Source organism: Prionailurus bengalensis, chromosome A1 (genome assembly GCF_016509475.1).
Source record: "Prionailurus bengalensis isolate Pbe53 chromosome A1, Fcat_Pben_1.1_paternal_pri, whole genome shotgun sequence".
Taxonomy (NCBI): Eukaryota; Metazoa; Chordata; class Mammalia; order Carnivora; family Felidae; genus Prionailurus; species Prionailurus bengalensis.
In genome coordinates this window covers 19716442-20004799 of record NC_057343.1, presented here as the reverse complement: position 1 = coordinate 20004799, position 288358 = coordinate 19716442, and the positions used below count along the sequence as shown (strand labels likewise).

General features: G+C 42.8%; 2 protein-coding genes and 1 pseudogene across 2 annotated transcripts in view; 1 reads left to right on the top strand and 2 right to left on the bottom strand.

Annotated features, from left to right (window-relative positions):
- Window positions 1–44900: 44900 nt before the first annotated feature.
- On the bottom strand, window positions 44901–44995 carry LOC122496569 (annotated as a pseudogene).
- A 28445-nt stretch (window positions 44996–73440) lies between these two features.
- WDFY2 (WD repeat and FYVE domain containing 2) lies at window positions 73441–252456 on the top strand. The gene is made up of 13 exons (XM_043578142.1): window positions 73441–73512; window positions 73894–74380; window positions 148777–148844; window positions 160585–160658; window positions 191996–192050; window positions 201700–201850; window positions 210319–210431; window positions 225318–225444; window positions 236718–236823; window positions 240693–240794; window positions 241623–241753; window positions 244452–244560; window positions 245624–252456. The coding sequence occupies exons 2-13, from the start codon at window positions 74244–74246 to the stop codon at window positions 245651–245653; spliced, it is 1203 nt and encodes a 400-aa protein (XP_043434077.1). The 5' UTR covers window positions 73441–73512; window positions 73894–74243; the 3' UTR covers window positions 245654–252456.
- A 24842-nt stretch (window positions 252457–277298) lies between these two features.
- DHRS12 (dehydrogenase/reductase 12) overlaps window positions 277299–288358 on the bottom strand; it is a 14670-nt gene continuing 3610 nt past the window's right edge. The window contains 4 exon segments of the mRNA XM_043570173.1: window positions 277299–278017; window positions 279285–279374; window positions 285997–286079; window positions 287908–288115. Coding sequence (XP_043426108.1) covers window positions 277925–278017; window positions 279285–279374; window positions 285997–286079; window positions 287908–288115 — 474 coding nt within the window. The 3' untranslated portion in view covers window positions 277299–277924.

The window sequence follows — 288358 nt, the reverse complement described above, 5'->3', positions numbered from 1 at the left end:
GCCACCCAGGTGCCTCTAAAGCTATAAAAGTTTTTTAAAGTTACAAACTTATAAAACTCATGAAACTTTTAGAAAAGTGGTGATGAGATAGATGGGGGGGGGGGGGAGAGAGAGAGAATGTATGTATTTATTTTTATTTTAAATTCAGTTGATAATTCTCAAGTGGAGAGTGTTAACTGGGAAGTTTTTGGAAATGTACAAGGGCACTTTTGGTTTCTCAGGGACAGAAGGGAGATGTGCAGCAGGGAACTACTGACATTCAGTGCCAGGAGCTAGGAATATGAAACATCCTGCTAAGTTTGGCACTGAACAACCATGAAATGCCAATGGCGCGCTCACCCTTGAGAAACCCAAGGGACCCATCAATTACAAGTAAATGACGTGTTGTGAAGAAGTACAGAGGCAGAGGAGTCTAGGGGTTCTGTGTGGGCTGTGGAGCCACACAGCTGGAGCTCAAACCGAATTTCTGGCTGAATGACCACAGCCATGTCAGTTAAGTGGCCTAAGACTCAGTTGCCCCACCTGTAAAACGGGCATACTAATACCTGCCTCACAGAATTTTGTTGTAAGGGTTAAACAAGTTAAAATACATGACGTGCTTGGCACATGGTAAGCTCTCAGTGTTGGCTGCTGCTATTACAAATTCACTCAAGCCCTTCATTTTATATTAATTGGAGTGGGTAAGAGGATGTACAAATACGTTCTTAAATACCTGAGGCTTCTACATTTAAAAATATTCGGTCTGGAATCCATTATGTGTCTGAAGATGTTTCTTGACGACGACGGCCATGTTGTAAGCCTGCTCTCAGTCATTAAATGCATTCGGATGAAGCAGTTAAGAGAAGATGGAGTGGGAGCAGGAAGCATACCCAGGTTTCAGACAATTTGTGTGGGCCGTCAAAAAGGAAGAGCGTAAGGTGGACACTTTATTTGGTGAAGGGATGCAGAGGAGGTCTGACCAAATTATAACGGTGGGTTTGCACCGTGGTGATCATAGCTGGTGAGATACAACTGAGGAGAGATCATTACTAACTTAAAAACATTTGGGGCGCCTGGGTGGCGCAGTCGGTTGAGCGTCCGACTTCAGCCAGGTCATGATCTCGCGGTCCGTGAGTTTGAGCCCCGCGTCAGGCTCTGGGGCTGATGGCTCAGAGCCTGGAGCCTGTTTCCGATTCTGTGTCTCCCTCTCTCTCTGCCCCTCCCCCGTTCATGCTCTGTCTCTCTGTCCCCAAAAAAATAAATAAACGTTGAAAAAAAAAATTAAAAAAAAAAAACATTTGTGCAACACTGCACTTCCGTGGGGTCGGTGAGCCTTGAGCCTATCAGTGGAGATGTGGCACATTCTGAACAGTTAAATGCTTCTTTCTGTAAAAGAGGAGGCTCCCTGCTCTGCAGTGAAATCTTGGATTTGTTGTTTGCACACAGAGCGCCTTGTTTGTATAACACTCATTTTTAACTGTAATTCAGTCTTTTGAGCCTGTAAAGGAAAAGCCAATGAAAACAAGTTTTACTTCTATTAAGACTTGAAAAGCCCAAAAGTGAATATTAAATTAATCTTAGTGTTTTATATATAAAACAACAACAACAACAACAACAACAACAACTGAATCCAAACAAGAATGAGGTTAGTGCCCGTGAGAAGAATAGAATAGCTCATCACAGGTGGATGGACCGTGTTTTTCATAAGTACAAATTTAGCAGGAACTAAAAAGACAAAAGGATACCAGTTACCCTTCCAATTTGCTAAATCAAAGTTCTGTGACTGTCAGATGATTTATGTGATGATTCAAATGATCAAATGCTTTAATCACAAATAGATTTTAGTAATATCACCATTAGTAGACATCTAAACATAGCAGCAATAGTACTATGTTGATTCATTCCCTTTCAAAGACTGAATCACAAAGTACAAGATCTAGTGAATCGGAATTCATCAATTCTGTTCCCCTATGTGTCTCTCTTGGTGCCTCTTCCACACCCTGAACCTTCACATGGCTCAAGATTCAATATCCTCCATTATGTTCTTTAGCTATACCTTTGCATCAGGCACATACATCCTCTATCCGGACACGTTCTTAAAAGTCATCTTACTGGCACTACAGTGAAAGTTTCTCAAACCTCTGTCTCCAGCATTGTCCCCTTGCTTGTCCTCCAGTCATCATGTTTCCAAGGACTATTAGAAACTGCCACCTAAGGGGCACCTGGGGGGCTCATTCAGTTGAGCATCAGACTCTTGGTCTGGGCTCAGGTCATGATCTCAAATTTCATGAGTTCAAGCCCACATGAGGCTCCATGCTGGCAGTGCGAAGCCTGCTTAGGATTCTCTCTCTCCCTGTCTCTCTTGAAATGAATAAATAAACCTAAAAAAATATTTTAGGAATTGCCACTTAAATACAAAAATTCTACTTAAGGGGAGTCTGGGTGACTCAGCCATTTAGTGTCCACTCTTGATTTTGGCTCAGATCATGATCCAAGAATCATGCAATGGGGCCCCGCATTGGTCTCCATGCTGAGTGTGGAGCCTACTTGGGATTGTCCCTCTCCTTCTGCCCCTACCCCCCTCCACCCGAGAAAATAAACTTAAAAAAAAAACTTCCTTAAATGCACACATTTCCTTCTCACATCCAAACAATCAACAAATCTAGTCTATGTTCAAAATATATTCAGTGACTTCTCTTTGCTCCAGCCTGGCCCAACCCCCCACCCTTACCCCACCTCACTCTTCTGAACACAGCAGCCATAGTGGTGCCTTTAAAATGGAAGTCACATCCTGACACAATCGTACACAAAGCCCCTCAATGGCATCCCATTTCATGCAGAATAAAGCCAAATCTCTTATGATCTGTAAGATCCCACCCGATGAGACCCTGACCTCGTCTCTTCCTCTTCTTTTCCTTGTTCACTCTTCTCATTGTTTCCTCTGGCTGGAATGCTTACCTCCAGACACCTGCATGACCCTTGTACCCTCCTTGAGGTCTTTCTTTGAATGACTTCTCCGTGAGTACTTTTCTGACCACCTTGAATCCCCCTTCCCCATTTTTTCATTCCCCAACACTTATCATTGATATCAACTTCAGTTTACTTACTTGTTGTTTTGTTTTGTTTTAATCTCTCCACACTGGAAAGTGTGGGGACAGAGATGTTAATCTGTTTTATTTACTGGCGGATCCCCAGGGTCTAGAACAAGGTCTACCACACAAATATAATTGAATGAATATTTCTTGAATGAAGCCAAAACTTTCTGATTCTTCTAAAACCAGCTTCTCATAAGGACTACCCTATTTTTTCTAGAAGTTTCCTGTTTTCGCCTGTTAAAAAAATCCATCCAGACTAAAAATTCTGCAACTGTCTTTAGCTCTGTCACAATGATATCTGACGAATTGCTAAATTCTTTCAGTTCCACAATGCTATTGGACTCTGTGCTCCTCCTTTTTAAAAATTTTTTAAAGTTTGTTTATTATTTATTCTGAGAGAGTAACAGAGAGAGTGAGCAGGGGAGAGGCAGAGAGAGAATCCCAAGCAGGCTCCACGCTGTCAGTGCAGAGCCCGACGCAGGACTCAAACTCACAAACCTGAGCTGAAATCAAGAGTCAGAGGCTTAACCCACTGAGCCACCCAGGCACCCCCGTGACCTTCCTTCTTATTTCTGCTGCCACCACCTTCACTGATGACAGCATAGGTTGGAATCAGAAGACCTGGGTTTGAATTCCCTCTCTACCATTTCCTAGCCATAAGGTCTTGGGCAAGTTCATTTGGGGTGGGGTAGGGGAGAATGTCTCAGTTCTTCATTGGTCAAGTCACACCTACTTTGTAGGGTGGTTATGATTATTGAATAAGATAATGTATCTAATGTATATATTTGTGCCTGACACATAGTAAGTGATGAATCTATTCCTTCATGCCTAATGCATGGCAATAGATTTCTAACTCATATTCCTTCTCCTTGCCTGATTCCTTGCAAAATCTTTTTATAGAGAAAGGAAATTATGATTTGAGTGCCTCCCATGCCTCAGATACTATTATATATATTTCATAATTTGATAATTTAATAAAGCCAAACCAATTCATCTAGCATTCAAAGCTTACCCAAATCTGCCTCTCTTCTTCTTAGCTGTGATGGCTAATAATATGTGTCAGCTTGGCTAGCACAGTACTCATATATTTGGTAAGCATCAGTCTAGATGTCGTTGGAAAGGAATTTTTAATTAAAAAAAAAGTTTGTTTTTTTTTTTTGAGACAGACAGAGCATGAGCAGGAAAGGGGCAGCGAGAGAGGGAGACAATGAATCCAAAGCAGGCTCCAGGTTCTGAGCTGTCAGCACAGAGCCCAGCATGGGGCTCGAACCCACCAACCGAGAGCTGAGTCAAAGTTGGACGTTTAACCAACTGAGCCACCCAGGCGTCCCTGGAAAGGTATTTTTGTTTTTGTTTTTGTTTTTTATTTTATTTTATTTTATTTATTTATTATTATTTTATTATTTTTTTAAATATTTATTTATTTTTGAGAGAGACAGAGTGTGAGTGGGGGAGGGGCAGAAAGAGAGGAAGACACAGAATCTGAAGCAGGCTCCAGGCTCTGAACTGTCCGCACAGAGCCCGATGCAGGGCTCAAACTCACCAACTGTGAGATCATGACCTGAGCCGAAGTCGGATGCTCTACCGACTGAGCCACCCAGGTGCCCCTGGAAAGGTATTTTTAGGTGAGATTAGCATTTCCATCAGCAGACTTTAAGTGGAGCAGATTATCCTCCATAATGGGGATGGGCCTCATCTAATCAGTTGAAAACATTTAAAGAGAAAGATTAAGGTCTTCCAAGGAAAAAGGAATTCTGCCTCAAGCCTGCCTTCAGATCTAAGCTGCAATACCATCTTCCCTGGATCTCAAGCCTGCCTACCTCTCCTGCAGAATTCAGACTTCCAGCCTTCACAATCATTTGAACCAATTTCTTGAAACAATCGCTTTCTTTCTCTCTCCTCTCTCTTTCTCTCTCTCTCACTCTCACTCTTCCTCTTCCTCCCTCCCTCCACCGGGACATCCTATTAGTTCTGTTCTCTGGATAAGCTTACTACACTAGCCATATCAAGACCTATCAAGGGGCGCCTGGGTGGCGCAGTCGGTTAAGCGTCCGACTTCAGCCAGGTCACGATCTCGCGGTCCGTGAGTTCGAGCCCCGCGTCGGGCTCTGGGCTGATGGCTCAGAGCCTGGAGCCTGTTTCAGATTCTGTGTCTCCCTCTCTCTCTGCCCCTCGCCTGTTCATGCTCTGTCTCTCTCTGTCCCCAAAATAAATAAACGTTGAAAAAAAAAATTAAAAAAAAAAAAAAAAAGACCTATCAAGACAAGAGCGATGTGGTCCATGTCCTCCCTAATCTGTCACCATTCTAGTCAGAAGTAGTTAATTTTTTACTATAGATTCCTTGAATCCTTCAAAACCCCTTCTTATGGCAGTGGCTTGTATTTGTAGTAATTTCCTTACGAAGAAGTATGCTATCCCACGCCTGCCACTGAGCTACCTAGTGAAGGTGACTTCACATCTCTGAGCCTCTATTACCTCATGAGGATAATAATTTTCCTCAATAGTAAAATGAGGATAGTAATTTTCTTACTGAATTGATAGGGAATGTGCATGCTCATTGTGAAATACATAGTTTGAAAATTGTATTTAATTCCGCTGATCTCCAGGCAGTTTGTGTGGAAACGAGCCATATTATGTCCCGCCAGGCTTAGGAATGAAGACAGATCTTCAGGGTGAGGTGGTAGCTGATGATCTCAGAGCATAACCCATCTGTGGATCTAAGATTCAGCACACAAGGAGGTAAGTGTGTAAGGCAGCCCTACAAACAGAAGATCCACCCAAGACACAGATTGTTGACCAGGCTGAATACTCGATATCTAGGGCACCCACCCACCTTGGGAGAGTGCCAGCAACCACCAGTATTTCAAGTAGACGGAATGCTCAGGTTAGGGAGTTCCTATTTTCCTTCAGCAAGTAGGCCCCAGAATTTTAGCAGGACATACAGACTCTCAGAATTGATTCCATCATGCAGACTCCCTTGCATCTGCGTGTTGCATGGTCTTGGGGTGCAGAGCAATGTATGTGAGTTGGGTGTTGTAACTTTAAGGAGAAAGAACATGTTTTCCTCCCCCTTTTTTCTATTTTTCTGCTGAATATAATTAGACGTCTTGGATCATGATGACAAGGACCACACCCTAGCATAGCAGAGCAATCAGAGTAAAAGCCTGAGTCTTGGTCGTTGTAAAGCTGCTATATTGGCCTTGAACTGCCTAAACGTATACTTTAATATTGTTTAGTGTTAGGACAGCCAAACTAACAGACAGCAGGGGATAGGAAAGTCTGTTAATTGTTAAACGGTAAGATTTTTCAGATATAGCTTAGGTATAAAGGACAGGCTAAACCTACAGACCCAGTCTGTGCTTTCCCTGGGAGGTGCCAGTCTTGGCTCCAACTTGTGGCCTGAAAATTACTCCCTTACTTATGGCCACAATTGCTGTATGCTGCCGCAGTCAGAGTTCCCGTGACCGAACTCCCTTGTGTGGTTTGATACAGGGCTGTGAGAGCCACTTCTGGACTCCTTGACCCTTTCCTAGGCAAGCCTGATTATGTGTTGGCATATGGTCACAGTCCTTAGCTTCGTTCCTGAAATTCTCTCCTGGTTTCTGATGGAAAATAAGAACTGGAGACTTAGACTTCAGAGACCACTGTAGTGAATGAGGAACAACCTGTCCGGTCCTAGAAGCCACTGGGATGATCACTGATTTAGTGCTTTGCATGTCTTTGCCCAGTGAGTATGAGCTTCCGCCTGAGATCAGCACTTCAGAAATTCCCTATAGTGGGGTGGCTGGGTGGCTCAGTTGGTTAAGTGTCTGACTCTTGGTTTCGGCTCAGGTCATGATCTCACAGTTCGGTTCATGAGACTGAGCCCTGCATTGAGCTCTGCGCTGACATCACGGAGCCTGCTTGGGATTCTCTGTCTCCCTCTTTCTCTGTCCCTTCCTTCACCTTTCTCTCTCAAAATAAACATTTTAAAGAAAGGGAATTCCCTATATTAAAATGGAGAACTCCGTTATCATTAAATATCTTGAAACTCATTCTGGGTCCTACATACACTTTGCAGATTTTCTCCACATTGCAAAAACTCCAAAACTGATAAATACAAGTCTATTTCTATTTCTTCCTGTGATAAAATATACACAAAATAAATTTACTATTTTAACTATTTTTAAGTGTACAATTCAGTAGCATTAACTACATTCTCATTGCTGTGCAACTATCATCACTCTCTATCATCACCAACTCAAACACTGGATGTATTAACTCCCCATTACTCCCTCCCTCTGGACCTTGAATAACATTCCACTGAATTATCCATTCATCTGTCAATGGATACTTGGTTTCCTTCCGTGTTTTGACTTCACAGAAACTTCTGCAGCTCTGAACGTGGGTGTACACGTTTATTCAAGTCCCTATTTTCAATTCTTTTGGGTATGTACCTAGAGGTGGAATTGCTGGATTATATAGTAATTCTGTGTTTGATTTTTTTGAGGAACACCATACTGTTTTCCACAGCAGCTGCACCATTTTACCTTCCCATCAGCAATAAATAAGGATTCCAGTATCTCTACATCCATGCCAATGTTTGTTATTTTCTATTTTTTTTCCTTTATGGTAGCCATCCTAATGGGTGTGAAGTGGCATCTGTCTCTCATTTTTAATGCCCTCAGTCAATGAGAATTTTAGAAGGTCCTACCAGGCAGTGGTAGCGTGAGTCTTGTAGCTCTGACTGTATTCTTTGATGAAGTGGTTAATAGAGGAGTTAGATATGGAATGGACTTGTCCATTGGTTTTCACACCTCATTCCTCAAAGCTCCTTCCCCAGTTTTCAACCAAACTACTTCTGCCTCTGATCTCATTGCTTTCACATAGTGCATGTCTGAGTAAGACTTTGTTTGATAAGAGATCCTTGGCTTAAAAGAGAAGTTTGAAAATTTCAACCTAGTCCATACTCTCTAAGGTTCAAAGAGATTAAGTGACTTCTCCAAGATCTTTCGGCCAAGTAGCAGAGATAGGATTTGAAAAGAAATGTGTCCAATGAGACAGAAAGCACACCTAGTGGCAGTCATAACAAGCATGCATCCTTTCAATTATTCATTCATTTCTTCAACATATGTTACACACATAATTTAACCGCCAAAAACAAATTCACTTACAAAATAGACTAGACTTGGGGTACCTGGGTGGCTCAGTTAGTTGAGCATCCAACTCTTGATTTTGGCTCATGTCATGATTCCAGGGTCGTGGGATTGAACCCCACAATGGGCTTAAGATTTTCTCTCTCTCTCTTTCATCTCCCTCTGCCCCTCACATAGGCACTCTCTTCCCCCCACCTCATTCTCTCTAAAATTAAAAAAATATAGAGAGTAGACTTTACCTTTCTCTCCCACCAATTCGACAAGGAGAGTGGTAAGGCACCAGGGGAATGAAACATGCTCAGTGGGCACCTTCATCTTAGTAGACAAGAGACCAACAATAACAACGAAACTTCATTCCTCCTAAGAGGAACACACGTGAAACACAGTTATGTTGGAGAAGTATGGGCGGAGCCAGTTCTTTCTAAAGAAAAAAAAAAGTATCAGAAGGCAAAATTTAAAAATAGTTATGGAATTAAAAATATTTCTGTAAAATGCACTGCATTAATACCACAGGAGATACACAGTTGAAGAAAATGGCATAGGCCATGCTTAGAAGAAGCTATGGCTTAGGACAAGCATCCAAATTACAACAAGCAAATACTTGAAAGGTCTGGGTAAAATAACAGTGCTGAAAGTTTTTTTAGAGATTTAAAAAAGAGAACGATCATGTCTGGTTGGGGAAATTTCAGAACAGCGTTGTAAAGAACTTTGTGAAAGAGGATGCAAAGGAAGAATGCCGTGGCATATGCTCTGAAAGGTGGTTAGATGTTCAGCAGGTACCATGGGAAGCAAGGGAGAGGAGGCCAATTCAAGTAGGAGAAAGGATGAGCAAAGACACTAATGAGGCCAATTGCAAGTCATATTCCAGAATGTTGACTTTAGGTAGAGAATTGGCTATATATAGAGTAGTTGCATCTAAAAAGATGAGTTGAGAACATGTTGAAGGCATCGCCTAGAATGGCAGGCTGCAGAATTTATGCTGTACTAATTAGAAGGGTGAGGAGGAATCATCAATGGCTTTTCAGAGCACTGGGATTTCGGGACAGATTATACCGACTAGCAGTTCCTCTGTGCCCCAGGTTGTCATATGCAAAATGAGGGGTATGTGCTAAACGCACTGCTTTTGGAAGATTTCTCTCCCTTCCAATGTTCTATTTCAAAGAGGACAGGGACAACAATTATGGCTGTATCAATGAGGTAACTTGGTGCAACACACTTAAATATTTGTGCATTGGAATGAGTACAGAGTGGATTGGAGCTAGGGTTACATTGAGGAACTTATTACAACAGTTTAAGTAAGAAGTAAAGGCCCATAACTAGGACAATCATGAGACTGAACACGTGGTAGAAAAGCACACTGGAAGAAGGTACAGGACTTTGCAACAAATGGAGGGGAAAGGAAGAAGAAGGAAGAGAAGGAGGAGAAGGGGAAGAAGAAGAGGAAGAGGAAGAAGGAGAAGGAGAAGAAGAGGAAGAGGAAGAAGGAGAAGGAGAGGGAGAAGAAGGAGAAGGAGAGGACAGATAAGCATGACTGAGCTTAGAGTAATTGATAATTGGGAGAATGATGGTCCTATTAACAGAAGTAGTGTAAGTTAGGAGGAGGAGCCAGTTTGGAGTTGTGGTAATGGAAGGTTATGGATTTGTTTGGGGACCTATTGATTTTATAGTATCGGTGGCCCTCTGGGTCAAGTTACTCAGCAGGCAGTTGGATTAGCTTGAAGCTGGGGCTACATTCCTAGGAACCAGGCACGATGGTGAGAATTAAACCCATAGGTAAAAGAGGGAGGCAGCAGGAAGTGTGGAGGGAGTCCTGAGACGTGAAGCCTTGCGAGACAGCCACGTTTAAGAAAAACCTAGGGGAGATGAGACGTAATTAGGTTGATTAGAAGGGTAAGTAGAAGGAGGTCCTATTGTGCTTTGGAAATCCACGGGTGCCAGGTAATAGGTACTGGCTCCTCCAGATTCACTCCCCACCCATCTCCATTCTGTTTTCAGCCCCAGTGGCTGCCCCGTATGGCTCCATGTCTTTGGCTTCAGGATGGGTATAGTCAAAGGGGTGTCTGGCAAGAGACCCAAAGGAGAGAGGACAGGGAGAGGTTGCCTTAGGGTGGATCTGACTCTTATCCAAACGTCACTCATAGGTCCTCGCAAGGCAACTGCTATACATGATTCTCTATGCTTACAGGCTCCATAACTTTCCCTTGCCTTGTCCCTTTTGGGGCCAAGAATGGTTAACTGCCCAGCTTCTGCCATATCTGAATTAATCCTATCCATATGGCTCTCTTAACTCTCCCTGCATTTTATAATTAGTCCCTTATAAATATTCCTAACTTCTCCTAATTCGAGTGTTCTGTTCTTCTCTTGTTGGGACCCTGATTGATATATCTGCTAAACCCTAATATGAACAGTAAGTATTGACTAGCAATCTGACTGGGAACACTGAGGTTGCCCTAGCCTCAATCAATAGTTCTTTTTATTTACTGGAATCAACAGCGAAATTTAATTTCAGCCATAATTCTACGCCGTTCTTGGACTCCTACCCAGATCCTGCTTGCAACTGATTAAAAAGAACCTTTCATAATCAAACTAAGCTAGGCCTAAAACCAACAACACACTTTTTGACCAAGGTGCTGATCTATGCATAAAGAAAGTGAGCACACCTAGAGATAAGAGAGAAGCATCCCTGATTCTTGATCCTCTCAAGATGGGCACATCCGGCAGCCTCGACTAAATGCTCAAGATACAAAAGAATCCCAGCTCCTTGGCCATGTGATACTCCTAGTGCTGCCCGGAGGTCAGTAGCCATCCATTGTTGGTGGCCCAGATTCTCAGGAACTTCTTGACCTCCAGAGCCATATCTTACACTGAGTTTCTAGCTTAAAGAAGACTCCAAGACAAGAATATCCAACTCCAGGTATCTAACCAAATCAATCCCGGGAGCCCATGGAGACAAACTGAGCATTTAGTGGTCTTTTCAGTGAAAATATTTTAGTGATGAGAATTACAGAGGGAAACTCCTGTAAGCCTGGGATAAGGAGGGGCATAGAGAGATTGGTCATGTTTCTGAAACTTGGCCTGTCCCTGCAGTGTTGAGGAATTTCTAAGGATGGGGTTGTGTGGCCTTGGCAGGGATAAGTTTTAGGTTTCAGAAGAGAAAAAGGTAGTCTCTGATAGTCAAGGAAACATGTCTAAGTGGTGAATAAGCACAGGCTCTGAGGTTTCAGGAGCAGCTGGGGTGGGAATACGGAGCTGTTGCTCATCTTATTATCATGTAGAGGCAGATTTGTGAGGCCTCCGTGTATTTCTTTGGTCAATGATCAGACCTATGGTACAGCTTCCCTGATCCCGAGAAAACATTGAGAATGAGCCATTTCAGAGACTTCTAAGCTCTTCAGCCTTGCAGGGTTTGGGTGGGGGTGGGAGGGGGTTGCAGATTTCTGATGAGTGACAAGTCCTGCTGTCAGGATTCTGCAGCAAGAGTCTTAAGGCTGGCAGACGCTGCTATAAAAGCAGGCACCTTCCACGCAAGGCAGTGCTTCTGGCATTTTACAACTGAAGTAGGATATACTCTGGGGGAGAGCCGTGGTTTAGTGTTGGAGAGAAGAGTGGCTTGGCAGGTAAACTCTGACCCCTCAGCTTAAAGAGGATGCTACGGGGAAGGGATCCTGAACTGTGAAATAGGTTTCTGGGGTGGCTTATATTATCTTTGGGCTTGTGGTTCCCATAATTATTGGTATTCTCAGTCTCACCTTGGGGATCTCAGAGTGAGAATGTTATCTTAGCCATCGGCAGTTTGATGGGTATTTTTTTAAGTTATTTCTTCAATGCATTTAGTACCTTCAACAGAAATGCCTGCCAGGATTTGCTATAAATAATCCTGATCAGGATAATCAAAAGCTGTAGCCATGTGACTTCCTATTTCCCCTTCGCTTTGATTTATATCTACAATGTTCTTTGAGATACAGCTACCCCTCTTTGTTCCTACTAATTCCTTGACCCAGAATCCTCCTGAAGGGTAGGTATCATTTTCTTTTCTTTCATGAATGTACATGCATGTTAAAAATCTTTCTTGTAAGTGGGGAAATTTATAGCAAACAGAAAATGCTGCATCAGTTCAAGTTATCAGAGAAATCCTTCAGGAAGTGAAGCAAGTACATTTAGCTAAGCTGAGCAATAGCTACACAGTGATAATTTTGGGGAAAAAGAGGGAAAAGCATGACTGGAAAGTATAGGATGCAATAAAAGGGCAGTCTCAAAATGATAGCTCTGTGATATGGATATGATATTAAATTCATGTCTAATAACCAAATGTCTCATTCGCATAAGTACTTATTAAGTATCAGACACTGTTCTGAGCACATTGCCTACACCATCTGATTCAATCCTCACATCGACACTCTGAGGTAAGTACTGTCATTATTTATATTTGCTGATGGTGACTGTACCCAGGTCACACTATTTGTAAGTAGTAGATCAAGCATTCAAATTTAGGGGCCAGCTTGGAGGCTGGTTACTCCTATGCCCATATGAAAACGATGGTGCTTTCAAAGGGGTGTGTGTATGTGTGTGTGTGTGTGTGTGTGTGTGTGTGTGTGTGAATGGTTGGTTTTCTTACAAGAGGACAGTTTGCAAAGATGTGTGCAGAGATTAGGGAAAGTGACCGGAGCTAGAGGCAGTAGAATTATCACCCCCAGGCACACAAAAGGACAGGAGGGAGAAGTTGGTGGAACTCTAAAGGAGAAACAATCATGCTATTCTGTTGGGGGACACAGCCAGCCGTGTGCTAGGACACACAGGAGCTGATTGCTAGCATTTTTGCCCAACTCTGCATTCGGTGATGTCACATTGGCAACCATATAGGTTGTGATGATAATACTATGCCACAGAAATCAGCAAATACTACGAACAAGAACTCCTCCTCCTCCTTTTTTTCAGGGAGCCAGCTGTTACACATTTACAAGCACACTGCTGGATACAGCCAACCTGACGCAATCTCTCAATGAGGAAGCTGCGAAAACTCACACCTACATCTTGCTCTCAAGATGGAGACAGGACCAAGCTCAGTAGGAAGCCAGAGAACACTGGAGCCAGAACACTTTGTCCTGTTCAAACCATCCTCTGGGGGAGACAGCAGGTGGAGGAGGGTGGAGAGTAGACAGATACCTTCCAGTCCATCCTTATCACCCCCTGATTTCCCACATCAGTGGAGGTCACTTTGGCAGACAATTGGAAATGTTGGATTTTCTAGTAGGGCCAGCAAATTAGTTCATCGTCTTCTTCTTTTTTAAACAATAGAAAGTGACTCTAAGTTATTTTTTATTTACCTTTATTTTTATTTACTTATTATATATTACATATAATTATATATATAATAATTATTTATTACTATATTATTTATGAGAAAGTTATGAGATGGCTCAGAGAATCAAGAAAGGACCTAAAGAATAAGGCTCACGAAGGACAGAACCAGAACAGCTCTGGTTTAGCTAAGTGGTAGGAAGTAATCAGTGATGCCTTCAGAGCATCTCTGTTGAAATAAATCCCATTCCAATTTTTTTTTTTCTTTTAACAGTCCTTCAGTGACCCTGCTCAAGATGAACTTAGAATAAAATTTGATTGGCCAACTTCAGTCAGTGATTACTCTTGGCAAGTAGAAGACAGGGTTCCTTGACAGTCCCAGTGACAGTCTCGTAATAAGAAGCCAGTAATTTCCAACAAGGAATTTGGACTGCTCTTAAAAAACGGGAGGGCAAATGAGTGCTGGGAAGCCAAGGAACAGTGCCCACTACCATCTAGGACATGACCTTGCTGCAGGGTCGCTCCTGAGTTGGGGGGCAGAGACCATTAATGTGGAAGTAACTGAGAATTAATTGTCCTTTAAAAATCTCCAGGCATAATGTCAATAGTTCAGAGTGTAACGCTATTTGACATTAACAGAGTTCACACTGAAAAATCACAGGTATGTAAATAAATGTCGGAATGAAAATAAATAGGAAACTGAAAGAAAAGCTGAGATGTGCTGATGTTTAAGGAAGATCATACGTCACTGTTTTGCCAAACCTGATGAACAGATAAGTATGCTCCAGCAGCATTCAGAGTGAGTAGAAATTTTACAGTTAAACATGGAGCCAGGGAGGGGTGCCTGGGTGGCTCAGTCCATTAAGTGGCTGACTTTGGCTCAGGTCACGATCTCACAGAACGTGAGTTCGAGCCCCGCATCTGGCTCTGTGCTGACAGCTCAGAGCCTGGAGCCTGTTTCAGATTCTGTGTCTCCCTCTCTCTTTGACCCTCCCCCGTTCATGCTCTCTCCCTGTCTCAAAAATAAATAAACGTTAAAAAAAATTTTTTTTAATAAAAAATTTAAAAAAAGGGAGTCTGGCAGTAAGTAGAATGGGTTTGTAGGAGATTTTGTAGAGCACAAAGTTGTAAATACGATTTAAGAGAAAATGCTTGACCTTCCAGGCTGTGGCCCCCGACCTGCAATGTCCACCTGCTCTGTTCTCCACTTCATGCTCCGCTGCCCTTCAAGACCCAACAGACATGTTTTTTTTCTCCCAGACCCTTCCTGGACCAGCTCAATCCAGCCCAAGCCATAATTGAATACCGCTTTTTGTCCTGTGAATTTGGCAGTTCCCAAATGACCCCTTGTGTTGTTACACAGTTCCGGACATGTGCCTCCGGACCCTCATCTGGGGTTTAGGAATAATGAAGGCAGGATCTATCTGGTGGCGAGAAGTTGGCTGTTGGAGATTTCATGTAACTTTTACAAAATTTGGTCTTTCTTCCCTTTTCTAGTTCCTCATCTGCCAAAACCGTGAAAATAGGGACCTTAAGAAGGGTTTGTCCTTCCTCTCTCTTTTTTCCTACCCCACAGTGTTCTTGAGAAAATCAGTGACAGTGAACACATAACAGCCCACATGAGACTTAATATTTTGTCTGACGCTCTTTGCCCTATCAGTCAAGATCTCCCGAGCACGCGGGAAGATCCTTGTAATGGTTGCAATATCGGTAGTAGTTATCTCATGCTGCATGTTCTTCCTCAATGACTTCGTCTAATTGGGCAGTTTCAGCTGTGGTCTTTAAGGGGCTAACTCTCCATCTGCCTCTAGCTGACCCATCTTCCAAGCCCCAGGCCCATATTTCCAACTGGATGTTCTGTCGACATCAGTGTCAGTATGTCCTGAATTGAACCCATCCTTCCCTACAGACCTAGTCCTTCTTTTGACTGAAGCCCCTGACCACAATCAGAACTGGGCTGCATACCGCGTATGCTTGAAATCCTGGAAATATCGAAGTTCCAGCATCTCCCCCATCACTGTCTCCCACCCAGGAACCCGGTTGAGCCTACCACTGTGTTCCCAAGGTTCCATTTTCTCTGCAGCCCTATACCTGACCTTCATTAAATCTCAGCCTTGCAAGAATGTCCTGATTAGTCTCTGCCCATCACCTCAGCCCATGCTCTAAGCTGTCATTAGAGTTCTGTTCCTAAGACACTGGCAAGATTGTGTCAAACCCCAGCATCCTCTCCACCCACCAAAGCTTATAGTCTCCCTGCTCTTGCATATGAAGAGCTGTGCAACTCGAACTGTGCACAACGTGTAGCCCCAATAAAACTTTCTGGCCTCGTCTCCTCTACAATCCCCAGACCTGATGCCACCCACTTGTTTCACGGTTCCTGAATACGCCCTCCACTGTCACACAATTAACTTTGTTGAAGTTATTTCCTTTGTCTTGAATAGTCTTGTCACTCAGGTTCTGCTTAATCTTACATCTTCCCAGACACTTTACTAATCGTCACAGTTAAAATGAATTGTTCCTTCAAGTAGTAACTGCCATTATAGGGAACTGAGCCTGCACCAGGGGATTTACGTACATTATCATGTTTAGTCCTCACCGCCTTGGGCAAGTTAGGTATTACAGGCCCATGATCCCTCATCCAAAGCCTTGAAGCCAGCTGTGCTTCCAAGTTCAGAAGTCTAGTTTTTAGAAAGGTAATGTAGCGGGAAGTGTCTCAGTTTCCCCATCTGTAAAATGGGGGGGAAAGGTACTAGCCGAGTACCTCTCTCATGGGATTGTTATGAAATAGGCAATGTGTTCCTTCAGAGGAGGGCCTAGCGAAGTGCCCTTATTAAGTGCATTGTGGGGTCTATTTACTTGATTGTTATAAATAACATATAATAGCTTATGAGCAAGACCTCACTAGGAAAATAAATGGCTCTCACTTTTATAGTTACCTAATTTGTATCGGGAAAGCAATTTGGATGGTGATAAGAGCCCTCATTTTGCTGGATGTTGTGTTTCTTTTTCTTTCTTTACTTTCATTTCCTTCCGCTACTTACCACACCCTTTACTCAGCATTTCCTATCAAAATCACAGGCCTCCTGCAACTGCAGTCGAAAGTCTTCCTTCATTTTTCTGGCCTATTTTACAATTAATTCATATTTTTCTCTGGCAAAAAAAAAATTATGCTAGATCGTTATTCCCTTCTTCTCTGACAAAAATACTTTATGACAATTATGCTAGTTTTTAGCAATTCAATGCAAACATCACCAACACACTCATTTGTTTTATTCTTTTATGGGCCCTGGATACAGAAGAGACCAAGAATGTAGTGCTGGCTGGCAGGGACCTTGAAGATCAGCTAGTATGCATGACCTGGGTCTATTTACTTATCTTTTCTACTTGAAGAAACAAAGGAGAAGAGGGCTCCTTCTCAAGCTCGCACAGCTAGTTAGTGACATAACACTTGCTAGATCCCAGCTGCCCCCACTCCCACCTCTTCCCCCCAATCCCCAAGCAACCACTGATGCCCTCTCTCTCACCGTAGATTATTTTCCTAGAATTTCACGAAAATGGGATCAAACGCTATGTATTTTTTTGACTCTGGCTTCTTTCACTCAACATACTGTTTTTGAGATTCACCTACATTGTTGCCTGGAATTGGAAGAGTCTTCTTTTTTATTGAGTAGTATTTTCTTATAAAGATATATCACAATGTATTTATCCATTCTTCTGCTGATGGATGAGTGTGTTATTTCTGGGTTCTGACTATTATGAATACAACTGCTATGACCATCCTTGCATATGGCTGTTTGCAAATATATATTTTCATTCCCTTTGGGTAAATACTTAGGAGTAGGCTTGATGGGTCATAGGATAAGTACATATTTCATTTTGTGAGAAATTACCATTTGCTTCATCATGTCCACCTAAAGTTGGGGTTGTCAGTTGTATTAGCCAGGGTTCTTCAGAGAAACAGAACCAATAGGCTATAAAATGAGATTTATTATAAGGAATTGGCTTATGTGATTACAGAGGCTGAGAAGTCCCATGATCTGCCATGGGAGACCCCAGAAAGCCAATGGTGTAATTCAATCTGAGTATGAAGGCCTGAGAATTAAGAGAGCTGATGATGTAAATACCAGTCCCTGGGCCACAGAAGATGAGATGAGATGAGATGCCCCCACTGAAGCAATAAGGCAGAAAAACGGGGGAATTCCTCTTTCCCCTACCTTTTGTTCTAGTTAGGCCCTTAATGGTTTGGACGATACCTAGCCACACTGAAGAGGGCTGTCTGTTTCACAGAATCCATCAGTCCAAGCACTAATCTCATCTGGAAAATCCTTACAGACACACTCAGAAATAATGTTGAGCCAAATACTTGGTGAATCCTCTAATCCAGTTAAATTGCCATATAAAATTAACTTTCACATTAGTCTTTTAAATTTTAGTCTTTCTAGTGAGTGTGAAGTTGTACTTATTGTGATTTGAATTTGCATTTTCCTGATGACTCATCTGTGTTTCCCTGATGAATCTTCACGTGATTATTGGCCATCCCTTATACCTTCTTTTGTGAAGTGTCTACTCAAATCTTTTGCCCATTTTTAATTGAGTTATGTTTGTCCTTTGAGTATTGAGTTACAAAAGTTCTTTATGTATTCTGAAAACAATTCCTTTGTCAGATATGTGTTACAAATATATTCTTCTAAATAGGTGGCTTACATTTTCATATTATTTAAGATGTCATTGGAAGAGCTCATTTCAAAAATTTTAACGAGGTCTAATTAATCATTATTTTCCTGTGTAGGTTGTGGTTTTTTGTATCCTATCAAAACACCTTTTTAAAAATGTATTCCAGTGTCATAGAGATTTTTCTCCCATTTTTTTCCCCAAAGCTTTATTGTTTTAGCTTTTGTATTCATGTCTATGATCCATTTTGATTTATTTTTGTGGATGGTATGAGGTGAGTTGGGCTTTCTTTTTTTTCATATAGATTTCTCGTTGTTTCAGCACTGTTTGTTGAAAAGATTTTCCTTTCCACTGAATTATCTTTGTACCATTGTTGAAAATCAATGGACCACAAATGTGAATCTCTATTTCTGTACTCTGTTCTATTTTGTTGATCTATATGTCTATTGTTAGGACAAATCACACTGTCTTGATTACGGTAGCTTTATAGTAAGAGTTTAACTAGGGTAATATCTCCAATTTTTTTTTCAAAATTGTTTTGGCTATTCTTGGTCATTTTATAATCAGCTTGCCAATTTTTACAAAAAAGTTCTGTTGGAATTGCACTGAACCTATAGATCAATTTTGATTGACAGTCATTCTGACAATCATTCATATTGGAAATATGAAGTCTTCTAATCCATAAACATGGCACATTTCACCATTTATTTCAATCTTTAAATTCGCTCAGTAGTATTTTATTTTGTATTTTTCAGTGTTTAGGCTTTGTACACATTTCATTTTCTTTTTTTTTTTTTTTTCAACGTTTATCTATTTTGGGGACAGAGAGAGACAGAGCATGAACGGGGGAGGGGCAGAGAGAGAGGGAGACACAGAATCGGAAACAGGCTCCAGGCTCTGAGCCATCAGCCCAGAGCCCGACGCGGGGCTCGAACTCACCGACCGCGAGATCGTGACCTGGCTGAAGTCGGACGCTTAACCGACTGCGCCACCCAGGCGCCCCCACATTTCATTTTCCATAACATTACATTTTTATGGTATAAACAATTCTAATTTTCTTTTTCTTTCTAATTTTTTTGAATTGTCCATTGTATAGAAACACAATTGACTTGTGTATATTAACCTATGTCGAGCACTTATGAGTACTAGTAGCTTTTTTTCTTGGCTCTTCAAAACTTTCTACAAATAAAGTAATTTCATTTGTGAATAAAGTCAACTTCACATCTCCATTTTCATTTTTTATGCCTTCATGCCTTCTGTTTCTCTTTTCTTTTCTTTTTTTTTTTTTTTTTTTTTTTTTTTTGCTTCATTGTCCTGCCAGAATCTCTAGCACAATGTTCAATAGAAATGGTGAGAATGGGGCGCCTGGGTGGCTCAGTCAGTTAAGCACCTAGCTCTTGGATTCAGCTCAGGTCATGATCTCACAGTTTGAGTTTGAGCCCTACATAGGGCTCTGTGCTGACAGTGTGAGCCTACTTAGAACTCTCTCTCTCCCTCTCTCTGCCCCTCCCCCCATCAAAATAAATAAATAAACTTTAAAAAAATGTGAATTGCTCCCCCATCTCCCCCAAAAGAAATGGTAAGAATGGACAAGCTTATTGTATTGCCAGTTCTTTTTTTTTTTTTCAACGTTTATTTTTTATTTTTGGGACAGAGAGAGACAGAGCATGAACGGGGGAGGGGCAGAGAGAGAGGGAGACACAGAATCGGAAACAGGCTCCAGGCTCTGAGCCATCAGCCCAGAGCCCGACGCGGGGCTCGAACTCACGGACTGTGAGATCGTGACCTGGCTGAAGTCGGACGCTTAACCGACTGCGCCACCCAGGCGCCCCATGTATTGCCAGTTCTAAGAAGAAAACGTACAGTCTTTCAACACAAAGGATGATCTTGGCCTTAAGACTTTTCGTTTTGTTTCATTGATGTCCTTTATTAGGTTGAAAAAGTTACCTTCTATTCTATGTTTACTGAGAGACTTCATCAAAATTTACTCTCAATATGATAAGTTACACTGATGGATGTTCAAGGGCTAACCAACTTTGCATCTTGAATAAACGTGTTATTTAAAAAATTTTTTAAATAATTAATTAATTTTGAGGGAGAAAGCATGAGCAAGGAGGGGCAAAGACAGAGGGAGAGAGAAAGAATCCCAAGTAGGCTCCCCACTGTCAGCCCAGAGCCTGAATCAGGGGCTCAGACTCAGGAACCATGAGATCATGACCTGAGCCAAAATTAAGAGTTGGACATTTAACCGACTGAGCCACCCAGATGCCCCACGTTATCATTTTTATATCTTGCTCGTGATGTATTATCCTTGTTATATCCTGCTGAATTTTATCTGCCAAAATTTTGTTTAAGATTTTTGCATCCGTACTTGTGAGGAATATTGGTCTATAGTTTTCTTCTTTTGTAACATCTATACCTGGTTTGGGTGTCCCGTTAATATCGGCCTCATACAATGATTTATTTGGAAATTATTCCTTTCTCCTGTGTTTCCTCAAATAGTTTTTGAAGGATTTATATTATTTCTTCTTTAAATGTCTGGTAGAATTCACCAATGAAGCTGTCTGGGCAAGGTTTTAAATTACTAATTCAATTTCTTTAGTAGATATGAGTTTGAATTTTCTATTTCTTCTTACGTTAGTTTGGTAAATTCTATCTTCCAAGAAAGTTGTCTGTTTCATGTAAGTTGTCAAATTTATGTAACTTGTTCATAATATCTCCTTATTATCCTTCAATGCCAGTAGACTGTATATATTCTTTTATCCCTGATATTGTTAATTTGTACTTTCTCTGGTTTTTTATTGATCTTTTCAAAGAACTAACTTCTGCTTCCATTAATCTTCTCTGTTTTTATTTTTTGTTTCATTCACTCCTGCTCTTTCTTTCTGCTGCTTACTTTAATTTGCTCTTCTTTTTCTAATTTCTTAAGGTCAAAACTTATATCATTGATGGAATTCAAGCTATTGTATTGTAATACTTCAAGTATTACAAAGCTGTAAAAACTTATATCATTGATATTAGACCTTTTCTCCTTTTCTAATATAAACACTTAAAACTATACCTTTTACTCTAAGTACTACTTCAGCAAAACAAATTTGAAATATTGTGTTTTCATTGTCATTCAGTTCAAAATATTTTCTTTTCTCTCTTGCGATTTCTTCTTTGACTCAGGAGTTATTTAGATACGTGCTATTTAATTTTAAAGTATTTGGTGCTTTCCAATTTGTTTTATTGTTATTATTTCTCATTTAATTCTGTTATGGTCAGACAGTAGGCTACATACAATTTCAGTCTTTTGATACCTACTGAGACTTATTTTATGGTCCGGGATATGGTCTGTCTTGATGAACATTTCATGTGTACTTAAAAAGAATGCTTTAGTCCGAAATTGTTGAGGGTATTGTTCTACAAATGTCAATTAGGTTATAGCAGATATGTTGCTCAGATCTTCTTATATCCTTATTATTTTGGCTGTTTGTTCTATTAATTACTGAGAGAAGTATATTAAAATCTCCAACTCTATACATTTGTCTATTTTTCTTCACTTCTATCAGTTTTGCTTCACATTTTTGAAGCACTACATTTATTTTGTACCATAACAATAGATAATACATTATCATAAAATGTCCCCTCTGCCTCTTATTATATTTTTTCTTAAATTCTGTTTATCTTTTATTAATACAGACACTCTAGCTCTCTTCTGCTTACAGTTGGCCATATAGATAGATAGATAGATAGATAGATGCTTTTACTCCACTTACATCACTGTAATTAAAGTGAAACTCTTACAGACAGCAAATGATTGGGTCTTGCTTTTTTATCCGATCTGACTCAGTCTCACAATCTCTGTTTTTTGATTACAGTGCTTATTCAATCTAAATTTAATGTAATTTTTGGTCTGATTGGATTGTGGTCTACCATTTTGCTATCTGCTTTCTATTTGTCTCATCTGTTTTTGTTCTTGTTCCTTTTTTCTTACTTTCTTTTGTGTTAATCAATTATCGGTAGCATTCCATTTTAATTCCTGTATTGACTTTCTAGCTGTATCTCTTGGCATTATTTCTTTAGTGATTGCTCCAGGAATTACAATCTTTACTTTTTCACAGTCTATTTAGAGTTAATGTTGAATTAACTTAAAATTTGAAATATAGGAACCCTGTGACTATATGGTTCCACTTAACATTCACTCATTGCCTGTGCTAGTGTTTTATCTATATATTACATCTGTGCCTATTATAAACCAAATAATACTAGATTCCAAGTTTCTTCTCTTTTATGACTGATTCATGAAGAGATAGTGAAATCAAACAATACTTTTAATAGTTATAACTTGACCCAACAAGGTCAAAACCAATTTCTCATTGCACTAAAAAATTTCCAAAAACATTTCATGTCTTTATGTCATGAAAGCTAGTGATTGGGGAAACCTGAGCAGCTCATTGAGGTTTATTCCTTGCCTCTGAAACAAATGTCTGGGATATTTACATTTCAAAGTAGAAAGAGAATTAAAAATCCTCTTGTCAGCACTCTCATTTTGTTCCCAGAGAAGTGCATCCAGATATGCAAAGGGCTGATCTGAGATCACATGCATTCATTCATTTAGTAATTCACTGAAAAATTCACCATTTGTTGTGAAAAATGTTTATTAAGTGCTTACCACGTCCCTGTTAATGAAGATACAAAAATGAGTAAGAACTAAAAAACACTGAACTGTACCCTTAAAACAGGGGAGTGTCATGGTAGGTAAATTGTACCTCAGATAAAGCTGTTTTAAAAAATGAGTAAGATCCAGTCCTTTCCATCAAGGAGATCATAGTGTAATGGAAGTGTAACACACATAGAGGCAATTACAACAAAATGTGAACATGCTGTAACACACCCGTATGCTTTGCCACTTAACACTGGAGTACCCTGGGGCTCAGGCTTGGACCTCTTCTATTTTCTTTCTACAACCACTCCCTTTATGATCTCATTCAGTGGCATGGCTTTTTTTTTTTTTTAACGTTTTTATTTATTTTTGAGACAGAGAGAGGCAGGACATGAGCAGGGGAGGGGCAGAGAGAGAGGGAGACACAGAATCAGAAGTAGGCTCCAGGCTCTGAGCTGTCAGCCAACAGCCCGACGCGGGGCTCGAACTCTCAGACTGTGAGATCATGACCTGAGCCGAAGCCGGACGCTCAACCGACTGAGCCACCCAGGCGCCCCCAGTGTCATGGCTTTAAATATCAACTGTATGCTGATGACTCCAAAATTTCTATCTCCAGCAGATGTCTCTCCCAAACTCCAGACTCATGCACCCAATCGACAACCTGACATCTCTGCTTTAAAAGCTAATTAGTATCTCAAACTCAACACCTCCAAAACCACATTCCTCATCTTCCCCTCCAAATCTGCTCCTGCGACAACCTTCATCATCCCAATGCATCAACAGTTCCATCTTCATAGTTGCTCAGGCCAAAAAACCTTGAAGTCATCTTTGACTTGTTTCTTTCTGTGATTTAATCCATCATGAAATGCTATTGGCTCTACATTCAACATATATCCAGAATATATCCAGAACATATATCCACTACTTACCATGTCCCCTGCTGTAATCCTGGTCCCAACCACCATCTTCTCTTGCATGGATTATTGCCTTATTCCCCCAACAGTCCATATTCTATAAAACACAGGAACCTTTAAAAATGTAACTCAAGTGAAATCAGTTCTCTGATCAAGTCCTCCAATGGCTTCCTGTTTCCCTACTAGTTAAAGCTGAAGTCCTCACAGTGGCCTAAAAACCCCACAAAATCTGGGCTCCCATCTCCATCCTATTATCTTTCTTTTTATTTAATGTTTTTTGTGTGTTTGTTTGTTTTGTTTTGTTTTTTAATTTTTGAGACAGAGAGAGACAGAGCATGAGCGGGGAAGGGGCAGAGAGAGAGGGAGACACAGAATCTGAAGCAGGCTCCAGGCTCTGAGCTGTCAGCACAGAGCCCGACGCGGGGCTCGAACTCACAGACTGTGAGATCGTGACCTGAGCTGAAGTTGGACCCTTAACCAACTGAGCCACCCAGGCGCCCCACTATTATCTTTCTTATCTAGTCTCCCCTACTGCTCTTTCTACTTTGTTCCATGCATATGAGCTTCCTTGCTGTTCCTCAAATATTACTGGCAAGCTCTTACTTCAGGACCTTTGAACTTGCTGTTCCCTCTACCTGGAGCTCTCTTCATCAGATATCCCCATTGCTCACTTCCTCACCTGTTTCAAGTCTTTGTTCGGATGTCACCTTCTCACTGAAGTCTCCCTTGATTACCCAATTATGATTTGGAAGCATCTCACTAGTACCCTGGCACTTCTATTGCCCTTCCCACTCTATTTTCTCCATAAGCACTAATCACCTTAAATCTACCTCATAAACAACTTACTTTTTTGGTTCATTTTCTGTTTATCCTCAATAGGCCAAGAGTCCTATGAAGGCTTGTCTGTATGTTCATAACCGTTTCACAGGGTCGAGCACAGTAAGGTATTCAAGAAAACATTTGAATGATTGTATCAATATGCCTAGTACTCTTAAGAGAAGAAAATGGGTGGGTTTTCTTCTGTGACCAGGCCAGGTTTTTTGTTTGTTTGTTTGTTTGTTTGTTTTTGTATGTTTGTTTGTGGGAGGGCTACAATGGAGGAAAGGTTGCTAGATGTTAGGGGAAAGTTAATCGTGCAAGTGACAGTTGAACTTGGCTGTGAAGGATGACCAGGAATTTGCCAGACAGAGAAGACAGTAAAGGGCATTCCAGGTAGAAGCAGCAGCATGTGCAAGGGCAGTATTTTCCAAAAGCATGGCATGACCGTTAAACGTCAACGAGTGGGACATAGGGGCAGGGTCGAGCAGGCAAAATGAATTGACGGGGCCAGAGAGGAGGCCTGGAGGGCTGGTCAGAGCCAGCCACGAAAGACCGAGTTAGATTAGACCTAGGTCTTCCAACTCCCTCTCCAGTGCTTTGTCCACTGCTTCAGAAGGACTCTCTTTTCAGCCCAAAACTTACTTTTCCTTTGGGTGTTATAGGTTGATGCCTTTACCGCCCATGTTTTCCTCTATAAATAATTGTATTCATAACCCCAGAGTGTGAGGTCTAAGACACGTGATTCTAAAAGTATGTATATTGTAAAAAAAAGCTGAAAGCATTTGTATTTTGAGATAGATTATATAGATTTTTGATTTCTCAAATCCAAAAGACTGATTATTTCAAATCAAAATTTCCAAAGAAGTGACAGTTGGTGTCTGGTGCAAGCCTATTTTCACCATCAATTTAGAGTTCAAACTCTATAGGAAAAAAATGCCAATGATCTAACACACAGAGGGCTATGGAAATGGATGTAAATTTGGGAAGAATCAAAAAATGTTCTCCACAATTTTCTGGCAGCTGACAACTGACAATGATATATTAACTATTATATATTTGAATTGTTAAATTAAACAACAAGGGGGGGGCACCTGGGTGGCTCAGTCAGTTAAGCATCCGACTTCGGCTCAGGTCATGATCTCGCGGTGCGTGAGTTCGAGCCCCGTGTCGGGCTCTGTGCTGACAGCTCAGAGCCTGGAGCCTGTTTCAGATTGTGTCTCCCTCTCTCTGACCCTCCCCCATTCATGCTCTGTCTCTCTCTGTCTCAAAAATAAATAAACATTAAAAAAATAAATTAAATAAAAAATTAAAAATTAAACAACGAGGAGTAGGAAATTGTATGTAGTAAAAGTGATCGTGGGGGCGCCTGGGTGGCGCAGTCGGTTAAGCGTCCGACTTCAGCCAGGTCACGATCTCGCTGTCCGTGAGTTCGAGCCCCGCGTCGGGCTCTGGGCTGATGGCTCAGAGCCTGGAGCCTGTTTCCGATTCTGTGTCTCCCTCTCTCTCTGCCCCTCCCCCGTTCATGCTCTGTCTCTCTCTGTCCCCAAAATAAATAAACGTTGAAAAAAAAAATTAAAAAAAAAAAAGTGATCGTGGACTATAATATTGTTGTTTTAGTCTTTTTAAAAATTGTTTTATTCTTAAAAGTGATATTTTTTATACTTCAATTTTTCTTTTTTTTTTTTAAATTTTTTTTTTCAACGTTTTTTATTTTATTTTTGGGACAGAGAGAGACAGAGCATGAACGGGGGAGGGGCAGAGAGAGAGGGAGACACAGAATCGGAAACAGGCTCCAGGCTCTGAGCCATCAGCCCAGAGCCCGACGCGGGGCTCGAACTCACGGACCGTGAGATCGCGACCTGGCTGAAGTCGGACGCTTAACCGACTGCGCCACCCAGGCGCCCCTATACTTCAATTTTTCTTAATTCCATTTGTAGGGCTGAAGATTTGCACCTTTTTATTAACTTTGTCAGAGTTAAGTATTAAATATTAAAAATAGGCAATAAGCAGACCGATTATACATTAATTCATTCAACAAATATTTGACAGCCTATTACGAACAAGGAATGTAATCTGGTTTTGGATTCCACACGACACAAAAGTAGCTATTTCTCTTTTCTTAAAATAACCATGAGGAATACGTTGATCTAGAGGGTGGAGATTAACCATTCAAATCAATTTGTAAATTTATAGTTTTACTTGATTTAAGAGTAAACAGTTGTGAGAATACCCCAAAAGTCCTACGGAAAGCGTATCATTTCCATTTACCTGTATGCACAACAAATGACTAAAATTTTGTTGGAAGTTGTATCAGCCAATATTTATCTTCAATGGGGATTATTTCTAAGATTCCTTACATTGGCATGAACTGAAACTGCATCCAGCACTTGGGAGCCTGATACTCCTACAACAAGATCCATTTTCTCTGTATAAACATATATCCGCATAGTATTTTTAAACTGCATTTCTTGCAATATGTGGCAAGAGCCACACAGATGTTCTGTCACTCTGACCTAGCAATTCTACTCCCGGGAACTTATCCAAAGGAACTAATTCCACAGAAGCAAAAATCTATATGCACAAAGATTTTTACTACAGGGCCATCTATAGCAGCCAAACTTGAGAAGCAATCCAAGTTTCTATAACAGGAAAATGATTTTAAAAAGTGTAGTGCATCAACAAGATGCCATATTACGTGGTCATTAAAAGTCAGAATCGTGAAGACTGCGGAAGTGTCAAAAATATTTTTGATAAACCTTAAATTAAAAGATAGTATTTTAGAAATGGCACTCACAGGGGCACCTGGCTGGCTCGGTCAGTTAAGCATCCAACACTTGCTTTCAGCTCAGGTCATGATCTCTTGGTCGTGTGTGTGGAGCCTGCTTGGGATTCTCTCTCCCTCTGCCCCTCCCCCACTCATGCTTTTTCTCTCCCTCTCTCTCTAAAATAAAATAAAATAAAATAAAAATGGCATTTACATTGTGATTTTAAATATGTAAAACTAGATGAACATGTGGAGGACTAGAAGATAAAATTGAGACAGGAAAACGAATCTGTTCAGATAGAGGAATTAGGAGTGTGTTTTACTTTTTACAAAAAATTTTCAAGTTTTTGGGGCACTTGGGTGGCTCAGTCGGTTGAGCATCCGACTCAGGTCATGATCTCACGGTTTGTGAGTTCGAGTCCCGCGTCCGGCTCTGTGCTGATAGCTCGGAGCCTGGAGCCTGCTTGGATTCTGTGTCTCTCCCTCTCTCTACCCCTCCCCTGCTCACGCTCTGTGTCTCTCTGTCTCTCAATAATAAATAAATGTTAAAAAAATATTAAAATTTTTTTTTCAAGTTTTGTGTTACATCAACTTTTTTTTTTTTAAGATTTTTTTAAGTAATCTGTACACCCAATGTGGGGCTTGAACTTACAACCCCGAGATCAAGAGTCAAAGGATCCACCGATTGAGCCAGCCAGGCGCCCCTACATCAACTTTGCAACCGAAGAGTGTGTCATGCGAAATCAACCCACACCGTAAAGATATGTCCACGTAGATCATAAGTAAAAGCTGGGTGTCTACACAGTTGACCCATTTGTGCTCCCTGTGAGCTTTCTACTGTAGTCCTCTCTGTAACTATAGTTAGTTATCTCCAACCCCAATGTGGCTGCATTGGAGATAAGGCCTTTGAGGAGGTGATTAAGGTGAAATGAGGGGATCGGGGTGGAGCTCTGATCCCACAGAACTGGCGTCTAAGAAGAGACACCAGAGGTCTCTCTCTCTGCCACGTGAGGACACAGTAAGAAGGCAGCCACCGGCAAGCCAGGCACAGGGCTCTCACTAGAACCTGATCATGCTGGCACCCTGATCTCAGACTCATAGCCTCCAGAATTGTGAAAAAAAAAAAAAAATTAAATGTTTGTTGTTTAAGCCACCCAGTCTGCAGCCCAAGCAGACTAAGACACTAACCTCCAAGAACCACGTGGATTCTGTCGGCACAGCGTTCCAGGTAGACGGCATGGGCACCGAGAACACAAGGTGCCCCTCGCCCTGCGTGCCGAATGTCCAGCTTCGGGGGCACGTCCAGAATCGGTAACAGCAATGTAAGTTCTGCCAGCTGCGGCAGTTCTTCACACGCAGGGTGTTCAGAGATTAGGTGATTTCGTGTGTGAACACGACAGCACACCCGCACGCCAACGTATGCATGCACTCTTCCAACAAATATGTATTGAGCACCAACCGTGTGTGGGTCGAGCACATCGGTGCAGAGGATGCAGCAGTAATCGGAACAGACAAAACTCCCTGGCCTCAGAAAGCTGATCTTCTACTAGGGAGGACAGGTGATAAATGAAATGAGTAAGCAAAACATATGGTATGCTCCACAGTGGTGAGTGTTAAGAAGAAAACTAAGGCAGCAAAGGGGCTAGGGAATAAGCAGTGATTTTCAAGAGAGAGGTTAGGGGAAGTCTCACCAAGAAGGTACCAGTGGAATGAAGACCTGAAGCAGGTAAGGGAAGGAGCCATGCGTATATCAAAAGAACATTCCAGAATGACAGAAAGGCAGAGTCTGAGGTGTCTTGGAAAATCACCGAGCAGGGGGAGATGGCAAAGAAGAGAAGAAACGAGGGGAGAGAGGTGGGGGGCAGTGCAGATCACACAGAGCTCACGGAGCATTCTATTGACCTCGCCTTCTCCACTTGGACACAGTCGGCTTCACATTGTAACGAAGTCCCTTCGGCTGCTGTGTGGGCAGCGCAGCTACTAAGCAAAAGCATTGGAATGCCTGCCCTATTGGCTCCCCCGGGGCTGCTGTAGCCAATTACCACAAACTGGTGGCTTACAGCAACAGAAATGTGTTCTTCCACCTTTCTGGAGGCCACAAGTCTGAAATCAAGGTGTCTGCAGGGGTGGTTTCTTCTGGACCCTCTGAGGGAGAATCGGCCCCAGGCCCGTCTCAGCTTCGGGCCGTTGCAGCAATCGGGCTTGGAGCTACTTGTCACTCTGAATCTCTGCTTCTGGCTTCACCGGGCCTTTTCCCGTGTATGTGTGTTTTTCTGTGTTTCTGTGTCTGAACCTCTCTGTCCTTCCTCTTATGAAGACACCAGTTGTTGGATTAGGGCCTGTCGTAATCCAGTATGACTGCATGTTCATCGATTACATCTACAAAGACCCTATTTCCAAATAAGGTCACATTGACAGGTTCCAGATGAACATGAATTCTGAAGGATAGTATACAGTTCGCTAACACACCTATCGCTAAAATAGTGCATTTAGGTGTATGATGAAAAAACTAGGCTTGTTTTTTCAGGTCCATTCCTGCAGTTTATAGGAAGGAAAATACCGTGTGAAATGAAAGGTGATCACTTACCAAGATGGAATTGGCTGAAAACAAAGTATGCATAAGAAGGCCAAAGTCCAGGTCTGAGACTAATCTGCTGAGTTGTGTTATGTTTTTTTCTTTTTTTCCCCAAAGTAACAGTAAACTTATATGAGCACATACATCTGAAAAGAAAACAAAAAAGGCCTTTCCACAGAACTGCCTTCAGTAATGAAGGTTTTAGCCTTGGTGCTGGCAGTGAGCAGCCAGGCAGTCCAGCAGGTCTGGGTTCAGGATCTCCAGCAGAAAGGCAGGGTAAGGACTGCCAGTCTTTTCCTGCTGACTTGTTATTTTCATTTATTTTTAATTTTTAAACAATTTTTAATGTTTATTTATTTTTGAGAGAGACAGCACGCACAAGCAGAGGAGGGGCAGAAAGAGAAAAAGAGACACAGAATCTGAAGTGGGCTCCAGGCTCTGAGCTTATCAGCACAGAGCCCGATGCGGGGTTCGACCCCACAAACCGTGAGATCGTGATCTGAGCCAAATTCAGATGCTCAACTGACTGAGCCACCCAGGCGCCCCTTCCGATGACTTTTTAAAACAGAACATTTTGTGCTCCATGAAACAAAAATGTATACAAATTCAACATTTACCAATACTAACCAAGTTCTTGAACTGCCCCTCTCTTCCCTACACTCACCCGTTGCACCTTCCAAGCCTGATTCACCAAAGTCCAGGAAGAAATCCCAGGAGAGAAGGTCAACAAGGACGGCGAGGCTCTCTGCTTCTTTACCAGCCTAGTTTGCTGCGGCCAGCCATGCTCCTCGGGGGGCATTGTCTTGACGCATTTATATATGGCTGTGTCCACCTCAGAAAAAAGTCATGGAGCATTTCTGGAGATGATATTGAGCACATGAGGCTACTTCACAACCATGAGCTAGTGATGTCTGGTGATCACAGGGATGGTCTCTACCCTTCTCTTTCTGTCTGTCTCTTTCTCTGACGTCTCTCTCTGTCTCTTATACACACACACGCACACACTATTTAGTGCCTTGCCTCTTCAAAGCACCACCTGTATACTTCTGGTGTAGCTGTTCCTCTTCTCCATACCCTCTCCCCACACGTGCATATTTTACCCCCCAGTGCCTGGCCTTAGGAGGACTTACACCTCCATCACTTCCACCCAAATGCTGCTCACTTAACACCCGACCGTGTTCCTGCCCCCTTCCTGTTCAATGTGGCTTATACGGCGTTAGCTGGGTCATACATGAAATCAAGTTGCCTGTGACACGGCTCTATGCTCAATTCAAGACATATTGAGAGACAGTCACCCCGCTAAGCATCTGTGAGCAGCATCAGTGGAGAACAGTAGTACAGACACCTTTGCTTCTTTTTTCCATAGACAGTCCCCATTCCCGTGCCCGTATTTTTGGTGTTTCAATACTAAGGCTAGACTAAGTGTAGAATAAGTGTGAAAGCCCAAATAGAAAGACAGGTAGCCACTTTCACTGAAAAAAAAAAAAAAATGTTTGTGTAGCATTTCATTATGGTTCAGCCTCTGTTGCCTTTCTTTTTGGGTCCCTGCTTTTTCATTTCAATGGTAGCATTTAAAAACACAGTTGTATCCAAAGAAAACAAAAACACTACTTTGCAAAGATATACACACCCTTATATTTAGTGCAACATAATTTACAATAACCAAGGTATGGGAGTAGCCCAAGTGCCCACCAATAGACAAATGGATAAGGAAGAGGCAGCATATGTGCACAGCGGAATATTACAAGACAGGATGAGATCTTGCCATTTGCAACAACATGTTGCCATACCTGGAAGGTATTATGCTAAGTGAAATAAGTGAGACTGAGAAAGACAAATATCATATGATTTCACTTCTATGTGGAATCTAAAAAACAAAACAAATGAATTTAATTTTTTTTAACATTTATTTATTTTTGAGATAGAGAGAGGCAGAGAATGAACGGGGGAGAGTCAGAGAGAGGGAGACACAGAATCCGAAACAGGCTCCAGGCTCTGAGCTGTCAACACAGAGCCCGACACGGTGCTCGAACCCACGGACCGCGAGATCATGACCGGAGCCAAAGTTGGCCGCTTAACCGACTGAGCCACCCAGGCGCCCCCAAAACAAATGAATTTAAAAAATGCAGAAACAGACCTACAGAAAACAAACTGATGGTTGCCAGAGGGAGGAGGAGTGGGGGGGGATGGGCAAAATGGATGAAGGGAAGTGGGAGATCCAGGCTTCCAGCTGTGGAATGAATAAGTCTCAGGAATAAAAGGCACAGCACAGAGAATACAGTCAATGACACGTAATAGCATCGTGTGGTGACAAATGGTAGCCGCCCTTGTGGCGGAGAAGTCTGATCCCTCTGCTGTACGCCTGGAACTAACATAGCATTGTAAGTCAACTATACTCAAGTAAAAAAATTAAAAAAAAGAAAAGGCCATAAAAAAAGAGGCTGTGGTGTATACTTTGCTCTTTAGTATCTCTTTACTGATGTGTATTTTACATGTCATGTGATTCATCCATTTCTAGTGCGCAGTTCAATGAGTTTTGGTAAGTTACCAGGTTGTGCAGCCATAACCATAAATCAGTTTTTGGAGGTTTCTATCACCCTAATAGGATCTCTCGTGCCCATTTATAGCCAATCCATTCCACCTCCACCCCCAACCCCTAGCAACCTCTCTAGCCTCCTAATTAGCAACTATGATAAAATAAAACTTGGTATTGTCATTATAGGCTAAACAGACTCGGACAGCTTCCTTCCTACGTGAGGAAGCTGGCATTCTCACAGTGGCTGCCATTGTGGTCTAAGCCCAGGGCCAGTTGTCATGGTGAAACTGAAGGCTGGGGGAGGGGAGATGGAGGTCGTGGCCAGTACACTGACCTTGCTGAAACCCGTAAGCCCCTTACCCCGGAACCACAGAACACTGTCTCCTAAACCTGCTCTGCTGAGAACAACTTTTTTAACAACTTAAAAACAAAATTCACAGGAAAAATGACTATGCGCCTCAGTCTTAAAATTTTTATTTATTCATTTAAGTAATCTCTAGCCCCAACATGGGGCTCGAACTTACAACCCCAAGACCAAGAGTTGCACGCTTCTCTGACTGAGCCAGTCAGGCACCCCCTCAGTCTTAAATTTACTGTAACTTTTAAAAAGTAATATATGTTTGTAAAGCCTGGATTATTATGACCTAAGAAGGTTTTTGTAACTAAAAAACAAAAGGTGAGATGAAGTAAGACATAGCCATGCTCAGGTACACAGGGAAATGCTGGTCACTGACAGTTTGGAGGTTTGTTTTATTTTGTTTTTTAAGAAAGAAATGTCAAAGTAAACACAAGAATCAAAAACCTGGCTGGCTCAGTCAGTAGAGCATGTGACTCTTTATCTCCGGGTCATGAATTCAAGCCCCACGTCGGGGGTGGGTAGAGTTTACTTAAAAAAAATTTTTTTTTAATTAAAAAAAACCGACAGAGGTATTTCTGCCTCCGCTGTCCTCTGTGCTCCGTGAGAGGAGAAACATAATAGATCCTCAATTAATATTTGCTTAAAGAATGAATAAATGAATGAGGACCCATTATGTTCTAAGTACTATGCCAGAAACTGGGGCTCAAAACATGACCAAGGACTTCATGTCAAGAAATCTTAGTGGAGAAGCAGGCATATAAACAAATAATTTCTATGTAGTATGAGAACCAATAGAAGTAATTTCAAGGTATAAAGATCATCCAGAACAGGTGGTAATTAATGGAGGAAATAATTAGGGGAAACTTTGCATGTGCCCATATTCTTCAGGAAGGCAATGACAGAGGAGGGCATTTTAGGCAGAGGAAACAGCATATACGAAGGGAAGAAGTGGGGTGCCTGGGTGGCTCAGTCGGTTAAGTGCCCGACTTCGGCTCAGGATATGATCTTGCGGTTCATGAGTTCAAGCCCCGTATCAGGCCCTGCGCTGACAGCTCAGAGTCTAGAGCCTGCTTCGGATTCTGTGTCTCCATCTCTCTGCCCCTCTCCTGCTTGCTCTCTCTCTCTCTCTCTCTCTCTCAAAAATAAACAAACATTGAAAAAAACAACAACAAAGGGAAGAAGTAGCAGTCTGAGCATAAAATGTATCAAGGTATGTTTTCCCCTGCAGCCATGGGAAACAACGCAAATGTTAACAAAGTCTTGGGTGGGGGTCAGATGTAGGAAGCAAGAAACAATATGAAGGTCACCTTCAAGGGCTTTGGTGGGAAGCAAGAACTGTGCACAATGCAATGGGTCTTCCATGGAGGACAGACTAGACGGTGTGAGCAACAGTAGGCAGAACAATGGAGCAAATTTCTTGTGCCAGTTTATGTGTAGGGCCTCAGTGCTGAAAATGCAGGAAAGTGGCAGTGACAGAAGTCACAGTTTTGATGGAATAAGGTGGCACATGGAATTGTGCGTGAAGTCTGCAGTGGGTAGGGAGATGCACCAGAGAGAAGGAAAAGAAACAAGAACCTCGGACTCTGGCAACAGTGAACTTGGTGAGAGAGGGACAGTCGGAGGTATCAAGTTCAAAGGGGTGGATGGAGAGCAAGAACCAGATTAGCATGGAAATGGGGACCAGGAAGATTCCCTGAGACCATATTATGCAGAGAAAGGAGACTGTTATTCAGACCTGTGGTCTGGTCCAAGCACAATGTGAGAGCTATTTAAAATGCTGCCGATTGAATTTGTCACCCCCACCCTGCCACCAACGAAAAAAGCTGGAAGGTTCTCACCACATATTTGAGGCTTGGAAAGCAAAACGTTTCTTAAAAACCATCCTAAGAGATCACTCTAGAAAGATCTGGAGAATGATATCAGAAACCTTTTAATTTGTTTTGGGAAAAAAAAAACAGTACAAAGACAATTGTATATTTCTATACAGTGTTCTAATTCCAGAGACTAATTTCATTGTCAACAAATCTTTTTGTGGCCTTTATAAATAAATCCTTCTGGTATTATCATTGTAATATAGACCTGGCCAAGATATGTTTGAGTGAAGATCAAGGTTTCGAGAGCAGTCAAATCAAATAAACGGTCCCCTCGCAGATTCTTTTATAAGAGGTTTCTTATTTATTTTAAAGGGTTTCTGTTTTGTTTTTGAAGAGGGCAGATCTGGGTATGCCCCTAGCCATCTACATCACACCAAAAATAACTTGCAGACAAGATGATCCCTTGGTTCCTTTGACTGCGAGATTGCAAATGAACAGTCATGCTTTTAGGTGGACATACTCCCGAGGAAGGAAAGCCACTGAGGACCAGGGTGAAGGTAACTCAATGGACACATCAACATCTCACTGAAGAAAAGAGAAGCAGGAAAAGAAAATTCTCTGCGACATCACCACGAGGATGAGGTACAGCGGTTCTGAGAGATGGGGTGAGGGTATCTGCCTTATTTCAGCATCGCTAGGGCACACACCAGCAATGGTATTTCATTTCTGAAATTCCACTGCTTCTGGAATTCCAGCCAGGGTCCGTGCAGATCGCTGCATGCTCCCGGAGCCCACAGTGGTGATCGGGGAGGCACGCGGAACACCGAGTACCACGCTCATAGGTTGTTTAGCAGACTATTCACACGAGTAAAAAGCAATCATAAAATTCCTCAAAAGCTTTCTTGAGCTCTGACTTAATATGTTCAAACAGTTACTTTTCGGGGGGTCATATTTAATATTCTCAAAAAGTTAAAACTCAGCCGAGGCTCCACCTCGTTGATTCTTTGGCATTTTGAGAAGTCATGATTCAGACAGGAGAGACAGGCCCTTGTTTCACACCCGTCACCCCGACACAGCCGAGGCTGCTCCCTGGGTGAGGGCTCTGGGGCTCACTCTTTTCGGCTAGAACTGGGACGAGATGTCCTGCCCCGTGGAAAAGGGGCAATGCCATACTTTGGCACATCTGCCCTTTGAGAATGTTCCCCGAACGGTAACAGCTGCAGCTGGGCCCGCCAAGGGGATGTTTTAGTGACACAAAAAGCCTTTCATTACAGGCCTCAGTGCTATTTGTGATGTTTGGATTCATCTTTTGTTACTGTCCTTTTTTTTTTTTTCTAATTCAATTTTTTGAAAATGTTAATTTACTTTTGAGAGAGAGAGAGACAGACAGAGTGTGAGCGGGGGAGGGGCAGAGAGAGAGGGAGACACAGACTTTGAAGCAGGCTCCAGGCTCTGAGCCGTCAGCCCAGAGCCCAACGCGGGGCTCGAACTCACAGACCGCAAGATCATCACCTGAGCCGAAGTCGGACGCTCAACCAACTGAGCCACCCAGGGGCCCCTGTTGTTTACTGTTGTTCTTGAACTTTGCTTCTCGTTTGGAGCACTAGTAAAAACTTGGGGATATCTTTTTCTTAGATCAAAGTTATTTTATGTACATGGACAGTGGTTTATAAGTACACTAAACCCAGCTTTGGCACACACGATCTTCCAGATGGGATGAGAACGCCTGAACTACTCAATACAAACCCACATTTTTAATAAGTGACACACAATGTCCTATATTTTAGTGTTATATCCTTCTGACTTCCAATCTTCCTCCTACTTTAAATGTGAAGATTTTCTTTAATCCTATTTCTTAATGAAAAAAAAAGAAACTATTAGGGAGATAAAAAGTTGAGCGTTTTTAAGTGTATGCTTCAGGGATATTGATTTATTCACTTTGTACCCCTTGGTGATACAAATGAAAAAGGATATCAAGCCAACTTAGAAGTTAGCAGGGTTTTTCCCTCTTAGGCTTCTGTGCAATTAATTAGGACAACAGGGAAGCCTTTCATGAAAGTAGTATCTTCAGGCTTACCTTCATGTTCTTTTATCTTAACATAACATGTTGGTTTCTAATTTCTTCTCCCCCCCCCCCCCCCCCCGGCTTCAATCATGTAGGTTGGCAACCAATCAAAAAGCAAAGAGAATTTCTAATATTAAGAATATAATGATTGTAATGTGATAAATCACATTCCTAATTTCAAAGTATAGCTTTAATTCAGGGGGAAAATGTCATTATAAAAGCTCCCCTCTTCAAACCACAGTTAGTATAATAATTGATTTCTCTAATTTTAATCAACCGATTAATACTATCGAGTTCTTGATGGGGTCTTAACAGTACTCTCCATGTTGTACTTCTTTTGAGCCTGACATAAATCAGGGTTCTAGCCCTCTATTTTTTTCTAAACGGCCTCCATGCACAGTCAGGGGAAACGTACACAGAGTCAACAAGGATCCTGTTAACTAGTGGGAGAAATCAAGCCACATACGTGAAAGCATCATTACCAAGCTAGCATTCAGGACGGGAGGGGAGGCTGTGCTGTGCTCTTCCATGCTGAGCGCTGTGGCTCTCTCATTTCCCCAGATACTGGGAGCAGTGGTGACCCACAGGCTTCAGCCAAGTCTTTCTCACAATTGCCCTCAGCTGAAGACCGCCATGCCCCCAGGATCATGCTCCTTCCTGAAAACCTTCATCCAAAGACTGGTTGATTAAGGAGAGGGTACTAGAGGCCTCCCACCCTTGCCTTGAGTCAGGATCATTCAGAAGGATCATCCCCACTTTAGAGCTCTCCTGTAAGACCACCCCAATGTGTTGTAACTCTGTTGGCCTTTCTCTGGCCAACTCTATGTCCTTCACTCCCCCATAGGGATTGACCCCCAGCACATTTCCCAATGTATTTCCTGCATGCAAATCTGTCTCAGAGTCTGATTTCTGAGGGGGGACCCAGCCATAGCAGCATCAAGCACTGATATGATGAAACCAGGAGGCTCAGGTTTGGGTCTTGCTCCTGCCATTATGAGGAGTCGCCTCTCCGAGTCTCCTTTGAAAGGAAGAGTCACACTAGATCTCCAAATTAACGCAGCTTTCAAAGTCTGAGATTACTGTCACACAGTAAGTGCTCAATCTTGATTGTTCTAAAAATTGTGACAAATATCAATTGAAAATGCAGAACCAAAAATCAATAGCTAAGAATCACTTTCCTAATTCACTGGCTAATTTGTTTGGCAATACAAAATAGATTTCCCCCCAAATATCCATTTGACAACAGAAGATACTCTTGTCAATAATTTCTGCACTGAGTTTCCATCTCCTTTCTTCTCTCTGCCCAGGTTTGTAGGAGCAGAGGTAAGTCCATTCAAATACTTCATCTCCCTCTGGAACCAGATCAGTGATTGCAGAGAAGGTTGATAGAATCTATCTACATCCGTCATGTATTTCGGAAGCAAGCAATTTTGTGTTAGCATTCTTAAAGGGTGAATTTAAGGAATTATAAGGAAAAAGGGACTCCCTTAAAACGATTTAATAAAGATAATATGGAAAGAATTATAGCCAACTTATTACATTAAATATATGTGCCTAATTACGATACATGGGATCTAAAGTCCCAAGTCCTTCGTGTCTCGTTTTATCCTCTTAGATTGCTGTTTTGATGTAGATACTATTAAAGTCATTGCAGTGCATGTGCTCACATCACACCGTCCTTCTTGGTAGTGCCTTAGGAGAACTCCTTCCAAGAGAGGCACAGTATTAGTTCCTGCCACTAGCTCCAGAACATTCTTGACCTTAGGATAAAGTTGTTTTGTGGGTTTTTGTTGTTGTTGTTGTTTGTTTTGTTTTTCCTACAAATTGACTTTGGCTCTCTATTTTCCCCTTCCTTTCTTGGTTTGTACCTCCTGCTTTTTGGCCCTTCCCTCCCGTATACACTTTGCCCTGCATCTTGTACTGCAATGGCCTTTTTTATGTCTGCATTTGACTGCTGTCACTGTTATTGCGCCAACTCTCTTCCTGGCTGCTGGCTTCGAGGCTTGCCTGCATGCTGCCCAAGTCACTCTTCCAAGTGCCCATCCTGGCATTCCTGGTGAGTGTGTGTGGTGGGGAGGTGAGGTAAGATGTGGTACGTTGAAGTGTGGGGAGGTGTGGGAAGGTGTTATGAGATGAAGTAAGGTGTGGTGGGGTGTGGGATGGTATATGCTGAGGTGTGGCAAGGTGTGGTAAGGTGTGTTTCTCTTTTTTCTGAACTGACTCCATGTACACAGTCAGAGGAACTATAACGTGCCCAGGAAAACTCATCATTGGCCAAAAAAGGCCTAGCTTTCTGGCAACACTGTCTGGTTACAGGTTGACCCTGGTAAGCAAGCATATTCTGCATATAACTTGTCTCCCTAACGTCGGGAAGTGGCCTGGATCACCTACCACCTGACATATGGACCATTAGTAGCACTTTGCTTTTCACCTACTGCTACCAAGGAGGTGTGTGCAGACTTTTCTTAAAAGCTTTTGGAGGAAATCTTTGGAAAAGTTATCCCTTGATAACTTTTATCCCTCATTATCCCTCGAAAAAAACATGAAAAGAAAGTAAAAAAGTGCTCAGGAAATGAAGTCAAGCTATACCCATCTCCCCACCCTTATTTCTGCCCCAGGGCTCTTCATTGACAATGACCACCTGCCTCACTCTTTTTCCACTGCCTGATTCCCAATCCCACACATTCATTAAGGTTTGTATGTAAAGAGAACAAAATTAGTTTTCAAGACGGTAGGTGATACATTTAATTTTTAGAAAGGTTTAGTTTTTTAGGTCAGTTTTAGATTCACAGCAAAATGGAAGGGGATGTACAGAGATTTCCCACATATCCCTTGTGCCCACACACGCATAGGCTCCCCCAGGTATCAACATCACTCACCAGAGTGGTACATGGGTTACAACTGATGAACCTACATTAACACATCATTATCACCCAAAGTCCATAGTTTACCTAAGGGTTCACTCTAGGCGCTGTATGTTATACATTCTATGGGTTTGGACAAATGTATCCAACATTACAGCATCATTCAGCGTCTTTTCACTTGCCTAAAAATCCTCTGTGCTCTACCGATTCATCCTTTTCCCTTCCCACCCTCCCCCAGCCCTTGGCAACCACTGATCATTTTACTGTCTCCATAGTTTTACCTTTTCCACAGTGTCAAATAGTTGGAATCATACAGAATGTAGCCTTTTCAGATTGGCTTCTTTCATTTCACTAAATGCACTTAAGATCCCTCCATGTTTTTTCATGGCTTGAGAGCTCATTTCTTTTTATTTATTTATTATTAATTTTTTTAATGTTTATTTGCTTTTTGAGAGAGACAGAGGATGAGAGGGGGAAGGGCATAGAGAGAGGGAGATACAGGATCTGAAGCAGGCTCCAGGCTCTGAGCTGTCAGCACAGAGCCTGTCGTGAGGCTCAAACTCATGAGCCCTGAGATCATGACCTGAGCTGAAGATGGACTCTCAGCCTACTGAGCCACCCAGGTGCCCCAGCTCATTTCTTTTTAGTACTGAGTAATAGTCCATTGTCTAGATGTAACACAGTTTATTTATTCACTCACCTACTGAAGATCTTCTTGGTTATTTCCAAGTTTGGGCAATTATATATAAAGCTGCTGTAAATAGTTACATTCAGGTTTTTGATGGACATAAATTTTGAACTCCTTTGGATAAAATACCAACAAGCCAGACTGCTGGATTGTATGGTATGAGTAGGTTTCTTTTTATAAGAAACTGCCCAACTGTCTTCCAAAGTAATTGTACCATTTTGCATTCCTGCCAGTAATGAATAAGAGCCCCTGTTGCTCTATATCTTAGTATTTTGGACTGTGGCCATTCTAATAGGTATGTAGTGGTGTCTCATTGTTTTAATTTGCATTACATTTAATTTTTAAATTGTCTCCTCCTAGTTTCTCTATAGATATGTTTTATTTTGTAATACAAAAATAATACTTTAAAAGGATCTTTAACATGATTGAATAAAAGGTGATGCTGGATAGTTGAAAGCCTAACTCAACAGTGGAACAGTAGATATTAAGTGTTTAATCATGAGACATCCATCAAAAACTTTGGCATCTGGACCTTAGGCTTTGTCTTCATTCCAAGGACCGTTGTTGACCTAGATAGTCTCCCTCTCAATAGAGTTGACCTACTAGCACTCCAGACTCACTGTTCAGATAAGGCTATCTTCCTATTCAACCTTATGCTCAAATCTAGTCTGCTCCTGTTGGCTATATGACCTTAGACAATTGTCTTCCCTGGAGACTTTAAAGTCTTATGGCTCCATAAAAAATTAAAAAAAAAAAAAAAAAGCCTTATGGCTCCATTGTCTAGATCAACCCAGTTGTAACTCCAGTCTGATCTTTGCCCCTGTGACCAATCAGCATATGTGGTGCAAATTAGCACAGCTATAAATTTATGATCTCCAACCACAGACAGATCATCTATGATGCTGTGCAGTCATCCTATGGGTCTTTAAACTACCCCATTCCACCCTAAATTTCTAAATGGTGCTTCAAAACCTTTACTGCTCTCCTCATGACCCCTTCCCACAAACCATCATTAGATGTAACTCCCTCAATCTCTTACCCTCCTTCCACCAAACTAGAGACTTATCTTTATTTACACTGATCATCCCCTCCTTCCATCTCATTGGAGAGGGTGGTCCGCCACTTGCTCAAAACTACTTTGGATACCAATCTTTCTTATTTCCTTTGATGCTTCAGTCGTCTCATTTATGCATTCTATACTGTATCCTCAATTCTTCTCACTCCACTGCTCTCTTCCCTTAATCTATGAACATGCTCAAGCTTTTTATCTTTAAAGGGAAAAAAAGGCCTTCTCTCTTCTACACCAACACTTTCTCTTTTCATTCACAGGCAACCTTTTTCAAAGATCACTCCATGAAACTGTCACTGCTTCTTTACTACCCTCCCATTGACTACTTTACCTTTTCTTTACTTTACTTCCATCTGGCTTTCATTCCCACTTAAATAATGACGCTCCCTCAGCAGAAGGCAGAGGCGAAATCCATATCACCCAATCCATTATGGAGTTCTTAGGCTTTGACATACATGCCGTCTCTGTGTCATTGACCACTGGCCACACCTTTTTCTTAAGTTCCCTCTTCTTTGGCACATGTGACATCACCCTCTGCTGGTTCCTCACCTACCACTGATGATTTCTTTTCAGTCTTCTCTTTCCAATCTTTCAAACACTTATATTCTCTAGGGCTCTGTCCTCACCTTTTCTCTTCACTTCATTCACACTTTTGTTTGGTGATCCCATCCAATGTATAGCTCCAACTTCACCCATAATCTGATGATTCTCTAAAAATTTGCCTAGATACCCCAGATATCCTAGAGCTCTACTGAGCCCTAGGACAGCAGCTCCCTTTTGCACATTTCTGCTTGGTGGTCACACAGATGTATCATATTCAACATGTCCTAATTCAAAGTCTTCCTCTCTCCCTTCCCCCAACCCGTTCTTCCTGGGCTCTCCTCTTGTTGGGTGATACAATGATCCATCCAACCACACAAGCCAGAAATCTGAGTATTATTCTCACCTCCTCATTCAAATCTTCTCTTTTATTCTGTTCTCAATTAGTAAAATTTGATCACATTTGTTTCCTAAATCTCTTGAATTTGTGTTTTTTTTCTTGAGTCCCTCGGCTACCTGTCCATCTCCAACCTGGCCCTGTGCCCCTGACTACTGCCTTGTCCTTTCTAATCTTTCCTTTGTAAGACTGCTAGCAGCTTTCTTTCCTTGTTAAGGTAACTTTCTAAGTAGCATATCAATCTTCAGGTTAGAGTCTTTAAGTGAGAGAAATATGGCCACAGGATAGTAAAGTTATACAAATTAATTTTTATAAACCTATTTTAATCTACAATTTTTATGTTAAATTTATAATTTAAAACATTTTTATTCAAGTATAGTTGATACAATGTTACATTACTTTCAGGTGTATTAAATTTATAATTTTAAAATATCAGGACGTTCAGTAGAGGAATATTCAGAACTTCCACTCTGGATCCTCTGTCTCAGAATCAGGCAAGATAACATGGCATTCAAGAACTTGGTTTTTATGGCTCAAATCAAAACCACAAGAAGCAACAAGTATTGATGAGGTTGTGGAGAAAAAGGAACCCTCTCACACTGTTGGTGGGAATGCAAACTGGTGTAGCCACTGTGGAAAACAGCATGGAGTTTCCTCAGAAACTAAAAACAGGACTACCCGACGATCCAGCACTACTGGGTATTTACCCGCAAAATACGAAAACACTAAATTGAAAGGATGTATGCACCCCTATGTTTATTGCAGCACTATTTACAATAGCCAAATTATGGAAGCAGTCAAGTGTTCATCAATAGATGACTGGGTAAAGAAGATGTGGTATGTGTATACGATGGAATATTACTCAGCCATAAAAAGAAATGAAATCTTCCCTTTAGCAATGACATGATGGAGCTAGAGAGTATAATGCTGAGTGAAATAAGTCAGAGAAAGACAAATACCATATGATTTCACTCATACTGGGAATTTCAGAAACAAAACAAACTAACAAAGGGGGAGAGAGACAGAGAGAGAGACCAAGAAACAGACTCCGTTAACTATATAAAACAAACTGATGGTTACCAGAGAGGAGCTGGGTGGGGGGATGGGTGAAATAAGAGATGGGGATTGAAGAGTGCACTTGTGATGGGCACAGGGTGATGTATGCAGTTTACTATGTTGTACACCTGAAACTAATATAAACACTGTACGTTAACTATACCGGAATTAAAATTAAAAACTTAAAAAAAAAAGAAATTAAAAAAATATATATTTTATCTTATTTTTGAGAGAGCACAAGTGGGGGAGGGGCAGAGACAGGGGGACAGAGGATCCCAAGCAGGATCCGCACTGACAGCAGCAAGCCCAACATGGGGCTTGAACTCACAAACTGCGAGACCATGACCTGCACCAAAGTCAGATGCTCAACCCACTGAACCAGGTGCCCCCCTCCACCCTGCAAAAGAACTTGGTTTTTCATAGTTTTCAGTTACCAAGTTGGTAAAATGCACACTATCTATTAAATTTAGTGCTCAAATCAAATAATAAAAATGTTTATTTCATTTACACAAAATCTTGAAATTCTCCCCATAAAAAAAAAAATCAGTCTGTCAGTACTTTTCTTAAGATGGTATCCAGTTCTCTCACTTCTCGATCTGATGTGAGAGAGCTGGTTTTGTAATTGGAATGCCTAGGAAATACTGAGTGGAGGGCATAGCCGCAGATTTTTGTATTTGTTTGTTTAGATTCTTTGTAGTTAAAAGGCATTTCTTTCTCATTGTTCTTCCCAATTCTTAGGTCTAGGGAGAGAAGGAAAGTGACAGAAGTACCTAAATCCAAGTTTATACTATGCTATATACTTATACCATATACATATGTCATATATACGTATATGTATATACATAAATATATGACTTTTTTTTTAAGGTAGGTTTCACACCCAACATGGAGCCCAATGTGGGCCTTGGTTGAACTCACAACCCTGAGATCAAGACCTGAGCTGAGATCAAGAGTTGAACACTTAACCGACTGAGCTACCCTGGCACCCCTGACCTTTTTTTTCTAGGTCCAATAATGGTTTTATTTCTTAGGGACAAACATATATGGGAAAGAAACTCCAAAAGGAAGCATAAACATGAGCATGAACAGCAAAATGACACTAGGATGGAGGGCCAGATGGATGGCAAACTCCATAGTGGACCTCGTCATGCCCTGGTTTCTCGGAAAAACATTTGCCCTGCCCCCAAGTGCCCATTACAAAGGTGGAGGGTGGGGGCAGTGAGGTGGAATGCTTCCCTACTTTGTGCAAAGGAGATGAATGTACCTGTCTATTCCAAGAGGCCTCTCAGGGACACCAAAACTTTACCTTCATGAATGGAGGCGGATGTGAAGCACCTGGGTGGCTCAGTCGGTTAAGCGTCTGACTTCAGCTCAGGTCATGATCTCACAGTTTATGAGTTCCATCCCTGCGTAGGGCTCTGTGCTGATGGCTCAGAGCCCGGAGCCTGCTTCAGATTCTGTGTCTCCCTCTCTCTCTGCCCCTCCCCCATTCACACTCTGTCTCTCTCTCAAAAATACATAAACGTTAAAGAAAAAAAGAATGGAGGTCAATAGATAAGAATGAGAGACGCCTGGGTGTTGCTTATATATATACACATATATACACGCATTTTTTTTTAATGTAGAAAGCTTCATGAATTTGCATATCATCCTTGTGCAGAGACCATGCTAATCTCTGTATCACTCCAATTTTAGAATACGTGCTATATTTTTTCTTCCTTTTTCTTGAGATATAACTGATGTACAACACTACAGTATCAGTTTCAGATATACAATGTAATGACTCGATGTTTGTATATATTATGAAATGCTCACCACAATAAGTCTAGTTATCATCCGTTACTACACAGAGTTACAGGGTTTTTTTTTTCTTGTGATAGAGCTTTCAAGATCTACTCTCTCAGCAACTTTCACATATACAATACAGTACCATTAACCATAGTCACCATGCCTCTATTTTTAATCAGCATAATTTTAACTGCATTTTGATATCTGATATGATCATTATCCCCTCTTTACCTTTTTCAAGACCATATTATCTTTCATTTTAACCCTACTCTTGCTTTTCAAAATGTCTATTTTTCTCGTGTGTTTATGCCAAGTAATTGAGTCTCAGGTTGCCAAAGAGAAAAAGGATCGAGGGAGAATGGACATTTAGAATTTCTTTTTTATCTTATTTTCTAAAAATAAGACTGAGAGGTACTTTGAAATTTTTGAAGGCCTAACTGTAGAGGTTGAGGCTGACTCTGGAAACCGAGACTTCCCAACTTTGAATTTCAGCTCTGCCACTCACAAGCTGGGTAGGCTTCGGTAAGTTTCTTAACCTCTCTGAGTCCTCAACGGTAACACATTGGGATAACAGTATAATACCTACTACAGTCTTGTTTTCAAGATTGAACAAATGAATACATAAATCTTTTGGACAGTGCCTGGCAGGTAGGAAGTTCTTAGCAAATACTGACTCCTACTAATGCCTCCCTAGAACAAATGCACCACAAGAAGAGAAACTTCTCTTTTAGCCACTACCCTATCACCGACATCTAGAAAACAGCAATAAATGTTTGCAGTTCAATTCACTGAAGTCCAACAGATTTTTATGAATACTTATGACAGGTCTGACAGGCTCCAGAGATCCTGTGATGAGTTAAGAATTGGGCCCTGTCCTACAGAGGTGAAGATAGACAGGGCGGTACTGTTCTCTCTCTACTGTTGCTTTGCATGTGCTGTTCCTCTGCCTGGAATACCATCCCTCCCCACCCCCTACCCCCCACAATACACACACACACACACTTCTTCCTCTGATTAATTCCTACATTATTCACATCCTTACAACTCTCAGCTCAGATACTACAGTTCCACAGAAAAGCTTTCCTGCCGCCCCCCGAATGGGTGGGGCTTCTTTCGCAGCCCTGTGCAAACTTCTGTCATGTTCTTAGCAGGTGGCAATTTGTCTGTCTCCTCCCACTGACTCGACTGAGCAATCTGAGGTCAGGATGATGGATCATAGCTCTGGGGCCTTAGTGCCTAGCCCAGTGTCTGCTACATAATGTGTTCATAATATGTGGTAAAGAAATTAAAGATGATGAAAAAGCCTGGCAATTTTTACAAGAGGAGGGTTGTTTTGTTTTGTTTTTTGAACTGCTGTGACATAGCTTTAAGAAGAAAGACGTGTCCTCTACTGCAAATTATTTAAAAATGGCATAATAAACCAAACTTTATAAAATCTCCTTCTTACCCTTCCTGGGTACCAAATTGTTCTTGCAGGTTACATAAAAGGAAATATCTAAGTTAAATGGTGAGAAATGAAAAAAAAAAAAAAAAGTCACTGTTCTCTCACTGAGGTAACCATGGAACCCGTAACACTAGTCCAGGGAGCCTGACAGGCAACTTCGGGACTAGAGTCATTTCTACACAGCAGCAGCAGCAAATTTACTCCTTCATAAATCTGTGGAGGAGAAAGATTAATTCCCCCACGTCAGAAGCATTTTATAGAATACATTTTAAAATGGTAAAGACATTGAACGTCTCTGGTTGTTAAGGGAAAACAAAAGATACTGGTCAAAGTAAGCAAGTGGTTTGGCTAATGTTGAGGGATTAGCTGCTTGGATAATCCCAACTGTGGTTTAGGGTTACCTGAGACACGGGTGTGCGGCTTTCTTTGGACTATGTTACCGTATCAACCGTATGCTCCGCCAGTACACAGGGAAGGGAAACTTGGGTAAGAATGAGCAAAAATGGTCTTACTGACATAAAAGGTTTCATATCGTCTTGCCTGTGCTTCCTTGCTTTCTGGTGACCTTCGGTGCGCTCCTCCAAGGGTGTCTCCTCTCCCTCCCCCGTCACACCTGTAAGGCTCATCTCCAAAGAGCCAAGGATCCACTCTGAGTTGGGAAAACCTGTTAGATCTGGAGTCAGTGAGGCCATTACCATTGGAATGAAAATGGCCCAGAGAGTTGAACATGTGATCCTGAGTGGGGCTGTTAGTATTTTAGTAGACGAAATCTTAATCCAAGAAAATGAATTCCTGATTTTCAACGTTTCAGGCATCAACAAGCAAGTGGTGGGAGGGGTTTTCGGGTCTTGCCCACAGCTGTCTACTCCACCTACTTAGATGGCTGATGTGCCTTAAATCTCAGTTTCTGTTTAAAAAAAAAAAAGTCTCTTCCTTCTTCCATAAAAATTTCCCTAGGGCTGTGGCCCCTAAAAAAAAATTACAATCACATCTAATGCTTTAAGAAAAACCACAAGTATGAAAACCTCCAGGGTAATCTTTCATCCAAATACAAAGTATTATCTGAAACTATCAAAAATCAATCTGGTTTTAACCTCCCACCCACCCCCCAGATCAGAGCAGAGGGAAAAGGCTTTTGAACCTAACAGGCTTCCCCCAGCTGAAACCATTCTGCGAAAAAACACCCAGCATTCCATCGCGTTCAGGCCAGACTTTTTCAGTTGTTGTTGAAGATTTGCTGCATTAGTTTCACGTTAGGCCTTCTCACCCCTTTTCCAAATGGTTTACAATCACCCCTCCCTCCCCAGGGGTTTTGGAATGAATCATCCACTTTTCTTTTTTCAAGTACACTATTAAATTAGGCTGCAGCCTGGAAGCAAACATTTGTTCTTACAAACATTTCTTTCCTGTCATCACTGTAACGGACACCAGAAATTCAGTAGGCAGGGCCCTGTCTCCCACAAGGCAGCAGCAGGGACAGCCGGGCCCACACTTCTGCTGTTGTGCACCATTCGGACAAATTTAAAAATCATTTTTTGGGGTCGGGGAATTCAGGCTAAATTAGGAAAGGTCAACTTAAATTTTACATGAAAATTCTTAATTTCTTTTAATTTAGAAGCAGGATGTCGTTCATATTGAGTAGAGAAGTTAAAAACAACTTCTTCCTCTGAATCTCCATCTTATTATGTAAGATGCCTTTAAAGGACATCCACACGTTAAAATAAACAGTGTTTCTCAAATTCTGGCTTCAAGAACTTCAAGATGCTTTCAGTCCAGTTTTAATTTCAGGAAACAGCGATTGTTGAATATAAAAATATGTAATTATAATAACAGCTACTATCTAGTGATGTATTATTATGAAAATCAGATCTTTGCCGAAATATGTAAGTGAGATGACATACGTAAAAGCCCCTAGCACCATTCATGAAATCATTCATTCACCCCACGGAGAGAGCCATCACCATGACGAGGATTAGGATACAGCAATAAAGAAAACACACAAAACCCCTGATGTGGCTCTTACACTGGGGGGGGGGGGGCTACGGGGAGAGGGGAAGATAGATTATAAACAAAATAAAGCGGTAAGTAGAGAAATGCTATAGAGAAATCAGGGCAGGAAAGGAGACAGTGGGAATGGGGGAGAAGTTACAGTTATTAGACAGGAGGGTCAGGGAAGGTGGCATTTGAGGAAGGTCTTAAAGGAGATGTGACTTTGAAGAAGAGGATTCCAGGTGGAGGAAACCACAAGTGCAAAGGCCCTGAGGCAGGAGTACCTGGCATAGTTAAGGAGCAGCAAAGAGTCCACTGAGTAAGTAAGGGAGAGGAGGTTAAGTCGGAGAGACAGGGTGCGAAGTGGGGGTGAACAGATTACATAAGGTCTTACAGGGCAGTGTGAACGCTGTGGCCTTTCAAATGAGGTGGGAAGCCATTGGAGGATTCTGAACAGAGAAATGACATGATCTAACTTAGTCTCTGAAAAATGATTTGGTTGCGGTGTTGCAAATAGAGTTACAAAAGGCAAGGATAGAAGCAGAAAGAACAGGATACATACCGGGTACTCATAAATACTTGTTTATGACAAATTGCATTTTTACATGATGTTTCCTCGTTTTGTATGAATTTATTCCTCCTTTAAAAATTTTACTTATTTATTCCCCTATTCTCCATGTATTTGGGGCTGTACTATATTCAAATCTGAAAGCAACACAAAGAAATTGCATTTCTTTGAAACATTGAAGGCATTTAAGAATTTTCACTGAATCAAATTGTTCTCATTGGACTTTTTTTGTTTTTCCTTAATCTGGGCAAAGAGTTAAAAATAGCTTATTCTCTGTGAGCAGAAACAACTACAAATCAACAGGGGTAGAGAGGAGTAGCCTTAATACCAACGGCTAACAGTTTTTGAGTGTTCTGCATATGCTAGGCACCATGTCCGGGGTTCAAAATGAATTAGCTCACTTAACCTTCTCCATGACTTGCTGAACCAGGTATTGTTATTTCCATTTTCCCAGGAGGAGAGAAGTGAAATAGCCATGGGAGGTCACACGGCTGGCAAATGGCCAGCCTGGAGTGGAATTGAGGCTAGGGGGCTCAAAACCTGTGCAGGCGACCGCCACATTATGTTACTATTATCTTCCAGCCATCCACAGAAATGCCCATTCCAAGGATTGAGGAGAGAGGAGAGACCACAGGAGACTCAGTCTAGTAACGCTGTGGAGTAATTCCATCCACTTGATTTTACTGTGGTCTATCTGAAGGAATGATGTGACTGGAATGAAAAGACAAAAATTTAAAAAAAGTAGAGACCAAAGGATAGTATATATGAGGGTTCACCCAACACTGTGCAAGGGGATAGAGAATCGCATTTGCGGGCGGGAGTGTCCTGGTCCCCAGCAGTGAGTATACTCTTTTGCACAATGAACAGCATGTTGGGTTTTTCTGCAGAACGTATAAAGCACTCCTCTGGTTGCCTTGTGCTGGTTAATGAACAAATGGCATTTCTGTTTATAAATCAGCCTTTTGTGAGTTTGGTTTGCTTGCATCAGCTCCTCCCCCTCCCCTAATGCCTCCCATCCCCCCACCTCGTAGGCTCCACTCTTCCTCCCCCCAACCCCTCTGCTGGCCACAGCTTGATCAATCCTGGGGCTGCATTACAGCCTCTGGGTTCAAGGTGCCTGCCCGCACCAAACAGCCGGCTCGCCCTCTTCACACACCCCGGGTCCAATGACTGTTCGGTTGTTTACGACACAATACAAATTTATTTGGGGAAAGGCTTTTAAGTTATTTTTGTACCATGATTTCGATTTATTTAAGCTTCTCTCATCTAACTGAAGAAGCTTAGTACATTTCGGTACAGAAATTTGGTTTGTCATTTTGTACCCTTGATTGGTTGCATCTCAGGAATGTGTGGTTCCTATCTTATTTGCCATCAGAGGTCGGGGAAGCTGAGGTGGAAGACATTTATATCTAATGCAGTTAATGTGGCAGGGATTCCAGATTTATCTCTTGCTGTAACTTGGTGAGAAAAGGAACTTGGAGTTTAAATAAACTGTTAACTGACAATATCGGAAAAACACCAAACGGTTTTCTCAGCTTCTTCTCTCTCTTTTGGTGACCAGACTCTTCATCAAGTCTTTGCCTCCCATCTGACTCCTTAGGACTGCTCAGCATATTGTTTTTCTCATGTAAACATTTGATATATTTTGTATTTATTCCATATATTTTGCGTGTGCGTGTGTGTGTGTGTGTGTGTGTGTGTATTTCTTTTACAAAAAAAAATCCTGCTTCCTCCTCTCTAATAGAATTGGTTGCAGGGAAAAGAACATGCTGGCCAGAGGATAAGAATGAAAAAGGGATTTTATTCTACAGTATGTACTACTTTGTACCTTTTGAAATCTGAACAGTGTTTGTGAATTATCCATTCGAATTCATGAACTGATTTACTTTTAAAATAAAACTACAGTATTTAAAAGACATTCGTTCTCTTCTACATAGAGTCAAAAACACCATATTTTCATTTATGAAGAAGGCCTTATTTTTTAATGGAAAATAAATTGCTCTGGATAAATACTGTAGGAAAATATTCCTCAAAAATGACTGTTAAAGGCACTCCCCTCCAGTAAATATTAAACCATATGCAAGTAGAAATTATAACAATATATTCTTAAACATAATTTTAAAGAAGTTTTACAGGGCCACGTTTCCTCAGTTTATATCAGTAGCAGCAAAATACAGATATAGCAGCAGATACTGAAAGGCATTTATTACTGAATAAGGACAAAGTATCATACTTACTGGTGGCAAAATTCTAGAAACACTCCTATTAATGAGAAGAATAATACAAAGATGATGTGATCACCACTATTTTTTTTTAATATGAAATTTATTGTCAAATTGGTTTCCATACAACACCCAGTGCTCATCCCAACAGGTGCCCTCCTCAAGGCACATCACCCACTTTCCTCTCCCTCCCACCCCCCCATCAACCCTCAGTTTATTCTCAGTTTTTAAGAGTCTCTTATGGTTTGGCTCCCTCCCTCTCTTTTTTTTTTTTTCTCTTCCCCTCCCCAATGGTCTTCTGTTAAGTTTCTCAGGATCCACATAAGAGGATCACCACTATTTTTGTAATATCTGAGAAGACAAAATAATAAGTACATAATATTGTCAAAGAGAAGGCAAACTTATCATTTATACATAATATTATCTACTTGAAAAAAATAGAAGAATGCATTAAATCTATTGGAAGTAATGTCAGGTGACTGGTTACAAAACATTTAAAAGTCAATAGGCTAGGTGCTGGGACAACTGAATATCCATCTACAAAATAATGAAGTTGGACCCCTACCTCACACCATACACAAAATTAACTGAAAATGGATCATAGATCTGAAAACAACAGCTAAAACTATAAAACTCTTAGAAGAAAATGTAGGAGTAAATCTCTGTGATCTTGGGTTAGGTAATGAATGGTTTCTTTAAAATTTTTTTTTTAACGTTTTTATTTATTTTTGAGACAGAGAGAGACAGAGCATGAACGGGGGAGGGACAGAGAGAGAGGGAGACACAGAATCAGAAGCAGGCTCCAGGCTCTGAGCCATCAGCCCAGAGCCCGACGCGGGGCTCGAACTCATGGACCGCGAGATCGTGACCTGAGCTGAAGTCGGACGCTCAACCGACTGAGCCACCCAGGCACCCCGGTAATGAATGGTTTCTAAGATGTAATACCCAAAGCACAAATGACAAAATAAGAAATAGATAAATGGGACTTCGTCAAACTTTAAACCTTTGTTGCTTCAGAGGATACCACCACAAATGGGAAAAAATGACAAACAGAATGGAAAAAAAATATTCACCAATTATATATCTGATTTATCTCATATATCTGATGTTCAGAATATATAAAGAACTCTAGTAACTCAATAATAAAAAGATAAGCAACCCAATTTAAAAATGGCCAACAGACTTAAGCAGACTTTTGTCCAAAGCCAACACACAATTGGTCAAAAAGCACACAAAAAGAAGTCTGTTGTGCTTCTGCCACAATTGGATGTACTGCAATTGGAGGCGGGCACTAACCACCCAGAGTGAGTGCAGACCCCATAGGGTAAAGGGCACAAGCCTCACAAGACTGCCTGTATGACTTTACCTGCACCTCGGAGGTTCCAGGCCATCTACACTTCTGCTTAATTAGATATTATTACTCAGGTGTTTCCATGACTCCCTTAGATTTGATAGTTCACTGGAATGACTCACAGAACTCAGGAAACTATACTTATGATTACAGTTTTATTGTAAAAAATAGATTAGAAACAGCTAATGAAGAGACACAGAAGGGCAAGGGAGGGGAAAAGGGGAGTGACTGCTGATAGGCATGGATTTCTTTTTGGGGTGACAAACATATTCTAAAGTGGACAGTGGTAATACTTGCAAAACCCAGTGAATATTCTAAAATGCCCTGGAGTGTACACATTAAAAGGATGAATTTTAGAGTATTTGAATAATATGGCAATAAAGCTGTAATTTAAAATGAGTCAATAGGCTGGGTTAAAGTCAAAGAATATAATGAAAAATAGCCTCTTTAACAATAACAACATTAAGAATGAACTTAACATGAAATACGCTAGGCTAAGAGAAGAATCTACAAATCCTGATCGAGGGTCATAATCAAAGACCTAAATAAATGCAAGGATTAACTCTGTTTTTGGATATTTTAATATTGTAAACAGTAATTTCTTCCTGAACTCACATATAAATTTGGTTTCCCAATGGAAACTCCAAAAGGATTTGGGGTGGCGGGGGGTTGGGGAGAGGAAGAGGAAATGTGACAAAATAAACATAAAAAACATATGAAGGAATATATTATATTAAATATAGTATAAAAATATATGAAAGAAATATGTCAATGTAGGTTCCTCAACTGTAACCAATGTACAACCAGTGGGAGAGGCTGATACTGGGGGCAGGGGGGCTGTGCATGTGTGGGAGCAGGGAATATATAGGAAATCTCTGTACCTTCCTCTTAATTTTGCTGTGAACCTAGAACTGCTGTAGAAAATAAAGTTAAAAAAAAATATATAGAAAAATATATATGTGAGAATAATGGACATTTTAAAAAAGAAGAGTAGTTAAACATTAAAGATGACATGGTCTTTAAAAAACACAAGGAGATAAGGGTCATATCAGATGTCAAAATACATTATAAAATGATACTGATTAAAAGTACAGTACAGGCATGGGACTTACAGACAGAACACGCAGTCAGAATAAAAAGTCTAGAAGCAGATTTAAATTAAAAAAATTATCATATATTAATACAATTATGTATTAATATAATTAATAATAGCATTTCAATCAAAGAGAGGAAGGATGTATTATTTCATAAATGTTGGTACAATTGCCTAAACAATAGGAAAAATGAGAGATTCCTACCTCATTGCTGTAATCAAATTTGGTAGGTTAAAGATATATATATATATTGTGTGTGTGTGTGTGTGTGTGTGTGTGTGTATACACATTGTATTGTATATATATTGTATTTATATATAATGTGCATGTGCATATATATATGTGCATTATGTATATACACGTATATATATTCCTTTATATATTTAAAATATATGTGTTATATATACATATATATGTATATATATGTTTCCATATTTTGGCTATTGCCAATAAGGCTGCAACAAATAGAGAGATGCATATATCTTTTAGCATTAGTGTTTTTGTATTCTTTGGGAAAATACCCAGTAGTGGCACTGGATAACATGGTAATTCTATTTTTAACTTTTTGAGGAACCTCTATACTGTTTTCCACAATGGCTGCACCAGTTTGGATTGTCACCAACAGTACACAAGGGTTCCCTTTTCTCCATTTCCTTGTCAACACTTGTTTCTTGTGTTTTTGATTTTAGTCATTCTAACAGGTATGAGATGATGTCTCATTGTGGTTTTGATTTGCATTTCCCTGATGATCAGTGACGTTGAGCATCTTTTCATGTGTCGGTTGGCCATCTTTATGTTTTCTCTGGAGAAATGTCTGCTCGTGTATAGATAGGCTCTTAAAATTCAGTAAGAGGAAATAATAGAATTCAGTATTTTACATTCAGAGGACATGAACAGGTAGTTCACAAAAGAAGGAACTATATATGGCCAATAAACACTTTTTTAAAATTCAGTCTCACTAGAAACCTAAGAAATACAACTAAAAACAAGAGATTATGAGATTAACAAAGATGAAAAAGAATGATATTCAGGGTGACAAAGGTGTAGGGAAAGGACATTTTCAACCACTCTTTGTGGGAATATAAATTAAAACATTTTTGCAATAAGTGTTTTTAAAAATCTTAAACATGTGCCCACTCCTTGATCCAGAAATCCCACTTCTAAGTATTTGCCCTGGAGAAATAACCAGTTATTAGTACAAGGATTTATTTACAAGCAAGTCCATTGATACTCTATTTATAAAAGTTAAAAAAAGGAAACAATGTAAATGTTTAATAGTAAGGTTATATTTATGATATATTCCATAATATAAAATATTATGCATCTATTAAATAATATTTTAAAGGTTTATTTATTGATATGGACACTATTATACATGAGTAAGCTAAATTATAAAATGGCATGAATGTATGTTGTAAAAATTGTAAATTCTATCTATATGTACTATTTTGGCAAAGGTCTGGATGTCAATCAACTACCAAGGTTTATTCTGCTGGCCAGATTATGGATAATTTTTCTTTTTCATTTATCCCACTTTTCATTTTTCTATAATTACATAATAAAAAGATTTTTAAAAAGTTTAATGTTTACTTATTTTTGAGAGAGAGAGACAGAGTGTAAGCAGGGGAGGGGTAGAGAGAGAGGGAGACACAGAATCCGAAGCAGGCTCCAGGCTCTGAGCTGTCAGCACAGAGCCTGACATGGGGCTCAAGCCCATGGACCACGAGATCATGACCTGAGCCAAAGTTGGTCACCCAACTGAATGAGCCACTGAGGCACCCCCATAAGAACAAGATGTTTAATACAGAATGACAAAATTCAAACATTGAGGGGGGAATAAATGGAGAAATTACCATTAAAAAATAAAAGAGAATCCTGAAGACAAATTCTCTTTGTGACTAAATCTCTGAATGTAAATGAGGCTACTTTGGTACCATGAAAAAAATCCTCTGGACTTCTCCAAATGCTGAGCTATGGCGGAGTGACAAGAGGGGAAAGGAGAGCTGGAATATTCTTTGTGAAATCCTGCCGGCACGGTGCTATTTTAAAAATCTGACTAATGGTCATAAAGGATCTTGAGAACTGAATGAAGGCTTAATAAATTAAAATGACAGAAGTGAATTAGCAGAAAAATCTACGACCTGGGAATTTTTATGTGTATGATAAATCAGCTCAGCATCTGAGTCCTGTTTTTTAGATGGAGCCACATAACCCCTGCTGGGGAATTCTCCAGGAGAGCTGCCGGACTGGCTATTTCATTTTGTTACTTACTCTTCATTTTTTCCGAGAATACTAGGACCGAAATTTGGCTTACTGTTGTTATGCTTCTTTAAGAAACACAAATAAATTCTAGCATAATGGGATCAAAACTTGGTTCTCTCTCATTGTAATGCATTCTGAAATCAGTTATAATGCACCTAGAGACTACTCCCTGTGGTAGACAAAAACATGTGGTGCCAAACAGACCTACGAGAGGTTTTTCTCTTCCGCAAATGTGGGGATGATATATGCCAAGTGCAGAAAGCAAGCCCGGGAAGTGTCCAATAGTTTGTGCCATACTCCACCACGTTTGCCTTTTACGCTGTGCCTTGACCACCAAATGTAGAGAAATCTGGATGATGTGAATATGTTGTTATTATTTGAATATTGTTGTTAATGAGACCTACTCGTGCTTTTGGTTGGATCCCCCAGGAAATAGAAGCTGAGACCGAGATTTGTGTGCAGCAAGTCTGTTGGGGAATATTACCTGTCAGAGGGTGAGGGATGCAAGACAGAGGCTCACTGGCCCTCGTGGGAAGTTCAGGAAGGGCGGGGGGGGGGGGGTGCTCATCCAAGTTGTTCCATATTGAGGCAAGAGGACTGACTCTCTGTACTCTCTCCTCAGTGTGCCATCCCTCGCCTACCAAGGAGGGGGTCCTAAACGAGAGGGAGGCGGCTTCCTTCTGGCCAGTCCCTGGGAGGACTCAGTTAGTTGTAAGCTATCAGCAGCCAACACTTCAGGCACCTGGAGGTATGAGGGTTTCCAAACTGAAGGGGATTCTGGGCTGAGAGCTAGAGAGGGAATGTTTGTGTCCCGTCCCTCCTACCCCCAAATTCATATGTTAAAATTATAATCCCCAACATGTCAGCATTTGGAGATGGGATGTTGAGACATTTGGGAGGTAATTAGGGTTAGATTAGGTCATGAGGGTGGAGCCTCCATGATGGGATTAGTGCCCTTAAAAGAAGAGAGATATACAAGGTATCTCTCTCTCTCTCTGCCCTGTAGGTACCAAGGAAGGGCCATGTGAAGACAGAGCCAGGAAGAGAGTTCTTACCAGAACCTGACCTTGCTGACACCCTGAGCTGAGACTTTTAACCTCCAGAACCGTGAGAACTAAATGTTTGTTGTTTAAGCCACGTGGTAATTTATTTTGGCATCCTGAACTTTCTGAGACACTGGGCATTGCAGCTGGGCATTGCAGCACAGCTCGTAACACCCTGACTTACATTAACGTTGGAACATTTCCCAAAGTCTGTCCTACTCAGGGCTAACACACAAAAGACAAATTAATAGTTGAAGGTAGAATTCTTCAGAAAGCAGTTCTTTTTCTTACCCAAAAATATTTACTACCTCCTCAAGAGGTAAAGTAGGAAAAATTGTTACTCTCTACCTCCTGCCCCATTATCAGTCCAGGTTATGTAGTAAGTCATTCTGTTAACAAAGATGTGAACTTAGTGTCTAAGAGAAAAAGTCTGTATTTGTTTCCCAAGTTACATTTGTTTGCACTTTGTTCAGGACACTGGAAAGGCCACTTCGAGAAGGCCGCTTACATTTCATATGGAATAGTGAAAAATCTTTGATTTGAACTTTATCTTGAATAAAGAAGTAAAAATTATGAAACTATATTTCTTTTACTTTATATTTAACAAAATGTAGGCTATCGTGGTAACTACAGGCTGACTTTAGGAACCAAGAACAAATCAGATGATTGACTCCGAATTTTTAACCTAGTATTTTTTCCCAATAAAATTCCAAAGAAGCACAAATGACATGCTTTCCTGTCTACTTGATTTGTGTAGCACAAAAATGAAGATGGACATTTGTTTGAGGGTTTTATTGATTTTGTCGGGGTCTCTCACTCTTTTAATTTGAACTCAGGGTTGCTGCACTCATCTTTGGAAGAATCTGCTGACTTCATCCTTCTAGGTATTCCTTTTTGGTCGTGGACCTTTCCATTTAACATGGTCTCAACACGTCCAAAAGAGAACTCTTGATTCTGGCTCTTCCTTGGCCTCCCTCCCCCAACTCCATCTTGTCTCTTCTAGCTGCTCTAGACAACTATCTAGGAATTATCCTTGATTCCTTTTTTCTTCTTTCACATGCTATACCCAATCCATCAACAAATTCATCAGCTCTGTACCCTCAAGCCAACTGCTTCTCACCTCCTCCGTGGCTACCTTCCGGTCTAGCCACCATCAGCCCTTGCCTGAACTACATCAGTAGCTTTCTAAATGGACCCCCAGCTCCTACTCTTCTGTCCCTACAACCACTCTCCACAGAGAAGCCAGAGTGATTTTTAAATGTACATTTATTTTTATGAGGTACTACATTTCCATGGTTCCAAATTCGACATACTACAAAAAAACATATGCCCGGAGAAGTCTTGTATCCATTCCTGCATTTCTCACCCCGACCCTCTAATGATAATCATTTCCATTGGTGTCTTTTTCTTTTCTTTTTTTCTTAATCCTTCTTGGGTTTTTTAGGCAAATGCAAACATATGCAAAAATATCTCCTAACTTATTACACAAAAGGTAGCCTACCAGAGACATTGTTCTATACCGTTCTATATCTTGGCTTTCTTTCACTTATCAACACATCCTACAACTCTTTCCACATCAGTACATAGAGACCTTCCTTGTCTGTTTCCACAGTGGCAGGCCATCCCATCATTTTTAAACCAGGCCCCCTCTGCTGCACATCACAACGGGGTCCTTTTTTGGCTGTTACAAGAAATGCAACAATAAAAACCTCACACGTGTCATTTCATACCTGTGGTGATGCACCCATGGGATGGAATCACAGGAATACAACTGCAAGGTCATATATTTTAGAGTATTTGCCAGTGTCAAAATGACAATTTTAGACATAAATCTGATTGTCACTTCCCTTGCTTAAAAGCCCCCCAAAATTCCCAGTACTGATGAAAATGAAAACCACTGAGAGCCACAAGTCCCTCCGTAATCTGTCCTTTGTCTGCTTCTTCAATATCACCCACATCTTTCCCTCTCTTGCACTACGGACTAAGCACACGGGCCTTCTTTCATTAATCTCAAAAAATTCTATGGCTTTTGCAAGATGTGCAATTTCTCTTTGTAGTTGATTTGCATTATATTTGTACTATATTGTCAAATATGTATAAAAATGCAGTCATCAGCTGGAGACCTGACAAAGGAGCTGATCCCGAAGGGGAGAATCAATGCTCATGTTTAATGGAGCTGGATATTTGAGTGGGTTTCATAAGCCGTCATTTGATAAGTAAACATTTCTAGGTTATGATGACTCTTACTCTCCTACTCAACTTCAAACCTCAGGAATTCAGATCATGAATACTGAGATAATGAGGATGCTCTATCCTTCTGTAGCTGTGTGACTGTGGTCCCAGACACGTAAAGCCTAAACTCATAGAGAAACGCAACATGGCTGGGAAAGAGGACTGGGCTGGATGTTACAAGCGCTGCGTTTTGCTGCAGATTCTGCCGGAAAGCTGTCAGGTCCTCAGCAAGCCACTCCACCCTTCCCTGCCTCATTTTACTTGTACAAGAAGGAAGAAAATGGAATTAATTCATCATCATTATTGTCACCCTCTTCACTCCCTAGGGATTCTTTTCATTAACCCCACCCCCTCATTTTCATAATGTATTGAGAAATTTTGCCTACTAAAAATTATGTTAGCAATGTAATTATGTTGCCATGTTCGTAGTTCATTGTTAACATGTTCATATGCATTGTTAATTTATCAAGTATATATAGAGCTTTCAATTCTGCTTGGCATTAAGTAATCAACTGACATTAGTTGAGTTGATATAATACTTTCCAAAGCAAAGAAACTTTATATTTTAATTTGCCTCAATGGCTTTCCCTTGTTTAATCCCTAAGAATTAAGAGGCTGCAGGTTGGGAATCTCTGGTCCCTAATGACAATAAGTTTCCTTACAAGTCAGGGGTCAATGTTAAATATATGATCATTGAGTGAGGAGATTTTTTTTTTTAAAACGTTTATTTATTTTTGAGACAGAGAGAGACAGAGCATGAATGAGGGAGGGCCAGAGAGAGAGGGAGACACAATCTGAAACAGGCTCCAGGTTCTGAGCTGTCAGCACAGAGCCCAACGCGGGGCTCGAACTCACGGACCGTGAGATCATGACCTGAGTCGAAGTCAGATGCTTAACCAACTGAGCCACCCAGGTGCCCCATGTGCAGAGATGTTTTTAGATGGTACTTCACAGAGCCCTGGGGCTCAGCAGAGTGGCTCAGAACAGAAACAAGGATGGAGAAGGACAAGGTGAAGCAAGGGGTCTAAAGGTCTCCAAACCTATTTTATTTGGAGTAGCCCCACTTTTTTCTGTTACATATTGGGTTCTAAGACTTTGTTTGAAGAATGGGTTTTAACTATTAAAAACAGTTTGAGAAATATGACAATCAAACTTTATTGTATACATGAGGATAATGAAGCCTAGAAAATGTAAATAAAATTTGCCCAAGGTTACAGAGCTAATTAATGGCGAAATATTCATTCAGTCAGTCCACAAATATTTATTGAACACAGTGGAAATAAAAATTATAAACATGAAATTTTGATTCAGTCTTGGTCTAAAAGCAATCTGTGGGTCACCATGGTGTTTGATCAGAAGCATCAGGATGAGGGGCGCCTGGGTGGCTCAGGCAGTTGAGCGTACAACTCTTGATTTCAGCTCAGGTCACGATCTCACGGTTTCGTGAGTTCGAGTCCTACATCGGGCTATGCACTGACAGAGTGGATATTTCTCTCTCTCTCTCTCTCTCTCTCTCTCAGAATAAATAGACATTAAAAAAAAGAAGCATCAGGATGAAAGAATCTTATTTTCATAAACTGACAGAGAGTTGACATTACTGTATGTTATAACTATGTATATTACTGCATGTTACTACTGTTCAGTAAGACAAGGAAGAAAGGGCAGGAAAGTATCTGCATTCTGGCAACCAAAGGACTACAGTGAAGAAAGAGCCCTCTTAGGAGACAGGCCAGGCAGGGTGAAGGTCTTACTTCACTTTGTATCCACAGTTTATATCAAAGAGCCCCTGTGCCTGATTGTCATGCTACTGCTCTTTGGTGTTTATACAAGACGAGCAGAGAGCCCTGCCTCTTCAAGAGTATCTGTGAGGTTTTTGTTTTAGTTCCCAGATGAAGCATGTGATTACCACTAAACTTGGAAAAACCTGAGGCTATGGGAAATGTGTTCATTTAATCTATACAATACGTTTGTAAAAGTCAATTGGTTGAGTTTGTCCAACTTAAACTAATTCACTGGCTTTCTGATAACTTACCCGTGCCTGGGTACTGGATATGTTCTAGCTGTGGTTCTAGCTTTCTCCTTGCAGAGTATTTGAAATAAAGGGTGTCTTCAGTAGATTAGGATACAAATATGACACAAAGCCTCCTTCTTAGCGCTCAAGAGCCAGGCACTCTTCTAGACATTGAGGACAGAGCAATGAACACGTGAGAAAAGTCTCCTGCTTCTGTGGACCAGCATGGGTTCTCATGATTATTTCAGGCTCAACACTGTTACTGCTACACTGTGCAAAGTTGAAGATTCAGTCTACTGTCTTGCAAATACTTGCCATAACAGAGTGCCTTAGATCGCTTCCACATTATTTATTCATTTATTTAACAAATATTTATTGAGTAGCTTCTGTTACCAGACTCTCTGTGCTAAGTGCTGGGCATCCTGAAATGAATTAGTTCTCAAGGTGCTCACGGACCTATGGGAGCATAGACTTGTAAACAAATCTCAAACCAGCATAATCACAACAGTGGAAGAGGAACAAGGTATAGATGAACCACACCGCATCAGTGGATTAACTCCCTCTGGCACGATTTCCAAACTCAGATTTCAAAGGTTAACAGAAGCTCCCCGGGCAAATCAAGGATGGTAAGAATGGGAATGGCATACGGAAAGAGGCAGAGACCAGAGCACGTGCATATCCTGAGAACCATGTGCTATTTGGAACCAAAGGAGTCTGAAGTACAAGGTAGACAGGTGGCAAGGAAATTGAGAGCATCTTTATCTAATGGTTTCTGTTTCCTCTGTGAGTTAAGAGAGACAGCATTTTTTTGAGAATAAAGAAGGCAGAGACTGGTTAGGAAGTTTGAAAGGAAATTTATTTATTTAAAATTTTTTGTGTTCATTTATTTATTGAGAGAGAGAGAAGGAAAGAAAGAAATCTCAAGCAGGTTCTGTGCTGACAGCGCAGAGCCTGACATGGGGCTCGAAATCATGAGCTGTGAAATCACGACCTATGCTGAAACCAAGAGTGGGACGCTTAACCGACTGAGCCCTCCAGGCGCTCCTTGAAAGGAGGTTTAAAAGAGCTACTGATTCATAAAATAGAAAGGATTGGGGGGAGAAACCCTAAAGGCCAGGAAAAAATGTAGGCACTGATATGTACTGATACAAGAAGACCTGTAAGATATATCATTTAGTGACTAAAAGGTAAGATGCAGAACAATGTGTGCTAATTTAACTTTTCTGTAACACGTAGTAGGAAATTGAAAAATATTTCCTTCTGTGCATAAAATATCTTGGGAAGAAAGCATGAGAAAGCAATAATTTTGGTTGCCCACAGGGAGAGAAGCCAGATGGCCAGGGTGCAAGGTGATGGGACACACTTTGCACTGTATACTTTTGAATTTTGAACCACAGAATGTATTATTTATTTAAAAATTAAATTAAAAGTGAAATCACTTGGGGCGCCTGGGTGGCTCAGTCGGTTAAGCATCCGACTTCGGCTCAGGTCATGATCTCACAGTTCGTGAGTTCGAACCCCACAATGGGCCTCTGTGCTGACAGCTCGGAGCCTGGAGCCTGCTTCAGATTCTGTGTCTCCCCCTCTCTCTGTCCTTCCCCTGCTTGTGCACGCTCACTCTCTCAAAAATAAATAAACATTAAAAAAAAAAAGTGAAATCTCTTAAAATGTCTTTAGGAGATAAAGAAGAATAATGTCTGAGGGCAATGGAAGATAAAACTAAATTTTGGCCTCATGGCTATGTTTCTCTGGAAACGTGTGCTTAAGCTAACTTGGGGAACTGCAAATGGAAATAATCATTGTCATTAGCGTTCCTATTCAGGAAAGATGAGTTGGGTAAGTCACAGGTATCAGGGCTTCAAAGTACAGAAAAACCTGACCAAGGTTGCTGGGCTGGCCTCTTACACTCAGGGTCTCCAACCACAGCTTCTTCAGCATACGAGCAACACTGCTTTGGTTACATCAAAGCAACACCTAAAAAGGATTCCAAGTCCTTTGTCCTGCTGGTTAGGGTAAAACCCAATGGGTACAAAGTGAGTTAACACAGAACTCTGCCCTTCAGGACCTGGGAAGTTAAAAGGACTTGTATTTGTTACTTAATACATAAACACATAATGAACAAAACTGACTTTTGTCTGTGGATTGTCGAATCACGTTGTCTTAGACACACACCCTTTTATCTCTAACCAAATTATAAAGGAACGTTCTGGCTGTTCAACAATGAGCCTGTGAAGTACTGGCTGCGTCCAGACAATGTCAGGCAATGGCGATACAAGGAGGGCCAAACCACAGTCCGTGGGGTCTGGGGCCACACAAGGGAGTGAAGGAGAGAGACACAAAGTGCACTTCAGGGGCATCTGGGTGGCTCAGTCAGTTAAGCATCCCCTACTCTTTCTTGGTTTTGGCTTGGGTCATGATCACGTGGTTTGTGGGTTCAAGCCCCGCATCTGGCTGTGTACTGACAGCGTGGGAGCCTGCTCGGGATTCTCTGTCTCCTCTCTCTCTCTCTGCCCCTCCCCTGCTCGCGTGCCCTCCCTCTCTCTCTTTCGAAGATAAATAAACTTAAAAAATGATGGAAAAGAATTTCGTTTTTTTAAAAAAGAGCACTTCAGAATAAAATGTAACATTGCCTGGAAGGAATTAGGGAAGGGCTTCATTGAGGGTAAGAGATGCAACCCAAGTCCTAAATGAGTTGAGGTTGAAGGAGGATGAGAAGGACATTTCAGGCAAAGAGAGTAGAGTGTGAGAGGCAGCAGAGTTCAGAATAACATGATGTGTTCTTGGGACACCAAGCAGCGTGATTTGAGTATGGCGTCAGATGCTTCTTGGGGAGTGGCAAGCTTCAGGGCTGGAAAGGCAGGTTTGAACAGGGTTATGAAGTGCCTTACGCGCCAGGCTGACAAGTTTAGACTTTGTCATGTGAGTAAACTACCTTGTTCTCAGTCGACATGCTGAGAGGTCAGTATTTCGCCATTAACGCCTAACCATCCTTCTGTTGGCTTCTAGATTCTTGTTCGAGGTAGAATAAGGATGTGGAAGACAGGTTTGTAAACTTAGTGTTACCTTCCCCATTCTTCCTTTTTATTCTTCTCCCACAACTAACCAAGTATCCAAGTCTGTCACTATTCTGTCATTTTCTTTGTTGTTTCTCAGATCAATGATTCAGTAAGTGTTTACCCATGACAAGTACTGGGCTAAAGGCCTTATATACATCGTCTTATTGAATCCTCAAAATAGTCCTATGAGGTCATGTTCTAGTCAGGGTTCTTGAGAGCAAATGGCAGGTAACTTAAACAGAAGAGGAATTAACTGGAGAGGTGTTGGGCAACTCACACAGCCCATAGGAAGGTAGAGGACTGGGTTCAGGGCAGAGCCAAGGGAAGAAGCAGAGCATGAAACTGAGATCCTACCTCAGTAACAATTTCTGAGGACGTGTTCCACCATGTCTCTGGATTCTTCTTCTTTTCTTAAAGTAAGCTCCATGCCCACTGTGAGGCTTGAACTCACAACCCTGAGATCAAGAGTCACATGCTTTAGGGGCGCCTGGGTGGCTCAGTCAGTTGAGCATCCAACTTCGGCTCAGGTCGTGATCTCGTGGCTCATGAGTTCGAGCCCCGCGTTGGGCTCTGTGCTGACAGCTTGAAGCCTGGAGCCTGCTTCCGATTCTGTGTCTCCCTCTCTTTCTGCCCCTTCCCTGCTCATGCTCTGTCTCTCTCTCTCAAAAATAAATAAACATTAAAAAAAAATTAAAAAAAAAAAGTCACATGCTCTAACGACTGAGCCAGCCAGGTACCACACTTCTGGATTCTAATCTGAGCACGGAGAGCTCAAAGATTCTCACACCGACTGCAGTGTCTTTGCATCACTATTCTGCAGTACAGACAGACAGGCGGGTGGGCACCTGGTCCTACTGGTGCAACTGGTCCTACTCAGAGCACGTGCCTATCGATGCCCTAGATGCAAGGGCCTGGTGGGAGAAGCAGGTTCCCCTGCGTGTCTTCCCCCTACATTGGGATTCACTCAGATTTGCTTAGGAAGGACGTTCAAATACTGGACAGCAAAAACAACAAGCACCCGCAAGTGCATTTTCCAGATAAAGGAACAGACCCAGAGCAGGTAGGTTAGTTACCCAAGTAACACAGCCAGTCAGTGGAGCCAGGATCGGTGCCCAAATCAGTTTTGTCTGCAAGGCCCACGCTATTATGCAACCTACTGCATCTCCTTCTCTAAGCCATTCCAACTCTATTTCACAGCCCACACGGCAGTCCAGGCGCCCATCACCTCGTTTGCATTACCGCCTCCTACCTGGTCTCCCTGATTTGTGCTTTCCCATCTCAGTTCATTCTCTACAGAGTTGCTAAGACAATATTTTTTGAGTGCCAACTACATCATGTCAGCCTCTTGTTCGAAAACCTGTGACTCACCCCTTCAAGAGCCTTTCCTGACTAATATCATTCCATACTGATCACTCCCTCAGTAATCAGTCAAATAATGTTGCCGCAGTGCTATCACAGATGTATAATTTATACTACACTATCATATACTTATTCATGGTCTCTAGCTGTTACATTTATATGTGACTTCACTTAGGTCATAGAGCCTCTCTTCTGCTGCTTTTATGACTCTAATGACAGATACTGGCATCTACTACAGCAAATGTCTTTTCATTTTTGAATCCCAGGGTCCTCCAGAATACTTGCATTACTATAATCAATGTTATTATTTGCAGACCACTTATCATTTGTGAATTCATTATTAGCTTCCCGGAAATTTTGCAAGGCCTTCTTACGTTTCTCAGTGACACGTGTTTGTGCCCTACCAAAAGTAAGTGTGTTAAAAACAATTGCTGATAAGGACGATCATTCCACTTCCTTTTTTGGAAATGTTCAATTCTTTGCTCCACCCCTTAGAGATACTAGGAGTTGAGGAAAGGTAAAAGATGGTATTCTTTTTTTGGAGCTGTAAGGTGAAAGGAAATACTATTTAGAGCAAGCTTTCCCTTTTTTGGTTAGGAATAATAAAATTATCACAGCATGGAACATCACATGGAAGTAGGTAATCTGGTTGGCCAGGTTTCCAGCTTGAGGTTCATATAGGAAAGCCTGTTGTCTGGTGCCTGAACTGCCTTCATAGTTGGAGGGTGCTTTTGGAAACTAGTAAGACTTGGACACTCAAGGACCTCTAGATTCCCTCTCAACCAGGACCAAGAAGGCCAAGAACCAGAGTGACTCAGGCATTTCGCCTTCTGTTTCTTTTGCTCCTGGCTCCATTTAATTTTTTTGAGGATCTGTCTCTTTCTTGAGGTTAGACATCAGAGGAGGTCACATCTCCACACAGAGCACATAAGTAGGTCATCAACAGGTGGTGATCAATCTCTAGTAGAATTAACAAAACTCAGAATTTATTTAAAGGATACTCATATATGCTCTGGTCATTTTATAAATGTCAAAAGTAAGGATTACAAAAAAGAGGGTTTCTGTACTCAAGAACTTAACTGTCTATTGGGGGGAGATAAATCTATCAAACAAAGAATCCATGAACAACGAGTAGGGCAATAAATTTAGTTTGTATTGGGTATAAGAATGGTACACAGAAGGACTTAATCCACTGTTTGGGAAGAGGGAGCCTGAAAGATCTTACAGAGGGTGAAATGCTTGGTCTGGAGTTGAGAGCAGAGTAGGAGTTTGCCAGACAGATCAAATGGGGAAAGAATATCTCAGAAAGAGTTTGAGAGCTATACCATGGGATGAAAGGCCTAGAGAGTCATAAGTAATTTGGATTCTGAAGATGCTTATTCTGCATCCGTTCTCTCCTTCCCTCCACATTTCCCAGCCACGGGTTGAATATAATTGACCTTATTCCCAGCTCCAAGGATGGGTCTTGATCGGCCTTAGGCAGTCAGTGGAATCCATTCTTTTGTTGTAGCTGGTTCTCAGAGAAGTGTGTCATCCAAGCCTAAGCAAATCAGCCATGGCATTCCTCAGAGATGTTAGGTCAGGGCTGGATATGTCCAAACAGAAAGAAGTCCAGGATTTTGGTTTGATGGTTAGGAGAAGAGATGCATTCACATGGAAGAAAAAGCATGTCAACCTGAGAGCTACTGGTTTCTATTTTGCTACCTCAAGGAGAGCCAACCAGCGGATAAGCATGTCGCATAGAGTGAGGGGGATGCCACAGAAATGGAGCCAATGAGCTGACCCACCTCTGACCAGGTAAGTGGAAGCTGGTATTCCCTTCATGGTTTAAAAGATCAAGTAGAATTTCATGTTACTCACAACTAAAAGCATTTTACCTGATGCAGTGTCACTGGAGGTGAGGTTGAGGGGGTAGAAAGTGGGAAATGGATTGTAGAGGTAGGCATGAGCCAGATGATGAGTCTAGTTTCAATTCTAGAGACACAGAAAGCTCTTAGAGGGTGTAGGCTATGCTAGGGAGTAACATGAGTTTTAGAAAGATTGCTCTAGCAGCAATGAGAAAGATGGCTTGGAGAGAGCAAGGCGGGGGCAGTGAGGCCAGTGGCAGAACGGCACCACATTGTCACGGTGTTCATCATTCCACTCAGGGGTGCAGCTTTTAGCTCCGTTTTGCACCAACCTCAAAAGAGAATCAGCTTTTTGAAAATACTTAATCTGTGAACAGACGATAAAGGATATAGATTCTTTAGGATTTCATATCCTGGAAATAAAAATGTATGTTTGAGAAGCCCACAGAACACTTCAAGGGATTTAACATAGTGATCAAAGTTTGGGTTACACTGTTAGAGCTATCATTAATATCTTGGCCTCTTTCTGTTTCTTTTCAGGACTTTGAATTTGTTCTATCCTCCGTCTTTACTCATTTTATTTATTTGTCAATACAGTCTTTTTCCCTATTGCTTGAGGTTTTTTTTGGTTTCTCCCTTCCACTGAAACAGAAAGGCAGTTCAAGAGAAAGGCTAATGTTGATTTGGTTAGCACAAAAGCCCTTTCCCCATGGTATCTTATCTGATTCCAACTAATTTTACTCAAGAGGAGGCATCTTTGGTAACAAACCCTTGTCCCGATCTCTCTGGCCTCCAGTATTAGCTGCCATGTAAATTGTGTTGATAGGAAAAACATGCTTCTAGGATCCGTTTTACCAGAAGCTGTTCTGCAAAGACATTAAGATTCAATTAATCTTTCTACTTACTTGTCATTACCGAGCTCCCTCTTCATGCTTTGCATTGGGCTTGATACCAGGGGGTAGTTCAACAGAAGAGGAAAGCTGTCTCCGCTTAAAAAGGGCTTATGGTATAGATTCTGAGGATGGGGAAATGCTTTTCCTAAAACCATGTCAATGAGGCCTAAGCATATACTACAGGTGGCTCGTCTGGAAGATGGCTGCATTGTGTTGATCCTTGAAGTGTATGAGAAACTTTTAAAAGTATCATCAGATAGCCAAAGAGTGTCAGATACAATTCTGCCAGGACTCCAGTGACAACATTAGAATTTTGGTCATTAACCATGCCCTTCCATCAAGGTCTTTGAGATACAGATGATCTCATTCTTTGTTTACAGAATCATTTATTTCCCTCATGTATATAATTTTAGGTGGAAAATGGAACCCAAAACAGGCACATGTAGAAAAAAATGTGGTATCCCCCCAAAGTTGCCACAAAATACAAAATGTCCATTCCTCAGTAAAGTAACTGTAGTTATATATGGGAGTTAGAGACCGATTCCTTCCACATGGATTAATCATTTTGCCTAGATGGCAATATATTTCACCCCTCCTCCCATCTCATTATTTTGTATGGGTAACATTCATTCCTCACAGGTCCCATTTAATTCCTTCATACATTCTATTTAACATTATTTGTGAAAAAGATTTAGAGCAGAACCAACTACATCAGCAGAACCTGAGCATAGTCCTGACCTTTACTTTAAAACCAAAAGCTTCTCACACCAACTCCTCTACCTGTTCACTGTGCTCAGAGCCAGTGGCCCTCCAATAATGAAATCAAGACATGGGTCAAATTGAGCTCTGTCCTTAAATTCACAAGAGTCATATTTAGTACCTAGCTTATTCCCTGGAACACAGCAGGCACCAATTTTCTAGAAGAAAGAATGAAGGAAGATAGTGTCTATGGAATCGTGAGCAGGTCTGAGTTTCCTGAAGCTGAACCAAAGATTCTAATAGATTTAAGACATTTGAATGGTAAACTGAGGAATTTATGTTTTCATTTATGCCTGCATCCAACAAACATTTTTTTTTTTTGAGAGCTACTTGTTCTAGGAATAGTATACCCACTTCTTCTTGACAAAATGTACTTGAGATTCCTCTGCTCTTGGTTTGCTTAGGGGCAGATCATCAGTCACAGTCCCCACCCTCACTTCAGCTCAATTCAGGGCTTAGGGTATGGGTGGGTCTTCAGTGGCATGAATATTATTAATAAAGACAAAGCAAAGAAGGAACAGAAACATAAACCCCCTTCCTCCTTCTCTTTTTTTCTGCCACTATTTCACCTTGTCACCATTTCCCTAAGGCTGGTTTCTATTCTTACTTCATCCTACCCTGCCTTCCTAGTTCCTCTTCAGAAAATTCCAGCATTCATTTCCTCTGAAATATAGATGAACCTAACTGGTGGGAATTCATAATGGCGCAGCCACTTTAGAAGACAGATTGGCGGTTTCTTACAGAAATAAACATACTCTTCCCCATACAATCCAACAAATGGGCTCTTTGGGATTTACCCAAAGGAATTGGAAACTTATGTCCACACAAAAACCTGAACACAGATATTTATAGCAGCTTTATCTAAAATTGTGGAAAAGTGGGAATATCCAAGATGGCCTTCAGCAGGTGAATGGATAAACAAAACAATGATACCTACAGACAATGGAATATTACTCAGCACTACAAACAAATGAGCTATCAATCCATGAAAGGGCATGGGTGACACTTAAAAGCATGTTACTAAATGAAAGAAGCCAATCTGAAAAGTCTACACCCTGTGTAATCCCAACTATATGACATTCTGGAAAAGGCAAAACTATGGGGACAATAAAAAGATCGGTAATTGCCAGGGGCCTGGGAGAGAGGGACAAACAGGCAGAACACAGAGGATTTTTAGGGCAGTGTAATTATTCTATATGGTATTATTATCATGGATACATGTCATTATACATTTGTCTAAACACATAGAACTCACAACTCAAAGAGTGAACCCTAAGGAAAACAATGGACTTCGGGTGGTAAAGATGTATCAGTGCAGGTTCACTGATTGTTACAAATGTACCAGTCTGGTGGGAGATGTGGATCATGGGGAATACTATCCATGTGTGGGGGCAGGGGGTATATAGGAACTCTCTGTACTTTCCAGTCAATTTTACTGTGAACCTAAGACTGCTCTTAAAAAAAAAGTCTATTTAAAAAATATGTAGATACAGATATAGATACCTAGATGAACCTTACTTAATACCTTTGTATACATGAAAACCTACTGTTAGCTCAAGCCTGCCCAGACCAGAGAGGAGTGAGAGGAAGCTTAAGGGGAAAGCTTTGCAAAAGCCTGGAGCTTGATTCTGGCACAGGTGAGTAGGGCAAAAAGTCACAGGCAGTGAGTGTTCTGTTACTCAATGGACCACACATACAAAAAGGCATTAGTCTGATCAGAAACAACAGATGTTACCAGTGGAAGAACAAGCAGCCTGGCTAGTCTCTCATGCTGGGGAAGAAAAGGGAGGGGGAGATGTGCCCCATAGTTGGAGGCCCAGCCCTCTGTACCACTCATCACTTTTCCTGCACCCTTCCGTTGGATTCCTAGATCTGGGCTTCCCAGAGTAGACTAGAAACAAGGATCACCTGCTTTAGAATCACCTGAAACTTTATAAAAATTCATATTCTCAGACCAAGCTCCTAGAAAACCAAATCCAGTTGTTCAGGGATAGGGTCCAGGGCTCTGCATTTTCAAAAAGCTCCCAAGGCATTCTGATGGGCAGCCGGGCTTCAGTGCCACAGAACCTTGCTGCTGAGGAGACCCTTGTACCTGCTACCAGGAAGAGAAGGAGAAATTGCATACTAAGCCTTTCTCTTGGATACCAATTACTCACCTGTTGGCTTTACCATATTGGTATTACCATCTGCCTGTTTTGTGTATTCTCCCAAGGATCATCCCATCCCAGGAATTAGGGTAAGGTCCAGATTCCAGTCTTTCCATTACACTCTAATGGAAAAGAGTTAAATTCAGACTTGCCTGTCTTTCTTTCTACTCAATCATTTGACAAATACTTACAGCATTCCTCCTAATGGGCCAGCTATGATTCTAGGGGCTGGGAATACAATGATGAACAGGCAGGTAAGGTCCTTTCTCTCCTGGTGCTTCTCTTCTAGAAGATGGAGAACTAAGAAATAAATAAGAAACAAGGATTATTTGGGGCAGAAGTGAGGACTGGAAAACAAAACAGCATGATATGACAGTGAGTGTTATAAGGAGGTGGGGTATGTTAGAGGTGGGAGGGTAACACTCTTTAGACTGAAGCCTCAGTGGTGAGAAGCAAGTATCCAGGATGTAAACACTGCAAAGGCCACCATCAGGAAGAAGGTTGGTGTTTCTGGGATTTTCTAAGCCAGGGCTTGGAGAGTATCGAACAGGAGGAGAGGCGAGGTTGGAGAAGCATTATCCCAAATGCAATGGTAAGCCACTGACAGACTTGAACCAGAGGAGTAATGTGATCTGGCGTATGTTTTAAAACACAATCCTCTGGTCACTGTGATAAAAATAGATTAAATGAGTTGAGTTTGGGGTGGGTGAGGGAAGGGTTCAAGAGAAGAAGCAGGGAAAGCAGGTAGGTTACTTTGATAGAAGAGGCCAGAGCATATGGTGACTCGGACTGGGGTAGAGGTGATGTAAGTGGGAAAATTCAAGACCTACTCTGGAGGCGGAGCTGATGAGTTTATGGTTTGGAAAGGAGTTGTGAGGAAAAGAGTAGAATCAAGGATGACTCTTAGGAACTCCATTTTTAACCATTGGGTGAATGGTGTGGTAGATTTGAAGATACTGTTTGGGAATGCTTGAAACACCTATTAAATGGTTAATTGACAAAGTGGAGTGGCATTAGATATATGCGTTTGGAGTTGAGGAGCATAAGAATAGTATTTAAAACCATTGTGGTAGGCTGAATAATGGTCCCCCAAATATGTCCATGTCCTAATACCTGGAACCCTGAAGGACCTATTGTGCATGAAGGCACTTAAAATATGTCTTTTGTAGCTCTCACATAACACCCAAGGTAGGTATTATTATCTTCCACTTAATAGATTGGGAACCTGAGGCTCAGAGAAGTGGAATGCCTTGTTCCAGGTCCCCAAACTGGAAAATACCTGTCTCACTTTCTAGTGCCTTACAGAATTTCTGCAAAGATGGGAGGCGGTAAAGAGTTGCACTGTGTGCTTCGAGACAGGTCCTTGGCTGCCAAAAACCTGCATAAGAAATGCAGTTCTACGAGGCCTGTCATTTCTTTGCCCTGTTCTGCCATATTATTTTTCTAACCTCCAGAGCCCTTGCTAGCCCAGTCACACCACATGACCACTCTTCAGCTAGTTTGTTAACTCTGGGAGGGCTTAGTAGGGTCATCAAATAATGAACGACCCCACATGCCAGGCCCTGCGCCAGGCACCTAACATTCATTCAATAATCACAGTAACTCTCTCCATTGTCTCTGGAGCAAGCCAGAAAGGCTGAATTACTGGCGAATGGAAAGAAGACAGGGCCAGGAGTAGGGGAGGGAGACTGGGTTCAAGTCCGGGGGTGTGGTGGGGGCACAGCCCTAACTGGGAGCTAAAGTAACCTTGGGCTAGTAACTTAGTCATTTAAGAAAAACCAGTTAGATGATACTGCAGATGATCTCTAAACTCCCTCAAAAATGCGTATACGAGAGATTCTCTTCTTTCCCCACCCTCGGGCTCTACTATTACAGGAAACAATCTTAACCACCTGCTCAGCCCTGGGATGCTCTTCAATTTCCTCCTTAGAGATCAGTCCGGGCCGCGACTCAGTTAATTGCCTGGGTCGGTGCCGGGCTCCCCAGTTCAGGAGCGCTGAGAAGTGGGCAATAGGTTATTCCAGAAAGGAGACGAGGCTCCGAAAAACTACAACTCCCAGGAGCCCTTGGGCTGCCACTCGGCAGCCTGGGCCTGGTGCATGCTGGGAGCAGTAAATGGCCTCCCGTCGCGGCAGGCTCATTGTTATGGAAGCTCAGAACAGGTAACCCTTACGCACGCCCAGTCACGTCCCAACTAGTTCAGCTTCTTTCCTTCCTGCAAGCTTCTTCTCTTTCCGGCCTCGTCCAGGCCCACTTTTCCCCGCTCCACTCCGCCCCCTTTTTATAAATTTTGGAGGGGGCGGGGCCTCTGGCAAGCGCGTTCCCGGGGGGTTTACACGCGCGTTCACGGGAGATTAGAAAGGGAGGGGACTACAGATTGGAGGTGGAAGGCGGCGAGTCTAGGAGACCGCAGATAATGGAAGGCGCATGCGTTCCAGGGGCGGTGCTGCGAGGCTTCGGGAATTCAGCAGGGGCGGGGCGGAAATGGGCTGGTGGGCTGGCGCACGCGTATTGGGCCGCCAACGTCCCGCCTCCTTTTTTAGGTTTCCTCACCTCCTCCACCACGCTTCCGGAAGTGCCGCCGCCCTCGCGCCCACCAGCGGCCACCCCCTGCGGCAGGCCCCGCCCCCTACCGGCTCCGCCCCCCAGCTCTCCGCCCCCTCCTCCGGTGGTGGCGCCGGCTTGCAACCCGGGTCGTGGTGGTTTCGGTGCCCGAAGCCGGGAGCGCGGAGTCGTTCCCGGAGCGCGGCCAGGCTATGATCGCGGGTCCCCGGCGTCCCGCTCCGGCCAACCAGAGTCCCTGTCTCAGCTTGTGCCCGTGCCTGAGCGGTCTCCTCAGCCCAGCTCCGCGGTGCGGTTGGCGGCGGCGGCGCCCGGCGCGCCCCCTCCTCCGATGGCGGCGGAGATCCAGCCCAAGCCGCTGACCCGCAAGCCCATCCTGCTGCAGCGGGTCGAGGGGTCCCAGGAGGTGGTGAATATGGCCGTGATCGTGCCCAAGGAGGAGGGCGTCATCAGCGTCTCTGAGGACAGGTACGGACCGCCGCCCCTCGGCCGCTAGGAGGGGCGGGACGGGCCGGCGGTCCCGGAGCCCGCGTCCCGGGCTGTGCCTTCACATCGGTGCAAGTGTAGACATACTCCCCCAAGTTTTTATTATAATGGGCATCCTGGTGATGCTGGTGTCCAGCTGCGCGCCGCCGCCGCTGCGTGGCTCTGGGAAGCGGAGACCAGACAGCGGCTTGCGCTCTGGCCTTGCCCGGGGCTGGTGGTGCAGGCCGGGCCAGGGTGGCCCTTGGACTAACGGTGCGCCGGCCACTGGACCTTGGTCCAGCCCTAAGGACAGAAGGGGGAGAGGGAGGACCCGCCCAGCCCTGCAGGAGTGTGCGTGGGGAGGATGCTCCGAGAGCCTTTGCTAGATAACTAAGGGTTTTTGAGTACTCTGATACAGTTCTTAAGGGCTCCAGACTGAGAAAGTAAATGCCACTCCCTTCTCCCGGACAGTCGCACTGAATCCAGATCTCCCATACATCTTACACTGAACTCAATGAATATTGCAAGTTGTGAAAAGAGTATAACTTTGGGCTTCTGAACGAAAGGAGAGGTGCCTTCTCTTCTTTGGTCTCCTTATTTCTTCGAGCTCAAGGGGAAGCGCCTAGAACTAACTTGCAAGGGACCACTGCTGCAAATAGCTCTTGAGTTCCTTCCCTTTGCCTGCTTCCTTTCTTTTTGCCTAATTTTGCTTAATTTGCAGAAGTGGAGCCAGTTGTTCTGCCTTTAATATTTTCTCTTGTTTTTCAGACAATAGCATTTTCGCTTTAACTTAATTCATTTAATATGCCGAAATCAGGCTGATGGAGCTGATTTCCACAGGAATGCTGCCCGACTATAGTAATTATGGTATTTATCTGGAAGTATTGCTTCGATAATACCAACTAGCATTCTAAAAACTGTAACACTATAGAGGTATATGACAAGGGGCTTTTCCTTAAAACGGTAGTTAGGTTAATTTTTTTTTTTTTTTTAGATTTTCTTATGTTGAGGTAGAGAATTATTTTCTTGGTGACCAGTACAATTACAGTTGGAGGCAGGGGTAAAGCAACAGTATTGGTTACTGTCTTTATAGTCATTTCAGCACTTTGCATACAGTATGGTCTCAAAAATATTTGCCTGATAGATCTATTCATATGATAGGTTCCTCAATATAACCAGGATAAGTATATTAATGACACGTACTTGTCTACATCATACTCCATACAAAAGGTGTTCCATTCATTTCCTATGTGGATCTAATGGGAAAAATTGTAAACATACACCAAGGCGAGCAGTCTGCATTGAACAGAATAAATACATTCTGAAGTGGAGTACGTGGATTAAAAACCTTTTGACATTCACAAAGAAGTTTATGAGGGTTTAATTTTTGGATAGAGGCAAAATTCTATTAAGGAGATTGCTTCTGGACCTAGAAATTTTTTGTTGCAGAATTGTTTTTAAAGGAATATATTGACATCACTTTCCAGTTTATGACGGCTATGGATGAAGAACTGCTCAACCTAATTGCTGTAGGAAATTCATGAATAAGTTTGTTGAATCAAGTAAAAGAAGGAAAAAAGTTGGTTAAACCTAAGTTCCTTTGATATTAGTTTTTTTTAAATTTTTTTTAACGTTTTTATTTATTTTTGAGACAGAGAGAGACAGAGCATGAGCAGGGGAGGGGAAGAGAGAGAGGGAGACACAGAATCCGAAGCAGGCTCCAGGCTCTGACCTCGACGCGGGGCTCGAACTCACAGACCGTGAGATCATGACCTGAGCCGAAGTCGGACGCTCAACCGACTGAGCCACCCAGGCGCCCCTATTCCTTTGATATTAGTTTTAAAACTTTTTGCTTTGATTGATAGTTTGGCAGTGGAGGTAAGTTTTCAGTTTTTGATTTTGTTACTGTTTTTAAGAGTTCAAAGGGATCTTGGAGGTTATTTGCTCTAACAGCTTCATTTTATGGATGGGAAGATTTAGGCCAGAGAATTTACCTGCCCAGACTGGTGAGCAGGCCTAGTCCTCAGGCTTCTGCTTCCCATGTTAGTGTGTTATCTTGAAGGGAACAGGGTTAGTGGGATGCATTTCAAGGTATTTAGAGGAACTAAAGTAGCATATATGAGAGAAACTGAAAGATAAATTTCATTTCAGGATAGGTCAAAAGAAATGTGATGTGTAGCTATATAGTAACTTAATTTTTATGTTTTAGTTTATAGGGTAAATCATAGGAATTATTATTATAGAGTTACTGCTAAATAAATAAGGCCCACCCGTAAGTCCAGAATTATTCTTTCTTTTATTTTTTTTTTACTTTTTTTTTTTAACATTTATTTATTTTTGAGACAGAGAGAGACAGAGCATGAACAGGGGAGGGGCAGAGAGAGAGGGAGACACAGAATCTGAAACAGGCTCCAGGCTCTGAGCTGTCAGCACAGAGCCCGACGCGGGGCTCGAACTCACGGACCGTGAGATCACGACCTGAGCCGAAGTCGGACACTTACCCGACCGAGCCACCCAGGCGCCCCAGTCCAGAATTATTCTTTACGTGTGTTTTATTAATATTCAGATTGACAAACCTGTGTTTCTGTACTCATGGGTGGCAATAACTTTGTTATTTAGAGCTCAGTTTTGATTATTGTTTTCATTAGAAGAGAATTGATCTGTATTCTTTCCAGAATCCACTGTCAGTGCCATTTGACATAATGCTGAACTTATGAAGATAGAATATTGATTTTCATCAAAACCTACAAAGCCATTTCCTTTAGCTATTCTGCTTTAGCTAGAAACTAATAGTTTTCATTCCTGAACTGTAAGGTTAAACCACAAATAATGTCGTGTCCTGCATGGCCGTGTCCTGGAAATTTTTTGAAACCTGGTTTCCCTTTTTGACCTATGACTCCAGATAGCCCTTATCTAACCTTTGAAAACACTTAACATTTTCTATTTTAAACAGTATCGTAGATACTTATGGTCCCTTCATCTTCTCCATAGTTTCCCTAAGGTGCTATGTGTGTCTTACTCGTTGTAGTATCTTTACGGCCTAGCAAATTGCCTGATCCATGGAAGGCCCCCAGACATTTGCTGTGTATCAGTGACTGATAACATTTTGATTGTTGTTCCTGAGAGCATAGCATCTTAACTGTTGTTGGCACTTAGTTGATACTTATCGAATGACTTTTATGACAACCTATGAAAGCCCTGTGTGGACGAATGTACACTTGTGGGAAAAGGATTGCACTGGATGGATGGTCTTTAGGATACCTTAAAACTCTGGAAGTCCACGCGTCGCTTCATTCATTCCATCAACAAACATTTAAGTTTCTGTTGTGTTCCCAACACACGTGCGGACTCCATTGGGTGAAATGGCAAGATCGTTTCCAGATACAATTCAGTGGGGGGTAAGTTTTAGAAGATAATAAAACAAAACCACAGCCTCTAAGATTTAGTACTGAAAGGAGAATTTTCAGATGGGAAAGAGTGGCTGGACTCCACAGCCCTTATTGTCCCTGCATTTTACCTTCTTTTGGAGGATTCTTTCACTTGCATTGCATTACCATGTTCATGCTACTGCTGCTGTCAGTAGTGGGCTGATAGTATTCTAATCTTCAGGCCAAATCTGCAGGGTTTTTGATAAAAACCCTCACCCTCCGTTCATCTTAGCACAGTTAGAACAGTCTGGAACTTTCCTGGATACCAAGGAAGGAATATAAGAAATACATAAAAATCTGATTTTCAAGTTTAGATTTCTGGGGCTGTCGTAACATAGGACCTGTTCTTGGAACTCACTGGCCGTTTCTGGGTCTATCTTTGCTTTGAGAATAGCCGGATTCTATCTCTGGGGGACTTAGCTACCTTTGGTACTTTGGGTTCCTCGTGAGTCAGCTGCTTTCTGAACTATCTTTTCTGAGTAGATGCCATTTTAACATTCCTTGCTTCGGAGCTTCCTACAAGGCATCTTAGCTCCATGTTGGTTAACACTCATGTAGCCTGCAGCTTACCAGGGGCTCCCTTGTCTGGTCACACAGCCTCTTCTTCAATGATGAAGGCCAGGAGAGACCTCTCTCCGGGTGGGACCCAGCCCCATCTAGACTTTTATGTTTGTAGGTTTCTTTATATGCGTATTTTAACACAAGTCAACAATTTTGGCATTCATATAGAGAGTTTTAGTAACTCTAGGTAGTTGCTATTGGGCTGTTATAGGAAGCTGTTCTTTCCCTAGGAGTCTGTACCTTTGCGGTGGGTTAGGGACGGGGGAGGGGGGTCCCGTTTTTTATCTCCGTATTAGGAAATGTGCCGAAGATAGGTACAGTGTCCTCTGTGTTTGCCACAGAATCTCCTCTGCTCGTGGTGGTTAGAAAAAAGGAGTGCTCCTGCGGATGGGTCTTGTAGGATGAGTAGGAGTTCATGTGAAAAAGTGAGGGTAGAGGAAAGAGCATTGTAGGTAGAGGGGGAAAAGAAAACTCCCATTCACTGAGAAGCACTGGAATGGACTGGTTAAGAGTGTCGATTCAGGAGCCAGTCAGCTCGAACTCAGAACTTAGCTCTGAGTGATTTGAGGAATCTGGAAAATTGGTTTCTCCAAAGGAGTCACTATGAGTGGAACTTTCTAAAACCTCTGGGGACAAGAATTTGAAATTATTTTCTGGATAAAAAGATCTGAGGGTGTGGTGGTGGCGTGTCGGAGAGGACGCTCTGTGGGGAGGGGACACTGTAGGGGATGAGGGTAATGAGGGGACTGTGGGGGGAACTACCACCTGATATTCTAACTTTATTCAGGACTCATTTATGCAGCACAGTTAGCAGTGTTCTCTATAATCCTTAAGGGTGGACAGAACCCCCCCAATGGTGAAGGAGTCAGATTTTTAGGACATCTGGTCCCTAGTGCCTAGCATAATGCAGTGTGTGTTCATTGAAGGAATTAGAAATGACTAACGGATCACCAGTTTGGAATGAAATGAGCCTGAAGAGGTGGTGAGTTTCCGGAGCAAAGATACTTGAGTTGAGCTTGAGAGAAACTTAGTAGTTTTCTTTCAGCCAGGACAGTGTAGCAGGGGATGGGGATTGGGAGGGACTGGGACAAGAGATGGGTTGGATTTTGTTTTTTTTTTTTTTAATCTCTAAGACTTTTTTTTTTTTTAACTCTGAACTACTCGATTCTAAGTGGTCATGACTAGTTGACTGTTTGTTGAAAAGATATATTAAAATTTCATTTCATTTTATAAATCCTCATGCTGTTGGTTGATGTATCATTGGTTTTTACCATTCTGAAATCGCGCTGTCTCAGATTTCTGGTTGAAACCATTGTTTCACTAATACTTACAGCTTGGCTCAGTTCAGCTGAGCTCCTAGTAGAGTTTTATGTACCATGTTCTTTACAACACTTGCATAAAAAAATAGCTTTGAAAATGCAAATCAAAGTTTTTCCGCAGTGTAAGCATAGTTCTGAAGGTTGAGGAGTTCTTAAGAGTGAAGGTGTGAGGTCATTAAAGTCGACAAAATTAGAACCCATCTACACTAATTTTTGAGTGTGTCATGTCTCTATTTAATGGCACAAAATTAACAAACTTTCAACTCTGCACTTGAGACTCCTCACTTGGCAGTAATAATTGCTGGTTTCAAGGTCCCAAAATGGGAATTTACCCCATGTGATTGTTGAAAATCAGACCTTTATGCCGAATTCAGAGCATGAGGCAGTCTTTTTGCCAGCAGATCTGTCTGGAAACAGGCTGCCTCTGTGTCTTGAAAGGTCAGAATACAGATTGACTTTTTAAGAAAAGATCACTATTGGGAAGGCTTGTTTAAGGAGGCTTAGCTCTCCAGTGACCCCAGAGCTCCTGATGGTTCTGAATTTCCTACTTAGTTTATGCAGTTCAACCAGATTTTGTCCAGGATCTCAAAGGTCTTAATCAGGGTACATTCATCTGGATATTGCAGGGCAGTGGAAAATTCTCACGCTCCTAAAATGAGGGATTCTTGGATTGTGAAATCCTGACCAACTAACTGTCTTATACGTCAAGTGTGACTAAACTTACTTTGAAAAAGAAAAAACAGGTAAAAATCATAGGATGTTAGTAGCTGGAAGAGGCTGAAAAAGGAAATACTACTTTTACTTGCATAGCATCTTTCCCTGGCTCTGTTTTCACTTTGAATTTGGCTTTGAGAGGGAAACATTTTCTATTTGTTTTTGAGAATCACCTTGATGTCATGAAAAAGTTAACAGTTTTGGAGAAGTTAAAACACAGTGGCATTTAGAAATCAGTAAATGAATTATGATTTAAGACTATTTCAAGTAGTGATCTGTTGATATCTATAGGAATAAACTAAATTATATACAGTATATACTTACCTGAAAAGAAAATGGCTATCAAGCCAAGGTTTTCTTCTTAACTATGGTTTCAGAATAGAAGGACTTCAAAAGCAGGTAATGCTTGTTTATTTTTATTTCTTTTTTTTTTTTTTACATTTTATTTATTTTTGAGAGCGAGACAGAGTACAAGTGGGGGAGGGGCAGAGAGAGAGAAAGAGAGAGAGAGAGAGAGAGAGAGGCAGAATTCGAATAAGGCTCCAGGCTGTGAGCTGTCAGCTGTCAGCACAGAGCCTGATGTGGAGCTCGAACTCACAAACTGAGAGATCATGACCTGACCCAGAGTCGGACGCTTAACTGACGGAGCCACCCAGGGGCCCCTATTTTTATTTCAGTAGGTCTTCCAAGGAGATGCCACAATTAACCTAAACAATTTCCTGACACAGAAAAAATAACTTTGCTTGTGCAATTCCATTACTTTTTTTTTTTTTTTAAAGGACAGGGGATCGCCTCAGCCAAATGCTGCATTTAGTCATTAGTAAAAATTAATTCAGAGGTATAAGAAACCAGCAAATAAGACCAGAAAAGAAAACAAAGTCATCTGCTTGTCTCTTGGCAGGGTGTTCTGCTTTGTGCTCTCATGTGTCTTTAATTTAAGGATTCTTGGAAAAGAACTGGGACTGGGAGCCTGATCTCAGCTGTACCCAGCATTGACCTTGGGCATTTCCCAGGACATTTCATCACTCCAACTCTGGCAAAGGAGCATCATTCCATCTGGCAAAGGAGCATGTAGGAGTTCCTAGCTCTGACACTGACTATGTGATGTGCCCATGTAGTGACTAGACAAGCATAAAGTGTCTGCAGCCACATCACCCTAAAACCTTGAGTGGAGGAAGGTGCGCAGAGGGGGAAAATGTGTCACGAGACATCTGTAAAACGGTGCTTTCTGGAGCCTTTGGAGGGCAGCGGTTGTTTATTCCTGGATGAAATATTAGTATTGGTGCCTGATACTCACTTAAACTGGATTCACTACATTCCTACTTCTGGATGAATCTTTTAGTTTCAAATACTGAAGAGTTTAGCTCTGGGCAGTTTGTTGATCCCCATATCAGGGACTGAGTTGTCTAGAGTAATGCTTTTGAAACTTTTTTGGCCACGTGTCATAGTAAGAAAAACATTTAGCATTGTTATCCAAGACTCTAAATACGCATACACACATGTCACCGAAACAACAGTATAAAATGGCATCCTTTTTAAAAAAATTTTTTTATTGTTTATTTATTTTTGAGAGGGCACAAGCCAGTAGGGGAGAGAGAGGGAGACACAGAATCAGAAGCAGGCTCTAGGCTCTGAGCTGTCATCAAAGAGCCCGATGCAGGGCTCGAACTCATGAGCTGAGCTTTGAGATCATGACCTGAACTGAAGTCGGAGGCTTAACCAACTGAGCCACCCAGCTGCCCCTCTTTGCTTCTTTTAATACTAGTTCTACACTTTCAATTATTGTAGCCAGTGAGTTGTTCTTGATGGCCAATAGCCTGAGTCTCTCTGGCCAGGTCAGTGAATTAATAGGACAGGCATCTTTTTTTGGCTTCAGATGATTGGCTCTTTCCCACACTTTAGGATTTCAGAGTTTCAGTTTCCACATCTGTAAATTGGCTCCTTCTGGAATTGTTGGGAGGTGTACATGAGCTGACATTCCCACAGCACTTGGTGTTGTACTGGGAGCATAGATGGTGCTGAGTAAAAGGCAGTTGTATTTTTTATGATTCCACCGTGCCTCTAGTAGGGAAGCTTTTCCTGCTGCTATGGTTCCATTAAGGCTTGCCTACTTTAAGAGTCACCTTGGAGACACAAAGGCAGGGCTATTGAATTTTTCTTTGTGTACTTTCATATATTTCAGAGCCCTTGTCTTTCTTTTCTAGATGTAGAAGGGTAACGTTACTCTCATTTTTTTACTGCCACTGCCCAAACTTGCCCCCCTCAAAAATCAGTGATCAGGAGATCTATGTGGCTGCTGGCTGCTGTGCTCCTCCACAGGCTTCTTCCTTTTTCCGTTTGTCATCTTGTCCTGAAACAGTGTGTCCACTGTCTCCATTGGTCTCCTGGAGGGCAAGGGCTGTGTCTTCCATGTAGTGCATGGGGAATATTTGGAAGTAGGGATGTAATGCTAACCGAGCTGCCTTCAACTGAAAGCCTGGGCCTTATAAGCCCGCAGCTAGTGGGTTGAGTTCACCCTCAGGCAGATGTTGACCTGGTGCAATGTTTCTGGAAGTTTGAATCAGTAGCCAAGTTTTATAAATCTGGATTCCACATAAAATTCCAGATTGCCGGCTTCTCTTGACAAATGGGAAGATGTAGCTGTGCCAAGCCTCGAATTCTCCTCTTACGGGTCCCTTGCTCTGCCCACTTCTGGTTAGGGTCAGCCGGGCAAGGCCACGAGAGGGATGCCCACGCTGCCCCTGCTACCTACTGATGGGGAGACGGCACACGAGACGCAGCTTTGCTGTCTTCCTCTAAATCTGTAAGGTGACACTTGCCCTCTTGTGGAGTCAGCAGTTTGAGCTTTTTGGGTATTCAGAAGAAGAGGTAGAAGAAATGGAAAGATACCCAGAAAGCCCATATTTCTAGAAAGTTAGGTGGGGGTAGAGGGAGGATGCACATACGTTAAACATGAAGACGCCCTTTAGAAGGGATCCTGATGTTATACACAGCAAATATATAAAATAAAGGCAGGTATTGGTGAATCAGGCGTGGCATTTATCCCTCCCTATCCCCTCTCTGGAGGCTTCCTAACAGTGTTGGCGCTTGGGGCTCAAGTCCGGACAAGCTGGGTTGGACTCTCAGTTCTGCCACCTACTGGTTGTGTGATGATCCTTGGCAGCTGTAAAATGGGAATTAAAAGAACACCTACCCTGTGGGATACTTCTGAGGGTTCAGTGGTGCGGTGCTCTAAAGTGCCCCATCTAGCCATTCTTCAAGAATGTTAGGGTTTGCCTGCCTTCCTCCAGGCTGCTTTTCTAATCCTTCAGTAACTGTCTTGTTCCTCTAACTATTCCTCGTCCCTTCTTTGTCTTTGAACCAATCCTTCTTTCCCTTTAGTGTTCATTCCATTCTTTCCTTATATGCCCGTGCTGCAAAGAGGGCTCAAGCATCACGACACTAGTTCGGGAACCCTCTTTGATCCTCTTCTGAAATTGATGTTTTCATAGTTTTGCATACCGTATGTGAAAATACTTCATATACCGTCAGGTCCTATACAAATGTGAAGGACTGTGGCCATAAATACAAAACATGAATGTGTATTTTTGAGTTTAAATACATTTAAATTCTAATGTAAAAAACCAGTAAAATTACATTATTGCTTTTTATTTTGCAGATCTGGATTAATATTTTTCTGGAGTCAGTTACCCTCAGTAGAAAAAAGCTTCCCATGCTGTTAGGATTATAGTAACCTGTTTTAGTGCTCACTGGCATTTCTGGCCTTTGGAAAATACCAGCTGGTTGATATTTTAGAGGTTGATCTAGTTTGCGGGAGAAGGGATGTTGGAAATGGCTAACTTATTATGTTCTGATTTTTGAATCTATATCTATATTTAAAAATTTTTTGAATGTTTATTCTTGAGAGAGAGAGACAGAGAGACGGAGAGACAGAGCATGAGCGGGAGAGGGGCAGAGAGAGAGGGAGACAGAATCTGAAGCAGGCTCCAGACTCCGAGCTTTCAGCACAGATTCCGACGTGGGGCTCAAACCCACGAACCATGAGATCATGACCTGATCTGAAGTTGGACACTTAACCAACTGAGCCACCCAGGTACCACTTGAATTTATATTTGAATGGCTTCATAAGTTCTCTTTATGTTCCAAACCTTAGATTGTTAAAGAGTTTTGAAGAATGAATACTTTTTCTCCATAAGGTAAAATTAAATTAGACGGCTTAGTTATGTTTAATCAGAATGGTTAGCTGAATTAGCATGCTGGTTGGGTGGATTAAATTAGTTCAGAATTTGGTTACAGTGCATATCAGATGTGCACAATGTAGATCTTTGAGCTTTATCTGAACAGAGTAGGAAAAATGCTGAGAAAAGAGAGTTCACTCAGTCTGAAAAGGTTCAAAGTAGTATAAGGGAGAGGAAGAGGCCCAGGCAAGGAGTCTCCAGAGGGATGTGTGGGTTGTCTATCAGTATATATATAATGTCTGTGGGTTGCCCTGTTTCTCTGGGTATGATCTTTCCCCCACCCCTCTGGTTTTACTTTTTGTTAGTGTTTTTTTCAAAAATGTACTACCTTACTCTCTCTTTTTTTTTCATTCCCCTGCCCCTCACACATGCCTAGCCTCCCCCATTATGAACATCACTCACCAGAATGTTACATTTTTACCAAGGATGAACTTATACCAACACATCATTATCATCCAAAGTCCATAGTTTACCTAGGATTCCCTATTGGTGTTATGTACTCTCTGGACAGATGTATAATGACATATCCGTCATTATAATACCAAATACCGTCTTTTTACTGACCTAAAAATACTCTATGCTCTACCTGTTCATCCTGTCTACCCCTTGCCCCCAATCACTGATCTTTGTATTGTCTCCATAGTTTTGCTTTTTCCGGATTGACTTCTTTCTCTTAGTAATAATGCATTTTAGTTTTCTTTTCACGTCTTCCTGGCTCATTCCTTTTTAGCACCATTGTCTGGATATACCAGTTTATCCATTCACCCACTAAAGGACATTTTGGTTGCCTCCAGGCTTTGGTAGTTATCAGTAAAGCTTCTATAAACATCCGTGTGCTGGTTTTTGTGGATAAATACCAAGCAGCGCAGTGGGTGTTGTGGCACATGCACGTTTGGTTTTATGAGAAACTGCCAGACTGGCTTCCCAAGTGTCTGTACCATTTTGCATTTTCACTAGCAGTGAATGAGAATACCCTTACCAGCATGTGGTGGTGTTAGTGGTCTGGATTTTGGCCATTGTGGTAGGCGTGTAGTGATATCTCATTGTTACTTTCATGAGCATTTCTCTGATGACGTGACGTGAAGTGTATTTTCATATGCTTATTTGCCATCTGTAGATATTTGTTGGTGAGGTGTCTGTTAAGGTCTTTGGCCCATTGTTTAAATTGAATTGTTTGTTTTCTTACTGTTGAGTTTTAAGGGTTCTTTGCATATTTTGGATAAATAGTCCTTTATTGATGTGTCTTTTGTAAATATTTTCTCCTGGTCTGTGGCTTGTCTTCTAATTCTCTTGATGTTGTCTTTCACTGAGTGGAAGTTTTAGGTTTAAAGAAGTAAATCTTCTCAATTATTCCTATCATGGATTGTGTGTTTTGGTGTTTTACCTAAAAAGGTGATCACCATACCAAAGGTCATCTAGATTTTCTCTTATGTCATCTTCTGGGAGTGTACTGTGAGTTCCTGACATTTTGATTGTGGAAGCATTCAGTTCAAAAGACAGTCATTTTGAGTAAACATGTTGCCACTTGTATGATGCAGCTACTAGTAAAACAACCAGGTAAGGAATTAGGCCATTCCCACACATGAAGGTCCTTCTTTCAAAAAGCCCCGGGTAACCTGGGTAAGTGACTGCGTGAGTGACCCCACTTCTCGCTTTCAGTGCCCTAATTCTTGGTCTCATGGTTTTTTTTGTTTTGTTTTTTGAGAGAGAGAGAGAGAGAGTGAGTGAGCGTGAGTGGGGGAGAGGCAGAGAGAGGGGGAGACAGAGGGTTGGAAGTGGGTTCCACACTGACAGCAGGGAGCCCGATGTGGAGCTCGAACTCATGAACTGTGAGATCGTGACCTGAGCTGAAGTCGGCTGCTCAACAGCCTGAGCCACTCACGTGCCCCTTGCTCTCATATTTTAACTTAGCCGGTAAAGAACGAACCCATGAAGCCCTAGATATCACTCTTGGACAAAGGCAGAGCCTGGGTCCGATCTCTCTCTCTCTTTCTCTACGTGTGACCTCAATGTGGCCCTCTGGAATGCCGTGTACCCTCCAGAATCTGTGAGTAATAAATCTTGTTCCTCAAAGTTCTGTAATGGTTTATTGCAGAAATGTAGTTTCTAATTGTAATAAGAACTCAAGAGCTGGCCCGCAGGCCATGAGTAGGTGCCCTATTGGGGGAAGTGTCTGTGGAGCTCACCATGAGTGATACGTACTCTGCAGGCCTTCTTAATGGAGGCTCGGGACTGTCAGAACAAAGTTTTCTAGTTTTGCATTTTACATTTGGGTCTATGATCCATTTCGAGCTAACTTTTGTGAATCTTCTCTCTAGATTCATTCTTTTGCATGTATGTGGATGCCAGTCTTCTGAGCACCATTGTTGAAGAGGCTATCTTCGCTCCCTTATATTGCCTTTGCTCCTTTGTCAAAGATCAGTTGATGGTATTTGTGGGGTGTCTGTGTCTGGGTTCTGTATTCTGTTACATTGATCAATTTATCTGTTCTTTTACCCATACCACACCACTTTGATTACTGTAGCTTTATAGTAAGTCCTGAAGTCTGATAGCATCAATCCTCTAACTTGGTTCTTGTCTTCCAGTGTTGTGTTCGCTACCCTGGGCCCTTTGCCTCTCCATCTAAACTTTAGAATCGGTTTGTCAATATCCATAAAATAACTTACTGGGATTTGGATTGCATTGAAAATATATATCAAGTTGGGAATATTGATACTATTGAGTCTTCCTATCCATGAATGTGGAATGTCACCTCATTTATTTAGTTATTCCTTGATTTCATTCCTCAGAATTTGGTAGTTTTCCTCATATAGTTCTTGAATATATTTTGCTAGATTTATACCTAAGTATTTCATTTTTGACAGTACTAGTGTAAATGGTACTGTGTTTTTAATTTCAGGTTCCACTTGTTCATTTCTGGTATATAATAAGGCATTTGACTGTTGTATATTAACCTTGTGTCTTGCTGCCTTGCTATACTACTTACTCTACTCTTTAATAATTTAAAATTCTTAAATGAATCTTTAAGAGGTGCATACATCTGGAGGGATAGATCAGTATCAGTACTGAACTCAGAAGATCTATACATGCTCTTTAAGTTGTTGATTTGTTGATAAGTGAACAAAAAATTAGTTTCTTGAGATTACTTTGAGTAGCTTCCAGTGATCCATTGGAACTAGGATGGTCCTTTTGTGTCTTTGACTATAACTGACATTTTTATGTTTTGAAATAGGGGCATGTTTATGCCTTACCACTAAGTAATTCTTGGGAAATTCCATTCTTGAGCCTGAAGGACTGAACTTGAGCTTGAAAACTTGAAGCATTGGACAGTTTTTACATAGCACAAATATTAAGTTTGTCCTTTCGAATATGCTGTCGTAGTCAGGATTTTCAGGGCCCAGCATTGCTTATTTCTACTTTTACAAAACTTTTACTTACAAAAATTGATCTCTTTTTTGCTTTTCTTGCCTACTAGTCCATGCCCATATTATGTGGAAAAGTGAGGTTAAAGCTGGTGGTGAATCCTGGATGGATTTGCAGAGAGATTGGGATCAAAATGGCATTTAGTTATTTGAAATGTAATTTAGCTAGGAGATTGCCACAATTTGAGAATTTAATAATCATCGTAGAAACAAGGTTTTTTAAAAAAAATTTTTTTTTTCAACGTTTATTTATTTTTGGGACAGAGAGAGACAGAGCATGAACGGGGGAGGGGCAGAGAGAGAGGGAGACACAGAATCGGAAACAGGCTCCAGGCTCCAAGCCGTCAGCCCAGAGCCTGACGCGGCGCTCGAACTCACGGACCGCGAGATCGTGACCTGGCTGAAGTCGGACGCTTAACCGACTGCGCCACCCAGGCGCCCCAAGGTTTTAAGGTTAAAAAAGAAAAGGTTGCTTATTTGGTAGTTCATTTCCTGTGGGTACTAATTAATCCATACCATAACTGAAGTTCTGAATATTTGAACGAAAAATACCAGGTAAAAATAGCTAGATGCTGGCAGTTACATTTAAAAAACAATTAAACTTGTTTTTAAGGTGATAGTACACGCAATTGTGAAATTCAGAAGGCTAGCCTGAGAAAAATGAAACTCCTTCCCACTTGTGGGTCTTATGATTTTGTGAAAGGAAAGCTGATAGGATTTGCACATGCTCTCTCTGACACGTGCCCTGATATGGATCTCTTTGGGCATTTCTGCTTTCGCAGCTGTAAACTTCACTCTTAGAACTACTCTACTCGTAGAACTACTCTGGCGATTAGCAGTGTTTGCATGTGGCTTCCCCTCCTCCTCCGCCTGATCTGATACCTGTATTCCCTCAGCACGCTCCTTGTGTATTTGTTAAAACACCTCCTAACATGCATTAAAATTATTTATCTATTTATCTTCTGCTCTGGGATCCTCAGCACCGTGTTGTTTTTCAAGGCTTCTGCTCAGAACTTAGAACACAGTAGGCAGAATTGGAGCAGTAGACGTTTCTGTTGTGTGTCGGTTCACGGTGAGGGAGGGAACCACCCTGGAAACCAGTCGTCTTCTGGTGATAGATAATGGTACAGTCTCTTCGGTTGCTTTGGTAATGTGAACAGAAACCAGCTCTGGAGTTTCCTGGCAGAAGGCTCAAGTGTCTTGCAGAATCTGAGGACGGGGAGGCATTTGGACTCCAGGAATAGAACTAAAGACTGGAGCTTATGGAGAACCAGGAAGTCTTTTCTCCCTGTTGCTCCTGAGTTTCTCATTGTCTGCTCCATTCTTCTCTCTTGCTTACACTGGCTGTCTCTATTTCTTACTTAGTCACATGGCAGAATATGGCTGCCATCTGCTCCCGCAGCATACACGTTCTAGTGTAGGTAAGCAAGGAGAGAGGGATTGAGGTCAGGCCACCAGTTCCGGTTCCAGGGTTCCTTGGGGAGGGACTTACTGGTCCAGCCATGGTAGACTGTTCCCTTTGGGACTGTGACCACACGGGGGCTCCTGTTGCAGGTTATGGCCATCACTGCTTCAGCCTGTGGAGTGGGGAGGGGAAAGGGCAAGCGTCAGATAAGAGATGGAAAGCGCGCAATCCAGCAAGTGCCCGCTGCTGGAGCAGTGTGGGCGTAAGGTGAGATCATGCCCTTGTAGCTTGGTGTGGTGTTGGTAGTTGCTCTAGTAGCAGCAGAATAAGGAACACCGACGTGCTGTTCTCATGATCTTCATTGCCTGACTTTCTTTGAAATCTGCTCCTATAGCACCTGGCACCGGTTTCTCCTCATTGCTTCCTTTGCTGATTCGACATGTTGACTGCTATTTTCTTGTAGTGGATATAAGGTGGAGAATGGGTAGGTACTCACTATGAATGTTTGCTGAGCAAAAGCCATTATTATAGTGACAAATTTTAGCGCCAGTGAGCAGACCCCATATGGTAACCATATTTTCTAAACGCCAAATCGAAACACATGCTAAAGGAAAGTTCTTTTTCCCCCCTGATGGATGAACTTACATACATATTTCATTATATTTTTAACAAACTGAAATTTGAAAAATGACATTAAGCACATATGGGCACAGTATGTATTCCATTTCAGGGAGAAGGCTGGAAAGCCTCAAGAATATTAATAGTAGTTAGTAATAGCTGACATTCATTGAGTCCATGCCATGTGCCAGGCACTGTGTTAAGCTCTGTATGTGCCTTTTCTTGTTTAGTCCTCAAGGTGATTTTATGAAGCTGGTATTTTACTCTCATTTGAGAGAGGAGGGAACAGATGCTGCCAGGAAGAGGCAGGGTGAGGATGTGCCCTTGCATCGTGGAACACTCCAGCCCTTCCGTTTAGCCTTAATGTGCTATACCACCTCTCAGAGGCCTCAGTAGGGGGGTAGAGGGACCAGCCTCCATGGAGATCACAAAAGGCTGAATTTGGTTTTTCAGAGGAAAAGCTAGCAAATCAACTAGTCAACACATGATAGCACAAATTAAGAAGAAAAGAGGGTAGATGTCCTTTTACATCCTTATGATGCCCTTCTTTACCGCTCTGAGTGTTGGTATTCCAAAATATGCCAAAATTGCAGGTGTGAAAGAAATCACCCAATTAAAAAATGGACGAAGGACCTGAAGAGACGTTATTCCAAGGAAGATATGTGAATGGCTCACAGGTGCATGACAAGTTGCCCAACATCACTAATCATCAGAGAAATGCAGATCAAAAATGTATTGAGATATTACCGTATGCCTGTTAGAAAGGCCATCATCAGAAAGACAAAAGATAATGAATGCTTGGCAAGAATAAGGAGAAAATGAAACCCTTGTGCTCCGTTGGTAGAATTGTAAATTGGTGCAGCCACTGTGGAAAACAGGATGGAGGTTTCCTCAAAAAACTAAAAATTGTACTACCATATAATTTAGCAGTTCCACTTCCGGGAATATATCCAAAGCAAACAAAAATACTATGTTGAAAAGGTACCTGCACCCCCATATTCATCACAGCATTATTTACAATAGCCAAGTTACAGAAACAACCTAAGTGTTCACCAGTGGATGAATAGATAAAGAAGGTGTTTGTATACAGTAGAATATTACTCAGCCATGAAAAAGGACATCTGCCGTTTGTGACAACACGGATGGACTTTGATGGCATCATGCTAAGTGAGTACGTCAGAGAAAGAAAATACTGTATGGTATCACTTACATGTAGAATCCAGAAAAAAAAAAATTGAACTCATAGAAAAAGGGATCAGGTTTCTGGTTATCAGAGGCACGGGATAGGGAGAGGGGAAATTGGAGGAAGGTGGTCAAAAGGTCTAAACTTGCAGTTATAAGACAAATAAGTCCTAGGGATATAATGCACAGCACGATGACTGTAATTGACTGGTTACAGTGACTGGTATATGTGAAAGTTGTTAAAAGAGGAAATCCTAAGAGTTCACATCACAAGGAAAAAAAAAAACTTTTTTTTTTTTTTTTGTTATCTATGTAAGATGTTGGATGTTAACTAAACTTACTGTGTTAATCTTTTCACACTAAAAAAAAAAAAGACTTGTTGACCCCAAACAAACAACATTATAGATACGACTTTGACTTCTGTCAAAGGGCTACACATTTATTGATGGACAGCAGGGTCTGTGAATGAGGAAGGCCTTTTAGGCTGCATGGGGCCTTTATCAGTTAGGCCTCACCCAGTACAGGCTTATTTTTCTCATATAACAAAACATCCGGAGATAGGTGGTCCTTATGCCTTCTTGCTCTGCCATCTCCAGTATGTGGCTTTCTTCCCTATAGTGGCCTCATGGCTCAAGATGGCTCTTTGGCTTTCAACTGCCAAACGTTCAACTGAAACGTTATGGCATCTGCTCATAACTCTATCACAAGACCACTTAACTGCAAGGGAGGATAGGGTGTTTGTTTTCAATACTTTAACACAATTGGATATGGGGAGATGATTGCTCATAGGAGGCCCTTGGCTAGGGGAGCTATCCTATACTGCTTTGACTAATGTTGGCTTTAAGCTTGGGAATAGCTTGGTCTCCAGATAGGTTACATTTGAATTTTGTAGCCTGCAAAGCTGATTTGAACTCTTCCCCTCCCCCCAACTCTGTCCTTCCTGCTAATATTACAGGACTGCCTTTGCCTCTTGGGATAGATTCCCAGATTGGCCTGAATGCTGTAATCTAAATCTTTATATGTGGGGACCTGTGTGTGTGTGTGTCTGTCTTTCTTTCTTTCTTTCTTTCTTTCTTTCTTTCTTTCTTTCTTTCTTTTTAAAAGATCTTTTATTTGTAAGTAATCTCTACCCAACATGAGGCTTGAACTCACAACCTCGAGATCAAGAGTCTCGTGCTCTACCGACGTAGCCAGCCAGGCGTGGGGACCTGTGTTTCTTAAGCGAACGAATATAGGCCTGGGACTTTGATGATTAATGTATGAGTGCTTTGGCCATGGACCACCGTGAAGTTCGTCAATTAATCTGAAATATTAGAAAGTTTGCCAATTCTTGACAGCCTCTTAGAACCATTTGAAACCATCCATTTGCTCTTCTCATTTAGATGCCAGATACCAAACTGCTGGCAGAATTTGTAAATGCTGAACCACTGTATGTTTTCTAAATGTGTAGTAAGTATGTTTTCTGTTAATATTTATATTCAGAATATCTGGTGCAGAAGTACCCTTGTGGGGGTTTAATTGTAGGTGTGGTGAGGTAGTGATGTCTTCGGCTCCCAGGGCTGCCCGGGAGGGCCTGGGGTAGTTGGACTACCTGGGCTGTGTGCTTCTGGCCGGGAAAACCTTTAGGTGTCAGGGTGCCGTAAGGGGTTGGGAAGCACCTCTCTCGGGACACTCATGGCTTTTATGTTGGGCTTATTACAACAACCAAGTCATCAAACCTGCCCACGTTTTCTCACTGACATTCTGAGCAAGATATCGAAGGGTGTTTTCTTAACATTGTAATATAAATAATTTCCCCACAGTTCAAATTATGGAATCGTTCGTGGGCTACGGTCAAGCAACGTCTTATGGTATAAAGAGGGCGAGAGAAGGACTTACAGGGCCTAACTTGAGATTATGCTTTTCTCACTTAGTCTTCATTTGTCTCAGGGTCAGCTTCTTAATTTATAAAACAGGGAGAATAATGCTGCCTTCTTCATAAGACCGTGGTGAGAATTAAATGAAATAATGGGGATGAAAATACTTTTGTAAAGCTCCGTGAGGGGCCACCAAGTCCCATGGCCATAGGCACAAGGCATGTAACATAAACGAGGGAAGCAGCATGCTTTGAGAATAATTAGTTGTAAGTAGGTCGGGCCTCCGCGTCACTGATACAAGAGGGTGTGGCGGGGGTTGTGAGGAGTGCTTGCCTCCTGAAAGAGGACGGCACCTTCTCAGATCCAGCAAATGTTTGCCGTGTGGGAATTCAGGCCCCGTGTCTCCAGATCCTTGGATTCTTCAGGAAGTACTGCAAACCCAGATTTTTTGGTGACATCTTTAATTTTTTTAAAAAAATTAATTTCTTTATTTTGAAAGAGTGGGAAAGAGAGAATCCCAAGCAGGCTCCTCGCTGAGTGGAGCTCGACGTGGGGCTCGATCCCACAAACTGCGAGATCATGACCTGAGCTGAAGTCAAGAGTTGGACGCTTAACCGACTGAGCCTCCCAGGTGCCCTGCCATCTTTCAGTTTCTAAAGTTCATGCAGGGGTGCTGAGCGAGGATCCTGCTTGGGATTCTCTCTCTGTCCCTCTCTCCATGCCCTTCCCTCGTTCACGGAACACATGGCACGCACACACTCTCTCTCAAAATTAAATAAATAAATAAATAATAAAGTTAGTGAGAAAACTGTTTTTACAAACTCTACAGAGCAAGCAAAATATTGACCTGGGCTGGAGTCTGCCCTTTGTGTTCTAAATACTAATTTCTTTGGAAAATAATGCACACCAATTTATAATATGTATTGACGAGGTTTCCAGTTAGAAAAGGCAGCCATATTAGGGTTGCCTCCTTCCTGTTGTCATTTTGTCCTCTCAGGTTTCTGTTTCACATCCTCCACTGAAAGTTTCTTCCCTGAGTATGTTGAAGAACATATCCCTATAATGAAACAATCCCTCTATCAAACAAAAATTCACATGGAGGGACTCTTTTAGTAGCTAGGAATCACGTAAGTCTTGACTTTTAGCTATGAAACAGAGATACACCCAAAGCCTAAGGAAAGGGGAGTCTATTATGAGCTGGCAGAAAACTTCCTGGAACGCAGGGGTGGAGGAAATGTGGCTGAGCCTTATGAACGTCAAGGTTTGGGAACAGGAGAGACTTGAGGACCCTTTAGAGCTGTGCTTTCCAATATGGTAGGCACTATCCATATGTGACTACTTAAATTTAAATTTAAATTTAAATTAATTAAAATGAAAACTTTCTTCGTGGCACTAGCTGCATTTCAGATCCTCAGAAACCACATGTGGCAGATTATTGAATGTTTCTGTCCTCACAGAAACTTCTGTGGAACAGTTTGGGAGAGAAACAGGGCCATGAAGTGGGAGGTCTAGTTAAAGGTTAAACTAAATGACGCTGATGCCTGAGCTGAAGCACTGTCAGTGGGCACACTGAAGGACCGCAGGCTTCCTGGGGAAGGTTACGCTTGGGGAGGCAGCACTGTGTAGGGGTTAGAGCGAGGACTGGTGTCACATTTGAGTCTGCTCTCCCATTTCTTAGCTGTATGGTCGCAGATAAGTTACTTAAGGCTCAGTTTCCTAGGCTAAAAAATGGGGGTTGTTGAAGCCTTGGGAATGGATGCAAGAACCCAGGGAAAATGGGTAGAATGAAAAGGGAGGACGATGAGCAGTGTGATCAGAGAAGCTGCTGGGGAGGCTTGCAGTGAGGCCTGTTAGTCGGGGAAGATCTCAGAAAGAGATGGACGCTAACCAAGTTTCTAAAGGGGAGTGGATTCTGGATTTGGGGTTGGCCGTTGTCCATCCACATAAGGATAGCACATTGGTTGGGAGTATGGGCACTGGAGTCGGACGTGGGTTCGCTGTCACCATATGCTAGCTCTGCTAGTGTGTAATTAACGTACAGGCTCTCCATTACCTGGACCTCTGTTTTCATACGTGCTAATTGGGCATGGTAACAGAATTTAGAATTTATTTCAAAGGGTTTTATTAAGGGATATAATTCATATACAGACTTAGTAAAGAGTCTGAAATGCAGTAAACATTCAGTAGATGTTAGTTTTGTTATTTAAGGATCCATCCTTGAAAAGTGGAAGTTCAGTGTTGAATAACAAGAGAATCACGGTGGATGTGGATTGTACAAACATGGAGAGTTTTCACCAAATATGTGTTATTAAAGCTAAAGGGCACCGAGTCGGAAATTTAGAATGACAAGGAAATAATTGTGGTGTAAATGAAAAAGCGTTACTTTTGTGTATACTGTGGGACTCATTACCCAGAGCCTGCTAGAGAAATATACTTCACAAAGTTCAGAATAGTTGAAGGCATGGATGGTGACCCCATACTGGACAATTAAGAGGATGCTGGGATATCCGGTGCATCTGAGAGAGCAAACATGAGGTGCAGGAGACATTTTAAATGTTTTCTTTGGGGACTAATAATTACATGTCTTACAAGGGACCGGGAAGAGGGCTTTCTCAACATTTTATCACGGTAAGTCGCTTCCAAATGGATGCCTTCTTTTCCTCGTTGCTACTCTGTGAGCTTGCTCTTGTCTTTCCTCCTTTTAACTTTCCTCCTCCTAAACTTTTAAACCTTTACTCTTCTCTTCCCACTTGCAATCAAAAAGCACAAAGCAGAGACAGCGAAAGATGGTATTGGGTGGTAAAGAAAGCCAGATAGACCTGTCTGGATGAAATCCCAACTCCTCCATTGACTAGCCTATTCTCTCAGAGAGGTGGAAGTCATTTTTAAAATGTGTCATGTTTGTGAGGATGGAAGGACGGAAGGAGTCGTACATAAAGCTCTTGGCACGCGGTAGGAGTTTTTAGATGTGAGAAAACGCATTAATTTAGCTGATACCTCCAGTTCAAAGTTCAGGTTTTTGAATTTTAGTTTTTAGTTTTTTGGTGGGGTGTTTGTGTCCTTACCCTTAAGCACAGCATCTGGCACTCAGTAACTGTGCAGTAAATCAATAATCCAAGAATTTATATAACTGTTTGTATCTGTGGTGAAGAAATTGCCTGGGGGTAAAGCTGTTCTTTCTGTGCTCGTTTACCTTCAGGGATGCACCCAGATCAGGTATTATTAAAACTAGTTATTTGGGAAACAGCCACTCCATAAATGGTGGCTATTGTAATAATCCAGCAACTGGATTTTAAAGCGGAAAAATTCACCTTTGATTATAGCACTGTTGTTTTGGGGCTTTTTTTTTTTTTTTTAATTTTTTTTAACGTTTATTTATTTTTGAGACAGAGAGAGACAGAGCATGAACGGGGGAGGGGCAGAGAGAGAGGGAGACACAGAATCTGAAACAGGCTCCAGGCTCTGAGCCATCAGCCCAGAGCCCGACGCGGGGCTGGAACTCACGGACCATGAAATCATGACCTGAGCCGAAGTCGGACGCTCAACCGACTGAGCCACCCAGGCGCCCCAGGGCTTTTTGTTTTTTAACGAAATATATCGTGTTTATATCTGTGGGATATGAACCAAGAAGGCCACAGTGTGCTTACAAATGCAGTATTGTAGTGGGAAGTGACTTGAACCTTTTTTGTATTTGGAATCATTTTGATTAAAAACTAACAAGTGTAATAAATGCTAGAACTCCCATGGTGCCGCTGTATTTTCAGTTTTTAAATAACATTATATACTTTATAGGATAAAATGAAGAGATATTTGCTGGCGTTGTCACTTTTAATTTATGATTCACAGTACCTACCTGCATGGCAAAGTAATAATTTTTCACCATTTAATTCTAGAGGTTGTTAGTTTCTTTCCCCTTGAACAGGCCAGATCATTTATCTTGCTCTAATACTCTGCTGCAGAAAGCAGTATCCCTATAGTGCCAGCGTTTACTTATTCAGTGACTTCAACTATATGAGATGTAGCTGAAAACCAGAAACTAAGCAAAAGTAACCTTTAGGCAGTCAAAATGGGGCGTAAGAACTCAGCTTACTAATTTGTACACTTTCCTCCTAGAAATACCCCTTAGACACCTACTTAAATAACTGATATCATACTGAAGTAAACTTACTGCAGCGTCATCCTTCATTGTCTTGAAGTTACAGTTTTTTTCACCTTTCAGTATTTCTGACGTCAGGATTAGTGGCTTTCAGCAACAGTCATTCCTTGCCTAGGATTTGAGGAGATGGCTGGTGGCTGGTCGACCGGCCTGGACTTGTTCACATGGCAGAAAGGCAGCATCAGGAGACAGCGCCAGTCCCAGTGTGCAAGCCCTTTCCCAGCTTCTGAGTCACAGTTGCCAGTGTCCCATCAGCCAGAGCAAGTTACGAGGCCTCGCCCAGAGTCAGGAGTGGAGAAATACTCCACCTCTTGCCGAGAGGAGCAGTCAAGTCGCATTGCAAAAGGGTGGACGTGCTGGGATGGGAAGGATTTCTGAGGGTATTTTGGCAAACTATCTACCATGATGTGGCAATGAATATCATAACTTAGTGTTTTCATTCTTTCTTAGTCATACATAAAATTCTGTGTTTTATGATCAGTGGCATCTTAGAGCTGATGAAATATGGTATGTGTATTGGGTTCTTGGATTTTTAATTAAAAATACATATTTAATGTAAGAATTTAAAATAATACAGAAGAGTAAGAGTTAAAGTGCTTCCCCACTCCCCTTCCCCCACATCTCAGGCCCTGGAAGCATCCTCCAAGAACAATTTGGCACATACTTGTTGTAGTAGGCTCAACAGTGGCCCCCAAGCAGGGGGACTTACATGGTAAAAGGGACTTTGCAGATGTGATTAAGTTAATGATCTTGAGATGGGGAGATTATCCTGGCTTATTGGGGTGGGCCCAGTGTAATCATAAGGATCTTTAAAAGAGGGAGGCGGGGTGCCTGGGTGGTTCAGTTGGTTAAGCATCTGGCTCTTGGTCTCAGCTCAGGTCATGATCTCGAGGTTTCATGGGTTTGAGCCCACGTCGGGCTCCGTGCTGCTGGTGTGGAGCCTGCTTGTGATTCTCTGTCTCCCTCTCTGCCCCCCACCCACTCATGCTGTCTCTTGTCTGTCTCAAAATAAGTAAACTTTAAAAGAGGGAGACGGGAGGATGAGAGTCAGAGGAGAAGCACTGTGGAGATGAGGCACAGATCGATTGATGAGATGTGGCCAGGAGTCAAGGAATGGCAGCTTCTAGAAGCTGGAAGAGGCAAGGAACAGATTCTCCCTTGGGACCTCCGGAAGGACTCTGCTTTGCCGAAACCATGATTTTAGCTCGTTAATTAAAACTCATTTTGGTCTTCCAACCTCCAGAACCGTAGGAGAATATATTTGTGTTGTTTTAAGGCATTTAAGTGAAGTCATTTGTTAGAGCTATAAATGGAAATAATATATTTCTTTATTTAAATTTCTTACTTTTAAGGAAAAACATGGCTATTGGCTAGGAATTCAAATAGAATCAAACAGTATAAGGTAAAATCCCCTATTTTTGATCAACCCTTCCCATATCGTATGGGGTACTCCTGTGAATAGTTTCCTCTGCACTTCTTCAGAAATAGTCATATTCACTCTCATTTTTGTACAAATAAGATCATATCAGACATGCATGTTTTGTTCTGCAACTTGCTTATTTAATTAAATGTCTTCTCGGATATGTTCTTACCAGAATAAAGTGATTTCTTTCATTCAGTACCATAATTTATTTTACATACACTTTTGGGGAACATTTAGGTTGTGTCCAGGTTTTTTTGGATGTTGTTTTCTCCTGTTTCTCTGTCTTTTCCTCTGCTACAAACAATGCCGAACGAAGTGGCTTCTGCAAATATCTTTGGCTGTCGTCTACAAATATAATTGCAAGCAACTGAATTACTACCTGAATGAATGTTGCCACGTGTGTGCATGCTGGAGTGGGGGTGGGGAACTGTGTCTACCCTTTCAATTCTTTGCCTATAATACTTTATTTTAACTCTTTTTTAAAGTTCTGTATTAGGAAATCTACAGAAAAGCACATAAAGCATAAATGTATAGCTAAGTGCACTATTAAAAAGAAACCCATGTCAAGACATTTAGTGCTGTTGGCCCCTCAGAAGGACCTTGTGTGTCCTTCGCTGATCATAACCCCCAAGAGGTAAACGGTGTTCTGACTTTGATTTGCTGCTAATAGTCTGGACAGAACTCTAACAAACTTGGTCAGCTGGTCCTCAAAATATTAGGAATGTGAAAAGAGCTACTTAGGATGTTTGTAATAATAAATCAAGAATTGATAGTTGACCTTAGAAAACTTACAGGAAGTGGATATCTGAACTAAAAACAAAGTGAGAGTTTGGGACATTTAGTGATAGAACAAGAAACCCTTTGTGTAAGACTGTAGGTCCTGGGATATCTATAATTAAGGCATAAAAAAACCACGTGGGGTGTCTGGGTGGCTCAGTCGATTAAGCATCCAACTTCGGCTCAGGTCTTGATCTCATGGTTCCTGAGTTTGAGCCCTGTGTCGGGCTCTGTGCTGACAGCTCAGAGCCTGGAGCCTGCCTCAAAGTCTGTCTCCCTCTCTCTCTGTCTCTGTTCGTGCTCTGTCTCTCAAAAATAAATAAAACATTAAAAAAAATCAGCAAAAGAAACCACGTTAGTTTATGTTTAAGAACATAGGAAAATAGGAAGAATATCATGAAAGTGATGAAACGAAAAAAAATGGTATTTGAAAAGACATCTGTCTGTTACCTTGGAAATTCAGAGAGACTGCCTCAGTGTGCTCAGATGTCAAGTATATGCATCCATTATATGGTGCGTTAGGCAACCCCATCTTCATCTTTAAAAGCTAAATTGATTCTAAGGGAAGTTGATTTAGAGCAAGCCCTGAAGGTCTGGTTCATAGTGTATTCTCTTGCAGACTCCCCAGAGGAGTCCTTTCTGATCAGAGCTGATTAGTCAAAGATGGAATTGAATCCTAGGCACATGTAGTTCTTGTCTTTTTTTGACTTACACCCAAGCCCAGAGGGTAGCACCAAAAATGGCAAATACGTATTTCTCCTGTAAGAAAGATTTGGCTAGTTTGTGAGGTGGGGGCGACAGATGCGCAGGTAGAAAGGGAGCATCCCTTACCTCAAGCAGGTGGCAGCTGTGAATGTCCTCTGAGTTGGATTCAAAGTTGTATCATGTTTTCCAGGTTGCCCCCAGACATATCTGGCTTTCTTTAGCCTAATAGCCAAGTATCTGATTTTCTCCATTGGGAATTTGTATGGATACAAAGTTTCAGGGAGTTGGGAAGTAGGAAAAAAAGCAAAGTTTAAGGAAGAGTAATAAATTTGTTATTTGGTTGTTGCTACTTTGTGTGTTGCACATACTAATGGGAACGGGGGAGTGGCTTGATTAACAGTATTGCTTTCATGGTGCCCTCTACTTGGAAACAGAAATAGGAAATCCTGTATCTTTCTCAATAAAAAGAGAAAATTTGGTACAGCCTTGAATGAATATCTCTAAAGAGTTAAGTAAAGTGGATCTTTAAAAAGCCCTGCTGACCACTTATTTCTTTGGGAAATATAGCCCCCCGCCCTCAAATAAATGTGCGTAAGTAGTACATATTTATTGTACGAAATTCCTGGAGAAAATTCTTTTAATTAGAACACAGGTGATGAATATTTGCTTAAGAACACAAATTTCATTCCCATTTCTTTTTTTTAAGTTTATTTATTTTTGAGAGAGAGAAAGAGGGAGAGAGAATACCAAGCAGGCTCCACGCTATCAGTGCAGGGCCCAACCTGGGCCTCAATTCCACGAACCATGAGATCATGACTTGAGCCAAAATCACATGTCAGATGCTTAAGTAACTGAGCCACCCAGGTGCCCCTATTTCCATTTCTAATTTGTGTGATTCCTTGGTGTCATGGAACTCTATTTTTGCAGATACGAAAAATAAGGCAACTAAGCCCTCTTTGCATCCAGTAATGTCATTTATCTTGCTTGGTAAGGATTGGTGTGAATATAACATTTACTTATAACATTCCTGTATAATGTCAAAAACAAAGTATAATGTACAGTGTAAAACGTATAAAGTATAATGTCAAATTTACTTTTAATGGGCATCATGGAAAACATGTAGATTGTTCTCAGGATTCTCTGATTGTATTTTGTGTGTATTTGATTGTTTTTAGACTATAGACGTTGATGCTATTTTAGCTCAGCCCTTTGCAAATATCATTTTCAGAACTGATAGCTGAAACATGGTTTTGCTTTTTGGCATTCATCCAGAATTGGGAGACGAAAGCAATATCCTTTCTCCTATTGGTGGGCACCTGTCAATTTTTTTTTTCCCAGATTCATTTTATTCCAGATTTTATTTTGGGGTGGTGTAGGAAATTAGAATTAACCAAAATCAAATTTATTATAATTAATTTAAAATCATATGTATTCTGATAACTTGACTTCAACATATGTTGGTGATTAAGAATGTTTCTCTTCAAAAGTAGTTATGCAGTTAAGTGTGGTTATATAGGCACCAACAAGGCAGGGATTTGACCTTGTTCTCTACAGTATTCCCAGTGTTTGGAATAATACGTGCTAGTAGATGCTCAGAAAATATTTGTTGAATATAGGATGGAAGTATGTATTGCCTGTAAAACCCATTGCTGGTGCTTGATATTTACCAATCTGCATATATATGAAAAACGCATATATTCATAGTAGTTCAAAACCTCACATTTTATTAGTATTGTTTGAATGGTGGTCATTATAGTTTGCTATGCTGAGATTTTTTTTTAAAAGGATATCCTTTATTTTCAGTGAATCTATTTCTTCATAAAGATTTTGGAGAACAAAAAAAAAAAAAGATCCGGGGAACTATGTTTCCTCAGTACACAACATTCTTCTTGAGTAAATAATAATCTCCTACATCTGTGTAAAGCATTTTATACTTTACAGATTTTTCACATTTTATCATTTGAATGTTGCTACAGTACTATGAAGTAAGGGGTTCCTGACTCTGCTGATTATCTGCCCAGTTGTCTATTTTTTCTGGCTGGTTGAACCCCAATTTTGTTCAGGTGTCCACCCCTATGTCACATAACTCAGGATTAAATCCCAGTTAGTCTAAGCCTGTTACAGTAAGTTCATTCCTTTTGCTAGGGACCAGTTTAGGAATACGCATGTGACCCAGTTCAGGCTAGTGATATAAGAGGTAAGGGCATGTGTGGGAAAAGTTCCCTTCCTTTTTGAAAGGGGTGCGCAAGAAAGAGACAACCCCTGTTTTTCTGCTGCTTTTTGCCGTGACTGGACTTGATCACCTGGAGCTGCTACAACAGTCTTGTGACAATAAGGAAAAAAGGGACCCTAAAAATAAGCTGGATGTTGGCTCTGTAGTGGGAGAAAAAGACGGAAAGAACCAGCTCTCCAGCTCCCGTAGTGCTGCCTTCTTGTTACCAGAGAATAAGTTTTCCTTATTCCTATTGAAGGCATGCTTACTAATAATTGGTATCATTATTGCCATTTTATAGGCAAGGAGACTGAGACTTGGAGCTCTAAAATTATCATCGCTACAGGGTGAACTCACTATTGAAGTCAGGAGAATTAAAACACGTATTCTGATCCTTACTTGTTCCCCAGTGTAGTTTCTCTATAAACATCCCTGTCTCTCTTCTTGGGAGGGAACTGGATTACCAATTACTTGTGTTTGAAATATATTCTAGACAGTTCCTCCTAATTATTTGGTGATTAATTACCTGTAACAAATACGGCTTTGGAATTCTTTGGTTACCTACTTTCGTTAACTTGGCTGACATAAATGAAAACTTTACAGATTAACGGTAATTTTTAAAATATTTATTCTATTTTGAGAGAGAGACGGTGCTTGCATGGGGGAGGGGCAGAGAGAGAGGGACAGACAGAACCCCAAGCAGACTCCCTGCTCAGCATGGAGCCCGACAGTGGGGCTCAATTTGAGATCATGACCTGAGCCGAAATCAAGAGCTGGATGCTTAACTGACCCAGGTGCCCCTTTCACAATTAAAGTCACTCTTAAAATTGTTTTTTGAATATACATTTCAAGAAGTTTGTTGAACTCTGCCTAAGTTTGTGGATGTATATCTCAAAAATTTGTTACATGTTGAGAAGTGATAAGGCTCACTTATAAAAGAATTAAGATGGTAACTGACCAACGCGGTTGAACTGAATGGGAGAAGGGGCTACATGTCTGACTTCAGAAGCTGACATTTGCTAATATGAAAGCTTATGGTTGATCGTGTACATGATTTTCTTTGCACTACCATTCTTTGTTGACTTTCTCTCTACATTCTACCCCTTTTTCTTTTCATCTTCTTCCCTCCTCCCCCTTATAATAGACTGTGAAGAGACTGTGACCAGTGGTAGGTGGTACATTGCTTCTTATTACAGAGGCAGACCAGGACAGTGGTCCTGGACAGTGAGTAAGGGAGTTTATTCATAGTTGAAGAATTTAATCAAAAATACTGAATGCTGGGGGCACCTGGGTGGCTCAGCCAGTTAGGCGTCCGACTTCGGCTTAGGTCATGATCTCACGGTTCGTGGGTTCAAGCCCCGTGTCAGGTCATGTGCTGACAGCTCAGAGCCTGGAGCTTGCTTTAGATTCTGTGTCTCCCTTTCTCTCTGCTCCTTCCCCACTCACACTCTGTCTCTCTCTCTCTAAAATAAATAAACATTAAAGAAAAAATTAAAAAAAAATATTGAATGTCATGAAAAAGATACCTGCTGGGGGAGGGTTGGGCATTTTTTAGAAGATAGTTATTCTTGGTGGAAGCAATGGTGGCTGATAAGAGGAAGTGGCAAAGATGACTGAGCCTAGCGCCCAGTCATCTGAGATGATTACTGTTTATGGCCCCCACCTCTTCTTTGCCCAGTTGAAGTGACTGCTGTACTGGAGAGGACCGCTGTTGGGGGTGGAATCTGCCTTCCCTCGGCCCCTTTTTTCCTTCTTCAGGCTTGGAGGGCTGGCTAGCTGAAGTGAGAGGGCTAAAATCAGACCAGCATTTCGAGACTGTACTTACCGGTAACAGAGTGTTTAAACACTTCCCTCAGTTAGTTCTTTTTCTCCCTGATCCAGGGGAATCCAATGGTGGGGCTTTCCCTGGGTACCTACTGGAATATTTTCTTAATTCTTAATTTCATTTAAAACTAAAAGCGATCCGGGGCACCTGGGTGGCTCTGTTGGTTGAGCAGCTGACTTCGGCTCAGGTCATGATCTCACAGTTCATGAGTTCAAGCCCCACGTCGGGCTTGCTGCTGTCAGCCTGTCAGCACGGAACTCACTGCAGATCTTCTGTCTCCCCTCTCTGCCTTTTCCCCACTTGCACACTCCCTTTCAAAAATAAATAAGCATTAAAAAAAAATCTTGAAAACAAATAAAAATAAAAGCCCAAATTCTTGGGAATTGATTAACGGCAAAAAAAAAAAAAAAACAACAAAAAAAAAACCCCACCCCATTCCGTCTTGTGTAATTATTAAAAAGCCCTCCAATGGTGTGATTTTTTTTTCTTTAAAATATCTTTTATCCCGGAGATTTTACTTCACAACTGAAATGAGCTGTGCGGTGTCCTGATAAGGGTGATTTAATGCCAGGATTAACACAGGTGACACCATATGTTGCTGATTACTGACTTCTCCTTAGGGGGCACTTGGATTTCCATTTGAAGTGCTTAATGATTTGATTTCTCCTCTTTAAATTAATGTGTCTGTGAATGGAGAACTTGCCCTTCAAACCAGCATAACTTCTGTTCAAGGGACCATCTCAAGCCACGAAAATGGAAAGAATATTTAAAAATCTGTGCGAAGATGTTGGGTGAACCACGACATATAGTTTAGATATTATATTCTGCTGCAATTAATGGAAAACCTGACTCATTAATGTCTCACACGAGTAAAGGGGTTATTTTCCTCTTCTAATGAGAAGTACAGAGGTGGGCATTCCAGGATTGGCCAAAACCATCAAAGACCTTAGTGATCTTGTCACTTTGAAATCTCAAGATGGCTGCCCTCCAGCCAGCATTGCATCTGCCTTCCAGGCAGGAAGAAGGGGGAGGGCAGATGGCAAAAGGCAGAACCGGCTGCTCCTGTTCTCTTCCAAGGAGCTTCCTGGAAGCTCAGTCCGGTGACTTCCGCTTACATCTCCTTAACCAGAACTGTGTCATATTACCACCCCTCGCCATACACAAGGCTGGGAAACATGGTTGTTTCGGCAGGGCGTGTGGTCACCCTGAACACAGCTGGAGTTCTGATGGAACGTATTTTGGAAAGAATTGTGTGTCTGTTGTCTCTGAACTCAGGGAACTCGGGAGGACAAAATAAAGGAATATTTATTGAAAAATTGCATACTGGATGCTGTGCTGGTTGCTTTGGGGGCATTCTCTTATTTAATCCTTAGCATTCAGAGAGACACATCATATACACATTTATATTAAAGAATAAAGTAAGTTCAGGGTGGATTTGAAGAGCCAAAAAAACGGGCTTAATTGTATTCTTTGTGGAAATGTTCTCACAGTCAACCTATTAAGCTTGGAATGAATTTAAAGGACTTTTTCTTGAAACCCAGATATTATAATGGGAAATTTTGACAAATTTAAACATATTAATTTTAAAAAATCTATGTGTTGGACCCCAGCATTCATAAATGAAGACTTGTAGAAAATATTTCCAACATAGATTTAAGTTCTTAATATTTGTAATAGATAAAAAAGCCTCTACAAATAAATAATAAAAACATAACCCTATTAAAAAACATGGCTAGGCACACATTTCTCTGCGGAAAATGTACAGGTAGTGAAAACAAGCTGGAAAAAAATAATAAAAGCAATACAAATTAAGCATTGAAGCACCATTTAAAAAAATCTCAGCTGGATAGATATTTCCAAAACTTGATAATATCCAGTTTTGTAAGATCTAGGGAGAAAAGGCACTTTCATATACTATTGGTATGAATTGATACCATCGTTTTGTTTTTTTTTTTAAGTAGACTCTGTGCCCAGCATGGGGCTTGAAATTGTGACCCTGAGATCAAGAGTCACGTGCTCTACCAACTGAGCCAGCTGGTGCCCCAGTACCATCATTTTGAAGGGCAGTTTGGCAATACCTGTCAAAATGCAAAATGTTCATACCCTTTGACTCAGCAGGTGCATTTCTTGGGATAAATTTTACAGAAATATTAGTATGATTTTACAAGGATGTTTATTGTAGCCTTGCCATTAAATAAAAATGTTTAATCAGCCAGATGTCCATCAGTAGGGATGTGGTGAAATAAATTATGTTATAGCTACACAATGCAATTGTTAACTGGAAAGCTGTCTGTGGACTATTAAGTTGTCAAGTTGCAAACTAATATGTATATTTAATATGTATATTATTTTTGTGACATCTCTCCCTTTTAAAAAGTGGATCTATGCATATGAAAGAATTGGGGTAAGAGATGTGATGATTTTTCACTTTTTATACATAGATATTATTTGAATCTTATGCAAGGGCAAATTACGTGTGTGTGTGTGTGTGTGTGTGTGTGTGTGTGTGTGTGTGTGCGTGTTTTGCAAGGATGAATTGCTTTTTGAAAAAATTGCTAATGACTGGAGTGCCTGGGTGGTTCAGTTGGTTGTATCGCGACTTCAGCTCAGGTCACTATCTCACGGTAGTTTGAGTTTGAGCCCCGCATCGGGCTCTGTGCTATCTCCTGAGTTTGAGCCCCGCATCGGGCTCTGTGCTGACAGCTCAGAGCCTGGAACCTGCTTCAGATTCTGGGTCTCCCTCTCTCTATCCCAACGCTGCTTGCACTCTGTCTCTAAAATATAGATAAACTTTAACAAATAAAAAAAATTGCTAACAACTTTTTTAAAAGCAGAATTTAAAAAAAGAATATATACATTTCTGATTCTGTAAAAATGCTAAAATGCAAATAATGATTTTTATGACTTGTTTTCTGGGAGTGATGGAGGAACAAATAACGTGTAAGAAGAAAACCACCTAGATTAACAGTCCAAATGACCGACGATTGGGAAAGAAAGGCTGTTTTTTCAACCACTTGTCCGAGTCAGGATAGGCTAGATTATAATGTAATAACAGACAGCCTCCACATTTTGGAGGTTTACATCACCAAGGTTTATTTCTCTCTCCTGGTTCATAACTCTTGAGAGTCGTGTGTGGGCTGTGCTAACAGAGCTGGTGGCCAGGAGAGGCCGCACCAACTTGGGGATCGCCGCTCACCGTGGCGGAAAGGGGCTCGGTGGAGCCTGCACTGGCTCTCAAGGACTTCTTGGGGCGCCAGAGTGGCTCCATCGGTTGAGCGTCTGACTCGACTTCAGCTCAGATTATGATGCTAGGGTTGTGGAATGGAGCCCCACGCTGGCTCTCTCTCTCTCTCTCTCTCTCAAAAAAAAGACTTCTTCCCAGAAGTGACACACGTCATTTCCACTTATACTTTTGTTAGTTAAAGCAAGCCCCACGGTCGTGCCTGAATTTAAGGAGGCTGGGAGGCGTCAAGGTGTCATTCTACCATGTGCTTGGAAGGAGGAGAATCCCTAGTATTTGTAAGCACCGTAATGGATGTCGTAGCACTTTAACGGAGCACTGTGAGATGAGCTTCTTGAACAGTGCCTGGCACATAGTGAACAGTGTTACAAGCGTTTTCATTTTTACAGTGAGAATAATTTCTGCTCAACTAGATGAATTTCTTAAGAAATCTGTATGAAATGATTTTCATATTTATTGAATCAGCAGGCGTCCGTCGGGTTCACGTCATTGTATTATACCTGTAGAAGTGGAAGAGATTTGTCTGTATGTAGCTCTTTTTAAGGTAAGATTTTACAAAAATGTTTCTTGCGTATTTTGAAAATCCCCTCACCCCCAATTGTTTATTTTAACTATATCTATAAAGAAAGGGTTTATTAGAAAGGGAATTCCTGCAGGGCTTTTGGTATATTTTTATAAAACGTACCAAAATAATGAGGTTTTAATCTATTTAATAAAAAATTCCTATTTATGGTAGCTATCAGGGGTGTATTTTAAAATGTTTTTTAGACGTTTTTATTTATTTTTGAGAGAGAGACAAAGAGTGTGAGCAGGGGAGGGGCAGAGAGGGAGACACAGAATCTGAGGCAGGCTCCAGGCTCCAAGCTGTCAGCATAGAGCCTGACATGGGGCTCGAACCCATGTACCGTGAGATTATGACCTGAGCCGAAGTCGGATGCTTAACCGGCTGAGCCACCCAGGCACCCCAACGGGTGTATTTACAGCAGTAACTCTTAGCTATGTTTGTTTGGGTTTGGCTGACACGAAAGGTATGTTCCATCAACAGAAAGGAGTCTTTTTGGCAGTCCTCTGTGCACACAAAGTCCAAGTGCAGAGTTCTTTCTTTATTGTGATACCCGTCGTGTAGTATAGAGCAAAGTTGCTCTCTTCTTCCTCCCTCTGATCTTTCTTTCCTTTCCCCTTAATTCCCTCAATCATTTAAAAAATTTTTTTTAACGTTTATTCTTTTTTTTGAGAGAGAGACAGAGAGTGAGAGTAGGGGAGAGGCAGAAAGAGAGGGAGACACAGAATCCAAAGCAGGCTCCAGGCTCCGAGCTGTCAGCACAGAGCCCTACACGGGGCTCGAAGTCAGGAACCATGAGTTCAACCAACTGAGCCACCCAGGTGCCCCATTCCCTTGGATGATTTTATTTTACTTCCCAGAAGGACTCAGCTCTTTTCCATCCTGTCATCTCATACATGAGCAGACGTTTCACATCCAGAAGTTCTTTGGGATGGAGCAAGGCAGACAAATCTTTCTCCCAGGATCTTGGGGGAGGGAAGTAGAAAAATCTCTCCTGTCACTTTAAATAAAATGGTGGGTTGAATCTCCAGAAATTTCAAAAAATGTGTCCATAGCCTGATTTATTTGAGAAGTAGGCTGATATTCCAGGCCTTAAATTTCCAAGCTAACGTGTGTGATTTATTGGTTTTATTTTTCTTACTTCTCTAGCTGGTAGATAGAAAACGCTCTTAAGGGGCGCCTGGGTGGCTCAGTCGGTTGGGCGTCCGACTTCGGCTCAGGTCATGATCTCGCGGTCCGTGAGTTCAAGCCCCGTGTCGGGCTCTGTGCTGACTGCTCAGAGCCTGGAGCCTGCTTCAGATTCTGTGTCTCCCTCTCTCTCTGACCCTCCCCCGTTCATGCTCTGTCTCTCTCTGTCTCAAAAATAAATAAACGTTAAAAAAAAAAAGAAAAAAAAAGAAAATGCTCTTAAGTCTTTGCACTACTTAAAGAAGCTTGATTAGAAAAGACGAAGCTGCTCGTGCTTGTCTATTTACCGTGAATTTCACCTGCCTATAGTCATTCAGCAGCCTTGACCTGGCTGTGGAAATCAAACTCCTCTGAAGAGAACGGTCAGACCTTGGCTGGTGTCGAAATACACCTTATTGCCAAAATTTGGGCTGCCTCTCAAGTACGAGCGATAAGCACTCTACACGTTTCACAGAAGTTTGTCTTGCTCTCCTTGGGTCACCTGGGTAGTGCTGCGTTTTGACAGCACTTAAGAGCATCAGTAAAGAGAGTACAGGAGAGATGGTCGACGTTTTCCCGCACGCCATGTGCTAGCATGTGCTAGGACACGTGTTACCTCGTTACTAGAAGTTTGCTTTAGGCTAATGGACGGCCGGTCTCTGACTCTAGTACTGGTGATAGCGATGGTAAACTAGGAGTTGACAGGATGCTGCTTGAATAGCAAATCCGTCTCGGCTGCCAGCTTCTGAGCTTCTTGAGGGCAGGGACTGTATCTCGTTCTCCTGTGTATCACTGTGGGATTCCACAGTGCGTGTCATTAATGTTAGTTGTATGAATGCCTGTGGAGGTGGATGGAGGGCTTAATGAGCGGACTCGGTCCAGATGCACCAGCTGGTCTCTAACCGGGAGAACTTTGTGATTTACAATTAATGATTGGATCTCGAAATCATCAGTGGACGTGTGAAGGGTCTCCTGTGGTAGAGTGCGTGCAGCCTGTTTACCTTGTGTAAAGGGAACGTGCCTGCTGCTCTGGCTCATGACGTGCCCCGAACCTTCAACTGTTAGCAGACGGCGTCAGCCCGTCACCAATCCCCGTTCTCACAGGATGTTGCTGGAATTCCCCTGAACACAGAACATCACAGTTGTAGGAGATGGGAGGCTTGCCAGAGCCAAAGCATGGAGGCTTGGGGTGCCGCCTCCCTGCCTGTCGCCATTGTGAACGCCGGAAGAGGGTGCCTTGAGGAGGGAGTGAGCAGCGCCACAAACCTTTGGTCAGGCAGCGGTCACAGGATTGCTGGGGCTTATCCACCTCTGGTAAGGCTAGAGAAGTGAACAAAATATGTGATGCCTTTTGCTTCTCTAAAAAATGTACCGTAAGGGTGAGCTGCAGAGCTCCAAGTATGAAAAAAATCGTGCCTCATTTTCTTTCTTTGGCTTTCTTTTCTTTCTCAGCTGTGTTGGGCCTTCTTCTGCCTTTCCCAACAGGCAAATAAAGAAGAACTCCAGAAGGTGTTCTTCCACAATTAAGTAATGGGACTGAGGTCCCTCCAGTGGGACTGGGGACTGTTTTCCTCGCTCTGCCTCGTGTTGTGGGCAGTCAGAAGTAAGGGCGAGAAGAAACAGTGGTGACTTACGGGACCCACAGGCGGAGAGAATGATTCCTTATTTTTGAATCATTTGGGCTGACCTTCCTCACAAGCCCCTTCCCAGTATGGAAGTCGATGGGGGAAGCAGCTTAAATATGGCTTAATCCAGTGAAATTAGTCTGATGCAACAACTTTAAGTAGTCTTTAGGTAGATGCTCACTTTTACCCATGTCAAGTGCTCTGATTCTTGGATTTCCTTTTCCTCCACGGACCTCGCTAAGGTGGCATCTGGGTGAATGGGAGGGGTGGGCTGGGGAGTGGATGGGATCTGTAAACCCACCTGGTAACCTCCGGGTCCCTCGTGGCTCTGCCGTGGAGCAGCTGCCTGGACTGGAGATGGCTGAGCGAGGGCGTCCCTCCCTGGAGCCGGCCGCCGAAAGCTCTTGCTGCTGGAACTCCTGTTTTGCTTGTCATGCTCGGTCATGCCTGGTCGTGCTCCTGGCAGGCTCCGCTTCACTTTGGCTCTTACGGGCATGCTTCCCCTCCGGGCCTCTGCCATATCCTTCAGCCAGCTCTTGGCCTAGTGATCTGGTCCCCTACGGTCTTTGTAGAGGCGTCACGTCGCCCCTCACCGGGCACTCCCGTGACCCTCTGTCCAGCCCACCCCATCTGCAACTGCTCACTTCTGTCTCACCCTATTCAGGCAGGATTCTCTGGGGTTCGTGGAAACAGAAAAGTCAGGGCTGCAGAGGTAAATGATAAGCTCCAGCCGTTGCTCTGTCTGACTTTGCTGTAGCACAGTTTACTTGGATGTGACTGACCAGACCAAATCGACGTGGTGTGGCCCACGAGGCAATCTATGCCCAGAATCCTAAACTGGAAGCATGGCAGAGGCCTTCCTTCTTTCACCCTGTGAGCACACCTTTCAAGAGGGGGGGATGGGACACACTTACCTCCCCCACTTCCTCTCCTGACTCTGGCTTTCCTCTTTTCCACTTCCCTCTGGACCAGGCCCTGCCCCCTTTTCCTCCTCCTGTTGGGTTAGAACTTCCCTTCCCTCGTGTTAGAACTTTCCTCGTGTATAAAACGTGATGATCAAGTCCTGTTGGCTTCCCTGTGTTACTAAAGTTGAAGTGATTTAGAAAAAAAATGTTTTCTCTGGGTAAAGCATGCGATTCCTGCTGCAAAATCATGTCTCTCTCCTCTCATCCCATCCTCCCTTCTTACATTTCTGCCGGAACAGAAGCACAGAAGCCTTGCCCAGGCGAACAGATACCTTTGATAGCTTGAGGGCTGGTCATGTTCAATGCAAGTGTACTCCTAGCTCAAAAATACTCTCTTCATTACATCTGTAAGAATTAAGGGACCTTGTTCACCTGGGAAACAGCAGACTTTAAAGCAATTAAGACTATACTGAATTGAAGATATCTTTTGGCCTTCACGTCTTGGAGTTACAAAGAACAGAGTGGCAGCCGCCTCAACTCTGAGTGAGTTTTAAAGTATGCAATGTGATGGCTGGCCAGATCGGTCCTTTTGGGTTTCCTCGGGCCCAAGTGACAGTTGCCATCTGGAGAAATACAGAGATTAGATTGGTTCCGAAGTGGTCAAGTGGTACCAGTGACTTAAAAATTTGGGTGCAGGTTAAAAACACCGAACAGAACTTCAGTATTATGATGTTGATAAAACTGTCCCGGTTAGTCATGTAGTGGGATTTTCTGTTTTTAAATCAATAAAAACCACACTCTATCCTTTTTTTTCTCAATTTTGTTTTTATCTTTTTGTTCAGTTTAAGTTGATGTAGAACATTGTGTGTGTGTGTGTGTGTGTGTGTGTGTGTGTGTGTGAGAGAGAGAGAGAGAGAGACAGAGACAGAGAGACAGAGAGAGAGAGAGAGAACATTGTATATGTGTGTGGGGTGGGGGAGAAAGAGGAAGAGTGTTGGAGGGAGGGAAGGATGGGTTGTTTAGCTTCACATTAAATACTGCGTTTTAGGTTTATGAAATTCTACTGAAATTGGAGGTCCTTATTTCCCTCTTCACAAAGGTACAGGATTAACTCAGAATATGTTTGTGCTGTGATTCACAGCAGGAGGCCATATGCTGACAGTGCAGAGCTTCGCATCCCCAAAGATAATATTTGAATTTTAAAAGAGTGTTTAAGTGGAGCACTTGACTTTCTTGTCTTCGTTTTGAGACCCTTTTTGTTTTTTTATTATTGTTCTTTATTCCAGGCTTGTGAATCTGTCCAAATATTTATAAGCCCACACACATTTTCTTGCAGCCACTGTCTCCTGTGGCGGCTCACTGGTGGGTAAATGACTGTTCTTTTGTGCAGCAACACACATTTACAACGTTCTGTAGACCACTGGCACTTTCTCTAGCTACATTATGTGTCTCAGATACGTAAGGAATAATTTGCACGTTTCAAATTCTGAACCTGGTAGAGGGCCGACTCCCTCTGTAAAATGAACATTAACCAAGGAGGGATTTTAGAATAACATCTTTATTCATTTGTTCAGTTATTAAACATTTACTCACTGTCTTCCTGGCACTCTGCTGGAGTTTTGTTCTCCAAAGGCTCACAGTTCCGTCAGGGAGGCAGGTAAGTAAAGAGTTACCGTAGAGAAGTTAAAGTAGACAAGGCTGATCAGATAATTTATGGTCTAAACCAGGACCCTTTTAAAAGTAAAGGTAAATTTGAAAAGGGTTAAGATGGTAAGTTTCATGTTAGGTGTTTTTTTCTTCCTACAATTAAAAAAAAAGTGAAAGTAGGTGTTGTTACCGCCTAGGCCAGAATGACAGACATAAACCAGGGCAGTACTGGCTAAAACAGATAGTGGGCAACCTACCAAGCCCTCTATTAGGAAGATGAAAGGGAGGCTGGAGGAGGAGCAGGGAGAATGACAGAAAAGCCTTGCCTTCCTCATCTCTAAAATGGGCATGGTCATAGCACCTAATTCATAGGAGTTGTTAGCAGGATTCATTGAGTTGATTCAAGCTCCTGGAATCCTGCCTAAGAGTGCAATGGTTTTTTAAATCTCTTTGAGATAGGGAAATGGAAGGGACCCCATGAAAGAGAAAGCTGGGTTTTTTCCCTTTACTTCTTTCCCTGCTTCTCTTCTTCCTAGGACCTGCACCCCCACTTTACACACACCATCATGTATGTCCACCGTGTAAAGGAGTTAATGATTTCTTTGGAGTCTTTCCAGAACAATAGAGAACATCTAAGGAGTGTCCAAGAGAGGTCGTCTCATGAATGCTTTTTAAGACCACTGACTCCAGACACCTTGACAGCAAGACCCCTGGCTCCAGGGCATAAGTGACTTATGGAACACACCTGAGCCCCCGTCCCTGTTTGGCCAGTTCCTGGATGCCTGAGAGATATGTGCACCAGAGCACCGCCCTCAATAAAAACTCCAGACCCCAAGCAGAGACTCGTGCCCTTTTTCCTTTCCGAATGTCCCACAGGCTCCCGTCTGTATCTGCTCTGTCTTCAGTAAACCCTGCTCTCGCTTCCTTTCGGCTCACATTTGATTTTCATCCCGTGCAAAGCCAAGCATCCTCTTGGTTGGTCCTGGGGGACCTGCTCTGGGTCCTCGGACCTAGCCTGCTTGCATCAACTTCACCCATTTTTAGTAGTCACCTGTGATTTGCCTTTGTTGTAGAAGTTGATATATGTGTGTGTGTGTGTGTGTGTGTGTGTGTGTGTGTGTGTGTGTTTACACAGTACAGACCTGTCAACAGATGTCAGCATGTAGGAATGCATATCCTGTCAACATTTGGAAACGACCTTATTTCCAGCTTTTTCTCATTCCCTCTAGAAATTCTGGATATTTTGTGGTTCCTGTCCTCTCAATCAATCTCATGTTTGTCTTTTTCCACAATGGACAGTCATTACAGGCAGCTCTTTTTTAAGGGTTGGATCCTTTTCTTTTTTTTTTTTTTTTTAAATCTATAGATGTAATTTCTTCACTGCCTCCTCCCGTCCCCTAAGCTTTTATGATAAAAGAAACAGAATAAAGAGACATAATTAAATGACGGTGCTCCCTCTGTCCCCTAATACTCCTTTCAAGACCCGTCTTTGAAGTGACTGAACCCTGCTTGGAGATAATGTGATAAAGATGAGAGATCAGAGAGAGGATCAGATTGGGGGAAACCACTCCGTGGTAAAATTGATTTCATTTAATCGAACCTACTCCACGCACACACTTTTCTTGGGGTTGTTGTGCACAGATTACTGCTGGGTTCTGATAGAATGAATTTGCTAAAAAGCAGAAGTTCAGATTTCCTCCGAGATACTCTAGCCCTGTGTTAGAGTACTCTTGCCTGAATATTTATAGTTCTGTTGCCCAGGACTGTGAGCCATTGCTCTCGTACTGTTGTGACTCCTGATTTGCTCTTCCGGTTCCATTCATCACTGGGAGTGGCAAGAATCTTGTGTGTTGGGTCCTCATGTGCCCATATTAGGCCACTTTCACTCTGCTTATTTTAATTCATCGTGTGTTCAGCAAATGTTAGTTGAGTTCCTGACTCTACCAGGTGCTCTTCTAGGCAGGGGATGATTATTAGTAAAGCAAAGATCCTGCCGCAGTGGAGCTTATATTCCTGTGGGGAGAAATAAACAGTAATTATTATGGATAAGTAAAGATGAGCAGCATGGGAAAACCCTAGAGCAAGGTAAAAGGATCAAGACTGCAGGTATTTATGGGTTGGAGGGAGGTTAAATTTCCATTGTTTGCAAAGGAATGGCCAAGGCAGTCGTCACTGAAGGTGAGAAGTCTTCTCTGAGAGAGCCATGTTTGAACCAAGATTGGAAGGGTGAGGGGCTAACCGTGGGGCTTTCCTGGCAGAGGGAGTAGCTGGTGCAAAGGCCCTGTGGCAGGAATATTCCTGACAGCGCGTAGACCAGTGTGGCTGGGAGGAGAGCGCTGATGCAGAGTTTTGATTAGAGGAGTATAGTTTACTCTCGTTTAATGGGATCGACTGACTTATGTGCAACTCGACCATGGGCTGGGTGGGAGTGAGTGGGGACAGCAGCTGGAGGACCCGTTAGGAGGCCAGCCCATTGCAGCAGGACCAGTGGCAGTGGCTTTGACTGGGACTACAGTCGCAGAGGTAGTGAGAGGTGGTAGGGTTCTGGATACTTCGATCATTCCAACTTTACTTAGCGGTTTCTGGTCAAGTATATTCTGGCGGAACAGCACTTTAACCACACGTATCCCTGGTATTGATATGGTGGTTTCCTCCTCTGTTAAGGGCACACGCGTCTAGCACTTGATTGTGTAAATGTTTGGGGTGCAAAATTCACGTTTCTTGAGTTTAATCTGGTTGCAAAGCTGAACGAACGCAGCTTTTAGCCTCGGTTACGTAATAAAGAGAAAAAAAAATCGAACGTAGCTTTTAGCCTGTTATGTAATACAGAGAAAAAAATGTGTCTGTTGATCTTAAAAGTAATAATCTTCTAAAAAAAAACCCACCCAAATAGGTATTTTAACATGCAAAGCAAAATTGTTCCACTGCAGCCCATGGCAACCACCACTAAAATTTGGTACCTCTTCTTAATACGAGTCAATTAACGTCTTCCTCAGTCTGCAGGGCTTTCAGGAGTTCAGAGCAAAAAGGAAAATCACTTCTAGAAGAAGTATCTCCAGACTTGAGAGCTAAGCAAAAATATTACTGAGGCCAACTAAAATCCTGTGGAATTCAGCCAAGATTAGGCGGCTCAGAGCGCAGCCAGCCCTGGCTGAGGGTGGAATGCTGACAGGGCACGGATGAGCCAGGACTTTGAAAAGGAAACTGATATCAGCGGAGGGAATTTTCACCTGATGTAGCATTTACTGCTTCACACTCCAGCAAGTTACTTCTGTCTGATTGTTTTAATGTTGTCAGACAGCGTTCACACAGTCAGGAGTAAGTCTGCCCAAGAATTTTTGGTGAAATAAAGTAGAAACCACAGTTGGAGGGCCCAGAGCCAGCCCCCCACCCCCACCCCAGTCGCCACCAGGGCCTGCTGCCACATCAGTGAGCTCACAGCGAGGATTTGAGGGAGGAACTAATGTTTTAGAATTACGCTTGGGATCTCCAACTCTTGAATAGGTGAGGATGTGAGGCCCCAGTGTGTCTTTAGAATGTAACTTCCACACTGTAGGACCTTCATCTTTTCTCATTCTTTGTTGGAACTTGTGGCCACGTTTGTGCAGTAGAGCGATGACTGGGTTTGGAGATGCCCATCCTGTTATCTGCGAGGCTTGGATCAGTTCACCTCCCAGAGCCTCAGTTTACTTCTCTGTACGGCAGAGTTTTTCGTGTCTGTTTACTAGAGGGCTCGTAAGGATCATCCCAACACACAGAAAAATACAGGAAGCCTCATCTGCCGTGCCAAGCTCATTAAATAGCTCCTTCCTCTTTCTCCACCAGTGGCTCCAACGATTAATTTTGATTGATGATTAACATCATAGATGTTTATAGTTTATTTAACTTTGTATAATGGAGTATATTGCATTTCATAATTCATGTGACTAATGTGGCAGGGCCTAAAACAAAATGAAACACGCCTAATAAAAATTTTTATTTCAGTGAATTTTTGGTTTACAATTTGACGTTTACACATTCTTCAGTGACTCTTGTCACATTAGTAAAGACAGCGACAGTAACCATAAAGGCAGAGCTTAATTTCCATTCCTTGTGGAGGGGGAAGAGGAGGGAGAATGACTTCACAGGGCACTTCATGCCCCACAGATGGCACTTTGCTGCTTTAGTGTACCCACCATGTTGGACTGAATAGAATTTTCTCACTTGAAGATTTATAGTATCTAAAAAGAGCGTTAGAAACAGACTGACCAGCATTTAACAAACAGGATCACAACTAAAGATTGAGCAGCAGGATAAATTCCTGCAGGGTTTAGAGGCGCCTGGGTGGCTCATTCGGTTAAGCGTCCCGCCCTTGATACTGACTCAGGTCATGATCTCCCAGTTGTGAGCTCGAGCCCTGCGTCGGGCTCTGTGCTGACAGTGCAGGGCCAGCTTGGGATTCTCTCTCTCCCTCTCTCTGCCCCTCCCGTGCTCATGCGCTCTCTTTCCCCAAATAAGTAAATAAACATTTAAAAAAAAAAAAAAACTGCTTGCAGGGTTTAGACCTCTTCCGAAGACCTCTGTGTGCTCAGTGGAACATTTCTGCTTGTAACAGGGATCCATTGTGATGATTTTCAGCTGTACACTCCCAGTTTCCTTGTGTGTGAAATGGGGAGTTTGCTTCGATTATTTCTCAGGGGTCCTTCAGTTTTGAAATTGAAATTGTGAGATCCAGATTTTTAGGTGTAAGCTGTGGAGAAGTTAGTCTTGAAAGATGCCTCTGAAGTTAATAGATTAAACTGTACATGTGGGAAGTCCCTCACCCTGTTCCATTCTACCTCATCGTGGGGGGAAGGTTAACGGGAGGAAGTCACTGAAGCACACCAAATGGGTAGCGTAGGTTTCTCTGCCCTGCTTTGGTCTCTCAACATTCATTTTGTCTACAGTAGATTTAGGGCACAGATGGTTACTGGTGTTAATTAAATATCTAAAAGAAATCGAGCCCCTTGGAAATTGATGCATTATAACCATGAATTTGTCTTCAAATTATCTTTATGAAAGATGGCACGTGAAAAGAGAATGCTGCTGGCAAAAAAATGGATTTAAGTTTCCTGATTTAATGTGATTTTAGGGAAGGCTCTTGAATGATTACAGTGTCAAGTTCCTCACTGCAGCGTGCTCTGTTTTTCTATTTTAATTTTCCTGTGTTTATCCATAAAGGCTGTAACAGTAATCGTGAAATAAAGGCCCATGAAAAGGAACTGTTGTATAAAGTGTTACACCTTACATAGGGGATAATCATTAACAACATCATGAGCTTACTTTTTATACAAAACTAGTATGCATGTGGTGGAGAATTAGAAAACTCATACGCGTGACAGGTCAGTTTGGAAGAAGTCTAATTGGAAAACAAGAAAAGTACCCATGCCATTATGGCCAAGAGGCCATTGAGCCCCTTTCTTCAGTAGCATTTCTATTTCAGTTCATCTGAAAGACATACTTTTTCTTTTTTCAGTTTATTACAAGTATTTACATTCTTATAAAAAAAATACAGAAAGCCCAAAAAAAGCATAGAAAGAAGGCAGTAAGAAACCACCCGTGATCCACCATGTTGGAATGACCACTACTCACAGATTTTTTTTTTTAAATTTCTTTAAATGTTTGTTTATTTTTGAGAGACAGGGAGCAGTGAGCAGGGGACACAGGTTTCTTTTAGCTCTTTTCCCCCTCCGATTTTAGTATGGTGTTATCGATACAATCTTACAAACCTCCTGTTTGCCTAACAAACATGATGTCCCTAGCACACCGAAGGGGATAGGTGGAAATGTGGGGCTTCAGCCATGAAAGATACATGTGAGCCACTGATCAACCTGGAACTGTCTGCCTGGGAGTCTTATTGTTTACATCACTGCAGTTGTAGTTCTGTTATTTACAGCCCAGATCATTCTTTTTTTTTTCTTCTTTTATGTTTATTTATTTTTGAGACAGAGAGAGAGAGGAGCAGAGAGAGAGGAGGACAGAATATCTGAAGCAGGCTCCGTTCTGACAGCAAAGAGCCCAACATGGGGCTCAAACCCACAAACTGCGAATCATGACCTGAACCAAAATCAAGAGTCACTCAAGAATCACCGAGTCACCCATGGGCCCCTGCAGCCCAGGTCATTCTAAACTGAGAAAACTGCCTTGAATTTATGCATTCTTCCCACGTATATGATTCCTGGCTTTTGCACACAATGAACATAGAGCCTATCATCCATAATTGACCACACACTGCTTTTCTCTTCTCCTATCACATACAGTTGCTACTTTTTTTTTCTTTTTTTTTTTTTTTAAGTGATCTCTACCCCCAACGTGGGGCTTGAACTCGCAACCCAGAGATCAAGAGTCACACACTCTACTGAGGGAGCCAGCCAGGCATCCCTTGATTCCTTACTTGTGTAACATGTGAGTGTAGAATAAGTTTCTGCAAGTGGAATTTCTGGGTCAAAGATTATATGCTTTTTTAAGGTTTTTGACCTCTGAGGATTTCCTTTATTTTCTTGTCAGCTCATCATAAGACTTTAAAAACATTTTTTTTTTAAGTTTTAATGAGATTTTGGTATTTTATTTTATTTTATTTTTTAAATTTTTTTTCAACATTTTTTATTTCATTTTTGGGACAGAGAGAGACAGAGCATGAACGGGGGAGGGGCAGAGAGAGAGGGAGACACAGAATCGGAAACAGGCTCCAGGCTCCGAGCCATCAGCCCAGAGCCCGATGCGGGGCTCGAACTCACGGACCGCGAGATCGTGACCTGGCTGAAGTCGGACGCTTAACCGACTGCGCCACCCAGGCGCCCCGAGATTTTGGTATTTTAAACTGGTAAAGTTTCCTCTCTTCTTCTTTTTTGAAGTGTTTGGTTCGCCACAGTGCCTACAATGTGATTTCTTTCTTCATATACACTTTTTTGAGCAATTACTATATGCCTGGCACTTTTTTTGCAAACGTTGCCTCATTTAATAACCCTGGGGGTGGGTTTCGCTCTTTTACCCAATTTGTGAATGTTCCTCTTTTGTAGGGGTATTTAACCCCTTAGTATTCACTGCATGTTTGGTCTTACCCTGGCATCTTGTGTTAGGTTTTCAAATTATTATCCTTTCTTTTTTACTTTGTCAAATTTTCCTCTCTTTTAAAGCAGAAAAACAGTTCTTTTTGTGACTTGGGAGTTGCAGGTCTAATTTGTGTTCTAATTGTGGGTACATTTAAAATGTGAACTTATTTAACATTGGAACAGTATCTGTGCAGTTCCCATAAACCATGAATGCTTCAGCACATTGTTTCCTTCCTTCCTTCCTTCCTTGCTTCCTCTTACCACCTAAATTTTGTTGAAACAGTTAGAAATGTTTGTTCCTATTTTTTTTTTATGTTTTGTCCCTTTAAGCATCCTTGCTGAACATTCCTATCATAATTTCAACACCATTAGCATTGTTTTCTTAGCCGTACTGTTCACTGCTATTTCTTTTATACTTCTATATGTCTGTGCTGCTGTATATGTTCTACTTTCTTGAGTTCTTTATTTAGAAAATTTTTTTTGTAAGTTTATTTATTTTGCGAGACAGACAAGAGGGAGCAAGTGGGGGAGGGCTAGAGACAGAGGGAGAGAGAATCCCAAGCAGGCTCCGTGCTGTTAGTGCAGAGCCTGAGGTGGGCCTTGAACTCAAGCACGGGGAGATCATGACCTGAGCTGAAACCGAGTGGGATGCTTAACTGACTGAGCCACCCAGGTGCCCCTTGAGTTCTTTAATTTATTTTTTCAATTGCTTGTGTGTCCTCCCTTCCTGAAGAATTTTCTTTTCCTGGGGTGCCTGGGTGGCTCAGTCAGTTCAATGTCAGGCTCTTGATTTCGGCTCAGGGCCTGATCCCAGGGTGGAGGGATTGAGCCCCAAGTCGGGCTCTGTGCTGAGGTTGTGGAGCCTGCTTGGGATTCTCTCTCTCTCTTTCTCTGCCCTTCTGCCCCTCCCGAAATAAATCAATACACTTAAAAAGAGAGAATTTTTTTTCAAGAAAGGATTTATGGACGGTATATTTTTCTTACATAGTGTATATTTTTATTTTTTATATTTCTTATGTATTCTTACATATTTCTTCTGCCTTATCATGATGATTATAGTATTGATAATTTAGCTCAATTTAGATGCCTTATGCCATAGTCTTTTCCCTTCAGGGTCCTGTACATCTTACTCTGCTGTCTTTTAACAGTTAGTATGGCAGATGAGACCCAATGTCCATTTCATCCATGTTCCTTTTTGTTGTTGTTACTAAATCTTGGTGGAGGTTCAGATGCCTGTCTATGGGATAGTTCCCTCCCGACATTCAGAAATTTGGGGATGCGTGGATCTCTTACGATGAATTCAGAGCCAAGCTCTGAGTGAGTAATTTCAGTCTGAAAAACTCATTTTTAAGTTCTGGTTTTTTCCCCATTATTTACTTAATTATTATTTCTCCTTTACACAAATCATTATTTCTCTCCCGTTTCATTTTCTCTTTCAAACATTTCTGTTATGCACATATTTGAGCTTCTGGACCTGTTATTCTGGAGCTTTCCTTTCACTGGTAACTTCCAATGTTTCATGATCTTCCTGTGAGTTTTGGCAGGTCTCACTGAATACATCGATGCCAGGCTCTCCTTTGCTTCTGCTATTGCCGGTCTGCATTTCACTGCTTCTGTTTTTCAGGCCTGCAGTTTTGCTTTTTCCCTTCAAGTCCCATTTCCTATTGCTCCTTTTCACCTTTCATCCTAGTAAATTCCCGTCAGTGATCCGCTGTTCTTTGGAATCTTACTGCAAATGTAAGTTTTAAAATCTGTAAACTTGTCTTGTGTCTTGCCGTTGCCTTGATTATTCAGATTCAAATATCAGAGTTCTCCCAGCAACTTTGCTGGCATCTCTGTTGTCCCATCTGCCGAGAGAGGTCTGGTTTGTTCCATATCGGTAACTGAAATACGCTCTGTCAGAGACTGTGTGGGTCCTTGTTGAGTTCTTTTCATTATAGGCAAAAATAGGGGAAAAGTTAGATTTCTTGTACTTTCTCAGCAGCAGCTTAGAGTTCTAGTAGTCTGTGTGGGGTAGGGATGGAGCTGTAGGCAGTGGGAGACAGCTGCAGGGCAGAGTCCCCCTTTTGTTGCGGAACAGTCTCCCTTTTGTGTTGCGGTTGGCAGCTCTAAGCTGCCTTGAGTAGTTTCCCTTCCCCCTGAATAGCTGCCTGGCCTGGCATCCAGGCAGAAACTCCAGCACAGCTCTTTGTCCCACGTTGGTCCAGCCTCTGCTGTGATTCAGGAACTGCGCGCAGGATCTGAAGAGGGGACCCTGGTGGACTTGGGCCCTCTGTGTGCAGTGAATGCTTCAGAGTTTAGGCTTGAGTCTGTGATAGCCATGGTGTTCCACTCCTGGCTTTGCTTCTTATAAGCTGTTCAACATTGGGCATCTCGTGGAACGCTCTGAACATCAGCTTACTGGCGCGTATAATAATCTTGAAATTTGTTAACAGCTTGAAGCACTTCGTAGGGCTCCCAGCTCGCAGTAACTGGTGAATGGCAGCAGTTTTTTGCCAATGACGTCCCAGGGACTGGCTGCTGATTGGGCTCTCCACTCACTGGGGGCTTTTCTAAACCATCCTCTGCTGACTCTCCTCAAGGGTTCTGGTCGGTGGATGGGGCTCTTAAGCACCCAGTGGGTGGTGAAGAATTTTCTTGATGGGTCAGTTGGGTCGTTTTCACAAAAAGCGATGAGGAAAGGGAGTCATTTGTATCATCCTGGTTCCAGGTACTCACGTGTAATTCTTTAAAGCAACAAATTTATTTTAATAAATGGTGTGAGGTAAGGGTCCACTTTTTGGGAACCAATAATTAATTATACAATAAGATAAGTTATTGTATAATTTATCTTTCTTCTGTATACTTGGGTCTGTTTCTGGGACCAGAAATTTTTTTTTCCAATGGTCAGTCAGCTTAACCTGCTACAGAATTCTGATATTTGAATCTTTCTTTCCTCAGTGACAGGATTAGTTGTCAAAAGCATGGAGTTTGGAGACAGGCTGCTGCAGGGTTTGAATTCTGGCTCCTTTAATTCCTAAGATGTTAAGTAAATTACTTTACCTCTCTGTACCTCAGTTTCATCATCTTGGAAATGGACATAGTAAAAGTGCCAATCTATATAGGACCCGTGTAAAGATTAAATCAAGTAATTCTCAGAAGGTAACGAGAACTGAACTTTGCTTGGGGTAAGTGCTCACTAAATGTTAGTCATTATTATTATATCTCAAAATCTCCTACCGTATGCAGCACAGATGTTTTTATTTTCGAGTCCAGCTTTCAAAACTGGAGATCAAAAAACTGTAGAGTCTCTTTTTCATTATCTTCTTTCTCCCTTATTTTCAAGCAGAGATGTAGTTTTAATTCTGTAAATAACAACACCAAGAACTAGTAGTGTAGTCTTGCAAAGCCCTGGAAGTGTGTTTTTGAGAAAGAGTGAATAAAAACCTGACTGTGGGCTAATGAGGGCTGGGACCCCATTTATACTCTCTTTGTATTTCTGGTACCAGCCCTGGTTTGTAATACATACTTTGTGCATGCTTTTCAAAATGAAGGAGGAGTAATACTTCGGCCTTTTAGTAAACAGAGTTTTAGTATCATGAAACCAGATTAGAGTCAATTAAACTTTTGCAAATTTACAACACCTGTTACCACCTGAAGACTGGAAATCCGGGGCCGATTTTTCTCAGGTATTCAGTACCAAGAATGAATTTAGCAGAGCAAGGAGAACTTGTTGGCTACAACGTTTTGTGTGTACTGATCAAAGTGATTGGATGTGTTATGGTTGGATTAAGTGGATTTCGTCCACACTGACAAGACGTAGAGCTGGAGGAGGAGGAGAAGGTGGGGAGATATGGAGAGCTGCCCTGTAGGGAAGCCCTAATTCTTTTCAATGACATTAGAAGAGAGAGAAATTATGAAGTGACCTTTATTTTCCATGCCAGCCTGTAGGAATAGCAGCTCTGTGAGGCACCTCGGTGGCTCAGTCAGTTAAGCATCCGACTCTTGGTTTTGGCTCAGGTCATGATCTCATGGTTCATGGGCTCAAGCCCCATATCGGACTCCACACTGACAGCATGGAACCTGCTTGGGATTCTCTCTCTCTCTCTCTCTCTCTCTCTCTCTCTCACCCTCCCCCTCCCCCTGCTCTCTCCCCCTCCCCTGCTCTCTCTCTCTCTCTCAAAGTAAATAAGTAAACTTAAACAAAAAAAAAGAATAGCAGCTCTGTGTAACTGAGAGAATATGACAGAGCCGCATGTTGTTTGTCTCGTGTCCTTCTAGGGCCGTTAGAAGCGATCAAACCCAGACCTACCCGAAGCACTGTGCAAGGTGCTGTAGCTGCTTGGAGGCCATTTTCTTTGCTTCCTGTCTTCTGTTATCTAAATAGTGACAACTTCAGCAAGCTTCCTGCATTTTTCCTTCTGTCCTCACAGTCTGCTTTCTTCCTCTCTCAGAGTGCTCAGACAACTTCGGAAATAAGATCGAGGTGAGTAAGACCGAGGCGTTAGAGTCCGGCTGCCTCGAGTACCTCCTGGTTCGTCCTTTCACTGGCTTGGGGGCCACAGGCAGATTAGTGTGAGCACATTGTAGTTCCTCACTTCTAAAACGGAAACGAGAGCCGGATCTCCCTCCCAGAACTTTTGTGAGGATTAAATGAAGGAAAGCCAGTAAAACACAGTGTGTCTCCTATAAAGAAACTTCACTCTGGTGGCGTCCTAGTAAGCATGGGTTGCAGTAACAGATTATCGTGAATTGGGCGGTTTCCTCACAGTCCTGGAGGCTCTGGGTGAGAGCCTTCTTCTGGCTTCTAGATGGCTGTCTTCTCACCATATCCTCACATGGTGGAGAGATGGGGTCTCTTGTTATAAGGGCACTAATCCCATTCATGAGGCGCTGCCTCCATGAGCTCATTACCTCCCAGAGGCCCCACCTCCTAACACCATCGCACTGGGGGTTAGGATTTCAACATACGAATTTTGAGAGGGACACGAACATTCTGTCCCTGACCGTTGTTATGATTCCTTCTTCTGCTGCTGCTATCCCCGCTACCTCACTTTCTCAGCCCGTAGGAGCGAGGGAGGCTTTTCTTCGATACCCACACCACCACTCTCCATTCCTGTTCGGTGCCTGCATGTCTGGGCAGTGCCGGAGTGTAACTTCTCAGACTCTGGGAGTGTCTGCGGACGCGTTAATCTAGCTTGACTCTTAATGGAAGGGATGCCCACCAGAAGTTTTTCGATCTTTACAATGTGCTGGGGGTCCACCTGTGTCTTCCTTTATGTACCAGGAAGCCCAGCAACTATCCGTTGAGCGGTTGGTGATATTTCCTAAAAGGTTTCAGCTTTTGCTGGGTTGTGCTCATTTTCAGGTTGCTGTGTTAGCTTCATCTGCCTTCCGTGGCTCACATTCCTGTGTGTACTCTTAGGCTCACGGACTCCGGTTTCTAAACATTCCTTAGACTGAAAAATCTTCCATTTTGCAATCATCTTCGTTATCTTGGCCATGGTTAACTAGTTACAATCAAAGCAGACCTAAAGGCCATGATGAGTATAACTTGGGAAGTGCCATTCCTAGCAGAGAGGACAAAGAGAGAATTGACCTTGACCCACTTAGGCAAGATGGAAAACAGCCAGTTCTTTGGCCTTGTGTTCTCTTTTTAATCACAGAAAGCAAAATCATTGCAGCAGTTACCCAGGGCCAATTGATTGAAAGGACTCAACAAGATTTCACAAAGTATACTTACCTCAGGCTGTGGTAAAGACATTGGATACAGTACAACAGGAGAAAGAAAACATAGGCAAACATCAAGGAGGTCTGGTACATTCCAGGTCCTTTCTCATTTGCACACAAGGCTCTTTGTATCTTGAGCCTTCAAGATACATGTGTGATAGCTTGGCCTAAACAAACAGATCAGTGGAACAGAGCAGAGTCTGCAAAGAGACTGACACATATACACGGTCAATTGATTTTCAACAAATTCGGTGGAGAAAGGACTATTTTTCAACAAATGATGCTGGAACAGTTGGGCATGCATATATTAAAAAAATGAACTTTGGCCCATGCCTCATACGTATATAAAACGAACACAAAATAGATCATAGACTTAGATGTAAACCCCCAAACCGCAACGCTTCTGGAAGGAACCATAGGACAAAATTTTTGTAATCAGAATCTGCATCTTACACAATCCCCAGGTTATTCTTATGAATGCTAAAATTGGAAAAGGGCTGCCCTATAAGGTGAGTGTTGTAGGATGAATACTAGTTATGCAAGTGAAAAAGGAGGACGGGGGAGAACCAGATGCTTCATCAGAGAGTCAGCGCGTGCAGGGGGCATAAGGGTATGATGAGCGAGGGCATGGCTTTTGCTGAAGAAGTTGGTGCAAGAATTTTCACCAGTGTGTGGTGAAATAAAAAGAAAAAAGGACATTATGAGTTATTTATTTATTTATTTATTTATTTATTTATTTAATGTTTATTCATTTTTGAGAGACAGAGAGAGACAGGGCATGAGCAGGGGAGGGGGAGAGAGAGAGGGAGACACAGAATCCGAAGCAGGCTCCAGGCTCTGAGCTGTCAGCACAGAGCCCAACATGGGACTTAAGCCCACCGAGCTGTGAGCTGTGACCTGAGCCGAAGTCAGACGCTTAACTGACCGAGCCACCCAGCACCCCTATAATTCAGATTTTAGAATTCTAAGATCATGTCCTTCTTAACTTTTTGTAAAATGAAAGTGCCAGCCAATTGTAGGGTTCTCTTGTTTGTTTGTTTGAGATGTTTTTTTTTCTTTGGCGCAATAAAAAGCTGGCAACCCTGTGTTTAACCCTATGGCAGCCTTTCAGTTTTAGTTTTTCTCCAAGCAAGTTTGGTCATTACTGAGTTAGAGAACTAAGAGTAGTTGGGTAGAATATCGGGCAGCTGGGGCCAGAGGAGCGCACATGGGTCAGATTGTGGAGGACCTGGTAGACCACACAAAGGTTGAACATCTCTAAAGGTGGAGCCATAGTTGAATTTGCATTTTAGGAAGTACCTAAGTGGCAGGGTGAAGGGATCAGAGAAGAGTGGAATAGGAGGCAGGAGACCAGATAGGAGGCTCTTGCGGGTGTCAGTGGGAGTGTAACAAAGGCAATGTGATAGCAGAGCCAGGACAGATTTCATTTACATCACAGAGGCGTCCTGGACAGGAATTAGCAATCTAGTGGACAGAAGAGGTGACTTTACATTATTTAAATTATTGTCTGACTTTACATTTTGGTGCATTTAGTATGCCCACAGAAGTGCGGGTCAGCACCATTCTCAAACCTCTTAAATGGATGGATTGAAATGACTATGGAGTGGAGTGATTGAGCATCTGTGCGGAGTAGTCCCTCAAAGACAAAGAGAAACTCATTAAAATGAGATCAGAGTTAATCCGTCTTCACACTTAAGTACCCATTCATGAAAAGCTACTCTGTGTGAGTCAGAACATGCTGATTTCATTCATTTTATTACGTATGTAACTTCTTGGGAGAATGCTGGCTAGTAGAAATATTGGGTACTGCTAAGCTTTTTGGACGTTTATTTTTGCAGGGATTAACTCGATACTGCTGCATATTATGTAGAGCAATAATGTACATATCATGCTTGCTTTACAGAATGGCTTCTGGTGGAGGGGCTCTGTGGTTCGTCAGCCTTAGCTCAAGATTTGTAGGAATTTTGGAATCTTTCTGGAAGTTAATGAATTCCTGAAAAGAATTTTAGAAAATAATTTAGTTTCCACTATTACTTTTACTTGACTTCTCCCACAAAAATATAAATGAGGGTTGACCAATAAACAGAAGGTTCTGTTTCTCTGGCTGCTCTGTGCGTTTAATGGGTGTGCGTGTAAGCTTTACCGTTGGTGTGGCTTAAATTTAAGCATGTTTTCCAAGTGAGGTCAAGAGAGAGTGAATTATTTCTAGTAATAGACTTTTCTTCAACACATAAAGAAATTTTGTTGTTGTAGGTTCATCTACATTGTCTTACACCATGTACTTGGATACATCAAGGAAATTCTATGGGTGCTTATGGAGAAGGTTCGATATGGAAGGGAAGCTAATGTGATTTTGATTTATGGGATTTATTAACATTCATGAGTATACATTATGTATCTCAAAAACCCACAGGAAGAAAGGTTGATTATAGGAGGAGAGGGTATCTGTCTATTATGGTTTTTCAAGGTAACAGATTTTTCAACCATTCATGCTAAATCATCACTTTATATCAAGCAAAATTGTAGAGGGCTACTGTTCTGTTTATTTGATCTGGCACAGTAAAGATGTAGTGTCATTGTCTTTTTGATTTTCCCATTTTATATCTCTTTTGTATTACTACAAAGCATGTCCGATACATTTAAAATTTGAGAGAAATACGATTAGTCTTAGTTACTTTATAAAATAGGCTAGAATGTAAGGGCTTTTATGATTGCATCTAGAATCTCAATACTTGTCTCTTTTGTCATAAAGGAGAGCAGATGGATGTTCAAAATAATGTAGGTTATTTAATATGGAATCTGAATACTTTTATGCCATGTAGTGTTTTCCAGTAGTAAGGAGAATTTAATCTCCTAATGAAATATATTTAAGCATTGGAAAATAGACATTTTCGTCCACTCTGCTTACTTCAAAGCAACCCATATGCTATCGTCTCCTTTACCATTTACATATGCTACTGTAATTTATGTGTTGAGAATATTTAACATGAATATTATGTGTTGAGAGCTTTAAAAATATTCTAGTGGGATAATTCTGATAGTTTGTAGCAATTTCTTTTGGACATATATGCTAGATAATTTGCCTCAGCTGTTAACATCTTTTAAAGCAGGGCTTTTTCTAGGTTGTTCATTCATTTTAGAGACCCAGAAATTGTTATCCATTCTCTAGAAATAAAAAGTGTTTCATTTGTGAACTATTTATTAATACCAACAAAGGATGTTAAACCAATTCAGATTGCCATCTGGATGACAAAACTGTTTAGTACTACTTGATTGTGTATCCACTACTGTTTCTCTATTCATGATTTCTCTCTACAAAGGAGGCTATCCCTTTCTGTTACATGCAGTTATATATACAGTTGTTATGAGTCAAGACCTCAAGATTTTAAAAAATAATTAATTGCAGACCATTTCTGACATATACAACACATGAAAATAATGATGTACCCGTTACCCAGCTTCAATGACCAACCTTTTGCCAATCTTGTTTCGTGGATCTCTCCACTCCATGCTTTGTTGGGTAGGGGTTCTGGGATTCACTTTATTTTTTTATTTCTTTTTTTTTTATTTTTTAAGTAGGCTCCACGTCCAATGTGGGGCTAGAACTCACCACCCTGAGATCAAGAGGCACATACTCTACCTACTGAGCCAGCCAGGCGCCCCTCTGGGATTCAATTTCAATGAATTATAGATTACTATATCACTTTACCTGTTAATAGTATAAATGTTTGCTCGTTCCATATTCCACAGTGCTGCTGTTATGCAGAACTAAATAAACTACGATTTCTTAATATCATTTAACATGTTCAAATTTCCCTAATTTGAACATATATTTTTAATGGTTGATTTATTCAGACCACAATCCAAATAAGGTTCACATGATGTACTTAAGACAGTAGGCTTTTTTTTTTTTTTTCAACGTTTATTTATTTTTGGGACAGAGAGAGACAGAGCATGAACGGGGGAGGGGCAGAGAGAGAGGGAGACACAGAATCAGAAACAGGCTCCAGGCTCTGAGCCATCAGACCAGAGCCTGACGCGGGGCTTGAACTGCGGGACCGCGAGATCGTGACCTGGCTGAAGTCGGACGCTTAACCGACTGCGCCACCCAGGCGCCCCAAGACAGTAGGCTTTTGATGTGACTTTTCCCATCATCTTCCTTTGGAACTTTGATCAAACCGTTTAATTCCTCTAGACTCCTAGCACCTTCAGACATCACTAGGAATGATGATATCTTTGCCTTACTCACCTTAGGGTGTTTTGTGAGGGATAAAGAGAAATAGAGCAGGGCAGGAAAATGGATGAACTTTATATTTTCTGCCCTGCTTTCTTTAATTTCATTAGTGGAAGTTATTTCCCAAATCATGTCTTGCCTAACTTGGGTCCATAGTCTTCATGGAGCATTTCCAGTCACCACTGAATTAGAAGAGGTGGTATTGAAAAATGTGTATGGCATGTTTCTTACGAGAACATGGAGAGCAAAGAAAAGTGTTTAAGATCTAGTGATGCATGATTGGATTCCTATTTTCTCTAACAAGGCCCACATTCATACTTAGAGAATACTTTCTTTGTCTGAAGTTCTAAGACATCAGGGGAAGAGGGAGCCTAGCTGAGTTACAGTTGTAGGCTGGTCAGTTATCTAGGAAAGAAAATGATAACTTTTTTTTTTTTTAATGTTTATTTATCCCTGAGAGACAGTGAGTCAGAGCACGAGTGGGGGAGGGGCAGAGAGAAAAGGAGACAGAGAACCTGAAGCAGGCTCCAGTCTCTGAGCTGTCAGCACAGAGCCTGACACGGGGCTCTAGCCCATGAACTGGGAAATCATGACCTGAGCTGAAGTCGGATGCTTAACCGACTGAGCCACCCAGGTGCCCCAAAATGATAACTTTTGATCTGACCCGGGCTAATCTCCTGCCATTGATTATCTTCATCTTAGAGTTGACATATTTCAAAGTGTCTGTCAGAGACGGAGCCATTATTTCTCAACTGTTGCCTCTTTCTCCATTCTCTATGTTGTTCCTTCCAGTTATACATATCTTAGATCTTCTCATTCTAGTCTTTTTTACAATGCCTTTCATGTTTTTAAACTTGTAATATTTTCCATATCTTGGTCTTTGTGTGGATTGTCCTGTAGAGTGTTTTTCATTTGTCTTTTAGTTTATAAATCCTCTCTTCTATTGTATCTAATCTGTTCCATTTGTCCATTGCAATTTTATTTCAGTAATGTTATATGTTTCATTTTCAGTTGTTTTTTTCAATCCACTTACTCTGTTCATTTTTCTTTTTTTTTTTCCTTTTTAAAAAAAAATTATTTATTCTTGAGAGGCACACACGGAGCATGAGCACAGGAGGGGCAGAGAGAAACGGAGACACAGAATCTGAAGCAGGCTCCAGGCTTTGAGCTGTCAGCACAGAGCCCAACATGGGGCTCAAACTCACGAGCTGTGAGATCATGACCTGAGCCGAAGTCGGACGCTTAACCCATTGGGCCACACAGGCGCCCCCATCTCTGTTCATTTTCCACCTTCTCTTTTATTCTTGAAACACATTAAATGTAGTTATTTTATATTCTATTTCTGATGATTTTAGTATCAAGTCTTTGTTGGTGGTCTCTTTTTTGCTCTTTAATTTTTGCTGGTTCTCTCTCTCTGATACCTAGTTTCCTGGTGGGCTTTGTTATTTCTAAAAATTGGACCCACTCATTTTCCATAGAACTTTTTAGAAAATTTTTAAGGTCTCCCTGAAGTTGAGATAAGATTGGGTTTGCTTTTGCTTCTATGGTTGCCCAAGGACATCATAAATCTAGGACCACTTAAAATTAAATTCTCCATTAGAGGCTTCTCAGATCACGCAAGTAGAATAAATATCTTTCCTGAGGGCCAGTTTGTGATACATTGATTGATTTGTTTATTTTTACCTGGACAGTTTCCTTGCTGTCCCATTTCTGCATGGGGGGAATTTGTTTCTTATAAACTCTTGTACCAAGGAAGTGGTCTTTGAAATCCTGGCTTAAATAAAGTTTCTTATTAGATTCCCCATGTTGGTTAGGTTTTAGACCTTTTCTCTTATAGCCCATGCCCAGTGTGGCATTAAAATGGATACTTAAGATCTATAGGGTCCAACTGAAGCTCTTAAGGTTAAAAACTTAAGAGTTAAAAAATTGCTAAAAACTCCCTTATTCGAGTTTTGGGGATCTTCAGATCCTTCACTTTCAAATAGGTTTTAAAATAACAACAAAAAAGAAAAAACTAGATTCTACTCAATTTAAGCCAGCATTTGATTGTTTTAATCCAGAAGGTCTTTCGATGTCTATTCTGTCACACTACTAAACATCAATGGGATTTTCCAGCTTCTCTTTCTGGAAAAATTAGTTGACTTTGTGAGGTCTTTCCTTGTTTTTCAAATATGTGTAGGAGCTCTGTCACAATCTTCCTTCGTCATCAGCGTGGCTTCCTTGACTGGAAATGTAGCTACCTTTGGTTCTTTATCTGCCCTGTGATTCCGTCTTAGAAACGTATCTAGGATTTGGTTCTTCCTCTTTACTGCCCTGCCGCCACTCTGTTCTAACATGTTGATCCCTACAGCAGGCTCTCAACTGGTCTCGTAGGTTTTAATCTCGATCTTGTCTAATCCAAGTTGCTTGCTACTGCCGACGTAATCTTTTGAAAACATCCCCTTTCGTTATGTAAACTTACCCACATCCCCACGGCTCAGAAACTGTCCTTTGTTCTTTTTTTTCGTAGGATACCAAGTCTAATTCCTCCAAACCCTGAGTCCAAGTTGGATTTGAATTCTGGTTGGAAACCTGCTGCCCTACCCTGTTGGAGTGGGCAAGTGAATTCCTTGGATTCTCAGCCTAGGATGCCCTTTACTGACCCTCCAGGGCCAGGCTATCCACAGCTGTCTTCTAACTGGTACATCTTTTGCAGCTCTATGAAGGGTATACTTTTAGAGAGAGGGCTGTGTTTCTTTTTTAAAAATTAAAAAAAAAATTTAATTGTGGTAAAATTGACATAACAAAATTTACCGTCTTACCTATTTTTAAGAGTACAGTCCATTGACATTTAGTACATTCACAATGTTGTGCCACCTTCCCTACAATCCATTTCCCAAATGGAAAGCTCATACCCATTGAACAGTCACTCCCCATCTGCCCTCTCCTGCCAGCTCTGCTTTTGTTTTTTAAGGTGTAAAATTCTTGGCCATTTTGCTGCATGTGGCTACCCTAGAAGAGAGCGGTTCATCTGTCTACAGATTCAGAGCAGTGGCAGCCAGGGGCATCCTCTGAATCACTGCTCTTTCAGTTTACTATTTCATTAAGTCCTTGTTGAGCATTTATCACGTGCCTGCCCCTGGACAGGCTGTAGGAACATAGTGGTGAGTAGGAGGACACAGACCACGCCCTCCTGCTGTGTATAGAGGCAAGAACAATATTTAAATCTACATCGTTCCTCTAGTGATTCCATCCGTGTTTCTCCTAGTGGGTGATATTTGATGAACACTCTTGCAGTGTTGAATTGCTCAGACTGACAGTTCAAGGCTTGTACTCATGTTTCTTTTGCCTGTGAGGGACTCTGGCTGAGGAGCAGATGGCATTGCCGATGCTAATGTGCAGGAACCCATCCAGCCTCTCTGATCTGGTGCCTTTCTAGCGCTGCCCTATGGGTCACTCTTCACCATTGCACTGGGAATGTGTTCATCTTTTTTTTCTCTACTATTTCCTGTTCTTTTTCCTTCCTTTTGTGTATTCATATGACCTTTTCCAACCACTTCCCTGTGCTAAGTGCTATTCAAAATAAAAGCATTATAGGTAATAAAAAGTCAAAGGTAAAAATATTCAAAAATAAAAATTTTTTGAAGTTCTCAAGGAACTCACCTGATGGGGAGAAATGAACTTGCTAACTAGCATTGACAGGCCATGTGACTGTTCTGACGTTGGCGAGATGTGATGTGATTCTGGAGCTTCATTCCACCTAGGAGTCTGGAAGGCTTTGCAGGGGAGGTGCGCTAATATGAGAGAGCAGATATGCAGGTAACAGCGGTGAGAGGTGAGAGGGAGGGAGTCTGGGAATTCTAAAGCCCACAGCTATGCAAAGACAGCAAGCTGTGCTTAAACATTAGCCCCTAAGAGTTTAACTAAGAAAACAAAATATACAAAGCAAGGCTAGAATGCACAGAAACGAATTGCAGACCCAGCGTAGTGCTTATTAGTAATGAAATAGCTTAAGGGGTACCTGGGTGGCTCCATCGGTTAAGTGTCCGACTCTTGATCTCCGCTCAGGTCATGGTTTCATTATTCATGAGTTTGAGCCCCCCATCGGGCTCTGCACTGATAGCCCAGAGCCTGCTTGGGATTCTCTCTCTTTCCCTCTGTCTCACTGCCCCCCCCCCTCTCAAAATAAATAAATAAACTTAAAAAAAAGTAATGAAATGACTCAGAATCGAGGCCTTGTGGGGGTTTCTTTCTCTTAAGACCCTTAGTATTGATTGATAAAGACTGTAATTCCATGTATTTTGTACATGTTTATAATTTCTCACCAGCCATAGGGGGCTATTTAACCTCATTTTGAGACTTCACTTTATAGATTTTAAAAAACAATGAAGATGGCTGCTACTTAATTGTGATGTTTAAGATTCTAAATTGTGAAGGCTTCCATGACCTTTGGTTTGAGAGAAAGGACCCAGCTGGTTAAAGTACTTTCTGGTGATGGCTGTAATAAGCATACCTCGCTGAAGCACATGACTGCGAATGACCAGAATGGCTGTTAGTATTTTAAAGCAGGAATGCCATTAGAAGCTCCGGGTTTTGAAATATAAAACAGCCACACCTATTCTCCAGCCTTAGATTGCTAGGTTCCTACAGCTATGAGAAAAAAAAACAAAACTCCAGGTGTCTGTGATTCAGCAAAGTTGTTTAGGTCTGATGTAGTGGATGGTTAAGCTTGGGCTTGAGTTGAGCTGCTTGGTGGGGTGGTCCAGATGCTGGACAGCACCCAGCTTGAGCCCCTCTGTCTTAAACCCCTAGGTGCCTGAATTCACTCCACACAGCAGTCTGTCTAGCTGTGGAGAAATCCTCAATACAGAGATACACAGTGATTTGTAGAAGATTGGGTTTATTCACTACATGTGATCTGAATGCATATCACGAGAAGCTGTTAGCTTGTTTTTATTATAAATAATCATAGTGAAATGGTTTTTAAAAAAATCTTTTAGGTGTGTTTCCCAAGAATTTCTGCAACATTATTTGCATTAGAGGCATTTTTTTTTACCCCCTTGAAACAAGTTGCTGTAAAAACAACAAAAAGTTATTGAGTGACATTCCCTTGCTTCAAGTTTTTCTATTAGTTTGCCCATCGCTAGGGGCTGCCTTCTGCTTGTATTGAGGTTACGCTTTGTGATCTATTAGAAGAGTATTCCCTGAAAATTCAGGGTCCTCAAAACACAGTCGGTGTCGGCATCACTACTCCCCCCCCCCCCCCCCAAGTTACTTCAGTGGTGGCAAAAATAACAATTGTCCCCTGGGAAATGAAGCTCATTGCTATGGTAACTAATGAAGGTTGCATCATTCTAGGGCACATTTTTAAAAGCCTGAATTTCAACACGGGTAGACGCCTCGTCTTATTTTATTCAGTAGCTTAGCAACCTGTGGTATACTGTTTGTCACCACCCCCAATCTTCCCTCTTCTCTCAGAAAAGTGACCTATATAGATAGTTTTTTTATTATGGGCACGTTTTCACTGTGAATTTGGTTCAGTTCTTAGGTATGTTTACAATGACCTTATTTTCTGGACCCAAAATTAGGACATGTTCTGTGTCTGAGAGGTGAAGGCCTTTGTTACACATCCGTGGTGGCCCACGCTGAGGTCTTTGCGGATTTTCTGAGTGCTGCACCTCTAAACTGTTGGTGTTATTCCAGGGTTTGTCTTTGGCCCTATTTTCTTCTTATTCACCAGGGACGTAGCTACTGCTTATTGTTGGTGACTCCCACATACCGATCCTCAGCTCAGATCTCACCCCTGGACTCCACATAGGCAGGCACTTCACTCCTTGACAGTCCTAACGGGAGCGTCTCCACACCCACCCAGCAAGTTCAAGATGAAGTCAGCATTGCCTTCTACAAAAAAATCACTTACTGAGGAACCACCCATTCATGCAGCACGCCACACCCAGTCAGCCCCGGAACCCGGATGCTTCCACTTCCTAGATGCTCTCAAGTCTGCCTTCTTCTCTTGTCTAGAGCCGCGTCCTTTTCTGCCTGGTTTACTGGTTACCCAAACTGGTTACTTCAGGGTAAGCAGGCTTCTTCCAGGTTTTCCCAAACAAACGAAAAAATTGTGATTTTGTGGCTGGCTGTTTGGCCTCCAGCGGCTCCCCCTTGTCCTCACAGTAAATCCCAGACTCCTCAGCGTGGCCCGCAAAGCCCTGTGTGGCCTCCTGCCTGCTCCTTGGTCCAGCTTGGTTCTCGTCACTGCCACCTTGCCCCTCCCTGCCTGCTCCTGCCTCCACATGCTGCTCCCGCTATGAGGAACATGCCCCCGCTCCCTCTCCCCCTTCCTCTGGTGAATGCTTCCTCATCCTGCATTTCGGACATCTCTGGGAGGCCTTCTCTAACATCTCCTAACCCAAGCTCCATTTCTGAGTTAGATGCATCCCCCACTGCACATGTTTCTTTAATAGCATCGGCCTCTCCTACCTTGCCAAGTGGTCATGTTCTGCTACCTGTCGCCTGCAGCGGGGGGTGAGTTTTGAGAACAGAGGTGGCGCTTGTTTGTCTTGTGGTTCCAGTGCGGTTCATGTGCTAGTGCTTAGTAGGTGTTTTTTTTTTTTTTAATTTTTTTTTTTTTCAACGTTTATTTATTTTTGGGACAGAGAGAGACAGAGCATGAACGGGGGATGGGCAGAGAGAGAGGGAGACACAGAATCGGAAACAGGCTCCAGGCTCTGAGCCATCAGCCCAGAGCCTGACGCGGGGCTCGAACTCAGGGACCGCGAGATCGTGACCTGGCTGAAGTCGGACGCTTAACCGACTGCGCCACCCAGGCGCCCCAGTAGGTGTTTAATAAATGTCTGTGAATGAATCAGTGATCAACAAGTCAATGATCAAATACACACACACACACACACACACACACACGCGCGCGCGCGCATATGTATATAAATGCACTTGTGAGGCAGCGGGGCAGAATTCCTAACTTCTAGATTTTACTCGTCTTGGGAAGTCCAACTTGTTCCAGTCCCCGCAGTTCATTGTCTCCATCAGTATAAGTGGACTCATAAAGACCACTAGAATTTAGAACAAAGGGTATATTTTTCCTGGATAGGATGGGGGTGGGAGTGGAACTGGTGTGGTGCTCGGCTACTTACGTGCGCGCACACACACACACACACACACACACACACAGTTCAGCACCTGTGTATTACTACACTCTATTGCCAGCTTGTGTGTATCAGCACAGTTTGAAATAAGGAAGTCAAGTACAAACTGAAATTCAGAAATCTCACAAAGGGAGCATTTGACTTCCTTGCTTGTTTGAAAGTTCGATCCCTCTGTGTGGTCACATTGGCTACTCAGGGGAGGGCTGCCTGTGAGGAGGTCACACCTGTCCTAGTTAAGGTGGGAGTGGAGGCGGGCACTGGGTTCAGTTCTTTGGAGGGAGTAGGAGTGGGTTGGGAGGTAGGGTCGGAAGGCCCTTGCATGTCTCATTTCTTTAGGGTAATGCTAGACACTGGCCCTGTAAATGAAGGATTTGCAGTTCCTTCCTCATCATCCCACCCAGCACTGTGTACCGATTTCTCAGTGTGAGCTCAGCCTCTTTGCTGCCTTCTGCTCAAGGTCTCTGCAGATGCGATCAGAGAACTTCCTGACAGTGGACCGGTCGGGGGTGGGTGGCTGTAGAGAGGAACTTTTGACTGATCCTCTTGCTCTGTTACAAACGACGAGCACCACTTTGGGGCCCGGCAGTGGAGCTTGCCCTGGGCAGGTGCCAAGTATGAGAAAATGCGATTCCTTCTCTGATTGTGTTTAGAGCTCAGTCAAGGAGCAAGCTGGTGCACTGATCGTGGTGCAGTTTGAGAAATACTACAATTTGTCTACCCTCTGTTTTCACCTTAAAAATGAAAAGGAAAAAAAAAAAAACCTTTTTAGGTTTAAGGAATAAATAATATTTAAGACTAATATTTAAAAGTGACTTTTACCTGTTGAAATCTGGTCAGCTGTGTCCAATGTAGAATAAGATTATGCTGTTTTCAAAATAGCCCAGCTGCTAAACTGACTGAGGCCCACTGGAGAGATCTTGTCTTATTATTTTTGAAATGAGAATTGATTCTCTCTCCCAACTGTCTTGGTGTCTGTTTCTGCCTTTGTTGAGAGCTCTGGGGAGAGAAGACTACAGGACCCAGTGAGGAGGACAGTGCAAAGTGTGTGGCTCTGTTGGGTTCCCGGGAGGCCAGGACTTTGTGTGGGGGGTGAATTCCGTTTCCCTGCCTTCCAGCAGGGGCATCCATTTTCTCCAGTACACTGACCTCTACTGGCTTAACCATGACTCTTAATCACAGCTGTTTTTTTTTTTTTTTTTTCTTGAAATTTTTTCCAAGGAAAAAGTTTTATACTTACTATTAAAAGCTTTTTGTGTTGCTTTTAAAATATAATTTGCAAAACATTAGTTCTTGCAGGCTTTGTATAGTGCAACTTACATTTCTCTAGGAAAGTCCTGGCTATCCCACTGTTACTTTTGACCTCTAGGATGTCTAGGATGTAGTGTCTTTTTTATTTTTTTAACTATTATTATATCTCTACAGATAAGGGAACACATATTTTTATAGAATTTTATTTTTGACTCTAAGGGTTCTCAATTGCCCTTAATACATGTTGGTGTAAGGAAGGCAGTATGTTTAGTGAAGAGAGCACAGAATTTAAAATAACTGCAGGTTATTGGTTCAGGCAAACTTAAATTCTGTGGGCCCTCTCATCTCTAAAGGATGATTTCTGTTTCATAGAGCTATCGTAAGGATTAAATGTATACGCAAAGGGCTTGGTGGGGGGGCTGTTGTTTATGTGAAAATGCTTGTCTCTATAATTAGAGTCAAAACTAATTTTAGCCTGCCACCCTTTTGACCTACACAGCTGCTTTAAAAATCTTTAAACAAACCTGTATTAGCTGTATTGATGTGTGCCTTTTTTTTTTTTTTTTAACCGGATTTTTAGAATCACTCTTACTTAAACATTTATCTGTGGACACATACGTACATACATATCTACATAACCTTATAATTCATGCACCTGGAAAACTAGGAGCATCGATTGCACTAACATCACGGTAGTGTTACAACCTGTGTGTGCATGGCTTCGGTGCTACCTTCAGCTCTAATCCTCACATAAGGAACTGCTCCGCATCTATAGTTACTTTATTTTATTGCTATTCTCATCTCCAGTTATTTTAAATTCAGTTTGTTGAAAATGAAACTTGCTGTTTTTCTGCCTTCCTGCCCCTCCCGTATTGGGAACAGGTTTGCCACCAGTGCAGTGGTTGAGAGAGAGCAACCTCTGAGGTTAGACTGTGTGGGTTCAGATTGTGGCTCTGTATAACCTGGGGGCTCTCTGTGCTTCAGAGCCCTCCTCTGTGACATGAGATTCATAACCATACCTACCTTGTGGGATTGTTGGGAGGCCACATTTGGAATGTTGTGGGCAAAACGGTCCCCTGAAAAGCCCAGTAGACTTTTTTGTTCGCTTATAGTAGTATCCGTGGCAAATAACCTCTGTCAAGCATCTTGTTTAGCTTGAGGTCTGTTGCCTTCCATTTTGGCCTTTGTGCTCTGCCCATCGGGTCACTAGGGGAGCTTCTAAGGAAGAAGAGGAGAATGAATCTAGTGTAGACAACCAGCAGTCTCTGTCGCCTCGGACTCACCTGTTTTCATTCATCCAGTGAATATCCCGTATTTGCCATGTGCGACGCGCTCTGGCAGCCTCCCGGTAGATAGATGGTGGTGAGCAAGATCATAGTGCGCGTTGTCATGCTTAGTTTCTTATTTTTATTTTTCAGATAATAAACACATCTACGAGTAGGTAAGTCAAATAACAGATTGTGGCCAGGGCAGTGAAGGAAATAAATGGAGTAATAGATATGGCCACCTCCCGAGTCAGCCCTTCCTGAGCCTGCCTCGTTTCTCCATGTGGATGAGATACCTTTCCTACATTGCTTGCATGGATATAAAATACCTTGTAGCCCTTATCATTCACCACTGTCATGATAATGTTAAGTTGTCTGGAGCTCCTGCACGATGCCTGGCACATAGCAGATACCCAGTACATGTTAAAGCAGGGCATAAAGGACTGGATAAATAATTTACAGGGTATCTTTGTAAATTGAGCGAAAAATCCCTTACATCAAGGATTCAGATATTCAGTACGTTGGCAAAGCAGGAACCGTTTTGGATCTTGAACTCTCCCAAGCTGTGGTGGATTAGCGCACTTAAAAAAATGGTGATATTAATGACAATAATAATAATAATTGTTGGCAATTACTGAAGGCCTGCTCTGTGCTAAGCACCATGTCACAGACCTTACGTTTAATCTTTGCAACAACTTCATACCACAGGTTTGAATTATAATTCTCATTTTCACTAACTAGGAGCTCTTGGCTAACTCAAAGGCACCTCTGATTCAAATGTTCAAAATCGAGCTCATGATTCTCACCCCACGTCCTGCCCTTCTCCACTGTTCCTCATTTCCGTGAATGACCACACCATCATGTAGTGGGACAAACCCCAAACCTAAGGAGAGACATTTCTTTCCTTCGTCTTCTCTGTCTGTTAACATGTATTCAGATCCTGGTAGCAAAATCCATCTAACAGTGGCTTAAGGTAAAAATAAAGGAAATTATCTCAAAAGCAAGTCTAAAGTCGGTCTAAAAAGTTGGTGGATCAGGGGTATTATTGAGGTATTATGAGGCCAGGCCCTTGCCACCTTCAGCCCTGCTGTCCTCAGCACATCTGCTTCCGTCCTCAATCTTGTCTCCTGTCGAATGTGGTTGCCTCAACTCCAGGCAAAGTCTGTATTGATTGTTTTTAAATTTTTATCGTGAAATTCGCATACACACAGTTAACCACTTTAAAGCGTACAGTGTTTTGCTTAGCATAATGTTTTTGACGTTCATACAAGTTTCGCATGTATGAGTACTTCATTCCTTTTGTTGACTGAAAATATTCTAGTATATGTATGTAATTTGTTCATTCATCTGCTGATAGACATTTGAGTTGTTTGCACCTATTGGCTGTTGTGAATTGTGCTGTTATTTTATTTATTGTTATTTTTTAGATTCCAGTATAATTAACACACAGTGCTATATTAGTTTCAGGTGTATAATGCAGTGATTCAACAGTTATACATTACTCAGTGCTCATCATAAGTGTACTCTTAATCCCCTTCAACCTTTATTTAACCAGTCCCCACCCCACCCACCTCCCTTCTGGCAACCACCAGTTTGTTCTGTTTTTTGTTTTGTGTTTTTTTTAATAAAGATTTTGTTTTTTTTAACTAATCTCTACACCCAGGGTGGAGCTTGAACTCACAGCCCCGAGATCCAGAGTCATACATATGCTCTTCCATCTGAGCCAACCGGTGCTCCTTGTTCTCTGTATTTAAGAGTCTCTTTTCTTGTTTGTCTCTTTTTTTCTTTGTTCAAGTGTTTTATTTCTTAAATTCCACGTATAGTGAAATCATATGGTATCTGTCTTTCTCAAGCTGACTTACGTCCCCTAGCATTACCCTCTCAATCCATCCCTGTTGTTGCAAAGGCAAGAATTGTGCTGTTGTGAACATACATGAACATGTGTCTGTTTGCATACCTGTTTTCAATTCTTTGGAGTATATACCTAAGAGAATTAGTAGATCATATGGTTTCTGTTTAACTTTTTGAGAAACTGCCAGACTATTTCCAACAGTGGCTGCATCATTTTATATTCCTATCAGCAATGGATGAGGGTTCCTATTCCACTACAGCCTCTAGAACATTTACTTTATATATATATATATATATATATATATATATATATATATATATACTTTATATATATATAAAATAGCCTTCCTAGTGACTGTCAAATGGTATCTTAATATGGTTTTGATTTGCATTTCCTGTTGACTGGTGATGTTGAGCATCTTTTCATATGCTTGTTGGCCATTTATTTGTCTTTGGGTAAGTATCCACTAAAGTCCTTTGTCCACCCTTTAATTGGGTTGTCATGTTGTTGTTGTTATTGTTAAGTTGAAAGAGTTTCTTACATAGTATGGGCACTAAACCTCCATCATGTGTATGATTTGCAAACATTTTCTCCCACTGTCTTGATGATGTCCCTCGTTGCACAAAAGTTTTGAATTTTTATGAGGTCTAACTTAATTATTTTTAGTGCTTGGGTGTGGTGTCCAATTCAGGAATCCATTGTTGAATGCAAGGTCATGAATATTTAACTTTGTGTTCTCCTCTAATAGTTTTAGTCTTAGCTGTAATATTTAGGTCATTAATCCATCCTGAGTTAATTTTTGTGTATGGAGTGAAACTGGGGTCCAACTTCATTTCTCTGAATGTGGTTGTCTAGTTGTCCTTGCACCATTTATTGAAGAGACTGTTGCCTTAAGTCTGTAGATTGCTTTTGGGAGTATTGTCATAAATATCCAGTCTTCCAGTCGATGAACATGGGATGTCTTCCCATTTATCTGTATCTTCTTTAATTTCTTTCAGCAACGTTTGTAGTTGTCACTGTGCAAGTCTTTCACCTCCTCGGTTAAATATATTCCTAGGGGTTTTATTCTTTTGGGTGCTATTAAAAATGGATTGTTTTCTTAATTTTGTTTTCACATTGCTTGTTGCTGGTATAGAAACACAACTGATTTTTGTGTGTTGATCTTGTACCTGGCAATTTTGCTGAACTTGTTTATTAGCTTTAGTAGTGCTTTTGTGGATTTATTGGGATTTTCTGTAGGCAGAATCATATCATTTACAAATACAGATAGTTTTACTTCTTCCTTTCCAATTTGGATGCCTTGTATTTCTTCTATTTGCCTAATTACTTTGGCCAGGGTTTCCAGTAATGTATGATAGCAATGGTGAAAGCGGTCGTTCTTGTCTTGTACTTGATTTTAGGGAGGAAGTTTTCAGTCTTTACCATTGAATATGATGTTAGCTGTGAATTTTTAAAGAGTACCTTTTATTGGATTAAGAAAATTTCTTTTTATTCCTTGTTTGCTGAGTGTGTTATTTACCATGAGAGGTTGTTGAATTTCATCATGTGCTTTTCTGTGTTTGTTGAGATAATCATCTGTGGTTTCCCCCCCCCTTCATTCTGTTAATGTGCTGCATTACGTTGATTGACATTCTTATGTTGAGCTGCCCTTGCATTCTTCTGACAGATTCCATTTGGTGATGATGTACAATCCTTTTGATGTGCTGTTGAATTTGTTTTGCTAGACTTTTTTCATCTATATTCATGAGGGATGTGAGACTGTTATTTTCTTGTGGTATCTTTGACTTTGGTATCAGATAATGCTGGCCTTATAAAATGTTAGGAAGTGAGTAGTCCTTCCTCTTTATTTTTTGGAAGATTGAATAGGATTTTTGTTCATTCTTTAAATGTTTGGTTGAATTCAGTGAAACCATCTGGTCCTGCACTATTATTTTTGATTACCGATTCAATCTCTTGGCTTGTTATAGGTCTGTTGAGATTATTTCTTTTGGGTTAGTTTTGGTAGATTCTGTGTTTCTGGGGATTTTTTTCCATTTAATCTTGATTATCAAATTTACTGGCCTGCAGTTGTTCATAATATTCTCTTATAATCTCTTTCATTTCTTTTAGGTAGTAACATTCCCACTTTTATTTCTGATTTTAATTATTTACATTCTTTGTTTTTTGTGATTAGTTCTTAATTTTGGTGATCTTTTCAAAGAATTATCTTTTAGTTTCACTGATTCTCTCTTTGGTTTTCTAATCTCTTATTTTGTTTTTTGTTCTGATCTTTATTATATACTTCTACCTGTCCTGGCTTTGGGTTTAGTTTGCTTTTGTTTTTTTAGTCCCATAAAGTATAAAGTGAGGTTGTTGATTTGAACTCTTTCTTCTGTTTTAAAGTAGGCATTTAGAGCTGTAACTTACCCTCTGTGTACTGCTTTTGCTGCCTCTCATAAGTTTTATTATGTTGCATTTTAATTTTTATTCATTTCAGAGTGTTTTCTGATTTTCCTAGTGATTCTTCTTTGATCCATTGGTTGTTTAAGGTTATGTTGTTTAATTTCCCCATATTTGTGATTTTTTTTTTCCAGTTTTCTTCTCTTATTGATTTTAGTTTCATTTCATTGTGGTTGGAGAAGATACTTTGTATGATTTTAGTCTATTAAAATATATTGACAATTGTTTTATGGCCTAACATGTGGTCTGTCCTGAGGAATGTTCCATGTGTACTTAAGAAGAAACTGTGTTCTGCTGTTGTTGGTTGGAGTGTTCTTTATATTTGTTAGGTCTAGTTGGTTTATAGTGTTGTTTAAATTCTCTAATTTCTTTTTCATCTTTTGTCTAGGTATTCCATCTATTATTGAAAGTGGTATATTGAAGTCCCAACTATTATTGTAGAACTATCTAGTTCTCCTTTCAATTTTGCCAGTGTTTGATATGTTTGGTGCATATGTATTTACAACTGTTATGCCTTTGTGATGAATTGATCCTTTGTCAATATATAATGTCCTTCTTTATTTCTTATAGAAGTTTTTGACTTAAAAATATATTTTGCCTGTTGCTAGCATAGCTACCCTGGCTGTCTTTTGGTTTCTATTTCTATAGAATATCTTTTTTCCATCCTTTTACTTTTAACTTATTTATGTTTGGGGGTCTAAAGTGAGTCTCCTTTAAGCAGCATAAAGTGGGACCATGTCTTTTTACTCCATTCTGCCGTTACCTGTCTTTTAATTTGTAGTTTAATTCACTTACATTTGAAATAATTACTGATAAGGAAGAATTTCTGCCATTTTGCTTTTTGTGTATGTATCACATCCTTTTTGTTGCTCAAGTCCCCCACTGTCTCCTTCTTCTATGTTTGATTTTTTTCTCGTGTACCATTTTGATTTCTTTCTTTTTTGATGTATGTTTTTAAGTTATTTATTAGTGGTTGCCAAAGGGATTTTTAACATCCTAAATTTATAACAATGTAGTCTGAATTTATAACAACTTAATTTCAATAGTACACATTAACTCTACTCATCAGTTGTGTATCCCTCTTTTCTTGTTATGGTCACAAATTATACTCTCATGTTTTGCGCCCATTAATATAGGCTAAAATTCGTGACTTATTCACACAGGAAACAAAAAGAAAAGTTACAAACAAGACACACAATAATACTAGCTTTTATATTCACCTGTGTAATTGCCTTTACCAGTGATCTTAGTTTCTCTGTATGTCTTCAAGTACTGTCTATTGTCTTTTTGTTTTAGTCTGAATAATTCTTTTTAGTATTTATTGTAGTAAAGGTCTACTAGTCATGAGCTTCATTAGCTTTTGATTATCTGGAAATGTCTTAATTTCTCCTTTATTTTTGAAGAATAGTTTAGCCAGATAGAGAATTCTTGGTTTACAGTTCTTTTCTTTTAGCACATTATCATCTCACTGCCTTCTGATCTCTGAGCCTTTTGATGAAAAATCTTGCTGCTTTTAAGATTTTCTTTCTGACTTTCAGCAGTTTGATTATTATGTGTCTCTTGTGAATTGCTTTGAGTTCATCTGTCCTGGAGTTCATTGAGCTTTTTGGATATATAAATTCATACCTTTCATCAAATTAGGGAAATTTTCAGCCATTTTTCATCAAATATTTTTCTACCTCTTTGTCTTTTTCTTCTGCTTCTCATAGTATATATGTGGGTATACTCAGTAGTGTCCCACAGGTCCCTTAGGTTCTGTTTGCTTTTTCTTCATTCTTCTTTCTTTCTTCTCCTCAGACTGGGAGGAGACTAGGTAATTTAAGCATCCTATCTTGAAGTTTGCTGATTCTTCTGTCTTCAGACTTCCTGTTGAGCCTCTCTAGTGAGTTTTTCATTTCAGCTCCAAAATTTCTATTTGATTCTCTTTTATATAAATTCAGTCTTCTATTCAGATGCCCTACTTGTTCATACATCCTTATTCTGATTTCCCTTAGTTCTTTATTTATGGTTTCCCTTTGGGCCTTTGGGCATATAGATAGTTAATTTAAAGGTTGTTTTTTGTTGTTGTTGTTGTTGTTGTTGTTTTTGCTGGGGGGGAGTGAGTGCAAGCAGTGGAGGAGCAGAGAGAGAGAGAGGGAGAGAGAGAATCCCAAGCAGGATCCACACTCAGCACAGAGTCCGACATGGGGCTCGGTCTCACGACTGCGAGGTCACGACTTGAGCCAAAATCAAGAATTGGACACTTAACTGACTGAGCCACCCAGGTGCCCCTAGATAGTTAAAGTTTTTGTCTGATAGGACCAATCAGTGTTGGATTTCTTCATTGGTTTTTGTCACTTTTTTTTTTCCTACGAAAAGGCCATTTCCTGTTTTTTTGTATACTTTGTACTATTTTCTTGAGAATTGATTATTTTAGACAGTATAATATAGTAACTCTGAAAATCACATTCTCCCTCCTCTCCAGAGATTGCTGTTGTTACTTTGGAATGTTGCAGTTTTCTGTTTAGTGACTTTAACACATTATTTTTGCAAAGACTGTATTTCTTATTGTATGTGATCATTAAAGTATTTCTTATTGTATGTGATCATTAAAGTCTCTGTTCTGTTATCTCTGAGGTCAACCTGTGATTTCTTCCAATGCCTGGACTTAATAAAGAAAAAAAGGGGTCTTTGTCTCTTTAAATTCCTTTGACAGGCATTGCCTGGGAAGCCCTTCAGCCTTAGGGGTTTGAAACAGTGGCCAGTCTCTCCCTCCTCTCTCAGTGGACCAACAGGCAGATCCGAACACACATCCCCAGTGTTGGAGGATGAGTTCCTACCTTGGTACCAGCAAGCCATTCTGTGAGTATGGGCCACTGTTGCCACAGCTGCCTTCTCTAGGGATGAGGAATGCATGGTGGCAGCTGCTAGTAAAATGTGAAATTCACTGATATATACCAGCTTCTTTCTTCATCAAGCATTTTTCAGATGCTGCAAGTGTCTAGCTAGACCCCAGAGTTCTAAAATAGTTCTTGCCAGCTCAGTAGTTGATTTGGTTTAGGGACCGATTCCTGGAGCTTCCTACTCTGCCCTTTTTGGTGATGTCACCTATTTATTTTTGTTGAGATAATAATGTCCATATTAAAATGTTGTACTAGCATATTTAAAGAATTTTTTGTTTAAGTGAAACTGATAGGTATTTAGTGTATATATTGAATTACTTTTCATAAGTTATTTACCATTATATCTGTCCATCTCATAAATTAAGATAGTTGGCCCAAAAGATGAAATTTTGCATCTGTATATATATAGCTGTGTCACTGTATATCACTACGTTGTATCTTGTGGCTGAGAAAATGGCATTTCTTTATTGTGTCTGTAGTTGGTCTGGTTTTTTGTCCTGCTACTCCATTGGGTGGGAGACCCATTGATTAGGGAAAAAAATCCAATACAATTTAAAACTTAGTCTAGTATGATGACTGAAATATGTAAGATAAAATTGCTCAGTCTTTGTCCGCTTTTTTCCCTGGGATGATTTAAGTGTGTGGGGTGAGAGGTATGGCCTGTATGATATTCTGGCAGTGGGGAACTGCTTTTTCCCCTTAGTTCGAGTTCTGCTACTTTCTCTGGTTCCTAGAAGAGTGTCCTATTACCTTCTAGTTGTGTTTGCCTGGCTGGCATGTGCCGGTGATGTCATGGCTGGTGTAACTTATGGTGGGGCCTTTCTGGTTGGTAAGAACCTAGTGGTGCTCCCTCACTGGTTCATTTTCTCTTTGGCTCCTTCTCTCTGAGCTCTCCCGGGCATCTGCCATGTCTGTATCTGGCCTGCTGGCCTGGAACTTAATCCACAGCCTTTGCTGCAGAATCTCCCTTGTTTCACGGTGGGCCCCATTGGCCAGCCCTCTAGCTCAGGAATCTGAGTCTCAGAGTTTATCATTACCTGACCGTGTTTGGAGAAACCTTCACTCAAGATAATAGCCTGGCACTACAGTAAGACAAAGCACTTACTATGTAATCCTTCTGTGTATGTCAGATTCTTCATTTTATCTCCTCACACTTCCTTCACTAGTTAAACCTAATAACTTCTCAGACACATGAATGTTTCCAACAGACTACGGCAGAGGTCACATACTAGGAGAGGCAAAACAACAACAAAAATAGTAATTTTCAAGCACCTTTGCTATCGCATGTGTGTATATAGACATATATGAGGACAATATTCACAAAGGTGTATGTAATTCTAAGTGTACACAAGTCTTACATTTAAGAAATATAGGATCTATAGAGAGGCATAAGTGGTATGCTTACACATATATGTGTATATGCAGTATATATATAGTTAAGATCTATATGTATATATAACATATATAGTTAAGATATATATAATTAAAGAGGTTTGGTTTCTATCAATGAACATTTTCCCATGACTAACAATGCTGTGATTTAACATACACTTTTTTTTTTCTTTTGTAGGACCGTTCGTGTATGGCTAAAGAGAGACAGTGGACAATATTGGCCAAGCATATACCATATGATGCCTTGTAAGTATCTGGATCTCTGTCTTTAGAAATTAGACGTGGACCACTTCCTTTCCAGATTGCCTTCTCTGTGTTTTCTTCTTGAGGGGGGATGTCTGAGGGTTGAGATTAACCTTATGATGGAAAGTACCATATTAAATCATTTTAGCTCTCAGTATGTAAAATAGGAAAATTGTTCTGAAATTGGCCATATATTCATAGTTTCTGAATAAGATTAATGGAAGACGGGCTATAGGACATCGGCTTTCTGATTACAGCTGTCTCCCTCCTTTCCAACTTTTTGTTTCACTTTCTTGTGGAGTTCTTCCTTCGACATTTAAAGTTTTGCCTGGTGATTACCTTTGTGAAGTAAATTTGTTCTTGCACTATTGTTATATTATTCATTCAAATACAAGACATTCAGCGTTGACCATTTGGTACCCAGAAGGGCTTGCTTATAATTGAAACATTCTAAGTAGAAGTCAGCCTCATGTCCTCAAGATTTTATATGCGAAATATGTCCTTGTGCCGATAAATAGCTAATATTTAAATATATTGTAAAACATCCTTAGATTTGATTCTTAGACTTGTGTGCTGGCAGAAGTTCTCCTACAGAATAGCTAGCACCTCTAAATAGGAAATGTCTTTTTAGCCTGGCATTTTTGTCTTTAAAAAGTGATAAGGTTTGGGGATCCTATTCCATGTTTATTTGAGTATAAAATAGTTATTTAATTTTGTTATTAGTTATATTATTCAACGTTTCCCTGACTCTCCTTCAAATCTTAATTAAAACTGACACCCTAGAAAAATCCCTCAGGTTTGTCCTTTGGGCCTGTGTCCCCTCCGGCTTGCTACAGCGTGCATTCCCCCCCTGGATACAGGTACCCCAGTTTGAGAAGTATGTGCCACGGTGTACAACCGGAATAAATTCATGCTGAATTATAGATGTGATTAAGTTTATGCCTCTGGCAAAAGAATGCTGTAATAACTTAAATAGCTATTTTGCTTGTTTATGAAGAAATGAATTATTAAGGATATAATGGGTTTCTGTGATTTTCAAATTATCTTTGAGGTTTTGTGTGGCTTTAGAATTTTATAACAAACAAGTGATAACCACAAAGCTGAACCAAGTGGTCAGTCCTGCATGAGGGAAGAAGAAACTTACTGTGGTTCTGAGGACTTGTATTTGCCTCTTAACCTGTTGAGCCTCCAGCAGACAGCATTTATGCAGCAAAGAGCCTAGGTGAACTTCCTCTTTAAGCGGTGGCAGTGACGAGGGCTCAGGCAGAAGGAAAGGGAAAGGAACTCTCTGATTGATTGTTTTTTCTGATCTTTGAGTGGTATAACCAGTCTTTTCTACGATCTTCCCTTTTCATCAAACCTGACATGGTATCTAACTGGAGGAGTGGGGAAGGTCTGTAGTCCAGCAAGTTGAAGTTGACTCTAGAGATCTGTTACTACCTTGACTATGAAGACAGAGGAGAGTCAGACCTGGGCAGAAAGATGAGGGCTCAGGGATGGTAAGCAAGGAATCTTCTTGAGATGAACTTGAGTAGGAACCTCATGGAGACAGGATCCTAAGCAATTGCTTATGCGCCCCCTTCCCTATACACACATCTAAACCCGTTTTGCTGTCATTCTGTGATGCTGTCTTTATTTGAATGTCACTGAGAATACAGAGATGCCTCCAGTTGCTTTTCTGTCATTTATTCAGCTGTGTGAATGACTAAAGGCTGCTGTGGCTCCTACACCTGGCAAAAGTGCTCAGTACATCAATACTTATTGAAGACTTGAATCTGATAATACAGATAAGTCCCTGAGAACATTATCATACATATTCCTAGTGACTGAACACAGTCTTTGAGATTCAGAAAGAGGACCCTTTCATTATTTGTGTATTTTGCCTGTGGCCTTCCATACAGGGAGTGGAAAGGGCATTACCTTGCTATTAAAATGTGTGTGAACCAGCAGCATTAAGGTCACCCTAGAACCTACCAAAAATACAAGTATTGGGTACCATGCTAGATCTATAGACTCGGAATCCGCATTTTTAATGATATCCCTAGGCGATTTGAATGCACTTTAAAGTGCATTGAGAAGAGTGTCTTCTGACATTTTAGCCAACATGCTGATCTATTTTACACATGATTCTTTGAGCACATACAAAAAGCCTCATGCATGTATAGTATTGATTTCTACATACTTAGATATAAGTACACATTCTAGTGGATCAAATATTTATTGTGCCCCTGCTGTATCCAGGCCACTGAGCTAGTTGCCAGGGTTTGCAGATAATTAAGGTGCATATGGTCAAGATGATTTCCATAATCTTTCATTGTTGGATAACTCCACTACTGTGGAGAAGTAAAAAGAACTATATGTTCTTCACAATTGATCAGAGATTGGCTTTTATGTTCCTAGGAGTTGAAGGCATTTAGATAACATGGTAACTAATATTTGAGCAAGAGTCAGTTTTATTTAACTTGAGAGAGGCAGAATCTTGTTGCATAAGGAATTATGCTATATTTTTGGACACTTAGAAAACCTGAAATAGCTTTGAATTTCCAAAGGTTTGTTTTTCAGTTCTTCCTATTGAAAGGTGTTTTGTTAAGAGATTACTTAGTTTTGTCCTTAAATAATGGTTATGTGGTATTAGTTACAAAATAAGTAAAAAGATACAGTATATCTGGAGGCTATGACATGGACATCACAAGGCACATATGTGTTTATAGTGGCATATAATAAGTAGTATTCCAAATCCAGAAGAAAACATAGAGAAAATATCTTTACATGTAATATATGGCTTACTTGTTTATTTCATTTATTAAAATGTAATATAGTATTTGTCATGTTCCGGGTAGGATAGCTGTTTTGTAGCAGCGAGAAGAATTTGAAGTTTAATGGGTGGGAAGAAGGGGAAGGCATTGGATGAAAAAGAATGAATAGTGGAGGCAGAGTTTGATGGTTGGGAGAGAGCCTGAAAGGCAGGGATTTATGATAAGGCTGGATGAACTTGGGGGAGTGGTACACAAGGGAAGGGTAAGGAGCAGGCACATCGTGCTTTGGGGGTGTCCTCAGACCTGATCTTTTCTGAGAAGCTCTGACTTCCCCTTTAGCAGGGAATGAGGAGAGGCCAGACTTGCCTGGTTAAGGCTGTTTGCTCCTGAGCCAACCTGATTTTCCCAGAATTTATGATTTGGAGTAGGAAATGCTGAGTTTCAGCCTTGGCTGGTCCCTTGAGTTGGGAATATGTAGACCTTATAGCTGTGAGTAAAGAAACAGTGAAAGCTGATCCGCTTAGAAGGAAGTCCGAATCAAGGAGGAAGGACCACTTGGCTCAAGAGGGAGAGAAGCCTAAACAGATGATGCCTGAGGCTTTTCTCCTCCTCCCCTCCAGAACCTTGGCTCTGCTTCTGCCTTTGAGTTCAAGAGATTCCCTCTTTTACTGGATACACTCATTAGTGCTTCCTTTCACTCCAGTTGGTTCCCATCACTCCTAACTGCAAGTATCTAACTCAGCCTAGCCCAGATTGTATACCTCCCAATTCCTGTCCGTTCAGTTTCTCCTGGATCTCTATGATCTTTAAAGAGAAAGGACTGAGCCATGTCCCGATTGGTGCCACTGTGGTGCTGAGCTGCAGATTGTCTGCGAAAAGTGAGGGTGAGTAAAGAAAAAAAGCAGAAAGAAATATTTATTCCATTTAATTTCTTTGGACAGTTTATTCAACAAATTTTAAATGTTTCTGCCATACTAAACACTGTGCAACGTCCCAAGAATATAGTGGCGAGATAGGGCAGATGATTCCTGTCTTCATGGTGTGTACGGTGGGGAAGGCAGACCTAAAATAAGCCCCACTCATGCTGTGTGGTGAGTGTTGTCACAAGAAGCAGGTGTAATGGAAACATGCTCACAAAGGTTCCCAGAAGAAAGTCCATTTAAAACCCTGCCGTCTCTAGAGAATTTGGGGTGACTGGTGACTTGTTGTGTAGTTTCCTATGTGCCGATTTTTATGGATGAGTGAGAAATAAGAGCCTTTCCTTATCTAATATTCTTCCAGAAAATAACATCCTCTTGATGTATCTCCTGTAATAGCTGCTTATTGCCTGTGACAAGATCAAATTACACTGTGCCCAACTGGGACCTGCTTGAGCTTGGAAACCAGAGAGGGGCCTTTCTGAGGGTGTAGAGTTGAGGTTTCAGTTGTAGCCATTAGTGATTATCTGTTCCAGGCTTCTAGTAGATACCATTTCAACCCCTGCCTTTGCATCTCTCTACAGCAGGAAAAACAAAACAAAGAATGAAAAGCATAGGTATTCCCATTTTCATGGTTGAGTTATTTTAGATTTACTTTTTTAACTAGGTTTGCCATTCATGGGGTCAGACAGAGGGGTGGAGGAGAGAAATCTCAAACAGGAGCCAAAGTGGCAGGTGTTTGAGATTTCGCTTACTCGATTAAAGTATTGGGTATCGTGTCTGAGCCTCTATTGCCAGCTTTCCCCCTTGGGCATGCAGAATAGGTAAAGCAGTTCAGCTGCCAAAGATGTGGTGAATAGGAGGTTGAGAGGCCCAGAGCCTCAGGACTGAGGGTGTGTTGGACAATTGGAAACCTCTGTGGGTTCTGTAGTTGCCAGGGCAGGTGAAATTTACTTTGGCTCCTAAGCGTTTATGAATTTGTCCCCAAAGCAAAACAGACAGTTTATCAAAGATAAATACAAATAAAAGGCACACCTAACACGGAAATAAAATGACCTATTTTTCCAGCTCTCTGCCTTGGCGTGGCGGGATGGCATTTGCCCAATCTGGAGTTGTGCTGGGGCCCCCTCAGTCTGATTGTTCGTTGATACAGTTTTCCCACTTTGTGTTAGCCCTCTGCAGAAATGCGTTCATTCTACGTGCACTAGGCTCGCACTGGTGTGTGCATATATGCAATGCTTTATGGCTGTTTTTGAAGAAATTGTCTACTGTAATGCTCAGTGCTCCTTTGAAGAAGCGCTAAGAGGGCCAGAAACCCTTTGCTTTCTCTACGACAGAAATTAGCAGCCCATGTGCTGCATCATGTTGGGATCATCCAAATGGATTACAGACCCTGAGAACTGGTCTCCTTAGCTGCGCAGGGGAAATCCAGTCGTCTGGGCTCTAGGAATCTCTTCCATTTATTCCAGTGGCTGTTCAGATCTAGTTTTCTGTATATCATGAGGTGAAAAAGGTTGGGAGGGACAGCTCTAAGGACCCGATTCATGGTCCTTGTGGATAATGTGACACATGGAACCTATCGTTTGCCAACAGATCTTTATTCCAATTTTCTTTCTGTTCTTACACCTGTTTTCCTTGTCATGACTTTTTGCTTATTTCTATGATTTGGTTTTATTATATCTACTTTTAAAGTCTCTTCAAATTCTTTGTGAAATGAGGTGGGGAATGCATTAAATGAATTATCTTATTAGTTAAAACAAATAGAGAGATGAAGTTTGGACATAGATATACTGTTTACCTTAAATTCACCCAAAAATATGTATTTTTTTTTTAATGTTTTCAAAATAGCATGTAGGTTAGAACCTGTGCCAGGGTGGGAAACTGGAATTTGATTTTCGTTTTTGATACCAATTTGCTGAGTCACTTCAGGCAAGTCCTTTACATTTTTCTCTACTCTGAAGCCCGTTGAATACACTGTCATTAGCTTTGATCTCAGATTTGCAAAAACATTTTTGGTTATGAGATGTATTAAATAAGTAATTTGCACTTTCAGGTTCTTGGTATTTAGCAATATATATACTGTTATTGCTGATCTTAACCCAATGGGAATTTGTGAGGTTGTGGCTGGATTGGCTTCCTTTTCCTGTGTGTTGGGACTTCAGTCCTGCAGCGACAGATAACTTGAATTGAGGCTTTAGAAAATTAGAATGATTAATATGTTCATATGCTTTATACCTAGGATGGAAATGACTTATTTTGTATATATATTGCAAATGTCCATTTGCCCATTGGTCAAAAGAGAACTTTCTGTAATTTAAGACTTTGTATGGAGCTCGTTGTGCGTTGTCCCACGTCTTCTGGGTTTATTAGAGTTTTGGGGCCAAACCCATATGGATAGATTAGTGGTTGAAAGGTATTTAAAATAATGAATTTAAAATAATGAAGTTCTGTTTTTATCAGGTAGTGATTATTTTGGTGACTTTTAGACAACATCTTTAACTCCATCAAGGGACTTTCTTGGCGGGCTAGGGGATTTGGGTATAATTGGGAAGTGCTCATCCTAATATTTTATACCTTATTTCAATTTACTCCTTGGTTCCTTTCTTGGTTTATTTTGGTGTAGGTTATATTATAGAACCACATGTAAAGCCAGTTTACTGTTTTTACTATTTACATTTTCAAAAATAATTGTGTAATCTGATATTTTAGTTCTGTACTTACTAAGAAGAAAATGTGCTTAAGGAACTTCTGATTTTTAATGGAAATGAAAATGTGGATTATCTAAGCTAAAGATAACAGATGTCAATTAATCTGAATACTTATAACATTTACTTAGCATACTCTTGTTTGATTTTCATATGACAGAGTATTTTAAAATTTACTGTACTTAGATCTTAAACTTGTAGTGATAACTTAAAACTTGTCGGAGAGAAAAAATGACCACTGATAAGTCACTGTGATTTGCTGATGTTACCCAGACTAAATTAAAAGAAAACAAGTGGTTTAATTTTAGTAGAGTGCCTAAAATAGTTGATTGAAATGAAAAATGGTTTTTAATGCTAGGCAGTTGAAGTCCTACATCTACGTGTTCTTAATATATTAAGTAAAACACGGTTGAGCATTATAAACCTAATAAATACTGAGTTGTGACAACCAGGACTGAAGGAGATCGTGTCTGTGGGTGAGATCTCTGCTGTGCAGTGGTGGGGTGCTCCTGGAAGTCCTCTTACTGGAGGATCCCGATATCTGACTTGATCAGGGTGTGTTTAACACCTGAAGTTCTGCTCACGGAAGTGCCGCTGTTTGTTTAGTTTCCAAGTGACCACTGGAACATCCCGTGAAGATCAGTGTGGGGTGACGAGCAGTGCCTTTGCCGTTGTACAGCGCTCAGTGTGCTGGAAATCCACAGCTCAACCTTCAGAGAAACTTGTGTTTATTTGAGCAAAGGTCAACCAATAAGCAAAGGACAGAAAATAAATCAGCCACAAAATGAAGGAGTTCTAGGTATAAATAACAGAAAATAGGTAACTTTCCCCCCAGTAGGAGTATTTTGAGAATGCCTTCTCTCAACTATATATACTCCTTTTAAAAAGTAGGAGCCGGGGCACCTGGGTGGCGCAGTCGGTTAAGCGTCCGACTTCAGCCAGGTCACGATCTCGCGGTCCGGGAATTCGAGCCCCGCATCGGGCTCTGGGCTGATGGCTCAGAGCCTGGAGCCTGTTTCCGATTCTGTGTCTACCTCTCTCTCTGCCCCTCCCCCGTTCATGCTCTGTCTCTCTCTGTCCCAAAAATAAATAAATGTTGAAAAAAAATTTTTTTTAAAAAGTAGGAGCCATAAATATAGTTTTTGAGACCACTTGAGGGGTAAAAGTATTAGAAATACAAGTAGCCAGTTTCTCCGTAATCCACTTAATTACTGACTCTGTTGAGGTTGATGTGGGATTCTTGAGTTTCCTTTGTCTAGGGCTTATATCTCTTGAGCTTTTCCTCCTTCAAATTATATGGTCATTAATATAATCACCCAGACTGGGGTTTCTCTTTATTTTAGTTTTCCCTAAACCTTAAACTGACTACCTGCCTGAAATTACAAAGATTTCATTTTAAAAATGCTCGATACTATGAAAGTGTTTAATTTTTAAAATAAGGTATTAACAAGCCATCAAGGTCTAAAGTCCTGGTACTTACATAAGAGATTATTATTTTTCAGTACTCACAGGCCTGCACAAATTTCTTTTCCATCTTCTTTGTACCTTTTATTATCTTGCTTCCTAAAATTCTGCCAAATACACTTCTTCTGTCTGTCCTCAGTCTGAAACAGCAAAGAGGGGTGGCAAGTCTTAATCAGATAGCATGGAAATGAATTCTTGTACTATTTTATTGAGAACTAAATTGCGGGCATTTTTTTCCCTTAAGGTTTTAAGAAACGTGGGGGGAAAAATAGGAAGCTAATGATAGAACATCAACAGACCAGTGGCAAGGCCTTGATTTTCACTTATTGGGTTTGTGTAGGAGCAGTCCCAGGCAAACCACATCCAGATGATGTATATGGGGGGTCACCCCACAAAGCTTACGAAGTGTGGTTATCCTTTCTCGTGGGGAAACACTTAAAGGTGGAGGAAGTAAATATATCTTCATGTCTTGTATCATGGTGTGTTTATCTCATCTAGAGTTCGAGGATGCAGTTTTGATGGAGGTGGTCAGTGGAGGGACTGTATTTTAATTTTATGGGTCTGGTCAGACATTTCATTGAGCCTTTGGAGAAAGCCAGTGCAAGGTGGGCATATAGAAGTCTCTCGGCCATTTCGTCTCTGACCTCAACTTTCAACCATCAGATAGAGCAATTATTTCCTTATTGACTTATGAATTATTAGTTTCACATCATTTAAAGCTGAATTCTTATTTGTGAAACATCACATTTTTGCAACCCAGCTACAAATATTGTGCTTAAATCATATTTTATTTGTGTCTTCCTAATTCTTCCTGCTGGGGGATTCCTTTTACCATTTGGCCAGAATTTACTGTGTCTTATTATCTTTCCCCAGACAATTTTGCCCCTTTGATATTTCCTTGCATGGATAAGACCCCATTTTGAATGGGTCGTAACACCAGTCTTTCAGAGGTTGCTTTTTTTGTTAATCTCTGGTGAGTTGAAGTTAGAAGGATATCTGTGTCAATCTGTGTACTCCCCTGTTTCCCAAAAGGAAAGACATTTATTGTCACAAGAAATATAGCCATCAGTATTCTTTTCAGTTCACTCCCTGCCTCCTTGGTCCTGCCAGGGCCTATGGGTAATCAACCCAGGGCCTTTTGCTGTGAGAGTATCACAGTTCGGAAATGGTTTGAGGAGCATCATAAGGTTCACCTGCCCAAAGTCTTTCCGTAAACACTCCCCTTGCCCTCCCACAGGTCTGCTTGGTGTTTTACCAATAATGCCCCCCTCGAAGAAGTGGTTTTGTCTTTGGGGGGGCACCCGGAAGCTAGTGCTCTTTAGCTCTGGCATTCCGCTGTCTAGAACCATCTTGGGTTCAAGCATATGGGTTCTAGAACAACAGGATTTCTAAATTTATTTTGTTTATGGGACTTTATGAGAAAGGTCTTTTCCTTTTGAATTCTGGTGGTGTTTCTTACTGTGAACATAAAGTGATTTGGACCATAGTGGTGACATTGGGATGGGTTTAACAGTTCCTATACAGGGTTTGTGTCACAGTCTATAAATTCCTTGATGACAGCTCTGATATCTTATATATAATTGTATCATATGCCTGGAACATAGTAAGCATTCTAAATTCTCATTAAAAGAGTAACAAGGGGCACCTGGGTGGCTCAGTCTTGATCTCGGCTCAGGTCATGATCTCCCCTGCTTGCACTCTCCCCCCAAAATAAACACTAAAAAAAAAAAAAAGAGTAACAAGAAATTTAGTAAAGGGGATGAGAAATCCAGGAATAAAGAAATAGCAATGTAGATGTCAGGGTAGCCTGTGCAGTGCTGTTAAAAAGTCTTTTAAATCACATTCAGAGATCAGTGGATTTTCTAACTGTTCCATAACCAGATATGAACTTTGGAGGAAATCACACAGAAAAGACTTTTCTATGGTCAGGCAGGCAGCTAAGTGATGAGGTTATTCTTGACTAGTTTATAGCCCTTTGGGCTGCAATTAAGTTTTGCTTCATATGTTCATGCCCATACCTTAATAAGCCATTAGATATTTAAAACTTTCAAGAGGAATAGTGAAATAAGATTAAAGACAATATTATAGAAATGAATTTGGGGGCGCCTGGGTGGCTCAGTTGGTTAAGTGTCCGGCTTCAGCTCAGGTCATGATCTCGCCGTTCATGAGTTTGAGCCCCACCTTGGGCTCTGTGCTGACAGCTCAGAGCCTGGAGCCTGCTTTGGGTTTTGTGACTCCTTCTCTTTCTGCCCCTCCCCCACTCATTCTTTTTTTTCTCTCTCTCTCAAAAATAAACATTAAAAATATTTTTTAAGAAATGAACTTGTCACACAAACACAAAAACCGTTTCATTTTTCCATGTATGTTTTTAGGTGTCTATGTACTTTATGTAGTTGTAGTAACAACATATATTTTTTTGTTGTTCTTTCCAGCTAACATGATTTCCCATGAAATCGTTAGATTTTAATTCTGCACGCATGTTACAGGCTATAAGACCTGGCATGTTAGCACCTGTCTAGAAATTGTGCCAACATATTTCACGGGCCATGGGCGAGTAAGGATGACTTTCCTAGGGCAGCACATTAAATATCATTTGACTACTTTTTTCAGCAGTGTACTTTTGGGAATCTAGTTTAATTTTGTGGCTAATCAGAGAGAAGATTCTCTGTTGTACTGGTGGAGGTTGTGTGTGTGGGGATGATTTTTTGTGTTTCTATTTTCTGAACATATCATTAAGAACTAGAAAATAAACACTTGTAGTTTGGAAGATCTTTTCTGTTGTTCAGGGTCCTTTTATAGAGAATGAAAAAAATGTTACTAAGTGATGTGTTCATGAAGTAGCTCTGTTAGTAGAACTTGAAATTCTTTTAGAATTTAGTTTCGAGATAATCGCTAAGTTACATATTTCAAAATGGGACTGTGTATATGAATTATGTCTTTGAACCTTCTCCAACTTTTTTTCCCTGTGTGACCTTGAGTACGACGTCTAACAATAACTGTAAAAAGTAGGAATAAAAATATTTGAGGCTGAATACGATTTGATGATGAGCAGGGCCACTGTGAAGGTCGGGGAGAAATTTAAGAATTGGTGTTGGACTCATTTGCACAACAGCGATTTCAGTGTAGGATAAATTGTCAACAGGCCCCATTCTTACGAGCCAGTGTAGGAACCCGGATGCCGACTGTTGAGCAAGCACTTCTTGGCCACATTGGCTTCCAAGTATGCTTAGTTTGCTTGGCTCAGGTATACTCAGGTAGTAGCCAATTTTGCAGCACAGGGAGGCCCTGTCCAGACCGGATTTCTTTTCTACAGAGCCTGGCCCTGTGTCCAGTTGGTTCTCTCTTAAATTGAGACAGATCCTCAGTCTTTTTTCAGTTAGCGGCCTTGAATGTTGAGAGTAAAAAACTTCTGTTAGTCCACATGCCCTGAGTCAATTCTAAATCAAAAAATAGACTTCTATACTAGTGTGTATATGTCGGGGTGGGGGGAGGAGGGAATTATAAGATCTCTTTTTTTCCCCCTGGTTGAGGTTGTTTCTATTAAAGATAGGGTGTGAGTGGAAGAGATAGACGGGTAACAGAGGGAGAACACAGTACAAAATATTGGTAACCTAGTCAAGTGAATTTAGACTCGATACTGACAGAATAGCCGAGACTAAGCCCATTGGAACTAGTCCAGTTTGAGAACATCTTACTTGTTATATTCATTAAAAGGATAACTGAAAAACTAGGGGTTTGTGTAAAATTACTGTTTTTATTTTTCGGTGAGTGGGCGTTAAATGAACTGTTTTTCAGGAAATCGTGGGGAAAAAATAGCCACACGCTTTTAGCTAGTTAGTCGCTCCTGAATCGATGAGAATCATCATTTTGTTAATTTCATCAACATGTTCATTTCTTTCAGCTCCATGTTCATGCATGTCTTTTAACCCGGAAACAAGAAGACTGTCCATAGGTCTAGACAATGGTACAATCTCAGTAAGTACACATAAATAAGATTTCCAGTTGAAATACTTCCCTTCTTGTGGAGTGCGTATATATGTATTGTGATGAGAGTTATTTGTTAGTTTTTTGCAAATTAACAAATTAATGTTCTTGCGAAGTGAAGTGGAAAGTGCAGCGCGGCAGATTACGGCAAGGTGTAGGGAGAGTCCGTGTGAGTCTCAGTTGGAACGTTGACAAGGTTGAGCTTGCCTTCCCGTGGACACAGTGGCTAGAATAGGAGCTTTATGAGGCCAGTGAATGAACTACATGAATCTGTGTGCTAGTGACAGCAGCCTGTGATACTCGCGGCTTTGATCAGATGGTTAATCATGGTGTCATATGCTTCCTCAGACAAGTGACAGCACAAGGGAAACGTCTTCTTAGACCTGCATGTCTGATCTTTGATACTTGATGTTTTTCTCCTTGCTCTCTTCTTTTGCTCCCTCTTGTCTTAACTCCCTCTAGTGTGTGAATGGAGTTCTGTCAAGTGTATAAATTTGTAAAGAAGGCACAGAATCTACATTAGGCTGTAGGGTAGATTGAGATAAATATTAGACTCTTTTATTATAGAGCTTGAGGGAGCTGAAGTGATTAGGGATTGGAATTTCAGGCTTTACTACTTACTTTATCATCTTTTTATATGTTTAGTTTCAGCTAGTGTATTAACTAAGTGTAACAAGACTGATCTGGTAAACTCTCCAGTTTGGTAAATTACCCAGTATTTCCTTCAGTCCCAGCAAGAGAGGCTCTGCTTTAGGACCTGTGAATTAGAGGAGCCTATTCTGGCCACATTTCCCCACAGGATGAAGGACCTCAGGGATCAAGGGTATGTGTCCAGCTCATGCCCTCACTCCACCCACCCCCATGTTCTGAGTACCCCGACTGGCATTTTCCTGACCCCAGACAGCTTAGAGCTTGTACTATATTGTAAAACTTCAAGGAGTCTAAAAATTCTGAATTCGTTCCTGTACCTCCAGGTGGTTTAAGGTATATTTGTCAAGATTGGAGGAAGAGACCATATTTTATTTAATAGTTTAACTTGATACATAACTTTTAAATATTTAGACATATGGAATGTGGGTTTCCATCTGTAATCTTAACCTGATTCTTACAAGGGGTCTGAAGAGGTGGGCCTGAAGTTTTCCATTTGGTCTTCGTCAAAACATTTGTTCGGTGACCTTTATGGAAATTTTAACAATATTGTTAAACATAAAGCTGCCTGTTGACAAATATTTTTGGAATTTCTATCATATCCAATGCATTTTCTAGGTCTGTAAACTGTTCTGTAGGAGGACAGAAGAGAAGTGCATGCTACAGAACTTCGTCTGCTTTAAGGAGAGTTATTTTTAAAAAGTGGGGTATGTGGGGGATAAATTTATTTTTAAAAGATGAAGTGGGGGGTAACTGGATTGTTCAGTGAACTGAAGTGTTCACTACAAAGGAAATCTGCAAAGAGGAGCTCAGATCTATATATTGTCCAACAGTTCATGGACTAGTGTATGTAACACTCACTGTCCATGAAGACGGACATGTATATAACATATGGGTGAGTCTTTGCATTGTTTGAAATCCGTGTAGGTGGCTAATGGGTGCCGATAAATTTGGCTTTGAAGGCAAGAAAGGTGAGCAAAGTAAGTTATGGAGAGTTCTGGCTATTTATCGTACATAAGAGGCGAGACCACCTCAGCCATTATTCCTTTAGTAAATGAAACTGCCAGTGAAGCAGAACATAAATCAGGGGCCAGACTGGGCTGCCTCTGTAGGTGTGTCAGTACGGCGTGGAGATAACCAAACCTTACCGTACCCCGTTCTTCTAGAAAAGATGGAGGACCCAGCTAGTATGACATCATTTCCTTAAAAGTGCCTGTTTTATGCTTTTGAAGAGGAGGAGTTGTCTACCCTACCTATTCTCATCGGCAGAACCGTGAAGAGCTGAGTTAGGGAAAGGCACATGGAGAGAAGGGATTGTTTGAGGTCATGACAATAACAGCTTCTTCACTGAAAATACACAGAGTCTCAGCTGCATAATCGTTTACTTTCTGGACATGAGAAATCCTATGCAGAGACTATACATTCTCTGTTTCCTGAATATAGCAAATAAGTTTTTTAAAAATATTGGTTAACTTATTATTATTATTGGTTAACTTATTTTAAAACAAAGGAGGAAATCAGAAAGCATATCCTTGTTTGTCTTTATTTTACTGGGTAAAAAAGATTCAAGAGGCAGTTAACCTTATGTAACTGAGTGAATTAGAAATGGAGTAGAGACAGGGGCGCCTGGGTGGCTCCGTCGGTTAAGCTGCCGACTTCGGCTCAGGTCACGATCTCGCGGTCCGTGAGTTCGAGCCCCGCGTCGGGCTCTGTGCTGACAGCTCAGAGCCTGGAGCCTGTTTAAGATTCTGTGTCTCCCTCTCTCTGACCCTCCCCTGTTCATGCTCTGTCTCTCCCTGTCTCAAAAATAAATAAAACAGGGGCGCCTGGGTGGCACAGTTGGTTAAGCGTCCGACTTCAGCCAGGTCACGATCTCGCGGTCCATGAGTTCGAGCCCCGTGTCGGGCTCTGGGCTGATGGCTCAGAGCCTGGAGCCTGTTTCCGATTCTGTGTCTCCCTCTCTCTCTGCCCCTCCCCTGTTCATGCTCTGTCTCTCTCTGTCCCAAAAATAAATAAACGTTGAGAAAAAAAATTAAAAAAAAAAAAAAAACATTAAAAAAAATTAAAAAAAAAAAAAAAGAAATGGAGTAGAGACAATGGAGACCATTCTTTCAGACACTTGTCCACAAAGGGAAGGAGAGGGAGGGTGAGCCTGCAACAAGATGAGACATTAGACAGCAGCCGGAGGGGCCTGAACGGCTAGGAGAATTTAGCTTTGGTGAAGAGTGAGGAAGCTGTCGAGAGAGAGCAGAAGGCAGACACAGTTGGGAGATACAGGAGAGGAAGGGCCATTTCGATTTCTCATGAGGTAGCAGGTTACATCACCAAGTGAGAGAAGCAAGGATGGTTGAGGGTGTGTTTCCATGTCTGTCCATTTCGCTCTTGCTGATCTTACGACCCGGACCCCCCTTCTGCCATCTTGGTCTACAGGGTCCCAGTTATCTCTCAGTGCCTCGTTCCAGTGTCCTCTTCTCCTTTTTTGGTTTTGTTTTGTTTTGACGGATGGTTCCTAAGCCCCACCAAGTGAAATTAATCGCACACATTACTCAGCAGGTTAGCTATATCGTAGTGCTCTTTTCACCTTGTTTTATAAAAGTTTTAAAGTCTGTCTTCTCCGTTAAAGTGTTGAGTGTTGAGGACTTGGCCTGTCTTTTATTCCTCTCCCGTCCCAGAGGCTCTCGGTATGGTTCCTTGTACAAATTAGGGACTCGATGAATAATTTGTTAAATAAGTTGTTGACTAGCGTACAAACATTATTTAATATAGCTGGCTGTAATAAGTACCTGCTTAAAGTCTGAGGTACTTTATTTGTATAATTCTGTTGCTTTCAAAATATTTGTTGCAACGGAATTTCCTTCTGCAGGGGAAAATGTTATGCCGATAGTTTAATTCATCTTGAGTTTTCGGAAATGTCATCTGTTTTAATGTCAAAAGAAGTCAGTCGTATTGTGCAAACCGCTTTAAGTGCTGAAGTAGGACTTTGAAATTTTTCATTTACAGTGCCTCAAGTATTCTAGCCGACCCACAAATAAATTTTAATATCAATAATGTGTGAAAGAATTATGCTCGATTCTAACCTGTGGCTCCTAGTCTCAAAAAGCTTATTTGGTTGGGAAAAAATGAAGAGTGAAGGTATGAAGTAAGTAACAGAATAAAAAAAAAACAAACAAAAACAGCCCAGCAGTGGGACACCAGTGAGTGTGATGTTGTCAGGACAGTGAGGTCAGGAGAGGGTGGGAGGTAATGGTCCGGGTCAGCTCTGTGGAGACTGGATGTGAGCTGGGTTTAGGAACTGGGCTAGGATTTCATTGTCTGAAGATCGGAAGGTAAGGTACTTCAGGCAAGGTGAATGGCATAGGAGGCAAAAACATGGCAGTAAGAGAGGGGAGGGAATGTTTGGACAGAAGTGACCCAGTTTGCGGAGTGGAGTATAAAGTATACGAGGTGGATGGGGTTTGGTCGTGAAGGCCCTGGCTCAGGGTGGGTGGTTAAATTATGAAGACGCTGGAACCCTAACGGGGAAGCTCTCCCTCCAGCACCACTGGAAGACTCTCTAAGGTATTCAGAGAGGATAGCGGCTGAGGAAACATCCACGCAGAAATGAAAGGTCTTCCTTGAGCTGATGCTCACCGACCCTACTGAATAATGGCTGTAGTCATAGCCAAGTATATATGCCAGTTTTGGGAAATACATATACTATCTGCTTCAGCCGGAGTTTTTATTGAAATCTTGCCAGATAAATGTGTACTTATTGAAGGTTGTTTGTTTGTTTGTTTGTTTTTGGACAAAGCCCCTAAATGATAAATCTCTGTTCTCTGAAGAGTGTTTTCATATATGTGTTTATGGTAAGTTTGGGATGAGAAGAAAAGACTGATCTGTATAATGAGTAGCATTCAAGATAGTGATTATTGTACAAAAAACACGGTACCGACCACGTATGGATTTGTTGCTGTTGTTTTGATAGTTCTTGTGGTTATGATGTTCCCGTAGTACGTATTACTGCTAGTTCCCATGGTTGCTCGAGGGAATGAAAAGGGAAAGAGAACCCAACACGAATGGAGCATCCACTGTGTCCCAGGCACTCCGCCTTCCATACGTCGCCTCATTCCAGCAGCACAGTAATCGGAGGGGGGACACTCCTCAGATAAGGACACCGAGGCCTGGAGAGTGCAGACGCCTTCTCCAGCTTACTTAGCCAGGAAGCAGCGCTCAGCAGAGCTGGGAACTGTGTGTGCCTGTGAAGCCTGGGCTTTCTCCTCATCCCACACCACTGCCCCGGAGCCACTTCTGTGTCCATAAAGAATTCCTGCTGAAGGCTTTCCATTCCCTGCCCGTTCTTCCCCAGTAGGCGACTGTATTTCCATTTCCTGAGTGCCCTTGGGCATGTTGTCTCATTTGTTGGTGAGACTGTGTACTTCACTAGACTGTGAACTGCCTGAAGGCAGAGCCCACGTCAGCTTCAGTCTGTGTCCTCACAGAGTTGCTAGACCACTGTAAAATGTCGCTTTGTAAAATGTCGAATGAGGGAAGAAAGGCATTTCGATTTAGGTCATCAGGATGCTAACACCAAAGCCGGCCACGTAACCAGCAAGGTAAATTGCTCTCAATGGTTGACACAGTGTGAGCGAATCCTCTTTACATGACTACTTGGGGCATATAGAAGAATTTGATGTCCATACTCTGCTTCTTGAAATTCGTAAACAGAGATGCAATAAGCAAACCACTAAGAAACCTAAGCAGAAACATAACATGTTCTTGACAGTTTGTGAGCCCCAAAAATGTGCTGTTCATAAATCTGGCATTGCCTCATTTTTCCGCTAAGATTAGGGCCCTGTTGAACTTTTGGGATTGTTGAAGGAGATGCCTTCTCACATCATTTCCTATTATTTAGAGACTCCTATCCTACCTATTAAATTAACAGCTTTACAAGAGCATTGCTCTGTGGTCACCAGTATTTATTCCCTAGATGGTATATTCTGAAACTGCTTCACATGGTGTGTGGTGTAGGGCTTGGCAGAATCTCATAGATAGGGAATCTGGATAACAGGTCACAGTAATCACTGAAGCAAGGAGTCTTGTTGCCACAGGGAAGCAAAAAGTGTCCCCTTCCAGAAGGCCAGTAGCTTCAAGGGAGAGGAATATAGTTTCTGCGAGAGAGGATATTACTTTTTTCAAATAAAAGGAGCAATTACCTTTTTGAAAGTGTAATACTTGGCATCCACTGGAAGGAAACCGAAGAGTCATCAGAGCTGTTTTTGTCATCTGAAACCAGGATCTTGAACTCCCCAAGTTCAGTTTTACCACTTTCAGATGGTCTGAGGTGTGGTAGCACCTTACTAGTCCTCGTGTATTTGCCATGAGAGCAAGAGGAGTCATTACCAGTTGCGGGGTATCAGTACCTGGTGTTTTACTTTCCTAAGGCTGTTCTAACAACAGAATTTATTTTCTCACAGTTCTAGAGACAAAAGGTCCACCATCAAGGTGTTGACAGGGCTTCTTCTGGAGGTTCGAGGAGAGAATCCTTTTTTGTTTTTCCCTAGTTTCTGGTGGTTGCTGGAAATCCTCACCGTTCCTTGGGTCGTAGATGTGTCACTGCAATCCCTGCCTCCATCTTCACGTCCCCTTCCTCTCTGTGTCTCTGTATTTACATGTGCCCTTCTTATAAGGACACCAGTCATTGGATTAAGAGCTCACCCGAATCCCGTATGATCTCATCTTAACTAATTACATCTGCAAAGACCTTTGTTCCAAGTAAGGTCACATTCTGAGGTTCTAGGTGGCCATGAATTTGGGGAGGACGCTGTTCAACTCAAGATACCTGATGAGATTGTATGTACAGTATTTCTCTAACAGTGTTCTAACAGTTGATTAGGAAACAGTTCTGTAGATTTGCAATACGATGCCTTCAGGAAGAGGCATCCAAAGATATTAAAAGAAGATGATTCAAAATCCCCTTGGAGGAGATAAGAAAATATTAGAATTGAAAGGGACCTTCATTCTTCTACATCTCATGCCACCCTCCCCTAGATTAAGTGACGTATTTATAGGTCACATGTTAAGATAGTGGTCGCAGAGCTAGGGTTTCCCTGATTCTGGACAGGTTTTTTTCTTATGATACCAGGCTAATTTTTTTTTTTTTTCATACAACTAAGACAGACCAACCACAAGGAATTGCTCTAGGATGGTCATTAATGAATTGGAAGATTGTGTTATTCCATGCATCTGGCCACTGCTAAAAAGATGAGGAAAAAAAAAAGAATTTGAGCCTTTAATGTAATGAGATATTTTGGATGAGTTGTTTATTACTGTGGGTTGTAATGAGCCTACGGGGACCAAACCCAAAAGGTGAGGTCATGTTCTACAGTGATGACAGGTAGCCTATGAATAAAATATTTCAGCTGTACCCAAGTGGAGTATACAGTTGGGCCACTCCTGCTGGGGAGACCCTGGTGCCTTCCAAGTTTTGTACTTACAGAGTAACTTTTTTCCTGCTTAGCTTGAAGGAAGAGTCCTGGGGTGCCGACATTCCAGTTCCTTAGTATGTATTCGTACAGTATAATTCACTGAAGGTGGTTTTGTCAAAGAATCTACTTACTGTTGTTGTGGGAGTTACTATGTTGTCAGTATTTGTGTGGATCACAGACCTTCTTAGAACGTCTCAAGGACCAGCTTCTCTCCTCCAGTTATGTCACTGTACTTGTAATCCTATCATCTTTTGTCCAGTGCCTGTGTTATCGCAAAACTTTGTCAAGTGGTAGTGACTGCAGATGACAAGAGCATTCTTGGCCCCAAGATCATTTTGTGGCCTCTCCATTGCGATAATAAATTTCTGAAGGTCTCCTTGGTTCCACCTTGAGACTGATCCTGTAGCGTGGATATCTGTAAGAACACCCAGATTGCCCTGTATTTTAAATCGGGTGCTGAAGAGCCCCAGTAAGAGTACATGGTAGATTGAAATCATTTTACACTGTCTCCAGGAGTTATCTGCCACAAAGGATGGCCTTACGAGGACATTGTATTACTATTTCAGAGGGTGGTCATCTTCTTATATCGGCTACATCAAGGGGTATATCTGTGTTTCAGAAAGGCAATGGCTAGGAATTGATGAGCGTAATGCATTCCAAGTAACTTTCTGTTAGTCTTCTGTCTCAATAACCTCTCCCTCCTCCCTGGATCCTTCTCACTGGTTTTTAAACACACTTAAGGTTTGCTTTTGTTTGTCTGTCCATTTGTTTTTAATGAAAAACATAGACATAGACATCACAGCTCTCTTCCCTGTTCACCAAATGTTCTGTCTCTCTTCTGTCCTTATAATCACACTTCTCACAAGAGTTGTCTGTTGTGCCTTCCTGCATTTCCTCATTTCCCCTCTCCACTCAGACCCCTGCAGTCTGGCTGTCAGATTCATCACATTACCCAAACAACTCTGGCAATGGTTAGAAAAGATCTCGTGGATCTATCCAACGGACAATTAAAAAAAAATGTTTTTTTCAAATTTATTTGTTGACGTGAGAGAGAGAGAGAATCCCAAGCAAGCTCCGCGCTGACAGCACAGAGCCCGACCTGGGGCTCGAACTCATGGACTGTGAGATCATGACCTGAGCCGAAACCAAGAGATGGATGCTTAACCAACTGAGCCACCCAGGCGCCCCTGTGCAGCTGACATTTTTAAGTCGTCATCATGTCTGACCTGCCTGCAGCAGTTCGCCCTGCCATTTCTTCCTGAAGTAGTCTCCGTGTACATCCACAGCAGCACTTTCCTGGTTTTCCTCCTACTTTCTGTTTTGTCTCTGTTCTCATCCTAGGATGAGAGGCCAGAGGACTGGCCAGCTGTGGTTCAGTGTTGCTTCTAGGCTCTCATTTCTTCCCTCTCTGGGATGCCTTGCCTATGTCATGGCATCGTTTGCTACCCATGTGACAATAACTCTCAACTTTTTTTATCTCTGTTCAGACCTTTTGTCTGACATTCCCACTCCTTCATATTTCCTATTGAATATCTCAAAGGAACCTCCAATTCACCGGGTCCAAAATCGGACTCCTGTGCCTCCGTACATACCTGGTCTTTCTCAGCATTCCCTGTGTCTGTGAGTGTAACCACTGTCCACTTGGTTGTGTGAGCCAGGTCTCTTTGGAGTCATCCTCCCTCCTCTTTGCTTGACTCTCACTTGACTCTGCCCAGTCCATCAGTTACTGGTTTTTACCTCCTAAATACCTCTCAGCTTCCACTACATCATCACCTTCATTGTTATCAACCCTCCCCCACCCCATCACCCTGCTTATCTCGCCTCTTTGGACCCCCCAGTTGACCTCCTCACTGATCATCCCATGTCCGTTCTACCTCCTCCAGTCTGTTTTCCATATTGGACCTAGAAAAATCTTTTCAAAATACACGTTTGACCTTGTCATATCCCCTGCCAAATACTTTAGTGGCTTTCCCTTGCTTGTAGTACACAGGCCCAGAGTCCTCACTTGGCCCGTGTGACCCGGCAGGGTCCCATTCTCCACATCCTCCTTTTGCTCCGTGCTGTCCCTTCTGGAGTTTCAGCCTTGGCCACTTTTGGTTGCTTATGCTCACCAGCTTCCTTCCTTTCATGGAGCCTCTGCCTTGAATGAGCTTCCTTTCTCCTGGTCCACTTAATGCTCATCCGTCAGGTCTCAGTTTCAGTTTCATTGCCTTGGGGAGGTCTTCCTTGATTTTCCAATAGTTCCTATTACTGGATTATAGGTATTCATAGCACTGAGTGCCCCTCCTCTGTAGCAACTGTCATAGTTGCCATTTTATACTTGTTTGTGTGATTACTTGATTAATATGAATAGTCAGCATAAGCTCCACAAGGCAGTGACTGTATCTGCTTGACTCTTTGTTACATCCTTGACACTCAGCGCAGTGCCCATGAATTGTAAGTGCTCTGTAAATATTTGCAGAGAAATTAATGAGTGAGTTAATTAGTGTCGTCTGTTGCATTCACAGTATATAGAGGTTAAGACCATAGGCACTGGAATCAGACTGCCTGAATTTAATCACAGCTCTAATTCAATCACAGCTCCCCACAAGTTGTGTCATCCTGGACAAGTTGCTGTACTCTCTGTGCTTCAGTTTCCTCATCTGCAAAATGGGGAGAATATAACTGTTTTACAGAGTTGTGAGGATTATCTGACATAGTAGACATAAAGCACTTCGAACAGTGCCCATGCATATCAAGTGCTTCATGATATTGGCTACTTTCCACATCGTTGTCATTAGCAACAACAGCATCTTCCATTGGAAAACAGAAATTTTCCAAGACTTCCAAATTTCCAAGAAGGAAAATTCCTTCTTCACTGGGAAGACTTGGTGAAAGTCCATGTCATGTGGATTTCTCAGGCCAGTTGTAAGGGGAGGAAGCATCTTAATGGTGGCATCCTCCATAGGATGGTTCAACTTATTTCTGGTCCTATCTTTGATCTTTGCTGCCTCACGACAGTAATTCACCAGTGATTTGCAAAAAAACAGGGATTCTCAAGTACTAATTTTTCTGCCAAAAAATTTCTCATCTAAGTTGTTGCCATTTTAACCTTCATCACCCAGGAAAAGGTTAAACTCAGAGAGGTGTGCAGATTACTGAAGATGCTCTGAATGATATTTGGAGAAGGTGTGGCAAATTTCTTATCACAAGAGACACCCTCACTCTAGTAGACGAAGAAGTGTGGGAGGAGGGGGTGCTACCAGCCATCAGGGCTCTGTCACTTTCTATTCATTTAGGAGTCTGAGTTTTATAGACCAATGTCCAGGCAGCTGTCTGTGGTCCTGCAGATTTTTACAACACTGGGAATCAGTCTTGTTTCATGAATCTTTTCTTAACCATTTCCATCCGGGCATATGAGAATATTTTCTGTGTGCACGAATATTGTGCTGATTTTCACTTGGAGTTAATCTTTTATATAAACTATAGAGCTGGGCCATGGTTCTCATGTCACTGATATTTAGATGGCAAAGTTCAGAGCCCAGAGAGACCAATGTGGCATTTCCACATAAATCACCTTTGAAGGCATTCCTCCTAAAGTTCCTTGACAACAGCGGTCATGAAACCGACCCCCCAAAGAGCCATCTGACATTTATGCTTTTGCTATAAAGCTTGAGAACTCACTAGAGCCGAAATATGTGAAAGAAGCAGTTATTCTTTTATAGCCCTTACTGTCCCTGGATTGCTATCACCTGGTGCTACTGCACCCACACAATGATCTGAGACACTCTTGAAAACAGGCTGCCTGCATGCTGGCTCGAAGCTTATGACAGTGGAGAGGGGAGTGGCATTAGGTATGCCCTGGTCCCTGGGGTTCAGTGGGGGTTCAGTGCAGGGCTGTGTTTCTTTGTTTTACTGTAGGATGCTCCAGTGACTCAGGGTAGTGGTAGCCTGAAGGAGTTTTTGTTTGTGCCCCTCCCTGTTTATTTGCTGATCCTATGGCATTACACCTTGAATGTAGGCTCTGTAATCCACTTGCCTCCAGTTCTGCCTCCTCACGGATGGGGGAATAACTCTTCTCTCAGTTTTCAGTGAATGTTGTATTTTTATATATACTAGTTTAGTGTCAGAAGATAATGATCAGTGGGGCACCTGGGTGGCTCAGTCACTTAAGCGGCCGACTTCAGCTCAGGTCATGATCTTGCAGTTCATGGGTTCAAGTCCCGTGTCGGGCTCTGTGCTGAGAGCTCAGAGCCTAGAGCCTGCTTTGCATTCCGTGTCTCCCTCTCTCTCTTTTTCTCCCCTGAAAATGCTCTGTCTCTCTGTTTCAAAAATAAAAAAAACATTAAAAAAAATTAAAAATATATAAGAAAATCAGTATGAGACCTTAAGCTCATTGAAACAAATTACACGGTTGCAAAAAGACTGCTAACCATATTGACACATAGAACAGTACTGTTTTTCCATCCTCAGCAGTAACTCAGGTCCAACTGGTTTCCTGGAATGGGGAGAAGTCACAACAGGGCAGGTTTTTCTGCCAAGAGCTTGTCTACCATGGATAGGAGGGAAAAGAGCTGGACAGGTGCCTTTCAGTGGATTGCATGGTTTCATGGTTGGGTATTGGTATGGTATTTTAAATTTAGTCAACCTTGAATTCTGTCTAGATTTTCCTACTGGCTCTTCCTTTCTCTGGTAGAGCCCAAGATGTCAGCACTTCTGGGGCCCTGCCTTGTGCTCTTTCTCTTTCTTTGTGTTCTACTCCTACAGCCTGGTAATCCCTACATCTTTGGTTCTCAAGACCAGGGCCCATTCTGTCCTCCTGAGCCTGACCTCTGACTCTTGATGCCCTTGGCATCCCTACCTGGGAGTCTCTAGGACACCTCTGGTTTAGCGTATTCTAAATAGAAAGCATTGCCTTTTCCCCAGCATATGCTCTTTCTCCTTTTCCCTTTAGTAAATCGGCATTACTGAGTAGCCCCAACCAGATATAGGAATTATAGTAGAGCCACATTTCCCCTCCAAGCTTGCAGCCTGCAAGCTTGCATCACTGCCCTGGCCCGCTGACCTCAGAACAGTCTTCAGGCTCTCCCTCAATGTCTGTTCTCACTGGTACCTTTAAAATTTCTGTCTCATGCACATTGGCTTGGGCTGCTGGATTAAAGCCCCACATTACTCCTACTATCTCTTGTCTCTAGTTTCCCCCAGCTCCTCTGCCACCAGATATTCAGAATTCTGTTGTAATTATGTCACTCCTCTTTATAGACTCTCAGCAACTTCCAGAAGTATAAAATTCACATTCCTCAATTCTACCCATTTCATCAGCCTCATCTATCACAACTCTTCTACCCAGATATCTGACTCGTTTGGTTCACACATCAATGCCCATGGACATAGAATGTTCCAGACCTTCTGTTTCCTTCTCAAGTAACTCCTCTCTTGCCTTTTTTTTTTTTAAAGTTTATTTATTTTGAGAGAGACACAGATAGCACAAGTCGGGGAGGGGCGGAGGGAGAGGGAGACAGAGAATCCCAAGCAGGCTTCACACTGTCAGCACAGAGCCTGATGTGGGGCTTGAACTCATGAAACCGTGAGATCATGACCTGAGCCGAAACCAAGAGTCAGACGCATAACTGACTAATCCACTCAGATGCCCCTTTCCTGCCTTTAAGAATTGGCTTAAAGCCCCAAACCCATTCTTATGAGAAGCCTGCTATCCTCCAGGGCAGCGTTAAAAGGTTCTTAAGGGTTCTCATAGCACTTAGTTCAAATTTTTACTTTAGTATTTAGTGATACGTACTAGTTTACGTATCACTGTATGTGTCATGTATATGATTGTGTATCAAATGAAATAACACATAGAGTTCCTGAAAGTGTCTGGTAAATAAGAGACATTTCATAAATGCTAATTTCCTTGTTTTCTTAACCTCCATTGCCTGAGCAACTTGAAGGCAGCAAACATATTATTTGCATGGCCATTTCCAGTACCCAGTAGAGAGTCTCACATAAATTGGAACCTCAGTAGTAGTTTCCAGAGGAAGTTTCCAGTTTTTTTTTTTTAATTTTTTTTAATGTTTATTTATTTTTGAGAGAGAGAGACAGAGCATGAGCAGGGTAGGGGCGGAGAGAGATGGAGACAGAATCCACAACAGGCTCCAGGCTCTGAGCTGTCAGCACAGAGCCTGATGGAGGGCTCAAACTCACAAGCCATCAGAATATGACCTGAGCTGCAGTAGGACACTTAACTGACTGAGCCACCCAGGCACCCCAAAACCAATCAGTTTCATCTGTGTTTCACCAGAAGTTCTTGGTCCTTTCCCTTTCATTCTTATGGTCTAGTAGGCCTTCAAGAAGCCCTTGTTTCCTGTCAGCTCTTTGCTGTGGAGAGAGCGAGTGTACTCTCCTCACTGCCTCAGGTAGGGCTTATTCATAAATCCTGGTAGAGACCACTGTCAGCACACTTTGCCTTCATGCATCAGGGGCAAATATCAGGGGCGGCTGTCTTGGTGGTTGAGGTGTGAACTTTGCTTCCAGAGAAATCTGCATCTGAATCCTAGCTCTAAAGTGTTTTAGCTGGATAATATTGGGCAAGTTGGTTAACTTTACACAGGCCTTAATTTACTCAGTGTAGATTGGGAATATTGATATGTTAGCAGCTTTTTTGTTCAGAATAATTTGGTCAAAATTTCTGAGGCTCTTTTTGTTTAAAAAATAAGTTTGAGCAACTAGGCGTTGTGTAAACTGATCTCTCAAGTAATTTGCCATTTAATGTTACAGCAGAACTTTCGTTGTGTAGAGCTGTTAACTGAAAATCTGTGATCTCTGTTCCCCTCCATGAAGGGTATTGGGGGCTGAGAATACTTTGGCAGCTTTCTTCGTGTAACACATTAGTGTTCTGGCTTCAGGTTTTGGCCTTGAGAGGATATTCCGCATTCGTTGAATAACTTCCAAGAGCGCTTGTCCTTAAGGTTCTGAAATTTGCCAGAGGCGGTCTTGAAAGTCATTACATTCAAACCTGTTTATCTTTTTTCTTTTACCTTCTCCCTGCCATTCTTTTGGGAGAGATATTATTGAAACCGACAGTATCTGGTTACTTGCATTCGGTGTTGGAAGACTCGGGGTAGGAAAGCACAAAAATGAGTTACCATCCATGTGAAGAAAGATGGGTACAGGTAAACCAGTAACCACCCAGGCAAACCTGGAGAAGCAGCAGCCAGCCCTGTGGTTAATGTGTGGAAAAACCTTGAAATGGCCTTTGTGTATTTTGTGTGTAAACCTGAATTTGAATGAGAGTTGATAGGAAGAATTTGTAGGCCTCAATTTGGTTTTGTTGTAGGTGATATTTTGAATCTAGAGAGGCTAAAAGCTGCTATTATGTGAACCTGAGTTATCTTTTCTCTTGCTTCCATATTGTGACACATGTCAGTCTTCTTAGAAATATGACTTGGGGTTTCTTTAAAAATTTTTTTTTCAACATTTATTTATTTTTGGGACAGAGAGAGACAGAGCATGAACGGGGGAGGGGCAGAGAGAGAGGGAGACACAGAATCAGAAATAGGCTCCAGGCTCTGAGCCATCAGCCCAGAGCCCGACGCGGGGCTCGAACTCACGGACCGCGAGATTGTGACCTGGCTGAAGTCGGACGCTTAACCGACTGCGCCACCCAGGCGCCCCAACTCGGGGTTTCTAACAGAGTTTGGAGCTGAAGCTGGGAGTTTGCAGCAGAAGTATTCCTTCCCCACGACTTCTTAAAATACATGTGGTCAGAAGATATTAGGGTCATTAGGCAATTTGAGAGGAGGATGAAAAGGCACCTACTCTTCTAGTTCCTGGGTAGAGAGGATGTTTCATTCTCCACAATTCTTCCATGTAGCCAGAGAAGCCTCTTTTCATAATTTATCAACAAACAGGAATAATTCTTTGAATTCTGCAGGCAGACCGGCAGAATCTGAAATGAGGTTAGTCAAAACCAAAAGTCAGGTCAGACACTGAAGCAGTCATTCTCAAGCTGTGGTCCATGAGGTCAAAGCTATTTTCATAATAATACTAAGATGCTATTTGCTGGTTTCACTCTCATTTTCTAGTATGTGTACAGACTGAATGCAGACGCAGGTATAAAGATTCAGCTGTCCTCTGTTAATGAGATTTGCAAAAATGGAAAGCCGTGTCACTCTTCCTACTGAATTTTTTGTTTTGTAAAATATAGATATTTTAGTAAAGAATGTGATTTGTATGAATCTGTCCTATATCTGTTATTGTTATTTTAACGAATTAATATTTTAAAATTTTCTCAGTTTTAATTTCTATTTTGATAAATATCAGTAGATACAACCCATGGAGTCCTTAATAACTTTTAAGAGTCAAGGGAACCAGAGAGTTTGAGAACTGCTAATTTAAACAAAAGGATGACAAGGAAGTACATATTTCAAGTCACTGATTGCTAAAGTGTGGAGACAGTCATAAGTAAGAACATAAGAATCTTTGGGGGTCACCGCATCATCCTTATGGGATTTCAGGTTTTGTGATCTTGTGTGTGAAGGAAAAATAAAGCAAGCCCGGAGAGAGCATGAGACAAACTGGTAGAGAGAAGCCAAATGAGACCGCCATGGGTAAGGTGGAGACTCCTTCGTCCTCACCCCATGGACTAATGACCTCCTTCCTTTCATAGATGGGAAAGAACAGCCAGAAACCGTGGGAAGAGCCGGCATCTTGACCTTTTGCCTTCTATAAACAATTAGGAAATGAGGTTTTTCCTCCCTCCCTCACCCCATTGAAATATTTGAGCCGAAGTCACTACTATCCTGGAATTTCTTTTCAAGATTCTAAATTTCTCAATAATTTCAAAACCCTGCAATTTTATAGTATAAAAATGGCCTTCAAAATAGGATCAGCTTCTGTAAAATTAAGTTGATTTTGTCTATCATTGTGGGTTTTCTTTGTTATATGTCCCACCTGATTGCAGAAAGTTTTGATGGAGGCTTGCAAGAATATACATAATAAACTAAAAGTGAAAGTGAAAATAAAAACTGGAATCAAGAGCAGAGAATATATATTTGTGTGTGTGTGTGTGTGTGTGTGTGTGTGTACGCGCACGCACCGAAATGTGGAGATAGCCATAAGTGAGAGACATTAGAATCTTAGAGTGTGTGTGTTTTACATGTCGTGGTCATGTGAAGATGGGCCAGATAAATATGTCCTACATGGTGTCTGCCTATGCTCAACCTCTTCTGTGGTGAAGGAACGGTCCCGTGTGGGCCCTCGTGAAAAGATGGAGGTGGCCATGTTTTACAGCCCGTAACCCCATTTTCTTTTAGTATTAACTGATGGGACTGAGAGTGGACACTTGGCCCAAAGACCGGGTAGGGGCTTGTGTGGACAGATTGGGGTCCAAGTGAGAAAAAATATGTAGTCCGCTCAGATTCCTGTCTTGAATTTGAACCTGAAGGTACTAAGACAGCAAGCCAGTGAGTGGGAAGTGAGGCTGAAAGGTCATGTTAATAGACAGGGGCTTGGAGAGGCCCTGATGGCTCCACGCAAGCTCCAATCATGAGGGAACAGGAGCTGAGTTGTCAGGAGAGACTGTGTGGTTGAGAAGGATAATCGATTGCACTTGGAGAAACAAGACACAGAGATACCAGGGGAGAAGCCCTGAGCCTGCAAGAGAGACACAGAGGGTGGCAAGTGCAGCTTTAGTGGCCCGTAGGTTTCCCTTTATGGCCTTTGACTCTGTGCCATAAATCCTCTCTTCTTTGCTGACTTGAGTTTCTGCCAACCAAAAGAGGCTGAATGGAACCTAGAGTAACACATGCATGAAGATGATAAGGGCGAGCACAGTTTGTGTAAGACTTGACTTTGATTCTGTACTACCTGACAGCCGCGGCAAAGAGGAGACATTGTTAATTCTGAAACTGTACGATAAAAAAGAAGGCAACTTGAAAGGTAGTCGTGGTTTTCTAACACTGAATTTAAAATCAGTCACCCTTTCTTGTAGGAAGGTCCTTAAAAAGTTAAAAATAGACTCACTAAGTGATCCAGCAATCTCCCTTATGAGTATATACCCCCAAAGAATTCAAAACAGGATCTGCAGGAGACATTTGCACACTTACGTTCATTGCAGCATTATTTACAATAACCAAGTGGTGAAAGCCACCCAGATGTCCATTGAAAGGTGGATGAAGAAAATGTGATACAAACACACAAGGAAATATTATGTAGCCCTAAAAAGGGAGATTCTGTCACATGCTGTATTGGTGAACCTTGAGGACGTTATGCTAAGTGAAATAATCCAGTCACAAAAGAACTAATACTGTGTTATTCTGGTCATATGAAATATCTAAGCTATCGCAGAAACAGAAACAAAATCAAAGAAACAAAAACCAGAAGGGTAGTTACCGAGGAAGCCAGGGGTGTGTGGGAGGTGGTGGGGGGAAGTTAGTGTTTAACGGGTATAAAGTTTTGGTTCTGCAAGATGAAGAAGATTCTAGAGATCTATTCCACAACAATGTGAATATACTTAACACTACTGAACCGTATGCTTTAAAATGATTAAGATGATAAATTTAATGTTACACACTTTTTACCACAACTGAAAAAAGTCAGTCACCTTCATGTAAATTGATAATTGAGACTCTAAGTAATATATTTGACAATATCCTGAACATTTCTAAAGCAGATGCAGAAATAGATTTTATATGGAAATATAAAATGAGAAGTTTACCAATATTGGGCCTTCCAGGAAGGTTTCAGCTTTAAGCCACTTTCTCTTTTTTCCCCATGTTTAGTATTTAATCTTCAGAAGTTACTAAAATTTGTGAGCAACTTGCTTTTTGGGTTTTATAAACTTCATTGCCAGCAGTATGGCAGACTAGATATCTTTTTTACCTTCTGTTTCTTTTTTTTTTTATTAATTTTTTAAATGTTTATTTATTTTAGGGAGAGGGAGAGTGCACATGTGCCTGGGGAGGAGTGGGGGGAGGGGCAGAGAGGAGGAGAGAGAATCTGAAGCGGGCTCTGTGATGAGAGCAGAGAACCTGATGTAGGGCTTGAACTCACAAACCGTGAGATCGTGACCTGAGCTGAAGTCAGATGCTTAACCAACTGAGCCACTTGGGTGCCCCTCTTTTCTTTTAGTTCTAGTGTATTTAACATATTGTGTTGCGTTAGTTTCAGGTGTACAAATAGTGATTCAGCAATTCCTTATATTCGTGTTCATCAAGAGAAGTGTACTTTTAATCCCTTTCACCTATTTCACCCATCCCCCCACCCACCTCCTCTCTGATTACCATCTGTTTGTTCTCTATAGTTAGACGTCTGTATTTTGGCTTCTTTTTTTCCCCCCTTTGTTTTGTTTCTTGTTATATACCCTCTAGATCCATCCGTATTGTTTCAAATGGTCAGATTTCATTTTTTTTCGCGGTTGAATAGTATTACAGTGTGTGTGTGTGTGTGTGTGTGTGTGTGTGTGTGTGTGTATACCATCTCTGTATCCATTTATCTATTGGTGGAGGACTGCTTCCATAATTTGTCTATTGTAAACAATGCCGCAATAAACACAGAGGTGCATGTATCCTTTCAAATTAGTGTTTTTGTATTCTTTGGGTAAATATCCAGTAGTGCAATTACTGGATCATAGGGTAGTTCTAATTTTAAGTTTTTGAGGAACTGTCTTCCACGGCGGCTGCCCCAGATTGTATTCCCAAATCAATCTCTTTTGTGGAGGCAAACGCAGAAAGAAGACACCTGTGCTCCCAACCAGGAATGTTGTATCTCTGTGTTCATGAAGCTCTTTACCTCCTCTCTTCAGTAATGGTTTTGCATAGACACACACATGAGTACCTCAAAGCTGTCTACTTTGTGATACTTTTACTGGATAGTTAAGGAGATGACACGATTTCTTCTTTTATTCTTACCACATTTGGGCTGAGTTAAGAGTTCCTGTTTATTTTTTGTATGACCTCGCTGGTTGGTTTGAGATGTATTTTTTTCTGAGAGGAAAACCTATACAGAGGCTGTGATTCAGTTTTCTTTATAAAAATTAGATTTATCAAGCATTAAATCAGTTTATATGCTCTGATACACAACAGGCAAAACAAGGAATCAGTAGCTAATAATCTAATTTTAGAATATATTTCTGTTCCCTAAAGTAATGCTGTATATTAAGAAATGAATCATTGGCAAACTTTCAATTAGCAAGAAACTAAAATATTATATATATATATATATAATTTATATATATATATATATATATATATATATATATATATATCAACTATGTATAAGGTACCATGGTTCTATTAGTAGAATTTTTTAGAATCTATTTTATTGCACCTTAACACTTAATAGGTGAGCAGGTGGGCCACGCTTTGAAGCTGTGTAGCACTCCTTTACTGTAAACTCGTACTGAAGGGTTAGGGTGACTGTGGGAATAGCAGAGGAGCCAAGCTCATTGCCTTCTAGCCTAATTATTATTGATTGCTAAGAAGTTCTTATATTTTGCAGTGGTTGAACATTACTTTGGGGCGGGGGGGGGGGGGAGAGAGAAGGAAGGAAGGAAGGAAAGGAGTGAGGGAGGGAAGAAGGGAGGCAGGGAGGTAGGTAGGAAACTGGTTAGGAAATGTACTTGGCCCAGGGTGGGGGCTGCTGCCTTAAAATGTATGTGAAGTTTGGGTATCATTGCAGGGGATGTAGATGCTTTAGTTTCTTCCAGCACGTGGGCCTTACTGTGCCCCTGTCATGCCTGGTACCTTGGGTGGAACCAAAAGCTGCCTCACAGCACCATGGATTATAGTCTGCTGTTCCGTCACTGCCTGCATTTCACAGGAGAATCCAGGGTATCCCTGGGAACTTGTGATATGTAAGAGTCTAAGGATGACTAGAAAACCCACACGTTTCCTTTTAGTGAAAATACAAAGTACTGTCTGTTGACCTCTAATTTAGACTGACAAAGAGCTGAGTAATGACTTGACTCAGGTGAGATGACCTCTGTAACCAAACAAGAGCCATGGTACCTACTTGACAGATACATTTTTGTAAGCCAATAGAAAGTAATCACCATTCTTGTGAAACATGTCACAGGAGGGTTGAGAATGGCATGTGTATACACAAGCATGAGCCTTCGTGTACATTCTTTAATGACAGGGCATGCTGGCAACTTTTCTTTGCAGTATGATGTTGCCCAAATAAAGTAATACTACCTTCTGATTGATTCATTATGGAAGACCTGGTTTTCATAGGGATTCGAGGACATAAGGAGGAGTAGAAAAAAGTTCATAAATGCACAAAGAAGCTTAATAGCATTTTCCGTTGTTATTCTTTGCTCCATCCTCAGCCCAAAGCACTGGCCGTTAGCAACATCCCATAACATTGGAACTTAACCAGTCTTGCCATTTTTTCCTCTTTCTTTAATTTGACCTGAAACACGCCTTTTTTCCTTTCCTTCTAAAACTTAGGAGTAGAATGGTGCTTCACTCTGCCTTTGGAGTTACGACTGTGCTAAACGTCTCATTTAACCAAGTACTCTATCCTATATTGATCGCCTCACTATAACTACCACAAATCAAGACTTTTAGTGGATCCACAGTGTGTCTTCAAGAACTGTGATATCACTATTTTTCAGTTTTAGTCCAAAAGTACCACCTATGAATCTGTCTTTTTTCACTCAGAGTCTACCAAGTAATGGGAAACAATCCCATTCACAGAAGTTAACAACAGAACTCTTAAAAGTGATCTGAAAAAGAAATAGGAAATTTAGTGAAAGAAAATTATAAAAATTTGCTAATGTACATTAAAAAAGGCTTTTAAAGGTCAGTTCTTCTCTTCCTGAGTTTAGAAGATTTATTGCAATTCCAATCAGAATTCTTAATGTGATCTTTCTTGTTATATAAAAAGATTATTCTAATGATCATTGAGCTACATTTCTTTTTAAGAAGAGAAATTAGGAGACACATAGCCTCTATGTTAACACAGATTTTATATCTGCAGTAATTAAATCATTTTCATTTTGACCCAAGAAGACAATAGGAGGTCAACAGAACAGCGTTAGATAACTCCCAAATGGACCCAATTATATGTAAGAACATTGAATATGGGAAAGAAGACATCACAAGTTAGTCACGGATGGGAGAAGTTATTAAATAAATGGCTTGCTTTTAATAAAAAGATCGATTTTAATCCTTTTCTCATGTCTTACAAGCAGCTTTGATGTGCAAAGTAAAGCCTTAAAAAAAGAAAAGCAAAAAACTAGAAGTAAATAGAGTAGACATTTATAAACAGTCTCTATCAGGAAGAATGTGTAAGCGCAAAACAATACAAGTCACAAAGGCAAATATAACACTTGCATAAAATTCAAAATTTCTTGGTGTAAAAAAAAGATAGATGCAATTTCAATGAAAATAATAAATTGTTGCTTAAAATATGACCAGAAGGATAATATCTTCAATAAATGAGAAGCATATACAAATAGATAAGAAAAGCACTAAAATTCTATAAATAGCAGAAAAGTCATAAAAGGAAATACTAAGGGCTAATAGACATTTTAATGTGTGAAATTTTTTAAAATTTATTTTTACCTACATAACATTGACTTTATTATATACATGTCAGCCAGCATTGAATAAAATAGGCTGTCTTGTGCATTGATAGAGGGGACATAAACAGGCATTAACTATTTAGAAAAAGTATTGATCATGTGTAATAGAGCTTGAGAAGTATCTGTACTTTTATATCAGTAACTCTGTTTCTAGAAAACCATCCAAAGAAAATAAGCATAAAAAAGATTGTTTATAATAATAAATATTATTTTAATAATCATTTTTATAATAAAAACATTGGTGTCTTAGAAATGTAATAGGGATTAATTAGATAACATCTTATATGTACCCTTCCATTGGAATATTAAGTAGCCATTAAACATGTATTTTCAAAAAATATTTGATGTTCATGTGATAATGTTAAAAAGGAGAGCTATAAAACAGCATCAGTGGTATACTGTTCCAATTTAATGTGTTTTTATGTATATGAGAAAAGATGGAAAAGCAAAATCATCAAAATATTAACAGTAATTAGCACTGTTTGACAGAACTATAGACTTAATTTTCCTTCCTGATAGTATTCCATTTTAAAATTTTATCTGTATCATATTACTTTTATAATCAGAATAATAAACATTTAAAATAAAGCACATTTCTAAAAATAAAAAGTACATTTCTTTAGTACATCTGTTTCTGAATGTGAAATTCAAGTAGGCCAAAAAAAAATGAAACTATAGAATATTTGAAAACTATCATCATTTCATTGAATAGGTATACAAGTAGATCTAGAACTTTGGATAAGCTGCATTTTTTTTTCTAGGACGCCTGGGTGGCTCAGTTGGTTAGGCCTCTGACTTCGGCTCATGATCTCACTGTTTGTGGATTCAAGCCCTGCATCAGGCTCTGTGCTACCAGCTCAGACCCTAGAGTCTGCTTCAGATTCTGTCTCCTTCTCTCTCTGTCCCTCTGCCCCCCATCCCCCAGAAAAAAAAAAAAAAAAACATTAGAAAAAAGTTGCATTTTTTCTTATATCTACAGAACATTTACAGAATATCTTGATGAAAAGGAAAATCTTAGTACATTCTAAAAAGTAAAGATACTATGTTTTCTGACTATAAACCAATAAAGCTAGAAAGTAGCAACAAAAAGATAGCCATAAATATAACTGCTTATTAAGTAAGCATTTTTCTAAGTAATTTATTCATTTAAAGAGGAAGTAAACATATAAACAATATATTCCTGAAATACATAAAATGCAGAAATAGCTTTAAATGAGAACCACTTTGTATATAAACTTATGGAATACAGTCAAATCTGCATTAGAGAATTTTACCTTAAAATATTATTACTTTAAAATAAAAATTTACACATGTGAACCTAAGCATTTAAGTTATCCAAAAGTGATAAAATAAACCAAAGAAGGTTGGAAGAGAGAATTCTAAAAATGAGTCCTGAAATTAAAGATGGAGAAAACAAAAGGACAGTAAATGAAGCCAAAAGCTGGGTTTTATTTTTATTTTTATTTTATTTAAACAATCTTTTAACATTTATTTATTATTGAAAGACAGAGACAGAGCATGAGTATGGGAGGGACAGAGAGGAGTAGAGACAGAATTTGAAGCAGGCTCCAGGCTCTGAGCTGTCAGAACAGAGCCCGATGTGGGGCTCAAACCCACCAACTGCGAGATCATGACCTGAGCTGAAGTTGGACGCCCAACTGACTGAGCCACCCAAGCACCCCAAAACCTGGGTTTTAGAAAGTACTGATAAAATAGATAAATTTCTTGGCACATCTCATTAAAGAAAACAAGAAATAAAAAGTATATAATTTGAAGCATGAAGAAAGAGATGTAACATTTTGTGTGTGTATATATATATATATATATATATATATATATGGCCACTTAGTTCTGCCATAATGCAATGTGCGTTTTTAAAAATCACTGTGCTATATAGAATTGCAATAAAAGCCATAAAAGTCTTAGGGAAAATGAATTTAGGAACACAATACCCAAAAACATTGTTTAAAAAGAAAAAAAACACAACTTAGTGATACATAAAAAATAAAGATGGGACACTCGTAAAAATGTAGCATAGTTTTCGACGTGCTAAATGAGGGAATACATAAACATTACGATAACTGTGGTACTTAATCTTGAAAAAGCCCTGAAGTTTGCTTGTGGAAGTGTGCCTCGGAAGGATTGCAGCTTGTGACTTATTTGAAGTGGTAGGCGGAGGTTATCTGAAGTCAGAAGGCCAAGTTTTAACACCAGATGTAGATAGATGTGGCTCTAAAGGGTTGGTACACTGAAGTAGCAGGTAGATGTTGGAGATCTGTGTGTCTCTGTTTTATGTATTCCTACATAGCTTGGTTCAGTTTTTTGGGCTCATCTAGTGTTTCTGGACAAAATTTTGCAAAAGTGACATGAAATTTGAGCTATGCTCAAATTGTTTCCCTAATTTACCAATCGTGTTGAAACAAACTAATGTTTGTAGTAGAACTGCTTTTCTATGAAAGAGGGTTAAAAAAGCATCAGAGGACAATGTTATATTAGTTCCATGGTAATATATTTGAAATCTTCAAGGAAGTGGATTTTTTAATAAAATATAAATTAATAAATTTGACCCGAAGAGAGATAAGAAAGCTTATGAGACCCATAACTGTAAGAGAAAATAGGAAAGTTATTAAAGAGCTGCTATTAAAAAAAAGAACCAGGCATTCAGTATTTTATAGCAAAATTCTCTCTAGTTCTTCTGTTAAGTTGTTCAATATATTCCAGAAGTTTTTTAAATTTTTTTACTGTTTATTTATTTTTGAGAGAGAGAGAGAGAGTGTGAGCAGGAGAGGGGCAGAGAGGAAGGGAGACAGGCTTCATTCAGACTCTGAGCTGTCAGCACAGAGACTCACATGGGGCTCGAACCCACAAACCGTAAGATCATGACTTGAGCCAAAGTCAGATACTTAACCTACTGAGCCACCCAGGTACCCCAGAAGTTTTTTGTTTTTGTTTTTTAAGGGAAGACTCCTTAATTCATTTCACAAAGGTAGCATTTATTTATTTTATCTAACTCTCATAGAGTACTTACTATATGCCAGGCACTGCTTTAAATGCTTTATAAATATTAACCAAATGCTCACTACAGCCTTATGACTCTCCTTATTACTGTTAAAGAGGTCCTGAGCGGCTTGTCCAAGATCATATACGTGTTTTAACCAGGATTCAAACCAGACAGTTTGCCTCCAGTACCCAAGCTCTTAACCTAACCACTGTGCTTTGCTGTCTTTAAATGAAAACCTAAGGAAAATAGCTGTCTGTTTCCTCAGCAGCTTTCTGAGTTGTATGAAGCACAGCACTTACATCTGTCTTCCCCAGTGGCTCTTAAAAAGGCTAGATGGTATAATATTCCAGAAGAGGAGGGGAAGCTAAATTATGATCAAAATTTAAAGCAGGGGAGAAGAGAGCTGGCAGATAAATTCCCTCTCCATCCCTTCCTCCAACAGATTCCTCCAGCATATAAGCCTGATGTTTAAACTCTGCCAGAGACTTCCTGTATGCTAGAGGACCACCTGGGCCTCTTCATGAAACATAGGCCAGCTTGGTGACGGACCACCTAACTTTCTCTGCTTCTCTTTGCTTTTCCTTCACTCGCACTGCTGATATTGCACCTGCAAATAAAGCAGTAGCACTTAAGTTTTGCCTCACGTCCTCCTTTTTAAGAAACTAAGCTGTGGTAGGATTCAAGGAGGAAATTCACAGAACAAGAAATGAATATGGCAAATAAACATATAAAAAGGACTCTAGCTCATAAGCAGTTAGGACAATGCATATTAAACCATAGTGAGTTATATTTTTTTGGACATCAATTTGGCAAAAAATTGAAAAGATGAGTAATATCCACTGCTGATTACATATGGGGAAATAGGCTATCGTATGAGGGTCAGATGGCAGGGAACTGAAATGCTGCATACTTCCGGAAAGTGAGATCTGGCAGAGTTTATTAAATTATTAAATGTTTATGGAGCGCCTGCATGGCTCAGTCGGTTGAGCGTCCGACTTCAGCTCAGGTCATGATCTCACAGCTTGTGAGTTTGAGCCCCACGTCAGGCTCTGTGCTGACAGCTCGGAGCCTGGATCCTGCTTCAGATTCTGTGCCTCCCTCTCTCTCTGCCCCAGCCCACTTGGATTCTGTCTCTGTCTCTCTCAAAAATAAATAAACATTAAAAAAATTAAAAAAATATATTAAGTGTTTATAATCTTTGAGCCAGCAATCTTTTCAACATGTACATTAATTCATATGTTTATACATGCAAAGGCATTTCTTGCTGTATTATTACAATAGTAATATATAGAAGACAAATAGAATGTCCATTTAACAGGGAGTACATGAATAAAGTATGGCGTATTCATGTTTTGGAGTACTAGACAGCCACCAGAAAGAATAAATTAGAACCAAGTGTTTTGCCCTGGAAAGATAGCTCTGATGTATTATAAATGAAAACAGCAAATTGTAAAGTAATGTCTATCATGTGACCCTATGTTTGTGGAATAAAACAAACAAAAAGCCCTATATGTATATGTATTTACATGTGTTGACATAAAGGTAAAAGAGAAAGAAAGATGTAAAAGGAGATACCAGACTATTAACTCTGGTTTCCTTAAAGGGATGAGATAGAAGGTGGAGATAATTACTGAATTTTTACTTACACATAACAGAGTTGTTTGATCTGTTACAGTGAACATTAAAAACAATTAGGTATGGGGAGAAATCAGAAGCTCTCCCACTAAAATCAGGTTTAAGGCAAGGATGACCCCCTCGCCATTCTTTTTCAATGTTGTACTGGAAGTTCTAGCTGATGCAATAAGATAAGAAAAAGAAAATAAAAGATATAGTGATTGGGATGAAAAAAATAAAACTCTTTGTAGATGGCGTGATTGCCTATGTAGAAAAATCTAAGAAATGTTGACAAAAAAATTGACCAAAAAACCTCCTGGAACTAATAAACAATTATATTAAAGCTGCAGGATGCAAAGTTAATATATGAAGGTCAGTTGTTTATTATATACCGGTAATGAACAATGAGGGTCTTGGAATGGAATTTGAAATTAAAAACAGTACCATTTACATTAGCACCCCCAAAAATGAAATACTTTGGTATACATCTAACAAAATATGTACCAGGTCTATATGAGGTGAACCACAAAACTCTGATGAGTAAAATTTTTAAAAAACTGAAATAAATGGAGGGAGATCCATGTTTGCAGATAGGAAGACTCAATATCGTCAAGATGTCAGTTCTTCCCAACCTGATCCATCCATTCAGTGCAGTGCCAACCAAAATCCCAACCAGTTATTTTATAGATATCGACAAACGGATTCTAAAGTTTATATGGACAGGAAAAAGACCCAGAATAGCCAGCACGATATTGGAGAAGAACAAAGTTGGGGGATTGACACTGCCTATCTTTAAGACTTACTGTACAGCTTAGTAATCAAGATAGTCAGTGTGGGTGGAAGGCAGACAAATAGGTCAGTGGAGCAGAATAAAGATCTCAGAAATAGACCCTCATAAATAAAGTCAACTGAGGAGCAAAGGCAATACAATGGAGAAAAAAAGTATAGTCTTTTCAACAAATCTTGCTGGAACAACTGGATATCCACGTGTGAAAACAGATAGAGACACAGACCTTATACCCTTTACAAAAACTAACTCAGAATAGATCACAGGCCCTAAATGCAAAATGCAAAACCGTAAAACTCCTGAAAGGTAACATAGGAGAAAGTTCAGATGACTTTGAATTTGGTGATGACTTTATTTTTTTTTTTAATTTTTAATGTTTATTTATTTTTGAGAGAGACAGACAGAATGTGAGCAGGCATGGGCAGAGAGAGATGGAGACAGAATCTGAAGCAGGCTCCAGCCTCTGAGCTGTCAGTACAGAGCCTGATGCGGGGCTCTAACCCATGAGCTGTGAGATCATGACCTGAGTTGAAGTCAGACGCTCAACTGACTGAGCCACCCAGGCGCCCCTGGTGATGACTTTTCCAGTATTATGCCTTAGGTATGATCCATGAAAGCAAGAATTGATAAACTATGCTTCATTAAAATGAAACATTTCTTCGCTTCAAAACACACTGCCAAGGGAATAAAAAGACAAGCCACAGAATGGGAGAAAATATTTGCAGAAGATATATTTGATAAAAGGAGTTATCCAAAATATATGAAGAACTAAAACTCAACAATAAGAGATGAGCAATGAGCCAAAGACCTTAACGGACACCTCACCAAAGAAGATCTACAGACGGCAAGGCATATGAAAGATGCTCCACTTCCTGTGTCATCAGAGAAAGGCAAATTAAAATTAGATACCACCACAGCTGTTGGAGCGGCCACAATCCAGAGCACTGATAGCACCAAATGATTCCAACGATGTGGAACAGCAGGAGCTCTCCTGCATCGCTAATGGAAATGCACAATGGTACAGCCTCTTGGGAAAACAGTTTGGTCGTTCTTCTAAAACTAAACACACTCTTACCATACAGCCCAGCAATCCTTACTATTTATCCAAAGGAATGGAAGACTTACGTCCACACAAAAACCTGCACACGGATGTATATAGCAGCTTTATCGATGATTAACAAAATTTAGAGGCAACCAACATGTCCTTCTGTACATGAAAGGATAAATAAACTGTGGTACAGCCAGTCAATGGAAGATTATTCAGTGCTAGAAAGAAATGAGCTATCAGGCCATAAAAACACACGGAGGAAACTTAAGTGCATACTATTCAGTAAAAGAAACCAATTTGAAAAGGCTGTATACTGTATGATTCAAACTGTATGACAGTCTGGAAAGGATGAATCTTTGGAGACCATGAAAAGATCAGTGGTGCCAGGGATTGGGTAGGAAGAGAAAGGATGAATAGGCAGAGCACAGGGGATTTTTAGGGCAGTGGAAATAACTCAGCATGACACTAAAATAGTGGACACATGTCAGTATACATTTATCAAAGATCACAGGATTTACAATACTAAGAGTGAACCTTACGGCAGGGTTCACTGTGGACTTTGGATGGTGATAATGATGTGTCAGTATAGATTCATCAGTTATCATAAATGTACCACTCTGGTGTGGGATGTTAATGGGGGAGCTGGAGTATGGAATGTTATTTGGAGCTGGAATGTTATTTGGAGGGGAGCAGGGAGTATGTGAGAAATCTCCATACCTTCCTCTCAATTTTGCTGTGAATTTACAAACGCTCTGAAAAAAGTAAGTATCTGAGAAAAAAGTTAGGATGATAGATATGTGGTCAGTTGAATGTAAAGAGGGGAAAATAGAAGGATGAATAAAACATTTTTTTTAATGTGTACATCGTTGATCTACTGAGCTTTGGTTGGGCAAACCTAAGGAAATAATCTAAGCCACAGCCATACTTGCATATTATATTGTTAGTGAGTGTTAATAGATAAAATCTTTTAAAAAGTCAATTTGACGGGGTGTCTGGGTGGCTGTCAGTTGAGCCTCCAATTCTTGATTTTGGCCCAAATCATGATCCCAGAGTTGTAGGATGGAGCCCCATGTAGGGCTCCACGCTGAACGTGGAGCCTGTTTAAGATTCTCTCTCGGGGATCCTGGGCGGCTCAGTCAGTTAGGCGTCCAACTTTGGCTCAGGTCATGATGTCACAGTTGGTGGGTTCGAGCCCCGTGTCAGGCTCTGTGCTGACAGCTCAGAGCCTGGAGCCTGGTTCAGATTCTGTGTCTCCCTCTCTCTCTGCCCCTCCTGCACTCACACTCTTTCTCTCTCTCTCAAAAATAAACATCAAAAAATAAAATAGGCTGTTTCTTTGATCAAAAAAAAAAAAAAGAATGAAAGAAGGCTGACAAAATCTCGCAAATTTTCTCCACGATTGTGTGTTGCTATTTTCATAAGAAAAACAAATGAACAAAAAATTAAGTTTACTGGCAATTGTAAAAATTGTAAAAAAAAAAAAAATTAAGTGAACTGGTAATTGTGTTGTGTATGCTAATTCTAATATGTTGATTCTAAATACAGATCTGCATCAAGTGGGTTTCATTTTATATCCTGCCTTGTTGCAAAAGGAATGGAGTTACCTTTGGCTCAAACTGGAGAGCCGTTTCAGTATAATCAAAGTAACACATGAGCTCTATGAACTTAGTAAACACTTGCCTAGATCATGATGGTCTTTAATAAATCTATTTAGTGTGTGTGTGTGAGGAAACTTGGGGCCCTCTAAAGCGGGAGGCTCAGGAGCAAGCTACTCTTGGTTGTGATGGAGGGCGGTTGAGAATTGCTGCGTAGACGTGTACCCACCTTCCTTACCCCCACCGTTAGCTTCTCACGGGAGAACGACTTTACTACTTAGCCTCCTCTCTTCCATTGTGAGTCTGACTCTTCAGAAATGAGAAATGAGTAGAGTGCTACTTCTTGAAGGAAGAACTGATAGGAATTAAAAAGTGACAAGTTGAATAATGTTTTTACTTAGAAAATCATGGTGAAGAAAATCCATTTCGTAGCTAAACTTCTTAAGGAGGGATAGGGTAGAAAAGTGAACACTCAAAGGAATTTTGATACGTCCTGTATTCTGTCATATCTGTCACCTCATGCTTACCTTTGTGGCATCTATCACAAAGACAATAAAATAATATTTTCTTCTAAAAAGTTACACTGTATCGACTCAGTAAATACCCAGATAGCAATTAAGGAGTTTATACATCTGTCCGCCCACACACCTTTCTTTAAGTCATCAAGAGAAGATTCTGGAATCCTCCAAATGTTTTGAACGGATTCATTGTTCTGTTTCTAAGCTCAGACGAAGGCATCAATTTATTATTCTTTGCAGCTTTCCTTATGTTTGACAACTTACTCTTTAAGAGTATATGGGTATTTGCATTTGAAAGACTCAAAACCTGGCTGAGGCTTATAAACACTTGATTGGTTTCTACATATAGGTCATTGTATATGTAGATGCTTAGGTGAAGTGTGTACACACACACACACACACACACACACACTCACCCACTTGTGTTTTAGGTGTCCTCACAAAGAGTGTATTCAGTGTGTTATATAGAAACTATTTTTGAGTAAATTTGATCTCCAGATTAATCTCGTCAGATTGGGGAGATGCCTTTCACGTATCTGTTTGATGGATATTTATTGATTTCTTACTGCACCAAGACACTGTGCCATGTCCCGTAGGGATATGGGCACGAATCAGATGCAGCCTTGAGAAGCTTGTTGTGAGGAAAAATAAGTTACTGATATTAGAAACAGAATCTTTAAAATACCCGATGTGTCTCTCTAGTACAAGATTGGCATCTCTTTGCTCACTGGCCAGAGCCCTGCAGATCTTCAGCTGTGGCACTATTGAGAGAAAAGTACTTGGAATCAGGGTAATCTTCAAAATTGACTAATGTCAAGACTCTGAACTTGATCCAGTTTTCTTCTCACACATAAGTAAAAAAAAAGAAAAAAATGAACTTCAGCATTAAAAGATAACAGTTATAACTACATTGGATCATAATTATGATTGCTACTTTTAAAGGCATACAAAAATGCTGAGTTGATTGGCAAAATACTAATGTTAGATGTAATTCTGTGCTTATGTTTCTTTATACCATCTAGTTTTATCGAAACATAATTATTCCCTTAAAGAATTTCTTTTTGCTTGATATTTTTCTTCTCTTTTGCAGGAATTTATTTTATCAGAAGATTATAACAAGATGACTCCTGTGAAAAACTATCAAGGTAGGAATGAGAGAGTGGTGTTTTTACCTAGACTTTGAAATGTTTCTTGATGGCTTCACTTTACAATATTCATGGGGAACAAAACAAAGCAATCCTTTGAGGTGAATATTGTCCTAGTCTTTAGGTTCCTCAAAAAATTAAAAATAGGCCTACCCTATGACCCAGCAATAGCACTGCTAGGAATTTACCCAAGGGATACAGGAGTGCTGATGCATAGGGGCACTTGTACCCCAATGTTTATAGCAGCACTTGCAACAATAACCAAATTATAGAAAGACCCTAAATGTCCATCAACTGATGAATGGATAAAGAAATTGTGGTTTATATACACAATGGAATTCTACGTGGCAAGAGAAAGAATGAAATACGGCCTTTTGTAGCAACGTGGATGGAACTGGAGAGTGTTATGCTAAGTGAAATAAGTCATACAGAGAAAGACAGATACCGTATGTTTTCACTCTTATGTGGATCCTGAGAAACTTAACAGGAGACCATGGGGGAGGGGAAGGGGAAAAAAAAAGTTAGAGAGGGAGGGAGGCAAACCATAAGAGACTCTTTAAAACACTGAGAATAAACTGAGGGTTGATGGGGGGTGGGAGGGAGGGGAAAGTGGGTGATGGGCATTGAGGAGGGCACCTGTTGGGATGAGCACTGGGTGTTGTATGGAAACCAATCTGACAATAAATTTCATATTAAGAAAGAGGGAAAGAAGGAAAGGAGGGAAGGAAGGAAGGAAGGAAGGAAGGAAGGAAGGAAGGAAGGAAAGAAGAAAGAAAGAAAGAAAGAAAGAAAGAAAGAAAGAAAGAAAGAAAGAAAGAGAAAGAGAGGCCTAATGAAATTGAATGACTTGAATGACTTGGCCTATGGTCCTATAGCTGGTAAAGTGCAGAGCCAGAGCAGGTCATTGTGATTCCAGAACCCCCAGCCTTTGTCCTTTGTCTCTACTACACCGCACCGCTGCAAAGCAGTGCAGCAGCATGGAGAGTGGGGCCAGTGTCAGGAGTGAGCTGTTTCACATGGGACTCATTTCTTTTTTGGCTAAATATTTTAAAAGGCTTAGAGGGTTCCTGTTGTCTAAGGGGAAGGAATTATGGTTTTATTGTGTCTTCAACATTGGCAGTATACCATAAGCTATGGCCAGAATATGGATCAGGAGCCATTTTCAGTAATGATTTATTTATCCAGACCAATAGTGTCATGGGATCAGAACATTAGAGGTGGATCTTTTAACACTTAGAGGTTATTTCATCCACACTTCTTGACTTCATTCATCCTGCATGATCATCCAGCCTCTCTTTTGATACCTCCAGAGACATACCTAGCAACCTGTCCTGATTTTATAAAATTCTAAGCGTTAAGTTCCTTATTTCTAGATTTTGAGCCAAAATTCATTTCCCTATGGATTTATTCTTTAATTTTTTTTCACATAGCACTTACCAAGTATTCACTGAATACCTAATGTGTTCCAGTAACTGAGGATTTTAATAGTGAATAAGACATGTATAGTACCTGCCTACAAGCGTACCCTGGTCCCCTCCTCTACTCCTTTTATCCCTTCTCTTTTTTAGCCTAAACATTTTACATTCTCCTTTACATGGCCTGAATTTTTGTTCTTGAAAAAAGTTTTTTAGTTCTCTTGGTCACAGTTGTCTTGGGATATCATATTGTACCTTTGGGACCATTTAAAATGTGACACATTGTGGTAGGCAGCCTTTAAGATGGTTCCTAATGATCCTTGTCTCCTGGTATTCATGCCCTTGAGCATAGACTCCCCTTGAGCGTAGACTGGACCTGAAATATGGCAAATGATAGATATCACTTCTAATATTAGGTGACAAAGAGACTAGTCCTTCTTGCTTGCCTTCTCCTGCTCTTGCTGGTTCTCATGGAAGCCAGTTGCCATCTTGTGAGCTACTTTGTGGAGAAGTCTATGTGGTAAGGAACTAAGGGAGGCCACATCAACAGCTGGTAAGGAACTGAAGCCTTCAGTTAGTTCAACAGCCTGTGAGGAACTGAACCCAGTAGACACTTACATGAGAGAGCTTGGAAGCAGGTCCTCTCTCTGTCAGTCTTTCAGATGAGACTATAGCCCCATCCCATACCTTGATGTTATCCTGTGAGACATGTTTTAGCAGCGGTAGTACCAAGCTAGACTGCACCAAGATTTCTGATCCACAGAAACTCCGAGATAAGAAACGTCTACTGTGTTAACCCACTAAGTTTTGGTGTAATGTGTTACACAATACATACATACCAATACATACAGATAACCAATACATACATGTAATGTGATAACCACAAAATGGTATTTCCTTGCTGTCCCGGTCCTGTTCTACTATAAAGGGTGAACTTTCTGATAGCCACTTTACACTGTGGGCTTTTGTGGAGCAGCTCAAATTCTTTAATGGTTCTCACTTCTGTTGTTACTAGGCTACATCGCCTGTACTTGTGAAGCTATTGCTTTTTTGGGGAGGGCAGGGAGGGAGTAGTTTTTGTTTTGTTTTCAGCCTAAATGCTGGACTTCACATTCTGTTATTCATCATCTCATTTTATTTAGTCCATCATCTCAGCTTATCAAGATATTTTGAAATCCCAGTTGTCATTAAATCTTTTTTTAATGTAATGCTAAGCCCGTGAGAGAAACAAGAGGGAAAGTCCCACGTACCAGAAGCAAAGAAAAGAACGAAAACTCAAAGTGATAGTATACTGTACCTGACATGCAGCTGTCCTGGGGAGAAAAATAGAACTTCTAATAGCTTGAAGCTTTTGTATGAACATTCACTTAGGGGTGGAAGAGAAGGCCTAGGGCTTGAGTGAGATGGGAAATTGCAACTGATATTTACATATAAAATGATATATAGAGAGGGGGAAAAGGCTTCCGGATAAATGAAAATTGCAACCTAAAATTTTGGATTTAGAGTACAAATTTAAATCATACATGCAGGGCTAGAGGCAGCCTTAAGAATTTAACATAAAAATTGGTCCTGAGCCAACGGTGTCCTTGTGATACCTGCTAGAAATAAATTCAAAAGCTCTCTTCAGCAAGACAAGTCACACGAAGATCCTGCAGCAAAAACAAGCCCTGCTTAAGATACGTTCATAATAATAAAAATAAAATAATAGTTAAATAACAGTTATTAACAAATAAATTTAAAATCCACTATGAGTAAATATTAACAGATATCAAAAGGGAGGTGAACTATAATTTTTTCAGGCATAAAAAAACAGAGAGAACTCACAGACCTGCACTAAAAGAAGGAAGTCCTTCAAGAGGGAAGAAAATGATGCCAAAGGAAAATAGGGAATGAAGAACACACAAAAGAATGAAGAGCACCAAGCAGATCACTATGAGAGTTTTTCTTATTATTTACAGCTTGTCAAAAGATGACTTACTATTAAATAAAAATAATAAGAAAGTAGCATGAGGATCATAACATGTGAAATTAAAATGTTTGACAACAGTAACACAAAAACCAAGAAGTGGGGAGAAATGGAAATATACTATTGTAAGATTCTTATACTACACATGAGGTGATATAGAATCACTTGAAAGAAGACTGTAAGTTAAAGATGTATACTGCTGACCCTAAAGCAGCCATAAAATAACAAATCAGAAAGTTACGACTAATAAGGCGACCAAGGAGATAAAATGGAATCATAAAAATTATTCTCAGTTCTCATTCCCCTCCCTCCCCCCAAAAAAAGGAAGAGAAAGGAAAAAGAACATATGGGAAAATAGAAAACAAATAGCAAAGTGATAAGAGTAAAACCTAACAGTTCTCAATAGTCATATTAAACGTGTGTGGTCTAAGGCCAATTAAAAGGCAGAGGCTGTCAGATTGAGTGAAAAAAGGAGACCCTAAATACATACCGCTTAGGAGAAATGCACTTTAAATATAAAGACCTAAAGAAGTTACAAATAAAAGGATAGCAAAATATATACCATGCAAAGACTAGTCAAAAGAAGGTTGGAGTGCCTATGTTAATGTTAGTTGAAGTAGACTTAAGAGAGAAGAATATTACGAGGGATAAAAGATTGTATTACTAGAGATTATTTCAAAATGACTAAGGGGTTAGTCCATCAGGAGGACATAACAATCCTAAATGTGTATGCGCTTAATAAACATAGCTTTGAAATACATGAAGCAAAATCTGATGAAACTTCAAGAAGAGAAATAGACACATTCTTCGTTGTACTCAGAAATTTGAATATTCCTCTCTTAATAATTGATTGAATAGATCAATAATTGACAGAATAAGTAGGCAGAAAATCAATAAGGTATAAAAGGTTTGAATAGTACACAGCCAAATTACTCTCATTGATATCTGTAGAACATTCCATTCACCTAGAAGAGAAGATACATTATTTTCAACTGCGTACAGAACATTTATCAAGGTACACTACATTCTGGGCCATAAAATGAGTCTCAATAAATTTGGGAGAATTCAGGTCATGCAAGATGAGTTCTCTGATCAAAATGGTATTGAGGCAGGAGTCAATAACAGAAATATCTTTGGGAAATCCCCAAATATTAGGAAGCTAAATAACCATGGGTCATCTAAAATAATCCATGGATCAAAGAAGAAATCGGAATGGAAACAACATCAAAATTTATGGGATGCTGCTAAAGCAGTCCTTAAGGGGAAATTTATAGCACTAAACATCTATGTTAGAAGAGAAGAAAGGTCTCAAATCAGTGACCTTAGTTTCTACATCAAGAAACCAGAAAGAAAACAAATGGAAACATAAGCTATGCAGAAGATCATAGCAGAAGTTCATGAAATGGAAAACAGAAAATAGAGAAATATCAATAACACCAAAAGCTATTGTTTTTGCTTGTTTGTTGAGATGAATATAAGTGACAAACCTCTGCTAGACTTATCAGAAGAAAAAAAAAAAAGAGAGAAGATGCAAGTTACCAATATCAGGAATAAGGGAAGTGAAACTATTAGAGATTGTAGGGATATTTAAGGTTAATAATGAATATTACGAACAACTTTATGCTAATAAATTTGACAACTTAAATGAACAAATCTTTGAAAGGTAAAAATGACAAAAGTTCCCTCAAGAAGAAATATAAAACCCTAATAGCCCTATATCTACTAAAAAATCTACTTTATAATTAAAACCTTCCCACAGAGAAAACCCTAGGCTTTTTTTTTTTTATCAAACATTTAAGAAAGAAACAATACAAACTCTGCACAAACTTTCAGAAAAAGACTTTCCAACTGATTTTTGAAATCAGCATTACATGATACTAAAACTAGACAAAGACAGTACAAGAAAAGAAATATACAGGCTGGTGTTCTCCATGAAAACAGATGCAAAAAATCTAAATAAAATTTTAGCAAATCAAATTCAACAGTATAGGATAGTACATCATGACCAAGTGAGGATTATTCCAGTTTATATCCAGAAGAAATAGAAGCAGGAATTCAAACATTTGCATACCATTGTGCATAACAGTATGATTTACAACAGCTAAAAAGTGGAAACAGACTAAATGGCCATGAATGGTGAATGGATAAACAAAATGTGGTATATCAGTAAGATGAACTATTATTTGGCCACAAAAAAGGATTGAAGTACTGATAAATGTACAACGTGGATGAACCTTGAAAACATGCTAAGTAAAAGAAACTAGATACAAAGGACCACACTTTTTGAACGCAATCATATGAAATGTCAAAAATAGAGGAATCCATCGAGACAGAAAGTAATTAGTGGTTGCCAGGGATAGGGGGTAGGGGAAAGGGGAAGTTGGGGGTTTGGGTTTCTTTTGGGGGTGATGGACACATTCTATAAATAGAACATTTTTTCATGATGATTGTACAACATTGTGAATATGTACCGCTGAATATTATATACTCTATATATAGAAACCACTGAATATTATATACTCTAAAATGTCTTAAATGATGAATTTTACCTCAACAAACATTAAAAGAAAAAAAGCAGTGATACCAAAACCAAAGACATACAAGAAGGGAAAACTATAGACCAGTATCTCTCATGAACTTAGATGTTAAAATCCTTTTAAGAATTCTAGCAAATCCAACAATAGTTAGAAAGAATTACATACCCATGACCAAGGGGATATACTCTCGATATGCAAAGCTGGTTTAACATTTGAAAATTAGTGTAATCCATCACATCAAAAGTCTAAAGAAGTAAAATGATATGATCATATCAATTGGTGCAGACAAAGCATTTGATAAACCCGGGCACTCATTCATGATAAAAACTCTGAGCAAACTACGAGTAGAGGCAAACTTCCTCACCCCGATAAAGAAGCGTCTACAAAGACCTACAGCTAACAGTGTACTTAATCATGAGAAACGAGATGCTTTCTCCCTATGATCAAGATCAAGGCAAGGATGTGGTCTCTCAGCATTCCTGTTCAAAAAGTATAACTGGACTTCAAGCCCGGGTTTCTGAAGCTTAGTAATATGTATGTACCTTTGAAGGATTTCTTTTTGAGTGAAAGAATTCTGTCACCTTAGAAGGAATATGTGCTCTGAGTTTTGGGGTTTGTTTTGTGTTTGGTGTTTTCAGTAGACCTAGGCAGCCTGAAAGAGAGAGAGAGAACCAACTATGGCAGAGAGCTGATGATTTTAGCCTTAGTTTCATCACTCGGTGGTTGCACAGATTTGAGCAAGTGACTTGACCTTTTTGAACCTCTGTCTCCTCCTCTCACATAATGGGAGCCCAGAGGTTTTAAAGCCCCTTGTCTTCTGGGCTGCTGTCATCTCCTTGGACTTAGAAAGGGATGAGAAAAAGGGACACTCACTGGGGGCCACTTTCTCCCTGAAATAGACTTGTGAAACTTGGGCCATTAGAAAGTTCATTTTTATTCTATCATTGGTGGACCTGATTTAGACATCTGATGACAAGATCTTCAGGAGTTTCTCCAAGAAGTTATATCTTTTAAGTTAGAGACAACATTTTGATCTCAAGGGTGGCTGATACTCTGACAGGCAGGTATTTAGTGTAGAGAAGTCATAGGGTTATTGCCTCTGTACCCCTGCCATGCCCTGTTAGATTCTCTATGTTTTAAGTATTGGATTTAAAAATACCAGGCATTTGGTGGAATGGCTGTCCTGTGGGTACTCTTAGTGGTAGCCATTGGTTTGGTGGCCATTCTGAAAGGGCCATCCTGCCAAGGCCAGGTTATGTCTGTAAAATGGGGAAACCACCCACCTTTGTAGGATCATTTCAGAGACTAAATGAAAGAACATACAGTAAAACCTTAGTTTGTGAGCGTAGTTCGTTCCGGAAACATGCTTGTAATCCAAAACACTTGTATATTCAAAGTGAATTTTCCCATAGGAAGTAATAGAAACTCAGATGATTTGTTCCACACCCAAAAATAATCGTGTAAAATGATTACAGTACTGTAACATAATACAAAATAATAAAGCAAATACAAAATATAAAGAAAAACAGACAAATTAACCCACACTTATCTTTGAAAACCTTTGTGGCTGGTGTGAGGGAGACGAGAGAGGAGGGTTATTGTGTAGGACGACTTTCACCATCACTAATGGAATCACTCCTGTCTATTGACTCAATGGAATCTTCTTTTTGTGCAACTTTAACAAGGAACCTATCCAATGACACTTGATTTTGCCTCCTTTTGAGGATTTCACAGAAATGTGACATTGCATTGTCATTAAATAGATTCATCTCTCGTACTGCCTTATTTGGGTGGTGCTTTTCTACAAAATTTTGCACTGTTTTCCACATTTTACACATCTCCCTAATCTCATTTGAAGTGAGGGATTCCTCTACTTTTTTCTCCTTCTCTTCTGCAGATGAGATGCAGACGTAAACTTCTTATAAAGTATTTCAGTCTCAACCACTCGCATACCTTGTTCACACTTCTTGATGATTTCCTTCTTAACTTCTCCCATAATCATCTTCTTACCGCTTTTGTGTTCAACCTTTTTCTGCATGGGGGCCATTGTATATGCTCACATGGATGTTGACTACAGTACAGTATTAATAAACTCTCATCATATACTGTATTTAATGTAACTGGCAGTAAGGCAGCAGGGGGAAGGGTCTATATCTGCAGGCAGCCTGACCTAGAATGAAGCAAAGCATTCCTAAGGTTACTCTTACATGGAAAAGCAAAGGACTATCCACAGGTGCTTTGAAGTGACAAAAAAAAAAAGTACCAGTTGTGGGCACCTTCCAGAATTCTAAAAAATCACTGATTTCTGCCAAACAATGGGGCCTGAGACTGAGCATCCATGCATGGGAGATGACCACCCATAATCTCTAAGCGAGAGAGACAGAGAGAGAGAGAGAGAGAGAGAGAGAGAGAGAGAGAGAGAAGAACCACTAAGAACCATTGGCTCAGTTGTGATCACGGGATGTTTAGCATCACATACTACTCGTATTGCAAGGCATCGCTTGTTTATCAAGTTAAAATTTACTAGAAACGTTTGCTTGTCTTGCAGAACACTTGCAGCAAAAGTTACTCGCAATCCAAGGTTTTACTGTATTTAAGTGTTTGGCATTTGTTAGTAACTCAGAAATTGGCAGGTCGTGCTGTTCTTGCCAATAGAGCTGCATTGATCCATCCATACTAACTTTATTTTCATGATCAAAATGGAAAACTGATGTTTTCTCCATCACGTCATCACTTTCATGATGGGTCTGCACTTTCCCACCAGACTGCCAGCTCCTGGGCACAGAGCCTAGGGCGGTCCGGGTTCCCGGATATCAATCTTTGGTTATTCCAGTCAGTTCTGTTCAGTGGCCATGGACCCCCTCTACCTCACCCTCTGGAATTGTATAAGAAGAAAGCAAATTTTTATTGATTTTATTCAATAATTGAGAAGCCATGAGACCTTGGCCAAACTACTCGACTTCGTTGTGCCTCAGTTTACCCACATGTAAAATAGGGAGATGGAGTAGATGACATGAACAGTTGCTTCTAACTGTGATGCAGTCATTCTGTGGCGGTGTTGCCTCTGTATGATGAGCAATCCTGGGAGATTTGCCCTCATTATCACATGTATGTGTACTTTGACGTCAGGGATATCTCATTCTCTTTTACATGGCACTTGGGAATAATTCTGTCCTCCTTTCCAGCATTTGATTTCTTATAGAAAATTCATCTAGAACTTTGTTGTGGGTTTAAGAAGCCATACTTCATCAAAAGGAGAACAGTAATGTTCTTTACTTTTTTTAAGCTTACATAAACTCACCCTGGTGACTTTATCATAAGAACATCATTGCTAACACGTTCTATTGTTTTGTGGTCACATTGTGCCACTTTCTGGCATTCTCCAGCTAAGCAGCCCTAACTTAATGTCTGAGACAGATGGCCCAGACCCCTTGGTAATGGGGGTCTGGGTGGTAGGAAACTTTTGGTTGGTGTAGGTAGGAAAGAAAGAGAGCAATGGGAGGAAATGGATAGTTTGTACAAGACCGTCTAACAACTCAAGCATGCCCCTCCACAGTGGTGGGCCTGCGCTCCTGGTGAGGACCACCGTTCTGGTGTGTGTGCAGTGGCTGTCATACTGTCCAGCCTACTCTGGGATGGGGAGAAGACAATGATGGGTCTCTGTGCACCATGCTTCCTCAGTCTCCTTTATGATGCTTCATGGGTTATTTTCGTATCTCTTGGTTTTTCAGCGCATCAGAGCAGAGTGACGATGATCCTGTTCGTCCTGGAGCTGGAGTGGGTGCTGAGCACTGGGCAGGACAAGCAATTTGCCTGGCACTGCTCCGAGAGTGGGCAGCGCCTGGGAGGGTATCGAACCAGTGCCGTCGCCTCGGGCCTGCAGTATCCTTTGCTGGACAAAAATCCCTTGGTTGGACCTTAGCTGTTGACTCCTTTCTTTCATGAAAAGCTTGGGTATGTGCAACTTGAATGTTTTGCATTTGCTGCGTTGCCCTGCGGATTAAGATTCTCACTGACTTAACCAATATGCAAATCATCAAGGGTCCTCACGGAGGTGGATTAAAATGAGGCGATTTCCTCGCAAATAACAGGTCCTGCGGAGCAGGGTTGTGGAGTGACTATGATGCAGGTCTGACATCCAGACAGGACACAGCCCGGATTTAGGAGCCTCAGCTGTCAGAAAGGATTCTGGAACATGGAGATAAAACCATCACTGAAATACAGCCTTTTCCTTCTCTGCCTACAGAAATAATTTACACATAGATATTAAGGTTGTAAAGAACCACAGGATTCCTATTTATTGTTTTTAGATGTTCATGGGGGAGCTACCATGCCAGGACCAGAGTGGGTTAGCTGGTATCTACACGGTAATGGTACAGACTTTATTCCAGGTACAAGACCCTTCCAGGGTATGTAGAGTGATACTAATTCTTATCTCCTGAGTCTCCAGGGCCCATGTCCTCAGTGTGAGTACCTGTAAATGCCGGGAAATCCCCATGTCTGGCCCACTGGGCTCCAGCAAGCACGGGCTTGATGAGTCTGAAGCCTGTGTGGGTGATGCTACCATGGAAGGAGTAAAGGGCCCCCGGCTTCTTAGTTTAAAAAGCAAAGCATCACTCTCCACCCTGTGACGAGTGAGGAGATAGATGGAAACAGATCACTTGTCAGCAAAAGCAGGAAGAAATAGTAAGACTTACTCTCAGATGTTCATCTCGTATTTATAAAATGCCTGGTCCGTGATTGTCAACAGTCTCACAGAGTAGTTTCTTTCTCCTCGCAGACGTGCCTCAGTAGCTGTATTTGGGTGTGGGGGGGGGGGGGCGGCTAATGTCACTCCTGTTTTTCTCTCTGATTTTCCTCACTGGAAGAGCAAGATGAAGAAACTAAGAATGGCCATGGAGGAAGGTTGTAAATGTGACAGGTCACCAAGCAGGCCAGAAACAAGGGTGATAAGGAACAGAAGGCAGGATCAACTCATCTTCGAGAGGGTGGTCCCACCTGTTAAGGAAAGAAAGTCTGAAGTTTGCTTTCTAAAGGCCAGTTGAGACGAGCATAATGCTTGAATTGAAATACGTGCACTCTTATGTCAGTAGATCTCTTACAGTGTTCGAATTGGAAAGGTCCTTAGAGGTCATCCTGGCCAACTCCTGGTTTTACAGGTGAAGCCCAGAAAGGGTCACATGCCTTATCTGCAGACACCTGGCTAGTATGTCAGAAAATCACCAGAATGTGAGGCTTCTGCCTTAGGCTGCTGTTTTGTTTTGTTTCTTCCCATCATACATTTGAGAACAGAATGAATAGCATCAGTGTAATTTGTTCTTAATATGCTGACTTCGGGACACCTGGGTGGCTCAGTCGGTTAAGCATCCGACTTCAGCTCAGGTCATGATCTCATGGTTCATGGGTTCGAGCCCCACATTGAGCTCTGTGCTGACAGCTCAGAGCCTGGAGCCTGCTTTGGATTCTGTGTCTCCCTCTCTTTCTGCCTCTCCCCCACTTGTTCTCTCTCTCTCTCTCTCTCTCTCTCTCTCTCTCTCTCTCTGACTCGCAAAAATAAAATAAACATTAAAAAGAAATCTCTTAAAAAAAAAATGCTGGCTTCTATCTCACTAGCCCAGCCTAGAGATATATCTTCTATATCACTTAACCAAGCCAAAAAATATAGAAAAAGTACAGAACTTGCCCTTAGGAAGTTGATTTTTTTAGACTATTTGGAATTGAAAAACAAGACACGAATGCCCAGAATTAAAAGTCTCCTGACTGTGGCAGTCTTGGACTCTTCTCTTCAGGCATCTCCAGAAGCCATCGTCATTTTTCAGCTGTTTCCTTTAGCCACACCATGTGGCTTACTAAGCAAAAAACAAAACAAAACAAAACAAAACAAAACAAAACAAAAACACATATGATTTGATATCAGAAGACTTTGTATGTGTGTAAAAGCCTCTGGGTTCATTTCCCGAGGTAAATGACCATCTTGTCCAATCTTGCAGGTAGAGGGGAAATGCAGTACTACAGACAGACAGGTTCTTCCAGAAGATTCCCTCACCTCCACCGCTCTGCCTCGCTAGCTCCAGTTTTGGAGCCACGGTGCCCGCCCTTGTTCCTGGGAACACATACATCCCTGAGATTTTTCCAGTGCTGCTCACTGATGGCATAACAGCACTGCTTTTGCCAAAGGGTCTCCTATAGGAAACTTGTGACTTTCCCAAGGCCGGAGGGTTTTTTCTAGGAGCTGCCTTGTGTACAGATTGTTAACAGTGTTAACATGCTCATACAGTGTTGGAGTTCACATTAAAATCCAGTTTTTAAACACATTTTTTTCATGGGAACCCTCCACCCCACCTCTTCCCTCTTCTTTCTTCCACCTTCCATACTTAGAGTTTCTGAAGGGAAGGAAGGAGATCTGCTGAAACACCATAGACTGTTCGGAATAGTATCAGTACCCTGATTTCTCTGCCTAGTGGACCCCGGTGGCATATATAAGAAACTTCCCCAAAGTAACCTGTCTCCTAATTTTCACCTCAAAAAGTCACTTATCCAAGTCAGCAAGTGATAGAAGTCAGGTTGAATTCAGCCTTTTCTCTCTTCTTTCAGGCCTCATAGGGGAGATGTAATCGTGCAGTGAAAATAACCAAAATTCAAATTGAGAAATAAAGGAAGACAAAGAGACTGATGGCTCAAAAATTGAATGATCAGTTTCTGAATAACCTCAAATCTTTGGTTTCTTTGGCTAGAGATCTGAAGCTTCAAATATTAAGTGAGGTATAATACTAACAAGAATCAAAAGGAAGAGAGGAGAGAGGAAAGGAGAGGAAAAAGGAGAAAATATCTTACAGTTGTAGTCCCTGAGAGTTTTATAGTGCTTCTATATAACGTTACTTTGCTCACTCTCAAAACAATAATTAGAAGTAAAATCAAAAAGACTGAATTCTCAATTTTCACAGTGTAGAAACCAAGGCTCAGAAAGGTTAAGGACTTTCTCTAGGGGTGCCTGGGTGGCTCAGTTGGTTAAGCGTCTGACTTCAACTTCGGCTCAGGTCACGATCTCATGGTTTGTGAGTTCGAGCCCCACGTCAGTCTCTGCGCTGACGGTGTATGGAGATTGTTTCAGATCCTCACTCTCTCTAGCTCTCTGCCCCTCCCCCAGCTTGTGTTCTCTCTTTCTCTCAAAAATAAATAAACATTTTTTAAAAATTAAAAAAAAACAACAAAAGGAAGAAAGGCTAAGGGACATTCTCCAGGTCACGTAACTGTTACCTGGAAGAACCAGGAGTAGAACTTGGGTGTTAGAACTCGGCTAGCCGTCTGCACTACTAAATAACGGCGGAATGGAGGTGTTTCCCAAAGGTCACATGGCAGGTTGATGTTAGGAAATAGAACCGTTTTTCTTCCACCCTTCCCTTGCTGGTATTTAAATTTGCGAATACTTTATCTGGCCTTGCCTTTCAGTCTTGTCATTTGACCATGTTTGATCACATTCATCACACTTCCACAGAAATAATTCAGGTACTTTTCACTTTAAGATTCTATGCATGTTGGAGATATTTCCAAGATGTCTCCCTGTACAGTACAAGGTCTTTTCACCAAGTAGTCTCTTAGATCTGTTCAGGGCAAGAGTGCTGGAAAGCTGTTAAGATTATCTTGATTTTTGTATATCCTCATATCATACGTAATGCCAATCACTCTGGCTTTCAGGTTGTACTATAATTTATTTCGACCCTCTTTCAAATGGCTTTTGTTGCATTTCTTTACAAAGCATCCTATTATTTACGTGCCATCATAAAGATTGTTTTTTCATCTGTGTTCTTATAATTAAGGTAAATGTAAGGTGATCTTATTCCGTATATATCTTAGTATTGTTTTACATGTATCTGACCGCTTGTTTGGAGAGCATAACATTTCTCTGTTGTTCTTGAGCCTGAGGGAATTTGTGATGCCTTGTTCTTCACTTTTAAAACAAATGTTTTATTATGAAAATTTTCAAAACGTGTACCAACTGGGAGGAGAGAATATCATGGAAACTCACGTATTCATCAGACCCGGTGTTGATTCTTCTATCATTTTGGCTTTCTCTCCCTTTTTGCTGGAGTGTTTTAAAACAAATTGCAGACCGTATGTCATTTCATCCTTAGGTACTTCATTGTACCCCGCTTTAAAAATGTGGAATTTTTCCATAATCATAATGCTGTTACTACTCCTAAAAATTTATAACTACTACTTGACATTGTAGAATAATCCATTTTCACATTTCACTTACTGTTTCATAAATGGCTTTTTGCAGCAGATTAGCTTAAAATCGGGTCCAGACAAAGTTCACATGTTGGCTGTGGTTTTCATATCCTAAATCTCTCAATCTAGGGCAGTGATCTCCTCCCTTCACTTTTTTTTTTTTTTTTTTTTTTGATGCCACTGTGACTTGTTGGAGTACGGAGCCTGTGTTCACGTAGACAGCCCCGCATTCTAAAGTGGCCTCTGGTGCCTCGTGATGTCATTTCCCTTGTTTCCCATATTTTTCTGTAAACTGAGACCGCCTCTAAAATCTTGACTCCGTTCAGATTCCGCTCCTGCTAAGAACGCTTGGTCCTTGTGCTGTCTGGTTCGTGTTGCTTCACAGCAGGAAGCCCATAGCACAGGGTTGTCACCCTTCCAGTGATGCTGAGTTGATCAGTGATTCAGGTGGTGACCGCCAGGTCCCTGCGGCGCGCACCAGCCTTTCATTCAGTGGTTTTAGTTGCTGATCTTCGCCTGGACCAGACCTTTCATTAGGGCTGCAAAGTGGCGATTTTTGTAATCCTATAATTTTTTCCACGTGTATTTGTTGGAATTCTTCTATAAAGTACAACTTTTCAGGGCGTCTGAGTGGCTCAGTCGGTTAAGTGTCTGACTTTAAAAAAAATTTTTTTTTTAACGTTTTATTTATTTATTTATTTTTGAGACAGAGAAAGACAGAGCATGAACGGGGAGGGGCAGAGAGAGAGGGAGACACAGAATCGGAAACAGGCTCCAGGCTCTGAGCTATCAGCCCAGAGCCCGATGCGGGGCTCGAACTCACAGACCGCGAGATCGTAACCTGAGCTGAAGTCGGACGCTTAACCGACTGCGCCACCCAGGCGCCCCAAGTGTCTGACTTTTTTAAAAAAATTAATTTATTTATTTTGAGAGAGAGTGAGAGCAGGGGAGGGGCATAGATAGAGGAAAAGAGAGAATCTCAAGCAGACTCTGCACTGTTAGTGCAGAGCCCGATGCAGGGCTCGAACTCACGAACCGAACCGTGAGATCATGACCTCAGCCGAAATCGATAGTTGGATGCTTAACCAACTGAGCCACCCAGGCGCCCCAAGCGCCTGACTCGTGATTTTGGCTCAGGTCGTGGTATCCCGGTTCATGAGATCGAGCCCCGCATCTGCTTGGTATTCTCTCTCTCCTCTCTGTCTGCCCCTCCCTCCCACGTATGCTTGAGCTCTCCCCCCCTCCCCCCAAATAAGTGTATATACATTAAAAAAGATAAGTGAAGTAGAACTTTGCCTCATTAGCTAGGGCTAGTTGCTTACCCTGAGATACAATTAATATGGAAAAAGCAACAAATGCGTGATTGTTTCTCTTTAATTGCTCATTTTCAGAGGAGAGAGTCAGTGCCCAGGTTACCTCCAATAGGTGTCTTTTTTTTTTCTTTTTGAGCATTATTATAAACTCTTAAGGTTTCTAAAAATAATATATTCAGTCAATTTCAATAACTTGCCTTCTTCGATGCTAATGTTAATCTGTCTTTGGCCAGTAAGAGCCCCATCATATTGGCTCCAGCGTCATTTGATACAGCTCCACTTGCCTTTGGTGGCTTCCTTTTTTGGCACAGCATGTCTTAAGCTCTTCTTGTACCTTCTTGTCCCAGTCCTGAATCAGCCATTTCTTTTAGTGAGGAATAGGACTCAGAGATAACTAGGAAATATGGGTGTGTGTATTCTTGAAAAGAAAGTGAATCATCAGTTCATATAACGGTTCTAATCCAAATGTAGCATTATAAGGTTTTTACCTCACTTTTGTACTTGATTCTTTTATCTTGGACTGAAAATTTTCTCTCCTAAAACATGAACTTGTTTTTGCTTTATCCAACGGTATATTTTTAAGCTGTTTCAAAATACTAATTATGGAAGTATTATAGTTACAAGAGAACTGAGTGAGATTTTAGACTTCTTTGCAGTTCTCTTTGTCTTTGGAGTACATTCCCCCCAAGGATGTACAGTTGAAATGCTGGGTTTTAAAGTCACTTGCAATAATTCTGTTAACTGTGGTTATGTCACCAACTTGATAGTTAGGTTCCTTCATTTATGCCTTGTCATCAATATGGGGGATTTTTTCTTTTAATCTTATGCATATTTTTAATATGTGAAATAATGACTTGATTCCAGAATGCAAACTATGATAGAAGACTCACCACCAGCCCTGTCTCCTCACCTTGTTCCTCCCTCCTCCATAGGCAGCCATGTGTGTCAGATCTTGATTTGTCCTTCCAGAGCTTCCTTTTGTGAAATGAGCATGCGCACGCGCACACACACACACACACACACACACACACACACACGACACACTCATATATTTCTATTTCTCTCCCTTTCTTACACAAAGATAGTGTAGCTTATAAACTCTTACATGCCGTGGCTTTTCTTCCCCCACTTAATAATGTATCCCAGAGGGGCGCCTGGGTGGCGCAGTCGGTTAAGCGTCCGACTTCAGCCAGGTCACAATCTCGCGGTCCGGGAGTTCGAGCCCCGCGTCGGGCTCTGGGCTGATGGCTCAGAGCCTGGAGCCTGTTTCCGACTCTGTGTCTCCCTCTCTCTCTGCCCCTCCCCCGTTCATGCTCTGTCTCTCTCTGTCCCAAAAATAAATAAACGTTGAAAAAAAAAATTAAAAAAAAAATGTATCCCAGAAATTCCTCCATGTCTGTTTGCTTATGGTATGGAGATCTTTTTTTCCCCTAGCTGGATAGGACCTATCGCTTGCTTATATCATAGTTCAGTAAATCCCCTTTTGATGGAATTTTTTGTTGTTTTCAAACTTTAGCTGTTAAAATAACGTGGAGTGAATAACCTCAGGCATGCATTTTGTACTTTGGCCCGAGTGTATCTCTGGGATAGATCTCTAGAAGGAGGGTTGAGTGGTTTTATCAACCCAGGAAGCTCACTAGAGACTCAGCGCCTTAGGTTTTTACTAGAGACTGGTCACGTAGGCAGCCTCTTTCTGACATGTACCAAAATTACAGACTGAAAAGGAAAGCAGGTATTTGGCAAAAACCGTATCATCACGGTTCAGGCACAGTGAACCACTCTTGTCTGTTAATGGTGGGACCCCCCTGAAAACCAGTTGCCAGATACCTTGCCAGCCTTGTGAGCAGCCTTTCAGAGGCTGACAGTCAGGCCTCTCTTGCACAGCCCCGTTTTCATTGTCATGTCTTCTGGAACTATGTGTTCATATATTTTGCCCGCTTTCCTATTAGGTTTGTGGTTTGTTCTTTTTATGCTAGAGATTTGGGCCTTTTGTGACATAAGTTGCAAATATCTTTTCCAGCTTGTCTTTTGGCCTTGCTGATGGTGTTTGTTTTGTTGTTTGTGTTTTTGAGTAGTAGCTTTTCCCACTCCAAGGTTAGAAAGGAACTCTCTCATCTCGAACTTACATTTTTCATTTTTTACATTTAGATCCTTCATCCATTTGTAGTTTATCCTGATATGGAATGTGAACTACGGATCCTGTTTTGTTTTCCAAATGACTATCCAGTTTATGTCAATGCTTTTGTTTTTTTTAACCCATCTTTTCCTTACTCCTTGAAGAGCCACCCTTATCAGACATCTACTACATTTCTGTATACTTTGGGGTCTATTTCTAGACTTGCCATTTTGTTCCATGGGTCTGTTTGTCTATTTATGCACCAATACCACACTTGCACTTAAAAAGACTGTGTAACGTGTTCTAATACGTGGTAGGGCTAATCTCCCCTATCAAATACCGTATTGCTTTTATTTTTAGAATATTCCTGGCATTTCTTGTTTATTTATTTTTTATATGAACTTAAACTTCCCTAGTTCTAGGGAAAAAAGCTTATGTTGATATTTCTATAGAGATTATATTAAGTTTGCAAATTCATATTGTGAGAAATGACATGTTTATTGTGTTAAGTCTTACTGTCCAATAATATTGTGTCTTTCACTCTGTTATGCCTGCTTTTGTATCTTTCAGTGTTACGTCCAAGCTTTGTTCATATGGGATTTGCACGTTTCTTGATTTGTTTGGTTATTTATTTATTTTTGTAAATCCCTCCATTCAATTTTGAGAAATAATCCTTAATGCTTACATGATAGATTTGACGTTGAAACCCGGCATGTGTTTATTGGTGACCAGTCGGGACAAGTAACCATCCTCAAACTGGAGCAAGACAACTGCACCCTGGTCACAACGTTCAGAGGACATACAGGTGGGATTGAAAGCAAAATCTCCATGTGCCTGCTCTCACAGCGACCTATCTATCACCTGCTGTGTGTTCTGGCCTTCAGATGCTGTGTTGTCAAAGTGACAAAGTATAGCATGCACACAGATACAAGGGATACGTTGAACTGATTCCACAATGGTTCAGTAAGATGTTATGTCAAAAATTTTTTACACCAGTGCAAACAAAGGAGGAACAAGTCTATTTCCAGAGTGTTGGTGAGTTGGTTCTATGTCACATTGCCCTGGAGAAACCCAGTGTTGGCATATGCTGATGAGACATTGTTTTGAGACCATGTGGCTACTGCATAAACCTCAGGAAGGCCAAAAAGACAGCTGCCTCAGTCTGTCCTTGCCCTTCTTGGAGCGAGAAGATGGCATGCAAGACAGACATGCCCGCTTCTAAGTCTGGTAAAATAAAAAATATGGTCATTGGGGCTAGCTAGGCTGTATAAAAAGGCACGGGTTCGGTTTTAACTTCCTTCTGGGCTCTTCTCAGTGTAAAACCCAAGACTCCCTTTATTATTTCAGATTTCTTTGTTGGGGAAGGGCTCAGGATCTGTTCAGGATCATTTAAGTCAGGTAATATAAAATATCCATGCTTAGCCTTTGAAAGACTTGAATAGATGATGACGATTAGTTTTTACTGGTATTTTTAATCTGCAATGTTGACCCTGGGAAATGAGTCACTGCCTGTTTTCGTGGCTCTTAATGGGCTTTTATGTCTCCCACAGATTACCAACCCATGATTTAGTACAGAACAGGGTTCTTATTGAGTTCAGATGGCATATAAGAACAGAAGTAGGTGAATGAAGATGTAAAATGGGATAGTACCTAGATCATAAGGAATTTCCTCAAGGGGAAAAAAAAGAATGCAGTAAAGAGGAAATTGAATCCAGGGGAAAAGAGTCATAAAAGATAATTATCTATGTTTTCTGGGAAGAAGAACACATAGAAGCATCTGCTGTGGATAGGACCCAGGTCTTTCCTGATTGTATTTCTCTTTTTAGCCACCTCCACCCTGGCTAAGCCTGGCCTGGTAGGGACCCAGAACTGTCCCACATCAGGAACCTTGAACTGCTATGTGTCACTGCTGACTTCAGTCTCCTAATCTTTCGCTTCTCTGAACCCTTCCTCCAGCTCCCCTTACTCTTGCCCTCGTGGCCAGTCGGTCCCTGCTGGCCAGTCGCTCTTGTCCTTGTTGGCCAGTGTCTGCGCCCCATCTTCTCTCCGTTTCCAGAGGGGTGTCAGCCACTAGGCGCCCAGCGTTCTCTGGTCAGGCGCCCTCGTTCTTCCCTGAAGAACACGTCTGCCATTCACACCCTCTCCAGCCCTCCTGTGCACTCAGCCCCTGGGGCTGCTGCAAGGTCACGCTCCGAGCCCGGGGCCTTCTTCCCCACTGCACATTCAGCATTCCAGTCCAGCTGCCAGAGTCGCCTCAGTCCCTGCACACGGTCCCTTGCAGGTCCTCAGGACTCCCCTCCACTTCTCCAGACCTTCACCACTCCCCACCCCACCCGAGTCCCCTCTCCCTCCCCAGACTCCGCCTTCAAAGAAAAATAGAGGTTAGCCAATAGAGGCTTTAAAAACTGTTTTCTTACCCACCCTGTGTTCCTCTCCAACAGACTTCTTCTGCCTCCTCCTCATCTCTTGCTCTCGGGGTCTCCACATCAAAAACTGTTCCCCGTGTCTCCCTTTTGACCAGCTCACCCTTCTCAATTTATTAACATGCTCAAGTGTCTTGCCTTTCTGTTGGACAAACAAAACCCTCTCGACACCGTATCCTGTTGTAGCAACGTCCGTCCTACTCTCTTAACAGCAGTGCTTCTTTTTCCTTTTTCTAAATTACGGTGAACTGTACCTCGTCTAAAATTCACCATTTTAATCACTCTTAAGAATACAGCGCAGTGACGTTGAGGACATTCATATCACCACCATCCGTCCACACAACATGCCCTGTCTCGTAAAACTGAAACTCTGACCCCACTGACCGCGCACCCGTCATTGCCCCTCCCCCAGCCCCTGGCAGCCACCATCCCGCTCTCTGTCTCTGAGTGTGCCTGCTCTGGGTCCCTCGCAGAGGGGACTCGTACACTAGGCGTTGTTTGGTGACCGGCTTCTTTCACTCGGCGTGATGTCTTTCTGTTGTAGCAGACGGCGGGGTGTCTTAAAAGAATATCGTCTTCCAGCCGCTTCCAGTTCTTCACCTCTCATTTCCCTTCCATCCACCTGCAGTTTGGCTCCATCTCTCGCTCCTCTGACGCTCCTGTCCCCAAGGTGGCCGGTGACCTGCTGGCTGCTGAATCCAGGGGACTTGTTTTGGACCACGTCACCCTGAACCTGTCGGCAGCACTTTACATTGTGGCCCTTCTTCTTGCCTGTGGCCGCCCTCCTTGGGTTCCTGTGACGCGTTCGCACCCGGTTTTCCTCTGCTTCTCTGGCTTGTCTTTCTCCTCTCCTTAGTGATCTTTTTTGTGAGTTCTGCCCCGGACCCTGGTCTCTTTACACTCCGCGCTCTCCCTGGTCGATCTCAGCCACTACCCCCGTCGTAGACATAAAAGGTACAGTCCTTTCCTCACATTTTTTACACAGTGAGGGACGTGGGTGCTAAACAGTGGTCACAGCGCTTGGTGGCAGGGTCAGGGGGAGGCGAGCACTGGGCACTTCAAAGAACACAGAGTGGCCACGTCACTCGGACAGGAGTGGGAGTCTGTCAGGAAGGTCTTCCCGGAGGAGGTGTTGCCTGACCTAAGATCTTTGGGAAGGAGTAAGTGTTGAGTTCATGAAAAAGAAGTGAGAAGGACACTCTAGGCAGAGAAAACCAGCGAAGTCCAGGGCATGGAGATTTGCGAGAGCGTGCTGTCTTGGGAACTCTAGTAACTGCCGTTGGTGGGCACACCAACTAGCAGGAGGCAGGCAGCCAGAAAGGAAGCGAGCGTCCGTTCGGATCACCGAGGCACTAGCCTGACGGCAGTGAGAAACCATAAGAGTTTTAAGCAAGGACGTTAGCCTGGTCAGAAGTTAAAAGATTGTTCTGGCAGAAGAATAGTAGGAAACTGTCCCTCAGAATGTGACAGGAGTGATGGGAAAGCCAAGAGTGGGTGGGCCGAAGGTGAAGTTCAGGTGGTGAGCTCAGCGGGCCTGGTGACCACACCGGGTAGTTCCCAGACCTGGTTCAGGCCAAGGTGGCTTGCAGCCTGGCTCTTTGGTACTCAGCCCTTCACTGTACGGCTGATAACTGTGCTCTGAGTTCTCCGTGGCTGCCTCCAGGCCAGAAAAGGGGTAAGTAGCTGCTGCTTACTGGTGTGTGGGGAGCCGGATGTGGCCCGTGGGTTTCCTGTCTTCCGGATTAGTTCTAGTACAGAATGTTACCTTGGCATTATGCCTTATCTTTCTCAAAGAGTTTAGAGCATTCTCATATGACTTTACCATGAAATATCTTTGAGGACTGGATGTGGCCCAGGAAAGTTACTAACTAACATGAAGGCAAATGTTGCAGGTCACATATTCAACGTATTGTTATTATCCCTAGACAGTTGTCAGTCCACTCCGGCTACAGCACATCTCATTCATTTGTAGCCAGAGCAGGGATGTCTAAGAGATTCCATGATGATGCAAGTGTATTGTCGAGCTCTTCCTATGCAATAAGCCCGTTCTGGGCCCTGGGAAGTCCCAAACTCAGCCAGACACAACTCTGGAAAAAGGGGTTTATATGGATTAGTTAATCTCCTCATTCCCCCACCCCCAAAACAAAGACTTTAGGATTAACCCAGATACATTGAAGAATGATCTCAGGGGTCTTACCAGTCCAGATCCAAACTCAGAAGCAGACCGTCTTTGGTCTGTAATACAGAGTTATAGCCATTCACCCATCACTCTGTATTATAGTACAGAAAGTCATATAAAAATGTGGGGTAGTGATGGAATTGGCCTAATAGTCATACCCGGAGGCCAGCATAGCATTTACTAATCCGCGGGGACCTAGGAAACTAGTTTTATGTTCCTTTGCTCCCTCTGCTGGTTTTATTTCTGGAAGTAAATGCCAAGTAACATAGATCTTTGCTATTTATGCAGAAATTAGAATGTATTCTACCAAAAAGTCATACACTGACTTGAACACAGAGGGGAAAAATGAGATTTTAACCACTGGAAATTCATAGTATCAATAAATTCGGTTTTTTTTTCTTTTCCTTCTAAGAATTATTTTGGTTAGTATGAACATATTGGAAATAGGAGGGGCCGAACATAAATTGCCAAAGCATACTACTTAACAAAAAATTAAATACATTGAATAAATTAAATAAATTTGTTAACTGTTAGGGGAATTATTGAAAGTAACAGTATAACTATAACCAAAATAATGAAAACATGGAGAGGCATGGTTCAGTGCCAACATGCAGGTTCAGATCGTTAAGCTGAAAACTTGATTTTTGTTTACAGTGAAGACTTCCACATCCAGCAGACACGGATTTTCACCGAGTCAGCCGAATTATTAGCTCTCTGCATGATGAGGGCTGGGGTATAGGGGTGAATCAGACAAATAATGCTTGCTTATTCAACTTCTAGTCATGGAATCCAGTCGTTAAAGCGATAAATTCAGGTAGTCCATCAGGATGTTATGAGTGCCGCGAGTACTGTGAGCCCCCAGTGCCACTCATAGCGCTTGCATTGGGAGTAAATAACAAGAGGGACCCCCCTATCCGGAGAGCTAAGGGGAGACTGCCGAGGAAGTCGTGTTTAAAGGATCCGTAAGGCGGGCGCCTGGGTAGCTCAGTTGTTAGGCATGACTCCGCATCAGGTCATGAGCTCATGGTTCATGAGTTTGAGCCCCGCTTTGGGTGAGCTCGAACCCCACTTTGGGTGAGCTCGAATCCCGCTTCAGGTGAGCTTGAGCCCCTCATCGGGTGAGCATGAGCCCCATCGTGGGGGAACAGGAGCCCTACCTTGGTTGAGCACGAGCCCTGCTTTGGGTAAAACACAAGCCCCAGGTGAGCCAGGTTCTCTCTCTCTCTCTCTCTCTCTCTCTCTCTCTGCCCCTTGCTCACTTGCCCCCCTCTCTCTCAAAAATAAAAAATGAATAAATAAAAATTTTAAAAAATGAATAAATGATACCATAAGGAGAAAGAGTTGTCTGTCATCCAGGTGGTGAGACCATTCTAGACTCCAGGTGTGTGAAGCGCATGCAAAGCCCAGAGTGGGAAAACGTGAACAACGTATGGAGTCGCACAGGCGGTGTGGAGAGTCAGGGGCGCAGAGTACAGGTTGAACGTGCAGGCGATATTAACAACTTTGGACAATGTTCTCAGGCAGTGGGAAACCAGTGATGAAGTAAGCAGGGTGGTAACATGGTTTCCATTTTAGGAAATCCCTGTGGCAGCAGTGGTGGTGGTTGGGTGGGGGTGAGAATGGATGTGCCAAAACCATTTGGAAGGAAGGCTAGGGTTGGAGTGCCACCTGTTTGGACTGGGAGGTGGTGGAGGGTGTGGGGAGAAGAGGAGGGATTCAAGATTGTTTTAGGAGATTGGGAGTCCGCAGCACTTGGCATTTGGGGTGGGAGTGGCTCCCAGGTTTCCATCTGGAGCATTTGGGTGGATAGTGATGCCATTTGCTGAAACAGGAATGCTAGAGTTTAGAGCAGTTTGAGGAGAGAGCACCGTGCTTGGAGCTGAACATCTTCCTTCCATTTTTCCCACTCTGGCTGAAGGGTGGTGGAGTATTCTGATGACAGGGACGCCCCAGGAGTGGTGGCAAGGGGACAGCTGGATGTCCTTTTGTGGATGTCAGGAGGAAAGCATAGTCTAAGAGGTAGAGCACATTCAGCTTTACAGAAACATCCCTCGCTTCAGCCCGAGTAACTGCAGAATGTAGTAAGTGAAAGGTCAGATATTTTATTCAAGAGGCCTTGCGGTTGGAGACTCGGGTGGCTCTTGTGTAGTTACAGGGAGGCTGTTCCCCTTCCTTACCCTGCAGGGTAGGCTGGAACGTTCCGGGCGAGGTGCCATATCGCACTCGTAAAGACAGATCTGGCAGTTTCCAGCCCTGACTTTGCAGCACTCCGTGTAGTCTGTAGCTTTTGCAAGATCTGTTGTAAAAGTCTCTTAGAAATTAGTTGGGCTGTGCATTTTGGTAACGCGTATTAAATTTCTAAAAATGCTGATACTCTTTGATCCAGTTTCATGTTTGGGAATCTCTTCTAACTCAGTAGAAACATGAACAAAGTTTTACAAATAAAAATTTTCAGCTTGGCGAAATTTAGAGTAGTTAAAAGTTGAGAAAAATGTGATGGTAAGTGAAATAAGGCACATCCCTGTGTGGGGTATTATGCAACCATTAAAACCTATGTTTATGAGAAAATGTAATAATAGTATAGATAAATTTTATAATGACAAAAACCTTTATTTTTGAGAATAAATTCATTTATGATAGAAATTGCTCTGTCAGCCATATATTGTGAAGGTCACAGGCAGGGAGAAACACACCATGAAATGAGGGGGCAGAAGGATGGAGTCTGAAGCGAAGTCAGACGAAATGATGTCTGTCATTTCAAATATCATAAACCCGGGAAACCCACAATTGCTGTGGCCCCTGGCCCTCGCACTCCGACCTAGATATGGAAGGTGAGGAAGGTGCCCTGGGTGTGGACTGCGCACAGGTGCGTGTCTACACTGTTCTGGAAGGCAGGCTCGCTAACAGCCGTTGCCTTTCTGTGCTGCCGGACGCATCTGGAGGAAGGACTGTTCGTCAGGAAGCTGTCTGCTGGGAAGACTGCTGGGAAGGAAGAGGCCAGTAGGTCAGCAGCTCTCCTCTCCACCCTTCTGTGCCCCCCTGTGACTTAGCGTGCTGCCTCCCCACCGACCCCTACCCCAAAGCCCTGCAGGGCACCTCTGTAGTGATGGCTTACTGGTTTTGTTCATTGTCTCTCACTCCTCTCTGCCATCCGATTCAACCGGCCAGGTGCTTACCCATTTATTAAGCACCTACTGTGTACCAGGCATTGCGCACTATGCTTGAATACAAAGATACAGAGCCTAAAATTTACCACGGGGACAGATTTATAATCTGACAAGGTTCAATGCGGTGGGTGAGTATAGGGCTAGAAACCACACCCAGAGGTGGAGACCTCACATAGATGGAGAGCGTTGAGGAAGGCTTCCTGCAGAAGTCACCTGAGCTGCACCTTGAAGAGAGAGTTTACTTAGGGTGATGAAAGGTCTGATGGGCCCTCCAGGCAGAGGAGTAGCCACAGGTCCCATGAGAGAATGGTTTCACCAAACAGAGCATGCATGCCCTTCTTCTCAGAATGAATCCCATCATCTTCTGCTGTGTTTGTGTTGGTCCAGTAGGGTCTGAGACTTCTTGATTTCATTATATCCTCAGAGCCTAGCGTGATATCTGCCGTGTAGAAGATGCTCAGTAGATGCTGGTTGCATTGGTTTGAAATGAGTGCTGTGAGTGCACTGGTTTGAAATTGTGGTTTGCAATTTATAAGCCAACATCCACAAGACCCCATTGTTAGGACATGTACGTAGAGCTGGGAGGGACCTCAAAATTTATTTGTTTTTCTCCCAGTCCCATCCTACTTCCCGTCTTGAAGATTTTTCTTCCATCTTTTCCACTCTTACTGAAGGGTGGTGTAATACTCTGAGCCCTAGGGGGTGATAAATATACCCTGACTTTGACTTTCTTGAACCTGGCATTGATTTTTCTCTTCCTGACTCTGGGTTACCAGGAACTCCCCTTCCCGGCTCTGGCCCCTTACAGCCTGATGTAATGTGGAAAAAACTAGAGATTGGTCTTGTTTTTAAAACTTGAATTGATCTCCTGATGGCTGGGATAGTTTGGAAACAGGCTGATGACTGCCTCAAGGCTGACTAAACAGAGGACACTGTCACAGATGGTATAGATGGGGTCTCCTGCACTACAATCATAGCTAACATTTACTGAGCGCTCCCCATGTGCTAGGCACTATTCTGTATGTTGATGTGTATATTAACTCATTTAATCTCAACAAAATTATTGTCATCCCTGTTGTACAGATGAGGTTTCTGAGGCACAAAGACATTAAATAATTTGCCCAAAGTCACTTACCTAGTAGGAGTTGAGCCTAGGATCTGGTTCCAGAGCCTGTGCACTTACAATAACCACATCTAAACTTCCTGTTGCTTCACCATAAACCATCCTCATCCCATAGTCACCAACAAAGAAGACCTGCTTCTCATGGTGCTGTGCTTATAGATGTGGGTGTGTACTGGTAGGGAGTTGAGAGGGATCCATCACTTGGCACATGGTAAGCCTTTTTTAAGATTTTCCATGTTTATTCTGACAGGATGAACAGCCCACCCAATTAAGTCTTTAATTATGTCAAACAAGCCTTTCTAACTATTCTTTTTACTAGTGCCACCATTATTTAAATCTCATATGATGCTTTAAAGAACCTACCCACTTAATATGTTGTCTTAGTCTATTCAGGCCGCCCTAACAGGCTATCATAGGCTGGGTGGGTTTGAAACAACAGATATTCGTTCTGGGAACTGGGAAGTCCAAGATCAAGGCGCTGGCTGATTGAATGTCTAGTGAGACCACTTCCTGGTTTATAGATGGCTGCTTTCTCACTGTAAGCTCACGTGACAGGAGGGACTGAGGAGCTCTCTGGGATCACTTTCATAAGGGCACCAACCTCAGTCATGGGGGCTACACCCTTATGACTTAATCACCTCAGAATATCGAGGATTAGGTTACAACGTAGGAATCTGGGGCGGGGGCGGGGGGGGGGGGGACACAAACACAAACTAAGGAAAGGAAAAAATAAATTAGTCCTCTTTCCCTTTTCTGTCCCCAGTGGCTTAACCAGTCAAGTAAAACCATCTCCAGAGCGTCTCCTTGAGATGAGCATTCACTGACCTAAAAGATGTGAGGAGTGGAATAAAGGCTGTCCCACAGACAACATTGGTCAACTAGGAAAAGAGATGCCACATGCCTGTTCCAGGTGCTAGGAACAAGGCAAAGAACATTCATGTACTTACTTCAATCATTTGCTCATTTGTCTGTGTTTATTGAGTGTCTCCCGTAAGCTGAACAGAATTCTAGATCGTAGAGACACTGTGGTGAACAAGCCAAACCCTGGCCCTCCCAGAGCTTATATTCTGTGGGGGCAGTAGACAATAACTATGTGTTCTGAAGAAAAAAATAAAACCATAAAGAGGAGAGTGGTAAGAGTGGCCAAGGAAGGTCTCTGTAAAGAGGTGGCATCTGAACAGGGATCTTTGTGAAGTGAGGGCATGCACCAGTGATAATCTGGAGGAAGAGAATCACAGGCAGAGGCAACAAAGTGCAAAGAGCTAGAAGTGGGAATGAACCTAGCATGATGAAGGGGCATCCAGCGTGATTAGAGCAGAGGCGGTGGGGGGATGCGGGGGAAGCTTCACAGTAGGGGCAGGAGCAGGACCCTTTCACAGGGTCTTGAAAGGCCATGGAGAGGAACTTTGCATTTTACTCTGAGCGGGATGGGGAACCATTGGAGGGATTAGAGCAAGGGGTGTCATAATCTGCTTTGTGTTCTTCGATGGCCGCTTCAGCTGCTGTGTGGAGAGCAGACTACAGAAACAGGAGTAGAAGCGAGGAACCTGTGTAGGAGGCCGTTCACACAGTCTTATAGTTTGGGGCTTTTTTATTTTAACTTTTCATCTGGAAATAATTTCAGACTTTAAAGAAGCTGCAGAACAGTGCAGAGAGTTCTGTACATCCTTCACCCAGATTCCACGGATGTTAACATCTTTGAAAACTACAGCACAGACACCAAAATCAGGAAGTTAACGCTGACAGAGTCCTGTTCCCTAATCTACAGACCTTACTCACGTCTCTCCAGTTATCCCACTAATTGCCTTTTCCTGGTTCACAGTCTGATCAGGACCACATGCTGCATTTCCTTATAATGTCTCTTTAGTTCCCTTGAACACGGAACAGTTCTGAGTCTTCCTTTTTCTGTCATGACCTTGGCATTTTGAGGTCATTCTTGGCATTCTAGCCAGAAAGTCCCTCCCTTGTAGAATGTCCCTCCATTTGATGTTTCCTCGTGGTGAAATTCAGGTTATGCATTTTTTATGTGAATACCATGGAAGTGATGTTATGTCCTTCACAGTGGATCGTATCAAGAGGCGCATGATGTTGATTTGTCCTCTTTCTGGTGATTATTTGGTTAAGGTGGTGCGTGCCAAGTTTCCCCACCATAGTCACCCTTTGTAATTCATAAGTATTTTAGGAGGAAATATTTTGAAGCCGTGTAAATACTATTTCTCATCATATTTCTGCCCAGTAATTTTACTATCCACTGATGACTCTTACCAGAAACAGTCATGACTGTGGTGCTTGCTAGATTGTGCTTTTTCTAGTCCTTTTCTCTTCGACACTTTTTGGTTGGAACTTTATGGTAAGGAAAAGCTTTCATTTCTCGCCCATTTATTTATTTATTTATTTTTAAAAATTGTTTATACCAGTATGGGCTCACGAGTTCTTAATTATTTCTGTGTGTGAGGATTCATTACCACCATTGATTTATTTTCTTGCTCACATTGTCCCAGATTTGACCAGTGGAACACTGGCTTCTTCACGGTGGTGTTTCTGACCTTTTGACCTGTCCCTTTGCTTTTTGATAACCACGTCTTGATATTTCTGACTCACGTTGTATACTACCTGCCTCGGCCCTAGAATTAACATTCATACAGCCTCGTTTCTTTCATTGAAGAATAGATAGTATGAGGGGATACTTCTAGAAGCCAAACTCAGGGTGCCATGCGTGCTCACTGCTAATGGCAGGGTGGAGGGATCATTGCTTCTGGGCCCTCAATAGACAGAGCTAGAAAATATGTGTGCACTCACACATCTGTAAGGATTTCTGTAACTTTTATGTGATGTCATACGGATACTTCCAATTCCATTCTAACACCAAAGAGCTTATTCTAACCTCCCCCCAACTGTAACTCCTATTATGAGTGAGAAAGTCAACTCTCATTATCCTCGATGTATTTACTTGTTCAATCCTAAAATACAGAATAGGTTCAGAATTGCTAACCTATAACTCATGTACAAACCTACTAACTAAAGTACTGTATTTGTGTACAAATCTTATATTTTGCCTTCGACTGTAGTCAAATTACTATTTTCCAAAGTTACTTTTGTCAGCTCGCCCTCTCCCGCCTTTAGTGTGGTTATTGTATCATTCATTTGTAATACAGTTAGGTTCACTTGTTCCTGTTTATATTCTGTTTGGGGTCCACACCCTGCCCTGCCAACACACTCCTTGTTAATTTTATTTACTTATTTTTCAGTATGTGAAACAATATGATTCCAAAACCCAGAACCAAACAAAAAGTACACTCAGGAAAGTGCCAGTCTGCTTCACCCCTTCTCCATGGCTGTGCCCAGGCACCTGCTAAAGTTAACACATCTCATTCATTTATTTCCCCTTTTTTCTTACATGAAAGGTAGTGCAATATAGCTGTTCTTTGGCACGTTGCCTTTTACACTTTACAGTGTATCCTGGAAATCACTTTCCACCTAAATGATTCTGTTCATTCTTTCTCATAGCTGCGTAATACTGTGTGGATGTACCATAGTTATTCACCCACTCTCTTATATGAACATTCTCCTTGTGCATATGTATCTATGTATTACTTGGTGGGGATGGGGACAATATCTTCACGATAAACTCCTGAAAGTGAGGGTAAAAGCTAAGCACAGGTATGGCTTGTTGGATACGGCCTTCCCCATTGTACTGGTTTGCGTTCTCATCAGTGATATATGAGAGTGTCTTTTTCCCCCGAAGGCTTTCCAACAAAATATGTGTCATGCTTTTTAATTTTCTAGGAAAGAATTTTGATAGTGGCTCTTATGCAAGGATGGTAGTATTAGAGGTGGCAGAAGTGCTTAGACTTTAGGTATCTTTGGAAAAAAAACAATTTAGAGTTTATAGTGGATTGCTTTGGAAGCTGATGGAATAGTTCCCCACCTGAGGTCTTCTCCAATTCTGGTGAAACATAAGGCATCAAGATTAACAGCCTAAGGTAGTAACTTCTTTTTATTTGCCTGATTTATGAAGCTTTTGGTGACTCTCACCTTCCTCTTGGGCCAGCCTTATTACATATCCCAGTAAGTATATGGCATTATAATACCTAATGCTAGGCACCTGGGTAGCTCAGTTGGTTGAGCATCTGACTCTTGATCTTAGCTCAGGTCTTGATCTCAGGGTTATTAGTTCAAGCCCCACACTGGGCTCCATGCTGGGTTTGAAGCCTACTTAAAAAAAAAAAAAAAGGCTCTAACAAATAATTTCTAACATTCCAGTGGCTTCGTGTAGCAGAAGTTTGTCACTCTTGTGACAACTCAGTGTGGTTGTTTTTGTTCATTCTGTTTTTGTTCATTCTGGTTCAGTCTGGTTGTGGATTTACAGCTCTATTCCATGTGGTGATTCAGGGACTCTGGCTCCTTCTAGAATGTAGTTTCTCCATGCCCTGGGGTCTTGGAGTCCTCAAGGAGGGGAGGAAGTACAAAGAGAAAGTGAAAAAGGGACTGCTCTGGTCTGGAAGGAACGCAGATTACTTTCTGGATTCAGTTGCTGAGAACTGGTCACATGCCCCCTAGATGCAAGAGGGCCCCATAAATGCGGTCCCTGCAGGACAGCGGCTTTCCAGGGAGCACTCCATATATGGAAGGGGAAGTATGGATCTAGGTGGACGATTAGCTAACTCTGCCACAGGTATTTAACAAAGTAAGCCATTGGGTACCGTGTGGGAATAAATAACATGTTTTGCAGGATGGAATATCCTGAAATTACTGAAGGATGGTTAAATTTAAAAAGTACAGTGCAGCCCCCCCAAATCTGCGGGGGACAAGTTCCAGGACCCCCCAGTGGATGCCTGAAACTACAGATACTACTGAACCCTAGATATACCGTGTTTACATACACTGTAATGAAAGTTATGCGAACGTGGCCTGCCTCTGAAAACATCTTCTTGTACTGTGCTTCCCCCTTCTTCCTGTGACGAGGTGAGATGATCAGATGCCTTTGCAGTGAGATCACGTGAGATGGATGGCATAGCGTTAGGCTACCGCTCACCATCCGAGGGTCCCGCAGAAGAACGATCATCTACTTCCGGACCACAGTTGTCCACGGGTACCTGAAACCCCAGGAAGTGAAACCATGGACAAGGAGGGACTGCTGTAAGCATGGAGTTCAACAGCAGGAAACCAAGAGGAGTTGTATAAAAGGAGAAGCAATATTTAACTTTGAAGGGTCAGTGAGTCTGGTAGAGGAGTTCCAAGTAACAAGGATGGTGGGTGAAAAAAAGATTCATGTGTTTTCATTCATCTGCTCCTTCATTCATTCAAGAGACAACCCCAGAGCCTGTCTGCTGCTGGCTCCGTGCTCCGAGCTGTTATGTGGCGGTGGGGGAGGAGATGGGAGTGTCGGGGGGGGGGGGGGCCCTGCAGGTACACTGGTGGGTTGGGGTGTTTACTCCTTCGTGGGCAGGAATATGTACCAGCAGAATGTTACACAGGTATAGGGAGAAGCTATTAAACGTAAGCCAGAATAGTGGGATTTTTTTCCCTTTTGATCCTGGGGAGAAAACAACAACAACAACCTTCTGAGAATGTTATGTGAAAGAAACTTTCCTAAAAGCTTTTAAAGTGCAGCGCTTTGTTAGAACAAATTGGTAATCTAAATAAGAAAAAGGCAGATTTGAAGAAACAAGATGGTATTTTCTGTTCTTTTCAGAGTATAATATTTTCCAATAATGTAAAAAAAATGAGTATTTCTCACATTCTTAAGTGTTTGTAGGCTTTGTGCCCATATCATGTGGAAAAAGTTAATATTGTTCTCATCATGCAGGAGTTTGATTTATAAGGGGACTGCCAGAGAAAGATCTGTCATAATATTTCATTGCCGCTCGGTAGACTAACGCTAATAATCAGCGTGTGTGTACCTCACGCTACAGTTTACAGAGGGGTCCTATGTAACGGATCCAACCTCATTATCACCACAACCTATGAAGTAGGTAATGGCCAGGTTGATATTATCATTAGTTGCATGCAGATGTTTGGATGTAACCCCATTATCCCCATTTACAGTTGAGGAAATTGACCCTTAGGGATGTACATGATGTGCCCCAAATCTGTAAATTTAAATTCCCAAAGAGAGGAAATAAATTTTAAATTCCGATGTTGTAGTCTAATTATATCTGTGCTGAAGAATGAAGAATCTGGGGCTCCTGGGTGGCTCAGTTGGTTGGGCGTCCGACTCTGGCTCGGGTCAGGTTCTCACGGTTTGTGGTTCGAGCCCCGCGTCAGGCTCTGTGCCGACAGTTCAGAGCCTGAAGCCTGCTTCCGATTCTGTGTCTCCCTCTCTCTCTCTGCCCCTCCCCTGCTCACGTTCTGTGTCACTCTCTCTCTTGAAAATATATATTAAAAAAATTTTTTTAAAAAGAGTAAAGAATCCAACTAAGCTATTGAAAACTCCATTTACTTCTCATCTGTTATTGTCAGGGCGGGAGGTAGACAGAAGTCAAGGAAATATGGTTAATACTTCCAAATAGTGTGATATTTTCCATTCTTCGAATTACGTCTCTTGTCTGTCAATTAATTGCCTTTTTCATTTCCTTTGGTTTTTATATAATTGATTTTATGGTATATTAAGTTTTGTGGAAAAATGCTGAAAGGGCAGGACTTTTATTCTGGGAGTCCGTTTTTTTCTCTTCAGGGATTACTTGTGTGTTCTCTAAGCAGAAGAACTACACTAGATCCTAACGCCTTTGCATTCACATTTATTGGTGAATGCTATTGTTGCCTGGTGACGAATGTCCCGCTGTGTCTGTTCTGTCAGGTGGGGTGACTGCTCTCTGTTGGGACCCCGTCCAGCGAGTGTTGTTCTCCGGCAGCTCCGATCACTCCGTTATCATGTGGGACATCGGCGGGAGGAAAGGAACAGCCATCGAGCTCCAAGGACACAAGTAAGGCTGCTGGTGCTTTTACTAAAAACTCTGAGAAAAGATTCCCTTCTGAAAGCCTAGAACAAAGGCATGTGCTCCAGTCTCTGTGGCAGGATCTTCGCATGGGAAGGAACCCGGCAGGCACTCAACTAACGGCCACTTTGAATTGTATCCGTACCTAAGTATGTTTATTTATTTACACGTCACCTTGTTTAATTCCATAGAGGACTTGACAGTGCCTACAAAAACCGTGAAGTAAAATAATGGCAGCAAACAAATAAAAGGTAAAAGTGAGAACCAGGGAGACCTAAGAGTAAAAATTAGAGAGAGAGAGAGGAAAAAAAAAAGCTTAAAAATAGAAGCCATGGAGGCCTACAGAATTTCTGTAATTGAGCTCAGATGTGGTGCCAGGGCTCCCGGCAGCTTGAGGAAGAGGGGAGAGATAATATTCTTACACAATAGATTTTGTACTTCACCACATATTTATTGAAGACTCGCTTTGATTCCTATCAGGCCCTCTTCTTCCTTGAGGGACGATTTCACGGGCCGAGAGGAAAAGCAAAGGCAGCTTTGCATTTCCTTGGAGCAGACTCTTTGCCGTGTGCTGAGAGTCACTAAGGAATTTTTTTTGATGTAGGTTCCTGGCCCCTGTCTTTGGAGATTCCGGTCACCAATGTGGAGCTGAGGCACCTCTGTTGTTCGCAGCCTCCCAGGCAGCTCTCCTGGTGGCCCTCAGACCACACTCTAATGGCTGCCCACAGGCTCCGGGGGCACATACTGGCCGTGTGCGGAAAAGAACCGTAGATTTGCTTCAAAGCTCTAAGCTCGTCTGAATTGTTTTTAACTTGGAAAGTTTCCACAGTGATGTTAGCAGCGACTCTAGACATCCGTAAACAAATGTTAGTGGGGCTCCCAGGAACTGACTGGTGTTAACCAACATTAGCTCTTTTTGTAAATCTGCCCGGAAGCACTCGTTTTAAAATGTTCCCCTAAGTAGTTAAATTTTGCAGTTGGGATTATTACTGATTGAATTTTGGAAGGCCCCTGCACAAGTCATTATTGCAGTGTTAGAATTTAGTCTTAGAGAGCTACTTATTAGGCCTCCTTTCCCACATTTGAGAACAGACCCATTGTCTGGGGCCATGTGTGGCTTGTGGGGCCACTCGGACCTCGTCATCAGCTCATTAAGAGGAATCGTTCCCTTGTGCTTATCTCCATGGCAAGGGGACATACATCAGTATCATATGAAAGGAGTTGGCATCATCCGTGTAAGTGAAGAAAAGGAGAAGGCAAACACAGTCCTGTTTAGTAATGCTCAGTTATTATCCACTCTGCCAGGTAATTCTGCCACCTCAGGCTGTCTCAGAGAAATAAAATGCCAGTTTTGAATGAAGAGCAGTAATATTTGTTGGGCTCACTCAGATGAACTCATAACTAGTTTCATTTTTGCACCGTGGTTAATAAAGACTGCAGGCAATCTTGCATGACCCATCCTCAGGGCGGTAAAGTATGACAGTGCTCAGCACCAGCGTCACTGGGTGCCGAGTGCCCTCGTGCAAACTGTTCTGGAAAACTTGCGCCTAGAGTTTGGTAAGAAAGGAAAAGCTATGAAGTTGAGATACAGTCTCTCAGTCCCAGAAAAATGGAACCTGGGCTATTAGGTATTCTAGTTTCTAAGGAATGCAGACCTGACCTTTTAGAAAATGGAACAGACCATACTTGGGAGTCCCTCCTGTTACTCTGTACCCTTAGAACCTAGTGGGCCAGCAGGCTGGTGAGACCAGAAGCCACTGGTCAGCCCTGGCTTTAAACAGGAATAATGGCTGTAGGCCTTTGCCTGGGGCTTTATTTATCTCAAGCTGAGAAAGGAATGATGTGAACTCTGTGGTCACCATCACCGGGCCTTAGCCTGGGAGGGGCCACCTGGTGTCACACAGCTGGGAGAGATGAACTTCCTCAGCATCAGTTGGTGTTAACCCTGGGTTTGAGTGCCCGAGGTGAGGACAGGGAAGGCACCAGAGCTGCTGGAAGTGGGAGGTTGGGAGTCACAGAAGGTGGCGGAAGGAAAGGGGCCAGGGCAGCAGGCAGGAAGGGGAGCATAGCGCCACATGGCCACCATTGCTTTGTCCTGAAAATTGGCCACTGGATTGGTGTTCAGTGATTCTTGTCTTTGAATGGAGCTTAGTATTTTGCCAGAGAGCTTCTGAAACACACAGGGACCTCAGTGTAATCTTCCAAGAACCCTGGATATGTAAGAGGGAAGCCCGATGTCATTTTTTAGATGAGAATATCGAGCTACCACCCTCAAAGCCTCCAGCTGGTAGCTTGGGTCTCTCAAACCTTCTTTCAGTCCAAGAAAGCTACTTAGAGCCTTCTTTGCATCCTGCACTATACTAGGTACTGGGGCAGAGAAATGAGCATTGACTAACAGATGGCCCCTTCTGTGCTCCATGATGTTTTTTTGGTCTCTTTTCCACTCTAGAGGCCAAAGAGTTTCTTCGTGGGGCCCGAGGCTGCCCCTAGCTGTCCTACAATTCCTTATGTTCCCACCTTCTCCTCAGGGAGACTCTGGGTGGTCAGAGTTCCAAATCAGGCACCGAGTTGGTGAGCTTGGGAACTGGGCAGAGCCGACCGGACCAGAGAGCCCCAGAGGAGTGGAAAGACCACCTTCCCCTTTTGTGGGAATATCCGACCCCGATGTGAAGGGGCAGCTTTACGGGTCTTCTGTCCTGGGTCCTGTGGCTTCATTCCATCCTTCAGCAGAAATAAGACATTTGTGCAACTAATTTGATCTGGTGTGTGAAAAACCCATCAAAGCAGAGAGAGCTTTAGCACTAGAGTAACTGAAATGTTTCCAAGTCCAAGGGAAAAAAGCTAAGAAAGTATACTTCTATACAATATTCTCTGCATTTGAAACATTTTGGTATTTTTATTCCCTGTAGCAAGTGGACCATGATTGTGTGCTAGCTCTGTGGAAGGAAAGGCAAAGAAAAGGTTCCAGTTTCAGGGACCAGTTATGTTTCTGAAGTATCCATTACCAGTTGGATGGATATTATAGAAGCATAAGCCTGGACATTTATTGTCCCATGCCCACCGTGTCAAAGCTAATAACGATACTTGGGCTTTTTAGATCCTTTTTTATTCTTAGATAATACCTGTCATTTCATGACCAACTTTATGACCATAATTTTCCTTTCTAGCAGTATTTTTCTCAGGCTTTTAAGACTTTGTGGCAATTTAGTTTAACGGTAACTCGATTTAAAGCACAGATGAACTTTTTGGGATGGAACCCTCCACCAAGACTGGGATCTTCGGTTACGGGGGACGTGGTCACAGCCCCGGCTGTTGGCACACATGGCCTGTGTATTTGCTTCCTTTTTCCATAGTCCCAGCTCTTGGTTTTTCTCTTCCGACTCTTAGCATGTATAAGACTTTTGTTACAAGCATCTTCAAAGCCTTTTGGTAAAGAAAGGGACTAGTCAGTGGGGCATCTGGGTGCCTCAGTCAGTTAAGCCTCCGGCTCAGATCATGATGTCACGGTTCATGAGTTCAAGCCCCTTATCAGGCTCTGTGCTGACAGCTCAGACCCTGGAGCCTGCTTCAGATTCTGTGTGTCTCTCTCTGCCTCTACCCCGCTCACACTCTGTGTCTGTCTGTCAAAAATAAATGAACATTAAAAAAAAAATTTTTTTTAAAAGAAAGGGGCTATTCGTCGATAAATATCCATCGGGAGAATTTGTACCTTTCCCTCTTTATCAGGTAAATTGCCTGTCAAGTTAGGAAAGGAAGTAGAATTCTCACATTCATCCTTTCCTGGGTTTGGGGAAGGACAGCAAAGGGTCAAGAGAGCAAGGTTTCTCTCTTTGCGAATCTCAGATTTAGGAGCATTTCTCATTGTATCACTGGAGAATTATTAGGATACAGGGGAAGAGATTTTTTTCTATTTCACACTTGGCTAATGCATAATAGATCAAAGAATTCGAAATTAGGGTTTTCACGGAGAGTGGACTCTTATCCAAGGGGTGGTGCTCCGTGGTGTGGTCATTAATTGCTGGCCTCTGGATCAGGCCAGGCTGTTTTTGAGCCAGCCCTTCTGGCTCTAAGCAGGGCTCTCTATCTCTCTGATCCTCAGTTTCCTCATCTCCAAAGTAAGGATTATATTGGAAAGGAAAACCCTCAAAGGTTGTCAAAAACCATAAATGATATAATGCATGTAAAATAATCAGCACAAGAGTAAGGGACAGTAAGTGACAGGTGTTAAGAATATTCTTGTTAATAAAAATTATAGTAATTTGTAAATCAAGTTTTGGATAGGATTTGTATTTCTCTCTGAACATAGCATTTTAAGTGGAAGTATAGCCACATGTACCTACTCCCTCAATTTATATTACACTCAACAGAAGTTTACTGATCTCTGTCTATATACCAGACTTTATAGCAGACACTTCGGATATGAAGGGCACTATGGCAACAGCCACTGCCTAAATGGTGCTATAGAGGCATGAGAATGGGAATGAGGTGGGACAGTTTGCCAGTTGTACTGAAAAATGGGAAGCCTCAGTGGAGGGAGTCACTGTTGATTTGGATCTTAGGAGATGAATGTGTTCTCATTGTTCTGAGGATCAGGAGGTTACCCAAAACAGAACTGCATGAACTCAGTACAGTGTTTTCAGGAACTTGCAGGCGGATAGAAGGGCAGCGGCTGCTCTGATCTTCCGTCTTAGCCGGTAAACAGCCAAATGTTGCCGATCTCGAACCAGCACTCCTAGTAGGATCCTATGTTCAGGTTCAGGCTGGCTGTGATCCAAGGATTCCCAGGGAGGCAGATCCATCCAGGGTCCCTTTGGTGTGAGATGGCCCCAAGTATCTGTTATCCGGGGGACCTCACATGTGTGGATTACTCACGAGCCTTTTCTGGTCCTTGGAGGTTTGGGAGACTTATGAATATGGGGGCTCTGAATATAAGAGAGCGAGTTCTCTGGGAGCAGGTGCATGACTGATTAGATTTTCACCAAGTAATCTAGGACTTTTCATCAAAGAAATGAAAGCTGCTATACTACTCTTAGGATGTAGAAGAGGACCTAAGTTGACATTTGAGCAGATGTTACCTTATGTCTGAAAATCTGTTTCAATAAAAAGAATAAAGGCTTCTCTACCCTTTTTCCTTAATAAGCATCAGACACAGCACCGGCCTCAGGGGCATGCTACCTGTGCAGTCACACAGGGCCCCATGCTTGGATGGGCCCCATGCTTGGGTTAATGTCCTGCTGTCACCATCTTGTCATTGTTAGTACATTTTTAGCAAGGGGCCCTGCATTTTCATTGTGCATGACGCCCCCCCCCCCCCAATTATGTAGCTAGTCCTACTAAGGCCTGTGTTCCCTCTTGGGCTGGTGAGAAGGGAAATGAGGCCATTGCCAGTAAGTGTAGTCTTTGTAGCTGGCAGATCCTGGTAGTTGTGAAAAGTGAGGCTTTTGTGCACCGGTAAGAGCATTTGCAATGCAGTACTTGGAGCTCTCACCCGTGGAATGATAACCAGTTTTGAAATGCTTTCCAGTATAAATGCTACACTGATGTCAGATGAAACATGAATGTAAGAAGAAGGTATCTTTTGTTCTTTATAACCCTCAATCTGTGAACCTGGGGATGTTCCCTTACCTCGTTTTTAACTGCAAGGTGGTTAGATTGTGAATCCTTAAATCAAGAAGTCCCTGAGCAGCTTTATTACAAAGCTTGGAATCCAGCATTCATCACTGTGTTCCACTCATCTGTGTTGGAATATTAACAGTATTGGAGTCCCATAAATTATGTATTGGTTGCTGAATGTTGCTGCCAGCTATGAGTGGCAAAGCAGTTCCTTCTGTAGCTTATTTTGGTTTTACAAGATCACTGATGTGTATCAAGATGCCTTAACAAATGAAATGTAGTTCAAATCACCGGGTTACAAGTCTGTTCAAGTAGATAGATTTTCCTTCTTGCCCTTGAATGTCAGAATGGTGGCGCTCCATACTTTAAAATGTGTGAAGTAGCAGCCAAGAGACATAGAAAACAGTTGACTCTTTTGTTAACAAATACCCGGTGAAAATTTTATATTAGTCATTAATTACTAAAGGGACTAGTAAGATGTTACACCAGTTCAAAGGAAAATCCAAAGAACAGACGTATGCATAGGCAATGGAGAACTGAAATGAATTTGTAGGTGGATTCACAATTGGCTTCTTCTGTGGGAGGGGGAGGGCAGGGGGATTAGTTATATCATCACTGGAAAGGTTCATTTGCAATAATACCAGGTTCATGTAACTTATAGAGTTATAAAATAGCAAAGTTAATGGTACTGAAAGATGCAGACCCCTACAGAATCAGACAACCCCAAAAGGTATGCTAGGTATCACCTGATATTTCATTTGAAGATACCAGTAATTTCTTTTTGCCCATTTCATTCCTTCACAGTCTGCCTGATAGTTCTTCCCCCACCCCTCCTATAATCATAATAATCTCAAAGATGATTCTCGATCACAAAAGGTTGGTCTCATAAGGTTTGGCCTGATTATTTACATTGTACGGTGAGAGTGTTAATTAGCCATATAGGTCTTCTTGGTTTGCTTTGCAAATAATAGAGCCAAAGAGTATTAAACAATAACTATCAAGCCTGCAGAATTAACTTCTGCCTGCAAGTTTTTATAAGGAATCTTGGATTGGGCTTTTCAAAGCCTCTGTTATTGGGTGTACCAAGATTAGGAAAGCTAGCCCAAAAGATTCTGCACCATATTTCACCTGTGGTATTTACAGCTTTGGTTGAATTCCTCGAGGTTGCCAACGTTTGCCAGGTCCCTGGCCTGGTAGTTTCCTTACTGTCTGTAAGGCCAGGACCCTGCAAAGCCAGTACTAGGCCAGTTTTCCTGGGAACACTTTGTGGGCATTGGCGCCATAAGTTCAAGTGGCTAGTCATATCTGATTCGATGAGCATCATTCTCTAATATGACACTCCAGGTAAAGACCTGGTTGCCAAGTCATATCCTTTGGATGGAGGCTAACTGAACCTACAAAATAAATATATTGCCATTAAATTTAAGGGGATCCAGTATTACTGTTTTAATTCCGGGGGAATCATTGAAAACTGGATGTCATGTTTAAATGTTTCTTTAGCTTATAAAAGCAGAGTTTACAAGATTGTAGGTCAGACGTAGGGTAAAAAGTAAGAGAAAAGGCAGCCTCATAGATCCAAAGAACATTTAAGACTATTCCAGACATATAACCACAGTAAAATGTCCCTCTTCAGTTCATTCAGTCCTGTGTAATTAATTCTTGTTCTGCTGGTTCTTGCTTTAGTAGTCTGCATTCATGAAGCCATCTGCAGCCAGACTAAAAAGAGTCCAGAAATCCAAGGAAATCCAGACTTGGTCCACTAGCACAGCTTACAAATTGTCTAAGCCGTGTCAGCTCTGTAACCTTTGCCCGAGAGTCTGTTCTTTGAAATAGCAATATTTTAAAATACCTGGTACATGTCGTCCTTTTCTGTGAAACTCTCGAGATTCTCCTTTCTGGCCTGTAGCTTATAACAGAGCCCTCAGGCAAGCATCAGAGTGAAACAAAAGTTATCTATAGATTATAGAGACTTTAATGGTTAGGTTTTTTTTTTTTTTTTTTTTTTTTTTTTACTGTGACAGATAATATCATAAGGGAGGAGAAGAAAATTCTCTATTGAGATAGCCTACATAAGTGTTTCCCAAGAGTTTTGATCGTTATTTCCCCAGAGGGGAAAACATATTATAGACAATGAGAGCTCTGATTAATCTCCAGGGTCCTCCCATAAAATATGCAACTTTAGAAATACTTATATATTAATAACATCTTATCTATACTGACTTGACCTAGGGAAGACTGAGCATCTCTTGTGATCTGACAACTCGTCCCATGAAACTCTTAAAATAGCAACACAGCAAACGAATACAGTTATTTATAGCATCTCTCTTTTTATGAGGCAAAGGAACACATCTTTACAATTCTCAAGGATCCCTCCAGGAAATCTCAAAGATAGCTGTAGGTATAAAAAGTATCCCAATTTTTTTATTTTATTTTTTCAAAAGACAGGGTACAGTCTGGGAAGGCAAAATCAAAAGAGTTGTCAGAGATGTTTCTGGGACTTTAACCAAGTCAACGTAAAGCTCTGAAAATAATTGTGGTGACACACAAAATCTTTGCTAGCTAGGCAGATTCTATAGAAGGTAAAAAATATCCTTTTGCATTGTAGTCAAAGGCATTAATCAGTAAGGCAAGGAAGCAGGCCATCAAAACTGAGGGAACTACGCCAAGATTTTAATGCATTTTATTGCTCTTTTTTCAGACTCGAGTATTATAAACCAAAGCAAATAAAATTCACGTTCCAAGTTTTATCCTTCATTTTTCTTTCTCATATTCTGGAACAAATTTATACTTTACTTTCGAACTGCCTTATTCATCCATATTCTCTCAAAAATGTACAATGGAGTTTTCCAGAGGCTGCATGACGAGTGGCATCAGAATAAATGCAGAAAGAGATGTTTATCTGGCTTGCTCCTGTAAAGCCACATACTATTTAGAAAGAGTTGCAGAAATGTTCAACAGTGCCATTTCTGTCATCAAAATTTGTCACTTTGGGAAGTACAGTTAATTTTCATCAAATATATGTTATTTATATTAAGATGGAATGGATTCGTTGCTAATTCCAAATGAATCGATATTTTTTTTAATTCTCAATTCTGACTTCAAATGAAATAAATATTGATAGTTATCACTTATTTAAACCAAAGCTCTTTGGTGTCCTCAAATAAGTTTTAAGAGTGCAAAGGGGTCCTGAGACAAAAAAGTTCGAGAACCATTGCTTTAAGACAAAACTGTTCTGTTTTCTCTTTGAAAAACAAAAGCCCACACATCGTCATATCTTGTTTCCATTACTGCCCCTGGCATAGTCTCAACCATCCATTTTAATTATAATAATTAACCAAAGTAACTAGTGTATATCTCCTAGAGAAAATTGGGAGGAGGGAGGATGTGGATAATTGAAAGCTGTCACATACAAGCATCCGAGCAGACCAGCAAAGCTCGGGAGCGCACACCACAGAAATTTCTCTTGCAACGTATGCCACTTTTATGTCTCCTTAAGGTGGCACGCGTGGATGTCTTCATTGGTGACTCACCTAAGTTGCAGCCTGCCTAGGATGTACAAAATAAAAAGGAAGTATATATAAGCTTAATATTATGCTTTGTAATCAAAGTTTCAGTATTCTGACTTACTTGGAAATTATCTAAGTGGGTATCCAACGATTATTTATCAATTAGTTCAACCTAATAGTAATCCATTTTAAGTTACCTAAAGATCTTAGGGATTATCTGTAAGTTGATGTGCCATAACACATAATTGCTAGTTATAGAGAAACTTTATCAAAACAATTAATTCAGTTGCGTTCAACACGAATTTATATTTTTAATAGTCTTAAGCATTATATAGGCATCATATTCGCTTGTTTGACCAGTTATCCTATATACACTTATAAGAAATCAACCCCATTAAAATAAGTTGTACACTTGTGTTATACATAACACTGATAAATTAGAAAAAGACTAGCTGTGTTTTAAAATGTAACCATACTAGTCTCACTTGCCAAAGAATTAGCCTCAATTCTCTGAACTTAGGTTCTTAAAATGCTATTGAGTTAGTATTTTGTGTAAAAGAATTTTTAAGTCTAGTAAACGTAAAGTTTTAGAGGCCCAATTTCCTTTTTTTCTGTTAAGTTTAGGAAGAATGAATTTCTATAAACATTTGTTTCTCTTTATAAGCCAAATAGAACAAGTTCTTATAATTTAAGAAGTACTATAATCTAAAAAAAAGAAATTAAAACAAGAAAAAAGAAATAATACTGTAATCTAAGTTATTGACACCCTCTGGAAATACAATAGCACTCCATATACGAGAGGGACAGGCCTTACTGAAGTGTAGACGCAGACACACGGGGCTTTAACAGCATCTGTTCCACAACTTCAGCTGCAGGGCAAAAAGAAACACGAAAGCACACAAAAAAAACCCCAGTCCAGATTTCAAGGAGTTGTTCTCCTTCCCAGTGGGCACAGAATCCTTAATTGATTTGAGCTCAACATAGAAACATAATCAGAAACAACCAAGGAGCCAGTTTCCTATTCCCTCACCCAATGGAGAATAATGTATATAACTTTTTGTTAGTGATGCTCAAATTGTCAGACCACGGAACTGGTCTTGGCTCTCCCCAAGAAGGAATAATTCATCAGCCATGTATGAACTAGAAAGAAAAATAAAACACAAAATGAGTAGAGAGGAAATGAAAACTAGAGAAAATAGAGAGTCAGCAAAACTCAAGTCTATTCCTACTTTGGTTTCACTCTGGAAGCCAAGAAATGGCACCCTTTGGCTTAAGCCACCATGATGTGCCTCACACCTCAGGCAACATGGTTTACCTCGATCTGGCAGGAATGCAGTGGGCATTCCGATGAATGACCTCCAGTACTCTTAAAGGATACTTTTGGGGGGGGTGCCTGGGTGACTTAGTCGGTTATGCATCCAACTCTGGCTTGGGTCATGATCTCACAGTTCATGAGTTCAAGCCCTACACTGGGCTCTCTGCTGGGAGCCTGGGGCCTGCTTCAGATTCTGTGTCTCCCTCTCTCTCTGCCCCTCCCACACTTGCACTCTATGTCTCTCTCCTTCAAAAATCAACATTAAAAAAAGGATACTTTTCTTATAAAAGGTAAAATCAGGGGCACCTGGGTAGCTCAGTCGGTTGAACATCCAACTCTTGATGTCAGCTCAGGTTGTGATCCCAGGGTGGTGGGATTGAGCCCTGTGTCCAGCTCCACACTGAGCATGGAGCCTACTGAAGATTCTCTCTCCCTCTCTCTCTCTCTCTCTCTCCCTCTGTCCTTCTCCCCGCCTCACACACTCTCTAAAGTAAAATTTTTTTTAAAGGTAAAATCATGACTTTAGAACAAATACAGCACAAACATGTGCCACAGATTTTATATATAATAAATCAATTAAGGAAAGAGCTAGTACTATCTTACACTGAGTTCAACAATCAGCTTTTTCCCTTAAGTGTTGGTAACTGACAAAAACTCTCTCTTCCTGGGCCTCAGCATCTTAAACATTTTGATTCCATCTGATTTCTAAGACCTGTGCTTGGGGCTCAAGGGTGAGCATGCGCACTGATTGACTTTGCTGGGCTTCCTGCCTTTAGGGCTTTCATTTGCTCTCCAGAACTGTCACTGACTTTTGCTTTCTTTTGCAGTGACAAAGTCCAGGCCCTTTCCTATGCGCAGCACACACGGCAGCTCATCTCCTGCGGTGGTGACGGTGGGATTGTGGTCTGGAACATGGACGTGGAGAGGCAGGAGGTATGTGTCACAGCAGGTCACAGGACCACTCCATGGCCGCTGGGCTGGACTGTGCGGTTCTGGGTCTGCCGAGGAATGCCTCAGCCTCCCCTTCTGCTCATTTCTGCTTTATTTTATGATTAAACTGTGAAATAAGACATGTTATGTCAGAGAATAAAAAATTTTCGGGGGCGCCTAGGTGGCTCAGTCGGTTGAGTGTCTGACTTTGGCTCAGGTCGTGATCTCACGGTTTATGGGTTCACGCCCCGTGTCCGGCTCTGTGCTGACAGCTCAGAGCCTGGAGCCTGCTTCAGACTCTGTGTCTCCCTCTCTCTCTGCCCCTTCCCCACTCAGGTTCTGTCTCTCTGTCTCTCAAAACCAAATAAACCTTAAAGAATTTTTTTCCGTACAAAAGGAAATTCCATTTTTTGTACCCCTCACAAATTGGCATGTAACATTCATGCAATAGAGATTTCATAAGAATTTCGACCGAGACTAAGCTGTTCAGACTTTGAATCTGTTGCTCCATTCATAACCAAAGTTCAGGTGGGAAAAGGGAACCGTCTATTTTCAGGCGATTACTCCCTAAAGTGCCCTAGGAGCATAGAAAACTCATGTGCTTTATGTTAGAGAACGGTGGCTAACATGTGAGAAATGGTACTTGATGAAGTCAGAGTCTTTTTAGTTTGATATTAGTAGAAATATCAGAAATAACTATTTTTGTGCTTTCAACCATTCTCCAGATATAAATATATACTTTGTCATTTTTAAGCATACATTTAAGTTTTATCATAGGACTCTTTATGAGTTTTCTTTTTTCATCTTTGAGCATCTTAACAACTGATCTGTTTACTGAATATCCCCTTTGACAAGGACTTTGAAGTTAACCATTTTCTCATTTCCCTAGAATTACGCGGGGTGAACTTTCCCTCTGACAGTGTATATTCTTCTAATTTATTTCTTTGCAGGGTGTAAGACTTAGAAAAGCAACACTTTAAAAAGACAAAAGCAATTTCCCAACTTCTTTCCACGCCCTCACCCCAATCTCATTTCAAGAGAGTAGTTGCTATTATCCACAATGTAATGCCTTTCAAATGCCAGTAATTAAATGCTTAAGAAGATTAAAGCCTGACTTGCCCAAACCATAAATCCATGGGAGTTCTATTAGTAACTAATTAAAATGATCATTACGCTTTGGAAGTGGGGAATTGTAGAATATGGCTTTTGAAAGCACTGCTTGGCCCCTTCAGTGTAACAGCAGGGAAATCGGTGCAGTGTGCGGTGACCATGCCAGCCAGGCCGTCCATGTGACTGTGGATCTGTGCTGTAGCCTGCTTTGGGTGAGGGACGGTCACACCTAGTCTGTCCTGACTTCTTCCCAGGCCTAACTGACCAGACCAGGAGAGGGGGAGCCACCGGACTTTTTTCCCTCAGTGCATGCAGCCTCCACCCTTGGTGGACAGAGGCCCCAAAGAGGATAATGATGTGGTTTCCAGAGATGAAACCAGGTGGTTGATGGGCTGTCCTTTGAGTCATCTTGCTTAAGTGACACCCTTTGACATGCGGATATCAAAGGGGCACTTGGTACTTGCTGACTGTTTTGAATCATCTTCTTTGAGTGATAGTTCCAGCCATTTCTTGCAAGGGTCATCTTTTAGAAATGTAAAGACCTGAGATGTATCTGTGGAGCTTCTGGGTCCTGGCAAATGCTATGCAGGGTGCTTAACTCAGGAGGCTGGAGACTTGTAAGGAAGCAGTCCCTGTGCTGGCTGACTTTCTGGAAGAAAAGACATGTGGGTCTTTTCTGTTATTAAATGGTATGAAGGATTCGATTGTAGTTGTTGTAAGATAGAACATTAGTGCCGGGTATTTAGGAAGGGGCGTTACCATTGTTGGCTTTCTCAGCAGAGAGTTTGTGCAAGGACATGGCGCTGAAATGAAAGATTGATGGGGCCCGGATGTGCTCCGACCAGAACAGGAAACACCACAAGTAAAGACCAGGTGAACAAGAGAAGCCACCCTATGCTTTGAGCAGTAGAAGCAGTCAGAGGTGATTGGCGTTGGGGAGCAGAGGGAGACTGAGTGGCTGAGCACGCATCGAGTTGACATCTCATAGGCTAAACCTGTGTTTCTCTTGTTCGTGAAACCCGTTTTGTCAAGAATCGTTATCATTTTTTAGACGTATATACAATACATGTTCTTTGTAGAAAAATCACAGAGTGCTCATTAACAAATACAAAACATGTCACCCACCCCAGAAATATCACCCGTAACATGTTGGCAAAAGTCCTTCCTTATAGTTTTCTCTGCAAATACACATGTACAAGCATTGTGGGGGGCGGGGGGTAGATAAAAAATGGAATCATACCACACATGCTGATTTTGTTCCCTTTTCCTGATCTTTACTCCCATTTCCCCCTCATAGACACCCACTGTGATGCATTTGATACATGTCCTAAACCTGTATGCTTCCTTACAAAAGATGCAGTAGTGTGTGTATGTGACTCTTTTGTGAATTTTCCTGCATCATAAGTGTTTTGAAAAATCACAACATAGATAAGTCTTTCAGGGATAAAATGTTTTTGCCTGAAAACTTTGTATTACTTTGTCAAATCTGTCTTTAAACTGATTAGAGCATGCAAATTACAAAGCAAATCAAGGCTTACTTCCTAATAACTCTTTGGTTTTGCTAAAATAAATAAACCAAGAATTGGAACTCCTAAAATGTCATCTTTTTACTTTTCTTTTTTGAGACAGTGTGTATAGCTTTAGGTTCATTTCTGCTTGGAGGTGGGAGAATAGGCTAACCCCCCAAATCTGTCCCATAACAGGTCTTCTTTGGGAAAGGATTACATCAACAGACAAAAGCCTTTCCAAGCCTTGGCTATGCTGCTGTCCGTTGAATCTCGTAGAGAGAGGGGATGGGCTGTTGTTTGCCACATTTCTGAAACTTGTTTGATCTCAGGCTTCTTTTATATAGTAAGTGGCCTGCGAGTCACATTGGAGTTTCCTGGAATTCACTTTTGAGAAACCCTGGAGTTGGATATATTTGTCCAGGTTCCTTGGGTTCAGTGATAGGTGGAAAGAGATCAGTCTCTCTGCCAAATGATGAAACGTACAGAGTTGAACATGGAACTCTAGAAACAGATGTAGAGTCACCATTTGCATAATCCGTAAAGATTTGCTAAGGAATAACTTTAAGCTTAATACGTCTTTAAAACGCATTTGATACAGTTTCGAGTACTCGTGATGGGGTTGGGAAATAGCGAACAGAGACGGAATAGTATGTGGTCCATGAGGCAAAGAGCAAAGCCTGCACCCTTGCTGGGCCCTGCCGTGAGCGGAAGGTGGACATGCGGCTTCCCTGAGTACGCACTGAGGCCACATTGTATTCTTCCCACACAGGTAGCTGTGTATATGTGTCATGTGCAGTTACACATAATTATATACAGCCAGAGCAGATATACGATCTGAGAATATGTGATAAAGTCACCATGGCTCTCAGAACTCTGTGTGGTGTGGCCCCAGCCATCCCTGAATGCGCCTGAGCCCCAGCCTGTGCTGTTCCGCTCTCATGGTACTCTGCGTCGCCTTCTCAGGCCTTAGCACTTTCACTTATTTAAGTAATTGACATTCATAATATTTTCTTGTGTAGTCTTCCCTGATAAGTTATAAGCTCCATGATGACAGAGATTCTTTTAATTCACCACTACGTCCCCCAGGGCTCGACGCACAATAGGCCTTCAGTGAATATTTTTTCAATGACTAACTGAGCAATCATACCTCTGTTTCTTGTAAACACATCTTGATTCTGTAACTTTCATCGGTGTTAATCGTTCATTGTCCTCACTGCTCCTCACTGTGTCCCGTTGTGTGCTTTATTTCACAAGACCCCTGAATGGTTGGACAGCGACTCCTGCCAAAAATGTGATCAGCCTTTCTTCTGGAACTTCAAGCAAATGTGGGACAGTAAGAAAATTGGCCTAAGACAGGTGGGTGATACAGATCCCTCATCAGAATGTAATAGAGCGGAAATAACTTCACCTGTGATCTTAGAAGAACCAGCACCCTGGGCAGAAGTTGGCGGGGACGGTGGGGGGGGCGGGGGGGGGGGTCAGTTATAACCCTGCAGCCACTTTGTGACTGCACATTAATTTATTCCCTTATCGACTGCAGCTCATTCCTTCTGGGTTCAGTTTCTGTAGTGCCTTGTTCCAAGTAGTTAAGGGATGTGATTTTAGAATTCTAGTGGCGTCTACCGAAACACATCTTAAAATTAGAGGGGTCACGCTTAGCTCATAGTGGTACCAAACCATGAAATTATGTAAGTGGTGTTTATTTCTTCTTAATAATTTCACTTTCTCTCCTGCCATCTTAGTTTTCGTCATTTAGAGCTACTCATAATAATAGAGCATTTTCAGTCTGATTCGAGGTTGGATTTGGTCCTCCCCAAGGAAATCAGTGTTAGTCACCCAGCCTGAGCATGGCCTGAGCATGAATTGGGCTTCACTCATGTTCTCCTTCATCCAGCAGCATAATCTGTGGAGTTCATACTAATGATGGCTGGGAAGGACCGAGAATGGGCGAAAGGGGGCTGTGGTAGGGGTGGGGGAAGGGGCGGGTGCGGTGGCACGAGCAGATGTCTTTCCAGCAGCTTTCCTTTGAATAAAGAGCCCCGAAGAGAACACGCCTGGTGTGTTCCTTCAGTTTCCTGGGGCGCTCTTGTTTAACATCCTCCCCTGAATGCTGTTGACCACGCCTGAGCCTGCTAAGGCAGAGGCGTGGGAGCCACAGCAAGCGTGTGCTCTCTCTCCCACCAGCACCACTGCCGCAAGTGTGGGAAGGCCGTCTGTGGCAAGTGCAGCTCCAAGCGCTCCTCCATCCCCCTGATGGGCTTCGAGTTTGAAGTGAGGGTCTGTGACAGCTGCCACGAGGCCATCACCGATGAAGAGTGAGTTCCAGCAATGCGCAGGGCTGTCAGGGTGAAGGAGAGAATGTGATCTGGGAAGCTGCCCTCGGCACCTCAGCCGTGACCAACGGTGTCCTCGTTCCTGCTGGTTTAGAATATAGGCCATGGCAGGGCGCCTGGGTGGCTCAGTGGTTAAGTGTCCTTGTTTTGGCTCAGGTCATGACCTAATGGTTCATTGGATTGAGCCTCACTGCTTGGGATTCTCTTTCTCCCCTTTCTCTCATGCTTACCCCCTCCTCCTCTCTAAATAAATAAATAAACTTAAAAAAATTTATAGAATATAGACCATGGCAAGTGGGTAAAGCCCTCCTTCCTTCCAAGAGATACGTGTTCTCTTACGAGTCAGGAAAAGGGAGTACACGTGAAGAATTCATGTCTTCTGTGCTTTTCTCCACCCCCAAGGACATGTGCACTGCAAACAGATGTTCTTCCAGCAAACCCTTCTATCTGTTTATTTCCTTAAGGGTTGCTCAGGAGTGTAGGAACCCAAGCTTCACTTTCTAGCCCAAGCTGGTATCTTTACAGGAGCTGAATCAGCCCACAGGCTCCAGAAGTTGGCGTCTTCTCCAGAATCGCTAAGCCACTTTACCTAAGAGGCCAGGACTTCCGGCCGTGCGGCTACTCAGTCTTGCTTGTTGGTCTTGCCCAATAACCTAGGACCTTAGGTTACTGCACGTCAGCGTTGGGGTGTGTACGTGGAGGGGCACATCTGTGTTACCCCTTGAATGCCGCTACTTCCAAAGTGCCCCAGGAGTAAACAGAATGCTTTGCAACACGTTCCCCTTATATAATGGATGACGGCACGCTCTCCTGAGGAACTTACCTGCCCGATTCTCCCCCACCTACTCCCGTACCTTGTCTACAGTAGAATCGTTTTAAGTATAAGATAGGTGTCTTGTAAGCGGCACGTAGATAGAAACACATTTAAAATGCACCGGAGGAAGTCAGCATTTAAAGGAAATTCTTGGCAATTAATAAAGCAAAGCATTCTCTTACAGATAACCCTAATTTATGTGTTTTTTCCTTCTTATTTATCCATATCAAATATAAATTAAGATGCCCTTGCATCAATAAGCATTTATATTCATTGATTATTTTCCACTCATCATATGTGATGGAATTCATAAGAGAGTTCTTTTCATTAGAGAGCTGCAAGAAACTTTAGAGATCTTCTAAATTAATTCTTCATTTAATAGATAAATACACAGACCCAGATAGCCTAGGCAACAGCACATTGAACCTAAATCTTGAATTCTAAATATTTGAAAGTGACCGTTTTAGAATACTCAAGATCTGTGCTGCAGACTTAGCTACAGGTAACAGCCGTCTTCAGAGAGCCCACTGCAGAGTGGGCCCCCTTGAAACACGAGGAGAGGACAGCCGTCTCCTTCCCTATGTCCCTCCTTCCCCCTCCTCCCCATGTCACCGTTTGTCCTGCCTCTTCTGCTTTGCCTCTAGACAACCTAGGCAGTTGACAAGACTTCTTACCAAAAAAAAAAAAAAAAGCACAGATGAAAAAATACAAAACAAATAATGATGTTTGTTGATAGGTTGTTTTACCGGTTAAAGAGTTAGAACACCATAGAAAAACTAAGAAGCCTGCGAGCTAACACCAGGAACACAAGGAAATAGATTAGGCAGCCCTTCAGTTAGAATGGTAATAGTATCTTAGGCTTTGTAACAGGTGTGCTTTTTGTTTTTAATAGGCACAGGTACCAGCAAGTTCTTCTGAGACTTAGCAAAAGCATTGAGGCGTTTGTTTTAAGATTTGTCAAAAGCATCAATAGAGATTTTCATAGGCTCTATCAGAGCAACAAGTAATCCGTAAGACTTTGGGAAATGTCATCATCTCTTTCCCATTCTGGAGAAGACAAGAATCGTTGCTCCTTAAGAAAAAAAATCATTAACAGGTTCCCAGGGACTAACAGTAGATATAAAGAGTAATTTTATTTTATTTTATTTTATTTTATTTTTTTAATTTTTCTAACGTTTATTTATTTTTGAGACAGAGAGAGACAGAGCATGAACAGGGGAGGGTCAGAGAGAGAGGGAGACACAGAATCCGAAACAGGCTCCAGGCTCTGAGCTGTCAGCACAGAGCCTGACGCGGGGCTCGAACTCACGGACCGCGAGATCGTGACCCGAGCCGAAGTCGGCCGCTTAACCGACTGAGCCACCCAGGCGCCCCTAAAGAGTAATTTTAAAGTGAGTAAGTCTTGGGGCGCCTGGCTGGCTCAGTCAGTAGAGCATGCAACTCTTGACCTAGGGGTTGTGAGTTGGGGCCCCATGTTGGGTACAGACTTTACTTAAAAATAAAATTAAAAAAAAAAAATTAAAAAATAGGGGCACCTGTGTGGCTTATTTGGTTGAGCGTCTAACTTCAGCTAGGTCATGATCTCATGGTCCATGAGTTCGAGCACTGCATTGGGCTCTGTGCTGACAGCTCAGCTCAGAGCCTAGAGCCTGCCTTGGATTCTGTGTCTCCCTCTCTCTCTGCCCCTCCCCCTGCTTATAATCTGGCTCTCTCTCTCAAAAATAAATAAACATTAAAAAATAATAATAAATAATGTGAAGCAGTCTTAGCCATTTGGCTGCAAATTAGAGCTTAATGACACCTTAGGTCTCTTTCATTCATGTGTCACTACTTTTCACTCTCGGAAACTTACTTTGCTCCTTCTAGACGTGCACCCACGGCTACCTTCCATGACAGTAAACATAACATTGTGCATGTGCATTTCGATGCAACCAGAGGATGGTTACTGACTTCTGGAACTGACAAGGTTATTAAGGTAGGATGCCATCTCATTTTAGAAGCTTTCCATCTTTGGCCCTATGTAAATATACCGGAGCCCCAAGACTGTGTGAGGTCTGCTTACAAGGTTACTCTCAGCGGTGAGTGTTTTTGAGAACCCATTACGTGCCAGGCCCCACACCAGGACACGGGCTTCACACACCAAAATCGGACGTGGCTCTTGGCTGCAGGCAGCGGGTAGTCTACTGGGGACGTACTCTGTCTTTTCGACGGTTACTAATAGGTCATGTGTTCAGCAGCCAAAAGAGTGATACAGGCAAGAATTACCTGAAGAATTCAGTGGAGGGGGATGGGGCTGCTGGAGATGGCTTCAGGAAGGTGGTGGGGTTTGAGCCGAGCATTGAAGGAAAGGAAGGACTCAGGTAAGCCAACAAGAAATAAACGAGCTCTTTCCCCCGTGAGATCAATTAATCCAGAAGCATTCCTCCAGGGCCTCTCTGAGGACTGTGCTGGACCGAATGGAGCATGGATTTGGTACTACAGCAGAGGCCCAGGACAGGAGGGGCCACAGCTGCGCCACCCCTGACAAACAGGCACAGGGTCGCCTGGCACACCGGCCCACTCTGGGCCCTTCTTGGAGGCGGCCACAGGATGCAGTGGCTACAATAACCCCCTTCGAAGCCACTAGGCCTCTGTGACTTGGAACAAGCTAGAAGTCAAGTCTGGGAGCCTTGGTTCCTTCATTTTTGAAAATGAGACATCTTAGAGGACCTTGAGAAGACTGAATGAGGGAAGATATAGGAAGGACACAGCACATCCCTGGCGCCCATTGGGTGCCTAACACAAGTCTGTTCCCTTGCCCCTTAAGTGAATCTGATCTGCCTTATTCTCCACTGGCTGGATTGAAATTCCCCACAGCCACGGTTTTAAAGTTTACGTGAAACATTTTCATGGCAAAATACTACTTAATAGATTTAGAAAGCACGTTAGCATAGCTCCTAGTTGCTTGTCAAAACGTTCGCTTGCATTCGATGGGGACTGTTTATCCTTAGCACAATTGAATTTTTAATTCATCAGATGTTTTCTTTTCCTTTTCACAGTTGTGGGATATGACCCCAGTCGTGTCTTGATGACACTGCAGGCATCACAAAGATAGTATTTACTCAAGAAACGGTTGTTCTAATCCACATCATTACTGGAGCTGCAAGCGGACGTGTGAGAGTTCGAGAGAAACTGCAGAGTGGGGCTGAGCTGACGGGGCAGCAACGCGTACAGGGGTGAGCTCGTGAGTGAACGCTGGTGAGGGAGACTTTCAACGCGTTCATACGATATAAAAGAAGATATTTTTTTAGCAAATGGTTTATACGGTCTGGCTGTGCTACATTGTTTTGAGCATACTGAAAACTTTGTGTGGGGTGTTTAATTTTTACATTTTTCAACACTTCGTTTTAGTTGTTGCTTTGCGTGTTGGAGAAATGACGGAGGCATCTGTTCAGGGTATTTTTGGTCATTATAAAGTCGTTTCCATGTTTTCTTCACTTCCGGCACATATTCTGTGGTCAGCGTCTTTTTCTTCTGTTACCTACTCTCCGCTTCGTCGGCTCTTTGCCAGTGTGTTTATATTTACGCTCTTTCTTCTCAGCGCTTCCGCTTTCACAGAAATCCTCTTCAACAGAGAGAGCTGGGAAACCATGTGGGTTTTCCAACCGACTTCTTGAATCACGTGAAGAGTTATCCCTTTGACACGTCTCGCTCGCTCATGTTCTGAGTAGACATGACCTTGTGCTTCTGCCTCCGTGTCTCCGTCTTTCCCACGTTACAAAAAGGCTGTCAGAAAGCTGCTCCCAACCACCGTCCCCACAGAGGTGGGTGATTGTAACTCAGAGCTTCAACTCGCAGTGCCTGGGTCATTTCTAATTCAGGTGGAGCTGTCTGAGCCTTTTCTGTTTTGGCTTTATTCACATAGCTCTTCCTCGCTCACAATATTCAAAACAAACACAACACAACAAAACAAAAACCCATGACCTTCGGGGGGGGGGGGGGGAAGCATCTGTAAGATGTGTTTCTCCACGCTGCACCTCTGAATTCGAATGTGTTCGTTACTGCGAGATCGTATCCTGCTCTACTCACCATCTGTATTCTCTTCCCCTTTAAAAACTAGATATTTAAAGATTTTGATCTTAATGTATTTCAGAACACTGTGCACACTTTCGTACTAAACCTGTGTGATCTGAGACGTAAAAGGTACCGAGTCGTACAGCTCATACTGTGTTCCGGTTGGGAATGTTAAAAATTTTTTAAAAAGTGGGTGGGGAGCTTAGAAAATGAACCTGAAGAGCTCTCAGTTGAAGGGAAGCCAGACAGACTTGATGAAGTGAAATACTCTTATGTGTAGTGACTCACCTCAGGCCATTGAAGTCCCTTTTAGGAATCTTATTTTCACCTGTAAAGCCAGACTGCGTTAGCGGCAGGCATGCACGATGAGCCGGCCCGTTGTGCATGCTTTACGTGTACCACCTCGTCACCCTCCCCTGGCAGGGGCGGCCGGGGATCACTAAGTCTCTTGAGATCACCAGGTTAAATCAAGCCTCGCCGATAAACAGGCCAATGACTTGCCCTTCACTATCCATATTAGCTTGTGCATTCCTGATTTGACAGTTTTTTGGTGGTAGTATTTGAACTGCTCCCGATTTTTCTTTCGCTTCGGGGGAAGCCATTTTTTTGCCCCTCAGCGACTATTCATTGCTTTTCTTTCCAACCAGGAAAAGTACTACCAGCCTTACGTGGCTGCCGTACTCCCATTGTCTGAAGACCCCTGACACTGGCCCGTGTACGACCGGGGAGGGGGCTTCCTAGAGAGGGTCCGCTGCTGCAGCGCTGGGACGCAGGACCAGTGCGCACGCCCCGTGCAGCCAGAGTAATGGCGGCCATCACCCGAGACCTTAGACCGGATGAGCTCACGTGCCCAAACGCTAAGGTTGCGTGTGTGCGTGCGCACGCCCACGGAAGCGGTTACCACCGGTCACGTCACTGTCCCCTTCCACATGACCCTTGCTTACCATCAGTTAGTTGCCTGTTATAACCAATCCGAGTCTTTCCTGCATCATTGTGAGAGAGCTTTAAAAAGGGAATTCAAATATTCAAATATCTGTATTATAGTCTACTACCAGAACTTGGAGCCGCTTACTAAGTTGCACATGATAAAGAACCATGTGTTGGAAATGAGTAATAGAAATTAATCTGTTTTCCCTTCCTGGGTTTTGGAGAGTGGCCTGTATAGGGAGAGGGAGAAGTGTTAGGGAAGCAGTAGGCCAGTGCCCCTCAAGCCTGACGTGGATGTGGGTTAGGTCTAGACGAGCTCACACCCCACCGGGGAAGCTGCCTGCCCCTATGGGGTCACGAGTGTATACCACGGTCCCCCTGGTCCGTGACCCTGCACTTCACTGCAGCCATCTCCCTCCCAGCACGGCGGGACCCCAGCCCTCAGAGCCACTCGGAGGTCGAAACCACTCGACACCCCACCGATGAGAGTCGCGATCGGAAACCACAGATGTGTCGTGGCATCCGCTGCTCCGCCTTTTCCTTTTTCCTCGTCTGTGTGGGTGCTTGAATTTGGTGAGAAGCGCTTAGCAAACCAACTGTGCGTTTTGTGATACTGTGAATTCTTTGAGTTTTACATTGAGTGCCTCCGCCATTTTTGTGACTCATGGAGAGAGAGACGCGGGTGGTGCGTGTCTTCCAAGCATTTTGTGGCTGGAGGCTTCACCCATTAGGAGTGAAGGCTGGCACCAGCGCTTGGCTCTGCTCCTGTCCAGGTTAACTGTCATAGTTCTTGTTTTGCCCTATTGGAATTGCACTTTACATATGTTTTTGCTCTGTTACTTGACCAGTTCCGGCAAGTGATGCCTTACCTGAAACTGGCAAAACTGCACACATGTCATGCACAGACTTATTCTTCGTTCCGTAGGATAAAACGAATCACCTGCTCTCAGTTTCTCCAAAGAAATGTTACTGGAACCTCTAGCTGCCTGGGTTTGTGTCCACAGTAGCGAAAGTCGTTTTAAATTAAGCACTTGGAATTGCATGTCTTTTTATATGTGGTCAGTCGACGACGTGTTTCTCATTTGGTTGTTTGAATTATTCAAGGAATCCTAAAATCACAAAACTGGAAGGGATCTTCAGAGATCTAGAATGTTCCAAGCAGAAAACATGTAGTCACACCAGGCAGTTGGATACAGCTGAGGTGTAAACAAGAGAACCTAAAAGAAGAATTTTTGAGGAACAGTTGCTTTTGGACCTTAACTAGTAATGGCATGACTAGGAGCAGTGACCTCCAAGCAGCTCTTGGGAACCAGATTTGATGCTCTTATAGGTGAACCTGACACTTCTTTTGGCTCCAGCCTTGTTTACGAGTGGATGGGTACTACTCAATGAGGCAACTATTGCTGGTCTTGATCAGAATAAACTCATTCTGGCGCTCTTCTCCATGGACCACCCCAGCAGCCAAATCCAAGTGGAAATCCAAGGGTGTTGAAAATTCATCTTCCCTTTTGTCTGAAGGCTAGCCTTGAGTCGGTCTTTCTTAGGGAACGTGATCACCTTTTCATGGTTTGGGATTCATTTTTTTTTTTAATGTTTATTTATCTTTGAGAGAAAGAGACAGAGTGCGAGTGGGAGAGGGACAGAGAGACAGACACACAGAATCCGAAGCAGACTCCAGGCTCTGAGCTGTCAGCACACAGCCAGACATGGGCCTCGAACTCGTGAACCACGACATCATGACCTGAGCCCAACCGACTGAGCCACCCAGGTGCCCCAGATTCACTTTTAAAAAGCATAATTTACTTTTGCTTAAAAATCAATTTTTAAAGCCTGGATTTTGACTTTTAAGTAAAGGGATAGCTCTAAACTGTGTACCAAAGTTACTGGCCACAAATATTCATTAAATGAGATTCCTTTGCTTTTGCCTTTTCATTGTTTAATTGTATGTAAGCAATCTCCTTCACTAAGATATATATTTTAAAGTAAAAGAAAGCACTTCGCCCAAACAGTCTTCTTTTTCTCTCCTTTAAAACAATGGTAAATTTTGGGGCGCCTGCGTGGCTCAGTCAGTTATGCATCCGACTTCGGCTCAGGTCATGATCTCACGGCTCATGGGTTCGAGCCCCAAGTCAGGCTCTGTGCTGACAGCTCAGAGCCTGGAGCCTGCTTCGGATTCTGTGTCTCTCTCTCTGCCCCTTCCCTGCTTGCGCTCTGTGTCTCTCTCAAAAATAAACATTTAAAAAAATTTTTTAATAAAAATAAAATAATAGTAAATTTTAACTGAAAGTGGGTATCTAACAAGTTGACTGGGAAGCACAGAGTTCTCTAGGTGCTCCTAGAGATCATAGCCCACTTGAGCCATCTGTTGAGTGTCCATCACATACGAGGGCTTTGAACTAGGCCCTGGGGTGCCGGGGTCCACTTCCTGGCCTGGGCAGAGGCCACACGGGGGAGCAGATGGGTCATTTCAGTCCCATGTAGTTCATTCAGTGAAAGGAGCATGCTTGAGGTCCCCCCGGGGAGTTCTGTGCAGGGTGCCCCTCCCCCAGCAGAAAGGGTTTCTGAGCCGGTTAAAGGTGGAGGTGGGGAAAGTGGAGTCGGGAAGTGACCTGTAGGCTGCAGAAACAGAAACAAATGCCTACGATCTGGCATCAGCCTGGTACGCAGAGGCCACAAGTGGTTTGGAGTTGCCGGAGAATAATCGCGCACTCAAGCGGCAGTCCTGGGGCCCGAGCTCTTGTCATTACGGGCGGGCCCGTGCAGGGAGGGAGGCCGCACACAGTTCGCCAGGAGGGGTTCACTCAGAGTTTGAGAGTCAAGTTTTCCTGCAGCTGAGGCTAGTATGAAAGTTTGTTTTTCCTTTAGAAATACCTGGGATTGTTACGTTAAAATGGCCCTTGGTAATTAATTTTTGAAGTTTCTGGAGGCACAGCCCCGTCCTGGAGGCCGTGAGGTGGAGCTGGAGACCGCTGCATGCATGGACTCGGCCTGGGAGAACTTGCCTGCTAGCTCCCTTATTGCGTAGGTGGGCCAGTCTCGGCTGCTCCCCTTTGAGAAAGGAAAGAGCTTGCCTGGGGCAGGAGGAGACTGTTCTAGACAACTGTGGCCAAGCCCGTCGGTGCGTAAGCAGGAGCTGCCCTCAATTTCCCTGTTGGCCTTAAATCGTTCTCGCAAGTAATGGGTCATCTCAACACAGTGTGGCAAATGTGATAAATCCTCCACCTAGTGGCACTCGCCAAGTGGAAGGGAACATTTTCCTCAATTCAGAGACTGTGAAAAGGGCTCAGGCAGCCCCCACCTCAGAGACCCGGCCCTGCCCAGCCAGGGCACCCCAACATTCTGCCGTGGGGCTCGGCACTTTCTAGTTCTTGCCACTGCATCCGTTCGCCTTTGTCTTGCGCTAGCCAGGTATCGTGTGTCCGTAACTTAATTCAGGGTACCCGTGTTCATTTTTCAACTTCTGCTCAAGTTTACAACCAAGAATTACATCCATACCAACCCTTGGGGTTTTTAGTTTGTAATTTTGCCCGTGAACATTATCCCTTCCACTGAGAAACCTATTTAGGCCTAACACCCAAAAGCAGTCTTCAGAAATTAGATCTGCCCAATACTGGAGTGGCGTTCCTCCCTGTGTTCCCCGTGCCAGGAAATGTTTGCACAGCCAGTAGACAGCCCCTTGTCGGCAAAGTGGGAGGGAGGCTGAAGCCTGGAGTAGGGATCGAATTTGATGATCGTCCTTAAGACCCCTTCCAGTCCTGCGATCCTGTGATTCCATTAATGTTGTTCACTGTTTGACTAGTGGCTGACATAGGAATGTCTTTGTCGTCTGTCACATCACATAAACTGCTTACTGCGTGTTTCCATCTAGAGGTCTGAAGAAGATAAAGAAGGTGGAACTTGATCATGGTACCATCTCATTAAAAATAGATACCTCAAACTGTCCACCTTTGTGACTTAAGAAGCGTATCTGACTTTCTTGGGAGAGACGGTGTCAGGGAACCGCCAGTTAGTTTCGACATTAGATTTAGGATCTGACCTTGATAACCTTTCTCCCTCGGTTCTCTGGGAATCAGAAGAGGGCGAACTATACTACAAAAAGGGAAAATGGTTTGAAAAAAGTATTTCATTTGTCTACACTTTTCTTTTTCCCATCCAGGTAGATGGCAGCCTTAGGTCAGTAGCATCCACCCGTATGAAGTATAGACCAAACACTTGTGTCACTGGTAACCATGGTACTCTTGATATATTTGTGTTTGACGCCATTTGCCTTGCTTTTTTAATGACTTTTTTTCACGTACTGTCATTTTGCAAAAGAAAATCTTTATATGAAAAGGACAAAAACTGTTACTAACTGGACAACAGGGAAGGTGCTAGCTCCACGTTCGTGCCTGCCTCCCACTCTTCATAACCAGGGAAATGGACTCTGCCATCCTGCACGCCGTCAGTCTGTGGCCACCTCCGCACCTGGCCGCAGCAGGCACGTCACTCTTCGGGTGTCTTTTTCTTTCTTTCTGAAATGAGATTCCCCAAGGGGTCAGGCTGAGAAGGTAATGAGCCCGAGGCTGGAACCGATCTCTCACGTGTGGTTCCAGCAGAACCCTCCGGCATGGCCATGCTGTCTGCCGGTAGAGTCCGCCAACCAGACCGGACAGGCTTGACCTTGACTTCCTGACTGATCCGGTGAGACGGAGCAAGAATTTCTTACCATGTCAAAATGTCTGTATCCCGTTCTCTGTTCAAATGCTGCTGGATGTTGTGAATGTTTTTCAACTCTGCTCACTTTCCCACTGTGTTCCCTCTGACTGAAACATGCCTGTAGCCATTACCAATGTAAGAGACTCTCAATGCAAAGTTGCCTCCACGGTTTAAAATAAATCTCTGTGGAAACCTGCCCGCATCTGTGGTCCCTCATTGTTGTCAAGCTGAGACGCGCGGCCACATGCATCCCAACAGCCCCGCTTTGGTGCTAACCGTGGGAGGGAAGGGAAGTCTCTGGGCCACTCCTGCACCTGGCTGTCCAGACCTAGGGAGAGCCACAGTCTGGAAACCAAGGTGAGCCACCGTTTACCCCAGGCTCTGCACAGCAAATGGGCTGTGGCCGCGTAGTCCTCTTTCTTTTCTTTATCTTTCACATAAGTCTGCTTTAACTGTATTGAAACTTTCCAACTGAGGAGAAAGGACTTCAGGGCTAAAAACTCAGGAAGCCAATTTTATGGATCGGAAGAGAGGTGGGAAGAAAACAATGGCTTGCGTGGCACTGAACAGCGGGTGGGGTCGCTGGACTGCCCTTCACACCAAGGCCCTGTGACTGGTGGCCCCTCTCCCTCCTGGCCCCTTTGTGACAACCCACCCACACCCCGCACTCCAGAAGTACCGTCCACTCCGCCCACCCCGTTTTCTTCGGGAAAGGACGGATGCAAATGGAGCCGACACTCGCTGACCTTCCGGGCAGGCGCACCCAGAGAACCCCTTCCTGGGGTGCCTTGGCTGATAGCCTGGATCTGAGCACCTCTGAGGAACCGTCCACTTGGGTTTTCCTCCTCTATGAATGATGAGTGAGGGTTATTTTGCCTTGAACACCAAGAACGTATGTAGATATTTCTATATGTGTTTATTTCTATATGTGTTGTTACAACTTTGCAGTCATTAGGAGGTAAAATGGGGTAACACAGAAGTTTTTCAAACTAGCACTAGAATGCCAGGTACGTAATATTTTTTTAATGTTTATTTTTGAGAGAGAGAGAGAGAGCGTGCAAGCAGGGGAGGGCAGAGAGGGGGCACAGAGTCCAAAGCAAGCTCCAGGCTCCGAGCTGTCAGCACAGAGCCCGACGTGGGGCTTGAACCCACGAACCATAAGATCGCGTGACCTGATCCAAAGTCGGACACTTAACCAACTAAACCACCCGGGCGCTCTGCCACGTGCATTACTGAAGCCACTCCTAATCTTAAGCAAATGTAAACTGGCCTCATGTAATTTCATGTCAATATGTGCTATCCCAGAATCATGCTTTGAGCCTAGGGCCACAAAGGGGCTGCACACCATGGAGGCAGGGTGGAGCCCTCTCCTGGGGTACGGAGGTGCACAGCCCATTAGCACATCTCCCTCTTCCCTCCCTGCTTCCCTCAAACCAACAATGCGGGGTGATCTTAAACACAGAATTTTTAAGAAAACCAAAATTTCAAATCAAGGAGAAATTTGCACAGCGGGGGGGGGGGAGGGGGGGAAACCTGCTGCTGAAGATGAAGGTTGGCTTGTTCCTTGTTCCTGGCCCCAGTCATATTTATTTTAAAATTAAAGTTCCCAGTCTCCCTAAGTTCCTCGTCGCCAGGGGGAAGTGGAAGTGGAGTCCGCCCACCGGCCCTTGGTGCCTGCCTTCCCTGGCCCTCAGTTGACTCTGGTCTGGCTTCCTTAGATCTCTGAGCCAGCTCTTCAGGATTTCTATTCGTTTCCCCTCTTCAGTCGATGAGGAGGATGGTCTGGCAAGAGGGCAAGTATGTGGGGACCGATTTCTGAGCTAAAAGTGAGGGAGAAACCAAGCTGTGAGAACGGCAGCTTCGTGACTCGCCTCTGCCTGTGGCTGCAAGGGCCCCAGATGGGTCATGTCACCGACCCCTGCCGGGGGCCCACAAGTGCCGCCCCAGCCCTCAGGGGTCCACACGGAGAAGTGTCCTGACGTGCTACATACAGCAGGGAGACCCAGCAGGGGAGAACAAGGAGTCAAGGGGAGTTTGCCTGACACAGACATTGGGGGCTGAGGGAGGGCCTTGGGGCAGGGGTGCGGCTGGGTGGGGCCCGCCCACGGCAGGAGTGTGAGGTGTTCGGGAACCGGGCAGGCGGTAGCCAGGGGAGAAGTGCAGCCATCCTCACGGCCACCGGGTCACCGAGAGCCTCACAACGGCTCAAGAGTGGTTATCCGTGATGGAGAGAGAGCCAGAGAGAAGACGCGGCTTCCTCCCGGAGCTCAAGTGTTTCCTGGCCACCTCCTCCCAGCTCCTCCTGTCCCGGAGCTTGTCCCTTGGGACTCTGCCCAGCTAGAGAACAAAACCCCAACAGATAACCGCCTCCAGAAATAAAGCCGAGTCACGGCCAACGTGCTTCGCGTTGCTGCTATGGACGGATCCCGTTCCCCGGGGTTCAGTCAGCTTCCCAGGTGACCTTCCACCTCCCCGGTTGGGATTGCCTTTACCCAGGGAGGGCGTGGCCTTGCCTAGGACTTTGATGACCCTGATCACAACCTGAGGACTTCCGTCTTCCAGGGACCCCCTGAGTTCAGAAAGACGGGGAAAAAAACGGGGGGTGTAAAATCTGGTTGAGGCACTTTACAAAACTCACCCCGACAGGCCAGGGACCCGTCTCACCGGTGAAGCCTGGGGACACTCATGGGGAAAGAGGACAGTCCCACCCTACCCTGAGTTTCATGGAGGGGAGGCTCCACATGGAGAGGTCCCAGTCTGTGGTTAGAGAGAGAGGGCGTGGGCCGCCTTCCCAGACCCTGTGCTGAGGTGTGCGGGGTCGCAGGGGCGGGGCGGCCACAGCACCCCGTCCTGGAGCCCGGTGCACGGCCGGCCGCAAGAGGAAGGGACAGAGACACGAGGAGATTAGGACAGCATTCTCAAGTGAAGAGACTGTGGATGGCTGGCCTCCTTTTAATACCAGGACCGCTGGTAACACAAAGGACTGTGATCGGGAACTGCTCTCTTTCCCCTTCAAAACAGCACTCAGCCAAGCTGCTCGGCTTCCAGACCTTCTTGTTAGGCCCCGAGGGGTCGCCCCTCGGCCTGGGTGGAAAGTGCTGCCCGCCAGAGCCTGCGAGCGTGTTGGGTCCTGTGCCCTCCGGGCCCTGGGACATGGGCACCCGTCCCAGCCCATCCCCTGGGAGCGAAATCCCCTGCACAGCCCCCCTTCCCTCTGCATGCTAGACCCGGGTCTCCTTCCAACGGCGTGAGGGCCGCGCTGAGGCCGAGGCCGCTCGAACGCTCAGACTCCCGCCTCCCGGGTCGGCTGTCTAGCTCGAATGAGTCTGGCCTCTCAGAGTATCCTGGCTGGTGGCTTCTTGAATTGCTGAAGTGTTTTCTTCTTTTCAGGGAGGAACACGGTAAGAGCGAAGGAACTTTACTGCCTCTGCCAAGCTGCTCGGCCGCGTCCTCCCTCCCCACCCTGGCCCTTGGCTTCACACAGGCTCCTCACCCAGCGTCACCTCCCCGGGGCCCCACGGCCGGCGGCAGGCGGCGGCCCGTTTGCCCACGGGCCTCCGGGAACACGGCGTCTCTACAGTGAGCACACTGGGAAACAAAAGCGTTCTGGGAAGCCAAGGAAAGAAAAGAAACCAGAGTAAACCTTCAAGAGCTGTAATGAGATCAGAGGATGTCAGAGCTAGAAAGGATCGTGTCATGTAGGGCTCTCATTTTTTAAATTAAAGATAAGCTTTTTTCTTCTTTTTTACAGAAGCAGTACTTACTTGTTTGTTATGGGAAAATGAGGAAATACCGAAGAGCAAGAAGGAATCTGGCGCCTTCTGTTGCAGTGCTCATGGAGGACAGGCGTCCATGTGCTCAGTACCCCCGTCCAGCCCTCCCTCGGGTCTCCAGGGCCACAGCCGGGCTGCCTGAACCCAAGAGGCCTGGTCGCCGCTCTGTGACCTGTGGGCCAGGTGCACAGATCCGGGCGGTGGGCTTGCTGGCGGAGATTTTGTAAGCACACAGGCTGACGGTGGAGGTGTCCGGATGATGCGCCCAGAGCACCAAGGGGCAGGGGGCCCTCCGCGGCCTGATGGCGCTCACCTCGGTCAGGCAGAGCCAAGCACGTTTCCCTCAGGAAGGGAGAAGAACCGAGAAGCCGCTCTCCCAGCACTCCTGGCCTGAGTCGCTCCTGGGGCGTGTGCTTCCCTGAGAACATCCCCTGGGCATTCGTCACAGGATATTCAGAGCCTCCTCAGGTCTGTGCATCAGAGGGCTAATCTGGGCCAGGTCTCCGAGCCAGGGTTCTGCAGCGCGCTCCCCAGCACCAGCACACGTCTCCTTCTACGGCCGCGCGGGTATAGGAAGAATCGGATCACAAGGCATGCACGGTTTTGGAACCGGATCTCTTCATTTAATGATACGGTGCAGTTTTCGTCTCCCACAGACATTTATCTACGGCAGGGTTTTCAGGTTTGAACAGATTTCTTGTACAGGTGTTCCATAATTTATCACCTCCCTCTCTCACTAGTGCTGCGACGAGCAGCTTCGTTTCCCAGATCTTTATTTCTTAGGACTGACTCCAAGGATGTGTATCCAAATTAGGCTTCTAACAAACCGGCTCTCGGAGAGGGGGCAGCGGTGTTCGAGAGCGTGCTTCCCAGACGCTGTGGCCGGGCCCGGCTGGGCCGGCAGCCTCTGTGCTTGGTTCCCCCCTGTAAACGGGGTGACAGCGGTGCCTATTCCCTGGGGGCCGTGAGGACACACGCATCGTACCCAGGTGGCACTGGGAGTGGCCCTTGGCACCTCGGGTGTATGGGGGTGTCTGCTGCTGGGTTTAGTTCCCTTGTTTTAGGAGGTCTTTCCCGAGAGCTCCTCATAAAAGTTGGGAAGGGCAGATCCCGAAGAGAGCTGTGCTCGCCTTCTGTTCCAACATGCTTCCAGATAATTCCAGTTGTCTCCTTAGTGATTACTTACCTTTGCACACTCGCCATGTCTAGAAACCTGGGTGGGGGTGCGGGGGCCTGGGCCTGTCCCCAGGTCCCCATCGGTCTCCCATCAACTTCCCTCGGCCCCGGTTCATGCCTCTCTGACACGGGAAAGCCAGCGTTTACCAGCCCCCTCTGTCACCAGGCTGCCAGAGTCAGGACAGCTCGTGGAGGAGGGGCCCCCCAGTGGTCCCCCTGACTCCAGCACTGCCCCCCTCAGCCACGCCCAATGCAAACTGGAGACCAAAGCACTGCCTCTGAGGACAAGGCTTCTCCCTTTCTAGTCCCAATGTGCCCCTCTTAAAGCAATTCCCTAGTCCTCTTTACTCTGGTTTTAGGTCATTCCTGGGGAGAGTCAATCATGTGGCTGCTCTACACGGAAGTTAAAGGCTGCGACCTTCCTGGCACGATGAGCAATGGAGCCAGGTGCCCTCGGGTGCCCCGCTCAGTTAGAACCCTCCGCCGCCTCTGGACCAGGGAGACTGGAGAGAGAAGGCGCCCTCAGGTGTGAGGCAAGGGAGCTGGCTGCAGGCGCTCGTCCCACAAGCCTCGTGTGGGACAGCAGTGTGCACAGATGTCGCTTCCCGGTCCTCCTGATCAGCTCTTTATGGACGCCTCCCTGGAACCCAGGGCTGCACCCTGGCCCCCCCTCAGGAGGTGGAAGGAGCATAAGAGAGTGACCATGACAATGAAGGAAGTCATGCTGCACGCTGCCCGGGCCTCCTGAGCCCCTCCCTGTGACATTAGTGCCCAGATCTGCCCCTTTCCCAAGGGGGTCATGCCACTCTAGCCTTCGCTGTACCTAGGCTGGGCGAGGGCAGGATCTGCCCTGCTGGCTGTGGGACCTCAGGCCCCCGGCACAGGCTGGCACCGAGCGGGCTGCCCACTAATATGTGAGTTAACTCCCATCTTAGAGCGTGGGCCACACGCTGGACATGCCTGGAGAGCACACCCTGCACGGGAGCCTCAGCTGTATCTCCGCTGTTGCCCAATCCCAGGGCAGCTTGCTTATGCTTCGCAAAGAACTCCATCCGGGCCTCTTTTGTAATGAGAGACTGGTTTATTCCCGGGAAAACTGGGAAGAAGTATGGCTCTTTGAAACATCAGGATTTCGAGGCCTGAGAAGTAATCCACCAGCAACGGTCCGCAGATCAGCGAGCAAAAGCGGGACATACTCGGGGCACGCGGAGGACAGAGGTGGAGTGGGGGAGCACTGGGCAGGGAGGCCTTCAGAGACAGACGGCACCAATGACGGGAGCTGATGGGTGCCGGCAGCTTCACAGACAATGAGGGAGCCCCCCCAGTTGAGTTTAAGGGCAAGAATGTCAACGTGGAAGTTACAGATGGGGCTTTTCGAAATGTATGACTGTAGTTTCTGTTAAGATCAGGTAAGAGATCTGGACCCTTGCCTTTCAGTGCTCCAGAACTGAACATGCACGCCCTCCAAAGTGAGCACAGGGAACCCAGTCACTGCTGTGACATCTGTGGCCGGTGAGCCAAGGGCTGCCCACAGGAGGGAGGAGTGACCTCTCACCATCCTTACTCTCTCTGAGCCGTGCGGGGCAGGGACGCCTCTGCCAGGCTCCTTCCTGTTCGGATGGTCGCCAGCCCTCGGCAATTCTTCTGTGGGCCTGAGAAACACTGAGAAGAGAGCTGGCAGCCTCTGTGGCTTCTCCCAGGAGCACGATGAAGGTCCTCCCTGGTCTGAGCACGGCCACGCCTGGCCCCTCATGAAGAGGACTCCCGCTGTGCCAGGAACTTTGCAGGGCCTGCCGTCAACTACTAGGATCCGAATCAATGTACATGCTACAATAAACCTGTTGTGGAAAAGGGCCCGTGTGGCACATTAATAAAATGCAGTCTTTTTAAAAAATTTTCATCCAAGTTAGCATCTAGTGTAAGAATGATTTCAGGAGTAGAACCCAGTGCCTCATCCCCTACATATGATACCCAGTGCTCATCCCAACAAGTGTCCTCCTTAATGCCCCTTACTCATTTAGCCCATCCCCCCACCCACCACCCCTCCAGCAACCCTCAGTTTGTTCTCTGTATTTAAGAGTCTCTTATGGTCTGTCCCCCTCCCTGTTTTCATATTTTGCTTCCCCTCCCTTATGGTCATTTGTTTTGTTTCTTCAATTCCACATATGAGTAAAGTCATATTTGTCTTTCTCTGACTCATTCGCTTAGCATAATACCCTCTAGTTCCATCCATGTTGTTGCAAATGGCAAGATTTCATTCTTCTTGCTCACCAAGCAATACTCCATAAAATGCAGTCTTAAGGAAGCCACGTCACTTACTTTGTTTGTGCACAGACCATAGTTCCATTAAGTGCCGTCCTTTCTCACTTAGGTCATTGGGATTCAGTGTCTGAACCAGCATTCCTCCCGAGGAGACTGTCGTCTACAATACGTACAAGAGAAGTTTATAAGCAAAAATGGACAATACCTTCCCATTCCTCTTCTCTGCCAAGCAGCGTATTAATTTTCTCAGTGGCGGTGGTAACAAATGGCCACAAACTTAGTGGCTTAAGGCCACAGAGACGCGCTCTCTTACAGTTCTGGAGGCCGGAGGTCTGAAATCGAGGTGTCACAGAGCCGTGTTCGCTCTGCAAGTGTTAGGGGAGACCAGTGCCTCGCCTTCCCCGGCTTCCAGGGGCCGCCTGCATTCCTTGCTCATGGCTGCCCTGCCCCAGTGACCTCTTCTTCTCCCGGAAGGAGACCGTCTCCTTCTCCAACTCGCACTCACCTCCCTTCCTTCTGTTGACCCTCGTGCTTATGCTGGGCCCACCTGGATAACCCAGGATACTCCCCTCATCCCAATGTCCTTCATTTAGTCACTTGTGCAAGGTCCCCTTCCCCCATGTAAAGGTGACATAGTGACAGGTCCCAGGAATTAGGACACGGACCTCGGGGGGGTGGGAGGTGGTCATTATTCTGCCCACTACCGCAGAGAGAAGGCAGCCTGCATATACTGCCTTCTCCCTGATTTCTCCGAGCGGGTCATTTTAACCTATTAGGAGAGAACCGGCTCCACAAACCTGTCGTCTCTCATCGGAGCAGCATGCTCTCCAGGAAATGCACCCCCTCACCCTTGACCTGAATGCCTCCCACAGCTGCCCTGCTCTTCAGAGGCCTCCCTTTCCTGATGCTCTGCCCACTCCCAGATGATCATGGGGAAAAGCCTCCGGGGAGGACTGGAGTCTTTAACGTTTCTAGTTGCACAGTTCTGCCTCCCTTTTCGCAGGGAATTCGTAGGCTGTGTGTGGGCGGCAGGCAGCCACCCGGCCGTGGCAGGAGTAGGGGACGCGAAGGTGCTCTTCGGCGCGGGTTCCCAGGAAGCCTCTACTGCCCGGATGAACATTCGGGAATCCTAGTCCACACGCCAGGAGCTCCTTAAGCACGTGTGTCCTCAGGAAGAAGCACCGGACTGACCCTCCTCTTGACCTGGGTCCCTCCCAGCCTTCAGTCAGCGCCTCTCCAGACACACCTCGATGCCGTCCAGGCTGGCACAACACTGCTTGATTTTAGGTGACCAAAGAGAAGGCCCGTGGGCCCACCGGACAAGCTGGCTCTCCCCATGGGTGTGGACCAAATGTAGGCCCACCGGCTTCCCGTTAGGAACAACGCCAAACCCACAAAACATCCCAAGAGCTCAACTCACCGCTCTGGACTCGTGTTCTTCCTCCGAGGCAGGGATCAGGGCACTCGTGAGAATACACACACCTGGGGAGGCACAGAGCGCTCGGTGAGGGTGGCAGGGAGCCACCTGGTGCCACGGGGCCCCTCCTGCCAGCGGCCCTGAGGAGGGGTGAGCGGGTGCCCGACGAATGCCAAGTGGCCGCCTGGGCTGCCGTCTCCCTCCCCTCAGAGGGTTTTCAGTCCAAATGCTGTAACTGGCTCCCGGCTGCTACTGCTTCCTTCTCGGGTCCCGTGAGACCTTCCTCTGCCCCCGGACTAGAGCCAAGATGCCTGAGAGCCCCACGTCCGGGGAGGAGGAGGTGCCCACGTTACAGGAAGGGGAGACGCAAAGTGTACAACAGTCTACGAGCCCACCGTGTGCAGAGAGTTTCTATGTGCACGTAAGTCTCTCACGTCTGGTCTGTGCGTCGAAAAGGACGAATAGGAAATACAAAATTTAGTAATACTGCTTATGTCCCAAGCGTGGGATGAAGCAAAACGTTGGCTTCCTTTGCTACCCATTTCTGCACTATTTGAATTAGAATAGTTTACAACAAGCATATAATTCTATGATTATTTCTGTAATCATAAAACATACATACACACACATTTTTAACAACATGAGAAAAATGCCGTTGAAGTGTGCCTGACACAGAACAATATTCACAATACACAGAATGCGAAGTTACAACAGGGCAGGAGAGCGGAGTCCCATTTCTGTGAGGAAAGGTATCAAAACGGGGAATAGCTGCAAGGATGATACTTTGGTGCACTAAAATGTTTAAAATGCTTATCTCTGAATGGTGGAATTATTGTTTGCCTGTCCTCGTGCCCATCTGTATTGTTTTTCAACGTGAGGTGAGAACAAGTAAGGGTTCCCAGTGCCAGGGCCCTGGGCTCTTTTCTGGGCCACTCCTGGGGGTTTCTGCTTGACCAGTTCCACCCAGTGCTGGACGCCCCACCCTGGCAGTGCCCTGCTCAGCACCCAAGCCCACGGGCGCAGCCTCGCACCACGGGCGGGGCACTGGGGTGGGCGCCAGGAGCCTGGATTTGGGCCCTCACCAGCGATGGCACCGTGGGCAAGCCACCGTGGCAATTTCGGCCTTGGTTTCTTGTAGAGGGGAGACCGCTGGCCAGCCCACTTCCTAGGGTCAGAGGGTTCTGTGGAGAAATAAAATGCGTGTGTGGACCGGAGGGCTCTCGGTGCATGTTTGTTACTTCGTTTCTGCATCAGCATTGGTAATTCCGGGTTTTGACTTCCATCCCAGACAGCATTCTTCATTGTCCACATCCCAGTTTATTTTTGGAGGGTCCTGCCTTGTGAGTCTGTGGATTTTGAAGTCTCCTGAGGACTCGGGCTCCAACAGCTGTTCCCCTCCATCCAGTGGCCTCAGACACTTCCTTTGTATTCACTGCCAGTGGCCCTCCGTGTGATTTCATTTGCGAGAAGGAGAAAGGCCTTCTGCCAAAAGCTATCTGCCCCATAGGCCTGCCACGGACGGATTGTCATAAATGACTCCTGAGCAAAGGAAATGAATGCTAGAAAGAGGTTCCACACGGCAGGCCTGCAGCCCCCTCCTCTGAGAGGCCCCGCTACCCGCACCCAGCCAGGCTGAGGGCCGGGCTTGCTCACCCTGCCTGTCCGGGCACACCTCGTCTCTCCTCGCCTTGGACTTGGACGGATGAGAGCCAGGGTGAGCCTGTCTGCACCTCCTCTCCCTACCTGGGAGATAGATGTTGTGTGTTTTGTTGGCTGTTTCATCCCCTATGAGAATACACCTGAACCTTTTTTTTCTTTTTTTCTTTTCTTTATTTTTTTTTTTTATTATTTTTTTTTTTTGGTGCAGAAAGCTAGTTTTATTAAAGCATGGGGAGGACAGGTCCAGTGGGCAGAAAGAGCTGCCAATTTAAACGTTAACAGAGTCTGCTGCAGGAAGATTGGCTGGGCCATTCATCCTGCCAGATACTCTCCTCTAGGGCACAGCCAAGTGGAAGGTGGTTTTTAAAATCTCCTGGAGAGGGACGCCTGGGTAACTCAGTTGGCTAAGCGTCCAGCTCTTTTTTTTTTTTTTTTTAATTTATTGTCACGTTAGCTAACATACAGTGTATACAGTGTAGTCTTGGCTTCGGGAGTAGATTCCCGTGATTCATCACTTCCATACAACACCCAGTGCTCATCCCAACAAGTGCCCTCCTCAATGCCCATCACCCATTTTCCCCTCTCTGCCTCCCCCCCACACCACCATCAACCCTCAGTTTGTTCTCTGTATTTAAGAGTCTCTTATGGTTTGCCTCCCTCTCTGTTTGTAACTTATTTTTCCTTCCCTTCCCCCATGGTCTTCTGTTAAGTTTCTCAAATTCCACATATGAGTGAAAACACGATTTCTGTCTTTTCCTGACTGGCTTATTTCATCAGTGTCAAACTCTTGATTTCAGCTCAGGTCGTGATCCTACAGTTCATGAGGTCAAACCCACATCAGGCTCTATGCTGACAGCATGGAGCCTGCTTGGGAGTCTCTCTCTCTCTCTCTCTCTCTCTGCCCCTCCTCAGCTCACACTCCCTTTCTCTCTCAAAATAAATAGGGGCGCCTGGGTGGCTCAGCAGGTTGAACGTCCAACTCCGGCTCAGGTCATGATCTCACAGTTTGTGAGTTCGAGCCCCACGTCAGGCTCTGTGCTGACAGCTCAGAGCCTGGAGCCTGCTTTGGATTCTGTGTCTCCCTCTCTCTCTCTGCCCTTCCCCTGCTCATGCTCTGTCTCTGCTTCAAAAATAAATAAATATTAAAAAAAATAACTTGAAAAAAAATCTTTAAAAATATAAATAAATAAATAAATAAAAAGAAAAACTCCTGGAGATCCACAGTTTTTAGCCACAGGCCCTCCAAGGGTTTTTCTATCTTTTGAAGCTCTCCCTCAACCCAAGTGCACAAAACGGGTCTTTCCTTGACCTTCTCCCACGCCCACCCGCTCCCAAAGGAGCAGATCTGATACATCATTTGCTTCTGTGCGCTTTCTGCCTCCCAGATCACCAGCTTCATCACTACAAAGAACATATGTAGCTCTTCACACACAGCACGCATTTCTCCTCCCCGAGAAGGAGGTGAACCATCTCTCTTTCTGGCCACAAGCGATTTATAATCCTTGAGCCTCCCAGCCAGGTTTTGGAGGCCCTTCCCGAGTAACTTCAGGACAGCAAAGGGAAACACGATAATAATCTGCTAAAAGAATAACATAAGAGGACGTAAGTAATGTATGTGTGTATATGTGTTTGTATGTGTGCATGCGTATAATTTTTTATTAAAAGAATTGGAATCAGGAGACTCCCAAAGAGGTCCGGTGACTTGTCCAAGTTCCCAGCAAGTGCATGCTAAGTGGAAAACAAATTGGCAAATCCCCCTTTTCTTGACTCATTAAGCCCCGGCTGAGTCCCAGGCAACACAGGTGCCAAGGGAGTGGGAAGGTATCCCATTGTTTGCAAGTATTATTCCCTGAGGATGAACTTGGCCCCGGGAGCTCTTTGCCCCACTTGTCCAGATCCCATCACAGGCCTGTTGCTAATCCCCACCCCCAGTGTGAGCCAATGTCATTCTCCTCTCCCAAAGCTCTTCAACATCCTGGGCTTCCAACTGAATTAAGCAACAAACAAACAAACAAAAAACCCAAAAAACAAAAACAAAAAACTCGTTGGCCTGATGTAGTAGACTTCTTGTGGAGAGGTACCCCATCCCCCTCCCTGAGGGGCGGGCCCGCATCCTGTCTAAATCAACAAACACATAATGAAGTTGTTACCCTGGGCCAGGCACTGTGTTTGTCCCATCTGGCCTCGAGCCTCCCTCACCCAAGAATGTGGAAACAGAACCCTGGAACCGAGTGCAGGTTGACTCAGTGGTGCCATATTTGGCCAGTGTGCATGGAAAAGCAGAGCGAGCCTGTCTGCAGAAGGGGAGAGAGTGAAGCAGTTGTGATGAGTCTGTGGACAACGGTCCCAGAGAAGGGAGAAGTTTACCCTAGTTCCTCATAGCAGTCCTGTCCTGTCCCTGATGCCCCCAAAGCCCAGCTGTGCCTCTGCCACAGAGTTCTGTGAGGACTGTCCTGTAGCCCACCAACAAATTCTTTTGGACTATTCAGCTTGAGTGGGTTCCTGTTACTTGTAACCTGACAATCCTTAAGACACAGCTTGTCTCAGCCAGGAAGTCTGCCAGTTCCTCTGTGCTAATCAGCTACCTTTCAAAATAACAGTATCCAGGTACTGCTAGGGCACTGTTGAAAATGGCTAATGGGTGCTTTTGGTCACTCATTTGAGTGTAGACCAGTTTGGTAACTTCCTTTCCTCCAAGACTGACCAGATAGGATCAGGGACATTTGGGGGATTCAGAGTTTTGATGCAAAAAATGGAAGGAGGGAAGGGAAGGGAAGGGAAGGGAAGGGAAGGGAAGGGAAGGGAAGAAGGAAGAAAGGAAGGAAGGAATGAAGGAAGGAAGGAAGGAAGGAAGGAAGGAAGGAAGAAAAGAAAGGAAAAAAGGGGAAGAAGGAAGGAGATATTTTAAGGGAGGCAATCTTAGGTGTAGGGAAGGCACCTTCAGATACTGGAACATGTGCCCAAGGTTAGTCCTGCTCCCAGTAATAAAGAAAATAATTCATTATCATTATGACTCATTAGTATTTTTAATTTACACAATGCCTTCCTTCCAAGGAACTCATTATGTTGATGGAGGTTCATTATAAGAAAGAGATTTGGGAGTGGAATTTATGTTGGACATAGTCTTCTAAATATGGCAACAAGGACCTTTATTACATGGGTACATGACTTGAAGCAAAGCTCTCTCTATAAGCTAATTAGGAAGGGATGTAAAGCTGTGTCACGTCTGGGTGATGCTGAAGGAGAGATGTACCGCTCCCTTAAAGCCTTACTATAAAACCACATTCCCATCCAAATATTAAATTCATTACACTTGAAACTAATATGATCTTGTACATCAATTATACCTCAAAGAAATCGTGCTGCTCCTAAAATCATAAAATATCCTGAGTTTGATATATTTGAATAGCATTAAAGTTAGTTATTGCTTGATGAGAAAACCGTATTGTAAATTTTACATTTTAGCACAGGAAAACGGACAGGTGTTTCTATTCGGAAACCTGCAAAGCCAGCTTGAATAGAGCCACGCTGGTTATGAGCCCGGGGATATCTGCCACCAGCTGGACTACCCACTGGACAAAGAACTTTGCTCTGGTTCTGGGAGGTTACTGGTGCAGATTTTAAAGGAGCGGACTCCTGCCCTGGTGGATCCCATCTGGTACTTCTCCACTTGTGCGGTAATAAAATGTCCCGACGTGCTCCTGGGAGCCTCACACACTGACCTTACACGTCGCATGAAGACTGTTTCAAAGGTCATACAACCCGGGGAAGCCAGCCGCACAGGTTGTTGCAGGAAACGAGGCACCAGGAGGCATTCATGCTGTCAGCCTCTTAGGGGCTATTCTTGGTTTGGGGTCAGACCACAGTGAGGGGGAGTCAGACTTTTCCCTTTGCCCCCAACCTCAACTCATCCTCCCCATCCAGTTCCGTTCATTCAGTATTTATCAAGGGCCTGCTCAATGGCAGCCCCAGCGCTACGTACGAGGGGTACTGTGAGGGCCCCCGGCCTTCGTGTTCACCAAGCGTAAGCAGGCTGTTTCGTAATTAACTCACACTCACTGTTCGGGTCGGTGCTGTGATGGAAGAGTGTGTGCAGGCCATCAGGAGCACATGAGGCGGTGTGGGAGTGGTGTAGGGGCCCACGTTAGCAATGAGGTGGCATCTAAGATTTATAGGAGAGGTGGGACCAAGCTGTAAGGGTATTGGGAAGGGGTGAGGGCGGGGAGGAGGGTGCTCCGGTGTGAAGCACAGCCTGGGCAAAGAGGCCCTGAGGTTGCAGGGCTCAACCAAGGGGGGCTGAAGCTGTGTGAGCGAGGTGGAGAGTGAGGCCTGATAAGGCTGGAGCCTTGGAGGCCAACGCCAACGACACCGAGCTCTAATGACACCAAGGGCTGATCTGAGGCAGAATGAAACATATTTGCATTTTTAAGGGTCATTCTGCCAGCTTTGTGGAGGAAGCCACCAAGGGTGGGGGAGGGCATGAGAGGGCACTGAGAGCCCTAGTATTACTGCTTGCGTCTCAGTGACCGAGGTGCTTGGGCAGAGGTAGCGTGGAGATAAAGAGAGGCAGACAGATTGGAGGCATGTGATGGAGACTCATTCAAATCAACTACATACAGGAGGGGAGGAAGGGGAGGAGTCAAGGATGAGCAAGAGGGTGGATGGTCATGCCATCCACTGAGGTTGGCTCAACGAGAGGAGGAAGAGATCAGTGAGGAAGACTAACACCTGGATTTTGGACGTGCTGAGTATGAGGCATTTGAGACACGAGCTGGGAGCTCCGAAGAGAGACCTGGGCTGCATGCAGACCACTGGGGGACCAGGGCACGTGACAGCACGTGGGGCCACGGCCAGGGGTGAGATTCTCACAGAGAGTGCAGGGGGAGGGGCGCCTGGGTGGCGCAGTCAGTTAAGCGTCCGACTTCAGCCAGGTCATGATCTCGCGGCCCGTGAGTTCGAGCCCCGCGTCAGGCTCTGGGCTGATGGCTCAGAGCCTGGAGCCTGTTTCCGATTCTGTGTCTCCCTCTCTCTCTGCCCCTCCCCCATTCATGCTCTGTCTCTCTCTGTCCCCAAAATAAATAAATGTTGAGAGTGCAGGGGGAGAAAAGAGGAGGCCAGGATTGGGCTGGGAGGGACTGCAGCATTTCAAGGTCACGCAGAGAAACTGCAGCCAGCTCAGGAGTTTGGGGAGGACTGAGCAGGGACGGGAGGGGCCGCAGACACAGGAGTGGAGTCACAGAGCCCATGTGGACAGTGCTCCCCGTGAGCCCAGACAGCCACGGCAAGTGCCGCTGGGAGTCAGGCAGGCTGAGAACGGAGGCACATCCTCTGGGTTTGGCAACACAAGGGTCACAGGTGACCTTGGCGAGGGTCACCAACGGTTGGGGAGAAAGCCAGGATGGAGTGGTTTCGGGTGAATGGGAAGGGAGGAAGGGAGGAGAGAGGCCAGCAGCAGGGAAGGAGAGGAGGAGCAGGGTGTGGAGCAGGGACTCATCCCAGCTTGCCCAGCACTCCCCCAGCTTTGGCACTGAAAGTCCTCCATGCTGGGAACGCACTTAGTCCCGCGGAAATCCAGACAGCTAGTGGCCATAACGTGGAGTCTAGCAAAGTTACTGTGCTTGTCATTTTTAGACACGGAAATGGACATTTATGAATGCTAACGGGAAGGATCCACCTGAGGGAGGAGTCCCGGTCACCTGTCCAAAGGTTCCACGTTGCTCACACAGAAGTGAAAAGGCTGTCACTTCTTCATCCTCCCCAGGCCATCCAAGGTCCAAGCCCCAAGGTGCGCAGGCAAAACCAGTGTTTCTGGTGCAAGATGACTGAATTTGCTCCCTGCAGTCACATCGAGGGAGGCTCTTGCCTACCACCCTGGGGACACAATGAGAACACCTGCTTTACAGGGGGGAGAACCTGGGTGTGGGCACTGGGGCCTCCGCTCATTAAAAGTATGAAGGTGCTTCTTTGGGATTTTGTTTGTAAAATTCCCCTAAATGAGGGCCGGGTAGAACTCCTTTAAAAACAACGGCTGAATCCCAGCTAGGTAATCAGATGAGGCTCCCGACCCACAGGCCAGGAGGCGTTCCAAGCACAACGCTGACTTCCTAGACTGGGACAGAGAGACCAGGGGAGCAGTCCTTGCCAAGCCCAGGGAAGGCTTGGCCCCGCCCTGAGTGCCACAGCAGCCCAGACGCCCCTACCCCCATGGCAGGTGGGGAGATCCAAGCACCAAGTGGTTTTTGGGCCTCATCCAAAGCAGCCTCGGATACCCGGCAGAAAACCAAAAGCCAATGGGCAAATGACCTCTGACTTTTGGGCTCATGCATTCTCTTTCCTGAGACTCCCTAGGGCAGCCGAAGACCAAGAACCTCGCCAGGGCTCCAGAATCCTTCTGGGTGTGGGCGGCGGAGGGGGGCTCCTCAACCCCACCGATCAGTCTTGTGGGTTGAAATGTTGTAGAAATAAAACTAATGAGCTGGGGCTTGCTCTAGATGATAGTAAAATATACTGCAAATAATTAGAACATAACAGAACATAGAACATAATAATTAGTAGTCAGATCCGTGGAACAGACAGAAGCAACTTAACGAGAATTTGGTATATGATAAAGATGGGATCACGACTCAAAAGGAAGGAAAGCACATGTAGTAAATAAGCAGTGTTGTGTGACATTGTTTATTAAGAATACAAAGGAGAGTGGGGAGCCTGGGTGGCGCAGTCGGTTAAGTGACCGATTTCGGCTCAGGTCATGATCTCACGGTTTGTGGGTTCGAGCCCCACGTCAGGCTGTGTACTGACAGCTCAGAGCCTGGAGCCTGCTTCGGATTCTGTGTCTCCCCTCTCTCTCTGCCCCTCCCCTGCTTGCAGTCTGCCTCTCTCTCTCAAAAACAAATAAACATTAAAAAAAATTAAGAATATAAGGGAGAGAACATGAAAGAGAGAAATAAATTTTTTTAAAGGCTCCTTACCTACCTTGTTCCAAAAAGACTTCCGGGTGCATTAAAAAGCTAAGAAAATGTTAGAGGAAAATGGGGGTGGGGAGAGAACCATGTAACTAAATTACTTAGACTAACAAGGGATTTTTTAATCCTAAAAGTGAATAAATCAGTCTTAATGGTAAATATACAGCCTGACCTCATAAAAAAATTGAACTTCTGTGTGGCAAACCAAAACATAAAAAAAAAAAAATTAAAAAGCAATTTGCCCAACAGGGAAGGGGGAAGGGGAGCACTTGCAATAAATATGCCAAAGAAGGCTTATAAAGAAAGTTTAAGAGATAACAATCTCAATAGAAGAATGGGCAAAGGACATGAACAGACAAGTAGCAAAAGAAGTACAAATGGCCAATGAACTACCACCACCAACTCCAATATCACTAGTAACCAAAGAAATGCAAGGAAAAATAAGATGCCATAGCTCATCCATCAGTTTTACAAAGCTCACTCACTTGAGAACAACAGAAAGTAAAAAACACAAGCACTTCCAGTGCTGGGGGGAATATAAATTGGTACATTTTTTTCTGGAGGGTAATGTGGTTACTACAGATCCAAGTCTTAAAAATGCTCACACACTAAGTCTCTGTAATTTCACCACCAGGGATCCATTCTATGGCAGTAACCAAAGACGTAAGCAAAAACATATGTACAAAAGCATTTATCACCGAGTCATTTTCAATAGTGAGAAATTAGAAGCAAGCTAAATATCCCATACGAGGGGGCTAATTAAATAAATCATGAAACATTCATACAATAGAATATATTCTGAATAGAAGTGACATTTTATTTTATTTTTTTTTTAATTTTTTTTTCAACATTTATTTATTTTTGGGACAGAGAGAGGCAGAGCATGAACGGGGGAGGGGCAGAGAGAGAGGGAGACACAGAATCGGAAACAGGCTCCAGGCTCTGAGCCATCAGCCCAGAGCCCGACGCGGGGCTCGAACTCACGGACCGCGAGATCGTGACCTGGCTGAAGTCGGACGCTTAACCGACTGCGCCACCCAGGTGCCCCAGAAGTGACATTTTAAAGGATATTAAATGACATGAGAAAACACTTAAAATACAGTGGTTAAGTGGAAAAACCTAGGACTCAGAATGATACATATCACGTGGTTCCAAGGGGAGAGCAGGGGACAAGCATAGAAAAAGGCTTAGAGAAATAGACCAAAAATGTTAACAGTGGCTATAGCTTAATGATGGAATTACAGGAGAGTTTTCTGTTACTCTTGCATATTTTTATTTCCCTATTTTCTAAATGAATACTCATCTGTTTTAAGATTAGGAAAATAAAAAAGGTTATCTTGAATAAATGCCTCCTCCCCTCCCCTTCCCTCTACACACAAAGTCTGAAGACAGCACCTACTAAGATGAGCACAGATCCCTCGGTTCGCTTAGCTGTGAGCTGGACCCCTAAAGGAATATGGCCTAAAGAAATGAAAGAAAGGAGACAGATGTTTAGAGGGAGGGGAGATGGGGAGAATAAAGGAGGTAACTAGGGATGGTCCAGAATGTGGAATGATGCTGAGGCCCACACTGGCCTTGCTGGGGCCTGGATGTTACTCTTGCATCCATTAATTTGATTTTTTAGAGAGATCAGAAGAGTCTGGGCACTTTGGGGTCCAGACTCCATTGTAGCCGGATGGTGGCCCTCTCCTGCTCCATCCTCCTGTCCCCTTCCCTTTCATTGGCTTCTTAGGGGAAAGGCAGTGCAGAGACAATTCTAGGACAGTGATGATGATGGAGGAACAACAGGAACCCCAGGGAGGCACTGGGGCTGGCTGCTCATTGTTTGTGACCACTGTCCCCATCCCGTTTTTCCCAGAACCACATGGGCTCTCGGGAAACACAAAATTTGGGGTCAAGGTGTTCTCCTGGACTGAAAGGTGGCCATTTTTTCCTTTACCAGCTGTTGTGTACCCCAATGTCCTTGGAGCAGGCAGACCAGGAAGGGACCTCCCCGGTCTCCGCACAGCACAGCATGGGAGGTGTTTCTGCATTTATTCCTCACCAATGATGCTTCTGAACACCTGCTACTGTGTGTTCTGGGTGTGCTGGGTGACCTGGGCTCAAAGCTGAAGAAAATAAAGTCCCCCTTCTAGGAGCTCATTGATTACTAAAAAAAGGCACCAAGAAACAACCGTAATAAATCATCTGCTTCTAAGAAATGGACTCACTACCTGCCAGACATGTGCTGAGAGTTACAATGCTTTTCTTTCTTTTTTCTTTCATGTATACAAATACACACACACACACACACACACACACACACACACAGTTGACCCTTGAACAATGCAGTATCAGGGGCACTGACCCCCACCATGCAGTCAAAAATCCAGGTATAATTTGACTCCCCCCAAACTGAACTACTGTTGGCCTGCTGTTGACTGGAAGCCTTACTGATAATTTGGAACAGTCAATTAACGCATATTTTGTATATGTATTATACACTGTATTCTTGTAATAAATTAAGCTATAAAAAATAAAATATTATTAAGAAAATCATAAGGAAGAAAAAGTATATTTACAGTCCTATACTGGAGTTATTGAAAAACATCCACACATAAGTGGACCAGTACAGTTTGAACCTGCGTTGCCCAAGGGCCAACTGTATGTTTAAATTTTTTTTTACATACGGTAAAACTCTGCATCTGTGTGTGTGTGTGTATGTGTGTGTGCACGTGCGCACGCGTGCACAGTTCTGAATTTTTGTAAATGCATAGGGTTGGGTAACTGCGTTAGATTCAGAACAGTTCCTTCAGCCAAATATTCTCTCATAGTCGTCCCCCACCCACCCCAACCACCCTGTAGCCATTGATGCATTCTCTGTCCCTATGGCTCACCTTTTCCAGAATGTCACATAAATCATACAAGTATGTATCCTTTTGAGTCTGGCTTGACTTTTGCCAGTTCATTCAAGATTCATCCACATTGTTGCATCCATCAGTATTTTGTTCCTTTTTATTGTTGAGTAGCATTCCATTGTGTGGAAGTCCCCCCCCTCCCTCCTTTATCTATGCACCAGCTGAAGGACATCTGGGTTGTTTCCAGTTTGGGGTGATTATGAATAAAAATAAAGCTGCTTAAACATTCATGTGCCTGTTTTTGTGTGCACGTGAGTAATTTCTCTTGGGCAAGTAATTTACAATTCTCTCTTTAATCCTCACCTCTAGCCTGCAAAAGCATCACTATCCGCATTTTACAGAATGGGAACATGAGGCGTGGACAGGTTTGTACATTGTGCACAAAGGGCTGGAGGACCTGGACTGTGGTTCAGCCGACACAGACCGAGCGCCTCCTAATGGCCAGGCAGTGTCTGCCCTCAAGGATTTCTGCTCTGCGCAAGAACCAACCTGTCAACAGGCGATTCCTGTCATGCAACAGGTTCCCAGAAGGCACTATGGAAGCCAAGAGGTGGAGCACCTGACTAAGCTCTGTGCTGGGGTTGTGCCCAGTTGAGTCACAGAGAAGCAAAAGTTAACCAGGAGGAGGACATTCCAGGCAGAGGGACAGCAGGGATGAAGGCTGGGAGACATAAAACTGTTAGTGGCATTTTCCAAAATTAATGGGCTGACTGGTAGAGGATCCATGTGGGAAAAAAATAGGAAATATTTTTGGGCAGGTAGGTGGGGTATGACAACAGAGGACTTTAATTCCAGGTTAAAGGGTTTGGATATTAAAACAATGCTAGCTGACATGTCTAGAGTACTTATTATCTCCCAGATTCTGTGCCTCTCTGGGAGGCTTGAAGATCTGTGAGCTGGAAGGAGGTCTTTGAAGCAAAATGGTGCACGGGTAAAACTCAGGGTAAAGATTATTGACAAGTAAAAATGCCTGGTACCAAACACATGCGGTGTCTAAGGAAACATTCTCCCCTGGCAGTGCTCTTCTTTGCTTTCCTCTTTGCTTTGCACCCTAGCTCGCTTCATGGATGAAAAGCGAACTTACTGTATGGCTACTGAAATTGCTTACATGTCTAATTCCCCCACTAGACCAGGAGCCCCTTCAATTTCTGAGTCCTCATCACTGACCACAGTGTCTGCTATATAGCAGGTGATCTCTGAATGTTTACTGAACAAATAAAGTATTTTGTTCATTAAGTATTTTGGTTAATAAATAGTTACCACATCAAACTCAGATCACCTATTTCCAAAGAATTAGAATGTAATAAAACAGGCCTTGTGGAAGAATATTGTCAACAATAATTCACCTTCTCTTCCCCACCTCCATGGAGGAGTATGCTCCCTGACTTCTGGTTTGGGGCTCTATGAAGTGACTTGGATCAGCCAACTGGATACTAGCAGATGTGAATCCAGCAGGGGCTTGAAAGTGCTTGCATACTTGGACCTCTGCTATCACCATGGGAACAAATCCTGGTCAGCCTAGGATGATGTGAGGCATTTGGGACATACTCTTCCTTTCACACTCTGTGAAAGGAAGATGTGGGACATTTGGGACATACTCCAGATCTCACCTGCTGCTTTGAGACACGCTGCTAAACCCAGCTGAGATTAGCCCAGTAGACCTGCAGAAGAGTCAGCAAAAAGTACATGCTTGTTTTGTAGGTCTCTGAGATTTTGGAATTGTTTGTTATGTAGCAATAACTGACAGATACAACCCTATACTAAAAATGCACCAACTATAATTTAGTTGTCCTTTGTTTAGTAAGGTAAGTCACAGACTGTGGTTTCAGAGTACTTCTGACTCTCCGTTTCCTCGTCTTGAAAATCTGTACAGGTGTTACGAGGATTGAGTGAGGTGACCCAAGAATGTGTGCCATTATTATTATTATTATTATTATTATTATTATTGAGGTGTTTCTGGACTTTGAGTCCCTGCCTTAAACAGCAGTATCCACTGCGTGTGGGGATATGCCAGTGAGCAGAGAGCTCCAGATCACCGAATGTCAAGTGACAGAGCACTTAACTGTACAGCAACGTATGTCCTTCCAGAATGACCTACGCTGAACTCCCCCACCTTCTGCCAGAGAACTAAGGCACCACTGCCTGTTTATTACAGTCAGTTAGTTGATGACGCAGCTGTCCTGGAGGAGGTAGAGTCAGTGTCCTCGTCCTGTGTCCTGCGGCGTGAGCAAGGCTAAGATGTGGTGGATTTAATGCGCTAACGCTCAGGCTGTGGCGGGCTGCCAGCAGAGCACTTAGCACGGCCCCCCCCTCCCCTCCCATCTGTCTTCACTCCAATGGACGCTTAATGCCGCTGCATGCTAACAGGCAAAGAGCATAGGATGTGAGAACACCCAAAACAGGGGCGAGAGGAACAACCAAACAGAACCTGTCTCACGAGACCACTTTGCCTCCTCGGTCCATCCGCCCACAGATCTACCCAGAGTAGCTCATTTTGTCCCACCAAAGGGCAAACTATGAAGATCTCCCCACGCCCCACCTACCCCCACAGAAGGTTAAGGAGAGTTCTTTCCATCCTTAATCAAATTCATACACTGTGATGTCTCCACAAACGGCCACCTGCAGGCATGGGCTCTGACAGCCCTCCAGCTTCCAAATCCTCAGGATCTGGTGATAAATTCTGCAAAGACTGGTGCTGTCCTGTCCTCAGAGTGTCAGGAACCTACCGGTGTTTGGCTGGGCATTGGAAACGTTTCTAGAGGCCCAACAGAATCAGAGAAAACAACCCATCCCACGTTACATAATCAGGCCAGGAAAACATGTTTCATATTAGTGAGGCAGCCAGCAATTTCCTAGGATTCAGACAGAGGTCTGGGTTGTTCCTTTGGCTCTGGACCTGTTCAGAATGACAGTATTTTAACCTCTCTGTATCTCCTCATCTGTGAGCACAGACACATGAAGCTGCCCCCTCTGTCCTTAACATGCTGCTTTGTATACTGTACCCTGTCTTCCACTCTGGAGACGATGAATACATATCAAAGCCCGAGAATTATTATGCGTCTCAGAGAGGCTGGGAAGATCAATAAGATGTTTCAGCACAAAGAGGAAATGAAAATGAAGAGATATCAAGGTCCTCAGAAGCAGACCAGATCCATACAAAAGTACAACAGAACCAGCTGTACAATCAAAAAGGCAGTCCCCTTAGACTGTGACACCCGGCTGCACGCTGTGTGAATGCAGATTCCCAGCTGCCCGCCAAGCGATGCCCCAGCCCACCCGTCGTCCCCCTGGCAGGACTGCTCACCTCCCTCCCTGTGCTCCCCTAGCACCTACTTCACCATAATACAGGGGGAAAAGGCTGCTGGGGGCAGAACTGCATCCTGTTCATGGGCTGTGGAGGCAGACAGGCCTGGGTTCAAATTCTGGCTCCCCCACTTGACCTCCGGAAAGCGATTCAACCTCTCTCGGCCTGTTTCTTCATCTGGGATGTAGAGGTAAGAATACCTCTGTCACAGGATGGTCACCAGGGTTAAATGACTATGTATGGACAATACTCCCCAATGTCTGGCGCACGGTCAGTGCCCAGCAGAATTCTGTTGGACGGAGGGTAGGTAAGCAGCAGCGCTGACTTCTTCCATGTGGTCTCACAGGCCCCTGACCTTTGAAGGGCCTCCCCGTTTGGTTGATGCTCTGTTGACGGTGTGCTGCAATTGCTAATTTTTGAGTATGGGTGCCATATTTTTTTTGTCACTGGGCCCCACCATAAAGGTGGTCCTGCTGAGCAGCCCCCCGGAGGCCAGCTGTGGCTCTCCGGGCATCTTTGCCACCCTATAAAGTTATAAGGCAAAACCCACATGACCCCACATTTGGGTTTGGTACTTCAGGCAAAGATACTACATTTGGAACAAAATCAAAGAGAATATTTTGTACTAAACTCCACATCATTTTATGACAAGCTTCTAGGTATTGGTTTAAAAAAAAAAAAAAGCAGCCTCACCACTGGGGAGAAAGGTCCTTCCCGACTCCCACCATTTCCTTCCTCATGGAGAGAGGGTGGTGATTCTGCCCTCCCTCAGCCCCCTCTTCCCTCTGCCCAGGATAGGCAGAGCCATTATCAATAATCAATTTAGTACACTTGGGAGCAACAAACTGGGCGTGCTCAGCTCTGCTCCCCACTTTCTCCTCTTCCCGGGCAGGAGAAGGTAGAGTCTGTCCTAGGCCAGCCAGCTGTGACAAGGGAAGTGGGTCTCCTTCCTGGGCGCGATAGTAGGAAACCCATTTGGCTCTCACACCGCACCACGCCCTTCAACTAGCCTTGTTTGGTAACAGCAGTGATATATATGCTGGCTTTCAGTTACTATTCCACTGTCTCACTCCTCAACTTGTTCAGTTCTTGAGTGGGAAGAGGGTTGCTATTTAATGGATATCCTCAACGACCCCAACAACCAGACAAGCCCTGCCAGCCATCTTTGTGACTTAGGACAAGATTTAATTAAAATGCCTCATTAAAAACCTGGGTTGCCTGGGTGGCGCAGACAGTTAGGCGATCAACTTCGGCTCAGGTCACGATCTCGTAGTTTGGGCGTTTGAGCCCTACATCATCAGGCTCTGTGCTGACAGCTCAGAGCCTGGAGCCTGCTTTGGATTCTGTGCCTTACTCTCTCTCTCTGCTTCTCCCCCTCTCATGTGCGCTGCTCTCTCTCTCAAAAATAAATAAATATTAAAAAAAATTTTTTTTAATGCTTCATTAAAAGCTTAAATTATAGTGAGGAAGTGGATACAGGAGAGAAGCTTATATTCATGGCATCTCCAAGCTGAAAGACACCAAGATAATTTACTGCAGACTCCTTGGTTCAAGAAGGAGAAAATCCAAAGAAGTTAAAAGGCTGGTACATTGGTTCTGAAATGATAATGTACATCAGGATCATCTGGAGAGCCTGTTAAAACACAGACTGCTTGGGTCCACCCCTGAGTTTTGGTTTCAGTCGATCTGGGGGTGAGGCCCAAGAAAATGCATTTCTACCAAGTTCCTCTAGTGATGCTAAACCTGCCAGTCCAGGAACCCTACTCTGAGAATCACTGGGCTGGCATCAAATGAGTGAGCCTGTTATAACAGATCAGGGACCAGGATCCAGATGTCCTGCATTCTAACTGAATGCCCTTTCTGATCTGTCCTCTCGTCTCACGGTTGCACCTTCCTCAGCCCTGGCTAGAAGTTCCCTTTGCACATTCCACGGGGGATGAACCAGCGCTCCTTGCCAAAATAACATCTATAATGAGCCTTGAGCTTCCTAGAAAAAAATGCTTTAACAATGCTAAGTATTTCTGGCACTAACACATATTATAAAAAAACACGAGAAAAGCATTTTTTAAAGAGTGTCTTATGAAGAAAATTTAATGCAGCGAAAGAGGAAAATACAATCGTGCTTAGGACCAAGAACACAAAAAGCTGGCCGATATTTTTCTGATCCTTCTATGGTGTTATCTAGGTCTCTGCTTATTTTGCTAAGAAAACTGCTCATACTCTCCCAGAGCACAGGGAGCAAAGCGTTTTTTCAAGTCCATCTTCAATGAGCTCTCTCTTATTGACCATGCAACCTGCACTATTGATCTAGAAATTACATTCCCATCTCAAAATACAGGCAAGCAGGGCCAGAAGACCTGTTTCCAAACTCCACACCTCCATGGCCACCAACAGTCCCACATCCAAGTGACGACCACAGTCCTGCTCAACTGTCCCTTCATGTCAAACCCCTTCCAGGAAAATGCCACTAGTGCAGAAAGCTCAGCCACAGAACTGTGCAGAGATCTCCAATTACAAGGGGTTGGCTGGGCAACCGAATCCTCAGTGAGGTGCTCTGGGATTGCATCTAGACCAGAGCTGTCCAACAGAAATATGGAATTGGAGTTTTCTCAAAAGCAGCCACATTAAAAAGGTAAGAAGAAACAGGTAAATGTTAATAATATATTTTATTTACTCAGTATCTCCAAAGTAGTATTATTTCAACATGTAACCAATATAAAAATATTAATGAGATGGTTTGCTTTTTTTTTTTTCAGACCAAGTCTTTGAAATGGGCTCATTTTTACACTTACAGCATATTTCAATTTGGACTACCTGCATTTCCAATGCTCTATAGCCATATTGGACAGCACAAGACCAGAGCTTGGCCCAAACGGGCGTTTTGGAGCACGTTAGAAACTGTTTGGATAGAAAAGCAGCTCAGCTCAACGCAGAGCATCTGGGAGGAACAGACACATACCATCCCACCTGAGTCCTCCTGGCTCTCTGTGGAATCCCACACCGTGCTACTAAAAGGTTTGCTTGTTGGTAGCAGGCATTCTTAAATTTTTTTTTTATTGTTTATTTACTTTAGAGAGAGAGAGAGCGAGCATGAGCAGGGAAGGAGAGAGAGAGGGAGACACAGGATCCGAAGCAGGCTCCAGGCTCTGAGCTGTCAGCACAGAGCCCGACACGGGGCTCATACTCATGAGCCATGAGATCATAACCTGAGGCAAAGTCAGACACTTAACCGACTGAGCCAGTCAGGCGTCCCTGTAGCAGGCATTCTTTTGGACTAAACTTCTTGTTTTTATTTTTCCAAGAACCTCTAATTTTAATACACCCATCCCCAAATCTACAGAGCTCAGGAATGCAGATATACGCATCGTCATTTTATGAAAAATGGAATATCCCCATCCTCCCACTCCCCTTGAAGCCAGTGTGTAAACTGATTGCACGAATAAGCCTCACCATAAAGGATTCTCACTAAGACGTCGTCACAAAGACCCACAAACACACACATCACTCCATACCCATGTAGACCAAAAATGTACACACACGAAATTTATCCTCTACTTATGTTTATAAAACTTACCAGAATGAGTTTCTTTTCCTGCTTGAAATTTTCAATAAATTCCCATATTTTCTTGGAATTAGACAAGGCCATGATGTGCAGAAAGATGTTCTAAACCAGAACACAAACAAACAAAAAGTTGTAAAGCTTTTTTTTTTTAAAAAAAGATAGAAACTAGCATTTTTTAATTCAAAATACATGTACATGGTTTTAAAATAAAATAGTTTGGAAATACAAAACGGAAAGTAACAGTCTCACTCCTCGAAAGTAAACCGTTGCTCACCGTTTCTTATTAATCATCCAGAAATAATTTAAGCATGTATAGTAGTTATATACATATGTTTAAAGCATAATATAGACTATGTATATTAGAGGCACCTGGGTGGCTCAGTCGGTTAAATGTCCAGCTTAGGCTCAGGCCATGATCTTGTGGCTTGTGAGTTCAAGCCCTGCATTAGGCTCTGTGCTGACAGATGAGAACCTGGAGCCTGCTTCAGATTCTGTCTCCCTCTCTCTCTGCCCTTCCCTCCCCCCACTTGCACTCTGTCTCTCTCTCTCAAAAAATAAACATTAGGGGTGCCTGGGTGGCTTGGTCGGTTAAGCGTCCGACTTCGGCTCAGGTCATGATCTCATGGTCCGTGAGTTCAAGCCCCGCGTCGGGCTCTGTGCTGACAGCTTGGAACCTGGAGCCTGTTTCAGATTCTGTGTCTCCCTCTCTCTCTGCCCCTCCCCTGTTCATGCTCTGTCTCTCTCTGTCTCAAAAATAGATAAACGTTAAAAAATAAAAAATAAAAAATAAACATTAAATTTTTTTAAATAAAAATAAATATATTATATATATTAAGCACGATACACATATTATAAATATATGCCCCCTTCCATACAAATAGGATCAGACTATGCCTTGCTCTGCATCCTTCTTTCTCACTTAAGGTTTGGAGATTTTTTTGTTACATATAAATCTGTCTTATTTCTTTTAATGGCTACATAACATACTTTGACATGGATGTGTTATAGTTTCCTCCTGCCAGTCATTTAGGAGTTTTTTGTCAATGTTTTGCTCTTACGACAATATCCAAGGTACATCATAACTATAAGATGACAACTTCCTTTGTTACTCGGTCCTTGCTTATGATGTTTATCAATTTCCACAATGTGCTATAGCCATTGCTGGACACAGCTCCCTCCCCCAGTAGACTCAGGACTTCTCGATGGAGGAGACATATTGAATCACCCCCTTCCCTCATGGGGGTACACACAGCCACACACATAAATGATTCATGTATGTGGGCTGTTCAGCCCCTTCTCTGTGCCCAGCACAGGAATCAAGCTTATATTCTGAGTATCCAGTGAATGCAAGGACATGCTGTCCGAGCCCCGGAAGGCATTTGTGACTTATCACCAGCCCAAGGCAGAGACTCCTGCTGCTTCAGAGACCTGACAACTGAACTGACAGGTGAGATACTGAGCAGCAGCCACAATTCCTTTCATAAAGCAGGGTTCGGTGCCTTGCCTCAATTTCCCCATTAATTAAGCCATAGAACCCAAGACCATAGTCAGAATTTCTTTCTACCGTTCTGAAAACATATCGTTTTTCTCACTCTCTGAGACAGTCTTGGAAAATGAGAAGATGGAAACAATCCTACATTTTCATGCCTCAGAAGGTCTATAGTCAGCTTAACTATCATATTCAGCTCAAGTCTGACACAGCTGAATATTCCTCTACTTTCAAAGGCTAGGAAAAGCATGGTCTGTACAGGACTCTGCTCTTTGAAAAAGACTGTGGGGGTGTCTGGGTGGCTCAGTTGGATGAGTGTCCGACTTGATTTTGGCTCAGGTCATGATCCCAGGGTCGTGGGATCAAGCCCTGCACCGTGCTCCTGCAGAGCATGGAGTCTTCTTGGGATTCTCTCTCTCTCTCTCTCTCTCTCTCTCTCTCTCTCTCTCTCTCTCCCTTTGCCCGTCCCCTGCTCTCTCTCTAATAAAAAATAAACATAAAAAATAAAAAAGGCTGTGAAGGCACTTGCTCAGCCACAGTGGACACAGGCTGCCTGCTGACTCCTTCCTGGATGGGCTGCGAGCACCCCCACTCCAATGACTACAAACTAAGTCTATAGACGCCCAGTCCTTTCTTTTGAGGTCCTCCCCACAACCACCCTAAAACTCCCTCCTACCCAATAGTGCCAAGTAACACTCGTACAAAATCCAGGTTCAAAAAACAACAAAATTCAAGTGAACGAAAATCAATTCCACTTTGAACATTCCACAACCTCCTTGAGCTTCCTGGAGGCACCTGGGGCATCCCAGCATCGGACGGAGGTAACAGCATGGAAGACAGAATCACTGTCCTAGATAAATCAGCCATGGGGCCCGCTGAAATGAAGCATCATGAAAAGATGGAAGGAAATCATCTGTCTCCCTCTGGGAGAAAATAGAAGGCCAGAAAGCACCCAGAAGGGAAGGCCAGGAGTCTGCTGTGACCAGCAGAAGGAGCTAGGAACAGACACAAGTGCGCAAAAACCACCAATCTGCTGATCTACATGTGTCAAGGCTGGCCCTAGGAGCCACTGGGCACTGCCGTGCTAACTCTTTAAAGCTCGGGATATAAGTGTGGTTGTTGAAGTTGAACAAAAGCCAACTGGATCCTTTCTGCTGATGAGTCACCATGTTCCATGGCCTAGGAGTCATGAGACGACATCACAGGAACCCCTCTACCCATGTGAGAGCGTGAGTCTGAGGAGCAAATGGGAAACAGTGCACGAATGTGCCCTCAGTAGAAATCACCGCGTAGGAATGAGGTGCCAGTTAATATTCACGTCGGGCAGGCAGGAAGCTAAACCAATAATTCTCAAAAGGTTGAAATTCCACATTGACCTGGGAGATCTGGAGAGTAGAAACCCCCGTTTTACTTCTTAGTGTCCACATACTGTTGGGGTCGATCCCCACAAGACATAAGCCACATTTACAGCACCTTCTGGCCACATCAGGAATGCGGCAGGAGTTAAAATGTTGCCCCGACACCGCACCTCTGTAATCTTTCTCCTCAAAACCTGTAACTCCAGTCTAATCATGAGAAAAACATCAGACAAATCCTGATTGAGGGACAGTATGCAAAATCCCTGACCTGTACTTCTCAAAACCTTCAGGCTCATCACAAACTAGGAGAGTCTGAGAAACCATCACAGCCAAGAGGAGACTGAGGAGGCACGATGACCAAATGCAATGTGGTCCTGGATGGGATCTGAGAACAGAAACGGGGCAGTAGGCAAGAACGAGGGAAAACTGAATAGCATATGGACTTCGGTTAATAATAAAGTACCCATATTGGTCCACCGGTTGTAACAAATGTAATAAATGTTAACGAAGGGGAAACTGGATGCGGGGTAAGTGGGAACTCTGTACTAGTTGTACAACTTTTCTGTGCATGTACAACTATTCTAAAATATTAGACTATTCTAAGATTTTTAAAAAATGTTGCCCAAGGAGATCATGCCAGATCAAAGACAGACAGCAAGATGGTAATGAAGTGCAACAAGAAGCTGAGGAAGGAAGGTCCACTCTGATTTCCTCCCCCAGGCCCACTGGAGACATTGTGCCAGAAACAGTGGGCTGGCGGGCAGGGACTTCGTGTCAGTAAGCATTCGTTCACTCCAGCAAGAGCACCACGGCAGGATGTTGACTTCTTTGCCGTCCACGCGTCTGACGGGACCAAGCCAGTGTGTACAGGCCACTGATGTGAACACGACCTCACACCTTCCTGGTGCCCACAGTCACCTGACCCGGCTGGCCTGCGGTGCACACGCTCAAGCCTTCCTGCTCAAGGGACCCCTGCACCCAACATGCAGCCGGGACCACTCCCTCCATACTCTCACTGCTCCACGGGCCTACGCCCCGATTAAAGAGAAGTGGGTACCTTGGGGCAGAGAACGTAAGGGTGGGAGTGGTAACAGCATTAGTACGAAAACTACGGATAACGCAATAGTCTCCTGCTGACTGAGAGCTACATGCTCAATGACACCCTGCACTACCCATGTCATGGCACACACAACGTCACATCCGTCTAACAGAAAACTTTCTTTTTAATGTTTTATTTATTTTTGAGAGAGAGAGAGAGCACTAGTGAGAGAGGGGAAGAGAGAGAGGGGCGGGGGGACTGAGGATCCAAAGCGGCCTCTGCACTGACAGCAGAGAGCCTGATGTGGGCTCGAACTCACAAACCATGAGATCATGAGCTGAGCTGAAGTCGGAAGCTCAACCGACTGAGCCACCCAGGCGTCCCCAGAAACCTCTTTCAACAGAGGGAGTTGAATGAAGGGACTGGTCCCCAGAGGAGGAAGGTGAGGGCTCAGCTGGGACCAGCCAACAGCCAAGGGATGACGAAGAGCAGGAAGCTACCAGCCTAGGCTGGAGGAACAGAGGAGGTGGTGTGGCCTGAGCCAGGCTCGCCACCAAAAGGAAGACCCTCAGAGCGGTCCGGCCGTTGCCAGGGAAGTCGAATGTCCTGCTTCTCCCTTCTTCCCACCCACCGATCTTCCTCAATGGCCAAACCCGGCCAGCAGCTGGCTGATGTGAAGGCGGGAGAAACACGTACTCGGGGTGTCCGCGCATCTACTCCCTGCCTGCCCCCTCTGTGCTGCAGAGCTGAACCGGCAGGCCCCAGGGTGGACTCCCACGCTTCCTGCAACTGCTTGTCAACCACATCATCCCTCCCAAGACCGTGAGGGGCTGCGTCAGACTCTGTCCTCTCCCCAGCTCCCAGCACACTGCCCGACATAGGGTTCACACTCAAGCATATGATCAAATATAGAGTAATATCACTCCTACTTTTCAGTTGGGGACACTGGAGTTCAGGGAAGCGAAGAACACTGCCCAAGCTCACAGGGCTAGCGAGCGCACAACCAGACTCCGATCTGAGCCCAGCGCCTTCCCACGCCCCACGTTTGTGTGGGGGCTGCATGTGCTAGACCAGATGAAGCTATGGAGCTCTCTCTTTCATAAAGGGGAGGAGCGGCTGATCCCTGGCAGAGCCTGGGGGGGGGGGGTACACTGAGTCAGGGACAGGACACCACGCCACGGGGATGAGCGGACAGGCCCTGTCAGCCCCGGCCCCTCAGAGCTCTCTGCACCGGAGGCCACTTACAAACACAAGAAAAGGAGTCTCCACTGTGTGAGCTCCGACCCCACCTTGGGTACGTACATGGGGAGGGCCGGGAGCAGTAAATAACGGGCTGCCTCTCTCCCCAGCCCCGGAAACACGTTTGCTCCCTCTTTCCAGCTCTATGCTCCCAACAGTGGTGGAGGTGGATATAAGGAGGGCTCACTATTACAAACAAAACCATACTGTCACCTTTTTCCGTATCAATCCACTTTGTCAAAAATGTAGCCCAAACCACAGCAGGCTGGAATCCAGGCAATCCCTGGCCCGCCTGTGGCCTATTAGTATTCTTGTTGCGTCCCGCAGCAGCACAACTGAAAGTTATCAGCAGGCAGACAGCCAGCTTTCAATCTCAAGAACTGCAGCCCCAGATCGAGGCGGCACTCACGCATTAGAGAAGATTTAGAGACCCTCACGCTCGCCGCCAGCGCTGAGCCTCTGTGTGGCATCTGACGGCCAGAGACCACAGACGCGTGGTGAGAAGAGAAAGAACGGGGCTTGCTTTGAAAACGTTATTTAAGAAATAATAATAACAGCCTTTAGGAGCAGATGCAAAATACTCCGTTCTAGATTGGGGCATTTTTTCCTTCTGGCCAAGGTCCAAGCTTGAGGGGGCAGGGGGTGCTGCGTCCCCGCCCAGTCCCTTCCCACGGGCCCACCCGCTGGAGCAGAGGGTTCCCCGGAAAGAGGAGGAGACTTCGGCAGAATGGAAGGGAGGACAGAGGAACATTCTTCAGTGAACGCGAGGGGCCCCTTCCGTCTTCCCCTTTCTGTCTCCAGCTCCTAGCATGCAGCCTGACATAGCATTCACTCTCAAACATATGTTCACAGAATGATATCACCCCCATTTCTCAGAGGAGAAAACTGAGGTTGAGGGAAACGAAGAACACTGCCCAAGCTCTCTTTACAGTGGGTTTTCCCCAGGTTTTCCATCTGGGGGCCAGCTTCACGGGGTCCAACCCGTGTAGGTAAGCAAGCCCCACCCTTGGAAGGGCCCCACACTTTCAGGGGGGTCTGCCTTCACCGTCTTGAAGTGTTCAATACTTTTTACACAGGGGCCCACATTCTCATTTTGCGCTGTGCCCCGCAAATTACGCAGCCAGTCCTGGCTCCGACTGTTTTAGGAAGGGGAGAGCACAAGATGTGGGCCAGCTCTGAAAGCTCTCGTGAGGACGTGGCTCTCGTCAAGAGCTAACTGTTGCCTGTTTATTGGAAAGCCACTGGGTCAGTTCACAGCTTGGCTTGTGGTGCCCGAGTCCCCCTCAATGTGTCTCACTGACCCGGGCTCCTTCCCTGGTGGAAATCCCAAGAGAGTCACAGTCAGTATAACATCTCTGCAGCAGGGACTGGCCCCCGCCTGCTGTCTCACAGGCAGCCCAGGGCGTGGAGTCAAACCCAGCCATGGAAAAGCAAGCGCGGCTCCAGCTCCCAGGGGGGTTGGGGGCTGCCTCCAACGCAGAAGCACCAACACAGGCCACTGCCAAGGCCAGGGAGCGCGGGCAGCAGTTCAGCCCCCGCAGCAGCTGACGAGGTCAGCTTGCAAGAAACCCCCAGCGGGAGGGGCAAAGAGCAGCTCACCTGGTTACCGCTCTCCCTGATGATCTCACCTTTGGCACCTCCTTCCTGGTCTCTATCTCGACACACCGGGTGAACTGTGCCACCTGGTGGAATTCAATGAAACCATCTGTGAGTTCTAGCGACAGCTATGGCCGTAGAGACCAGCTTTTCCAAATGAATTAAGACATACAGGCTCGCGGGAAGAATACCTGAAACTGAGACTATTCTGGAAAATCTAGATGGATGGTCCCCACAGTTAGGGCAGCAGGTGTAATAGTGAAGGTGATCCTGGAACCCGACCTCCTGCCTATATGGGCTGACTGATGGGGCACCCAGGAGAAGGTCCTGATTTTTGTAGGGGTTGGAACACATCAAGGATAAGAAGTGGGGTCTTGGGTCACAGATGCGTCCCTAGCATCTCCCACAGCACCTGACACACAGGTCTCAACCTGGCTGCACTTTAGACTCACCTGGGGAGTTCTTAAAGCTCCAGATGATGGGTCTAGGCCTAGGTATGTTTTAAAAGCTCCCAAATGAGCCTAATGCTCAACCCGAGTTCAGAAGCACTGGCCTAACATGTAGCAGGGACTCGATTAATATTTACTGAGTGGGTGAATCCATAAATGGCACTTAGACTATTCCAGCAAAGACGATACCGTCATCAATCAAAGTGTAAAGGGGGAATTCCTCGGCTGTGGCAGTTAAAAAACGATCATTACAGAGCCTGGTTTCTTCACTTAAAATAGCCCGCTTTATTAAATGGAGTCTGTTTCACGGGAGGCTATCAGCTAACCACGTAACCAGCCTCTCTCCTTCTCCCCAAACGCTTCTGAGGGATCTCCCAGTTGCTGAGATGTACTTATTCCTCACCCTGACTGGGTAGATAATGAAATACAGCCCAAATGGTATAATATTGCCCTGGAAAATGCCTAACTTGATTTTAGAGGTAAAAAAAAAAAAAAACCATCTTTGAGCATCTTGAAAAGTGATAAATCCCCAACCTATTCTCCAACTTCTGCTGGAGCATCCGTTTTTCTGGAGAAGAGTCTCCGGATAGACACGGTGGCCTTTTCTAGCCACCACAGTGCCATTGCATGACCCAGGGCAGTTGAATTCGTGCAGGAAATCCTGGTGTTTACCCAGAGGAAGACTTCAGCTGATGGAAAAATTGACAGGGAACCCAGAGAGTCTTTTCACAAAATCAAGGTTAGGGAAGAGAAATAAGAGGTCATCTCCAGCTGCTCTAAGCCTGGAGGCTGGACCCCAGGAAGGAGGACTCTCCAGTTATTCTGGGGGCACTGATTCTTAAGTAGGGTCCACAGCCAAACTGCAGTGGACTCCCACTCTCCTCCCTACATCCCCCCACAGAGGCTCAATGACAACACATGAGGTGGGTCCCAGTTCTGCTGGTGATTCAGATGCCCAGGGTTGGGAGCCCCTCACTGCTTTCAATGATGTGTGGCCGTGACCCAAGCTCTCCTGTGAATTAATTAAGAGTTGAGGACAGGCTCCTCCGGTCACGTGCTCTATCCACCTCTAGCTGGAAGCTCAATGCCCATCTCAGAATCAGCAGCCGATTACCACGGGATCACGGTCAACTCCTGGCCATGCTGGCTGGGCCCTTCCTGACCTGCCTGTGACATCGGGCTCTCTCCCCAGTGTGGAGCGGCCACAGGCTGACCTCGAGTGGACACACAGCAGGCTGCTCACCTCGCTTGGCTATTTCTTTTTTTTTTTAATTTTTTTTTCAACGTTTATTTATTTTTGGGACAGAGAGAGACAGAGCATGAACGGGGGAGGGGCAGAGAGAGAGGGAGACACAGAATCGGAAACAGGCTCCAGGCTCCGAGCCATCAGCCCAGAGCCTGACGCGGGGCTCGAACTCACGGACCGCGAGATCGTGACCTGGCTGAAGTCGGACGCTTAACCGACTGCGCCACCCAGGCGCCCCTCGCTTGGCTATTTCAATAGCAGTCGCTCTTCCAATGCCACTGTTCCCTCAAGTGACCCAGGAGGCTATTCCAGGAATTTGGACCTCGAAGCCCTCAGGCACAAAGTCCTTAGCCGCTGGTTCACAGCCACTCCTGGAAGCAGCAAGCCCAGAGAAAGAAGGACTATAAGGAGCCAGGAAAAGAAACCCCTGCAGGGAGAAAGCCTAGTTGTGAGGTGGGCATGATCGCTCTCTCTAGCACATCACATAGCTCCTTCCTTCCACGCCTCCCTGTTTCCTTCCCTGGTCTCAGGAACAATGCTGCCCTCTCAGACTTTACATTTCCTCATCACTGGCTTCCTGAACTTTCAAAAATATTTGGAGACCCTAACAATCTGGCATCCAAATCAGCTTTCTCTGACTGCCTCTGAGACCAGAAGTGCCCCTCTCCAA

Bases quoted from the DNA above. Each gene is read 5' to 3' on its own strand.
- WDFY2 (XM_043578142.1), top strand. From the start codon at position 74,244: ATGGCGGCGGAGATCCAGCCCAAGCCGCTGACCCGCAAGCCCATCCTG. The intron at 160,659-191,995 runs GTAAGTACACAT...TCTCTTTTGCAG, and splicing joins TAGACAATGGTACAATCTCA to GAATTTATTTTATCAGAAGA. The intron at 240,795-241,622 runs GTGGGTGATACA...CTCTCCCACCAG, and splicing joins AGAAAATTGGCCTAAGACAG to CACCACTGCCGCAAGTGTGG.